We start from the raw sequence: 288,358 nt of genomic DNA on the forward strand, positions 1-288,358 counted from the left end.
TATCTTCTCCCATTCAGTTGGTTGCCTCTTCATTTTGTCAATGGTTTCTTTTGCTGTGCAGAAGCTTTTAAGTTTGATATAGTCCCATTCATTTATTTTAGCTTTTACTTCCCTCGCCTTTGGAGTCAAATTCATAAAATGCTCTTTGAACCCAAGGTCCATAAGTTTAGTACCTATGTTTTCTTCTATGCAGTTTATTGTGTCAGGTCTTATGCTTAAGTCTCTGATCCATTTTGAATTAATTTTGGTACATGGTCACAAATAGCAGTCCAGTTTCATTCTTTTGCACGTGCCTTTCCAATTCTGCCAGCACCATTTATTGAAGACGCTTTTATCCATTGTATATTTTTCCTTCTTTGTCAAAAATTATCTGTCCATATTTATGTGGTTTTATTTCTGAGTTCTCAATTTCTTTCCATTGGTCTATGTGTCGTTTCTTCCATTGGTCTATGTGTCCATTGGTCTATGTGTCGGTTTTTCTGCCAATACCATGCTGTTTTGATTATTGTTGCCCTGTACTACAAGCTAAAGTCAGGGATTGTTATAACTCCAGCATTGTTCTTTTTACTTAGGATTGTTTTCACTATTCAGGGTCTTTTGTGGTTCCATACAAATCTAATGATTTTTTGTTATATTTCTTTAAAAACTGCCATTGCGATTTTGATCAGGATTGCATTAAATCTGTATATTGCTTTGGGTAATACAGCCATTTTAACTATGTTGATTCTTCCAATCCATGAGCATGGAATGTCTTTCCATTTCTTTGTGTCTTCTTCAATTTCTTTTAAATTATCTTATAGTTTTCAACATATAAGTCTTTTACATCCTTGGTTAAGTTTATTCCTAGGTAGTTTATTCTTTCTGTTGCAATTGCAAAAGGAATTGTTTTTTCATTTCTTTTTCTGATATTTCATTGTTAGTATATAGGAATACAATGGACTTTTGTACATTGATTTTGTAGATGACAGCTTTACTGTGTTCGTTTATCGTTTCTAAGAGCTTTTTGGTGGAGTCATTAGGGTTTTCTACATATAGCATAATGTCATCTGCAAAGAGTGACAATTTTAACTTATTCATTCCCAATTTCGATGCCTTTTATTTCTTTGTCATGCCTGATTGCTCTGGCGAGGACTTCCAACACTATGTTGAAAAGTAGAGGTGATAGGGGCAGCCCTGTCATGTTCCTGAACATAGAGCAAAGGGCTTCAATTTTCACCGTTAATTATGATATTAGCTGAGGATTTGACATATATTTATTATGTTAAAGTATTTTCATTCTATACCTATTTTATTATGCGTTTTAATCATAAATGGATGTTGTATCTTGTCAAATGCTTTTTCTGCATCAATTGATATAATCACATGATTTTTGACCTTTATTTTGTTTATGCGATGTATCACATTGATGGATTTGTGTATGCTGAACCATCTTTGTGCCCCTGGGATAAACCCCAGTTGGTCGTGGTGAATAATCTTTTTAATGTATTGTTGAATTCGATTTGTTAGAATTTTGTTTAGGATTTTTGCATCTGTATTCGTCAGAGATATTGGTCTGTAGTTTTCTTTTTTTGTGTTGTCCTTACCAGGTTTTGGTATCAGGGTAATGCTGGCTTCGTAAAATGAGTTAGGGAGTATTGTCTCTTCTTCAAATTTTTGGAAGAGTTTGAGTAGGACAGGTATTAGATCTTCTTTGAATGTTTGGTAGAACTCACTAATGAAGCCATCTGGTTTCAGACTTTTGCTTTTGGGAAGGTTTCGGGTGACTGATTCAATTTCCTTACTTGTGATCAGTCTATTTAGATTTTCCAATTTTCATGATTCAGCCTAGGAAGGCTATATGTTTCTAAGAACTTGTCCATTTCTTCTAGGTTATTGAATTTGGTGGCATATAGTCCTTCATAGTATTCTTGGATGATCCCTTGTATTTCTGTGGTGTCCATGATAACGTCCCCTTTTTCGTTTCTGCTTTTGTTTATTAGCGTCTTTTCTTTTTTTATCTTAGTGAGTCTATCCAAGGGTTTGTCAATTTATTAATCTTTTCAAGGACCAGCTCTTAGTCACATTAATTTTTCTATTGTCTTTTTGTTCTCTATTTCATTTAGTTCTGCTCTGATTTTTATTCTTTTCTTTCTTCTGCTGACCTTGGGTTTCATTTGTTCTTCTTTTTCTAGTTCTTTAAGTTGTAACGTGAGGTTATATTTGGGAATTTTCTTGTTTCTTGAGATAGGCCTGTAATGAGATAAATTTCCCTCTTAAAACTGCTTTTGCTGCATCCCAAAAAATTTTGGTAGGATGTATTTTGATTCTCATTTGTTTCTATGTATCTTTTGATCTCTCCTCTTATTTCTTCTTTGACCCAGTCGTTCTTAAAAGTATGTTGTTTAATCTCCATGCATTTGTGATTTTTCGTCCTTTCTTTTTGCAGTTGATATCCAATTTCAAAGTCTTGTGATCAGAGAGTATGCTTGGTATGATTTCAATCTTCTTAAGTTTGCTGATGTAAGTTTTATGTCCCAATATATGGTCTATCCTTGAGAATGTTCCATGTACACTAGAACAAAATGTATAGTTTGATGTTTTGTGATGAAGTGCTCTATAAATATCAGTTATGTCCATTTCATAATGTGTCATTTAGGGCTGGTATTTCTTTCTTTATTTTCTGTTTGGATGATGTATCCATAGCTGTCAATGACATATTTAGGTCCCGTAGTAATTGTGTTTTGGTCAATTTCTCCCTTTAGTTCTGTTAGTAGTTGCTTGGTATATTTCGGTGCTCCCTGATTAGGGGCATAAATATTGATGACTGTTATGTCTGCTTGTTGTAGAGTCCCCTTTATCATTATGAAATATCCCTTTTTCTCGCTTGTTACCTTTTTTATCATGAAGTCTGTTTCATCTGATATCAGTATGGCTACACCTGATTTTCTCTGGATACCATTTGCTTGGAGTGTCAATTTCCACCCTTTCACTTTGAGTCTATGCTTGTCCTTGTAGCTGAGATGTATCTCTTGGAGGCAGCATATGGTTGGGTTTAGTTTTTTGATCCAATCTGCTATCTGTGCCTTTTTATTGGAGAATTCAGCCCATTTACATTTTGGGTGATTATTGATATGTGAGGATTTCCTATCATTCTATCTTTAGTTTTCTGGTAAGACTGTGTCTCCATTGTTTCTTTGCCTTTTGTTGTTGTCTATTATTTCTGTGTGGTGGTATTCTATGATTTTCCCTCTGTTTTTTCTCTTATTACATTATATATTTCAGTCTCGATTATTTTTAGTGGTTACCTTTAAGTTTATGTGAAAGAAAGTTTGGTATTTAGAGTATTCCATTTTCTTCAGCACGCTTACTTTCTCCATTCCCATATTCCGGTTCAGGCCTTTACTCTCTGCCCTTTTATGTTTTGGTTGCCACAAATTATCACAATTGATGCTGGTCAAATCACCTCCTTCAGTATTTCCTGTAGTGCAGGTCGTGTGTTAGAAAATCCCTCAGCTTCTTTATGTCTGGAAAGGTCTTTATTCCTCCTTCATATCTAAAGGATATCTTTGCTGGATATATTATTCTTGGCTCATGATTTCTCTCTTTCAATAGTTTGAATATTTGGTTTCACTCTCCTGGCTTGTATAGTTTCTGCTGAAAATCTGATGATAATCTAATGGGCTTTCCTTTGTAGGTTACCGTCTTCTTTTCCCTGGCTGCCTTGAGGATTCTTTCTTTGTCATTGATTTTTGACAGCTTCAATACAATGTGCTTTAGAGAAGGCCTGTTGGGGTTGAGGTAATTAGGTGTTCTATTTGCTTGTTGGATTCGAGGATCCGGTGCTTTCCCAAGTTTGGGAAGTTCTTGCTGACTATTTGTTTGAATATACTATCTGTTCCCTTCTCTCTCTTCTCCTTCTGGTATGCCCATTATTCTTACATTGCTCTTTCTGACAGAGTCAGAAAGTTCTTGTAGAGTTGTTTTATTTCTTTTAAGTCTCAAGTCTCTTTCTTCTTCCATCCGTGTCAATTCCAGATTCCTATCTTCGATGTCACTGATTTTTTCCTTCATTTGGTCAACTCTACTACCTAACCTGACTATTTCATTCTTCATTTCTTTTATTCAGTTCTTAATCTCCAGAAATTCTATTTGGTTCTTTTTTTAAAATTTCAATCTCTTTGGTAGAATGTTCATTTTGTTCTTTGATTGTGTTTCTGAGTCATTAAACTGCCTTTCTGTGTTTTCTTGCATCTTGTTGAGTTTTTCAGAACGGCAATCTTGAATTCTTTGTCATTTAACTCACATATTTCCATATCTTTAAGTTCATTTTCTGGAGTCTTTTCATTTTCTTTCTGAGCTCTCTTATTGCCTTGGTTATTCATGACAATTAATGATTTATTTTTTCTCTTCCTAGACATCTACAGGAGTGGGTTCTGCAACTGGTTAATAGAAAGAGGTCTTTCTTTTGTTTTTCAGTAGGTGTTGGTAGAAAGTTTTATTTTCTCTCCAACTGTAGCCTTTTATTCTCTCTCACATTGTAGTGTTATGTTTTCTCTGCACTATTCTGGCCTCTCACACAATGGGGGGATTCCCTGGAAGGCAGTCTGTTCCTCTGTAAACAATTCGCCTCGGTCATATGGCACCGCTTCTGTGTGGGGATGCGGAGAGCTTCTGAAGTTCCAAAGCTCTTCCTGCACCAGATTCAGCACCTGTGTGTTTCAGTAGCTCTGTCTACTCCTGCAGGGACCCGCCCATATAGGTGGGTACAGGGGCGGGGTGAGTTGTGAGAATCGGCCCAGATCAATGGCGGCGTCCACCACCACAGCCAGTCCTGCTTCCACAGCTCCCTCCCCTTTGCCAGAACTAATTGGGCTGTGAGTTGGTGTCTGTGGACCACAGGTCTCAGAACTGCAAATATTTCGTTCTTTTGATCTGACACTGCTACTGTTCCGCTTCTAGCACTGGGCATGTGGGGGCGGGGTGAGCCCTAGGAGGGTAGGGAGGGGGAGGCTAGTCTCAGTGCCTAAGGCTTCCATTCTCTGCTTAGCAGTGATGGTTTAAACCACCATTTTCAGCCTTCTTCCCTCAGTCTTTGCTCCAAGGTCTCTGCCATGAGCATTGGGTTCAGCAGTATTATATGCTATTCCCTCAGCCCTGTGGGCTATAAGCAGAGCCCTCGCAGTCTGAGTTCTTCCCTCTCCTACAGCTGCAGTAATTCCGGAATGCATTGAGCTCAGAGCACCGAGCTAGGTCTGCATCCTTCACCCGCGTGGCCCTGTCCCCACACTTCTCCTTTCCCTCCTCCCCCACTGGCCCAATTTGCCCACCTTTAGGTGATTTCAGTAGTGCACCTCTTAGTCTTGCCTGTCTGCTGTGCATGGAGTCCTTTGTGGAGTTATAGTTGTTCAATTTGTTGTAAATTCCAGTTAAGATTTCAGGAGGCTCACCTCACGCCACCATTTTTATGACATCAGTTTGTTTCTTTAAAGCATTTAAGTTGAGAAATACAGAAGTCATACAGAAAACCATGATGCAAAAATGTGTATATAATACAGTGATACCTTGGTTTTCGAATGTAATCCATTTCGGAAGGCCATTCAAGTTCTGAAATGTTGGAAAACAGCTGACAGCTAGGCTTCAGGATCTTGCACTCAGTGGAAGCCATGTGACATGTTCGACTTCTGAGTCGTGTTTGAAAATGAAAGCATTTACTTCCGGGTTTTTAGCATTTGTAAACCAAAATGTTCATCAAAGGAGACATTCAAAAACTGAGGTACTACTGTACATTGTAAAACAAATACCCAGTAATCTCCACCTAACAGAAAACACCACATTAATCCCTGCCCTGTCCCTTTCCTGCTCAGAGCACCCTTCCTCCTCTCTGGCCCCAAACACAGTGCCAGTGTTTATGGTATTCACTTCCTTGCCTTTCATTATAATTTTAGTACTTAATTTTGCCCCCACAATGTGGTGTATTTGGGCCTGTTTTTGAGCTTTATGTAAATAAAACCTTACATATTCCTTTAGATTTTATCCATTGTATTTTCTGCCTTCTTTTGCTCTGGTTACGTTAAGACTCATCCTTGTGCTGAGTCTCTAAAGTTTTTTCATTTTCATTGTTATACAAGTTTATGTTGAATCAGCATAGCACAGTGTGTTTATCTGGCAGCTGTTTCTGGAGTTAGGGCTTTCTCCATTTAAGTGTGTTGTGCTAGGGCTGCTAGGACCATTTGTGCCCAGGTGCCTGTTGCACATGCATGGGCATTCTGCTAGGTGCGTTCCTGGGAGTAGGGTGGCTGGGTCCTTAGGGCATACATATCTTCAGCATATGTTGCCAGATATTTTTCCAAAGTGATTGTGCCAGTTTACACTCCCTTCTTAAGAGTTTCCTTTGTCCCATATTCTCATTAACATTGGTTGATATTATAAGGTTTTTTAATTTTAGCCCTTCTGCTTGGTGGGTAGAGGTATCTCATTGTCATCTTAATTTGCATTTCTCCAACTTCTAAAGAGGCTGAGCACCCATTATGTGCTTATTGACAGTATGAATATGTTGCATCCAGTGCAACACGGGCAGTGAGGGTGCGAGAAGGGGTGGTTTGGGTTAAGTTTTTAAGAACAAAACAAACAGAGACTTAATGCAGTTAAATCTCTCCGAAGGCCAGGGGTCTCTCAGTCTCAGAGGACTGGAGCCCAGAATAAGGTCGACTGGGGTTTTTTATTGAATAGGTATACAAAAACAAGAGAAAGCAACACTGTTTCTTACACGGTCTCTGAAACTCACACATCATAACAGAAAAATATTTATCTCAATCACCCTTTGTCAGTCAACAGCTGAAGCACAAGTTCCCACAATGTCTTAATTAAGGTATGTACCGTCTCAGGGTCAAGTCTCTCATTTTGTAACAGTTCCGTTGAGCTAAGTGGAGAGAACTGATCTTTATTGTTTTCGTAACTTCTCTCACAAACAGGTGCCAGGGAAAAGGCAGAGCCGGCAACAGCTTTTCCCAGGCAGGGGGGAGGGGAGGCAAGGCCCCTTCCCATAGTTTTCTAAGGCAGCTCATTGGGGGGGTCCCTACTCGGTTCCGCCTGGCTTAGGTTGTATCTCCCGTGAGATATCTTACCCGTCTTTGGCTGCAAACCATCTTTTGGGGACCAGACAGAGAGACATAAGGTGTAAACATAAGGATGGAACAAAGACCCAGAAAGGCACAGTCTCACAGACTCTTCTTTCCTTAAGGAAAGACACGGGGGGACAGTTGGCTAGGCTGTTGTGTGACTACATGAATATCCTCTCTGTGGACATGTCTGACATAATCTCTTGTCTGTTTGTCTATGAGGTTGTCTTTTCTTACTGATTGTGTATATTCTGGATACAGTCACAGTTGGTTAATGTGCCACAAATACCATTTCCCACTCCATGGCTTGTTTTTTCCTTTTTTTTTTTTTTTTAATTTTATTTTATTAAAGTTATTGGGGTGACAATTGTTAGTAAAATTACATAGATTTCAGGTGTACAATTCTGTATTACATTATCTATAAATCCCATTGTGTGTTCATCACCCAGAGTCAGTTCTCCTTCCATCACCATATATTCGATCCCCCTTACCCTCATCTCTCACCCCCCACCCCTCGCCCCCCTTACCCTCTGGCAACCACTAAACAATTGTCTGTGTCTATGAGTTTCTGTTTCTCATTTGTTTGTCTTGTTCTTTTGTTGTTTTTGGTTTATATACCACATATCAGTGAAATCACATGGTTCTCTGCTTTTTCTGTCTGACTTGTTTCGCTCAGCATTACTCTCTCAAGATCCATCCATGTTGTCACAAATGTTCCTATATCATCTTTTCTTACTGCCGAATAGTATTCAATTGTGTATATATACCACAACTTCTTTATCCATTCATCTATCGAAGGACATTTTGGTTGTTTCCATGTCTTGGCCACCGTAAACAAAGCTGCAATGAACATTGCAGCACATGTGTCTTTATCTCTAAATGTTTTCAAATTTTTTGGGTAGATGCCCAGAAGAGGGATTGCTGGGTCATATGGCAATTCTATTCGTAATTTTTTGAGGAACCTCCACACTGCCTTCCATAACGGCTGCACCAGTCTGCATTCCCACCAACAGTGTATGAGGGTTCCTTTTTCTCCACAGCCTCTCCAACACTTGTTACTATTTGTCTTGTTGATGATTGCCATTCTGACTGGGGTGAGGTGATATCTCATCGTGGTTTTTATTTGCATTTCTCTGATGATTAGTGATGTTGAGCATTTTTTCATATGTCTATTTGCCATTTGTATGTCCTCTTTGGAGAAATGTCTCTTCAAGTCCTCTGCCCATTTTTCAATTGGGTTGTTTGTTTTTTTGTTGTTGAGTTGCATGAGTTCCTTGTATATTCTGGATACTAGCCCCTTATCGGAGGCACTGTTTGCAAAATTTTCTCCCATTCAGTTGGTGGCCTCTTTATTTTGTCAATGGTTTCTTTTGCTGTGCAGAAGCTTTTAAGTTTCATATAGTCCCATTCGTTTATTTTAGCTTTTACTTCCATTGCCTTTGGAGTCAAATTCATAAAATGCTCTTTGAACCCAAGGTCCATAAGTTTAGTACCTATGTTTTCTTCTATGCAGTTTATTGTGTTAGGTCTTATGCTTAAGTCTTTGATCCACTTTGAATTAACTTTGGTACATGGTGACAAATAGCAGTCCAGTTTCATTCTTTTGCACGTGGCTATCCAATTCTCCCAGCACCATTTATTGAAGAGGCTGTCTTTGCTCCATTGTATGTTTTCAGCTTCTTTGTCAAAAATTATCTGTCCATATTTATGTGGTTTTATTTCTGGGTTCTCAATTCTATTCCATTGGTCTATGTGTCTGTTTTTCTGCCAATGCCATGCTGTTTTGATTATTGTAGCCCTGTAGTACAAGCCGAAGTCAGGAAGTGTGATACCTCCATTATTGTTCTTTTTTCTTAAGGTTGCTTTGGCTATTCGAGGTCTTTTGTGGTTCCAAACAAATCTGATGATTTTTTGTTCTATTTCTTTAAAAAATGCCATTGGGATTTTGATGGGGATTGCATTGAATCTGTACATTGCTTTGGGTAATATGGCCATTTTAACTATGTTGATTCTTCCAATCCATGAGCACGGAATGTCTTTCCATTTCTTGGTGTCTTCTTCAATTTCTTTCAAAAATGTCTTATAGTTTTCAGCATATAGGTCTTTCATATCCTTGGTTAAGTTTATTCCTAGATATTTTATTCTTTTTGCTGCAATTGCAAAAGGAATTGTTTTTTGTATTTCTTTTTCTGAGATTCCATTGTTAGTATATAGGAAGGCAATGGACTTTTGTGCGTTGATTTTGTAGCCGGCAACTTCACTGTATTCGTTGATTGTTTCTAATAGCTTTTTGGTGGAGTCTTTAGGGTTTTCTATATATAGCATCATGTCATCTGCAAAGAGTGATAATTTAACTTCTTCATTCCCAATTTGGATGCCTTTTATTTCTTTCTCTTGCCTGATTGCTCTGGCAAGGACTTCCAACACTATGTTGAAAAGCAGAGGTGATAGGGGACATCCCTGTCGTGTTCCTTAACGTAGAGCAAAGGGCTTAAGTTTTTCTCCATTAATTATGAGATTAGCAGAGGGCTTGTCATATATGGCCTTTATTATGTTAAGGTATTTTCCTTCTATACCCATTTTATTAAGTGTTTTAATCATAAATGGATGCCGTATCTTGTCAAATGCTTTTTCTGCATCAATTGATATAATCATATGATTTTTGTCCTTTATTTTGTTTATGTGATATATCACATTGATGGATTTGCGTATGTTGAACCATCCTTGTGCCCCGGGGATGAACCCCACTTGGTCGTGATGAATAATCTTTTTAATGCATTGTTGTATTCGATTTGCTAGAATTTTATTTAGGATTTTTGCATCGGTATTCATTAGAGATATTGGTCTGTAGTTTTCTTTTTTTGTGCTGTCCTTACCAGGTTTGGGTATCAGGGTAATGTTGGCCTCATAAAATGAGTTAAGGAGTACTGTCTCTTCTTCAATTTTTTGGAAGAGTTTGTGCAGAATTGGTATTAGATCCTCTTTGAAGGTTTGGTAGAATTCACTAGTGAAGCCATCTGGTCCCGAACTTTTGCTTTTGGGAAGGTTTTGGATGACTGATTCAATTTCGTTACTGGTGATCGGTCTGTTTAGATTTTCCAGTTCTTCATGGTTCAGCCTTGGAAGGCTATATGTTTCTAAGAACTTGTCCATTTCTTCTAGGTTGTTGAATTTGGTGGCATATAGTCCTTCATAGTATTCTTGGATGATCCTTTGTATTTCTGTGGTGTCCGTGATAACTTCCCCTTTTACGTTTCTGATTTTGTTAATCAGTGTCTTCTCTCTTTTTATCTTAGTAAGTCTAGCCAAGGGTTTGTCACTTTTGTTAATCTTTTCAAAAAACCAGTTCTTTGTCATATTAATTTTTCCTATTGTCTTTATGTTCTCTATTTCATTTAGTTCTGCTCTAATTTTTGTTATTTCCTTTCTTCTGCTGACCTTAGGTTTTACTTGTTCTTCTTTTTCTAGTTCTTTAAGGTGTAACATGAGGTTATTTATTTGGGAGTTTTCTTGTTTCTTGAGATAGGCCTGTAATGAGATAAATTTCCCTCTTAAAACTGCTTTCGCTGCATCCCAAAAATTTTGGTAGGATGTATTTTCATTGTCATTTGTTTCTATGTATCTTTTGATCTCTCCTCTAATTTCTTCTTTGACCCAGTCCTTCTTTAAAAGTATGTTGTTTAATCTCCATGTATTTGTGTTTTTTCCCGCTTTCTTTTTATAGTTGATATCCAATTTCAAAGCCTTGTGATCAGAGAATATGCATGGTATGATTTCAATCTTCTTAAATTTGTTGAGACTGATTTTATGTCCCAATATATGGTCTATCCTTGAGAATGTTCCGTGTACACTAGAAAAGAATGTATAATCTGATGGTTTAGGATGAAGTGCTCTATAAATGTCAATTATGTCCATTTCATCTAATGTGTCATTTAGGGCTAATATTTCATTATTTATTTTCTGTTTGGATGATCTATCCATAGCTGTCAATGATGTATTTAAGTCCCCTAGTATAATTGTGTTTTGGTCAATTTCTCCCTTTAGTTCTGTTAGTAGTTGCTTGGTGTATTTCGGTGCTCCCTGATTGGGGGCATAAATATTGATGACTGTTATGTCTTCTTGTTGTACAGTCCCCTTCACCATTATGAAATGTCCATCTTTGTCTCTTGTTATCTTTTTCACCTTGAAGTCTGTTTCATCTGATATCATTATGGCTACACCTGATTTTCTCTGGGTACCATTTGCTTGGAGTGTCAATTTCCACCCTTTCACTTTGAGTCTATGCTTGTCCTTGTAGCTGAGATGTGTCTCTTGGAGACAGCATATGGTTGGGTTTAGTTTTTTGATCCAATCTGCTACTCTGTGCCTTTTTATTGGTGAGTTCAGTCCATTTACATTTAGGGTGGTTATTGATATGTGAGGATTTCCTGTCATTCTATCCTTAGTTTTCTGGTAAGGTTGTGTCTCCATTGTTTCTTTGCCTTTTTGTTGTTGTCTATTACTTCTGTGTGGTGGTATTCTATGATGTTTCCCTCTGTTTCTTCTTTTATTTCAGTATATATTTCAATTTTGGATTTATTTTGAGTGGTTACCCTTAAGTTTATGTAAAAGAAAGTTTGATATTTAGAGTATTCCATTTTCTTCAGCACGCTTACTTTCTCCATTCCCATATTCCGGTTCAGGCCTTTACTCTCCCCCTTTTTGAGTTGTGATTGCCACAAATTGTCCCTGTTGATGGTGGCCGAATAGCCTCCTTTAGTATTTCTTGTAGTGCAGGTCATGTATTAGAAAATTCCCTCAGCTTCGGTATGTCTGGAAAGGTCTTTATTCCTCCTTCATATCTAAAGGATATCTTTGCTGGATATATTATTTTTGGCTCATGTTTCTCTCTTTCAATAGTTTGAATATTTGGTTCCACTCCCTCCTGGCTTGTAGAGTTTCTGCTGAAAAATCTGATGATAATCTAATGGGCTTTCCTTTGTAAGTTACCGTCTTCTTTTCCCTGGCTGCCTTGAGGATTCTTTCTTTGTCGTTGATTTTAGACAGCTTCAATACAATGTGCCTTGGAGAAGGTCTGTTGGGATTGAGGTAACTAGGTGTTCTATTTGCTTCTTGGATTCGAGGGTCCAGTTCTGTCCACAAATTTGGGAAGTTCTCATCGACAATTTGTTTGAATATATTCTCTGTTCCCTTCTCTCTTTCTTCTCCTTCTGGTATGCCCATTATTCTTATATTGCTCTTTCTGATGGAGTCAGAAAGTTCTTGTAGAGTTCTTTCATTTCTTTTAAGTCTCAAGTCTCTTTCTTCTTCTATTTGTGTCATTTCCAGGTTTCTGTCTTCGATGTCACTGATTCTTTGCTCCATCTGGTCAACTCTACTACCTAAGCTGGTTATTTCATTCTTAATTTCTTCTATTGAGTTCTTAATCTCCAGAAATTCTATTTGGTTCTTTTTTAAGATTTCAATCTCTTTCGTAAAATGCTCATGCTGTTCTTTGATTGAGTTTCTGAGTTCCTTTAACTGCCTATCTGTGTTTTCTTGTATCTCGTTGAGTTTTTTCAGAACTGCAATCTTGAATTCTCTGTCATTTAAGTCACATATTTCTGTATCTTTAAGTGCCTTCTCTGGAGATTTTTCACTTTCTTTCTGTGCTATCTTGTTGCCTTGGTTATTCATGGCGATTACTGGTTTACTATTTCTCTTCCTAGACATCTACAGGAGTGACTTCTGCAACAGGTTGATAGAAAGCAGTCTTTCTTTTGTTTGCCAGTACTTATTGGTAGAATGTTTTATTATTTCTCCAACTGCAACTTATTTTTCTTCTCCCACACAGTAGTGCTATGTTTTCTCTGCACTATTCCAACTTCTCACACAATGGGGGGATTCCCTGGGAGACGGGCTTCTCCTCTGTTAATAGTTCGTCTAGGTCACAGGGCGCAGTGTCCCGGTGGGTATGCTGAGAGCTTTTGATGTTCCAAAGCTCTTCCAGCTCCTGATTCAGAGCCCGTATGTTTCAGCAGTTCTGTTTACTCCTGCAGGGATCTGCCCAGATAGGTGGGGTCAGTGGCGGGGTGAGTTGTGAGAGGTGGCCCAGAGCAATGGCGGCGACCACCACCACAGCCGGTCCTGCTTCCACAGCTCTCTCCCCTTTGCTGGAACTAGTTGGGCTGTGAATTTGTGTTTGAGGCCCACAGTTCTCAAAACAGCAAATTTTCTGTTGTTTTGATCTGACACTGCTACTGTTTCGCTTCTAGCACTGGGCAGGTAGGGGCGGGGCGAGCTCTGGGAGGGGAGGGAGGGGGCGGCTAGTCTCAGTGCCTAAGACTCCGTTCTCTGCTCGGCAGTGCGGGCTTAAACCACTGTTTTCAGCCTTCTTCCCTCAGTCTTTTCTCCGAGGTCTCTGCCGTGAGCGTTGGGTTCAGCCGTGTTATATGCTGTCCCCTCAGCCCTGTGGAGCCCTGGCGGAGCCCTAGCAGTCCGATCTCCCGCAGCTGCGGTAGCTCCGGGAAGCAGCGAGCTCGGCGCACTGAGCTAGGTCTGCGTCCTGCGCCCGCGCGGCTCCGTCTCCGCGCCCTTCTCCCTTTCCTCCTCCCTCCACTCGCGCGAATCTCCCACCTGTAGGTGATTTCAGTCAGTAGTGGGCCTCTTCGTGTTGCCTGTCTGCTGTGCAGGGAGTCCTTTGTGGAGTTTTTGTTGTTCGATTCTTTGTAAATTCCAGGGGACCTTTACAGAGGCTCACCTCACTCCGCCATTTTTCCGGAAGTGTTGTTTTTTTCCTTCTTTAATGGTACATTTTGATGAACACAATTTCTTAATTTTTGTGTCAAATATATCTATCTTTTCTCTACTCCAAAGTCATGAACAGAATCCCCTAAACTGCCTTTTCTGAAGCTTTCATGGTCTTGCTTTTCACATTTAGGTCTGTGAGACCTAAAACTACTTTTTGCTCTTTTAATCCATCCTGTGTTGATTCAGTGTCTTCATCACTGTAGCTGTGTAGTAGGTGTTGCTGTCCAGTTGACCACATCCTCTCAGCTTATTCTTCAATTTGATGAATATTTATTGAGGGCCAACTATGGGCCAGGCAGTATTCTAGGTGCTGTGGATACAATATTGGATAATATATAAAGATCTCTGTCCTCAAAGCAGGAACAGAGGTGGCAGGATTAAATAAATAATTGAGCAAATAAGATTATTTCAGATATTAAATATTGAAAATGTAATTAAGAAATTGGAAAGGTTAACGGGATAGAGAGTTAAGGGCTGTGAAACCGGGGCTCCCTTAGCTTGGAAGTTTGGAGTCTAACACTTGAACCAAGCCTTGAATGATGAGGAGCCTCTAAAGGTGGCCCTCTCAGGGCCAAGCCCAACATTTCAGTGACATGTTAGAATTCCCTCACCTACAGACTGCCACATACTTCCCACTCTCCGCAATGTCATCTCACACCTGGGAGACCATAGCATATTTGATGTGTTTGTAGGTTGGAGGCAATCCTCACGTGTGAAAGGTGTTATTTACATATAGAGATTTCTTCCCTTTTCAATTTCAGGTTTAGGGGCAAAAAACTTACAATTCCAGCGGAAGCAGGCTCCAGCATCTGCTGTACACACACACACTTGCACGCTGGCTAAGGGGGCTTAGGAAGGAGACCAAGATCAAGAGAACAAAATGAAAACTAATTGTGTGGGTGAGAGGAATGGGGGAAAACTAGACGTTTAGAATACCTATGTATGTTTTATTCCCCACTGTGCTACTTACTGACCCTGAAACTTGGAATAAGACCATACCCAGAGTATGTTACCTTATCTATAAGGATTGGACTAGGTGGTCTTACTTAGGTCACTGCTAAGTATAAATCAACTTTGTAAATAAATAGTGGATAGTTTTCCTGACCTTCACCCACAGCCTTCTCCGATTTTGATAGCAAGGATCCAAGGTACTGTTTCTACTTAGAGATTTTAAATGGGGGAGGGGACAATGCATTGTGAACATTTTCTAACCTTTAAAAACCTGTGGATATTCTAAAATTTATATGGAGAGGCACAGGCCCTAGAACAGCTAAAATAATTTGGGGAAAAATAATAAAGTGGGAGGAATCCTCTACCTGATATTAAGGCTTGCTGTATAATCAAGACACATTGGTATTGGGGGAGAGATAGACACACAGAGATCACTGCCAATGAGTAGAAAACCCCCAAACAGACCCACACAAACCTACTCAACTGATTTTTAGGTACACAAGCAATTCAGTAGAGGAACAATAGTCTTTTCAACAAACAGTGCTAAAGCATTTGGAAATCCATAGGAAAAAAATTCTTTACAAGAAGCGGAGTACAGCATTAAGAATAGAGAGAGTGGAAATGTAATGGCTGTGTGTGATGTCAGAGGGATAGTGGATGGGGGACGGGGGTTGACACAGTGTGAGGGATATAAATGATAAATGTCTAACTATTACATTGTTTTGTGCACCTGAAACTAATAAAAAATATTATAAAAAATAAAAATAAAAGTGACCAAAAAAAAGTTGTTTGACATCATTAACCATTAGAGAAATGCAAATGAAAAACACAGTCAGAATAACATTTTAAAAATAATGACAACCCCAAATGCTGGCAAGGATGTGAAGAAACTGAATGTCTTGCACATTTCTGGTGGGGATATAAAACAGTACAGCCACTCTGGAAAAAGGTCTGACAGTTTCCAATGAAACTAAACCTTAGTTTACCATATGACCAGCAATTACACTCTTACTCATTTATGTCAGGAAAATAAAACATACACATAAACCTATATACAAATGTTCACAGCAGCTTTATTCATAATAGACCCAAACTGGAAATGACCCAGATGTCCTCCTTTGGGTGAATAGTTAACAAACTGTAGTATATCCATGACAACGGAATAGTATTCCTTGGTATGAAAAAAAAAATGAACTATTGATACAGCAACAACAATGGACCTCAAGGGAATTATACTCAGTGAAAGAAAATCAATACTAAAAGGTTATGTACTGTAGGAATCCATTTATATAACATTCATAAAATGAAAAAAGTATAGAGATAGAAAACAGATTAGTCACTGCCAGAGGTTGGGGGGAAGAGAGATGAGTGAGGTTATAAAAGGGCAACAGAGGGACCCTAGGGTGATGACAGTGTTCTGTATCTTGGCTGTGGGGGTGGATGCATGAACCTACATATGTAATAAACCTGCACAGAATTAAATGCACACAAGTTACTGCATGGAAAACTGGGAACATTTTCCAATGTTCAAATGTGTCTGTGTTCTATCGAATGTGTTCTGTCCTTTCTCCTAGAGATCTTCCTTCCAGAACTCTTTGATCTCCTGTTGCAATTTGAAGTAGTTGTTCTCCAGGAACTCTGCATGACTTTCTTCTCTGCTTTCCTGTTTCTTGGATCCTATGTCTTCCTTTACTCCTTTATTGTGTTCAAGAAATTCCTCAGTAGTCTCCTAAGAAAAGGTATGTAGGAGGTACAGTTTTTGAGTTTTTTGCATGCCTGAAAAAAAAAAAAAAAAAGAACACTTTTTGTTTTTTAAACTTGCATACTTGATGGATAGGTGAACTGTATGTAAAATTCAGAGTTGAAATTACCCTTCAGAAACTTGGAGGCATTGCTCCAATGTGTTCTAGTATAAAATGCTCTTGGTGAGAAGGGTGATGACAATGTTATTCCCAGCCATTTGTGTATGGCTTGGTTTTATTTTTTCTTTAGCTTTTAGGAGCCTATTTTATCCCTGGTGTTTTGAAAACTTTTTTGTGGGTATAGGTTTAATATGATTTCAAATCCATGTGTTTGTGACTTCAGTTGGGATTTTTTAAAACAAATTTCAATTACAATTGATATTCAATATTGTATTCATTTCAAGTGTATAACACAATGGTTAGACATTCATATAACTTACAAAGTGATCCGGCCAATAGGTCTTGCACCCACCTGACACTTTATATAGTTATTACAATATTATTAACTATATTCCCTAACCTGTACTTTACATCCCCCTGACTATTTTGCAACTGCCAATTAGTACTTCTGAAATTTATTATTGATAATCCTGAAGTTTCTTTTTATTCACTGTGCTAAACATTCAGTGTACACTTTCAATCTGGAGACTCTTATTAACCTTCAGTACTGGGGAAAAAGATGTATTTTTTAATTTGATAATTTCCGTCCCTCTTTTTTTCCCTGGAACTCCTGTTAGTCAGACGCTGTAACTCCTGACAACACTCTAACATTGTTACCATTTCTGTGTTCCATCTCTACATCTCTGTTGTATTTTTCTTGGAGTGATTTTCTCAAATTAATTTCTAACCCTCCTATTGCATTTTTCCATTGTTCATTGCTTCCTATTTTGTAATGGAAAAAGTGGCTCTTTTCTGATTATATGAGTAATACACACTCATTATAAAGAATTCCAACAGCACATAGAAATATAGAGAACATGAAAAATTTCTGTAATCCTACCACTTTATGGTAATGCGCCTAACATTTTTGGTGACTGTTATTTTATTCCTTTTATACAGACACACTCAAAGTCACACATACAATTTGATATAAACAGGCTATACGAGGTGTGATTAAACAATACGGTGAATGTTCAAATTAAAAAGAAATTATGACAGTAAAAGACACATTGCCATTAATCCCCCTCAAAATACTCCCCCTCACTTTAAACACACTTATCCCATCATTCTTACCACTTTCTGAAGCAGTTCTGGAAGTCCTCTTTCATGAGTGTCTTTAGTTGCACTGTCATGGCTACCTCGATATCCTGAATCGATTCGAAACGTTTCCCTTTCATGGTCGTTTTGACTTTGGGGAAGAGCCAGAGGTCAGACGGTGCCAGATCTGATGAATAAGGTGGATGAGGACACACTGTAATGTTTTTATTTGACAGAAATTGCCATATCAGAAGCTATGTGTGACACAGAGCTTTTCCATTGTGATCACAAAATATGGTGAATGCTGCTGCCGAGTGCCATCCAACGGAAAGGCAAGGACCTTCAATATTGGAAGCAGCATATCGAACCTTAGTAACAGTGTATGACAAGTTTCAACTTGTTCAATGCAGTCAGTTGGGTGTGAGCTACGGTTGAGAGAAGGTGTGTTTTAAAGTGTGCTATAAATCATACTCCATCATGACAACACTCCATGTCACACATTGCTTCTGATATGGCAATTTCTGTCAAATAAGAACATTATGGTGTGCCCTCAGCCACCTTATTCAATGAATCTGGCACCGTGAGACTTCTGGCTCCTCCCCAACATCAAAATCATTCAGGACATTGAGGCAGCCATGACAGTGCAACTAAAAGACATGAAATAGGACTTCCAGAACTGCTTCAGAAAGTGGCAAGAACAATGGGATAAGTGTGTTTAAAGCGAGGGGGGTGGTATTTTGAGGGGGATTAATGGCAATATGTCTTTTACTGTAATAATTTTTTAAAATTTAAACATTCACTGTATTGTTTGATCACACCTCATATCCATGTTGTTTTTATGATAGATGACATCCCAGTCCCTCTTCCCCACCTCAGCATCACCTAATTGTGGTCCCCCATTAACCCTTGCCTACAGCCTATGGCATTCTATATTTCTCCTTACTCTTACAATCATGTATAGATACACATATATGTATACATGCATACACACGTATACTAACACCCTTTCCTATGTCTTACACTTATCACTTAACAATTTCATGGAAATATCTCCAAGGTACTTGTGATTCCAAGTACTGGCTAGATAATATTCCATGGTGTGAGTGTATCAAAAGTTGCTCCTCCTTTCACCTACTGATACCTACATAGTTTGTTTCCAGTTCCTGGATAGTCTCAGGGGGTGAAATTGCCAACTATTATGAGAATTTTTATGCTTTAATAGATTCCAGATTGCCTTCCTAAAGGGCAGTGATATTTCATTTTTCCAGTAGTATTTCGTATTTCTCCACATCGCCATCAGTAATGAGCATTATAATCTTACAATTATTGTTTTTGGTTTGATATTGTTGCTGCTTTTAAATTTTATTTTAATTTTGTCAGCACACATTTACTTAACATGTTGCCTCTTGCTCTTTTTTAAACTTTTTTTAAATTTATTTTTTTAATTTATTGGGGTGACAATTGTTAGTAAAATTACATAGATTTCAGGTGTACAAGAGGGTAAGGGGGATCAAATATATGGTGATGGAAGGAGAACTGACTCTGGGTGGTGAACACACAATGGGATTTATAGATGATGTAAACTTTTTATTTTAAAATAACAGAATAACAGAAAGGTGAAAAATAACGCAGAGAAATCCAATGTACCCTTCACCCAGTTCCCCAAAGGTACCATTTTGCATGACTGTTAATAGAACAATATCAACTTTAGAAAACTGACATTGGTAGAATGTGTGGTATATTTCTATGCCATTTTATCACATACCTAGATTCATGTGACCACCACCACAAGCAGGATACAGACTATCCCATCACCCTCATGCTACACTCCTCTAATCATACCATCCTTTCTCCTTCCCCAACCACTTTCAACCACTAATCTGATCTTCTTCTCTATGGTTTTGTCATTTAAAAAATGTTACCTTTTTAGATCGGCTCTTTTCACGCAGCATAAATCCACTGGTTTCCATTGAGTTGTGTGTATTCATAGTTCATTCCTTTTTATTGCCAAGTACAATTCCATAATATGGCTTCACCATATTTTTCTTACCCAATTACCTGTTGAAGGACATTTGGGTTCTTCCAGTTTGGAGCTATTGCAAATAAAGTTCCTATAAACATTCACGAAAAGTTTTTTGGTTGACAAAAGATTTCATTCCTGTGGGATAAATGCCCATCAATATGATTGCTGAGTTGTATGGTAAGTATATGTTTAGATTTTTAAAGACCGTGCTGAATTTTTTCCAGAGTGGCTACGAGGACAATTAACTTTGCAAACTCATCCTAGAAAAAGTGCTACATATCTCATTGCTGAGTATCACTATGGTCACCTTTGAAGTACTCTCCTTGGGAAGCTATGCACTGATGCCAGCACCTAGTCCACCCTTCAAGGCAATTTTGGAACTCTTTTTCTGGAATGGCCATTAGAGCTGTCATTTTATTATCCTTGATGTACTGAATGTCATCAAAATGTCTTCCTTTCAATATTTCCTTTATCTTCGGATAAAGGAAGAAGTCATTGGGGGCCAGATCAGGTGAGTAGAGAGGGTGTTCCAACAGTTATTTGTTTACTGGCTAAAAACTTCACAGGCAGTGCCATGGGAGGTGGTGCAACAATTCATGATGCAAGAGCCATGCATTGTTGGCGAAAAGTTCAGGTCGTCTAACTTTTCCATGCAGCCTTTTCAGCACTTCCAAATATTAAACTTGGCTAACTGTTTGTCCAGTTGGTACAAATTCATAATGAATAATCCCTCTGATATCAAAAAAGGCTAGTAATATCATTGCAACAAGTTCGCAAACTTAATTGTCAGAACTTGTATACTATTTTACATTCCCACCATCAATTTTTTGTGACATGCAGTTCTCTGCATCCTCCCCAACATTTGGAATTTTAGATGTTTTACATTTTATGTGTACTAATAAGCATATAGTGATATCTTACTGTGATTATGATTTACATTTCCCTAAGGATTAATAATGTTGAACATTTTTCATGGGCTTATTTGCTGTGTTAGTCTGCTAAGGCTGCTACAACAAAATACCACAGAATGAGTAGCTTAAAAAACAGTAGAAATTTATTTCTCACAGTTCTGGAGGCTGGAAAATTCAAGATTAAGGTGCTGGCACTTTTGGTGTCTGGTGAGAACTCTCTTCCTAGATAGCCATCTGTTCACTGTAACTTCATATGGCAGGAGGGGTGAGAGCGTTCTCTGGGGCCTCTTTTATAAGGTACTTATCCCATTCAATAGGTCTCTGCCCTCATAGCCAGATCATCTCCAAAGGCCCCCATATCCTTCTGCCATCACCTTGGGGGTTAGGATTTCAACATATTAATTTGGGGGGACACAAACCTTCAGCCTACAGCATTTGCCATATATTATTTTTCGGTGAAATGTCTTTTCATGTCTTTTGCTCATTTTCTAATTGTATTGTTGGTTTTTATAGTGGAATTTTGAGAGTTTTTTAAATGAGATATACTTGACATATAACCTTGTGTAAGGTTAAGGTGTATTGTGTGTTGATTTTATACAATTATATATTGCAATATGATTACCACTGTTAGCTAACACCTCTATCACGTCACATAATTTTCATTATTTTTCTGGTGAGAACATTTAAGTTCTACTCTCAGCATCTTTGAAGTTTATAATACAGTATTTTTGACTATAATAACTATGCTGTGCATTAGCTCCCCAGGACTTATGCATCTTCTGGTTGCAAATATATACCCTTTAACAACATCACCCAATTCTCCTACTCCCCAACCCACGGTAATTATTCTATTATCTAGTTCTATGAGTTTGGCTTTTTTAGATTCCATATATGAGAGATATCATGCAGTATTTGTCTTTCTCTAACTTATCTCACTTAGCATAATGCCCTCAAGATTCATCCGTGTTATCACAAATGGCAGTGGTCCTTCTTTCTCATGGCTGAATACTATTCCATTGTATGTATGTACCACATCTTTAGCTATTCATCCATTGATGGACACTTGGGTTGTTTCCATATGTTGGCTGTTGTGAACAATGCTGCAGTAAACATGGGATGCAGTTATCTTCTCCATATCCTGTTTTCATTTCTGTTGGACATATACCCAGAAGTATGATTGCTGGATCATATGGTAGTTCTACTTTTACTTTTTGAGGAACCTCCATACTATTTTCCATATTGGCTGAACCAATTTACATTCCCATCAACAGTGCACAAGGGTTCCCTTTTCTCCACATTCTCACCAACACTTATCTCTTATCTTCTCGATGATAGCCATTTTAACAGGTAAATCTAAGCCACATCTCATTGTGGCTCAGATTTGCATTTCCCTGATGATTAGTGTGATGTTGAGCATCTTTTCATGTAATTATTGGCCATTTTGTTGGCCACTTTCAGAAAATGTCTGTTCAGTTCTTCTGCCCATTTGTTAACCAGGTTGTTTGCTTTTTTTTTTTTTTTATTGAGTTGTATGTATTCTTTATATTTTTTGGATATGAATCTCTTATCCAATATATGGTTTGCAAATATTTTCTTCCATTTTGTAGGATGCCTTTTCATTTAGTGGATTGTTCCTTTTGCTGTGCAGAAGTTTTTTGGTTTAACATAGTCCCACTTACTGAATTTTCTTTTGTTACTTGTACTTTTGGTTTCATATCCAAAAAACGATTGCCAAGACCAATGTCAAGGATCTTTTTCTTATGTTTTCTTCTATGAATTTTACTGTATCGGGTCTTATGTTTATGTGTTTAATGCCTTTTAAGTTATTCTTTGTGAGTGCTGTAAGATGGGGTCCAATTTCATTTTTCTGCATGAGGTAGTCATTTTCCCAACACAGTTTGTTGAAGAGACTATCCTTTCCCCATTGGATGTTCTTAGTTGCCTTGTCAAATGTTTGTTGACTCTGCTTGTGGGGGTTTATTTCTGGGCTTTATATTCTGTTCCATTGGTCTATTTATGTATTTTGATGCCAGTATAATACTATTTATATAACTATGCCTTTGTAGTACAGTTTGAATTTAGAAAATGTGAATTTGTTTATTCTCATGATGGTTTTGGCTATTGGGGTGTCTTGTAGTTCCATCCAAATTTTAGGATTGTGTTTTTCTATTTCTGTGAAGAATGCCATTGGAATTTTTAAAAAGATTTCACTGAACCTATAGATGATTTTGGGTAGTATAGACAGTTTAACAATATTAATTCTTCCAATCCATGAACATGGGATGTCTTTCTATTTGTTTGTGTCTTCTTCAATTTCTTCCATCGGTGTCTTGAATTTTTTGTTGTACAAATCTTTCACTTCCTTGCTTAAATTCATTGCTAGGTATTTTTTTTTTTTTTTGCTATTGTGAATGGGATAGTTTTATTTCTTCTTCAGATGTTTCATTATTGGTGTACAGAAATGCAACTGATTTCTGTATATTGATTTTATATCCTGCAATTTACTGAAATTACTGATTAGTTCCAAGTTTTTTGGTTGAGTCTTTGGGATTTCCTATATACAAAATCATATCATCTTCAAATAGTGACAATTTTATTTCTTTGTCTTGCCTAATTGTTTTAGGTAGGACTTCCAGTACTATATTGAATAAGAGTGGTGAGAGTGGGCATCCTTGACTTGCTTCTGATCTTGAAAAAGCTTTCAATTTTTCACCATTGAGTATTAGATCTGGGCTTTTTGTATATGACCTTTATGGTGTTGAGGTATGTTCCTTTTGTACCCTATATGTTTAGGGTTTTTATCAGGAAAGGATGTTATATTTTGTCAAATGTGTTTTCTGCATCTATTGAAATCATCATATGATTTTTATCTTTCATTCTATTAATGTGTCGTATCACACTTATTAATTTATGTATGTTGAACCATCCTTGTATCTCAGGGATAAATCCCTATTATTATATTATTGTCTATTTCTACCTTCAGATATGTTACTATTTGCTTTATATATTTAGGTAACCCAATGTTGGTTGAATATATATTTATGACTATTACATCTTTTTCATGAATTGAGCCCTTTTTCATTATTTAATAACCTTGTCTCTTGTTACCATTTTTAGCTGAAAGTTTATTTTGTCTGATGTGAATATAGCTACCCGTGCTCTCTTGATTTCCACCTATATGGGATATCTTCTCTTTGTGCCTATATGCATCCTTAAATCTGAAGTGAGTCTCTTATATTTGAGTCTATTTGTGTCTTAGGTTTGAGTCTATTTGTGTCTATTTGTGTCTTAGGTTGTTTTTTTGTTTTTGTTTTTTTAAATCCATATAGCCACTCTCTGCCTTTCGATTGGAGAATTTAACCATTTGCATTTAGAGTAGCTACTGATAGGAAGGGATTACTAAGGCCATCTTTTTAATTGCTTTCTTGCTGTTTTGTATTTCCTTTGTTCATTTCATACTCTCTTGCTGCCTTCCTTGGTGAATGGATGCTTCTCTATAATGGTATGGTTTGATTCCCATCTCTTTTTCTTTTATGAATCTATTGTAGGTTTTTCTTCTTGGGTTACCATAGGCTGACATAAAACATGTTATAGATACAACATTATATTTTATGCAAATAATTTCAATTGTATACAAAAATTCTACCCGTTCATTCACCCCCCCTTTTGTTTTTGTTGTCAGTTGACCTCTTTTTATATTGTGTATTCATTAATAAATTATTGTATTGTCATTTCTAATACTCTTGTCATTTAACCTTTATACGTGAGTTAAGTAGTCCATATACCACTATATTACAGTATTAGAGTATTCTGAATTTGACCATATATCCTTACCTTTATATTTTCATTTGTTTTCATGTTACTAATTAGCGCCATTTGTTTCAGCTTGAGGAATTTCATTCTACGTTTCTTGTAAGGCAGGCCTAGTGGTGACGAATTCCCTCAGCTTTTCTTTGTCTGGGAAAGTATCATTTCTGAAGGCTAACTTCCAAACAGGGTATTCTCAATTGGCAGGTTTTTACTTTGAACACTTTGAATATATCATCCCACACTCTTTTGGCCTATAAAGTTACTGTTGAGGAATCCGCTAGCAACCTTATAACAGATCCCTTTTAGGTTACAAGCTTTTCTCTTGCCACTTTTAAGATTCTCTCTTTGTCTTTGATTTTGACAGTTTTATTATTAAGTGTTTTAGAGGGGATTATTTAAGTTGATTTTGTTTGGTGACTTAGAGCTTCATGAACTTGGCTATCCAAATCTCTCACCAGATTTGAGAAGTTCTCAGCCATTATAACTTTAAATAACCTTTGTGCCCTAGTCTCTATTTTCTTCTGGAACTTTAATAATTTCCAAATTGGTTCTTTAGATGGTGTCCCATAGAGCATTATAGTCTCTCTTCACTCTTTTCCATTCATTTTTGTTTATTTTCATTTAACTGGATAATTTCAAAGTTCCTGTCTTCTATCTCACAGATTCTATCTGTGATCCATTCCATTGTTGATGTTTTCAATTGTTTTTTTTTTTTAAATTAAATTTATTGGGGTGACAATTGTTAGTAAAATTACATAGATTTCAGGTGTACAATTCTGTATTACATCATCTATAAATCCCATTGTGTGTTCATCACCCAGAGTCAGTTCTCCTTCCATCACCATATACTTGATCCCCCTTACCTTCATCTCCCACCCCCCACCCCCCTTACCCTCTGGTAACCACTAAAACTATTGTCTGTGTCTATGAGTTTCTGTTTCTCATTTGTTTGTCTTGTTCTTTTGTTGTTTTTTGTTTATGTACCACATATCAGTGAAATCACATGGTTTTCTGCTTTTTCTGACTAACTTCGCTCAGCATTACACTCTCAAGATCCATCCATGTTGTCACAAATGTTCCTATATCATCTTTTCTTACTGCCGAATAGTATTCCATTGTGTATACATACCACAACTTCTTTATCCATTCATCTATCGAAGGACATTTTGGTTGTTTCCATGTCTTGGCCACCATAAACAAAGCTGCAATGAACATTGCAGCACACGTGTCTTTATATCTAAATGTTTTCGGATTTTTTGGGTAGATACCCAGGAGAGGGATTGCTGGGTCATACGGCAATTCTATTCGTAATTTTTTGAGGAACCTCCACACTGCCTTCCATAACGGCTGCACCAGTCTGCATTCCCACCAACAGTGTATGAGGGTTCCTTTTTCTCCACAGCCTCTCCAACACTTGCTACTACTTGTCTTGCTGATGATCGCCATTCTGACTGGGGTGAGGTGATATCTCATTGTGGTTTTGATTTGCATTTCTCTGATGATTAGTGATATTGAGCATTTTTTCATATGTCTATTTGCCATTTGTATGTCCTCTTTGGAGAAATGTCTCTTCAAGTCCTCTGCCCATTTTTCAATTGGTTGTTTGTTTTTTTGTTGTTGAGTTGCATGAGTTCCTTGTATATTCTGGATATTAGGCCCTTATTGGAGGCACTGTTTGCAAAAATCTTTTCCCATTCAGTTGGTGGCCTCTTTATTTTGTCGATGGTTTCTTTTGCTGTGCAGAAGCTTTTAAGTTTCATATAGTCCCATTCGTTTATTTTAGCTTTTACTTCCCTTGCCTTTGGAGTCAAATTCATAAAATGCTCTTTGAACCCAAGGTCCATAAGTTTAGTACCTATGTTTTCTTCTATGCAGTTTATTGTGTCAGGTCTTAAGCTTAAGTCTTTGATCCATTTTGAATTAACTTTGGTACATGGTAACAAATAGCAGTCCAGTTTCATTATTTTTCACGTGGCTATCCAATTCTCCCAGCACCATTTATTGAAGAGGCTGTCTTTGATCCATTGTATGTTTTCAGCTTCTTTGTCAAAAATTATCTGTCCATATTTATGTGGTTTTATTTCTGGGTTCTCAATTCTATTCCATTGGTCTATGTGTCTGTTTTTCTGCCAATACCATGCTGTTTTGATTATTGTAGCCCTGTAGTACAAGCCAAAGTCAGGAAGTGTGATACCTCTATTATTATTCTTTTTTTTTTTTTTTTTTTTTTAATTTATTGGGGTGACAATTGTTAGTAAAATTACATAGATTTCAGGTGTACAATTCTGTATTACATCATCTATATATCCCATTGTGTGTTCATTTTTCTTAAGATTGCTTTGGCTATTCGGGGTCTTTTGTGGTTCCAAACAAATCTGATGATTTTTTGTTCTATTTCTTTAAAATATGCCATTGGGATTTTGATGGGGATTGCATTGAATCTGTACATTGCTTTGGGTAATATGGCCATTTTAACTATGTTGATTCTTCCAATCCAAGAGCACGGAATGTCTTTCCATTTCTTTGTGTCTTCTTCAATTTCTTTCAAAAATGTCTTATAGTTTGCAGCATATAGGTCTTTCACGTCCTTGGTTAAGTTTATTCCTAGGTATTTTATTCTTTTTGCTGCAATTGCAAAAGGAATTGTTTTTTGTATTTCTTTTTCTGAGATTTCATTGTTAGTATATAGGAAGGCAATGGACTTTTGTACGTTGATTTTGTAGCCGGCAACTTTACTGTATTCGTTGATTGTTTCTAATAGCCTTTTGGTGGAGTCTTTAGGGTTTTCTATATATAGCATCATGTCATCTGCAAAGAGTGATAATTTAACTTCTTCATTCCCAATTTGGATGCCTTTTATTTCTTTCTCTTGCCTGATTGCTCTGGCAAGGACTTCCAACACTATGTTGAAAAGCAGAGGTGATAGGGGACATCCCTGTCGTGTTCCTGAACGTAGAGCAAAGGGCTTAAGTTTTTCTCCATTAATTATGAGATTAGCCGAGGGCTTGTCATATATGGCCTTTATTATGTTAAGGTAATTTCCTTCTATACCCATTTTATTAAGTGTTTTAATCATAAATGGATGTTGTATCTTGTCAAATGCTTTTCCTGCATCAATTGATATAATCATATGATTTTTGTCCTTTATTTTGTTTATGTGATGTATCACATTGATGGATTTGCGTATGTTGAACCATCCTTGTGCCCCGGGGATGAACCCCACTTGGTCGTGATGAATAATCTTTTTAATGCATTGTTGTATTCGATTTGCTAGAATTTTATTTAGGATTTTTGCATCGGTATTCATTAGAGATATTGGTCTGTAGTTTTCTTTTTTTGTGCTGTCCTTACCAGGTTTGGGTATCAGGGTAATGTTGGCCTCATAAAATGAGTTAAGGAGTACTGTCTCTTCTTCAATTTTTTGGAAGAGTTTGTGCAGAATTGGTATTAGATCCTCTTTGAAGGTTTGGTAGAATTCACTAGTGAAGCCATCTGGTCCCGGACTTTTGCTTTTGGGAAGGTTTTGGATGACTGATTCAATTTCGTTACTGGTGATCGGTCTGTTTAGATTTTCCAGTTCTTCATGGTTCAGCCTTGGAAGGCTATATGTTTCTAAGAACTTGTCCAATTCTTCTAGGTTGTTGAATTTGGTGGCATATAGTCCTTCATAGTATTCTTGGATGATCCTTTGTATTTCTGTGGTGTCCGTGATAACTTCCCCTTTTACGTTTCTGATTTTGTTAATCAGTGTCTTCTCTCTCTTTTTTTTTTTTTTTCAAGCAAAATAACAATAGCTATGATTCTTACTAAGATTAAAAGAGAGAAGAGATATTCATGTGAATTTGGAGTTGCTCAATATCTCTTCTCTCTTTTTATCTTAGTAAGTCTAGCCAAGGGTTTGTCAATTTTGTTAATCTTTTCAAAAAACCAGCTCTTTGTCACATTAATTTTTTCTATTGTCTTTTTGTTCTCTATTTCATTTAGTTCTGCTCTAATTTTTCTTATTTCCTTTCTTCTGCTGACCTTGGGTTTTACTTGTTCTTCTTTTTCTAGTTCTTTAAGGTGTAACATCAGGTTATTTATTTGGGAGTTTTCTTGTTTCTTGAGATAGGCCTGTAATGAGATAAATTTCCCTCTTAAAACTGCTTTCGCTGCATCCCAAAAATTTTGGTAGGATGTATTTTCATTGTCATTTGTTTCTATGTATCTTTTGATCTCTCCTCTAATTTCTTCTTTGACCCAGTCCTTCTTTAAAAGTATGTTGTTTAATCTCCATGTATTTGTGTTTTTTCCCGCTTTCTTTTTATAGTTGATATCCAATTTCAAAGCCTTGTGATCAGAGAATATGCATGGTATGATTTCAATCTTCTTAAATTTGTTGAGACTGATTTTATGTCCCAATATATGGTCTATCCTTGAGAATGTTCCGTGTACACTAGAAAAGAATGTATAATCTGATGGTTTAGGATGAAGTGCTCTATAAATGTCAATTATGTCCATTTCATCTAATGTGTCATTTAGGGCTACTATTTCGTTATTTATTTTCTGTTTGGATGATCTATCCATAGCTGTCAATGATGTATTTAAGTCCCCTAGTATAATTGTGTTTTGGTCAATTTCTCCCTTTAGTTCTGTTAGTAGTTGCTTGGTGTATTTCGGTGCTCCCTGATTGGGGGCATAAATATTGATGACTGTTATGTCTTCTTGTTGTACTGTCCCCTTCACCATTATGAAATGTCCATCTTTGTCTCTTGTTATCTTTTTCACCTTGAAGTCTGTTTCATCTGATATCATTATGGCTACACCTGATTTTCTCTGGGTACCATTTGCTTGGAGTGTCAATTTCCACCCTTTCACTTTGAGTCTTTGCTTGTCCTTGTAGCTGAGATGTGTCTCTTGGAGACAGCGTATGGTTGGGTTTAGTTTTTTGATCCAATCTGCTGCTCTGTGCCTTTTTATTGGTGAGTTCAGTCCATTTACATTTAGGGTGATTATTGATATGTGAGGATTTCCTGTCATTCTATCTTTAGTTTTCTGTTAAGTCTGTGTCTCCATTGTTTCATTGCGTTTTTGTTGTTGTCTATTATTTCTGTGTGGAGGTATTCTATGATGTTTCCCTCTATTTCTTCTTTTATTTCAGTATATATTTCAGTTCTGTATTTTTTTGTGTGTGGTTACCCTTAAGTTTATGTAAAAGAAAGTTTGATATTTAGAGTATTCCATTTTCTTCAGCACGCTTACTTTCTCCATTCCCATATTCCGGTTCAGGCCTTTACTCTCCCCCTTTTTGAGTTTTGGTTGCCACAAATTGTCCCTGTTGATGGTGGTCGAATAGCCTCCTTTAGTATTTCTTGTAGTGCAGGTCGTGTTTTAGAAAATTCCCTCAGCTTCGGTATGTCTGGAAAGGTCTTTATTCCTCCTTCATATCTAAAGGATATCTTTGCTGGATATATTATTCTTGGCTCATGATTTCTCTCTTTCAATCGTTTGAATATTTGGTTCCACTCCCTCCTGGCTTATAGAGTTTCTGCTGAAAAATCTGATGATAATCTAATGGGCTTTCCTTTGTAAGTTACCGTCTTCTTTTCCCTGGCTGCCTTGAGGATTCTTTCTTTGTCGTTGATTTTAGACAGCTTCAATACAATGTGCCTTGGAGAAGGTCTGTTGGGATTGAGGTAACTAGGTGTTCTATTTGCTTCTTGGATTCGAGGGTCCAGTTCTGTCCACAAATTTGGGAAGTTCTCATCGACAATTTGTTTGAATATATTCTCTGTTCCCTTCTCTCTTTCTTCTCCTTCTGGTATGCCCATTATTCTTATATTGCTCTTTCTGATGGAGTCAGAAAGTTCTTGTAGAGTTCTTTCATTTCTTTTAAGTCTCAAGTCTCTTTCTTCTTCCATCTGTGTCATTTCCAGGTTTCTATCTTCGATGTCACTGATTCTTCCTCCATCTGGTCAACTCTACTACCTAAGCTGGTTATTTCATTCTTAATTTCTTCTATTGAGTTCTTAATCTCCAGAAATTCTATTTGGTTCTTTTTTAAAATTTCAATCTCTTTCCTAAAATGATCATGCTGTTCTTTGATTGAGTTTCTGAGTTCATTTAACTGCCTATCTGTGTTTTCTTGTATCTCATTGAGTTTTTTCAGAACTGCAATCTTGAATTCTCTGTCATTTAAGTCACATATTTCTGTATCTTTTAAGTGCCTTCTCTGGAGCTTTTTCACTTTCTTTCTGAGCTATCTTGTTGCCTTGGTTATTCATGGCGATTACTGGTTTACTATTTCTCTTCCTAGACATCTACAGGAGTGACTTCTGCAACAGGTTGATAGGAAGCGGTCTTTGTTTTGTTTTCCAGTACTTGTTGGTAGAATGTTTTATTATTTCTCCAACTGCAACTTATTTTTCTTCTCCCACACAGTAGTGCTATGTTTTCTCTGCACTATTCCAGCTTCTCACACAATGGGGGGATTCCCTGGGAGACAGGCTTCTCCTCTGTTAATAGTTCGTCTAGGTCACAGGGCACAGTGTCCCGGTGGGTATGCAGAGAGCTTTCGATGTTCCAAAGCTCTTCCAGCTCCAGAGTCAGAGCCCGTATGTTTTAGCAGTTCTGTTTATTCCTGCAGGGATCCGCCCAGATAGGTGGGGTCAGTGGCGGGGTGAGTTGTGAGAGGTGGCCCAGAGCAATGGCGGCGACTACCACCACAGCCGGTTCTGCTTCCACAGCTTCCTCCCTTTTGCCGAAGCTAGTTGGGCTGTGAATTTGTGTCTGCGGTCCACAGTTCTCAAAACAGCAAATTTTCTGTTGTTTTGATCCGACATTGCTACTGTTTCGCTTCTAGCACCGGGCTGGTGGGGGTGGGGTGAGCTCTTGTAGGGGAGGGAGGGGGCGGCTAGTCTCAGTGCCTAAGGCTCCGTTCTCTACTCGGCAGTGAGGGCTTAAACCACCGTTTTCAGCCGTTTTCCCTCAGTCTTTTCTCCGAGGTCTCTGCCATGAGCGTTGGGTTCAGCCGTGTTATATGCTGTCCCCTCAGCCCTGTGGAGCCCTGGCAGAGCCCTAGCAGTCCGAGTTCTTCCCTCTCCCGCAGCTGCAGTAGTTCCAGGAAGCAGCGAGCTCGGCGCACTGAGCGAGGTCTGCGTCCTGCGCCCGCGCGGCTCCGCCTCTGCGCACTTCTCCCTTCCCTCCTCCCCCCACTCACGCGAATCTCCCACCTGTAGGTGATTTCAGTCGGTAGTGGGCCTCTTCGTGTTGCCTGTCTGCTGTGCAGGGAGTCCTTTGTGGAGTTTTTGTTGTTCTACTCTTTGTAAATTCCAGGGGAGCTTTACAGAGGCTCACTTCACTCCACCATTTTTCCAGACCCCTTTTTTTTTTAATCTTTTTTTACCCTTGTTTTTCATTCACGTTTTCTTTTGATTAATATTTGTGTGGCATATATTTTTCCACCCTTTTAACCTACTTTTACTATTATTTTGAAAGTGGGTTTCTTGTGACAGCATATTGTGAGATTCATTTTTCTCATTAATCCATTTTGAAAATCTGTTAATTATGTGTTCTGAGTATTCAAATGTAATAATTGATGTGTTTAAATTTAGATCTACCATGTTCTCTGTTTTGTCCTCTGGTTTCATTGCTGTTTCCTTTTAATGTCTTCTTTTGGATGATTTGGGTTTGTTTGTTTGTTTGTTTTTAGTTTTGATTTTAACTTTTCTATTGAGTTTAAACTATATTTCTTTGTGTGTGTGTGTGTGTGTGTGTGTGTGTGTGTGTGTGTGTTTGTTTTTGTTAATAGTCCCTCTAGGAATTATTATACATCCTTAACTTTTTACAGTCTACTTAGAATATTTTGAGACTTCAAGTGGAATGTAGAAACTTTCCACTATATAGTTCCCTTTATTGTCCCTCTTTATGTTGTAGTTGTTATATGTCACCTACGTATGTCAAAAACCTCATCAGACAATACAATTTTTGCTTTTAACTGTCAAACATTTTTAAAAACTCAGAGGAGAAAAATAATTTGTTATAGTTACCCACATATTTATACATCTATTGCTCTTCTTTCAGTTTCTGGAGTTTGAAGTTTCCCTCTGGTATCATTTCCCTTTTGTATGAAAAGCTTCCTTTAAAGTTTCTTCAGAGCGGATTTGCTGCTTATGAATTCTCTGTTTTCTTCATGTGCGATTGTATTTATTTCACCTTCTTTCCTAAAGCATTTTTTGCTGAATATAGAATTTGGGTTGACAATTGGTTCAGCATTTAAAAAATATTGTTCCCCTTCTTTCTGGCCTCCATGAAAAAAATCTGTACTCATCTGAATGATTGTTCCCTTATATATAATCTGTTGTTAATTTCTGGCTGCTTTCAAGACTTTTTCATTGTCTCTAGTTTTCAGTAGTTTTATTATGATGTCTTGGCACTGATTTCCATGGGTTTTCCTGTTTGAAGTTTGCTAAGCTTCTTATGTCTATAAGTTAGCTTCTTCTTCTTCTTTTTTTTTTTTTTTTTTTTTTTTTTTTTTTTTTTTTACCATATTAGGATCTTTTCGGAAACTATTTGTTAATATTATTCTGTACCACATTTATTTTTCTCCCTCTAGGACTCTGATAGCAGAATGTTAGAACTTTTGTTGTTCTCCCACAGGTCTCTGAGACTGTTTATTTCTTCCAATCACTTTTCTCTCCATTATTCAGATTGGATAATTTCTATTGAGCTGTTTAGAAGTTTACTGATTCTTTCCTTTATCATCTCATTTTGTAATTGAACTGTGCCAGTGAATTATTTTTTATTTTTATTGAAGTAAAATTGACATACATTATATGAGTTTCAAGTGTATGACATAATGATTTGATATTTGTATACATTATGAAACAATCACAATATGTTTAGTTAATATCTGACACCACACAATTATTATTTTTTTTGTTATGAGAATTTTTTAAGATCTAGTCTCTCAGCTGCCCCGACCGCGGGGCATTCAACAGGGACCGAAGGGAGACACCCTGAAAAGAGAAAATAGGAGGCGCGAAGAAATGGAGGCAAGACAAAGTTCTGATCAAGCCTCAAATTTTTTATTGTAGCTACAAGATTATATGGGTTAGGGTAAACTGGGCGGGGAGTGAATGAGGAAGAAGAGAGCGGAATGAGGAAGGGGCTTTACTTATCAGAGACGTGACCTTTTAAGGGCAAACTGACTGTTCCAGGAATTAGGTCATGTGCTGCTGGATAGCATAGTTTCTCTGAGTCAGGCTCCTACATCTCCTCTCTCTTTATCTTTTTAAGAGAGTGAGTCTTAACCAAGACGGGAACTCAGGGGTCTCAGACGGCCCGAATAACGCGCAAGGCGTAGCCTCTGGTGTCTTTTTTGGACCAGGGGTGAGGCAATTGTTTTGACTTAGGCACCAACCCCTATGTAGTCTGGACATGAGTTCAGGGAGAGCTGAAATTAGGTCAATCGGGACCCTCCCTTGCAGTACCCAGTCGCTGCAGCCGTCTGGTGCTCAAGCCCTTTAGATCGGGCCGACACGTTTTCAGCCACCGTGTCTGCTATATGTTTATATAGCTGGAGCCTGTTTGTAACTGGTTGTAATTACCTTCCGGATGGTCCATCGTGGCCAGGTGTTGATAATGAATATGGATAGGTTTGGCCAGAATGTTATCTATTTGTTGTTTGATGAATCCTGTCAGTTTATTAAATGCCCAAGGTCCGAGGGAGACAAGTAGGAGTAATCCTAGAATGGGACCAAGGATGGGGAGGAGGACAGGCAAGAGACCATTAAAACTGGTTAAAAAGGGGTTGTCAAGAAGTTGTTTTTTGCGTTGAAGAAGATCTTCTTGGAGTCTCTTGACCTTGTCTCGCACTATGCCGGATTTGTTGGCATAGAAGCAGCATCGTTCCTGTAAAGCTAAACAGATCCCCCCTTGTTCCGCTGTTAGAAGATCAAGCCCTCGTCTGTTTTGGAGTACTACTTCTGCTAAGGAATCGACCTGGTCTTGAAGGTCATTAATAGTATCTGATAGTGTGGTAACATCATCAATAAGTTGGAGAGAGAGCCGTTGATAAGTGTCTACGGACACTCCTACCCCGGCAGCACCTGTGGCCATAGCGGCGGTTATACCTAGTCCTGCCATAAGGGGAATAAATGCGAGGGCCCGTTTCTGTCGTCCAGGGAAAAGATCAAGGGCTGGTATAGGAAGTGACTGATCTCCAGGTAGAATATCTATATCTGGTAAGAGAAAAGCCAGCGCACAGAGGCCAGTCCAATTGGTGGGGAGGGCCGTGAAGGCCAGGCCGTTGCCGCAGATGAAAACATGATTAGGAGCGGGGCAGGCAGGAGCAGTGGAATTAACAATAGCGGTGCAGTTTTAAGGGAAAGAAGCCTACATCAAGGGCATTCCCGGACAAAATGACCAGGCTGTTTACAATTGTAACAGGATTTTTGATTGTCCTGTGTGAAGCTTTTTAGTGTGGCTCCAATGGCTAGACCGATGGCGTGAGACGCCCCGACACCAGAACAAAGTTTAATATAGTCTGAGAGGGAGCCATTGCGATGGGGGCGGATGGTGTTTTGGCATGTGGCATTGGCATTTTCAAATGCAAGATGTTTAATAAAGGCGCTATTTGACTCTTCTTTTCCAATTAAACGCTCGGCAGCCTCAGTTAGGCGGCTGATGAAATCGCAATAGGATTCGTCAGGCCCTTGATGGATTTTGGCCAAGGAGGTGCTGGCGGGCCCTTTGGGTGGGAGTTTACGCCAGGCCTTGAGGCCGGCATTTTGGACTTGAGCTAATAAGCCTGGGGGGAAGGCGGCCTGAGTCTCATTGGTGTTATAGGGTGGTCGGCCGAGAAGGCGATCTCTAGTCCAGGAGTGGGAGGACTGGCTCTGAGTATTTCGTTCAGCCATTTTTCGTGCGTTCTCCGCATACTCTGTGTGCCATAAAACAAAATCACCGCCAGACAGGGCGGCGTGAGCTAAAGTGAACCAATCATTTGGCGTTAGCCAACGGTCGGTGAGGCTTTCCAGCAAGGCTACCGTGAAGGGAGCCACAGGGCTATAAGCGTGGACCGCAGCCTTTAAGTCTTTTAAATATTTAATGTTTAAAGGGCGGTAGCGCTGTCTGTCTCTTGGGGGCTCCGTTTCTTCCTCTGAGGGAGGGTTATCTTGTTCCTCAGCCTCATTATCGGACTCCTCCGCGGTATCCTCCTCTTGGGGGTCCTCAGGGGTCTGAGTATCGGGACCTACCTCTGCAGCCTGTCTGCGAGTGACCGGAAAAGCGAGGACAGGTTTTTGTTTGGGAGCTCGTTTTAGGGGTAGACGGGGGGGAAAAGGGCAGCCCAGAGAGTGCAGCGAGTTCAGCCTCAAGGGCACGGAGTTCTTTGAGAAGACTAATGTGTTGGCGTTTTTCCTGGAGGGCCTCTCGAAGAGAGGCAATCTGTTGTGTTAGGGAAGCGGCTGTTTGAGTAGGGGGATTGGAGTGAGGAATAGTAGAAGGGGGACCGTGGACGATGGGAGTGAGGAATGGAGGGTGTTGAGGGATGATATAAGGAGGTGGCCGGAAGGGTGGAGGAGACGATACAGAGGGGTCCTCCTGATGGTAATGAGCGGCCGCATCCTCAAGGGTAGCCTGGTCCTCGGGAGGGAGGGTTGTGTCTGAATCTTGGGGAAGGTTTTTAAGGCAGGGATAAAGTCTTAATGAGAGATGACTAGGGGGTTCAGCCGAATTTTGGGTAGGGCCTTCCTCGAGACAGGGCTTGGGCTTAGGGTCAGTAATAGGGATATCTATAGACACGGAGTCATTTTCTGATGGGGGACGGGACGATTCCTTTAAGAGGCTCTCCCCCTTTTTTATAACTTCTCTAACATCCGGGTCATGGGAGTGAACCCTGAGGACGTCATTTATGAGATTCCAGTAAGTAAAAGTAGAAACGGGGACCTTTTCAGGCCCAAAGGCTTTATAAAAATCTTGGAACGCATTGCCAACGCGCTTTCAAATTCTAATATCAATCGTTCCTTCTTGGGGGAACCAGGGACAAATATCTGTCAGAAACTCGAAAAATTCACGGAGATCCTGTTTTCTAGCCTTAATTCCACGCACCTTGAGGGAACTCTTTAACCCAGAAATGCACAGTTCATGAGAACTTAATGTCTGACCCATGGTCCCCTTCTCGGCCCTTCAATCAACAAGCGAAACAATCAGATGCCCATCTGGCCGTGACCCTCGCGGGACTAAATCTGTCTTAGCTAAGGCGCTTCGGTATAAACCCCCGAACTGGTGGACCGGAGTCCAGTCGCCGTTATGCCGTATGACAGAACCGGAACCACAGATTAGGGCCCAAGCAAGCTCCGTGATGAGAAGTCGTGGAACTATCACTCATTCACACATTCATTCGACCGAGGGGTAATATTAAATCTAAAATCATCCCAAAACATCTATTTTCGTCTGTCTGCTTACCTCTATCAGATCAGGCTCACGGATCGGCTTGTATCCGCGGAGATCAGGAAATGAGTCAGGCTCGCGCGGTAAAATTGCGCGGAGACTCAGCAACGCGTCCGGCCGGACTTAAGGCAGACAGTTTTTCAAGGGGTCTGGGATCTTCGGGCCCCACGTTGGGCGCCAGAAATGCCCCGACCAGAGGGGCATTCAACAGGGACCGAAGGGAGACACCCTGAAAAGAGAAAATAGGAGGCGCGAAGAAATGGAGGCAAGACAAAGTTCTGATCAAGCCTCAAATTTTTTATTGTAGCTACAAGATTATATGGGTTAGGGTAAACTGGGCGGGGAGTGAATGAGGAAGGAGAGAGCGGAATGAGGAAGGGGCTTTACTTATCAGAGACGTGACCTTTTAAGGGCAAACTGACTGTTCCAGGAATTAGGTCATGTGCTGCCGGATAGCATAGTTTCTCTGAGTCAGGCTCCTACACTCAGCAACTTTCAAATATGCAATACAGTATTAAATTATAATTGCCTTGCTGTACATTACATCCCCAGGACTTTTTTTTTTTTATAACTGGAAGTTTATACCTTTTGACTCCCTTTACCTGTTTCACATCCTCCCACCCCCAATTTACAGCAACCACCAATCTGTTCTCTATGAGCTTGGGTTTTTTGTTTTGTTTTTTGTTTGTTTGTTTTGTTGTTGTTGTTGTTGTTTAGCTTTCAACTATAAGTGAGGTCTCACAGTATTTCTCTTTCTCTGTCTGACTTAATTCACTTAGCGTAATGTCCTCAAGGTCCATCCATGTAAATTTTTTATTTTATTTTTCAGTTCAAATATTTCCATTTCATCCTTTTCTGCATATATTTCCCTGTTGTTATTTTCCATTAATTTCAAGAGTGTTCACCCTTACATAATGCATGGTTACATAAGTTGCTTTAAAATCTTTTATAATTCCAACAATTGTGTCATCTTGGTGCTGGGATCTGTTATCTATTCCCTTACAAGTTATTGACAGATTCATAGTTCTTTGTATATCAAGTAATTTTGGACCGTATTTTGGACATTTTGAATATTATATTATGAGACTCTGAGCCTTATTTAGTTCCTGTGGAGAATATGATTATGAGGTTTTTCAGGCAACTGACCTAGTTTAGGCTACAGGTTCCTAGTGGCCATCAGGAGCTATGTCTCATATCATTCAGTTCTCAAGGTGTTTTCAGTGCTACTTGGATAATGTGATCATTCAGTGGCATGTCTGGGACCTATAAAATGTTCTACCCATAGTTAAGTTCTCAAAGACTTTAGTATTCTGTTTGGGTCAGATCCACTATGCACAATTTGGGGATAAATCCAGGAGTTCATAAAACAACTGTATGGGATCATTTTCTTGAGCTCTCTCCTCTCTGCATTGTTCCAGACACTTTTGGCTTCCAGGAGTTCCCCTGTTCCTGGTCTTTTTGCTATAAAGCTGGGCTTTCATTTTCCCACTCTGCCACATACTTCCTGCAACTGTCTATCTCTATAGCCAAATAGCAGAAGACAAAGTAAGGAAAACGAAATGGCAATTTTTGCCTCTAGGGCCACAGCTCCCTGGTCATAGAGGGTTCTCCTCCCTCAGAGTTTTAGGTTCCCGCCTGGCCATCTCTGCCATACTACAGTGGGATTTCCTGGGAGTCTGGGGTGAGTGGAAACAACCTATCTTTGTGGGATCCTTTTCCCTCTTTTCAGACCAGAGAGGGCTTCTTTTGAAGCCTTTCTGTCCACATCCAATTTCAAGCTGCTGTTGAGTTCAGACCAGAGATACCATAGGAACAACAAAACAGGAAACTCACAGGACTAATGTAACTTAAAATTCTAGTTTCCTTCCCCAATCCACCTGCTACCATCTACTTTCAGAGATCTATACATATGCCCAATTTTTAGTTGCATTCCAATGGAAGAGATGAGGTGGAGTGTTACTCCATCTTAATCCTCGCTTGTATATTTACATTTGCAGAAATCACTAAGGGAATTTTCTAAGCACTATTTGCTCAACTGTGTGAGGGATACAAAAGAAAAGGAAGGGGAACATTTACTTGAATACATACTATGATTTTTAAGTTAATACAATAATTTTATAAAGTAGACAAAACTGGGAGGGACCAAGTTTATCTCTGGACAATGTGATGATCAAGAAAAAGATAATATCCCTTGCCTTCCCAAGACCCCATGCAACACTGGTCCTTACTGTCTGAAGGGTAAGGTCTGTCCCATAATTATGAGGTGTCAGGGACTTCATGTTGTTTAATTAAGTACCCATAAAATAATGTGCCTGAAGTAAAACTCACAGGTTTTCTTTTGGAGAAATGTCAGGCTGTGTGACTTATCAGCTGGGGTAGATTTAAGGGTTTAGAGACCTTTGCAACAGTCCCCATTTCACATTGTCGAATGACCACCTGTATGCCATGGTTGCCACATATGGCCATACAGTCTGCAGACTGCTGACTTCAGGAGCAGCTTTTCTTTCTTCCCATGGATTTTAATATGAATGGCACCTCCCAGAGCTGTATGCATTCTGGTTATGTGCTCTGCTCACAACAAAGTCCTGGGCAATTAGAAAAATTAGAATGTAACTGTTGTGTCCAGTGCAACATGGGCAGTGAGGGAGTGAGAAGGGACGACGTTAAGTGTTAAGAAAGAAAGAAACAGAGACTTAATGCAGTTAAATCTCAGAGGGCCAAGGGTCTCACAGTCATTTAAGGACTGGAGCGCAGAATCAGGCCAACTGGTGGCTTTTATTGATAATCATACAAGGAAGTAGCATTGTTTTTCACATGGTCTGAGAGACTCATCCATCATGTCACAAAAGTGAATCAAACCAATTATCCCTGTCCACTAGCAGCCAGAGCAGAAAGTCCCATGATGACTTAGGTGAGGTATGCACCTCCCCGGGGACAAGTCTCTCATGTTGAAACTGTTCCATTGAGCTAAGCGGAGAGAGCTGATCTTCATCGCTCTCATAACTTCTCTTACAATCAGGTGAGAGAGGAAAGCCAGAGTTAGCAGTGGCTTTTCTCAGGCAGGGGGAAGGGGAGGCAAGGCCCCTTCCCAGATCTTTCAAGGCAGCTCATTGGGGGTCCCGACACAGTTCCGCCTGGCTTGAGTTGTTCCCCCCCACCCCGTGGGGAATCTTACTTGTCATTGGCTGCAAACCATCTTTTGGGGACCAGACAGAGAGACATGAGATGTAAACATCATGATAAAACAAAGTCCCAAAAAGGCACAGTCTCACAGACTCTTCTTTCCTCAAGGAAAGACATGGGGGGACAGTCGGCTAGACTGCTGTGTGACAACATGTAACAATGACATATGTCTTTTCTTCATTTACTCTCTGCCTCTTCCTTCCTATCCTAGTGTTGGAGGAAGATGACCGTTACCTCTGCAGTGTCTTTGCACCACCCTGAAAGCCATCCTTTCTCCCAGAGTGTCCCAACTAGACTGAACCACATGGGCTGGCCAGAGTACACACCTGCCACTGGTGAGTTACATATCTCTCTTTTGTTTCACACTCTGGTGTCTTGACAATAGAGTGTTGTTGAATGCTATGTTCACTTGTTTGGCAGAAGTAGCTTGAAGGTGAGAGAGATAAAACACTGTCTCTTATCCCTTCTATTAGGAAGAGGTCCCTACCACTCAGAGAAAGGGAATTCTTAGCTTAGGGAAGATTCCATGATTGTATCCCTAAACCTGGCTCCATTCGTTTACTTAAAGCAGAGCTCTTGACCATCCACTGGATCTTCTTATAGGACATAACTTGCTGAAGAACTAATCACAAAGAGTTGTATCTAATCTAGTAAAGGACTTGGGTGGGTGTTTTCCCGTCTGAGGAACCAGCCTCTCCCTTGGGTTTTACGGCAGCCTCTCAAGAGTCCCTTTCCCCAAACTATGGCAAACAGCATCATCTCACATATTTGTGCACAAAATAATTGGGTTTTGTGTCAGAAGGAACTGGGCCCCAGTGAGAGCCAGGGTAGGGCTTCCTCATGCACAGCCACCACCTTTCCCAGACCCAAGAGGGGCTGGACATGCTGAAAATGCTAAAGGGATCCTGGTGCAAGGATAGATGTTGGGTGTTAGGTCTTGAACAGGTGCAAATTATGTTAGATGGCAACCTTACAGTCTAAAAGTACCTAGCTGGCTTGGAGCAGAGGCCAAATCTGGTGTTTAAGAAGGGCAGAAAGCCCTAGGCAGGAATGAAAAATCAAAATAGCTACAGCTGTCAAACATGTACTAGTCATTTGGCTTTGCTCCCACTTCTTTTGTGCTACTATTGGCAGATATATTCCACATATATTACAGTTCTATGTTTAGGCCAAACAATAACAATACATTATATACATGTTATTTTATACAACTGTTTTTTTAAATCAGTTAATAGAAGCAGAAAAATGGGAATTTATGGTATCTTTTATAATTATATAATTACTTTTTCCAGTACTGTGTTTTTGTTTGTGTGGATCTGAATTACCATCTGGGGTCACATGCTTTCAGTCTGAAGAACTTAGTATTTCTTGTAAGTTGACCGTATTTTTCTTTTTTTTTCCTTTCAGCACTTATAATATGTTATCCCACTACCTCTGGCCTCCACATTTTCTCCTGTTAGTCAGCTGTTAATCTTACTGAGGTTTCTTTGTAAGTTATGTGTCATTTTTCTCTTTCTGCTCTCAAGATTTTCCCCTTCTGTTTTGCTTTCAGTCATTTTACTATGATGTGTCTCTTTGTGGGTGTCTTCCATTTATCCTACTTGGAATTCACTGAGCTGCCCGGATGCGTGGGTTGTTTTTAGATAAATTTTGGAAGTTTTCAGCCATTATTTCTTTGAATATTTTTTTCTTCTCCTTTCTGTGTTCTCTTTCTGGTCCTCCCATTATACATATGTTGGTGCAGTTAAGGGTGTCCTCTATTTCTCCAAGACTCTGCTCATTTTTCTTCATTGTTATTCTCTGTTCTTCAGCTTGTGTAATCTTTAGCAACCTCTCTTCAGTATGCTAGCTATTTTTTTCTGCCAGTTCAAAGTCACTGTTGTGTGGCCAAAAAAAAAAAGGAGGTTTTATGGGAACTAACCTCAAGGGGTGATCTGATCATAAATTCCTCAATGAGCAGGTCATGGTGGGTAGTCACACCCCAGGCCTATACATTTTTAGTAAAATGTTTATCTTTGCCTTCAGCAAGCCCTGTCCATTGTTTCTGTGCATCTAGGTTAACACATCTTTGAAATAATCACCCTTAAGAGCACATAATCTTGTTAACTATCTTGTAATCCAATCCCTAGCTTGCTTTTTCCCTCCTCCATGTAATATTCCTTAAGTTCCCTCCTTAATTTCACATGCATAAAAGAAGCTGCAAAACGGTAATTTTCTGGAGCATTTGAGATCTTGCCACACAGCATCAGTTTGGCTCAAATAAACTCTTATTAAAAAACAAAAATCTCTATAGGTTTGGATGTTTCTTACGTCAACAGTTAAGACCCTCTAGTGAATTTTTTATTTTAGTTATTGTATTTTTTAACTCTAGAATTTCCATTTTTTAAAAATAATTTGTATCTATTTCTTGATGTTCTCTATTTGAGACAACATTATCATATCACCTTCCTTCAGTTCTTTAATGATGACTTCCTCTTGTTCTGTGACAATGCTTATAATGGCTACCCTGAATTCTTTTTCTGGTAAATCTGACATCTGATCACTCTCATAGTTTCTGTTGCCTGCTTCTTCCCCAGTATATTGGTCACACTTTCCTGTTTCATGTTTCATAATTTTTTGTTGGAAACTGAATGGTTTAAGTAACATATTATAGCAATGCAGAGTACTATCCCCACCCTGGTCTTATTTCTTTATTTGCTTATTAGTCTAGTAAATGGGTGAACTGTTTTAGTGAAGTCTATTTCCTCTCCCACAGTGTTAAACCTATGATGTTGCTCCTCAGGAAAGTGTAGCTTTGGGGTAAGCCTTATGGCCACAGTCATCCTTGGATAAGTGGTTTTGGTAGGGCTTTCTTCTTCTTTCCCTGACCACAACCATCTGTTAAACTCCACTGATTGAAGCTCATTACTATGTGGCTTTCAACAATGTCCTGGGGCAGAAATTGCTCTACAAAGTAATCCAATCATATTCTGGTTCTTCAGAGGTGTGTGTTTGGTATTCTGTTTCCAGAGGTGCTTCTCCCAACTCTCTTATTCCTAGTTTTTGACTGCAAATTAGGCTGTATCTTCATTAGATCTATGAATCTCTTCCCAAATGCCTTTCACTACAAACTCCACTGCTCTTGGGAGCACATTTAGGTTTAAATATCTCCATACAAAAGAGGTCAGTTCCTTTGGGAACAGATTAGGAGTTACCTGTTTTACAGCCTGCCCAGTCAAAATTCTCCCTCCAGGCAAAATCTTTGAACAAGGGCTCTGGAGCTGGTGGTGGGGACAATGGCAGGCTTCTGAGTGACACTCAGTGAAGGGAGGGTGCAGTAACCTACAGTCCTCTCCTGCCTTGCCTCTCCTGGCTTGCCTCTCCTGGCTTGCCTCTCCTGGCTTGCCTCTCCTGGCTTGGAATCACAGCCTCACAAGCAGGAAGAAGGACTATTGGAGCCCCGGTATTCTCAGCATGCCAAAGAAGGGAGCCACCCGCCCTCCTACACACACACTCAACCACTCTCACCCAGGACTTAGCTTAAGCAACAGGTAATGGAGGACAGAGTGAGAAACACTGTTCCACCAGGGAAGTAAGCTCTCCAGCTGGGAACTGGGAGAGAGCCCTGTGTCCTTGACGTCAGCCATCTGGAATGGAATCACTGCCTCAATGAGCTGGGAAGATGGTGAGGTGTGGTCTTAGTTCAAATACCACAGACTCTCACCTCTTACCAAATTTCCATTGATTTTCTTGAATAGATGTTTCTTTATTTGCTGGTTTCACTTAAGACCATTTCCAGAGGTTTTAAATGGCTATTTTAAAATAATTTTCACCAGTTTCACTGGGAAGCAGGTCAGTGGAGCTCATCACACTGCCCTTCCTGAAGTCGATCTCAATTTTCCCTATTTTTATAACGCCTTAATCATTTCAGTGAGAGCCTTAGAGGAGATAAGTTGGATGATTGTGCTCATGTCATACTTACTCAACATCAAGATCCATTGCTTAAATTTGCTTATGTCAAGGTAAGAAATGCCCAAGCCTGTAGAAAGTTTTTAAAAGAATTTCTGTCGTGCAGGGAGGCCTGCGGGGTCTCTGCTCCCAGTCCCCACATAACGCAGGATATGGTGAGGCCAAAAAGGAACACCCATGGAGCCATAGATGGGGGAGTCATACCACTATATTCTCTCTGGCGGCTGGGTTGGAGACACAGGAAGCAGGAGCCACACTGTTCGCAACCAGCCATCCTAACTACAGTCCGCACTTGCCAGCCACCATCTTCTTGCTAGCCCCCATTTTTCTCTCTCCTTCTCTCTGCTAGCGTAGCCACAGCAGTTATATTAGTGGCCATTGGCTCACTGGTTACAGCTGACGGCCAACTAGCCACAGCTGATGGCCATGCAATCACAGTTGATGGCCATTTACTACCTGAGCCAGCACCTGTCTATGTGAGGCCGAGAGCCTGGAAACTTCTTTCTGGGGCTCTGCCCCCACAGTTTCTTTAAACCAAACTGATGACATAGCCAGGAAGCAAGATCTCCAATGCTCCCCAGAGTGACAATTTTAGTTTCTTTTATACATTTGGAATTAAGAAGAAAACATAAGGAAGATTACATGAAGATGGGAGAAAGCAAGGTACAGGATAGTTCACAAGATTATGTGCTCCCTTGAGGGTGGATAGTTAGAAGAGCGGGCCCTTCTCGGCACAATGCCCTGGCTTGGTTCCCACACGAGGAGTCAAACCCAGCAGTGTCCAGACTTGGTTCCTACACTGGAGGTCGAACCCGGGCCTCTTGGAGGAAAACCAGGAATCCTAGCCGCACCGGCTTGGTTCCCACACCTGGGGTTGAACCCGGGCTTCCTGGAGGAAAACCAAGAATCCTGGCCACTATGTTGCCAGAGGGTGGGACCTCCTCGATATAGTGTCCAGGTTCTTAACATCTCAAGCAAAGAATTGACCGAGATATAGAGGTAAAGTAGTGAAAGAGCAGTTTATTAGAAGAAAAAGTACACTCCAAAGAGATAGGAGTGGGCCAAGCAGAAGGCAGTGGCTCAAGGGCGCCAACTAATGAGGCCTTGTTAGTTTTCATTTTCTCTTTCTAGGATGGGCTGCTCCTCTCCAGGCATGGGACCACTTGATTGACACCTGTGATTGACAAGGGGCTATTACCTCATCTTTTTAAACTGTGCGTGTTCGTTGCCAGAATTCAGTCTGTTATAACGATATTAATGAACTTCCGGGCATATGCATGATATTATAATGATGACATAATGAGGCCCAGGTGAAATGAAGGTCGTTGTGGCCTTTACTGTACAGGTGTGAGTGACTGGTTTAATCTAGTTGGATATTTTGGACCCATTTGTTTCCTCATAGGGGTAGATAATTATAATGAAAAGAGGACGTTTTGGGCAGCAAGGGGAGGTCTTTTGGGCAGTCACATTCTGTGGGTTGTGTTGGACGTGCTGGAATGCAAAGACCCAATGCCTGTCTCTAACTGCCTGCCTTGTTTTCCCCTTAAGAGATATGCTCCCCATAAAATCTCTATGGGAAGTTAAGGTACAGGTGGTCTTTTCTCCTCTATCTGCTTCCTGCTGGGCAAGGGTGTAGAGCTGTCCCTACCTGTTGGGGATTCACAGAACTCACACCCTATCTGATCTTAGATGAGAGGAAGGGGTCTCAAGATCTGCCTGAAAAACTGTGTTGGTTTCTTTGATTGGGATTAGTAATCTTGTTGGTGTATCATCTGTATCCCCAAGGCCCCTGAATGAGGAAAAATAGGTTTTAACTAATAAATTTAAAAACGTTGGCTTAAAGAGCAGAGCTCAAAGCTATTGATGCGGGGTGGCTATGTGATGGAAAATCCGTTAGCTCTATGGAGCCTGTGGCCATTCAACCGGTCATTCAGGCGGCATTAATTGTCCAGGAGCTGGGCCCAGAATGGGTTGGAAAGAACATTAGGCTTCAATGATTACAATTACTAAGTATAAATCATTACAATTTCAGGATAATTATCTAAAGCAGGGGGTAAAACCATTTCTTATGATTATAAAATAATTAAGCAGGGGTGTAGGAACTAAGAAACTGGGGCAAAGGAAACTTAAGAAAAAGGAAACTTAAAATCCCTATAGGAAAGAAAATTTAAAGTTTTCCCGGGGGTGGTGGTGGGCTATTCGCTTGGCCTGTATTACATATGCCTGCCTCTGAGGGGTCTGAAGAAAAGGCATTTCAAGGGTATGTTAACCTAGATGGACAGAGCTTGCTTAAGGTGATCAACATTTTATAGGCCTGGGGCGTGATGACCCACAGTGACCTCTACAGTTAGGAATTTATGATCGGATCACACTGTAAGGTTACTTTTGGTCACTGAACTGTACATAACCCCTTTTTCATCCATACTCATTATATCCCCAATAGCTAGCATTATGCTTTGCATAAAGTAGGCTCGATGATACTGATGATATTCCAGTCAGAACTGTCTGGAGAATCCTCAAAATAGGGAGGAAGATAATTAACAGTTACTTAGTGGTTCAAAGTGTGGGTGGTATGCAGTGGAACCAATTCCACCACCTCCTAGGTGGAATTCTTCTGAGTTTGTTATTTTCAACTGAAAAAATGTACCTATCAGTTAAAGTTGTTGTGGAAGTTAATACATGCAAAGTACTTAACACCTAATATATGCTTAACAAATAGCAGCTAATGTTTCAGACACTGCTAGGCACTGTTGCATATCATTTCATTTAGTCCTCACAATAATCCTGCAAAAAGTTGTTAGTATTGTTACTTGGTAGGTGAGGAGAGAAAGACTCAAGAAGATTAAGTAATTTGCCTAAGATCACCAGTAATAAGAGACAAAACCAGAATTTGAACCTATATCTCTCTGGGTTTATGCTTTCCATTCAACACTACTGTAGAAACTGAATTATAAGGTTAGTTAGGAGAGTTACAGAAGCCAATTTCCAGACTTACACAAGTTTCAATCCCATTCAGTGTCTATTTCTACATGTAGCAGCTTCTATTCTCATATCATTGAACTAGCCTCAAGAAACTTACCCTTCTGTGTTGACATTTCTAATAAGACAATGTCTCACTGTTAATTCATAGATAGATATAATTATTTATAATTATAAACCTACCACGTGATGGTAAGAGAATCAAAATCTCCTCTTTAATAGTATCAGAAATGGAGCCTGTCCGTTTTATGGGAAAAGAATCTGCCTGTGGTGTGTGTGTGTGTGTAGGGGGAAAAGGGGACTAAGTCTCATGGCACTGACTGTTGTCCTCCAAGATTCCCTGAACCTTGGGTAAGCATTACTTTCAGCTGCCATTGTTATGGGAGTCTCGGTTCTTCTTGCCCAGGCAGTGAAGAATCAAAGGTCAGCAAGTTGATAAACATGCAAGGAGGGTTTATTAGTGTCTCAGGGAAGAGAATGGGCCTAAACTGAGGTAGGAGAGAAGGGGAGAGAGAGAAAAAAATCTAGGCCCCCGTATTAGTGACATGTTCTCAGAGAAAAGAATGGGCTTAGCTGAGGTGAGAGAGAAATCTCCTGAGATGACTGGAGATCTGTTGACTCAGATCCTCATCTTGCTCCAGACCACCTCCGGTCATCTGTTGTTGTAGAAAGTGATATGTGGCTGGAGGCAGTTAATCAAAGCTAGTTAGGAGTTTTTCTGTAGGCACTATGGACCCCCTCCCACCCCTCCTCCTCTTACATTTTCTAACTTCTACCTAACACAATCATCACCACTGTCTTAAGAAATATGGATCCCTTTTTTATACCAGAACTCAAATAAGGACACTACTCTTCCCTGCACTACAGCTGAGACCAGGATACCTGGTTCAGATAAGACTTTACCAAAGATTTGAAAGAGAAATGGCCTCAGAAAAGCATGGCTGACACAGTGGCTTACAAGCTAGATCCACCCAGGCTGCTGCCATTGGGAGGCATCACTTTGGCATTTTCCACTTGGGATCACATATCACCTTCTCAAAGTCTTGAACCCAACGAGCAAGAATGCTCCCTTCCTGCCTAGCTGGTCTCCTGCTCAGTTCCAAGCCTCCACTTGTTCCTCCACAGGTACTCAATGAGCACCTAACCTACGGCAGGCACTCTGCACACCCTAGGGACACAGTGGTAGGTAAAGAGCAGCTGCCTTCACAGTATGCACGATCTACAGGGGACAGACAACAGATAAACAACAAGCCCCTGACAGATGGCAATAAATACTGAGAAGGAATAATGAAGTCTCTCTGAGAAGGTAACATTTACTGAGCTCTGAGGGTTGAGAAGGAGCCAGTAAATTGAAAAGCAAAGAGAACATTCCAGGTAAAAGGAACAGTAAGTGCAAAGGCCCTGAGGCAAGAAGGCGAGACAGCAAGAAGGCCACAGTGGCTGCAGTGCAGAGAGCAAGGGACAGGGAGGATGGCAGGAGGTGGAGAAATAGGTTAAACTAGAACACACAAGGTCTTTCAGGTCTTGCTAATTGTGAAGAGAAGCTTCTGAAGGGTTTGGAGAAGGAGCATGTCATGGTATGACTTATATTTTAGAGCTCCCTCTGGCTGCTCTGTGGAACAGGTTAAGAGGCTAAAGCTGTCTTCCTAACAGTATGGTAGTGGTAGCAGTGAAGTAAAAGAGAGAAATGGACACCTTTGATGCTTATTTTGGAGGTAGAACCCACAGACTTGCTGATGGATTGGGAGGGGTGTCTCTTGACCTGTGTCTCATGCTGGTAATGGCCATCTCCTTCCTGAGCACTTCTTCCCATCCACAAGGGCTTAGCTCACAGGCCTCAACAGGACAACCTTCCGAGACCACAGACAGTGACTCCCCCTTGCAGAAGACCCACTCAGGAACAAAGGGAAGAGCTGTTCTTCCCAAGTACAGGAAATAATGGAGGCATGGCTGGGGAGTGTGCATGCCAGGTATGGAGTGGTTAGGAAAGGTGCACGGATTCCTCAGATAAGTATACTCAAGTAGGGACCTTCAAGGTGCAGATTTGGCTGAGTCACCCCCCAATGTCCATCAACTGAACATTCAACAACACTGATATTACCTTATGCTTGTACAGAGCTTAGTACTTTACATAAACATTTGCCTGCTATTGTCCCAGCCCTGAGTGGTTAGGACAGGTATTAATACTCATCTGACAGAGGAAATAACAGAGGACCCACAAGGAGCAGAGACAATATATATAGTACTTGTGAAGATACAGGTTCCCTTATGTTAAAGAGGTACCGTGTTTACCCGAAAATAAGACCGGGTCTTATATTAATTTTTGCTCCAAAACACGCATTAGGGCTTATGTTCAGGGGATGTCATCCTGAAAAATCATGCTAGGGCTTACTTTCCAGTTAGGTCTTATTTTCGGGGAAACACGGTGGGAGGACATATGGCTTAGGGAAGGAGATGGGCTATAGGAAATGTACCCCAAATGGAAGGAGAGGAGAGAATGACCACTTTTCCAGCATCCACCCCATACCAACTGGCATCATCTTCACCATCCTTAATACTTCTGCCACTTGACACTACAACCAACTCCCTAGGGCTTGGAGGAGTGATGATGGGGGTCAGCAGCCCTGATCAGCCCTTCTCAGTCCATATTAGCATTTCCCCTCACACATCTCACCTCAAAGGTGAGATCAAGTCTTCCCGTTTTTCACCTCCCAGATTTTGTATTTCATATGACTAAGTACTTCTTGGTTTTCGAGCTTGTTTGGAGGAGTAGAGGTACCTCATCCTCTAGGCACACTCCAAGAACCCACAGAACTGCTAACCAGTGTCTGGGAGGGTCAGAGGAAACAGCAACTCCCTTCTCTATTTCCTTACTCGCAAACCCCTGGAATCCCTGCCTCTAAGTCAGGTACCTTATGGCTCCCATTTTCGTTTGTGCCCGTCAGTGGACTTTTCCAGACACTTTCTAAAATCGTTTGGTGTGAATCGTGACTCTCCTTTAACGGCCTCTTATTCACTACAGAGCACCCGGCCGGCGTACCCTGGGCAGGGCACGCTCCTGCCGGCTGGTTGTCCCAGGGCGGCGGATACCCAGTGTTTGCCGCGCGTCCCCGGACCCAGTGTGCCGAGCTGCCTACTTGGGTCACCACCCTGGGCTGAGCGAGGCCTCCCGCCTGCCTTCCCGCCTCAGTGGGCTTGGGCGCGCCGCGGGCGTCTGAGCCGGATTCCTTCCGGAATCAAAGCCAGCGCCCTCCGGCTCTACTCACCACCGTGGCCTCGGGATGTCTGGGCGTCCCCTCTGAAGATGACCCCGCTCTAATCCACGCGTGCGAATGCTAGCCGCCCGGTGCCGCCCCACCCCGACCAAGGGCGCTCCGGACCCCGCGCAGTGACCGCCTCCGCCGCTCCTTGTCGGCGTACGCGCGTGCGTGAGCGCGTGCCGACCGGGCCCGCGCTACCCGCTCTCGGGTGCCCCCGCCGCTCAGCGCGCGTCGCAAGCGCCGGGAGCTGCCGGCCTGCCGATGCGCCGCGCCCTGCTGGGTGGGTACCTGGCCTCACCCCAGAGCCGCGTGCGACCGGAGTCCGAGCCGGCGGTGGCTGGCCGGAAGCCTCCTTAGCGGAGCCCCGTGATGTCAGCTGGCCCGGAGCCGCGGCCGCGCGGCGGCGAGGATGGGACCGAGGACACCGCGCCGCCGCCCGTTCGCTCGTCGCCCTCCGACGGCGGTGCAGGTGCCGGCCCCGGCCCGGGCTCCGGTTCGCTCGCCCCGTCGTCCGGCAGCCCCGCGGCCGCCGTGTCCCCCGCGCCCTGGCCCGCGCCGCTGCCCGCGGCCCAGCCTCCCGCGAGTCTGTGGCTGGAGCTCGGACCCGCCTGCATGAGGACGCAGCAATGCCCCAGCGAGTCGAGTGGGCAGACGAGCGGCGACCTCGGCACTAGCAGCAGCAGCGGCGGCGGCAGCAGCGTGGGGTTGTCCCCGGGCTCCGACTCGGACAGCAGCGGCGTAGTGTGCGCCGGCCACGGCGGCATGCGGGGCGCCCTGTCGCGCTCCTGGAGCCTGGAGAGCCTGCGCTCGGCCACCGCCGGTAAGGGCGCCGCGCCGCCCTCCGCGCCGCCCTCACCCCTTCCACTCCTACGTCTGTCCTTTCGAGCTCATTCTGTCCTTTCCCTGTGAGAGTGTCTTTCCTCCTTTTCTCACTCACTTTTTCTATTTCTCGTTTCCATCTTCTGGTTGCTTTGCCCTTCTGATTCCTTTTCTTTTCCTGTTTTCTTCTGATTTCCCATCACCACCTCCCATCATTCCCCCTCCCGTCCCTTCTTTCGTTGACTTCAGCCAGTGGGCTACTTGTTCCAGCCGGGACCCTGACGCCTCATCCTGCAACCCCCACCCAGAGTAGCAGGTCGCTTGGTCAACTAGGAAAACTAGGTGTTTAAGGTGAGGATAGAATTTGGTCCCTGGATGCACTATTTATTTCCCTTCCCCAAACTGTTCCTGACCAGTGGCACACGTCTGGCTTAATGAGCTGCAGCTCTATAACCTCTATAAAACAGAGGAGACAGGAGAGGGCTCGCTGGCCTAGGGTGGACGGGATGCAATGTGTCTGAGGCTCCTGGTCCAGAGGAGGGTGGTTGTTCTGGCCCTCTGAAACAAGCATCACAGTTTCCCTGAGATGGGATTGCTCTTTGTCCCCTGGGACCATGCACTCTCCTTAGTGCTCCCCTTTCTACTCTGAGAACTGAGTTCTGGGTACAGACTGAGAGAAAGACTTTGATCCTAAATATTAATTATGCAAGAAAGCCCAGAGTGGTTTTATGAATGATGACTCTTGATTAGTTTCTAAACTGAATTCTTGATATGTTACTTCTTGCAAACATTCAAGTTATTTTTGAGGTCTGTGGTGTAAGCTGTAGAGAAAGACAGGCAATGCTGGAAATCAGGGAGATAATGCACCCATTATGCTTATGAGTGGGGTGGAGGGTGCGACCTGTGAAAGCCTCAGAGCCCTACCTAGGCAATGGAGGGGATGCTCTGCAAGTGCCTGAGTCAGAGCAGTGATGCCAGAGGGTTGGAGAGGGCCATTCAGGCAGCAGGTTTGCTGCCTTGACCCCAAGGTGGAGCACAGGCCACATTGGCCTCTGTTGGGAAGAGTAGAGTGAAAGATCTGCTCTGGGTTGTGAGAATGGTAGATACAGGGTTTGAACTCTGTCTAAAGTCAGTAGGTTTGGGAAAGGAAAGTGAAGGGATGACCAGACCTCTGCATTGAGCATTCCATGACTCTCATCTACCCGGTCCCAAAACAAACACATGAAACTCAGAAAAGGTGAATGATTAAACTGTTGTGTCTCCTCCAATTAAAAGTTTTTCAGAATTCTGCAGCTCTGACTCATCCCATCCCAATTCCCTTGAAAACTCTCCCTCCTCTCTGCGGTGCATAAATAGAACCCAATTTGAGAAAACCAAACTAGATAATACTGTAAGTGGCACTTAAGCAAACTGGCAAAGGACCCCTTCTTTCTCTTTACCCAAGTGGCTTTCCTTTGTCTTCCAGAGTTGAAAGGCTTACCTGCTCTACTTAGCAATAGCAAGCCCCTTCCAAAGGGCTTGTACACCTGTGGACCCCCTTGCCATTTCTTCCTTCTGCCCAAGGCAGGGGTAAGGCAGATGGAGATGGTGATACCTGGGTGTTAGACAACTCTGAGATTCAGGGACACCTTAGACCAGGCCAGGGGTCTTGAGGCAGCCTGGATGAATTTCAGAGATAGCTGTATGTGCATGAAGGTCTTGGGTAGGGGAGGGTATGGGGGCAAGGTAGAAGTTAAGGCCTAGGAGTCTGCTCCTTGAGGGGCTCAGCTGCTCCCACAATGGCAGCAATAGTTTAAAGCATCATGATGTTGGAAGAGTTGATGTGAGACCCAGAAGCAAATGCCATGCCCCTCACTGGACAACTGACGATGGGTTCCAGCTATTGCTGGGCATGTGGGCAGCATACTGTCTGTGCTCAGGGCAGGCAGGTCTGTCTCCAACCACAGAGACACTGGGGAAAGAATTTGAAATAACCTCTTTATGCTCTTCCCCCACTCACTCGCATCCCACAACCCTCTACTTCCTGCCTTGTTTTGGAAGGCCCTACATCAGTAGTGTTCAATACTAATATGTGAAAGGGTACTGCCACAAGCAGCTGTTTGAGTCCATGAAGCCATGTCTCAACTGGATTCCTGGAAAGAATTAAGCCCTGATGTACTAAGACACCATTATATGCAATGAATGGACTCTCTTTTCTTCTACAATGGTAGTAGCTATTTGCCATCCTTGGGAAGAATTGAAGAAATAAGCACTCAGATAATTATCTTTGGATTTGTGGTTCAGATGAGGAAATCTGATTGGAAAGGCTGCCATGGAGGAGGACTTCATGGGCGAGGAAAGGGAAATTACATTTGTTGAGCATCTTCTGTATGCCCAGCAGGATGTTCCCTATTGTTATCTCATTAACCATATAAAATTCCAGTGAGGGATGCATTGTCATCCTACAATCCAGATATGGAAGCAGGTTCAGAGAGATGCAGTAACTTACCTAAGTTTGCCATGTCTGACCCAAAGCTTCAGGCCTGGATTGATGTGATTTGATGGGGGTCCTCATGTTACCTGGAAATGGTGTTGTACCTTGGTTCTTGTCTTCTTGAAGGAAAGACTTAAATCAAGAGACAGTTTGTGCAGCATGAACAGGAGGAGTTAATTAGTAAAAGAAAGTACACTTTCAGACATGGAGCAGGCTGACCCAAGGGAGGGAAGCAGCCTGGCCTTACTTTGCATGAAGGCTTTTATTTCTATCGGTAGAATGGCCTCCCTCCTCCCTTTTCTTATCTTTCTCCCCTTGAGGTGCCTAGTTTTCCCTTCTCTGGCATTTAGCAATGCATTTCTTTGATTTAGGGGCATGAGTAAACATATCCCTTTGATTTAGGGGCACATGTAAACATCCCCTTGGTTTGGGGGGACGAGTAAACACACCTTTTAGGGGTATGTGTAAACCTGGAATTCTGTTGGGCTAGTAAGGTGTCCATGATCCTGACAAACAGGATGTGTCCCCCCTCCCTTCTCTGACTTTTAACAGCACATCTCTTTGATTTAGGAGTATGTGTAAGCCTGCAGCCCTGCCGGGCAGCTGCCAGGGGTTTTAACCCAAGTAGGAGCTGCAGCAAGGGGCTTTCTAATGGGGCTAAATTTCTGCTTCTGCTCATTTCTATCTCTCTACCTATGCTTTCACTTTCCTAGGTTTGGAGTGGAGGCTATGCCAGGCCCAGCAAGGAAAGGTAGTGTGCTGGGGGGTTCTCACACTGAGGTAATGTCTTGGCTACTTGCATGCTCGCTGTTGTGTTTAATGAACAGTCACTGCTTTTTTCTGGTTCCCAGCTACCCCATTTGCAAAATGAGGACATTCAAATCAAACATCTGACCTCTTTCTAATCAACTCTAAAATTCCATGATTTTACTCAGAGCTACTGATTAGGGGTGGGTAGCCCTCAGTGAGTTGGCATGTCTTGCATATTGTATTTCTGTTTGAGTGGTCTGTGGCTCTAAGACAAAGCACATATGTGTTTAATTGAACTATTTATCTCTTCAGAAAGAAAGAATTACCAGTAAAAGATCCTTAGCAAAACTTAATTATTGTTGTCATGATTCTTTGATAGAGTATATTGCTAAACTTTTCTAAAGTTGTCAGCAAGAACCAGAAAGGCTGGTACAGGAGGCTGTAATTGCATCTTACCCTCAGGGCAGAGCATTAGCCAGGCAGCCTAGCAGAGGACCGCAGACTCTCCTTGTTTCCAAAAGACTTCATGATTTCAAATGTCAATCTTGGCATTTTCTATTGAAATATTACTTATCCTGGTATGGGGAAGGCTTTTATAAAAGACAGATTCTGAAAATAAAATGTAGTTGACAGGGTGAACTTTCCATGGCCTTTTTTCTGTCCCCCTGTTCTTTTTCCCCGAAATTCCTGTAGCCTCCATAGCCCTCAGCTATGCTATCACACTGCTGTTACTTGGCTAAGGCTTTTTAAATTTCTATTCTGGATGTGTTTTCTGACAACTTTAATTCCCAATTCAGGCTTCTGGGGTTGACAGTTTTTACTTACCTGTGCTTTTGCATGGTTAGCGTCATGATTTCTTCTTGGGAGAAAACGCATGCTACATTCACGTCCCTCTGCAAGCCCCAGAGACACTTTTCTTTTTTTTCTCTCTCTTGTTTTTTTTTTACTCAGCTAGGAATCACTTATGCGAATGCTATGCCACTCTTGCAATCAGAGACTTATTTAATACATCATGTTTCAGGCTCAGCACTAGGCTTTAGAAATGGTAGACAAGTCATACAAGGTTATTGACCTTAAAGAAATCACAGCACAGAGACAGGAAGTGACTATTCTCTAGGACTCACAGAGCTCAGAAAAGCTGTTACACTTGTGGTTCCTGTTTATTACAATGAAAGGATTCAAATTAAAATCAACCAAAACAAAAAGCATGGGGAGAGTCCAGGGAAAACAGGCACGAGCTTCGAGGCATCCACTCCCTTGGAATCCCATGGACCATGCTTAATTCTTCCACCAACAGTGTGACAGTATGTAGGAAGTACTGCTAACCAGCGACATTCACCCAAGCCTTTAGGTCCAGGGCTTTTATTGAAGGTCAGTTACTTAGGCATGAGAGTCCACAAGACTGACCTTAGTTACTTAGTCTCCAGCCCCTCCAGAGGTCACACTAATGCAGTGTAACTCAAGGCCCCACCATAAATCACATTGTGAGCATGAACTACCTGCCCTGGCCCAAGGCCCCAGGTAGACAGAGACACTCTTCTGGGGCAGCAAACTCCCAGGAGCCAGAGGAGGACCAGTCCTTTCTTTAGAATGTGCAAGGCTTGAGCATCCACGGGCCTTTACTGCACGGAAGAGAGGCATTAGACCCAACCTGTTGCGGGGCAGGGACAGGGAGGAAGTGATTCAGAGGAACCCTTCTGGAAGAGGTACCGCCTGAGGCTTACTGCCTGCAAGTTATCTGTGCTGAGGAATAGAAAGAGCTTTCAGAACAGACGGTTAATATAAAGAAATGCAGAAAAATGTATGAAGGAATGGAGCTTGTATTTACTGAGCACCTGGGCCAGGTACTGTGTCACATGCTTTGAATATGAGGAATTGCAAATAGTGTGGAATGAGAAGCTTCACAAGAGACGAGGCTGGGCACAGGAAGATCAGGCTGTGGCTAAGAAACGTGGACTAACAATACTAGGAGCTGTGAAAAGGTTTTAAGCAGGAGTTTGATATAGTCAAATTGCTTGCATACGTTCTTTCCTGCTTTCTTTATATTTATTTTAAAAGTTATGCACAGTAAGAGTTACTCTCTTTGGTGTATAGTTCTGAAAGTTTTGACAGATTTATACAGTCATGTAACCACTACCATAATTGAAATATAGAAGAGTTTCATCACTCCAGAAAATTAATGCTGTCCCTTTGTAGTCAACCCCATCCTGTTCCACCAGTCCCTGACTCATCTATTCTCCATCCCTATGGATTTGCCTATTCCAGAATGTCATATAAATTGAATCATATCATAGTGCCTTTTGTGTCTGGCTTTTCTCACTTACCATAATGCGTTTGGGGTTCATCTGTTTTTGCACGTATCAGTAGTTGTTTTTCCTTTTAATTGCTGAATAGTATTCCATTGAATGGATATACCAGTTTGTTTATTAGTTCACGAACTAAAGGATATTTGGGTATTTCCCAGTTTTTGTCTATTACAAATAAAGTTTCTATGAACATTGTGAGTCCTTGTATGGATATAAGTTTTCATTTCTCTTGGGTAAATACCTAAGAGTGAACTGTTGGGTCATTTGGTATGTGTATGTTTAACTTTCTAAGAAACTACTAAACTCTTTTTCAAAGTAGCTATATCATTTTGCATCCTCACCATCAAAGTATGACAGTTTCCATTGTTCTGTATACTTGTTGGCACTTAGTATTGCCAGTTTGTTTAACTCATTATATTAGTTGTGTAATGTTTCATTTGGTTTTAATTGTACATTTCCCTAATGACTACTGTTGAACATTTTTCATATTCTTATTTGCCATATGTATGTATGTGAAGTACCCGACTTTTGCCCAGTTTTTGTTGGGTTGTTTTCTTATTATTGGGTTTTGAGATTTCTTTATATATTCTGAATATAAGTAGTTTGTCAGATGTATGATTTGCAATTTTTTTTTTAGTCTGTGGCTTGTATTTTAATTCTCTAATAGTGTCTTTTGCAGAGTAAAGAGTTTCTAATTTCAGTGGAATCCAATTTATAATTTTTCTTTTATGGATTACACTTTTAGTATTGTATCCAGGAACTCTTTACTGAACCTGAGGACACAAAGAGTTTCTCCTGTGTTTTCTTCTAGAAAGTCTTACAGTTTTACATTTTATACTTAGATCTTTGATCCATTTTGAGTTAATTTTTATATGATTTCAGATGAGGTCAAGGTTCAGTATTTTTTGCATATGCATATCCAATTGTTGCAGCACTATTTGTTAAAAAGACCATCCTTTCTCCATTGACTTGCCTGTGTACCTTTGTCAAAAATCAACTTCCTATATTTGTGTGGCTCTATTTCTGTACGTTCTGTTCTGTTCCACTGGTCTAAGGGTCTGTCCTTTTGCCCACACCACGATGTCTTGGTTGTAGTAGCTTTATAGTATGTCTTGGAATCAAATATGTGAACCCTCTAATTTTGTTCTTTTTCAATATTGTTTTAGTTGTTCTGTTTGTTTGCCTTTTCACATACATTTTAGAATCATTTGTCAATATCTACAAAATACCCTCCTGCAATTTTGTTATGCATTGTGCTGAATCTGTAGATCAACTTGGGGAGAATTGAAGTCATGACAGTATGGAATCTTTTAATTTATGAACGTTGTACATCAGAGGCTAAGAAGCCAAGCCAAGAACTCCCCACTAGATCTGACCTGCAGTACCTATAGATTTGGGCTAATCCCTGCCTTCTAAAAGCTTCCAAAGTATCTTTAAGTTCCTGGTCATGCCAGAAAGTAACCTTCCTTGCAGACCTATAAGGCTAGGAACTGTATTAAACTGGGATCAGGCCAGTTTTTCCCAGAGGGCTTTGTAAACATTGGTTCCATGAAGTCAACCTTAGCACCTTAAAAGTGTCTGGTCATATTTCATTAACTTAGTATTATTCTCAAATATCACATTGCAGGCAATGCTTTGGTTGCAGAACCAAAGTTCCAAGTATTCCTGTTAACAAGGAAGACAGATTCTTATTGAATTTATGCAAATTATTATATTGCTATGAAAGTAAGAATACTCAGTAGGACTTTCCAAATTCTGTAGGGGTCAGGAAGGGAGAAAAAGGTATTATTTACAAATGTTTTATTTCATTTTACAAAAGCATAGCCTACTCAATGACTATTTACGAATTAATGATAACTTAAAAGAAAACAACGGGTTTTCTTGTGTATCTAGGAAATAGAACATCAAAATACCAACAATGTTCCAAATAAAACCAACAGTATTTCTTTATCAGTTCATTTGGTTTTATGTAATTAATGATCGCTCTGGTCTGTCTTGGGTTTGCAGTCTCCCAAACCCATCTGCTTCTCTAGCAGAGTTCTGAAGATCCTGACTCAGTTCACTGTTTATATAATATCATCAGAACCCTGCACCCAAAAGTACCTGACATGGTCTTTTCTGCGCTCTGAGAAGGTTCTTTGTTGATGACAAAGCACTCAGGCCAGTAGCTAAAGTATCAGAATAAAACAAAAATTTATCTGTAAAAGATTTAAAGTGACTGTGGTTAAATTATTACTGATAATTTAAAAAGTGAAAGTTCTGATGAGAATTTATAGCAAGAGTAGTGCAACAGACAAGGAAATGTAGTTGTTTCTGTAGTGTATAAAACAAGATAAAAGTCAATCAAAAAATTTTAGTCATAATTATAAACATAATGATTGATCTTATTTTTAGAAAAGGCATATTAATATTACATCTAATTTATTAAAATAAATGAATACAATGTTTACAGAGAAAAAATCCAGGTATAACAAATAATAATCTTCACAAAATTATATTATGAATATATCAATCTTACAGTTAGAACATACCAAGAATATCTATAAAGAGATTCGGTAAGTGTAGAGCAGGTCCTAAACATCTGTATATTAATAAAACTCCATAAGTAAGTGATGTGAATCCCCAATTGAAAATCACTGGCGTATAAGATGCGAAACTCAAATTAAAGAAGTAAAGTTAACATTTAAAAAATAAATAGAATTATAACTAATAACACTTCTATTGTATGATATTAGGCACGGTAGTACCAGGACTCTGATAAATATAAACACAACATGGACAGCACAGGCATTGGCAGTTCTCTAGGAACTTTCCGTATAGCCCACAATTTCTGAAATATTTATATTAGCATTTACCCATTCAGATTGAACCTAAGGAAGGCTAAGCATCTCTTCTGACTTGACAGCTCTTCCCATTCAACTCATCAGTAGCAACCTATCAAATAAACCTAAATTTCTAGCACTTGTCTTTTTTATAAGGTGGAAGAACAAATGTTTTATGATCTTCCAGGGTCCTTCTGGGAATTCCCAGACAGTTTTAGGTGCAAAAGTTATCATTTAAGATTTTATTTAGGGGATGGCCGGGTGTCTCAGGCCATCCTCTAAATTAAATCTTAAATGATAACTTTTGCACCTAAAGTTGGAGCAAGCGCCATACCCCTAACACTGAGATCGCCAGTTCAATTCCCACATGGGCCAATGAGCTGCGCCCTCTACAGCTAAAATGGTGAACAACAGTTCGACCTAGAGGTGAGTAGCGGGTGAACTGCGGTGAGCAGCTGACTGACAGCTGGTGACAGACCGCCTCAGCCTGGTGGAGCGCAATGCCCATAATACCAAATGGGCCAGGGAGCTGCGTCCTCCACAACTAGACTACGAACAACGGCTTGAATCAGAATTGGGCAGGGGGTGGGGGATTAAAAAAAGATTTAATTTAGGGAAAGGATCATGGGTTATTAAGAACCAGTACTTGACTAGATATTTAACCAACGTGACAATAAAATATTTCTAAAATAAACATGATTGTAAAGTATCTTAGCTCTTTCCTAACTAAGAAACTTCAGTGTTCCGAAATGATAAGGGGCATGACAAGGTCAATCAGGGGCATGACAAAGTCAACATACAGCATAAGATACGATTTTGATAATACACAGAATCTCTGCTGTCCAGGCAGATTACACAGAAAGCAACAAATAACCCTTTGCAACCTCTTATTAAAAGCAGACCAATAATCCAAGAAAATGTTGTCATTTTAACAGAAGGAAAACCAAATTATTTGTTTAATGTTTGATACTAAAGCTCCTTTTGCAAATCTTATCAACTCCTAGCTTTGATCATGACAAGTAGAATTCCCCTACAACTTTCTATATATTTCTATCTACATCCTTTACAGTACAACTTCAAAAGTGGAAAAAGCAAACACATTCATTAACAGATCCAACTATATAGAGTCTCTCTGTAGCACATAAAAGCAAAAAATAAGAGTACAACTACTGTGTTTCCCTGAAAATAAGACCCTGCCGGACAATCAGCTCTAATGCATCTTTTGGAGCAAAGATTAATATAGGACCCGGTCTTATTTTACTAAAATATAAGACCGGGTCTTATATAATATAATATGATAATATAAATATAATACCCGGTCTTATATTAATTTTTGCTCCAAAAGGCACATTAGAGCTAATTGTTCAGCTAAGTCTTATTTTCAGGGAAGCGGTATGTTTAGTAGTCAATGATTCCTTATTCTATCTTATTGAAATAATCTAAGTATCTATTGAATATCCATTAATTAACTCCAAGGTTAAGTTACCAAAAAATCTTGGAAATTATTTTCAATCTGACATACTTACTGTTGAAGGAAAGTTTGTCAGTATATTCATTTAATTTAGTGAAACAGAAATGTAATTTTTTCATAATCTTAGATATTTAGTAGGAGCAATGCTAGCTTATATAATCAGTGAACCTGTGTAAGTTTAGGAAGAACATACCCAAGTAGAATAAAAATCTACACATGTATTTTTTAACACTGATAATTATTTAACACAGAGAAGACATAACTCTATTTATTAAACCAAATGTTAAACTAGTCTTGTTTGTTAAAGAATTACCTAAATTATGTGAACTTGAAAACATAGTGTTTCTGAGTTAGTTTCTATAAGAATACCTCTGTTTTTTCACATTGAAAGTATTTGGGGTTCAATTTACTTCTTGTGATTTTAGAAATACTCAGTTTTATGAGTGCTTATTGATATTTAAGCCAATCAGAATACAGCTGCTTTAAGAGATGTAATCTAATTTGATAATACTATCTGGAGTTAGGAAGATATTACACACAGAGAGGGAAAGGCCTTTCTTGATTGTAGACATGTAAACATACAGACACACAGAGAGAAAGCTTATAGCTTCAATTATAAAATTTCAGCCATGTGTCAAACATAAACACCAATACAAAACTCACCAGTCCAGATATCCACTTCCTGGAGGGCATGGAATTTTTCATTTTTTTTTTTTTTTTTTTACTTTTTGCTGTACAAAGCAACATAATAGACATGTATACTCTTCTTATTTGATTCAAGCTTAAGATAGACAAATACAGAAACAGAGAAGACCAACAAACCAGATTCTCCATCATCTTCACTCAACAGAAGTGAGATCTTTATAAACCATTAATCTGTTTACAGACATCACCAAATGGTCAGACCATGAAACCGAAAGAACCCCAAACCAGAAATCAAGTGAGTACTCAAAAGGAATCAAAATAGAATCCTTACCGTGCTAGTGACAGACTCAAGTCCAGAGCACCGGGGACCAGGAGTTGTCCCCATCACAAGTCAGGAAGGAGAGGCCCATCACACGGTGGGGTCAGCAGGAATCTGAAGGCGAGGTCTGCCTCCTTTCAAGTCACGGCACCAAAATTGGCCGAAGACAAAATACACTGGGCAATTGTGATGGTTTTACTCAGGCTATTGCAATAGGAGGAATGTTCAGTAATGAGGCGAGTCTTGGAGAAGAGGGAGAAAACTTAGGGTTTTAAAACAAGGAGATGGTTGAAGAAGAGTGGAGGTGGTCTTACATCAGGACGTGGGCAAGCAGGGTAGTCCTTGTCTCTCACAGCACACAGAAGGATCACAAAAGGAGGGGGATTTCTGTTTTCTGGGAGCACAGGGCTCAGCTAAAGTACAACATTGTCAGAAATGTCCCCTTTGTTTCTCTTGTCGGGAACGGATTGTGTAGTTTTGGGATTATTTTTCCTGAAGTGTTTGGAATTCAACAGTAAATCAAATCTGGGCTTGGAGGACTTATTTGTTGTTGTTGTAAGGTATTTTACTATGAATTAAATTTCTTTAACAGATACAGAATTATTCAGGTTATGGACCTTTGATAGTTTGTGTCTTTCAAGGAATTGGTCTGTTTTAACTAAGCTGTTGAATGTATGGGTATAAAGTATTCACAGTATTCCCTTATTATGCTTTTAATGTACGAGATTGGACAATTAAGTTCACAAACTTTGTGGCAATGATGTCGCTAACCTTTTTTGATATCAGAGAGATTATTCGTTTATGAATTTGTACCAACTGGACTTTTAACCAAGTTTACTATTTGGAAGTGCTGAAAAGACTGTGTGAAAAAGTTAGATGACCTGAACTTTTTGCCAACAGTTCATGGCTCTTGCATCACGACAATGCACCAGCTCACACGGCACTGTCTGTGAGGGAGTTTTTAACCAGTAAACAAATAACTGTATTGGAACACTCTCCCTACTCACCTGATCTGGCCCCCAAGGACTTCTTTCTTTACCCGAAGATAAAAGAAATATTGAAAGGAAGAGGACATCAGGTTAATATGACGACAGCTCTGATGGCCATTCCAGAAAAAGTTCCAAAATTGCTGTGAAGGGTGGACTAGGCACTGGCATCAGTGCATAGCTTCCCAAGGGGAGTACTTCAAAGGTGACCATAGTGATATTCAGCAGTGAGGTATGTAGCACTTTTTCTAGGATGAATTTGCGAACTTAATTGTCTGATCTCATATTTAGAGTTTTCTTTTATTATTGTAATTGGTACTTTGTATCTTTTTTATTTTTCATTCAATCTGACTAGACGTTTATCAATTTTATTGGCTTTTCAAAGAACCAACTTTGGTTTCATTGATTTTCTTTATTATTTTTCTGTTTTTAAGTTCATTGATCTTTATTCCCTGTTTTCTGATTATTTTGGATTTATTCTGTTGTTCTTTTTCTAGTTCTGTAAGGTATAAGTGTAGATAATTGATTTGAAACTTTTCTTCTTTTCTAATAAAAACATTTAAGCCTTTAAATCTTCCTATAAGCGCTACTTTAGCTGGATCTCACAAATTTTAATATTTTCAGTTCATAATTTTATTTTCATCCAATTAAAAATATTTTCTAGTTTCCCTTGTGACTTCATTTTTTATCTATAGATTATTTAGAATGTGTGTTTTTTTTTTTAATTAGTTTCAGGTGCACAAGACAAAGCAAAACTTAGACGTTTATCATTTATATCCATCACACTGTGTGAACCCCCCATGAATGTGTTTTTAATTTCCAAATTTTGGGGGATTTTTCCACATGTATTTTATTGATTTCTAGTTTAATTCAGTCAGAGGACATATTTTGTATGATTTAATTCCTTTAAACTTTTTAAAGCTTTATGGCTCAGAATATGGTATGTATTGCTTATAGTTGGGTGCAAATTCCATTTTGAAAGGTCAGTTTTACTTTCCTATAAGGAGGACAATGTGAGTCCCTCCCGAACAGAGCTCAGCTGGGAGGTGTTGCAGTGATCAATTCAGACGAGCCAGAATGGAAGTAGCAGTCAAGCCTTTATCACTCACTGTGATAATATAAGCAAGAGGAGGGAGTGTTGCTCCCCTAAAGCTCTATTTTCCCCCATGTGTCACTGTAGATGGGGAGAATGTCTCATTGCTGAGGGAGCCAAGAACAAAAGAGTCCTTTCTGCCATTGTGGACAGGCCAGGGCTGGAGGAGCAGGGCAAGGATAGGAGTACTGGGTACTGAGTCAGTGGGGAAAAGCATCTTCAGGTTTCCCTCCTAACCCCCTATAAGGAAGCCTTGGCAGAAGCACCTAAGTAAGGCCTTCACATAAGACCCAAGATAAAGAGGTCTCTGAACAGAGCCTCCTGGGCTGGGAATGCAAATACAGTAGGATCATGTCTGGCTGGGGCCTGAGTCCTTGACTCACCTCCCTTCAGAAGCTGCAGTGGATTGAGTGTGCACCAAGCCTGCTGTGAAGAGAACAGCTTTCCCCCATAAAAGTCTTTGTAATTGCCTTTGGTCAGACCCGAAAGATTACACACACGTTTTTGGCCTTAGAGTTTTTCATGGTTATCTAAGCAAGATTGAGCTAACGCACTATGGTTGGGAGACTTGAAAGCAGACTTCAGAGGTGCTGAGCAGGAGGATTGCTGGGACTGGGTCATAGATTGTGTCATCAGCTGCATTTCCTGGGAAACAGACAGAATTTAGAGTACAGGATGTCTATTCAATAGTGCTTCGGTGGCAGGGTGGGGAGGGGGGTGGCCCAGTGGCTCAGGTGGTTGGAGCACTGTGCTCCTAACACCGAGGTTGCCAGTTCGATTCCCAACATGGGTCAGTGAGCTGCTCCCCCTACAGCTAAGATTGTGAACAACGGCTCTCCCTGGAGCTGGGCTGCCATGAACTACTGTGTGCTGCCAGCCGCCAGCCGCCAGCAGCCAGCGTGAGTGGCGGGCAAGGCAGCCGGTGAGAGCGGCCGAGGGATGACTGGCGACCGACTGCCTCAGCCAGGGGAAGCGCAAGGCTCATAATACCAGCATGGGCCAGGGAGCTGTGTCCTACACAACTAGACTGAGAAACAATGGCGTGGGGCGGGGGGAGGCGGAAGTAGGGGGAAAGAAAACTAGTGCTTTGGGAAACAGTCTATGCAAGGATGCAAGGATGCAAAGTCCGACTATGATGCAGATCCAGTAGCAGTTATGGCCAACATCCCACGGCATGCAGGAGCTAGAATGGCTTTTCAAAGTTGTCTTGATTTGAGCTAAGATGGCTAGGCCTTTGTCCTTCCATGTCAATTGATTGCGGACCACCCCACGAAGGGGCAGGGCTTGTGGGTATGGTGGCTCTCTGAAGCTGCAGCAGTTTCTGAAGGAACTGTCACTGAAGTCTATCTGTCATCAGTTTCCAGCATTGGAGGGGGCCCTGAGCAGTGGCAAACAGCAAGAGAGGAGTCTGTAACTCCCAGGCGTTTGACATGGATGCCTGGGCAGATAGAGAAGCTGTCACTGAGATGAGTAGTCCAGACTTGGGAGAGGAAGATGCTGAGTTAAATTCTGGACATGTTGACAACTTGAGAATCAATAAACAGTGAAGTTAAGGTCCCCTTCTTCCAAGAGTATGGGGCACTAATTTCATTCATCATATTTTTACTTTCTGAGTTACCTTTGACAACTTGGGACCTTGCTGACACTGGAGAGAATGCCCCTCTGAGGGCTAGCTGAGTCCTAAAGAGAAAACACTCATCTAAGACCATGCTATTCAAATGCAAAGCAACCAATCGAGAGTCCACACCCCAACCACCTCCTCAGTGGGGCTCTCACACTCTGTCACTGTGCCCAAATCACCCCAGGGTCAGGGACCAGACAACTGGAGACAGCCCCGATACCCCTAAACCTACTGAAATTGTTTAAACTAGCTAATCCTAAGGCTCTTTACCCTGCCTTGCCTCGTCTTTCCTGCTGAAACCACAGTGAAGGCTTTCGCCCATGTTTTTCCCCACTCCTCTGTCTCATGACCAACCTTGGTGCTTCCCCATGTGGCCCTATGCGGCAATCCACGTTTTGTATTTCTAGAAAACCGTGAGTATAAACTTCTTCCTTCATGACAATCATTTCTGTGTCTGCATGTCTTACCATACCTGATTAAAACAAATCCTGGGTGCATTTTACAACACTAAGTTAGGTGATCTGGGCTTCCAGACCTGTCATTTAATCATCTCTTTTCCCATCCTCTGCAATGAGCAGTTGAAAGAACTGTGCTGAAAGGATGCAGATGAGGAAGAGAAAGACGAATGCCATTTTAATTAAGGATGGTTGTATTTAGTCCTCACAACGGTTCTATTTTATAAATAAGAAAAATGAGAGCTCACAGAGTTTAAATCACTGACTTATGGTGATTACATCACAGAGCTGATTGATAGAGTAGTTTAGAGTTGACCTCCAATCTCTCAGATTTCCATGTACCATTCTTGCTGCCTCTTATTGGAGATTCTTATTTGGTTTCTGTTGAACAGGTGAGGAAATTGACCCATGGGGAGATTGTCCAAGACAATTAGTGTGAAAGTGAAAATAGAAACATCTATCTCAGTGTGTGTGACCCACAGCGCTAGTCTTGATCAGTGTTAAGTGGAAAAAGGGAATCCAAAAATCAAATAAATTTGGAAAATGCAGGTTAAACATCTCAGAGCCTATAATTTTCTTATCTGCGTTGTAGCACTTTCAAAATACATTTGACTCCAGAATGTGTGTGTGTGTGTGTGTGTGTGTGTGTGTGTGTGTGTGTGTGTACATCTGAGGAACACACTTGGGAAATGCTGAACTCACGCTTCCGTTTCCTGCTTGTGCCTGCAAGTCTCTTCGGGGCTCTGAGTTCAGCGATGGGGATGGTTATACAGTCGAGAAGTTACAAAGGAATCTTCTGAATTATGCTCACTAAAGTCAGCTAATAATAGTGCCAGCAAATAATTTACTTTGAGGGGAGGAGGAAATATGAAGGCAGATGTGGAAAGTTTCAGAAAATAATATAGACAATTCTAGGTGAATCCAAAGGTCTTCAGTGAAAACCTGATATGTGTAAGATACAGTGAAGAAAGAAAAGATGGGACCCCATAGACTGGAGGCAAGTGATATAAAAAAAGGGATCCTAGTTTAAGCAAAAGAAGAGATATAATGTAAAAAGACTGAAATGCAGCCCACAGAGAGTCTGGGAATTAGGCAGTCAACCAGTAGTGTGGTGTGTGTGTGTGTATGTGTGGTGTGTGTGTGTGTGTGTGTGTGTGTGTGTGTGTGTGTTGGGTGTGCCTACTTTTCTCTGCATCGGCTTCCTTCTTTTATCTGTTTTGGAAAGCAGTGTCTTCCCCAGGTTGCCTGGAGCAGCCCATTGTCCAAGGTCAAATGTTGTAGTCTGACATTTGACTACATGAGATGAGAGCCCAAGTCTCTCTCATTCCCAATTCTAGATCCTAATGGAGGATCCAGGCTCCCTTAACCTGTATAGTCATCTGAAGCCAGCACCATCGTGTTTGCCTGTGTGAGCCAGACAGGCAGTCCAAGAGGCATCAATACTGCAGGGAGTTTCCAGTCTCATTAAGAAGACACTATTTATGCACAAGAAGCTGTGAAGACACTGATTGCTAGGAAGCATAGCTCAGACATGCCTGGTAAAATGGAGGGGAAAAGCTCCAATGAAAGCTGGTGAGGCTGGATCTGAGGGAACTGGATAAGTGGAAGTACAGCTATTCTGTGCTCAGGAGGCACAAAGGGTCTGGCATGGGGCTACAGCACAAAACTCAGGACCTTCCCCTACAGCCACAGGGATACACTGGTTTGGGGCCCAGCAAGAAGAACTGAGTTCCCCATAGGAACACACTTCATTTCATCAGTGCCTCTACTTCATTTTCAGGTGGCAGCTATCTCCCCCAAGAAAACAGGGTTGTAAAAGGGCTAGGTGTGAGAGACAGGTGAAATTTTAGGAAAATAATTGGCAGTAGGTGCTTAACAATTGTTTGCAAGTACCTGCTCACCCAGTGCTTCCCTTTGTCAGGCTTGTGCCCCTTGCTCTGCCTTTCGCAATTCAGCAGGCTTTGATGCAGCCTTCTCTTCTACCCTCCTCCATGCCATCTGGAAGGCTTTGGGTTATCCTGCCCCAGGTGGTCTGTACTGATGGGGGGAGGTGAAGTTGGAAAGAGCACTTTCCTGTCCCTGAAAAAGTAGCATAGACAGTGAGACTCCTTCAGCATATTGTCACTCATGCATACACACAGCACGTGGACACAAGCTTTTCTGTACTTCCTACATTTCTTTCTTTTGGTGTATCTGCCATGGTACTCCAGCAGCCCCATGACCAGTGAGTGAAGAGCATAGCTATTGTGCATGGCCGGACAGCAAAGGGGTGGGCTGCTACGGGGCACTGACTTCACCTCGCACTGTTGGGGCTGGCCCACGCACAGGGGCCGGTGCCACAGCCCAACGAGCCAAGAGCTCATGGGCTATACTGCACCATCCTGGCCCCAGACACATCTCTGCGGGGTCACAAGGAGATGGTTCTGTGGAATCGGTAGGTAGCCCAGCCTTCCTGAGTTCTAGAAGATGCTCCTGAGAGGACCAAGATGATGGATTATGTTCCACTGTGGAATGACCTCTACATCTCGGTGCTTCATCTCACTGGCGTCCTGGGCTAACTGTCTGCAGACCCTCAGCATTGGACGTTAGGAGCTTTGTCAAGGCTACAGTGGCAGTGGGGTTTTAATGGAGAAGCAGCTTGTGAAAGTAATGAACAATATGGATTAATGTTTTAAGCATCAAATCTGATCTTTTAATTTATTTTAAAAGAAATAGCCCATGAGAAGTACTGGAGCACTGAGAAGGACACTGGGCCTGGGAATCATACAGATACTGGGTTTGGGTCCAGCTGTGCCTGTTGCTGTGACAAGCTGACAAGTGACCTAATTCTCTGCCCCCACGTTTCTCATTTGTAAAATCAGAATCATAACATGAAAAAGATCACCAATCTGACATTTTCCAGAGAAAGACTGCATGCTTTCTCTGTTAAAATAGAAATTGAATTTCTTATTAGCTTCTCGGTGAGTTTACAGCCTTCGGAGCTGCAATTCAGCCATGTTGTGTATTGATAAAGACAAAATTACAACTTCCAGTTCTACAAGATGAGCTGAGAAAACTTGAAAAATTCACCTGCTATAAACCCCTCAATACGCTGGATAAAATACAACAAAAATTACCTTGACTGCATGGGTCAACTCAGGAATGGAAGAGAACTCCCAGGTGCCAGCACTAGGAAGCTCCGAAGATGAGTCAATAGTTACATACTCTGACACTCTAACCCAGGGGTGTCTAAACTTTTTTCAGCGTTTTTCACCAAGGGCCATATGCGGTAAAATACACAAACAGCCAGGCCACTCACTTGAGGTGAAGTACGTATTGCCTCACCTGGCTTATTATGTAAACTAAATATATTTTTGGAATTTGCTGTGGGCCAATAAAAAAATGGATCGCGGGCCGCAGTTTGGACACCTCTGCTCTAGCTGATGGGGAAGAGAAGGGCATTTAGCCTGAAAACATAGCAGGTCAAGTTATTATTATCCACTTGGGAAGAGAAGATCAGGCCTTGGCCCTATGCAAGGCTGGGAGATGGAACTAAAACTGTTACTCAGAACTGAGACCCTTTAAGAGCTGTACTATCAGTGGAAGAGTGGATTTTTTTATTTTACTCTACTCTTGTTATCTCTCTTTGGGTTCCAGGTAAGGGAAAAAGAGTCTCCTTGAGAATTTGAACCCCTAAAGGGATATAGGCTTCAAATTTACTTCAACTCTGGCCAACCCGGTGGCTCAGGTGGTTAGAGCTCCGTGCTCCTAACTCCGGAGGCTGCCGGTTCGATTCCCACATGGGCCAGTGGGCTCTCAACCACAAGGTTGCCAGTTCAACTCCTCGAGTCCCGCAACGGATGGTGGGCAGCACCCCCTGCAACTAAGATTGAACACGGCACCTTGAGCTGAGCTGCCGCTGAGCTCCTGGATGGCTCAGTTGGTTGGAATGTGTCTTCTCAACCACAAGGTTGCCGGTTCAACTCCTGCAAGGGATGGTGGGCTGTGCCCCCTGCAACTAGCAAAGGCAACTGGACCTGGAGCTGAGCTGCGCCCTCCACAACTAAGACCGAAAGGACAACAACTTGACTCGGAAAAAAAGGCCTGGAAGTACACACTGTTCCCCAATAAAGTCCTGTTCCCCTTCCCCAATAAAATCTTAAAAAAAAAAAAAAATTACTTCAACTCATTCATTCTGAGAAACTAAATGAGTTGGTTAAAAAGAAGAAAAAAAGATTAAACACCGATTAAATTGAGAAATCACGTAAAATTAATCCCTATTTAGTGATAACCCAGGGCATTTTAGAAACATCCATATATCTAAATGTGTTCAAAAAGAAGAAAGTAGAATAAGAGAATGTATTGAAGGATGCATGGCCACAAATTTTCCAAAATGGATGAAATATATGAATCTTTAATTCAGCAGTCACAACCTGCCCCTCATCACAGGGAAACTGCAGAGCACCAAAGAGAAGTAGGAGATGTTAAAAGCAACCAAAGAGAGAAATGTCAGATTACTCACTATGGAATGATACTAAATTGAAAGCCTACTTATTAGCAGTAATAGTAGAAGCCAGAAGAAGAATAACTTCAAAGTACTTCAAATTGCTAAGAATTCTTTACCCAAATAAAGTATCATTTGAGAGGGAGGTTAAAGTAAAGAATTGGAGGCTCGTCTTCTTTTCTGGTACAAACTTAAGGCAATATACTTTCCTCCAAACAAATTGTGTTCCAGACATTTTTATATCATTTTGAATATTATTCAGTTCAAAATATTTTCTAGTGAATAATTTTCTTTGTCCCATGGGTTACTTAGAAGTGTATTACTCATTTCTAAATATATGTGAATTTTCTAATTAGCATTTTGTCATTAATTTCTGACTTATTTGGATTATGACAAAATATCTGCATGATTTCAACCTTTTTAAATTTGTTGAAACTTGGTTTATTTTCAGTGTTTCATCTATACTTGAAAATGATATGTATTCTGTCCTTGTAGAATGCAGGATATGTTATTTAAATCAAATCTTCTTGCTGTATTTATTTGTCTGCTTGTTCCATCAAGTTGTTGTGTAAAAGTATGCCTAAATCTTCCACTAGAACTTTTTATTTTTATATTTGCTTTATACATTTAGAGGCTATGTTATTAGGTGCATACAAAATTTGGTTTGGTTATATCTTTTTTTTTTAAATTAAAGTTTATTGGGGTGACAATTGTTAGTGAAGTTACACAGAGTTCAGGTGTCCAATTCTGTAATGTATCATCTATATATCACATTGTGTGTTCACCATCCAGAGTCAGTTCTCCTTCCATCACCATATATTTGATCCCCTTTACCCTCATCTCCCACCCACCTCCCCCCTTACCCTCTGGTAACCACTAAACTATTGTCTGTGTCTATGGGTTTTTGTTTCTCATTTGTTTGTCTTGTTCTTTTGTTGTTTTTGGTTTATGTACCACATATCAGTGAAGTCATACGGTTCTCTGCTTTTCCTGAATGACTTATTTCACTTAGCATTATAATCTCAAGATCCGTCCATGTTGTCACATATGGTCCTATTTCATCTCTTCTTACTGCCGAATAGTATTCCATTGTGTACATATACCACAACTTCTTTATCCATTCATCTATCGATTTTGGTTGTTTCCATATCTTGGCCACCGTAAATAAAGCTGCAGTGAACATTGGAGCACACATGTCTTTATGTATAAATGTTTTCAGATTTTTTGGGTAGATACCCAGGAGAGGGATTGCTGGGTCATATGGCAATTCTATTCGTAATTTTTTGAGGAACCTCCACACTGCTTTCCATAAAGGCTACACCAGTCTGCATTCCCACCAACAGTGTATGAGGGTTCCTTTTTCTCCACTGCCTCTCCAATACTTGTTACTATTTGTCTTGTTGATGATAGCCATTCTGACTGGGGTGAGGTGATAGCTCATTGTGGTTTTGATTTGCATTTCTCTGATGATTAGTGATGTTGAGCATTTTTTCATATGTCTATTTGCCATTTGTATGTCCTCTTTGGAGAAATGTCTCTTCAAGTCCTCTGCCCATTTTTCAATTGGGTTGTTTGTTTTTTTGTTGTTGAGTTGCATGAGTTCCTTGTATATTCTGGATATTAGCCCCTTATCGGAAGCACTGTTTACAAAAATCTTTTCCCATTCAGTTGGTGGCCTCTTTATTTTGTCAATGGTTTCTTTTGCTGTGCAGAAGCTTTTAACTTTCATATAGTCCCCCTCATTTATTTTAGCTTTGACTTCCATTGCCTTTGGAGTCAAATTCATAAAATGCTCTTTGAACCCAAGGTCCATAAGTTTAGTACCTATGTTTTCTACTATGCAGTTTATTGTGTCAGGTCTTATGCTTAAGTCTTTGATCCATTTTGAATTAATTTTGGTACATGATGACAGATAGCAGTCCAGTTTCATTCTTTTGCACGTGGCTATCCAATTCTCCCAGCACCATTTATTGAAGAGGCTGTGTTTCTTCCATTGTATGTTTTTAGCTTCTTTGTCAAAAATTATCTGTCCATATTTGTGTGGTTTGATTTCTGAATTCTAAATTCTGTTCCATTGGTATACGTGTCTGTTTTTCTGCCAGTACCATGCTGTTTTGATTACTGTTGCCCTGTAGTACAAGCTAAAGTCAGGGAGTGTGATACCTCCAGCATTGTTCTTTTTTCTTAAGATTGCTTTGGCTATTCGGGGTCTTTTGTGGTTCCAGACAAATCTGATGATTTTTTGTTCTATTTCTTTAAAAAATGCCATTGGGATTTTGATGGGGATTGCATTAAATCTGTATATTGGTTTGGGTAATATGGCCATTTTAACTATGTTGATTCTTCCAATCCATGATCATGGAATGTCTTTCCATTTCTCTGTGTCTTCTTCAATTTCTTTCAAAAATGTCTTATGGTTTTCAGCATATAGGTGTTTCACATCCTTGGTTAAGTTTATTCCTAGGTATTTTATTCTTTTTGCTGCAATTGCAAAAATAATTGTTTTTTTTTCTTTTTCTGAGATTTCATTGTTAGTATATAGGAAAACAATGGACTTTTGTACGTTGATTTTGTAGCTGACAACTTTACTGTATTTGTTGATTGTTTCTAATAGCTTTTTGGTGGAGTCTTTAGGGTTTTCTATATATAGCATCATGTCATCTGCAAAGAGTGACAATATAACTTCTTCATTCCCAATTTGGATGCTTTTTATTTCTTTCTCTTGCCTGATTGCTCTGGCAAGGACTTCCAACACTATCTTGAAAAGCAGAGGTGATAGGGCACAGCCCTGTCGTGTTCTTGAATGTAGAGCAAAGGGCTTCAGTTTTTCACTGTTAATTATGAGATTAGCTAAGGGTTTGTCATATATGGCCTTTATTATGTTAAGTTATTTTCCTTCTATACCTATTTTATTAAGTGTTTTCATCAGAAATTGGATGTTGTATCTTGTCAAATGCTTTTTCTGCATCAATTGATATAATCATATGATTTTTGTCCTTTATTTTGTTTATATGTGATCACATTGATGGATTTGCGTGTGCTGAACCATCCTTGTGTCCCTAGGATGAACTCCACTTGGTTGTGATGAATAATCTTTTTAATGTATTGTTACATTCGATTTGCTGGAATTTTTTTTAGGGTTTTTGCATCGGTATTCATCAGAGATATTGGTCTGTAGTTTTCTTTTTTGTGCTGTCCTTACCAGGTTTTGGTATCAGGGTGATGTTGGTCTCATAAAATTAGTTAGGGAGTATTGTCTCTTCTTCAATTTTTTGGAAGAGTTTGTGCAGAATTGGTATTAGATCCTCTTTAACGGTTTGGTAGAATTCACTAGTGAAGCCATCTGGTCCCGGACTTTTGCTTTTGGGAAGATTTTGGATGACTGACTCAATTTCGTTACTCGTGCTCGGTCTGTTTAGATTTTCCAGTTCTTCATGGTTCAGCCTAGGAAGGCTATATGTTTCTAAGAACTTGTCCATTTCTTCTAGGTTATTGAATTTGGTGGCATAGTATTCTTGGATGATCCTTTGTATTTCTGTGGCATCTGTGATAACTTCCCCTTTTTCATTTCTGATTTTGTTTATTAGTGTCTTTTCTCTTTTTATCTTAGTGAGCCTAGCCAAGGGTTTGTCAATTTTGTTGATCTTTTCAAAGAACCAGCTCTTGTCAGATTAATTTTTTCTATCATCTTTTTGTTCTCTATTTCATTTAGTTCTGCTCTGATTTTTATTATTGCCTTTCTTCTGCCGACCTTAGGTTTATTTGTTCTTCTTTTTCTAGTTCTTTAAGGTGTAACGTGAGGTTATTTATTTGGGATCTTTCTTGTTTCTTGAGATAGACCTGTAATGGTATAAATTTCCCCCTTAAAACTGCTTTTGCTGCATCCCAAACATTTTGGTAGGATGTATTTTCATTTTCATTTGTTTCTATGTGTCTTCTGATCTCTCTTCTAATTTCTTCTTTGATCCAGTCATTCTTTAAAAGTATGTCGTTTATCATAGATACAGATAATAGTTTAGTGGTTACCAGAGGGTAAGGGGGCCGGGGGGTGGGAGATGAGGGTAAGGGGGATCAAATATATAGTGATGGAAGGAGAACTGACTCTGGGTGGTGAACACACAATAGGATTTATAGATGATGTAATACAGAATTGTACACCTGAAATCTATGTAATGTAACTAACAATTGTCACACCAATAAATTTTTTAAAAATTACAATTATGAAAACTTTATAAATAGAAAATTTTTAGGCTATGATAGAAAAATATTATTCCATGATCAGTTTTAAAACTGAAAGTATGTAAAAAGGATTCCTGTGCATGGACCAAAACAATAAAAACACAACAACAACAAATGAAAGAATAACAGTATGTTGTTTAATCTCCATGTATTTGTGGTTTTTCCTGCTTTCTTTTTGCAGTTGAGATCCAATTTCAAAGGCTTGTGATCAGACAATATGCTTGGTATGATTTCAATCTTCTTAAATAAGCTGAGGTTAGTTTTATGTCCCAATATATGGTCTATCCTTGAGAATGTTCCGTGTACACTAGAAAAAAATGTATAGTCTGATGTTTTAGGATGAAGTGCTCTATAAATGTCAATTATGTCCATTTCATCTAATGTGTCAGGTAGGGCTGCTATTTCATTATTTATTTTCTGTTTGGATGATCTATCCATAGCTGTCAATGATGTATTTAGGTCCCCTAGTATAATTCTGTTTTGGTCAATTTCTCCCTTTACTTCTGTTAGTAGTTATTTCGTATATTTTGGTGCTCCCTGATTGGGGGCATAAATATTGATGACTATTATGTCTTCTTATTGTATAGTCCCCTTTACCATTATGAAATCTCCATCTTTGTCTCTCGTTACCTTTTTCACCCTGAAGTCTGTTTCATCTGCTATCAGTGTGGCGACACCTGATTTTCTCTGGATACCATTTGCTTGGAGTGTCAATTTCCACCCTTTCACTTTGAGTTTATGCTTGTCCTTGTAGCTGAGATGTGTCTCTTGGAGACAGCATATGGTTGGGTTTAGTTTTTTGATCCAATCTGCTACTCTGTGCCTTTTTATTGGTGAGTTCAGTCCATTTACATTTAGGGTGATTATTGATATGTGAGTATTTCTTGTCATTCTATCTTTAGTTTTCTGGTAAGGCTGTGTCTCCATTGTTTCTTTGCCTTTTTGTTGTTGTCTATTATTTCTGTGTGGTGGTATTCTATGATGTTTCCCTCTGTTTCTTCTTTTATTACAGTATATATTTCAGTTCTGGATTTTTTTTGAGTAGTTACCCTTAAGTTTATGTAAAAGAAAATTTGATATTTAGAGTATTCCATTTTCTTCAGCACGCTTACTTTCTCCATTCCCATATTCCGGTTCAGGCCTTTACTCTCCCCCTTTTTGAGTTTTGGTTGCCACAAATTGTCCCTGTTGATGGTGGTCGAATAGCCTCCTTTAGTATTTCTTGTAGTGCAGGTCGTGTATTAGAAAACTACCTCAGCTTCTGTATGCCTGGAAAGGTCTTTATTCCTCCTTCATATCTAAAGGATATCTTTGCTGGGTATGTTATTCTTGGCTCATAATTTCTCTCTTTCAATAGTTTGAATATTTGGTTCCACTCCCTCCTGGCTTGTAGAGTTTCTGCTGAAAAATCTGATGATAATCTAATGGGCTTTCCTTTGTAGGTTACCATCTTCTTTTCCCTGGCTGCCTTGAGGATTCTTTCCTTGTCATTGATTTTTGACAGCTCTGAGGTCTCTGCCATGAGTGTTCGGTTCAGCTGTGTTATATGCTGCCCCTCAGCCCTGTGGGCCATAAACAGAGCCCTAGCAGTCTGAGTTCTTCCCTCTCCTGAAGCTGCGGTAGTTCCAGGATGCAGGGAGGTCGGAGCACTGAGCTAGGTCTGCGTCCTGCGCCTGCGCGGCCCCGTCTCCGCACTTCTCCCTTCCCTCCCCTGCTCACGCAATTTGCCCACCTTTAGGTAAATTCAATAGTGAGACTCTTCGTCTTGCCTGTCTGCTGTGTATGGAGTCCTTTGTGGAGTTATAGCTGTTTAATTTGTTGTAAATTCCAGGGCAGATTTCCAGAGGCTCACCTCATGCCACCATTTTGATGATGTCTCTCCCACATGCCTCATTTTATTGTGCTTTGTTTTATTGTACTTCACAGATATGTACTGTGTTTTTTAAAAATTGAAGGTTTGTGGCAACCCTGTATTGAGCAAGTCTATAGGCACCATTTTTCCAACAGCATTTGCTCACTTTGTGTCTGTGCCACATTTTGGTAACTCTAGCAATATCTGAAACTTTTTCATTATTATTATATTTATTATGGTGATCATTGATCTTTGATGTTACTATTGTAATTGTTTGGGGGCTCCACAAACTGCACCCATTTAAGAAGATCAACTTAATAAATACTGACTGCTCCAGCTACCAGCCGTTCCCCCATCTCTCTCCCTTTCCTTGGGCCTCCCTATTCCCCAAGACACAACAATATTGAAATCAGGCCACTTAGTAACCCTACAATAGCCTCTAAATGTTTAAGTGAAAGGAAGAGTCACAGGTCTCTCACTTTAAATCAAAAGCTAGAAATGATTAAGCTTAGTGAGGAAGGCAAGTCAAAAGCCAAGACAGGCTAAACCTAGGCCTCTTGTGTCAAACAGTTAACCAAGTTGTGAATGCAAAAGAAAAGTTCTTGAAGGAAATTAAAAGTGCTATTCCTGTGAACACAACAGCTTTATTGCTGATGTGGAGAACATTTTAGTGGTTTGGAGAGATCAAACTAGCCACAACATTCTCTTAAGCCAAAGCCTCATCCAGAGCAATTCTATTTGGCTGAGAGAGATGAGGAAGCTGCAGAAGAAAAGTGTGAAACCAGCAGAGGCTTGTTCATGAGGTTTAAGGAAAGAAGCTATCTCCCTAACATCAACATGCAAGGTGAAGCAGCAAGTGCTAATGAGAAGCTGTAGCAAAACTAAACAGATGTTCATTGTAGATGAAACAGCCTTATATTGGAAGAAGATGTCATCTAGGACTTTCATGGTTAGAGAAGAGAAATCAGTGCCTGGCTTCAAAGCTTCAAAGGACAGGCTGACTATCTTGTTAGGAGCTAATGCAGCTGGTGACTTTAAGTTGAAGCCAATACTCATTTATCACTCCAAAAATCTTAGGGCCCTTAAGAATTATGCTAAATTTATTCTGCCTGTGCTATATAAATGGAAAAACAAGGCCAGAATGATAGCATATCTGTTTACTATACAGTTTACTGAATATTTTAAGCCCACTCTTGAGACCCACTCCTCAGGGAAAAAAAAAAGATTCCTTTCAAAATATTATTGCTCATTGACAATGTACCTGGTCACCCAAGAGCTCTGATGGAGATGGACAACAAGATCAATGTTGTTTTCATGCCTGCTGACACAACATCCACTCTGCAGCCCATCAATCAAGGAGTAATGTCCACTTTCAAGTTTTATTATTTAACAAATACATTTCATAATGCTATACCTGCCATAGGCAATGATTCCTCTGATGGGTCTGTACAAAGAAAATTGAAAACCTTCTGGAAATGATTCTCCATTGTAGATGCCATTAAGAACATTGCTGATTTATGGGAAGAGGTCAAAATATCAGCATTAACAGTAGTTGGAAGAAGTTGATTCCAACCCTCACAGATGATTTTGAGGGGTTCAAGACTTAAGTGGAGGAAGTAACAGCAGATGTGGTGGAAATAGCAAGAGAACTAGAGTTAGATGTGGAGCCTGAAGATATGACTCAGTTGCTGCAATCTCATGATAAAACTTTAATGGATGAGGAGTTATTTCTTATAGATGATATCTTTAGATGGAATCTACTCCTGGTGAATATGCTGTGAATATTATAGAAATTGCCACAAAGGATTTAGAATATTACATAAACTTAGTTGTCAAAACAGCAGCAGGTTTTGAGAGGATTGATGGCAATTTTGAAAGAAGTTCTACTCTGGGTAAAATGATAACATACTACAGAGAAATCGCTCATGAAAGGAACTGTCAATCAATGTGGCAAACTTCATTGTTGTCATAGTAAGAAACTGCCACAGCCACCCCAACCTTCAGCAACCACCACCCTGATCAGTCAGCAGCCATCAACATTGAGGCAAGACTGCCCACCAGCAAAAAGATTATGACTTGCTGAAGGCTCAGATGATAATTAACCTTTTTTTTTTTTTTTAGTAATACAGTATTTTTTGACTAAGGTATATACATTGTTTTTTTTTAGACACAATACTATTACACATTTAATAGACTACATTACGAGGTCTGACAATCAAGTTTGCAAACTCATCCTAGAAAAATTGCTACATATCTAGGTCACCTTTGAAGTACTCCCCTTGGGAAGCTATGCACCAATGCCAGTGCCTAGTCCACCCTTCAAAGCCATTTTGGAACTCTTTTTCTGGAATTGCCATAAGAGCTGTCGTTGTATTACCCTTGATGTCCTGAATGTCATCAGAATGCCTTCCTTTCAGTATTTCCTTTATCTTTGGGTAAAGTCATGGGGGGCCAGAGCAGGTGAGTAGGGAGGGTGTTCCAATACATTTATTTGTTTACTGGCTAAAAATTCCCTCACAGACAGTGCTGTGGGAGCTGGTATATTGTTGCAATGCAAGAGCCATGAATTGTTGGCAAAAAGTTCAGGTCGTTTCCATCTAACTTTTTTGTGCAGCCTTTTCAGCACTTCCAAATGATAAACTTGGTTGACTGTTTGCCCAATTGGTACAAATTCATAATGAATAATTCCTTTGATATCAAAAAAAAAAGTTTGTCCACATTGTTTTGACTCTTGATTTGGACTGACGGAACTTTTGTTGGTCATGGATAATTGGCTGACTTCCATTGTGCACTTTGATGATTTGTTTCAGAGTCGTATTGTACACCCATGTTTCATCACCAGTGATAACATGGCCCAAAACATTGTCTTTCCTCTCCAAAAGATTTTGGCAAACTTCCACTCTTGTTTGCTTTTGTTCATCAATGAGCCTCTTGGGGACCATTTTTGCACACACCGTTCTTATGCCAAGAAGTTCAGTTAAGATTTTCCTGTTTCTCTATCAATGTTTCCTTGTTCTGCTATGCTTCTCACAGTCAGCCGATGATTTTGACGAGCAATTCAATGAATTTTTGCAATGTTTTTACTGGTTGCCCTGACCTCTCTTTATCAGTGATGTGTTCTCTCCCCTCAGAAAAACATTTAATCCATTTGTACACTGCTGTTTTCTTCATGGCGTTATCCCCATAAACTTGGACTAATATGTCCCTGATTTCACTTCCACTCTTACTAAGTTTAACAAGAAATTTAATGTTTGTTCATTGCTCTAATTCAAGCTCAGACATTCTCATGACAGGACAGAGAAACACACAACAACAATAATGAACGCCACTCAGCAAGACACGGTCACATGTCGACACAAACACAGCTGTGAGACACTGATATACCAAGGTTATGAAACCTTACTGAGCTGTTTATACAGTGCTGCCAAAGTAAGTACATGGTGGCAAGTTCTCAAACTTAATTGGCAGACCTTGTATAGTGTAAACATAAGTTTTATATGCACTGGGAAACCAAAAAACTCATGTGACTGACTTTATTGTGATACTTGCTTTATTCAGGTGGTCTGGAACCAAACACAAAATATCTCCAAGGTGTGCCCATATCTTGTAAATGGTAAAGGATTAATGTAAAGAATGTATAAAGACCTTTTTAAAATGGATAAGAGAAAAACAGACAACTCAATATAAAAATGGGCATATGGCATGAATAAGCAGTTCTTAGAACAAGCACTTGAATAATCAATAAATATATGAGCAAATGCTCAACTTCTTTGATAATCAAGAAAGGCAACATGAGAAACCATTTCACACCCTTCAAATTGGCAGGAATTTTAAGTGTCAATGCCCAGTATTGGTGGGATGTACAGGGTTAGGAATACTTATAAATTATTAGTGTAAGTGTAAGTTTATGCAGGCAATTCGAAGAGAATTCAATATCTGATAAATAACAATATCTAGTAAAGTTGAAGATGATTATCTGTTCATCCTAGATAAACGCTTCAATATATGCATGTGGGGACAGCTGTGTGATGGTGCTTCAAGGTTTGGTTATATTCAGGAAATGTGGAAGAAGCAGGATTCAGAAGGATACATGCAGTATGATAGTATTTATGTAAATTTGCAAAACACAAATAAAATCCATAACAGTTTATCTTTGTATATATCAAATTGAGAGTCCTGATACAGACACCATACATCTATGCTCAGTTAATTTTCAACCAGTTATCTGTTCACTCACTCACTGGATGAAAGAATAGTCTTTCAACAAATGATGCTGAGACAACTGGATATCCACATGCAAAAGAATATACTTGGGCCCCTACCTTACATGATATTAAAAAATTAGCTCAAAATGCATTATAGGCCTAAATCTGCACAGTCTGAATGAAATATATATATATATATATATATATATATATATATATATATATATATATATATATATATATGGGTTTTCATATCTATCTATCTATCTATCTATATCTATCTATGGGTTTTCATATATATATAATGTGAGAGCTGAAAACCCTCACTGCATGGGGCAGTATACAGGAGACATGGCTCTATAGCAGCTGGAGAAAAGCTGCTGATGGGTTTTAGTTGACAACTGAAGGAGTCAGCAATTGGGTGGAAGGACCAAGTAAATTAGGCCACTCTTCCCAGTGTTAGTGAGCTATTTGAAATCTAATCTTGGAGTGATTGATTAGGCCAGAGCTAGGGCATTGCAGGTGTGTGTACTACAATGGCAGAGCAATCTGGAGTGTGCTCAGAAGAGTGATCAGGCTCACTGTGCTGTGTCCATGACTCCTTTGGGATCTCTGTTCTGTGTACATATAAGTAGTACAGTGTCTTTTCCTGTGTAGCGCCCTGTGTGCCGTCCAGAGGCACTTTGCCTGCCATTCCTGGCTTCCAGCTGTCTGAATTGACCTTTCTACATTGGCTCACTTCCTTTAATCCATCATATACATCTATTACTGTGTCGAAAATAAACTCAAAAGTACCAGCATACTTGTTCCCATTTGTGTGTCCCCACTCACGCACTTGGTAACCTCATTTTGAGTTCCTTCCCCATTCTTTTCTCTCTCTCCAAATTGTACCTATCCTTCCCTGCTCAGCGGAAATCCCCCTTCTGCCAAGAGCTCTTCTCTCACCACACCAGCTTATATCTCTATTTTAAAGCTCCTTTCTTCATTCCTTGTTTGCCCCCGTGGTGAACATAGATCATCACCTGTAACACTCCTTCGAAACCTAGACACCTTCTCAGGCAGAGCGCTATGGTCAGTTATTGGTGTGTATCATGGATAGTGGCAAAAATGCCTTACCTGCTGTTTCTCATTTCCAGCTTGATTCATGTTATTTGTATTGTTGCCTCATTGTTTTTCTCATGTATTGGTTGTTTCATTAGGCAGACTGTCCCATCTCCCACAGATCATAACAGGAGTGTTAGGCACACAGTTGTAGTTTAAGAATGTCTGTTACCTTACTGGTTTGACTGTCTCTTTTGTCTGGAGATACGATTATGCGACTCCAAAGCCTGTGTTGAAATCTGCCAAAAACATCAAAAGGGCTAATTTCACAAGGCTTTGGAGCCATTTGTACTTCTAGCTGCCTTCTCTGTCTTCATCTTTCCAAAGTTCTCTGAAGAAACCTTTCTTCTCCAGGGGGCCAGGGTCTTTCACAGTCTTCCTGACAGTCCGTAGCTATTCCCACTCCTGACCCTACCTGAATGCTATTCCTCTTCCTTTGCCTATCCAAAATCCCAATTGTATTTAAGATCCAGCTTCAGTGTCTCTTGTTCTTGAAAACATTCTCTAGCCCACATCTCTCTCTTACTTTCTTGTACATGGGAATGCCTGTAATTCCTTAGCATTTGGTTGTTTATTAAAATTTGCATTTATCTTGGTTTCTCAGTGGAAAGTAGCTTGCTCTGGATGTAGCCAGACTTCACAAGCACACCCTCCCTCTTACTCACTCTAAGACATGACCTCTTCAAACCTCACAGTTCCTTACTTATTAAAAAAAAAAAAAAGAAAGAAAAAGTGATTCCTGTTTCACACTGTCTCTGTATGAGGTGAGACAATATGTATGAAAATTTCTTTCAGTTGATGTTAATTTATTTTCTTCCTCCATGAACATTAGAACCATCTCTTAATATTTCTTCAGTATTCTCTGCAACTTCTCTAAACAGAGCTCTGGTCAAAGCAGAGACACTCAGTAAACCCTGATTGATGGGACTGCATTGAGTACCCCAGAAACACCAGGATGAGTTGCCTGTGGGAAGGTGAGTAAAAAAAATCTAAAAGACAGCCTTTCCATATTTGTTGGGTCAATGAGAAAGATGACAGCCCAGCATCCTACTAGAGTCTGCCCTGTCTTAGAGACCCAAATGACACTGATGTTAAGATTGGATTAATCTTTTCTGAACTCTGATTTAGCCAGAAGTCAGCATTTCTTTGAATAGTGTGTGACAGCAGTTGCTAGAATGCTACTTAAATGCAGAAACATTGAGGAGAAAATATCTGACAACCTAGCCTAGAAATTCAAAGCTAAACACAGTTATATGTCCATCAGCTGATGGCTTTCAGTTCAGTCTTCTGGGAAATAGGCTTTTGTGAAATTGATGGGCTTAATTACAAAGAATTTAATTAGGATAACTGGACAACTTGGAAAAATTTACGCAGAGGTTCTGCACAAGGCGGTTTTGTTGACATAGGACTTTTAAAAACCCCAACACTTTCAAAAGCCAAAGTAAAATCTCTGCTGGGGGGCCACCATTGGAGGGGAGACTCACCCCACAGAGCCTCTCTGTAACTCCCCACCCACAGTGGTCAAGACCTGCCTCTGGGGAAGACTAGAAGGGAGGAGCCTGGCTGAGTGTAGTGCAATCTATAGATACACCTTTGGAATCAAAATATCTGTTAGTTTTTAAAACACATTCTGAAATGTTTCCACTATGAGTGTCTTTTCTCCTCAAAATAAAAATTTTGAGGCTCAGGAAGAGAAGTGGGTTTGACAAACTGACTCAGTGGCCAAGCTAATCCCTCCTCAGAGTTGGTATCAAGTCCTTCGGGTCCATGTCCCAGACCTGGCCTTCCTGCATGTGTGTAGGGGCCACATGCACACACCACCCTCATCCTCCCACCCCACCGGTATGTGCAGTGGTCTCTGTCCCACCCATGTCCTTGCAGAGCCCAGGTGTAGTCCTCTGTGCTAACGCAAGAATGAATGATGGTCTATACCCAGGGACACACACATTTCAGCGGAGACCTTCTGGAGTCAGCATCTCCACTTTTTTATTTAGTCCAGTGTTAGAAAATAGCTTGCATATTGTTTTGTGGTTGCCACCTGGGAGGCAGGATCACACCCGAACCAGATATCACCCCCAAACCTGATGAAGATATTGAGTCCGATGACACCACATGTATACCAAGAGGGCATGACAAAGTTTATTGTTCACATAATAGAGCTCTGGGAGGACAGGACCAGCTCCCAGCCTGCCTGGAATAGCTGGAGCAGAGTGGGTGGTGGCTTGGGATTGTATTGTAGTTGGGGATGGGCTGAGGGGTCTTTCTACCTCCACCGTCTCAGGTGGGGCTGCAGGACGCAAGGAGAACCTTGAACAGAGTCAGGGCACATCAGCAAGCAAAGTAACCCCAATAATTTGGAGAGGCCTTTGACTTTCTAAAGAACGTAATCTAGTCCTGAGCTGTGCTGGATGCAATGTGAGTGGCTTGTACTATATGTATGGTTCAGTTGGCGTTATTTTTGGTTTGAAGCATAGATTTTATATTCAAGTTAAAGTCAAGAATGTACATGCTTTGAGGCATGGATTTGGGGGCAGAATGTCAAGATCTGAATCCCAGCTTCACCATTTTTTGTCTGCGTAACCTTGGGCAGGTTGACTTAAAATGCTTAGTGCCTCAGTTTCTTTAAACTGAGATAATAATGCCTGCTTATGAGTTTGTTTGGAATAAATGAGATTATAATAAAGCGATTAACTGAGTTTCTAATACTAGTGAGGAAGCAAAATGTTTTTATTATTCCTGAAGTACCAACACATGCAGTAAACTAAGAAAATAAATCAAGAAGCCTAAAATTGTGAGGGAGGAGGCAAAAGTATTATAAAATTTGAAGATTATTATTTATTCTTGAAAAACCAAAGAGAATTAACTATTTAGAAACAAACAGATTCAGTAATGTAACTGGTCAAGAAATCAGTACAAAAATTAAATTTCCAATATGTAAAGCAAAACAAGTAATATTTAAAAATTAATAGTTTTTCTATATATAAGCCAGAATAATGCAAGAACATAAGTCACATATATCTCTAACCAAATTTAAAAGATACTTTTGTATCTTGAAATGCGAAGGAGCTATAAGAAGCTTTTAAAATTTTACTGAAACAAAACTTGGAAGTTAGAAAACTTTTGAATAGCATAAAGTAAATGTCATCTCTTTCCTAAATTAATTAAGCTAAACATTCTATTTAGTTCAATTCATTCATTTATTCAATAAATAGTGAGCATTTTCTGTCAGTCACTGTGCTAGAGCTGAGGATAAAATGAGAAACGACATCTGTGGCCTCTCCCTGTTGGACACTGACATCTAAATACTATACCAAGGTACTTGGAGGTAGCCAGAATCTGGTGTTTTTGATAAATGGAATGAAGAAAAAAAATTAGGATGTTTTGAGGCCAATTAACACAAAAGTAGGTGTTGCAAACATGGTAGTCCTATTATTTTGAGTTTATAAATGTAAAGCAATTTAACAATCAAATGCAGAGTGTAAACATTGTGGCCTTTTCCTGATGCCTGACACCACATCACAGTGTTAGGCTCATTCATTCATCACATTGTCACTGAGGCATTGCCATAGGCACTGAGATACACTGGAGACAGAAGCCAGTTATAAAACCTTCTTGGTGAGAAAATTGGGAACTTTAATGTGAGCTATAGACTAAATGATATTATTGAACTAATGTTCATTTTCTTATGTTTGATCCTGGTGTTGAGCTCATGTGGGAGAATGTCTTTCCTAGGAGATGCATGCTGAAGTATTGAGGGGTGAAGTGTCCTGATGGCACCACAACTCACTTTAAAAATGATTCTGCATAAAACAAAGTGTGTGGGGAGAGAATGTGTGTATGGAGAGAGAAAAACAACTAGAGAAATGATGTTGAAGGGTATACACTTGCAACTAGTGGATAAGTAAGTCCTGGAGATCTAATGGACGGTATAGTGATTATAGTCAACAATACTGTATAATGAACTTCAAAATCGCTAAGAGAGTAGATCCTAATTTTTTTCACCACGAAAAATAAATGATAATTATGTGACTTGATATAGGTGTTAGCTAATTATAAGGGGTAGTAATAGTATTGCATTTATATAAAATTCTGAAAAATGCAAATTAACCTGTACTTATAGAAAACATATTTGCTCTTTCCAGAGATAGGGATAGATGGAGGACAGGATTTCAGGGAAGCAGGAAGAAACTTTTGGGGATGATTGAAATCTAAGTAATTTTCAGTGTGGTGATGGTTTCACAGATGTGTATATATGTCAACACTCACCCAATTCTACACTTCATAGAGTTTATGGTATGTCAGTTTTACCTCATAGAGTTATAAAACAAACTAATTAGTGTAACTCACCATATTGACAGAATAAAGGAGTGCTGACCTTTAACAAATAGACAGCCAGCTATTTCTCTAGCAAAATTTATTAGGGGTTATTTGGGAACAACAAAGTATTGCAATTCAGGACATGAAGTGTAATGGCAAACCAATTGTAAAGTCCATAGAAACAAAGGAGAGGAACTCTCTTTTATGGATGTGGGAGGGGCTGTTGTAAACAAAGAGTCCATTGGAGGAAACTGAAAGTGTGCAGTATAGTGACTTTTCACTGGCTGAGTTATGGCAGTCAGAGATGTAAGGTATGTTTCTTCCTATTGGGGTCAGTAGTGTGTGTCGAGTGACACATGCGTGAGAATGTTCTCTTCTGGCCCCTCAACTCCACTATAAATTAGGTTTCTATTTATTAATTTTCATAGGAGAAAAATCATAGGTGTCAAAAAAGGATTTGATAAAATTCAACATTCATTTCTTTAATTTAAATTAAGAATAAAAAGTGGTAGCAATAACAACAACCCTTCAGCAAACATCATACTTAATGGTCAGATACTGGAAGCTTTTTCTTAGAGATCAGGAATACCATGTGGATGCTGGTCCTGCCCACTTCTATTTAACATTGGATTGGATCTCTTAGCCAGAACAAGTAAGGCACGAGAGAAGAGATAACAACTGAAAACGAAGAAAGAAAGCTGTCATTATTTGAGGATAACATGATTTTGTAATTAGAGAAATCTAAGAATCTTTCCAGTAGAAAGCAACCAAGACAGTTATATGTCTAAAAATGAAAGGACAAAATTATAATTAATAAGTGACTTTACAAGGATGCTGGATTCAAGGTCAATATGCAAAAATCAATCGTATTTCTACACAGAAAGCAATTAAAGATGAAAATTTTAAACAAAATAATAAAGAAATGAAATAGAAAATAAAAAGAAAGTTTTAAACAATACATTTACTATTGCATAGAAAATACCAAAGTACCTAAGAAGAAAAGTTGCTCAAGACCTCTACACAGAACACTATAAAATATAATTGAAGGAAATTAGAAGACCTAAATAAATGGAGAGATACACCATGATAAGGGATTAGAAGATTAAGTATTGTAAAGATGTGAGTTCTCCCCGATTTTCCCTTTTATTAGCTTAATTACACTGTTTTATTATTCATTTAGTGGTTAGCCTAGACATTTCAATATCCTTGACTTATCAAAGTCTCGTATAAGACTTATCAAAGTCTCCACTTCCTGGACAATGCAAGGACAATGCATTTTAACTCTATTTATTCTCCTCCCATCTTTTATATCATATTTTTTGTATTTTACTTCTATATGTAGTTTAAACTACATAAGATATTGTTGTATGCAGTCAGTGTTTCTTTTGATTTATTTATTGTTTATTCTTTCCAGGTTTGTTGTTCTGTTAGAGATAATGTCTTATTTGAGGGCAATTCTTTTAATAATTTTCTCTTTGTCTTTGTCAACAGTTTTACTCTGATGAGCTAGGAGTGTTTTTCACTGTAGTTATCCTGATCAGGTTTCACTGTGTTTCTTAAATCTATGGCTTCATATCCTTCATGAGTAAGGAAGAATTCTCAGCTTTATCTATTTCTTTTGCCCCGTTCTCTCTTCTATCCGTCTTCATTCCAACTACACCTACGTTAGTCTTTTTCACTGTATATTTTGTGCCTCTTAACAGTCTTTACTTCTTTTTCTTTGTGCTTCAGTCTCAATATTTTTTCCAAATTGTGTTTCAGTAAGCTAAATCTCTCCTTAGCTACATCTAACTTGATGTTAAATTTTCCTCTGTGTTCTTAATTGAAGTCATTCCCTTTTCCAGTTCTATAATTTCTGTTTTGTTCTTTTTATAATTTCCAGTTCCATGCTATCATTCCCAGTTTTTTCTTTTAGTTATTGAACATATTAAGCATAGTTGTTTTAAAGCCTGTCTTATATCTCCATTTTCTGGATTCTTTGTGGATATATTTCTATTGTTTATTATTTCCCTTGGCCGTAGCCTCATGGTCATGTCTCCTCTTATGCCTGATTACTTTTTATTGGATGCTGGACATGGTACATGAACAATTGCAGAAATAATTTGTGGCTCTGGATTATGTGATCTCCCACCCAAGAGGATTTATGTCTGTTTCTTGTGGGCAGCCAGCTTGCGGCACTACCAATCCTAAATTACCTTATCCAAAAGAGTTTTGAGATAACTCAAATTTGGGATTCAGTCCCTGTGTGAGAGCTGGTCTGTCTCTGGTTTATTGTTATATCTGGGCTCCCAATCCAAGCCTTGAGAATTTACTAGAGTCTGTCTGCCTTAGGATGTCCTATCCTCCAGCCCCACGTGTCTGTTCAAAATCTCTGTTCAGCTTCTCAATCCAAGTGTTTGGAAGTGGCCCAGATGCTACATATACTCCTAAATTTCTCTCTTCTCCTCAATTTTAGCCCTGCAATTTCCCATTTCTTTAATATCTCTCTGGTACCTTCAAACAGATATTTCATGCAGCTTTCTCTTTTAGCTGTTTCTTCTATTTTTTAAAACTAGCGTATTTTATCTGTTTATTAATTCTTCCTAAGTATTTGTTTTAAAATGTAAACAGCTGAATCGTTACTAATTATGAAGATAATATATTCATCTTGGATATTCAAAATAACAGAAAATTATTAAAGTTAAGTTGACTTGAAATCCTGCCATCCCAATATTTTGGTAAATAATCTTTTGTATATGTATGCCTTTTCATTATTTGTCTTTTCATTATTTTTTATAAATAAGATCACACTCTACTTATAGATTTATAACCTACTTTTTAATGCAATAAGATGTTTTAGCAACTTTCTATTTTAATAAATATAGAACTAAATCATCCTTTTGAATTGTCACTTAATAATGTACATTTAGTTTGTCTTTAATTTTTTCTATTATAATCAATGCTGGGATCAATATACTTGTAAATACATATTTATGCACTTTCTAAGTACTTAATTTTGTGACACAAAGTCCTAGAAGTACAATAGTTGGATCAATGTATTTTTCTTTGTAAAACTTTTCTCAAAGCGTAATACACACACACAAAACTGCACCAATAATAACTATATGGTTTGATGAATTTTCACAAAGTGAAAATTCCTGTGCAACCAACACCCCGATCAAGGAATAGGACATTACCAGCACAGCAGTCTCTGTCGTTCAATTACAGATTTTAGTCCATTACATTTAATGTGACCATTATTATACAGTCACACACCACTTAACAACAGGGATACATTCTGACAAATAGGTCTTTAGATGATTTCATCATTGTGTGGATCATCACAGAGTGCACTTACACAAACCTAGATACAAACCTAGATACATGCCTACTGCATGCCTAGGCTATATTGTATGGCCTTTTGCTCCTAGGCTACAAACTTGTATAGCATGTTATTGTACAAAACAGCAGAGATTAACTCAAATGAGAGAAAATGAGAATCAAGCAATCAAGAGACACAGTTAACACAAGATGTATGGGGCTGCTGCCAGCATAACAGAGCATACTGTTTTACAGCAGACTTTTTTTTTTTTGTAAGTAGAAAGAGTACCCTCTAAAATAACAATAAAAAGTATAGTATAGTAAATACATAAAACAGTAACGTAGTCATTTATTATTACTATCAATTATTATGCATGCATATAAAATTATAGCACATAATGATATGTGCTATACTTTTATATGACTGGCAGTCCAGTAGGTGTGTTTGCACAATCATCACCAGAAAAGGTGAGTAATGTGTTGTGCTATGATGTTACAACTATGATGTTACTGGGCGATAGGAAATTTTCAGCTCCATTATAATCTTCTGGGACCACCATCTTATATGTGGACTGTTGTTGACTGAATGTCATTATGACTTACGTTTACCATTTTTCTTTTTTGTTTTGTCTCATTTTCTTTGTATTTCTCTCTCTCTCTCTCTCTCTCTCTCTCTCTCTCTCTCTCTCTCTCTCTCTCTCTCTCTCCTTTCTTGCCTTATTTTGGGTTGATTCCTTTCCTTAAATCCCATTATAATTTATTATTGATTTATCACTAATTCTTTGCATTATTTTGTAATAATTGCCCTAGAGATCATAATATATATTCTTAAATTTTCACAGTCTAAGAGTAATATTATACCACTTTATGTAAAATTAAAGAACCTTGCATTTATATAGCTTCATGTATCTCTTTCCCTTCTTTTGTGATAGGGCCATCATATACATTCAGTTACATACACTATAAATCCCACAATATAATGTTATACATTTTGCTTTAACTGGTTATATGTATTTTTAAGAGGTTAATTTTTTAAATAGCATTTAATTTTTTAAAATAGCGTAATTTTTAAAAATAGTGTTGTGTATACCCACATTTTTACCACTTTTTGTGCATGTCATTTCTTCTTCAAGATGAGGGTTTTCATATGTTATCATTTCACTTCACCCTGAGGGATTTCACTTAGCATTTCTTGTAGTAATGATCTGCTGGACAATAATTCTTTAAGTTTTCATATTTCATTTTTTTAATGTATTTTATTTTGTTATTGCTTGTTTTAGTTTCAGGTGTACAAAACAATGTAATATTATAGTTAGATATTTATAATACACCCCTCACAAAGTGATAACTGCCACCAATCTACTACCCCTCTGACATCAAATATAGCTGTTACAATTCCATTGACTATTAATATATTCCCTATGTTGTACTCCATATCCCATGGGGGGGACAAGAATATATATATATTATATTCAGCTTCAGGTGTATAGCACAGTGGTCAGGCATCTACCCAGTATCTGAAGTGTTCTGCCTAATAAGTCTAGTACCCATCTGGCACCCTACATAATCTTTACAGGAATATAATTATTGATTCTATTCCCCAAACTGTATTTCATGTCTCTGTGGCTATATTGTGACTACTAATTTGTATTTTCTAATCCCTTTACCTTCTCCCCCATCCCCACTCCCTCACATCTAGCAACCATCAGTTTTTTTCCCCTATATCTCTCAGTCTATTTCTGTTTTGTTTGTCCATTTTTTCTGTTCTTTAGATTCCACATATACATAAGTGAAATCATATGATATTTGTCTTTTCCTGTCTGACTTATTTCGCTTAGCATAATATTCCCTAGGTGCATCCATGTCGTTGCAAATGGTAAGATTTCATTCTTCTTTATGGCCGAGTAATACTCCATTGTATAAATATACCACAGTGTCTTTATCCAATCATCTATCGATGGGTATTTTGGTTGTTTCCATATCTAGGGTATTGTGAATAGTGATGCAATAAACATAGGCGTGCATATATTTTTTTCAAATTAGTGTTTTGGATTTCTTTGAATACGTACCCAGGAGTGGAATTGCTGGGTGATAAGGTAGTTTCATTTTCAATTTTTTCCATAGTGGGTGCACCAATCTGCAATTCCCCCAACAGTGCATAAGAGTTCCCTTTTCCCAATGTCCTCACCAACACTTGTTGTTGTTTTTATTTATTGATGATAGCCATTCTGACAAGAATAAAGTGGTATCTCACTGTGGATTTTATTTGCATTTCTCTAATGATTAATGACATTGAGCATTTTTTCATATGTCTGTTGGCCATCTGTATGTCTTCTTTAGAGAAATATCTGTTCATGTCCTCTGCCATTTTTTAATTTTTTAATTAGGTTGTTTGTTTTTTGGTGTTGTATGAATTTTTTATGAATTTTGGATATTAACCCCTTATCAGATATATTATTAGCAAATATCTTTTCCCATTCAGTAGGATACCTTTTTGTTTTATTGATGATTTCCTTTGCTGTGAAAATATTTTTAGTTTGATGTAGTCCCACATGTTTATTTTTTCTTTTGCTTCCCTTTCCTGAGGGGATATATCAATAAAAATATTACTAAGGGTAATGTCTGCAAATTTACTTCCTATATTTTCTTCTAAGAGCTTTATTGTTTTGGGTCTTACATTTAAGTATTAAATACATTTTGAATTTATTCATGCATATGGCATAAGAAGGTGGTCCAAATTCAGTTTTTGCATGTGTCTGTCCAGTTTTCCCAGCACCATTTATTAAATAGACTGTCTTTACCCCAATGTAAATCCTTGCATCTATTGTCATAGATTAAATGACCATATAGATATAGATTTATTGCTGGGCTCTCTGTTCTATTCCATTGATCTCTATGTCTGTTTTTATGCCAATACCATGCTGTTTTGATTACTATTGCTTTGTAGTATGATTTGGTGTCAGGTGGTGTGATACCTCCCACTTTGTTATTATTTCTCAAGATTGCTGTGGCTATTCAGTCCTTTATGATTCCCTATAAATTTTAGGATTATATGTTCTAGTTCTATGAAAAATGTCATTGGTAATTTGATAGAATTGTATTGAATCTATATATTGCCTTAGGTAGCATGGACATTTTAACTATATTAATTCTTCCTATCCATGAGCATGGGATATGTTTCCATTTATTTGTATCTTCTTTAATTTCTCTCTTCAATGTCTTACAATTTTCTGAGTACAGTTCTTTTACTTCCTTGGTTAAATTGATTCCTAAGTATTTTATTGTTTTTGAAGCAATTGTAAATGGGATTGTTTTCTTAATTTGTCCTTCTGATAGTTTATTATTGGTGTGTACAAATGCAACTGATTTCTGAATATTAATTTTGTGTCCTGCTACTTTATTAAGTTCAGTTATGAGTTCATATAGTTTTTTGTGGAATCTTTAGGATTCTATATATATAGTATCATGTCATTTGTGTATAACAACAATTTTACTTCCTCCTTTTCAATTTGGATGCCTTTTATTTCTTTCGCTTGTCTGATTGCTGTGCCTCCAGAACTAAGCTAAATATAAGTGGTGAAAATTTGTTGGCGTATAGTTGCTCATAGTATTTTCTTAACAATTTTTTGTATTTCTGTGGTGTCTGTTGTCACTTCTCTTTCATTTCGGATTTTATTAATTTGGGTCCCCTCTCTTCTTCTTGATGAGTCTGGGTAAAGGTTTGTCAATTTTGTTTATCTTTTCAAAAAAACCAGCTCTTGGTTTCATTGATCTTTGCAGGGTGGGGGGGGTTGTTTGTTTTTTTTGTTGTTGTTTTTATTTTTGTTTTGGTCTCTATTTCATTTATTTCCACTCTGATCTTTACTGTTTCCTTCCTTGTATTCACTTTGGGCTTATTTTGCTGTTTTTTTTCCACTTCCCCTAGGTGTCAAGATAGACTGTTGATTTGAGATTTTTCTTCTTTCTTGAAGTAGGCTTGCATTGCTATGAATTACCCTCTTAGGACTGCTTTCATTGCATCCCATAGATTTTGAGACATTGTATTTTAATTTTCGTTTGTCTTAAGATATCTTTTGATTTCTTCCTTGATCTCCTTGTCGACCCTTTCATCATTTAGTAGCATGTTATTCAGTCTCCATGTGATTGTATGTTTTCCAGTTTTCCTTTTGTAATTGATTTCTAGTTTCATAGCACTGTGGTCAGAGAAGACACTTGATATGATTTCAATCTTCTTAAATGTATTGAGACATGTTTTGTGGCCTCACATGTGGTCTATCTTGGAAAATGTTCCATGTGCACTTGAGAAGAATGTATATTCTGCTGCTTTGGGGTGAAATGCTCTAAAAATATCGATTAAATCCAACTGGTTTAATGTGTCTTTTAAGGCCACTGTTTCTGTATTGATTTTCTGTCTGGAGTATCTGTCCATTGGTGTCAGTGGGGTGGAGTGTTGAAGTCCCCTATAGTGTTACTGCCGATCTCTATCTTTATGTTGGCGAATATCTGGTTTATATATTTAGGTGCTCCTATGTTGGGTGCATAGATATTTACTAGGGTTATGTCTTCTTGTTGGATCGCTCCTTCTATTATTATGTAGTGCCCTTCTTTGTCTTTTATTATAGTCTTCATTTTATTTTTTATTAGTTTCAGGTGTACAAAACAATGTAATAGTTAGACAGTTACACCCCTCACAAAGTGATAATGCCCCTCATCCAATCTACTACCCCTCTGACATCGTAGATAGCTGTTACAATTCCACTGACTCTGTTCCCTATGCTGTGCTCCACATCCTTTGACAATATATATATTAAATTACAGGTGACATACAGTATTATTCATCTTCAGCTTCAGGTGTACACTGCAGTGGTCAGGCATCTACACCGTCCATGAAGGGTCTTCCCTAATAAGACAAGTGTCCATTGGATACCCTACCAAATCTTTACATTTTTGATTATATTCCCCAAACTGTCTTTCGTATCCCTGTGTCAATCTTGTGGTTACCAATTTGTGCTTTCTAATTCCCTCACCTTCTCCCTCATCCCTACACCCCTCCCATCTAGCAACCCTCAGTTTTTTCTCTATATCTCTGAGACTGCTTCTGATTAGTTTGCTCGTTTTTTCTATTCTTTAGGTTTCACATACATGTGAGATCATATGATATGTGTCTTTCTCCATCTGACTTATTTCATTTAGCATAAATGTTGTCTTTATTTTAAAGTCTAATTTGTCCGATATAAGTATTGCTACCCAGATTTTTTCTCATTTCCATTTGCATGAAATGTCTTATTCCATCCCTTTACTTTCCATTTGTGTGTGTCTTTTGATCTGAGGTGCATGAGACCCACATGCATGGGTCTTGTTTTCTTATCCACTCAGCTACCCTGTGTCTTTTGATTGGAGCATTTAATCCATTTACATTTAAAGTGATTATTGATAGGTACATAGTTATTGCCATTTTATTATTCCTATTTCTGGTCTTCATTAGTTACTTTGTTTTCACCTTTCTTCTGCTTAAACATTTTAACATTCTTTTAACATTTCCTGCAATACTGGCTTGGTGGTAATGAATTCTTTACCTCATTCTTTTCTGGGGAACTCTTTATCTCTCCTTCAATTTTAAATGATAGCTTTGCTGTAGAGCAATCTTGGGTGTAGGACTTTGTTTTTCATCACTTTGAATATTTGCTGCCACTCCCTTCTGGCCTGAAAAGTTTCTGTAGAAAAGTCAGCTGTAGTCTCATGGGAGCTCTCTTATAAACAATTAGCTGTCTTTCTCTTGCAGCTTTTAGGATTCTCACTTTGTCTTTAACCTTTGCCATTTTAACTATGATGTGTCCTGGTGTGGGCCTGTTTGGATTCATCTTGTTTGGAACTCTCTGTGCTCCCTGGGCTTGTATGTCATTTTTTCTCACCAAGTTAGGGAAGTTTTCAGTCATTAATTCTTCAAATATGTTCTCAATTCCTTGCTCCTTCTCTTCTCCTTCTGGTATTCTTATGATGTGAATATTGTTGCACTTGATGTTGTCCCACAGGTCTCTTAAACTATTTTCTTATTTGTTTAATCCTTTTGTTGTTGTTGTTGTTGTTCCAACTGGGTGAATTCTACTACTTTGTCTTCGAAATCGCTGATTCAATTCTCTGCTTCATCTAATCTGCTGGTGATTCTTTCTAGTGTATTCTTCACTTCAGTTATTGTATTCTTTATTTCTGATTGGTTATTTTTCATGGTTTCTACAGCCTTCTTTATGCTTGCTATCTCTTTGTTGAAATTCTCACTAAGATCCTTAAGTATTCTTATCAGTATTTTAAATTCTTTATCTAGTAAGTTGACTGCACCATTTCATTTATTTGCATTTCTGGAGGTTTCTTCTGTTCTTTTATTTGGGACATGTTTCTTTGTTTCCTCATTCTGACTGTCCCTCTGTGTTTGCTTCTATGTATTAGGTAGATCACCTATGTCTCTCAGTCTTTGCTGGGAGACCTTATGTAGTGTGTGTCCTTTGTAGTCGAATTGCTTAGTCTCCCTAATCTCCTGTGCATGTGTTCCAGAGGTGTCCCTTGTGTTGTGAGTGTTCTGTTGTAGTTTAGCATTGATTTTATTTTAATTTTTTATTTTTGACTTGTCAGTGGGTGGGACTGACTCTCAGACTGAACAGCAATGGGGCTTGGCAATGCCCACAGTGCATGAGCTGCTGTATGCAGGCTGACCCTTCTGCAGAGGCTTCACCCCTGTGGGCTTTTGTGCCTGTTGAGAATTCCCTTTGGGTGTACCCTTGTAAGTCAAACCAAGTAGTGCTCTGGTTCGGTCTGAAGCTCGCCTCTGGGTGTATTGTCTCTGGTGTTGCTTGGTCAGGGCTCTTATGCTGGTCAGTTTTAGCCCTGCCTGTGACCAGCCCATGGCTACCTGGTAGATGCCTCAAAGCCGTATGAGGTTGGCTGCTGCCCGTACTGGACCTGGATGTATGTGGGGGTGGCTTCTCTATGAACGGAAGCTGGCTGCCACCAATGTTGGGCCTGAGGCAGCTTAGCAAAATGCTCAGGGCCCCCTGTGCCTCTTGCCACCTGTTAGTTGCCCATAAAGCCCAATTCTTGAAAGAGACTCCTTAGGGGTGTGTGCCTGGCTGGTTGACCTTGCTGTTGAGAGTGCCCTCCGTGATGCAGCATTAGCTGGGTGGGGTAGAGTTCACAAAATGAGACTGGTGAGTCATGAAATGAGACTGGTGGTTTTTACAATATTAATGCAGATTCAGATCTTACGCCTGTGACCACCTTGCATTGCGCCCCTAGGACACTGCAGCCAGCCTCCACCTCAGGCTCACAAATTGCCCAGAGCTGCTCCCGAGTGGTTGTGGTAGTTTTTGGGTCACTGTTCACCACCAAAATCTCCCCAGGCTGTTGTGGATTGTTTGCTGCTGTAAAAAAGCTCTTCTGTGGTTTGTGAAGGCGGAACAGGTCACCCGGGTGCCCGGAGTGCCCCTGGCAACGCAGCTGGGGGTAGGGCAGAGTTAGAGGAGACTACAGAATATGGTCAGTGGTTTCCACAAATTCAGTGTAGTCTTGGATCCTGGACCAGTGCTGGGCCCTCGACAATCCCACAAAACAAAACAAACTAATAACAACAAAAAACAAATACACACACACTCAACACTTACACACAACAAACAATCAAAACAAACAAAAATACGAAAAACCAAAAATAACAGAACAAAACAAGAAATCAAAAATAAAGCAAACAAGAAAGCAAAAAAAAAAAAACCCAGAAAAAGTTTAAAAACCAGAAGAAAAAAAGAACAAAAGGAATAGAGAAAAATAAAGAGAAAGAAGATGAGAAAATAAAGAAAGAAAAGAAAAATAGAGGGCGAAATAAAAAAGGGAAAGAAAAAGAAACAAAGAAGAAAGAAAAACAAGTAAGTTAAGTCCGGTCACTGCCAGTCTACATTGCAGAGTTGGTTTTGGCTTAACACCCTCTAACAGTCTCCCCTGACCATTGCAGGTTGTCCTTTGCTATAAAAAACCTCCTCCATGCAGCTTGCAGAGGCGGAGCTGGCCATGAGGTACCCAGAGTGCTCCTGGCAATGCAGCTCTAGGTGAGCAGAGCAGGCTTCCAGGATGCTGTGCATGTGTGGTCAGTTGTTGCTACAGAGTTAGTGCAGTTTCTGCCCCAGCCCATGAAAACATGCTGAGAACACCATGGCCAGAGCTTCTGAAATCCAAAAGCTTCCCCTGCAGCCCAACGCTGAGCCTGTGTGTTTCCACTGCTGTGATTACCTGCAGGGATCCACCCGGAAGGGTAAGGGTGGGTTGTGGAAAGGTGGCTGGTGCTTGTGGCTCCGACCAGCCCAGAGCCGCCTCGTGACCCCCTGCCCCACCCCCAGCTCTTTCCCTGTTGCCAGAATGTACGGGACTGTTGGTGCAGCTCTCAGGGTTGTAGATATTTTATTCCTTAATCCAATACTACTACCTGTTTGTTCTGGAGCCTACTTATAACAATGGGAGGGTGGGGATGGGGTGAGCTCTGGGAGGGAGGGGGGGGAGGAAACTAGGCTCTGTGTCTTTGTTTTCTGATTTCTGCCTGGTGTGTGGGCTTAAACCACCATTCTCACCTGTGGTCTGCCTCAAACGCTGGATTCAGCCATCTTGTATGCTTATCCCTCAGGCAGAACTGTGGGTCACAAGGGGTGTATCTGGAGCCTGAATTTTTCCCTCTCCCGAGGCTGCAGCTACAGTCTGAATCCTGGTGCCCCCCGCCCCACGGCCTGTGTCCTTGCACTCCCCCATATCCTCCTCCCCCACTAGCCCAATTTGCCCACCTTCAGGTGATTCATCGTGGGAGTCTCTCAGGTGTACTTGTGTGATGTGCAGGGAGTCCTTTTTTGAATTATAGCTGTTCAATTTGTTGTAACTTCCAGAGGAGATTTCAAGAAGAACTTCTCATGCGACCTTTTCTGTGACATCATCCCTAGTTTTCATTTTTCTTAAGATGTCTTTATTTCACTTTTATTCTTGAAAGGTATTTTTTGCTGATATAGAATTCTGAGCTTTTCCCTCTCAGAAATTCAAAGATGATGTTACACTGTCACTGTCCTCTATTATTTATGATGAAAGTCAACTATCATTTCACTGAGGTCTGTCTACTTATATTTCTCTGTATTTATCCTGCTTGGGGTTCACTGATATCCTTGAATCTGTAAATTTGTGTCTTTCATTAAATTTGTGAAATTTTTGGCCATTATTTCTTCAGATTTGTTTCTGCCCCATTCTCTCTCTCCTCATGTATACTAGGCCATTTGATATTGTCCCACAAGTCATTAAGGTGCTGTTCATTATTTTCCAACTTTTTTAAATCTCTTTTTCAGATTGGATGCTTTCTTTGGTCTATTTTCAAATTCACTGACTCTTCTGACATTTCCAATGTGCTGTTAAACCCATTTATTAAGTATTTTTATTGAAAATACTATATTTTCCAGTTCTAGAATGTCCACTTGATTATTTGTTGTAATGTTTTCTTTTTTAAATACTTTTTTCTTTTTCAATTACAGTTGATATACAACATTATATTAGTTTCAAGTGTACAGCATAGTAGTTCTACATTTATATAACTTATGAAGTGATCACTCCAATAAGTCTAGTACCCACCCGATGCCTTACATAGTAATTACAATATTATTGGCTATATTCCTTATGCTATACTTTACATCCCCATGACCACTGGGTAATTACCAATTTGTACTCCTTAATCCCTTCCCCTTTTTCACTTATCCCCCAACCCATCTCCCATCTAGCAACCCTCAAAGTTTTTCTGTTTCTATGAATTTGTTTGTTTTGATTGTTTATTTATTTTGTTCTTTATATTTCACTAATAAGTGAAACCATACGACATTTGTCTTTCTCTGTCTGACTTACTCCACTCAGCACAATACCCTCTAGATCCATTCATGTTGTTGCAGATGGTAAGATTTCATTCTTTTTTATGGTTAAGTAGTATTCCATTGCCTACAAGAGACTCGCTTCAGACTGAAAATAAATGATGGAAAAAGATATTTCATGAAAATGGGAACAAAAAAATAAAGCTGGGGTAGCAATACCTATACCAAACAAAATAGACTTTAAAACAAAAGTTATAACAAGAGACAAGGACTCAGTAATTCCACTTCTGGGTATTTATCCAAAGAAACCCAAAACACTACTTCGAAGGCACATGTGCATCCATATATTCATTAAAGCATTATTTACAATAGCCAACATATGGAGGCAACTTGGGTGTCCATTATTGGATGAATGGATTCTTTCTTATCATTTTTACTTCTTTGTCATTTCTTATCTCTTCATTCATTAGAAGGATGCTTTTCTGTTTATTTTTGAGATTGTCACAATAATTTATCTGCTAATTCTGATGGCTAGATCATCTAAGTGTGAGTTTTCATTGGTATATTGACTTGAGTATCAGTCACATTTTTGTTTTCTTCCTACGTCTAATAAATTTGGATTGTATCTTGGTCATTGAATGATAATTATAGAGTCTTTGGATTCTACTAAGTTTCTCGGAAGAATGTTGTATATTTTTTTTTTGCTTTTAGCAAGAAGTTGTTACTAAAGTAGAATTTCACATTCTTTGTTTAGTTTTTAGCCTTTGCTAGATTTCTTGGAGTCTTCCCTATATCTTCACAGTTCAGGAATCAGCCAGAGATTTGGGCAGAGTTTTACCCAGAAATTATCTGTAGCTCTCCACCTGCAGCTCTCTCTTTTCTGTGATTGTTCTCCTCATTCCAGCTTCTATAATCTCCCTGAATTCTGTTTTCTGATTCTTCAACCAATGAGATTCTGACTGCAGGTTTCTGTCTGAATTTTAGCTAGCTCTTAGAGCCTTCCCTAAGGTAGAAAGCTATAAGATCAGGAAAATCACCCAGTAGTGTTATCTTTTTCCAAGTATCAACTCTAGTTTCTGCCTGCTTTGGGTCATTCTCCAGGGCCATCATATAGTTGTTTTGTGTATGTTTTCCAATGGGTATAATTATCTGTGAGATAGTTTGCCTGATAGTAGCTATTCCAGTTAACTAGAAGCCATTGAGATGAAAGAAATATTTTATTTATTGAGTGGTTGAGGGAGATATTTTGACAGTCTCTGACATGAGAAATTAAATTTTACTTGACTGTAAACACCTCTAAGTAGAATAGTCAAGGATTGGTGACTCAGAGTGAGTGTTACTGTGGTAGCTAAGATTAATTTATTTACACAATTGTCATACAATGAATGGAAGTTAACATACTTACAGAGCCCTACATCTTAGCATATTTGAGGGAACATTTCCACATTAGAAATCAAATTCATGTTTGTGTTTTAAAAGCAGGTCCAAAATGGGCAGTGTTTTTAAGTTAATTTTGGTTAGGTCTTCAGGGGGAAAAAGGATATAGGCAAATTGATAGAGCAGAGGTATGTTTGTGGGAAACTACATAGACTTGAAGCCATAGGATTCAAGTTTGTGTCTCAATTCCACTGTCATTTTCTCTGTGATCTGATAAAGCCTCTCCAGGCTACAGCATTTCTCTCATGCAAAAAGAAAAATAACAGTTCACCTGAGAGAGGAGTAATTGAAAATATTTGTTGAGTCTGAATCTGAAAGGTTTAGACTGCATTTTCTTGGTCGTAAAGCAAAATTATCCAGGCATTTTAGCACAATTGATATTTTCAGCCCTTTTTATCCCAAATTTAACCCTCTCCCTACCCTCAGGTTATTCCAAGTTTCACCAGTGTTTAAGCCCATGGCCAGGACTTTTATGGGAAATAAATGAGAGAAAAGTCGCTTGAGCAAATTTGTTTTATTTATCTGAAAGGATATTTTCATTTGAATAGACAGTGAAAAGGTTGATAGGAAAATGAATGGTAGCAGAAGAGAAGCAAAATGCAATTTCTGGCAAGTCTGAATGATTCCAGTAATAATTCAGGACTTGATCCCCCAATGTAAGGACCTTAAGCACATGCCCCTGTTTTTACCACTTTGCCCACAATTGCATGCTTTTGATGTCTACCCTAGTGGTTCCCAGTGGCTTCCATCAAATTAGTTACTCTTCAGATTGGTCAGGAGCCCCGGAGAGCTGGAGTGGAGTTGGGAGGGGACAGGGAGAGGAAACGAGCTTTGGGTGCCATGGTAAGGATTTTAATTCTTACTCTGACTTAAATGAGAATTGTTGCAGATTTTATGCAGAGGAGTGATGTGATCTGATTGTATTTTACCAAAGACCACTCTGGCTATTTTGTAGAGGAAGACCAGAGCTCAAACAGCAGACCAGCTAGGAGGCTATTGTGTCACTCCGTGGAGGCGAGGGCAGTGATGTGATCTACACCAGGGATTAGAATTGGAGGAATGAGACATGGTTGGATTCTGGATAATAAAATAGAAGCAGAGCTGATAGATTTGGATGTGAGCTATGAGAGAAAGAGAAGTGTCAATGATAAATCAAAGATTTTTGTTCTGAGAAACTGAAATAATGCAGTTGTCAGCTGTTAAGATGAGGATGTCTGTGAGATGAGCAGGTTTGGGTAGGTGGGCAGGAGTTCTGCTTGGGCACATTAACTTTGAGATGCCTCTCAGTCCTCCAAGCAGAAGAGCCAAGCAGGTGGTTGGATATGTGAGCCATGAGTTGAAGAGAAAGCTCCAGGCTAGAGAACTAGAGTAAGTCTTTAACACCAGAAAGATTTGAAGCTACCAGGAGCAGTGCTCAGCCACCTGTGGGGATGAGGTGGAGGGAAGGGGCAGGGGCTAGTCATCATCACCTAGCGCTGCGCTGGCAGAGCATGTCGTGGGCTTCAGAGCACACCTTACACCACCAGTGGGAAGCTAGTACAATGACTACAGCACAAACATATCCAAATATTCAAATGTGAAACCAAGTGTAGCTATGATAGACAGAAGATAGTTCACACTGACACTTACAAAGCCACAGGCTTCAGAGCAGAGTGGGAAATGATTTTCATTGTGAAATCACTTATTCATACAATAAGAATCATGATCTAGTGTATATGAATATTCTACAGTTGTTTCTGTGGACAGAACAATGGAAATGAAGTGTACACATATTTCATTTGTGTGTAGAATACGAGAGGCATATACAAACCACATTTCAAGAACCCAGAAAAACTATTCTGATTCAAGAAACCATAATCACTGTGAAAGGCACCTCAGCAGTTGCCTAGAACTAATGACAAAAACAATCTCTTCAAATATTAAATGCTGAAATTGAAGAATCATCAGCCTCAGGAGAAGGAAACATAAGGACACCCATAGCATTTATACAGAAATGATCCTCAAGATTAGTATAAAGCACAAGTTTCCCCAGATCTTTGCAATCTAGCAGTATATTTACTTATTTTAAAGGTGTAACTATATGTTAGAAAGGGTTGTCGTTTTTTTAAATATAATGGGCTGAAGAAAGGCTGCATGCATGTTTGATTTTAACTGAAAAGAGGTACAGACCTTCCAAACCAAGAGGTCAACTAGAATGAGTGTTGAATTTAAAGACCAGCTAACACTGATGGTTCACTCTGCATGTGAAGACATAACAATATTTAAAAAGTTACTTAAACATAAAACTGGTATTGGCTCAACTTCCTAAGGTAAATGCATGCATGGTCTCACCTCATTCAAGGACAACTTCACAATGAAGCAAAACCAACTTAAAATTATTTTTTATTGTGGTGAGAACATTTAACATGAGACATATCCTCTTAACAAAATTGTAAGTATACAGTACATTGCCGTTGACTACAGGTACAGTGCTGTACGGGAAATCCCTAGAGTTTACTCATTGTGCTTAATGCCCATTGATCAGCAGCTATTCATTTCTCCCTCCTCCTGGCCACCGGCAACTACCATACCATTCTTTGATTCTATGTATTAGACTATGTTAGATACCTCACCTAAGCAGAATCATTCAGTATTTGTCTTTCTGTGACTGGTTTATTTCACTTAGCATAATGTCCTCAAGGTTTACTCATGTTGTTGCATTTTGCAAAATTTCATTCTTTTTAAGACTGAATAGTGTTTCATTGTATGTATGTACCATATTTTCTTTATCCATTTTTCTACAAGTGAACATTTAAGTTGTTGCCACATCTTGGATATTGTGAACAGTGAACATAGAAATGCTAATATCTCTTTGAGATCCTGATTTCAGTTCTTTTGGATAAATACTCAGAAGTGGGATTTCTAGATCATATGATAGTTCTATTTTTATTTTTGAGGACCCTCTATGCTGTTTTCCATAACAGCTACAGCATTTTCATTCCCACAAACAGTGCACAAATGTTCCAACTTCTCCACATCCTCCTCGCCAATACTTGTTGTCTTTTGTTTTTTTGAAAACATCTGTGCTGGCAGGTGTGAGGTGATATCTCATTCTGGTTTTGGTTTGCATTTCACTAATGATTAGAGACTTTGAACATTATTTCATATATCAGTTGGCCATTTATATGTCTTTTTTGGAAAAATATCTATTCAAGTTATTAGACTATTTAAATTGGGTTATTAGTTTTTTGTTTTTTAAGATTTTTATTAAAATATGAGGTGTGATCAGAAAATATGGTGAATGTTTAAATTTAAAAAATTATTACAGTACTTTTACTTTTACAGTACTTTTACTTTTACACATTCCCCTCAAAATACTCCCCCTCACTTCAAACACACTTAGCCCATCGTTCTTGCCACTTTCTGAAGCAGTTCTGGAAGTTCTCTTTCATGAGTGTCTTTAGTTGCACTGTCGTGGCTGCCTCCATGTCCTGAATTGATTCAAAACTTTTACCTTTCATGGTCATTTTGACTTTTGGAAGAGCCATAAGTCACACAGTGCCAGCCCAAGTGAACAGGTGGGTGAGGACACACCATAATGTTTTTATTTGATAGAAATTGCCGTATACCAGAAGCGAAGTGTGATACAGAGCCTTGTCATGATGGAGGATGAAACCCTTTGCCCATTTCATGTTAATGCGTTGATCATGATCCATGACTTACGGCGCCCCTTAAAACACACCTTCTCTCAACCATAGCTCAGACCTGACTGACATCCCCGAACAAGTTGAAACTTGTCACACACTGTTACTGAGGTTCGACATGCCACTTCCCATATTGAAGATCCCTGCCTTTCCATTGGATGGCACTTGGCAGCAGCATTCACCATATTTTGTGATCACGCTTTGTATAGCTAACATACAATATTATATTAATTTGAGTGTACACCATAGTTATTCAACATTAATATACCTAAAGAAGTGATCACCATGGTAAGTCCAGCAACAATCTGACACTGTCCCACACTATCACAATATTATTGACTATATTCCCCATGCTGTACATTACATTCCCATGACTTATTTGTTTTATACCTGGAAATTTGAACCTTATTCCCCTTCACCTTTCCTCCATTTTTAAAAACAATTGACATTCAATATTATTTTATATTAATTTCAGGTGTACAGTGTAGTAGTTAGACATTTATATAATTTAAAAAATGATCCCACTGAGTAGTCTAGTACCCATCTGTCACTGTACATAGTTATTACTATATTATTGACTTTATTCTCTACGCTGTACTTTACATCCCCATGAATATTTTGTAATTACCAATTTGTACTTAATCCCTTCACCTTTTTCACCCTGCCCCCCCAACCACCCTCCCATCTATCACCCTGATAAATCTAGGATCCATCTGACACCATACATAATTATTACATAATTATTATCAACTGTATTCTTTATGTGTACCCTACATCCCCATGACTACTGTGTAACAACCAATTTGTACTTCTTAATCCCTTCCTCTTTTTCACCCACCTCCAAACCCCCTCCCATCTGGCAACCATCAAAATGTTCTCTGTATCTATGAGTTCATTTCTGTTTCTGTTTCATTTGTTTCTTTATTTTGTTCTTTAGATTCTACTTATAAGTGAAATCATATGAAATTTGTCTTTCTCTGTCTGACTTACTCTACTCAACACAATATCCCCTAAGACCATCCACGTTGTTGCAGATGGCAAGATTTCATTCCATCCATTCAGAAACACCCAAGTTGCCTTCATATCTTGGCTGTTGCAAACAATGCTGCAGCAAACACATGGATGAGCACATCCCCTCAGAGTAGTGTTTTGAGTTTCTTCAGATAAATACCCAGAAGTAGGATTAGTAGGTTCTTCTTTGTCTCTTGTTATAGCCTTTGTTTTAAAATCTATTTTGTCTGCTATAAATATTGCTATCCTAGATTTTGTTTTGTTTTCATTTCCATTTTCATGAAATATAGTTTTCATCCCTTTACTTTTAGTGTGTGTGTGTGTCTTTTGATGTAAATTGAGTCTCTTGTGGGCAGCATATGGAAAGGTCTTGTTTTCTTATCCATTCAGCCACACTATGTCTTTTGATTGAAGCATTTAATCACTTTACATTGAAAGTATTTGTTGATAGATATTTAGTTATTGCCATTTAATTATTCATAATTTTGATCTTTTTATTTTCATCTTAAAGATGTCTCTCTAACATTCCTTGTAATACTGGTTTGGTGGTGATGAACTCTTTTAGTTTTCTCTTGTCTGGGGAGCTTTTTATCTGTTTTTGAGTTCTAAATGATAGCTTTGCTAGGTAGACTAATCTTGGTCATAGGTCCTTGCTTTTTCATCACTTTAAATGTTTCATGCAAGTCCTTTCTGGCCTGTAGAGTTTCTGTTGAGAAATCAGACGACAGTCTATGGAAGCTCCCTTATACATAACTAACTGCTTTTCTCTTGCTGCTTTTAAGAGTCTCTCTTTGTCTTTAAACTTTGACATTTAAATTATGATGTGTCTTTGTGTGGGCCTCTTTGGGTTTGTCTTGTTTGGGACTCCATGTGTCCTGGGCTTCAGTATCCATTTCCTTCTCCAGATTAGGGAAGTTTTCCATCATTATTTCTTCAAATAGGTTTTCAGTTCCTTGCTCTCTTTCTTCTCCTTCTGGTACCCCAGTGATGTGAATGTTGGAACACTTGATGTTGTCCCAGAGTCCCCTTAAACTGTCCTCATTTTTAAAAATTCTTTTTGCTGTTCTGATTGGGTGTTTTCTGCTACCTTATATTCTAAGTCACTGATTCAATTTTCTGCTTCATCTAATCTACTGTTGATTGCCTTTAGTGTATTCTTCATTTCAATTATTGTATTCTTATTTCTGACTATTTCTTTTTTATGTTTTCTATCTCCATTTTTTTGTTTGTTTGTTTCCTGTCTCTTTGTTGAAGGTCTCCCTGAGATCATTGAACATACTGATAGCCATTGTTTTGAACTCTGGATTAGTAGGTTGCTAGTCTCCATTTTGTTTAGTTCCTTTTCTGGAACTTTGTTCTGTTCTTTTATTTGGGACTTGTTTCTTTGTCTCCCCATTTTGGCTGCCTCCCCATGTTCGCTTCTATACTAGGTAGGGCTGCTATGTCTCCCAGTATGTATGTCTCCATTTTGTAGTGGGGTCCTGTGGGGCCAGTGGCACAGTCTCCCTGGTTACTGGTACTTCAGGTGAGTCCCTTGTGTGGGTTGTGTGTGCCCTCCTGTTGTAGTTGAGCCTTTGTTGCTATTTGCACATCAGTGGGAGAGATTGACCCTTGGGCTCATTGGTTGTAAAAACTCTCTATGACTATAGTGGAGGAGTTATAGTGCAGGGATGACCTTACAGAGCAAGATTAAGTTTAACAGGGCTCTGGGGCCTGCCCAGTCTGCCCTTTGGGTGTGTCACCCTTGGAGGCAGCTGAGTGATGCTCCAGCTGGGTCCAAAGCTGGCACTGGGCCTGACTGCCCTGAGACCTTCTAGGAGGGACCCACCATAGGCCAAGTTCAACTGCAGTCTGTTACCTGCCCAGCGCCCCTGATTGAGCTACAAAGCAATCCACAGATGGCCACCACCCGTGCTGTGCTTGGAGGTGCCTCAAGAGGCCAAGCTGCAAACCAAGGCCAGCTGTGGCTAGTACTGGGCTTAGGGCTGCTCAGCCAGAGATACAGGAAATGCCAAAGCCAGATGATGCTTGTTTGGATTTTGTGAAACTTTGAGAGATTTTAGGAAAATGTGCAACATGAGCCAAGATAGGTTGTTTGTATTGAAAAGCCGCTGGAAGTGGTTTGGGTGTGCCCGAAAGTTGGGTGGGGTGAGGTCTCAGAATCACCAAGGCATGGCGAATGAATGGTGTTAGCCAGGCTGATGGAGACTCAGATATGGTGGCCACCTATGTCTGCATGCCAGGAGAAGGGAGAGCTCAATAAAGAAATAAAGGATTCTGCCAGCTTCTCCATTCAGGAGAAAGCTGCCCCTCCAACACTTACACTGAAGCGAGACAACTCAGTTCCCATTTGTCCCTGGCGCCTTTCGAGCTGCTGCCCCAGCACTGGAGCTCATAGTGAATGAGTCCATCAGCGAGTAAGTCCATGCATGGGCCCTTTAAGGGACCACTGAGGACTGCAGCCACCCTTGTCTCACTCAGCCACAATCTCTGCTGTTTTTTACAGCCAGAAGTTATGGGGACTCTTCTCCCTGGCACTGGAATCCTGAGCTGAGGAGCCTGGTATGGGGCTGGGACTCCTCTCTCCTCTGAGGGGGACCTCCATAGCCAAGATAATCCTCCTGGTTTCTAATGGTCACTCGCGGGTGTGGGAACAGCCTGTTCTGTGTCTCCTCTTCCTACCATTCTCGAAGTGGCTTCTCCTGTATGTCCTCAGTTGTAGGATGTCAGTTCAGCTAGACTTTAGGTGATTTTCAGTGATGGTTGTTCTGTAGTTTAGTTGTAATTTTGATGTGATCATGAGAGAAGAACAAATTGTTTTCCTACTCTACCTTCTTGACTGGAAATTACCAGGTTATTAGTTTTTTTGCTATTGACTTGTAGGAGTTGCTTATTAACTTCTTATCAGATATATGGTTTGCAAATATTTTCTCCTATTCCATAGATTACCTTTTCACCTTCTTGATTGTTTCCTTTGCTAAGCAGAAACTTTTTAGTTTGATTTTATTATTTTTGTTTTTGTTGCTTGTTCTTTTGATGTCATACTCATAAAATCATGCCAAGACAAATGTCATGAAGCTTTTCTACTTTTTTTTCTAGAAGCTTAACAGTTTCAGGTCTTACATTTAAGTCTTTCATCCATTTTGAGTTGATTTTTGTGTAAGATGTAAGATAATGGTCCAGTTTCATTCTTTTGTGACTATCCAGTTTTGCCAACACCATTTGCTGAAGAGACTGTCTTTTCCCCAGTGTGTATTCTTGACATCCTTATTGAAGATCAGTTGATTTTGTATGTGTGGATTTACTTTTGGGTTCTCTATCCTGTTCCATTTGTCTGTATGTCTGCCTTTATGTCAGTACCATATTGGTTTTATAATATATTGTGTATCGTGTATAATGTAGCTTCATAATATATTTTAAATCAGGAAGTGTCATGCTTCCAGCTTTGCTCTTCTTTCTCTGGACTAAATTGGTTATTTGTGTCTTTTGTGCTTCCATATGAATTATAGAATTGTTGTTTTCCATTTATGTAAAAAAAAAATACCTTTTGGATTTTGATAAAGATTACATTGAACCTGTAGATCACTTTGGGTAGTATGGACATTCCAATAATATTAAGTTTTGTAGTTCATAATCACAGGATGTCTTTCCATTTGTTTGTGTCTTCTTTAGTTTATTTCTTTAATGTTTTGTTGTTTTCAGTAGACAAGTCTTTCATCTCCTTAGTTAAGTTTATTCCTAAGTATTTTATTATTTTTGATGCTGTGGTAAATTGGATTGTTCTTCTAACTTCTTTTTCAGATAATCTGCATTAATATATGGAAACACAACTGATTTTTGTACTTTAATTTTGTATCCTGTAATTTTACTGAATTAATTTATTAGTTCTAACAGGTTTTTTGTTTTGTTTTGTTTTGTTTTGGGGGGGTTGGTTTTGGTTTTGTGTTTGTTTTGTTTTTTGGTGTTTGTTTTTGCAAACATAGGTTTGCAAAACCTATGTTCATAGGGTTTTATATAGATAAGATCACATCATTGGCAAACAGCACAATTTTACTTCCTTCCAGATTTGGATGCTTTCCCTCCCCCCCAATTGATCTGGCTAGGATTTCCAGTACTGTGTTGAATAGAGGCAATTTGAATGGACAACCTTGCCTTGTTCCTGACCTTAGAGGAAAAGCTTTCAGTTCACTATTGAGTATGATGTTTGTTGTGGGATTTTCATACATGGCCTTTATTGTGTTGAGATACTTTTTTCTTCTTTTTCTAGTTTGTTGAGATTTGTTTATTATGAAAATTTTAAATTTTGTCAAATACTTTTTCTGCATTTATTGAGATGGTCATGTGATTTTCAGCCTTTATTCTGGTAATGTGGTTATCACATTAGTTGATTATCATATATTGAACCATCTTTGCATCCCAGGGATAATAAGACCTACTTGGTCATGGTGTATGATCTTTTTAATGTGCTGTTAGATTCAGTTTGCTAATATTTTGTTCAGGATTTTGCATCAGTGTGCATCAGGGATACTGGCCTATAATTTTCCTTTCACGTGGTCTTTGACTGTCTTTGGTATCAGGGTAATTATGGACTCATAAAATGAGTTTAGAAGTGTTTCCTCCTTTTCAAAAGAAACTGAAGAAGACCTTAATTCTTTTTTAAATGTTTGGGTAGAGATACCTTTTCGATACATGAGATTATCTTGTTGCATTTAACTTAAGCAGCTTACACACTAAACAAAGGAAATTGTATCACTTGAAAAGCTTAATTTGTTTAAAATAACTGGCTCATTATAATTTTCCCTGAAAAACCATGATGTCTTATTTGGTACTTATCTTTTTGCAGTGAAAGTTATTATTAAAGTAATGCATATGATTTTATTGCATTGCAGAGAATTGAGGTGAAAATGAAAATTTGTATGTGACATGATTTCATTATATTATAGACTATTGTATTAATTTACCAAAACTTGTAATTTGGTAAAAACATTGCCTTTTGGGGATTTGTACTCCAAAAGTCTATGATCTAGACTGTTATACTGTGGGCTGCTTATGTTAAATGAAAAATCAGAGTCATTACCTAAGTTTTATAGCAGTCTAAACTTGAAAGAACAGTGATCCTTAGCACTTCACATTTGCCTGACAAAATTTGCCATGTGTCAAAAATCATGCCTCATTTATTGCTAAAGCATGCCATTGTTGCTGGACAGAACCGGGTCTAATTACTCAGCAGCTGCAGCCAAAAGACAACTCTGGGATGATTTTATGAGACACAACTCTATTGTAAGCCAGTAAGCAAGGGCACACCAGGGACCACTCCCAAAGCCCTGCATCCCTAAACAAGGATCAGATTCCTCTTCATTCAGGGAAATCGTGCACAAACACCAAGGTGAGCTTTGTCATCACGTGTACAGGTGGGGACATTCCTGTGCATGGGCAGTTTAAAAAACATGGCCATACATACATTGCATGTTCAAAAATGGTGGGAAATCTCCACCCCTGGGAGGAGATTTTAGTATTATAATGAGAGTATAATGAGAAAAGTTCATGAGGGGGTCAATAGAGAGCCCTCCAAGGTGCGTCAGCCACCTCAGGTGGTTTCAGCCAGATCAACCCCCTAGTCCTACAAAACATCCTTGGCTTGTCCCTGCAAACCAGCTCTGGCAATCATCAATGTCAGGGGTGGCATAGATATGGAAGACGTTTAACTAATTAAACCTTTCTGTTAAACTCTTAGCAAATTACAGGATATGGTTACACAAACCTTATAAAATCTAGGGTGATCTAAGTGGGTTTACAGGTTAATCTGCAAAGTTATGAATTCTAAATAAAACCTAGTCTCTGCTAGGCTACCTGGTAAGCTGTATTATGGTTAGATTATGATATGTCATATTTTTAATGTAATGTTTTTTAAGTAATTGTGACCACAAAGCATCTTTTATACATGAAGACCTGTACTTCGATTTCCCAGGTACATAATTCTTTGACTAATAGGGAACCATGGCACCAAACAGACAGGTGCAGCAGTGTGGTTCATAGGAGAGAAAGCCAGGAGGAAACAAGGGGCTATGTCCTTATGATGGCAGGACAGCTAGGAGGCCCTCGAGAGGTGTGGGGAGTAAGGTGGGCATTTTGGCAAGTTTCAATCCTGCCTCTGATGCTGGCTATCTGTGAGACCGTAGCAAGTGTCTTAATCTCTCTGAGCCCCGAGTCTCTACCTGTGCAATGTAATATATCTAATACTACCTATTTTATAGGTAGGCTTGAATCTGATGTGTAAAATAGAAAGCACATTGTAAATTCTCAGAAAAAGTTATTTTCCTCCCTGCAGTACGAGAACAGTAAGACTAGGGAGGACAAAGAAATTCAGTCTTTCCCATGAGAAAACCCTGGAAATTGCCTTGAGGTGGAGAGGGGAGTCAGAGTTGGTGCTATACATGTCATAAAGCTGATTGCCAAATGAACAAAGCTCTTAACGCTTCAATAAACAAGCTTTTGTGCAAACTTAATAAAAAATCTTGAGCTGAGGAGACCACGAAATGTGATATGGATACTGGATGGAATCCTAGATTAGAAAAAGGATATTAAGTGAAAACTGAGGAAAGTATGGACTTTAGTTAATAATAATGTATCAGTATTGGCTCATTAATTGTAACTAATGTACCTTATTAATGTAAGATCTTAATAATAAGGGAAAATGGGTATGGGGTATATGGGAATTCCTGTACTGTCTGCCTAGTTGTTCTGTAAACCTATAATTATTCTAAAGAATTGTTTATTAATAAAAAAATTTTTTTAACTAAAAGCTGAACAGGATTGATATAGAGCAGAAAGCAGATGCCAACCCATGAGCAAAGGCACCATGAGGAGAGGCTCATCATGGCAGGAAGACAGACAGGCATCCGAGGTCTGGTGGGGGCTGGCCCCAGCACAGGATGCCTGCTCCCTCTCCATCTTAGGGCCACGCTCCTGACTTCCCAAACCAGCCTTTCAGAGTGTAGGAAAGAAGTCTCGGCTGCGCCTGGTTATAGCTGAGAGGTGGCACAGGGCAGCTGACAGGCTATTAATGGATGAGTGGACCCTGCCTGTGCCACTTGCTGCTCTAGCAGTGAACGCGGACCTTACAGACCCTTGTTTGACTCACCATCAGCAGGAACCCTCCATGTAGAAGCAAATAAATAAAATATAAACAAAGTCAGGGCCCAGGGCCCTGGTCTGTCTCCTAAGTTGGGTTCCTTGCTAGCTGGGTGACTTTTAGAAAGGAACTTTACCTCCCTGGGCCCCAGCTTCCTCATCTATAGAACAGGGTACATTATTTAACCTTCCTTGTTTATGTCACTGAGATGTAGTAAGAAGCCCATGAGGTGACACACCTGACTATTTATTCTTGTTGGTTAGCACGGGGCTGCCTAGGACAGTGCTGCTTGTACAAGCTGTCCTTCCCAGGAGGTGACTGCCAAACCTCACCTCTTCCCTCTTTCCCCTTTCTCTATTGCTGGAACTCTCCCCTGTCCTTGGCCTCTCCCACCCTCTTGCTTCTGGGGCCTGGTGCTGTCACTATTGTCTGGACCACTCTACACCCCTTCACCACCCCTTCAGTTACCAACAGATCATTTCCGCTGCAAGGTGTCCAGGACTTCCCAGTCTTGTCACATTCTCCTGTGCTTGCCATTTCATGGCTCTGCCGCTGGCATTATTTAACTCCCATTTCCTGCCAGACTCTGGTCTCCTCAAGAGCAGGGAGTATGTATATCTTCTTCACACCACATCCTCAGAACCCAGTGTGTGTCTGGTAGCACACACACAATAGGGACTGAATACTTCTGAGTGAATTCAGAAAAAAATAAACACAGAGATGTAACAAGTGGAGGCCCCTGTCCGGTGGGTGCTAGGGAAGCAGCCAAGGCTGCCTAGATGCAGTGCTCTAGATGCCCCAGCATTCTAGCACTCCTGTTTCCACTGTGAGACTGTGTGCCAGGCTCTTTAGAGACTTCTACAAGGCCCCTGAGGCCACCCCAAAGACTGTGTTTCCTGTATCTGCTGGGGCAGAATTGCCCTGAGAGTTAGGAAATCACTTGTTCAGAACTCTTGACTGAGCACTGCATCTCAGACTTTCAGCTCTGCAGCAGGTTCACCTGGAGAGCTGTTCAAACAGTCTTTGGGCCCCACATGAGAGTCTGACTCAGCAGGTCTGGGCACAGGTCCCAAGAAACTGCATTTCTAATCAGTTCCCAAGTCATGCTGCTGGTCTGGGGACCACACTTTTTTATTTTTACAATTAAAGTTTATTGGGATCACAATGGTTAGTAAAGTTACATAGATTTCAGGTGTACAACTCTGTATTACATCATCTATAAATCCCATTGTGTGTTCACCACCCAGAGTCAGTTCTCCTTCCATCACCATATATTTGATCCCCTTTACCCTCATCTCCCACCCTCCTCCCCCCTTACCCTCTGGTAACCACTAAAACTATTGTCTGTGTCTATGAGTTTCTGTTTCTCATTTATTTGTCTTGTTCTTTTGTTGTTTTTGGTTCACATACCACATATCAGTGAAATCACATGGTTCTCTGCTTTTTCTGTCTGACTTATTTCGCTCAGCATTACACTCTCAAGATCCATCCATGTTGTCACAAATGTTCCTATATCATCTTTTCTTACCGCCGAATACTATTCCATTGTGTATATATACCACAACTTCTTTATCCATTCATCTATCGAAGGACATTTTGGTTGTTTCCATGTCTTGGCCACCGTAAACAAAGCTGCAATGAACATTGGAGCACACGTGTCTTTATCTCTAAATGTTTTCAGATTTTTTGGGTAGATACCCAGGAGAGGGATTGCTGGGTCATATGGCAATTCTATTCGTAATTTTTTGAGGAACCTCCACACTGCCTTCCATAGCAGCTGCACCGGTCTGCATTCCCACCAACAGTGTATGAGGGTTCCTTTTTCTCCACAGCCTCTCCAACACTTGTTACTATTTTTCTTGTTGATAGCCATTCTGACTGGGGTGAGGTGAAATCTCATTGTGGTTTTGATTTGCATTTCTCTGATGATTAGTGATGCTGAGCATTTTTTCTTATGTCTATTGGCCATTTGTATGTCCTCTTTAGAGAAATGTCTCTTCAGGTGGGGGACCACACTTTGAGAAGTACTAATTTCCAGGGCTCTAGGTCAGAATAGAAAGATTCCTTGCATTGGCAGAACCACTGCCTTTCCTTACAAGTAGAGACAATCGTTTGAGTGTTGTTCATCAGAGGTGCAGGAGCCTTGCTGACCTTTTGTGCAGAATCTGGAATTCTTAGCTGTATTGCTCTCTAAATGATCTGAGTTGTTAGAATCTCAGAATGGATCAGACAGACTTGTCTTCCTACATAAAAATTAAGTATCCCAAATTAACACTGACTTTGCACTGACTAGTCCATGTTGTGTTTATTCATTCATTCATTCATTGAAAATGCCTGGGGAACACTGTGTGATCACACCCTTGAATGCTTTCACGTAAGTTAACTACATCTGAACCTTCCATTGACCTTGCTTTGTAAGAAAAGCAAGGTATTTAGCCAGAGCTCAGACAGCAGCAAGTGATAAGCAGGCTGTGCCAGCCATTCACACAGACCAGCACAGGGCCTGGCTTTCCTCCCACTAACTTTAGTCCTGGGATTATTCTCCCACGCTTCCCACTTACACCCCCATGTACTGCCTCCTCTTTCCTTCATATATGCAGACACCTCCTCTATCCCAGACCCTGTACCGGAATCCAGATATTAGATGATGAATTAAAATATTGGGAGACTTAAGCTGAAACTTGCTTGACTTTTCTCTCAGGCTGCAGATCTGCTAGATGAGGATCATTTTGTGAGCTGTTGAGACTGGAAATTAGTACTTCTCAAATCTGGGACTGGCAAAAAAAAAAAAAAAAAAAAAAAAAGCCGAGAAAAGTAGTGACTCTTACAAGGAATCTGTTTTATCCCCCCCCCCCCCAAGACACCATGGAGTTTTAAAACCCCAGAGAAGAAGGTTAGAGAGAGAGAGAGAAAGAGAGAGTGAGAGAGAGACTGCATCTTTTAAGACATATAGTATTTACATATTACAATATAGGATGTCTAGCATTTGCTTAAAGTAATGCAGTGCTGAAAGAAACCAAAGAAGATCTGAATTATGAAGATATTCTGTGTTCACAGATTGCAGGACTCAACAGAAAAAAAATATCAGTTGTCTCTGAATTGATACCCAGATTTAATGTAATTTCTATCAAAATCCCAGCAAGACATTTTCATAACTATAGACAAGATTATTCTAAAATTTATATAGAAAGACAAAGGAACAAGAATAGCTAAATTAATTCTGAAAAGGAGGAATAAAGTAGGAGGAACCACTCTACCAAATTTTGAGGATTATTAAAATTTACAGAATAGAAGACGGTGTGGTCTTACTTAACTATTGGAGAGGAGTAGACAAATAGATCAATGCTACAGAATAGAGAATCCAGAAATAGTGCCAAACAAGTATAGACAACCAATTTTTTAAAGTTTTATTAAATATAAACCACATATCATACAACTCACCCACTTAAAATGTAAAATTCAGTGGTTTGGGTATATATATATATATATATTTATTTTTTTTTTACATTAAAATTATGCTTAGTAATTTTCACCCTCCCAATTCCTCTTTGTATTCACAAAAATTGTTTATTTTTTTATTAGTTTCAGGTGCACAAAACAATGTAATAGTTAGACATTTATCATTTATATCCCTTACACAGTGACAACCCCCCTCCCCCCATTCACTACCCCTCTGACATTGCACAGAGCCATTACATTTCCACTGTCTCATTCCTAATGCTGTACTCCGCTTCCTGTAACTATGTGTGTGTGTGTGTGTGTGTGTGTGTGTGTGTGTGTGTACATATATATATAATTGTACTTGACGCCGATTATTGTTCAGCTTCAGGTGTACAGTGCAGTGATTGGGCATCTGTGGTACATATATACAATGGAGTATTATGCAGCCATAAAGAAGAAGGAAATCTTACCATTTGCAACAATATGGAGGGACCTATATTGTTATTTTTAATTGTGATAAAATAGATATTAAAACTTTTTCCATTTTAGAATAAGGAAGTTGTGGTATATATACACAATGGAATACTATTCAGCAGTAAGAAAAGATGATATAGGAACATTTTGTGACAACATGGATGGATCTTGAGAGTATAATGCTAAGCGAAATAAGTCAGACAGAAAAAGCAAAGAACCATATGATTTTACTGATATGTGGTAAATAAACCAAAAACAACAAAAGAACAAGACAAACAAATGAGAAACAAAAACTCATAGACACAGACAATAGTTTAGTGGTTACCAGAGGGTAAGGGATGTGGGGGATGGGAAATGAGGGTAAAGGGGATCAAACATATGTGATGGAAGGAGAACTGACTCTGGATGGTGAACACACAATGGGATTTATAGATGATGTAATACAGAGCTGTACACCTGAAATCTGTGTGATTTTACTAACAATTGTCACCCCAATAAATTGAAAAAAAAAATTGTAACACAATGAATGACGCTAGCATTCATTTGATTAACGCAGTCTTTTGAGCAAATGTCATATTACACGTTGTTACCGTAATTCAATTCAACTTTGAAAACTAATATATAGATAAACATCTCTTAAAATGTATACCTTTTTTGTCCCCCCCACCCCCGGTATATGAGAAATATATTTTGGTCATCTGATATAAATCATAATAGTGCAAGTACTTAAAAAATATAGAAAGAATTCCATTAAACTATTAATACTTTTCTGGCAAAAAAAAAATTTCCATTTTAAGTGTATAATTCAATAGCATTAATTGTTTTCACAATGTGTGCTGTCATCAGTGTTATATATTGCCAAACTTTTCGTGACCCCAACCAGAAACTCTGTAACTATTAAACAATAACTCCCCATTCTCCTTTCCTTATAGCCCCTGGTAACTTCTAATCTATTTTCTGTCACTAAAATGTACCTATTCTAGATACTTATATAAATGGAATCATAAAAGATGTGTCTTTTTGTACAAGGCTCATTTCACATGGCATAGTGTTTTCAGGGTTCATCCATGTTGTACGATATATCAGAATTTCATTTCTTTTTATGGCTGCATAATATTCTATTGTATGTACATACCACATTTTGTTTATTCATTTGTCTGTTGATGAACATTTGGGTTGTTTCCTCCTTTTTTGGCTATTGTGAATAATGCTATTATGAACATTGCTGTACAGATATCTGTTTGAGTTCCTGATTTCAATTCTTTTGGGTACATTTCCAGAAGTGGAATTCTGGATCATATGGTCATTCTGTGTTTTACTTCTTGAAGACTTGTAAAACTGTTTTCCACAGGAGCTGCACCATTTTATATTCCTGCCAGCAATACATTAGGGTTCCAGTTTCTCCACATCTTCCTCAACACTTGCTATCCTTAAAAAAAAAAAAAAAAAAATAGCCATCCTAAAGGGTGTGAGGTGGTATCTCACTGGTTTTAATCAGCATTTCTCTAATCATTAGTGGCATTGGGCACCTTTTAATATATTTATTGGCCATTTGTGTATCTTCTTTAAAGACATGTCTATTCAAAACCTCTGCCCATTTGTAATCAGTTTGTTGTTGTTCTTGAATTGTAGGAGTTCTTTATAAATTCTGGATATTAATCCATTATCAGGTATACAATTTGAAAATATTTTCTTCCATTCTGTGTGCTGTCTTTTCGCTGTCTTGAGACCATCCTTTCATGCACAATACTTTTAAATTTAGATGTAGTCCAGGTTATCTATTTTTTCTTTTGCTGCTATGCTTTCAGTGTCACATACAAGAAATAATTTCCATATCCAATGTTATAAAGCTTTCCCCCTCTTTTCTTCTAATAGTATTGTAGTTTTAACTCTGATGTGTTAGCTCTTTGATCCACTTTGAGTTAATTTTTGTATGTGACATTAGGTAGATCCAGCTTTGTTTCTTTGCATATGGATATACAGTTTCCCAATGCTATTTGTTAAAAAGATTATATTTTCCCCCAACTGACTGTCTTGACACATTTTTCAAACATCATTTGACCACGTATGTGACGGTGTATTTTTGGGTTCTCTATTTTATCCTGTTGGTCTACATGCCTATCCTTATGCCAGTACCACACTGTTTTTGATTACTGTGGCTTAGTAGTGCATTTTGAAATCAGTAAATGTTTGTCTTCCAACTTAGTATTCCCCCACTCCACATAATTTTGCTATTTGGACTCCCTTGAGAGTCCATATGAATTTTAGAATGTGTTTTTCTATTTCTATAAAATGCCATTGGAATTTAGATTGGGATTGAACTGAATCTGTAGATTACTTTGGGTGGTATTATCATTTTAGTAATATGAAGTCTACCAATCCATGAATGTGGGATATCTCCTATTTATTTAAGTTTCCTTTAATATATTTCACCAATATTTTGTAATTTTCATGTACAAATATTTTACCTCCTTGGTTAAACTTATCCCTAAGTATTATATTATTTTCATTGCTACTATAATGGAATTTAAATTTTTTCCTTTACAAATTGTTCATTGCAAGTATATAGAAATAAAATGTGTGTGTGTGTGTGTGTGTGTGTGTGTGTGTGTGTGTTGACTCATATTCTGCAACTCTGCTGAATTAGAAGCTCTAACAATTTATTGTGGATTCTTTATAGTTTTCTGCATATAAGATATATAAGATTATGTCATCTGTGAAACAGAGGTAATTTTACTTTTTCCTTTCCAATTAGGATGCATTTTATTTCTATTTCTTGCCTAATTGCTCTGGCTAGAACCTCCAATATTCTGTTGAATAGAAGTGGTGAAAGCGAGCATCCTTATCTTGTTCTTGATCTTAAAGAAAAAGCTTTCATTTTTCTCACTGCTGAGTATGATGTTAGCTGTGGCTGGGTTTTTTATATATGGCTCACACCATGTTGAGGACATTTTTTTTTAATTAAAGTTATCAGGGTGACAATGGTTAATAAAATTACATAGGTTTCAAATGTACAATTCTATAATATAGAATTCTATATATCATCTATATATCTATATATCACATTGCATCACTCACAGTCAGTTCTCCTTCCATAACCATATATTTGACCCTCTTTAACCTCTTCTACCATCCATCTCCCTGCTTAACCTCTGGTAACCACTAAACTGTTGTCTGTATCTATGAGTTTTTGTTTTTCCCTTTGTTTATTTTGCTCCTTTGATGCTTTCAGTTTTATATCCCACACATGAGTGAAGTCATATGGGTCTCAACTTTTTCTGTCTGACTTGCTTTGTTTAGCATAATAATCTCAACATCCATCCATGTTGTCACAAATAGCAGTATTTCATCTTTTCTTAAGGCAGAGTAGTATTCCATTGTGTATATATGCCACATCTTTTTTATCCAATCAGCTATCAAACTTTCTCTTACATAAACTTAATGGTAACCACTCAAAAAAAATCCAGAACTGAGATGCATAACATAAAAAAAAGAAGAAACAGAGGGGAAAAAATCATAGAATACCACCACACTAAAATAACAGACAACAACAAAAAGGCAAAGGAACAATAGAGACACCAAGACCAGAAAACATGACAAAATCGATATAGGAAATCCTCATATATCAGTAATCACCCTAAATGTAAATGGACAGAACTCACCAATAAAAAGGCATAGAGTAACAGTTTGGATCAAAAAACAAAACCCAACTACATGCTGTTTCCAAGAGATGCATCTCAGCTACAAGGACAAATATAGACTCAAAGTGAAAGGGTAGAAATTGATATTCCATGCAGATGGAATCCAGAGAAAATAGGGTGTAGCCATACATATCAGATGAAAACAGACTTCAGGATAAAAAAGGGAACAAAAGACAAAGATTGACATTTCATAATGATAAAGGAGACAATACAACAAGAAAACATAACAGTTACCAATATATATACTCCTAATCAGGGAGCACCACAATATACAAAGCAACCACTAACAGAACCTAAGGGAGAAATTGAGCAAAGCACAATTATAGTGGAGGACATAAATATGATAGCTCTGGATAGATCATCCAAACAGAAAATAAGTAAGGAATATCAGCCCTAAATGACACATTAGATGAAATGGACATAATTGACATTTATAGAGCACTTCATCCTAGAACACCAGACTATACATTCCTTTCTAGTGTACATGGAACACTCTGAAGGATAGACCATATATTGGGACATAAAATCAGCCTCAGCAAATTTAAGAAGATTGAAGTCATATTCTCTGATCACAAGGCTTTGGAATTAGATATCAACTGAAAAAAAAAAAAGAAAGGCAGGAAAAACCACAAATATGTGGAGATTAAACAACAAGCTCTTAAAGAACGACTGGGTCAAAGAAGAAATTAGAGGAGAGATCAAAAGATACATAGAGGGGCCGGCCCGATGGCTCAGGCGGTTAGAGCTCCGTGCTCCTAACTCCGAAGGCTGCCGGTTCGATTCCCACATGGGCCAGTGGGCTCTCAACCACAAGGTTGCCAGTTCAATTCCTCGAGTCCCGCAAGGGATGGTGGGCTCTGCCCCCTGCAACTAAGATTGAACATGGCACCTTGAGCTGAGCTGCCTCCCAGATGGCTCAGTTGTTGGTTGGAGCGCGGGCTCTCAACCACAAGGTTGCCAGTTCAATTCCTCGACTCCCGCAAGGGATGGTGGGCAACGCCCCCTGCAACTAAAATTGAACACGGCACCTTGAACTGAGCTGCCGCTGAGCTCCCGGATGGCTCAGTTGGTTGGAGCCTGTCCTCTCAACCACAACGGTTGCCGGTTCGACTCCCGCAAGGGATGGTGGGCTGTGCCCCCTGCAACTAGCAACGGCAACTGGACATGGAGCTGAGCTGCGCCCTCCACAACTAAGACTGCAAGAACAACAACTTGAAGCTGAACAGAACCCTCCACAACTAAGACTGAAAGGACAACAATTTGACCATTGTTCCCCAATAAAATCCTGTTCCCCTTCCCCAATAAAATCTTTAAAAAAAAAAAAAAAAAAAAAAAAGATACATAGAAACAAATGAAAATGAAAATACATCCTATCAAAATTATTGGGATCCAGCGAAAGCAGTTTTAAGATGGAAATTTATATCATTACAGGCCTATCTCAAGAAACAAGAAAAATCCCAAATAAATAACCTCACATTACACCTTAAAAAGCTAGAAAAAAAACAAAACAAATGAAACCCAAAGTCAGCAGAAAAAAGGAAATAATAAAAATCAGAGCAGAACTAAATGAAATAGAGAACAAAAAACAATAGGAAAAAATTTATGCAACGAAGAACTGGTTTTTGAAAAGATTAATAAAATTGACAAATCCTTGGCTAGAATCACCAAGATAAAAAGAGAAAAGACACAAACAAAATCAGAAGTGAAAGAGAAGTTACCACAGTTACCACAGAACTACAAAGGATCATACAAGAATACTATGAAGGACTAAATGCTACCAAATTCAGTAACCTAGAAGAAATGGAAAAGTTCTTAGAAACATATAGCCTTCCTAGACTGAATCATGAAGAACTGAAAATCTAAATAGACTGATCAACAGTAAGGAAATTGAGTCAGTTGTCCAAAGCTTTCCCAAAAGCAAAAGTCCAGCACCAGATGACTTCAGAAACAAATTCTACCAAACATTCAAAGAGGATCTAACACCTGCCCTCTTCAAACTCTTCTAAAAAATTGAAGAAGAGGTAATACTTCCCAACTCATTTTATGAGGCCAACATTACCCTGATACTAAAACCTGGTAAGGATAATACACACAAAAAGAAAATTACAGACCAATATCTCTGATGAATACAGATGCAAAAATCCTAAACAAAATTCTAGCAAATCGAGTACAACAATGCATTAAAAAGATTACACATCACAATCAAGTGGGATTCATCCCAGGGGCACAAGGATGGTTCAACATACACAAATCAATCAATGTGATAGACCACATAAACAAAATAATAGATAAAAATCATATGATAATATCAATAGCTGCAGAAAAGGCATTTGACAAGATACAACATCCATTTATGATTAAAACACTTAGTAAATAGATATAGAAGGAAAATACCTTAACATAATAAAGGCCATATATGACAAATTCGCAGCTAATATCATAATTAACAGTGAAAAACTGAAGTATTTTGCTCTACATTCAGGAACAAAATAGGGCTGTCCCTTATTACCACTGTTATTCAACATAGTGTTGGAAGTCCTTGCCAGATCAATCAGGCAAAAGAAAGAAATAAAAGGCAACCAATTTGGGAATGAAGAAGTTAAATTGTCACTCTTTGCAGATGACATGATTGTTTATTTAGAAAACCCTAAAGACTTTACCAAAAAGCTCTTAGAAACAATAAACAAATACAATAAAATTGCAGGCTACGAAATCAATGTACAAAAATCCATTGCATTCCTATATATTAACAATGAAATTTCAGAAAATGAAATGAAAGAAAAAACTCATTTTGCAATTGCAACAAAAATAATAAAATACCTAGGGATAAACTTAACAAAGGATGTGAAAGACCTATATGCTGAAAACTATAAGACATTTTTGAAAGAAATTGAAGAAGACACAAAGAAATGGAAAGACATTCCGTGTTCATGGATTGGAAGAATCAACATAGTTAAAATGGCCATATTACCCAAAGCAATATACAGATTTAATGCAATCCCCATCAAAATCCTAATGGCATTTTTTAAAGAAATAGAACAAAAAAATCATCAGATTTGTATGGAACCGTAAAAGACCCCAAATAGCCAAAGCAATCCTAAGAAAAAAGAACAGTGCTGGAGGTATCACACTCCCGACTTTAGCTTGTACTACATGGCAACAATAATCAAAACAGAGTGGTATTGGCAGAAAAATAGATACACAGACCAATGGAATAGAATTGAGAACCCAGAAATAAAACCACATAAATGGACAGATAATTTTTGGCAACAGAGCCAAAAACATACAATGGAAAAAAGACAGCCTCTTCAATAAGTGGTGCTCAGAGAATTGGAAAGCCACATGCAAAAGAATGCAACTGGAATGCTATCTGTCACCATGTATCAAAATTAACTCAAAACAGATCAAAGACCTAACCATAAGACCTGAAACAATAAACTGCATAGAAGAAAACATAGGTACAAAACTTATGGACCTTGGTTTCAAAGAACATTTTACGAATTTGACTCCAAAACCAAGGGAAGTAAAAGCTAAAATAAATGAATGGGACTATAACAAACTTAAAATCTTCTGCACAGCAAAAGAAACCATTGACAAAATAAAGAGGCCACCAACTGAATGGGAGAAGATATTTGCACACAATGCCTCCGATAAGGGGCTAATATCCAAAATACATAAGGAACTCATACAACTCAACAACAACAAAAAACAATCCAATTACCTGAAATCTATGTAATTTTACTAACAATTGTCACCCCAATAAATTTAATAAAATAAAATTAAAATAAAAATGCGCAGAGGACCTGAATAGACTTTTCTCCAAACAGGACGTACAGATGGCTGATAGACGTATGAAAAGATGCTCAACCTCACTAATCATCAGAAAATGCAAATAAAACCACTATGAGATATCACCTTACACCAGTCAGAATGGCTGTCATCAACAAGACAAATAGTAACAAGTGTTGGAGAGGCTGAGGAGAAAAAGGAACCCTCATACACTGTTGGTGGGAATGCAGACTGGTGCAGTCACTATGGAAGGCAGTGTGGAGGTTCCTCAAAAATTACGAATAGAATTGCCATATGACCCAGAAATCACTATCTTTGGTATATACCCCCAAAATCTGAAAACATTTATCTGTAAAGATATTTGTGCTCTGATGTTCATTGCAGCTTTGTTTACTGTGGCCAAGACATGGAAACAACCAAAGTGTTCTTTGATACATGAGTAGATAAAGAAGATGTGGAATCCTATTCTGCCATAAGAAAAGATGAAATAGTTCCATTTGCAAAAAAAAAAAGGATGGATCTTGAGATTATTATGCTAAGCAAAATAAGTCACACAGGAAAAGTCAAGAACCATATGATTTTACTGATATGTGGTATATAAAACTGAAAGAAACAAAAACTCATAGACACAGACAATAGTTTAGTGGTTACTAAAGGATAAGGTGGGAGAAGGGTGGTAGATGAGGGTAAACAGGGTGAAATAAATGGTGTTGGAAGGGGAACTAACTCTGCGTGGTGAACACACAATGTGATATATAGATGATGTGTTACAGAATTGTACACTTGAAACCTATGTAATTTTACTAACGATTGTCATCCCAATAAATTTTAATTCAATGAAAAAGAAAATGAATCTCGACCTAAATCTTATGTATTATACAAAACTAACTAACAGACAAAAAACAGGAAAATCTCAAAATGGATCATAGGTTTAAATGTAAACAGTAAAACTATAAAGCTTTTAAAGGAAATATTAAGTGGAACTAGTGTTTGGTGAATAATTCTTATACATGACTCCAAAAGCATGATCCATAAAAGGAAATATTGATAAATCAAACCTCATCAAAATTTACAACACTTGCTCTATGAAAACCCTTGTTAAGAGGATGAAATGATAAGCTGCAGACTGAGAGAAAATACTCAAGAACGACATGTCTGACAGAGAACTCATATCTAGATTATATGAATAATTCTCAAATTTCAATGTTAAAACGATAAACTGTAGAGTTAGAAAATAGGCCCTCCAAAATGAAGCAATAAGTCACCAATGAAGATATATGGGCAAACAAGCACGTGAAAGAAAGCTCAACACCACCTGCCTTCTGGGAAATGCAAATTAAGACCATGATGGCGATATCACTATACACCTATCAGAATGTGTAAAATATAAAATAGTAGCAATACCAAATGCTTGTAAGGATTCTGAGAAACTGTATCTTTCATACATTTCTGGTGGGAATGTAAAATGGTACAACTTCGCTGGAAAATAGTTTGGCAGTTTCTTTAAAAACTAAACATTCAACTGCCATGTGGCCCTGCAACCGAACACTTGGGCAATTGCATTTATCCCAGAGAAATGAAAACTTATGTCCACCCCCAAACCTGTACTCAAATGTTCATAGCAGCTTTATTTGTAGCAGCCTAAATCTGGAACTACCTGGATGTCCTTCAATGGGTGGATAGTTAAACAAACTTGTATATGCACTGCATAGAATATTAGCAAACAATAAAAAGAAATGAAGTATAAATATAAGGAACAACTTGGATGGATCTCAGGGGTATTTGTCTGAGTGACAAAAGCCAACCTCAAAAGCTTACATACTGGTTGCTGTGATGGTTACACAAATTTACACAATTGATAAAATGACATGGAACCTTACATACACACTGTAACAAGGTCAGTTTCCTGGTTGATATTGTACTGGAGTTACATAATTATTTGGGGAAACTGGGTGAAGTGTACATAGAACCTCTCTGCACTAAAGTCACAACACTCTATACTCTGGTGTGCTCAGGTTATTTCAAAATGAAAAGTATTTTTAATGCCCTAGAGGAAAATATGTGGCACTTAGACAAACTTTGGTTGACTACAGTTTATTTCAGATGTGTTATTGCAGTTATGATTTTTTTAAAAGAGAGAGTCCTCATAGAAATATGTACTACAGTATTTACAAATGAAATTATGTCATGTCTTGGAACTAGTGGGGAGGGGATGTAATAAATGATGAAACAAAATTGCCCACATGTTGAGAATTGTTGAAGCTGGATGATCGGTGTACAAGGTTTATTATACTAGTATCTCTCCCTTTGTACACATTTGAAACTTCCCATAATAAAACAGCTTTAAAAACATAAATGAAATTAAAATTATAAGGGCTTCTTGGAATTTTTGACTCTGTGATTCAGGAGCAGGTTCTTACTCCCTGCATAGGGCAAGGTATGGGGAAAGGGCACAAAGCTTCCATGCCCTCTCCAGGCTCCACTTTTCTCACACCTCCATGTGTTCACCAACCCAGAAGTTCTCTGAACCCTATCCTTTGGAGTTTTACAGAGGCTTCATCACATAGGCGTGATTGATTAAATCATTGGCCACTGGCAATTGTTTCAACCTCTAGCTTCTTGCCCCTCCCTGGAGGTCAGGGTACTGAAAGTTCCAACCCTTTAATCACATGATTGAGACCCCTGCCAACCAGCCCACATTCCTAGATTACCTAAGGGCTTTCCAAAAGTCACCTCAATAACATAACTAAAGAAACTTATCACTCTTATCACACGAAATTTCAAGGGTTGGTTTTAGGAGCTCTGATCAGGAAAGGGTCAGAGACCAAATACATATTTCTCATTATAAATCACAATATCACAGATTCCAATCTCACACAGTACATAAAAATTATTCTCAAGTGCATTAACAATTTAAATGTTAAAAGAAAAACTATAAAACAGTAAAGGATAACATAGGAGAATATCTGTATAATTTTGAGGCAGGGAAGCATTTTCTAAACATAAAAATATAAACCATACAGGACAAGATTGATAAATTTGTTTATATTAAAATTAAGAACTTCTGTTCATCAAAAGCACCTTACAGAGACAGCAAAACCACAAAATGGGACGTTATACTTGTGACACATATGAGTGACAAAGATTTATTATCCAGAATGGAGGGGAGAAAAGTGGATGTATCTATATATACATACATAGATAACATCATTTTTATATCAATTATTACATTAAAGGTAAACAACTCAATAGATAAACATTTCACATTTAAAAAATACAAATGACTCATAAACATAGATAAGATGATCAACTCATTAGTAACATGAGAAATGTAAGTTAAAACTACAGTAAAATATCATTTCATACCCATAAGCCTGTGAAAATTAAAATATCTGATAATGCCAATGTCATGATTTGACATTGAGTGATGGTGTTCACCTGTAGCAAATAAACAGCCAGATATGTCTCCAGCAAAATGGGTTTATTCAGGAACAACAAAGAATTGCAATTCGGGACATAAAGTTTAATGGTCAACCACACACAAGTCCAGAGAAACAAAGGAGAGGACCAGTCTTTTATGGACTTGAGAGGGACGCTTGTAAATGAGGAGTCTTTGGGGAAAACTGAAAGTTGAAGTATAGTGACTTTCCATTGGCTGAGTTATGGCAGTCTCCCATTGGTTGAGCTGTTACTGGGGAAGAAGGAATATTCCTCCTGCTGAAGTAGTAAAGTAGTGTCACTTCCTGTCAGAGATGCAAGGTACACTCTTCCTGTTGGGGTCAGTAGTGTGTATTGAGTGACATGTGCATGAGAGTTTTCTCTTCTACCCTTCTGACTCCATTTAAAATGAGATTTCTATTTATTAATTTTCACATTTCCTCCTTTTGATCAAGATCTTTCTCTGAAAGCATCGCTGATCAATAATCAGGTTTTCCAGGTTAAGTGGCCTTTTGTCCCTCAATGCCAGGAAGGACCTTTCTTTCTTAGGTGTCATTCCATGTAGGGAAAGTGCAGAGATTGGAAACCTGTTGTGGTCACATTTAAGTAACATGGATGGGTAGGAGGGAGATCAGATCTCTCAGGCATTTCCCATCTAAAGTCTGTGTCTTAGAATAACGAATACGGCAAAGGTACACTCAGAACTCTTTTTATTTAGTGTCTTTGTCTGGTTTGGGAATCAAGGTAATGGTGGCCTCAAAAAATTGTATTGTTATTTTACCCTCTATTTCATGTATTTGCATTCTGATCTTTAATATTTCCTTCCTTCTACTCACTTTGGGCTTTGTTTGTTATTCTTTTTCTATTTCCTTTAGGTTAGATTGTTTATTTGAGATTGTTTTCCTTGTTTTTTAAGGTAGACCTGTATTGCTATGAATTTCCATCTTAGGGCTGACTTTTACTGTGTCCCATAAATTTGGGGTCATCGTGTTTTCATTTTCATTTGTATCAAGGTATCTTTTGATTTCTTCTTGATATCATTGTTAACCCACTCATTTTTAGTAGCATGCTATCTAGCCTCCATGTGTTTGTGTGTTTTACAGGGGTGTTTTTCCTTGTAATTGATTTCTACTTTCATACCATTGTGGTCAGAGAAGATGTTTTGTATGATTTCAATCTTCTTAAATATATTGAGAACTGTTTTGTGGCCTAACATGTGGTCTGTCTTGGAAAATCTGCCATGTGCACTTGGAAAGAATATATATTCTGCTACTTTGGGGTGAAATGCTCTAAAATATTAATTAAATCCATCTGGTCTCGGGTGTCATTTAAGGCCATTGTTTTCTTATTGATTTTCTTTCTGGAAGATCTATCCATTGATGTCAACGGGCTATTAAAATCCCCTACTATGACTGTATTACAGTCAATCTCTCTGTTTATGTCCATCAATATTTGCTTTATATATTTAGGTGCTTCTACATTGGTTGTGTAAATGTTTATAAGAGTATGTCCTCTTGTTGTATTTATCCCTTTTTCATTATGTAATGTCCTTCTTTGTCTCTTGCAACAGTCTTTATTTTAAAGTCTATTTTGTCTGATATAAATATTGCTACTCCAGATTTTTTTCCATTTCTACTTGCATGAAGTCTTTTTTTCCATTCCGTTACTTTCAGTCTGTGTGTGTCTTTCAATCTGAAGTGGATCTCTTATAGGCAGCATATGCATGGGTCTTGTTTTCTTAACCATTCAGCCACCCTGCTATCTTATGCTTGGAGCATTTAATCCATTTACATTTGTGATTATTGATAGGTACATAGTTGTTGCCATTGTATTATTCATATTTTTTATCTTCTGCTCCTTCTTAAAGATTTAACATTTCTTGTAATACTGGTTTGGTGGTGATGAACTCCTCTAGGTTTTTCTTGTCTGGAAAGCTCCTTATCTGTCCCTCAATTCTAAATGATAGCCTTGCTGGGTACAGCAATCTTGTTGTAGGTTCTTGCTTTTCACCACTTTGAGTATTTCATGCCAATCCCTTCTGGCCTGCAAAATTTCTGTTGAGAAATCAGTTGATAATCTTATGGGAGCTACCTTGTGGGCAAATAACTGCTTTTTTCTTGCTGCTTTTAAGATTCTTTCTTTGTATTTAACCTTTGGCATTTTAATTATGATGAGTTTTGGTGTGGTCCTCTTTGGGTTCATCTTGTTTATGACTGTGTGCTTCCTGGACTTGTATGCTTATTTTCTTTGCCAGGTTAGGGGAGTTTCCAGTCATTTTTTCTTCAAGTAGGTTTTCAATTCCTTGCTTTCTCTCACATTCTACGATGTGAATATTGTTACGCTTGATGTTGTCCCAGAGATTTTTTAAACTATCATTTTTTTTTAATTATTGTTTTTTTCTTTATGCTGTTCCATTGGGTGTTTTCCACTAGCTTGTCTTCCAAATCACTGATTTGATCCTCTGCTTCGTCTAATCTGCTGTTAATTCCATCTAGTGTATTCTTCATTTCAGTTATTGTATTCTTCATTTCTAACTGGTTCTTTTTTATTTCTTCCTCTTTGTGTAAGTTTTTACTGAGTTGATCTATTTTACTCCTAAGTTAATTGAACATACTTGTAACCAGTGTGTTAAACTCTTTATCTGGTAGATTGCTTGCCTCCATTTTGTTTAGTTCTTTTTCTGGAGTTTTGTCCTGTTCTTTCATTTGGGACAATCTTCTTTGTTTCCTCATTTTGGCTGCCTCCCTGTGTTTGTTTCCATGTATCAGGTTGATCTGCTATGCTTCCCATTCTTGACAAGGTGGCATTATGTAGTAGCTGTCCTGTGGGACCCAGGACTCAGTCTTCCTGGTCACTTGAGACAGGTGCTCCAGGGGTGTCCTTTGTGTGGATTGTGTGTGCCATGTTGTAGTTGAGCCTTGATTGCTGTTGGCATGTCCATGGGTGCAATCCTCAGGCTGACCGGTTGGGAGGATTCACTGTGACCCCCCACAGACAAGCTGTTGTGTGGGGCCTGACCGGACAGATTGGAATTTACTATAGCAAGGTTCTAGTGCCTGCTGAGTCTACCCTTTGTGTGTGTCATTTGTGTAGATAATTGGGTGGTGTTCTGGTGTGATGATCTGAAGCCAGTGACCATGTGTTTTGTTCTGGGGCCTCTTGGGAGGGGCTCTAGTGCAGATACATATCAGCTGCTGCCTGCCTAGCCTGGAACCACCTAGTAGAAGCTACAAAGTGATCTTTGGTAGGTAGCTGCCTGTGTTGGGCCTGAAGTTTCCTGGGAGCGGCTAATCTGTGAACTGAAGCTGGCTGCCTCTAGTGCCAGGCCACGTATCAAGAGGTGCACAGGCACACTGAAGACAGCTGCTGCTTGTTCAGGGTTTGTGGCCCTCTCAGAGATTTTACAGAAGTCCACAGCATAGGTCAAGGCTTAAACCTTAGGATCTCAATAATAGTTAAAACAGCAGGTAAAATACAGCATCCAATAGTTTCTGAAAATACTATTTTTAATTTTATTTCTGCTGGTAGTAAAGAAGCCACATTACTTCCACAACATTCCAGAATCATGAGCTACTCTGAAAGCATATTTACTATCAGTATAAATGTTGGCAGTTTTGCCCTTGGCTAGGGTGTAGGCATGTATAAATTCATATAATTTGGCTTGTTGGGTCATAGTAGCCAAAGGCAAAGGTGCTACTTCAGTTACTACATCAAAATGTGTTGATATTGCATATCTAGCACAATATTTGCCATTATCACCTTTTAAACAAGAGCCGTCAGTGAGCCACAAGAAGTCAGGGTCATTCACAGGAGTTTCCTGCAGATCATCACCAGGGGTCAGGAGGTTATCTATCAGTGGTAAGCATTTGCGAGGGGATTTTTTGGTAACAAAGGTTAGTAGAGTATTAGGGTTAAACTTACTACAACATGAAAGAGTTTTGTGAGGATCAGTTAACAAAAGGATTTCATAGGAGGTAAGGTAGCTGGCTGAAAAATGTTGTGTATGATGAGAAATCAGGAAGGCTTCTACTGCATGGGGTACAAAGTGGTGAAAGGGGATCCCACAATGATTTCCTCAGTGGCCTTAAATAAAAAGGGAGTGGCAGGAATGGCTCAAGGGCAAGGAGGATATCCTTATGCCACAGTGTCTAGTTGCTGACATAATACCCTGTGGGTCGATGGTGGACCCCATGTTTTGGGGGTGAGGACCCCAACGGCATTCCCTTCATTTTCATATACAAAAAGGAAAAGGGAATCTGATGGTTGGGATGCCCAAGGACAGTTGGGTTCATTGACTCCTCCTTTAAGGCTTTAAACGGTATGTTGTCTTGTTCTCCCCATAAAATTGGGTCAGTGTTGTTGTTCTTTAGTGAAACACACAGAAATTTGTCCATAAGAGAGAGATTTGGGTCAAATTTTGGCAATAACCAACTAGCCCAAGAAAACCTCACAGTTGATACTTAGTTTTGGGTTTTCGAAAATATAGGACACCATGAAGCCTACGTATCTGGATCTAGGTGCAGCTCTTGTTCTGATATCAGATATCCTAAATATCTAACCTGGATTTGGGCAAACTGCAATTTTTCCTTGGCGACCTTATGTCCCTTAAAGCCTAAAAGCTTTAGCAAGTGGATGCTCTCTTCCTGTGAGGAGACTTGGGAGGAAAACCAAAGAAGGTTTTGGTTTCATATATGGGCATTCATTTGCTGGAGTTGAAAATTAAGAATATTAGTGTTTTTTCTTTCAGATGACTCATCTAGGGTGTGAGCAAGCTGATTTGCCAAATTGACCAAGTCTAGAGTGGATATGGCCTCCCATTCCACCCTTGTCCTTTTAACTAAAAGAGAAAGGTCTCAGTTCAGACCGTAAATAAACATAGAGTTCAAAACTGGCCAAGTGGAATCAACATCTGAAGGAAAACCAGAATTTTCTTTGAAAACAATCTGAAGTCAATTATAATTGACATGAACAGGTTCATCAAACTTTTGTGAGTAAGGCTGAATTTTGTTCCAATCACCAGACTTTGGGAAAGCCCTAATTGCCTGATGAAGTTACTTAGCAATTGCCCAAGGCTAATCATATATCAAGTCAGTCTCCTGCTTGTAATCCTAGAGACCTTTCAGGATTTTCCCAATAAGCAGTTTTTATCCAATGCTGAACCTGGCCTTTACTGACGAACAGATGAACTAGCTGATGTGAGTCAGAGAAACCAGGTTAAGTTGGAATGACTATACTAAAATCCTCAGCAAATCTGTGGGGATCCTCAGTTACTTTGGGAAGTTTTTTAACTATGGATCACAGTTCAGCTGTTGTCCAGGGGATATAAGAAATTGGTGATTTACCCTTTAAATCTGCAGAAGGTTTAATTTTAAAGGGACAGGTTCTGATAGGTTCAAAGGAGGAGGAAAATGCCCCAGAGGCAGAGTCTGAGACAAAGGAGATGGGGAGAAGCTTTTGGAGCCATTTGTCTTTCTTTACCCTTTGGTTTGCCTCAGTTAATCTTAAATTTTTATTTTGCAAAAAGGCAATTTTAGACTCTTGGTAATGTTTGGAAGCCTCAAAATAACAATCAAAATAGGTGTTCCATTCAGTTTTGAAAATTTCAGAAACAAGTTGTCCAATTCAATTTTAAGAAAAATAAGTTTGGGGAAGGCAAAAATTCCTCATAATGGCAATTGGTATTCTAAATTACTTTTGGTCAACTCGGTCTATTTAATTAGAATTGTGCATGAGGAAGAACGATGGTTTCTTAACATAAATCTCTAGAGGAAAAGACTAAACAGCCTGCAGGCCAAATATCAGTACAGTTTTACTAGGAAGGTGTTGGTTCCAAAAGGAATTGGACCAAAGGCTGAACAGCACAGTTCCAGTGGAACAGCCAGATATCAGAAGATTCAAGCCAAAGAACCAACTGAATACTCATGGACAAACAGGCCTTAACCAGCAAAGGATGAAGCCTTAAGTTAGATTGCCAAAGGGAGCCTGGAGAGCATCAAAGAGAGTGGAAGCTTGGATCCAGGAGATAGACTTATCCTCAAACTCCAGGGTCAGTGAGGAAGCAGTGAGCTCAGTGGGCTCTGTGGGTACCACACCTTTTTACTCAACAGCTCTCAGGGGTCTTTTTGGATCCCCAAATGAGCCACCAAATAATGTTGACCTTAAACAAATAGGCAGACAGATATTTGCCAGCAAAATGGATTTATTCAGGAACAATAAAGAACTGTATTTGGGACATGTGATATAATGGCAAACCACATGTAAGTCCAGAGAAACAAAGGAGAGGAATGCTCTTTTATGGGCTTGAGAGGGACTGTTGTAAACAAAGAGTCCATTGGAGGAAACTGAAAGTTTCAAGTATAGTGACTTTTCATTGGCAGTCTCCCATTGGCTGAGCTATTACTAGGGAAAGAGGACTCTTTTCTTCCTCCTGCTGAGGTAGTAAAGTAGTATCACTTCCTGTCAGATGCAAGGTGGGGTCAGTAATGTGTCTGTTGGGGTCAGTAATGTGTTGAGTGAGATGTGTGTAAGAGTTCTCTCTTTTAGCCTCCCAAATCCACTTTAAATAAGGTTTCTGTTTATTAATTTTCACAGTGGGAATATTCATACAGAAGTCTAAATTGGTAGAATAGCTTTGGGAAACAGTTTGGTGTCCCTGGGACCCCGGGATGCCACACCTAGGTGTCTATACCCTACAGTGTGACTTCACACCAGGGATTTTGATTTCATGAAAGAGGACAAAAATCTTAAATATTACAATGATTTATGGCCCTCCAGGAGCTACGAAACATAAAAAATACACAGCATATTTGTGGTATTAAAATTGCATCAGGAGGATTAGGAAAACAATGTATAAGAGGCTCTTTAGGGGGCAATAATGAAAAAGATGTTGCAAAACACTGTCTGAGAGAAGCTCTGAGGTCTGTGCCCAGGAGGTGTGTAGTTAGGTCTGGAGCATCACCATTCATACCAGCCATAAGACAAGAAACAGCCCACTGTTCTCCAGCAGTACCATGGATATGGAAAATTTGAAATATTTATAAAATGAGAGACTGTACATCAGAGAGAATGAATCAATCACAGCACATGAGAAGCTGAATTAAAAAAACCAGTCAGAGAAGAAAAGCTACTGGATGGTTCCATTTATATAGGTCAAACCATGAAAAACTCAACAGAAGTAAATGCTGAAACAAAGACAAACACAGGTATGATTTATAAAAAGTTACAAATTTTGGATGTTTCTCTAAAGGAGATAGAAAGGAATAGGATTAGAGTGGAGTAAGCAGAAGGTTGAATTCTAAGGTTCTGGTATTTTTTTAAGCAGGATGATAAGTACCAGGGGTGTTTATTTTATTAATTTTCAAACTATATTTGCATGTACGAGGTCAGACAATTAAGTTCGCATACTCATCCTAGAAAAAGTGCTACATAGCTCATTGCTGAATATCACTCAAAGTACTCCCCTTGGGAAGCTATGCACCGATGCCAGTGCCTAGTCCACCCTTCAAAGCCATTTTGGAACTCTTTTTCTGGAATGGCCATCAGAACAGTCCTCGTATTACCCTTGATGTCCTGAATGTCATCAAAATGTCTTTCTTTCAATATTTCCTTTATCTTCAGGTAAAGAAAGAAGTCATTGGAGGCCAGATCAGGTGAGTAGAGAGGGTGTTCCAATATAGTTATTTGTTTACTGGCTCCCTCACAGACAGTGCCGTGTGAGGTGGTGTGCCTTGTTGTAATGCAAGAGCCATGAATTGTTGGCAAAAAGTTCAGGTCGTCTAACTTTTTCACGCAGCCTTTTCAGCACTTCCAAGTAGTAAACTTGGTTAACTGTCCAATTGGTACAAATTCGTAATGAGTAATCCCTCTGATATCAAAAAAGGTTAGCAACATCATTGCAACAAGTTTGTGAACTTAATTGTCTGACCTCGTATATACTGTATATTTCTTTGGATATACTGTATATATTTCATAATAAATTGTTAACATTTTTCTTAAGGGCCTTAAACTATACCTGGCACATTGATAAATGGTTTTGAGTTGAATTCACCTGGTGGGGACTCTGAGAGTCCTGCTATGGCAGATATTTGTGTTTCCTGATTTACAAAGTTGGTGGGGACTGAACACTAGGTGATTAAAATGATTGGTGTGAAAGTTAACCAGTGTACTCTTTCAACCAGACCACGTTTTTACAGGAAGAATGTTTCAGGTCTTCTCCGTCATCTAGTTTCAGGTCTTCTCCGTCATCTCAAAGAAGGAGTGTTAATCCTGGAAAGGTTTCTGTCCTTTTCTGTGTGTCCCCCTTAACTCCTCTTTACCAGCTCATCTCTCTTCTTCCAGCCATCCCTGATGGAGCTCTGGACATGACCATCTGTGCTGAGGAGACAGGGAGTGAGGAGGACCTGTATGAGGACGTGCACAGCTCCAGCCACCACTACAGCCACTCTGGAGGGGGTGGAGAGCAGCTGGCCATCAATGAGGTAGGGTCAGGGCTGTGTTGGTGAAGGGAGGGCCTGGCCATCAAGGCAACTCCAGTATACTCATGCAGGCCGAGGTGTCCACAGTCTCTGTGTTCTTAGCAGGTGACAATGGCACTGGTGTGCACACAGCAGTTTAGCTGTGGCACTCACTTTAGGATACAGCGTTTACCAGAAGAGCTTGTCCAAATACAGAACTCCCGTGTGCCCTCATAGGGCGTTCAGGGGACCCAGAGTAATGGACACAACATCCAGGACCTATGATATAAGAGTACTGGTCTGTTCTACCAAGTAGCTTCTGTAAAGCCATCCTGGATGTAGAAAGCTCTGCTTGGTAGAGGGAGGCCACTGACCCTCCAACAAGTTGTCTGAGCAGGACTGGGGGCAAAGCAAGTGAAAACTGATTCTTTCCTATTGAGTCCAACAGATCAAAAGTACTTCTGTTGCTTTGACAACTGTGTGCAAGTTACTTTTTTTTTCTTTTTTTTTTTCTGTTCTTACCTACACAGAAGAAATTAGAAATTAGTAAGAAACATCATCTAGGCAGAACTGGTCCCCATACCAAGTTCTCCTTCTGCATTCTCCATGGAGAGAAAAATTTTGAGACCTTGATTCTCCTCCATTTTCTCAGTTGTGCTCCTGTTTCTCCCCTCACCTTTTGTACTTAATTTGGAAGGAGCTGTTGGGCATAACATGGTAGTTCATTGACACAAGCACACATCCATAACACCACGTTCCCCTCCTGGTCAGGGTATGCTGTGAATTTCTCCTTCATTAAAACCATAATCTGACCATCTAGGACCTTGCAGCACCCAGAAGACTTCTTTTTTTTTCCTCAGAAGGGAATCACCTTACAGTTAGCCTTTAATATTCCTGTGAATGAATGGGCTGGTAGGTTTCTCAGAAACCCTTAAGGAATGTGGTGTCCTCATTATCTACTGTACAGATGAGCACAGACTGTCAATGGCCCATGAACTCTTCTTACAGGCCCAGTTCTGAATAACGATTTTTAAAAGTCGTTAAGTAATACTTTCTTCAAAATCCATGATGTGTAAGGAATAAACATCCAACTAATTTGATTTTTCCAATAAAGCCTTTTTTATGTGCTTCTCATAAGCTATTTTAAATGTATTTTAACCGTATTCTAAAATTTTGTCATCTTAAATACCATTCACAGATAAGGGTTTTGCTTTTCCTTAAAGGCTCTGGCTGCCCTCCCCAGTCTTGGGCCCCAGCCCTGGTGTGAGGCTGGGAGGCAGCAGGTGCAGGGGGGGACCCTGGCTTTGGAACCCCCAGACCTGAAGGGGAGCTCCTCCCTGCCAGAGACCAGTGGGGAGCTGTGAGCAAGTCACCCTCTGAACACTGGTTCACTTACTATAAAATAGGATAACCCCAGGGTTTCATGAGGACTGACTGAAATAATGAATGTAAGCACATGATGGACTCTCAATAAATCTCCAATGATGGAGTAATGACAAAGAATGGACACTAACATAAAGCTTTTGGGGACTCTGAAGAGGTGTGGGCTCATTTGATTGACCATCAGTTCTGCATTGTTAGAGTTCTTGTGTCTGCTTTGTATACTTGTGTCTCCTACCTGGTGGTGAAATTCTTCTGGTCTATCACCTCTTGCTGTTGGTTGCCTATGGGGCTCTGGACAAGTTGTTCATTCTAAGATGCTTTGCACAAGGAAAGCCAAGAGCAGGACTGCTCTAAAAGCACAAATGGACTCTGGAAGAGGGCACCTTTATGAGGGAAATGTAGGTAATTTAGATTATGAATTATATGGCACTATTTTGGCTTGCTTAGAGAATTTATTTCCTGTTTGGTTCAAAAGTCTTTCTGGCATTTGCCATCACTGAGTAGACAGAGTGGTGACACTGTGTTGTATGTTCAGAGTGCTCAGTGCTTTCCAGGGTACCTGTGTTCCCTGGATGCTCGGGTGCCTCTGGGGCAAGGACACATAACATCGCAGAGAAGGACTGCCCAGTGAGGCTAAGGAGCCCCTCCAGGGAGACAGCAAGCTAATACATGCAGACGCTGGGCTCCTGACTTGGCCGCACCTTCCAGGCTGCTCTCTCACATGAGACCCACCAGCACTTCTAGATACTCAAGAAAGCCCAAGAAATTCTGCCCTAAAGGGGGCCGCCCAGCATGAAAGATAGGGCCTGGGTTTGGAGGCTGACCTCCCTGGGTCTGACCTGCATTCTTCCACTGGCTAATGTAGAACATGTGGCAAGTCATTCCCTTCCCAGGGCCTCCGTTTTCTCACTGTGGGTGGATGTGGCACTTGAGCCCCACTGGCAGATGTAGGAAGGTCACTGTGTGTGGCTGTTTGGGGTACTTTGGGTACTGTTACAATTCATAGTCAGCATTAAATAGAAACTCCAAAGAAACATAAAGGGTGATTCTCCATTGACAGGCCTTCCAAGAGCAGTGATGTCCCACTGTGTACTCCCTGACCCCTCTGCCACTCACTGCTGTCTCACACGAATGGCAAGATTTGCTAGGAGTCAATCTGAGTTTTATACTTGGAGATTATGGAAACAACAGATGTCAGACAACAGTCCATACTATATAATATTTGGCTTGCTCTACGATCATATATTCACTTGTAATTGTTTAAGAACATAGGAGTGTTGTGTTCTAAATTGTGACATATTCTTGTTTGTATTGACCTCAGAAGGGGAGACCTCTACTCAATTTGTAAGCAGGAGGGAACCCAAAACATGTGGCCTGAAGAGCAGCAGACACGGGAGAAGAGCAAGGCAATTTTGTGGGTACCTGGGAGTTAGTGTATGTGCCCACACACGTGTGCACATGAAGGTTATGGGGTGTTGTGTGTACGTGTATGTTGTTGAACGCTTAGTATGTGATGGGTAGTATCCCAAGCCCTTGCACACAGCTGTGCGGAAGATCAGGGCTGTTGGGGATGTGGGGCGGGCAATGTGTGTCCATGTGGGCCCCTGTCCTTGGCTGTATATGCCCTGATGAAGGGGAGAAGGGGGCACAATACCTTGTTCATTCTTTACTCCCTGCGCCTAACGTAGGCCTTGCATCTCATGACTGTCCAATCCCTGCAGCATGAGTTAACTGCAGTGCCCAGAAGTGTCCCTTTCTTCTTTCAGCATTGTCTGAAAGCATTGCCTTTTCCAGATGCCCATGACCTGGGCCTATCTGCCCAGTTCCTCGTCCTCCTCCCACCTTTGCCCTGCCTCCAAGGCACCTGGTCTGGGCTGGGCCACCATCCCTATGTCAGGCCTGAGGGCATCCTTAGCCCAAGGACGTGTCTTTGGAAGACATTGTTCCCTTTTCATTTCCACTCAGCCCCCCATCCTAAGTTGTGAGATGGGACCAGAGGAAAGAAGGGTATGTTTCCTGGCCAGCAGGCCTGGGGTCTCCTAATACCCACCTCATTGCCCTGCGGACGGCAGCGTCTTCCCCACGGATAAGCACAGCTGTGTTAAAGGAGGGCACGTGTATGGAGCTGTCTACTCCTTGCATGGCTCTGAAGGTCTTGCTGTGTCCAAGTCCCCTCCAAGTACCTGTGCATAGAGCTTTTTCGATGTCCCTGATCCAGGAGGGTAATGGGGGATTGGGAGCAGCTCCTGAATCATTCTGCCAAGAAGAGATGAAGCTAGAACTACAGGGCAGATAGACATGAAATTTGTCCTCTAACCTGGAGCTTAAAGCATAGAAGGAGCTCTACCAATATCAGGCCAGCATAGCAGGTGGAGGGCAGGGCTGCCCAGCCCACCAGGCCACAGGGCCACCTGCTGTCCTCAGGCTCCCAGCTGCTCCATGGAACACCTGGAGGACACAGGCCAGACACAGGCCTGCTCATGACCGCCACTCTGTGCAGTCATCTGACCTTTGCTTTCAAGCTTTTTTGGCTTTGTTTTTGGTCATGAAATACACACTAAAAGGCTATTGCCACTGTCTTCCCTGTGATACCCCCCGTAGATCACCAGAATTTGAAGGCCAGGGACAGGGTGGAGGCCACCTCTCAGTCCTTAGGCCTGGCCCCAGTTCAGAAGTTCTTCTGCCACGTTAAACCCTCCCCAGGCTGTTCAGCTGCACAGGGGACAGAGGACTATCCCAGAACTGGGCCATGGCCGAAGCCCTAAAATATACCCCTGGAGCCAGCACAGCAGCAGGCAGGATGCAGCAGACCCACGTGCTCAGCACTGCGCTAACCGGCAGGTCCCAGAACTGCCCTGCCCAGGGACCTGAGCATGCATAGGCCTCTGTGCCTTCCTTCCTGGCTGTCTGAGCTCTCTGGAACCACAGGGACGCCAAGAAACATTAGATCCAAGTCCACACCCCACTAAAGGACTTGTCACACAGTCTTACAGAGAAGTGCTGGGATTTGGGGTGACTGGGAACTGCCTTCTGTTCCTTCCGAAAGCTTAATGGGCCTACTTTTCAGAAGAACTAGACAGTAACAGAAGGAAGAATATTTCCCCCGAACCAGACGGAACTTTCAGGTCTGAGTGGGGAGACAGCCTTTCTGGACACATTCCCAGCCCTCCTCTGCCACACACACAGGTATCCACACACACATACATCACACATCCACTTGGGGTCTTCAGCAGGATGGTGATACCCACAGGTGCACTCATCTGTACTCACTCACTGCATGCAGTGCTGGCACACACACGGAAATGTGAACATACAGAGATAATGTCACCTAGTGTGAAGACCCACCCTCTGTATACAATCCATGGCACCTCCTGCCCCAGGAGACGCAGTGCTGAGCATGGAGCCTTGAAATCCTTTCCCATTTCTGATCTACCAGAGGATCATGGTGACTGTGACAGAGCTCTCCATTGTGGATGGAATGAGAGACACCTACACATGACCTTTGAACCCTACAGGGTTAAGGTTGCGGGCTCTGTCAGTGAGGCAGTAGAAACCCTGTTTTAAAGCTGTTGAATCATGAACAGAAGAATGAAATGCTGTCCTTATCATATAGGAAAATCAACTCAAAATGAATTAAAAATTTAGGCATAAGACCTGAAACCAAAAACTTACTAGAAGAAAATGGGGAAAGCTTCTTGACATTGGTCTAGGCAGTGATTTTTTTTGGATATGATACAACAAGCACAGGCAACAAAAGCAAAAATAGACAAGTGGGATTGCATCAAACTAAAACACCTCTGCACAGCAAAGGAAACAAAAGAATGAAAAGGCAACCTGTGGAATCGAAGAATGTATTTGCAAACCACATATCTAAAAAATGGTTATATCCAAAATATGTAAGTAACTCATACAACTCAATAGCAAAAAATCCAATCTAAAAATGGGCAAAAAGACCTAAATAGACATTTCTCAAAAGAAGACATACAAATGGCTAAAAAGTACATGAAAAGATGCTCACCATCATGAATCATCAGGGAAATGTAAATCAAAACCATAATGAGGTCACCTCACACCTGTTAGAATGGCTATCATCAAAAAGATAAAAGAGAAGGATGTGCACTGTTGGAATGTAAATTGGTGTAGCTGCTGTGGAAAACAGTATGGAGATTCCTCAAAAAATTAAAACCAGAACTACCATGTGATCCCACAATCCCACTGCTGGGTATTTATTTGCCCAAAGGAAGTGAAATCAGGATGTTAAAGAGCTGTCTGCACCCCCGTGTTCATTACAGCATTACTAACAACAGCCAAGATACAGAAACAACATAGATGGATAAAGAAAAAGTGGTACATGTGTACAATGGGATATTATTCAGCCTTAAACAGAAAAGGAAAGATGGAACTCCTGCCCATTTACTACAACACGGATGGAGCTGGAGGACATTATGCTAAGCAAAATAAGCCAGATTTATAAAGACCAATACTGTATGTCCTCACTTATATGTGGAATCTAATAGTCAAACTCAGAAGCGGAGAGTAGAATGCTGGTTGCCAGGGACTGGAGGAGGGGGAAATGGGAAGATGATGGTCAGAGTGTACAAAGTTACGTGCGATGAGTAAGTTCTGGAGATTTAATGTACAGACAGCATGGTGACTATAGTTAACAGTACTGTATTGTACACTTGAAATTTTCTAAGAGGATAGATGTTAAGTATTGTCATCACACACCTAAAACGATAACTATGTGAGGTGATGGATATGATAATTAGCTTGATTATGAGTATTTCACAATGTGTACATATATCAAAATATCAAGCTGTACACTTTAAATATATACAATTTTTATTTGTCAATTATACCTCAATAAAATTGGGGGTAGAGAGTAGTTAACAGCTAAAGAAGCCAGCTGCTTTCCTACAGGAACAAAATCTGCTCTAATATGCAAGGTCAGTAAGGAGAGACCCAGAATCAGGTTCTTCCTTGAGTGCCTCAGCGTGGATCAGCCTCGGTCTGTCCAGAGTTCAAATCCTGGCTCCACCATCCCTGTAGTCCTGTGTGATTTTATGACGGCACAGATTCCCTGGTCTTTCAGAGCTGCATTTACTCGTCTGTGAAGTGGGGGCCAAGAGCAGTTCTTGGTGTTAGGAATCAGAACCCCTGGCCCATTCCCACGGCTCGGTATGCAAGGTTCCACGACACACCGAGAGCACCGGTGGTCATCTGTGCACTAGGCCGTCCAGGGGCAAGCACCGCCGAGTCGGCGGCGCGGAGGTTCCCTGAGCCGTTCCACCAAGGCGCCAAGGGCAGAGCGCCTAGCTCGCTTGAACCCCGGTGACCCGCCCGGCTCGCCCCGCCTCGGTGCTGGGCTGCGGACTGGGAGCCTTGGCGCGCACGTGCGGGATGCGCGGGAGAAGCCGGCCGGGAGAGCCGCGGCTCCGCCCCTCCGGGCGCTGCCGGCCCTGCTCGCGCCCCTGAGCCGCGCGATCTCCGGGCGCGAAGCTGAGGTGGCGCGCTATGGCCAGGGTCCCGCCGGCCCGGCGCCGCCCCGCGGCCCCCGGGAGCGCCCTGCGCGCCGTGTTGCGCTGCAACCTGCCCCCCGGCGCCCAGCGCGTGGTGGTCTTCGTTGTGCTGGCGCTCCTCGTCCTCATCAACGTCGTGCTAGTCTTCCTGCTGGCCTTCCGCTGACCGCCCAGCCTGGTGCTGCGAGCTCCTCTCGGTGAGTGGCGCAATCCTCCGCGCCGGGGGTCTTTCCTTCCAGCCCCGCCCAGCGGTGTCCGCCCGCTCCCAGTGCAGTGACCCGAGGTGAAGCGGTGGCCCGCGCGCCCCATACCGACGCCGACCTGGGGAGGTATCCCCTTCCCGCCTGGGGGTGCTGTCGTGCGGCGACTCGGGGCACGGTGACACATGTGCCAGCAGATCCCTCCGTGTGTGTGTGTGTGTGTGTGTGTGTGTGTGTGTGTGTGAGAGAGAGAGAGAGAGAGAGAGAGAGAGAGAGAGAGAGAGAGAGAGAGAGAGAGAGAGAGAGACTAAAATGGCGCATCTCTGTGGGTGACTGGAGATGCGGATGCAGCTGTGGCCTTGCCTCTGCGGTTGTCTGGAAACTGCTCATGTGATCGCGCTGTGAGCAGAACTGGACTTGCATTTCTGTGTGGGTTTCAGAGATGTGTGTGGAAGATGAGCAGGCTCCTCAGCAAATCAGCTGCCTTTCCCATTTTGTGTCTTGGGTGTCTCAGTTACAGACAGAGCCCGCCTTGCAGGTGGCACTTTGAGCAGCCCCCAACCCTGGCTGCACAAGGGCCTGGGGAGCCCAGTTCGCAGACTGTCCGTTGGAATTCTCCACCAGCTCTCCTGTGTGAGAGATGAGGTGGAGCAGGGTGGGAAGGGTGGTGGTGGTCATCAGGGGGCACTTGGAGGCAGAGCTGGTTTTCCCAGGCCTGTCAAGTTTTCAGGGGCACAGAAGGGGTTGCTGCACCTTGCCCCTGGTTTGTCTTGAACTTGCTCTTCCACTAGGACAGTCTCCCACCTGCCCCCACATAAACACCCGAGACCTCAGAGCCAGTTTCTGCTCCCCACTGCCTGGCCGAGTGAACCATAACCCTCGCCCCTTGGCCTGTGGGGAGTGAGTCTTGGCTTCTGTGTCGCTGCACCTTGGACAGAGCGGCCTTGAACGACCCCTGCCCAGAACCCCCCCCCCCCCAAGTGTGCACCCTGCCAGCATCTGGGCTGTTCTGAAGGTAGAATGTGTCTGTGGCCTGTGGAGCTGCATTGTCCTGGTGATATCACAATAAAAAGTTAAAGTCATTGCTGTAACTCATCAGTGCCTCCCATGTGGATCTGTCCGAGAGCTTTGTGACCTAGCTGGAGCATTGTTACTGTGGGCATCGATGAGGACCGAGGCACAGGGACATCAGGGGAGTCGTTCACGGCTGTGTGCCTATCAAGTGCGTCTTGGCACTGGCATGGTGCTGGGACAAGGAAGTGACAAAGGCAACCAACCCTGCCCCCCCGCCCCCCCCCCCCACGGCTTCCTGGTGACTGGGCAGGACAGCTATGGGAGGTCTGTCCATAAAGGTGTAGGGAACCTTAGTCCCTTTGGGAATCCCTGCCTCTGTCCCACATCTGTGCCCTTCCCTGCAGCTATGTAGGAAACCACCTGCAAGGGCTGGCAGAATAAAGCAGGGGGAGGAGGCACTGGTCCATACAAGAGGGGCTTTAGCTCAGGGCTCATTTGAGGGAAGTTGGGACAGGGGGAGATAGATGCCTGTCCTGGTTAATACCAGGTGGGAACAACCTGGGAAGGGAAACAGTGCACAGCCGGGCAGTGTGGGGTGTATCAGCATTCTTCCTCCTGCCTGGGCTCCAGCAATGAGGGCAGCCTCCATGCCATCCTAGAGACCTGTGTGTGCAGCTGGTGTGAACTGAAGGTGGACAGAATCCACAACCTGTTCTCAGGAGATCAAAGTGTAGCATCCAGTAGAGGGCTGGAGGTTGCATGTCAGGGGCTTTTCCAGGATCAAAACCACAAAGCTTAAACATGAAGTTTTGTTCCCTTCTGGAGCCAAACCTCAGCTTACCCGAGAAGCTCCAAGAGTGAACCTTTCCATTGTCTCAGTAACTCATCACTAAAAACATACAAGTCATCCTGATGCATACACATACTCACCTGAGGTCACATGCGCCCTCTGTCCTGAGCCTCATGCTAACCCCGTGATCACATGTACCTCACGCTCACTTGTGGCCACATGTGCCCTGTATCCTGATGCTGAAGTCACTTGTGCTTATACACCCTCTGTGCTGAGGCTCACATGCACCCATGGTCACTGCCCCTGAAGGCATTCTCATTGGCTCACCCAGGCCACCTTTGAGTCCTCTGCTTTTTTCTTGTCCTCAAATCAGAGCCCCCACGGTGTGGTGTGGTGGCCTGCTTGTGTGCAGTGTGCACTACTGAGCTGCCCCACTGGTGTCTGCTACCTACATGCAGCAGCCCGGCTCCTCTCCTGTCACCTCGCTGAATCCTTTTGTCTTACCCTGTCCGTATTGCAGCAAGGAGCTCATGATCCTGGGGTCAGGCCTATCTGCAGAAGAGAACATGCCGATAGTAGGTCTTTTTAGCTGGGTGAGCAGTGGCCCCTCGAGGAGACTTGCAGCCCTAGGAATAGCCCAGTGCTCTGTACCCGGGGTCTCTGGGTAGACATCAGGACTCGGCAGCTCCTGAGCTATGCTGCATATGAGAATAGGTGTACATACCAGGCTGTGGATTGTCCTGAAAAGTGTTTTGATCAGGGTTTGGAGCAGATTTTACCCCCAGAATACATGAAGAACTGGTAGTTTCTGAACGGGCCTGCTGAGGCCCTGTCTGGAGGAAAGGCTCAGTCTGATAGGCTCCTGTGTCCAGGTGGCCCACCCACCCCTCACCCTCCGCATTCAAGGCACAGTGGACACCTGTTAGACAGTGACTGGAACTTACTCAGGTGGAGACCCAACCAGTCCCGCTCAGCCCTGCTTGTACCCAGTTTTGATGTGAGGGTGAGCATGCACACTGCCTGGGAGACCCAGGGAGGCCCCACTGGGCCTGAAGCCAAGTAGGGAGCAGGCCAAGCAACTCAGTGCAGAGACCCTGTCAGGTGATGCCTGAGGCCCCGAGTGCTTAAAGAGCCAGCCCGTGGCTGTGACAATCAGAGCCACACTTGGTCCCAGCAGAGAGGGGCATGGACCTCACCTCCCATGCAGTCCTTAGCCCACCCCTCGCCCCCATCTTGCCCTAAGTCCTCCCCAGAGTCATTCGTCATTCGAAGAGCAGAAACTGAGCCCACATTCCAGGAAAGCAGGTGTCAGTCCAGTGGTAAATGGAGCTGGAAGCGTGAGGACTGCCTGCGAGGGTTCAGTCTCTCTGCCTCTCAGAGAGGTAATGTGAGGTGCCTGTATGCCTTCTGGACCTCCTGATGTGAGGTCCACAGCCATGCAGGGCGATGGATCCATGCCAGTTAATTTCAGCAGCGAGAAATTAAAGGCTGTCAGCCGGGTATAAAGTGGTTGACTTGGTAGCCAAGTGCACAAGAGCAGCCCTGAGGTATCTATTACCAAAGTAGCAGCTGCGAGATGTACCTACCTCTCCTAGAACTAGGGAATCAAGGAAGGGGGATTGGAATAATTAGAACTTAGAATGCTGTGGGGTTGGGACCTAGAACTCTGAGGAGGGTTACTACCCAGCGGCTGATTCGGGGGAGGTGGGATGCTGTGGGACTGGTTCTGCAAGTGTTCAAAAAAATACTGCAAACTGGATCCAGCTACTGCAGTGGCTGGGCACCTCTGCACCTGGGTGAAGCAGCATTGTTCCTTGTCAGGGGACCACAAAGGTACTACAAGTCCACAAAAAGCCAGCAGGAAGGAAGGAGCAAGCTCCTTCTCTCCCAGCTTTGTGGTCCCCTCTAATGCCACATTAGGAGAATCTAAGAGGGAGTCCCTGGCACAGCACAAAGGCAGCTTGCAGTGCCTTAGTCCCAGTGTCGCAGAGCAGAGCAGAGACGATGGGTGGAGCTGAGAGGCAATAGATAGTTTAATCACTGGCCCGATGGGGATGGGAGTGAGCAAGATGCTTGACCCTCAAATTCCGTGGCTCACCAAGATCCTAATGGTTAAGTTCACTTCAGGCTTCATAAGCCCTGCCAGTCTAGACATGACCAGGGCATAGCCCTGTCTCCAAAAAGCAGTTGCCTCAGAGGAAGACTCCGTCTGCTCCTCTGTAACATGTTAGGATCCCCTCTTCCCAGGGCTGCTGAGGGGTGGGGGGCAGAGGCCGAGAGCCTGCCCCCCGAGGAGGGCCATGGCAGCCTTACTGCATTGACCTGCCTGTCCATGGCTCTTTCCACAGCTCATCAGCGATGGCAGTGTGGTGTGTGCTGAAGCACTCTGGGACCATGTCACCATGGATGACCAGGAATTGGGCTTCAAAGCTGGGGATGTCATCGAAGTAATGGATGCCACCAACAGAGAATGGTGGTGGGGCCGTGTCGCTGATGGCGAGGGCTGGTTTCCAGCCAGCTTCGTGCGGGTATGACACCGGCCTGAGGTTCTCCCAGGCCCCTGAAGAGCCAACTGGCTCTGCTCAGAAACAGGAGCCTGAGACTGCTCTGGGGCCCGAGGTGCCAGGCGTGGACCTCCCCCTTGCAGGCTGTTAGTTGGGTGGGTGGATGTCAGGAAGGCCCGCCCAGGGAGCTGTGGCAGCTTTCCTCCTCCTGCAGAGCCACCAACTCCCACCCCTGCTCCCACCGCTCCCTCCAGGGGGCCCTCAGTAGTCAGAGAGGAATGGGTCAGAAATGAAGGTGTGTGGATCTCCAGGGAACCTGCATGTCCAAACACCACTAACAACTTGCTTTACCAGGCGTTTATTAAGTGCCTTGCAGGGCGTTCACCTGCATCCTCTCAGTTACAACTTTCACAGCAGCCCTGGGAGCTGGGGACCTCACTTACACCTGAGGAAACTGAGCCTAGGACAAGTTAAGTCTTTATCCCAAGAGATCACAGGGAGGGGACCCAGCTCCTACCTAAGGAGGCCTTTGGTCTCCAAGGAAGAGTTCAGGTTCATACCACAAGGCCAGGCAGAGGGCAAGGCAGAGGGGAATGGGGGAGGGGGGGCTCGGGAGGGGGGCAGGCCCTGGAGTTTAGTTTGTTGCTTCTCCTGAGCAGACCCCCTAGATAATCTGCCTGCTCTGCACCCCAAGCCTTTCCTAGTTATGGGTCAGAAAGCTGGCAAAGCCACCACCCACTTTCCTCAGGGCCCCTAGAGAGCCCAGTGGAGTGGGCGCGGGTTAAGAAACTAGAGTAAGTATCCGCTCTGTTCCCAGCACTGCACCCAGCACTAGCAGAGTGTAAGCAGAGGAGGAGGTGCCCGGAGTCCTCAGAGGACAGGGTTGTGGGCGCAAATGAAACTGACAGCGGCAGGGGTCATCGAACCTGTTGTCCCCCTGTCCAGATGAGCATTGTTCGGGGGGAGGGCAGCTTCAGGGCCTGCCCAGGACCCTGTACGCCTTTTGGGCTCTCTGAGCCCCAGTTCCACGGCGCTGCCACAAGGATGCGGGGTGCTGACCCGCCACATCGCCTGCAGCTGCGGGTGAACCAGGACGAGCCCTCCAACAACGAGGCCGGGGATGGCGGGGCGGAGGACGGCGGGGCCGAGGCACAGAGCAGCAGGGACCGGATGCGCACCAATGTCATCAACGAGATCCTCAGCACCGAAAGGGACTACATCAAGCACCTGCGCGACGTCTGCGAGGTGAGGCCGGCCGCGCGGTGGGGGTTGGGGCGGGGTCCAGAGGGGATCTGACTGCCCCGCCCCTGTCCCCAGGGCTACATCAGGCAGTGTCACAGGCGCGCCGACATGTTCAGCGAGGAGCAGCTGCGCACCATCTTCGGGAACATCGAGGACATCTACCGGTGCCAGAAGGCCTTCGTGACGGCGCTGGAGCAGAAGTTCAACAGGGAGCGACCCCACCTGAGCGAGCTGGGCGCCTGCTTCCTGGAGCACGTGAGCCTGCCCACCGGGAACCTGCTCCTGGCCCTGCCCGCCCACCTCCGCCCGCTGGGTGTTCCTTTGCCCCCACAACCCACCACTGCCCCCAGGCCCCAGCCCACAAGATGGCTCGGAAGTCGCTCTGGCTAGGCACCCTGCTTCTCTTTTGCTAGACACTTCTAGGTCCTACCTCTCACCATTCAACACTGTTTTGGAAGGGTGTCTGCTTCTGTGGCGGACAAAGCAAGTCATAGAAGGCTCCTTGGAACAGGGTGCCTGGGCTCAGCCCCAGAAGGATCTCCTTGGGCCAGAATAGAGGGCGGAGGTAGGCTGGGCTGCCGGTCGAACTCCCTAGGGGCTGTTTGTTCATAGCTGATTCTGGGGTTCTTCACACAGTGAACAAGCTGAAATTTATGTGTAATTGACAGTGTACTTCCACCCCAGATGCAGGCTGACATTTAGCCAAGGTTCACGGGCCTGGTTTGGGTTAGAGGGACTCTGCCTGGCCTGGCCGGACAGGGAAGGCATCCTTTCCCTGTGACAGTTGTGGGGTTAAGCAGGATGCCAAGCCTGCCCATCAGAGACAATGTGTGCTCCTTCCCGGCTGCTGCCAGTGAGGGCTGGGAGCGCTCTGCTACCTCTCTTCAGTGGCAGGAGAACTGGGAAGGGAGGCCTTGGTCTGTCCACACACAGGAGTGGATGGTGGGTCTCAGCACTGAGTGAATGTGGGGTTGGAGTCGTTATTCAGCAGGCAGAGCTGTGACTGAGTGAACAACGGGAACAGGCACTTTATGGACATCGCCTAGTGCGACCATCACAGCAAGCCACCACCAGCCAGCAGCTGCTACCCTCCTTGCTCACCTAAGGTCACTAAATAGCAGACCTGGTAGACAAAGCTAAAAAAAAAAGGCCAGAACTTTGTGCAGAAGCAGGACACTGGGCAGAGGATGAAAATCCGGAAGCACAGCCATGGCCCCTGGCATCATTCTCTCTCTCTTCTCTCTTCTCTTCCCTCACTCTCCCATTTTTGGCCTTGATAGCCCTTCTTTATTAGAATTACTGATTTCATCCAAAAAATATGTTTTGACTGATACACAGTTAAAAATACTCGCCGAGGGCCCTGCTGAAGAAGCTGGTGGTGACGGGTTCGCATATTGCCAGTTTTCAGAGGTCTTTTACGTCCCTGGGTGTGATTCCCATAGCTTGTGCCAGAGCAGTAGGTGGACGGCTGAGCCCAGCTGCGGAAGGAAATGCAGAGGCTTCCACTCCCTCCCTCTGCACACAGGTAGGGTTGCCTGGGGGAGGAGACAGCCATCCTAACATCCAACTGTGCCCCCCAGCAAGCCAACTTCCAGATCTACTCGGAGTATTGCAACAACTACCCCAATGCCTGCATGGAGCTCTCCAGGCTCAGCAAGCTCAGCAAGTACCTGTACTTCTTCGAAGCATGCCGGCTGCTCCAGAAGATGATTGACATCTCCCTAGACGGCTTCCTGCTGACTCCCGTGCAGAAGATCTGCAAGTACCCTCTGCAGCTGGCTGAGCTGCTCAAGTACACGCACCCCCAACATAGGTAGGAGGCATGGCAGGGCCGGGGTGCCGCGGCCTGAGCCTCCTCATGCCTGGAGTCTGCCTGTTTGTTCAGTGCTCCTAGTGTAGTGCAGGCAGTGCGGCAACAGAGTAAAACCATCCCTGCTCTCGAGAGCTACCAGTGGGCTGAGGGCTATACGTTCTGCTCTGTGCCACCTTTATGGAGAAGATGGTGGTGTGCATTGAAAGGCCCAGGGCACAGCCCCAGAGCAAAGCAGCTGGGGGCAGGGTTGGGGGCAGGGGCTCCAGGAGGCTCCCAGCCCTTGTGCATCTCTGTTCTGCCCCAGGGATTTCAAGGATGTGGAAGCTGCCTTACATGCCATGAAGAATGTGGCCCGGCTCATCAACGAACGGAAACGGAGACTTGAGAACATTGACAAAATCGCTCAGTGGCAGAGCTCCATCGAGGACTGGGAGGTGAGAGAGCCCAACACCCCAGCTTGACGACTTGCTTTAAAATTATACTTGCCCCTGAAAATCCTAGGAGGGAGCTGGGGAAACGTGAGTTGGTGTTAGAAAAGCGGGTTCCCTGCATGGGTGACCCACCTGAGCATGGAGCCCAGTCCCTTGGTGCTGCCTCCCAGAGCAGGCCTGGTGGCCTCTTTCCGAGTGAAGAGTGTGTGTGTGTGTGGGGGGGGGGGGGGGGGGCGCTGACCCTGTTACACAGCCACAGAGGGAAGTCCCATGCTGTTCCCAGTGCAGCCAGCCAGCCCAGCAGGAGCTGTTCCTCTGCTCATAAGAGACAGGCCACATCCCCAAAAAGATCACTACTGATCAGTCTCTTGGTTCCGTTTTCCTTGCTTGCACAGTCCCCTTGTACCCAGCAGTCTTGCATTATCAGGCAGCGTGGAGGCCTGAACTAATGGTGATATTCGTGTGCTCCAGGGACATCCCTGTAGAAAATGTTATAAAAATACATATTCCTGAAAATATGGAATTAGACTCCCTGTGGGTTTTGGGTTTTGTCTTCCTGGAGATTGGTTCTGAGGCCCAGCCCTGGCTAAGGACCCCTGCACCCTAATTTGTCTCAAACTGAAAGGCTGCCAACAACTCCTGGCTGTGGTTTGCATTTTCCAGGAGGAACACCAAGGGGGCAGGTCTTAGCCTGAAAGTGTGAAGTCTGAGGATGGGACTTCAGGTACTAAACACATTTCGCTGGGAACAAGGTGGTCTTTTAAAGGAACCCCCTATAAGACCAGCCTCAGAGGTGACCGCCAGCCAGGTCTAATTATTGTCTTGGACAGCACCATCCAATTGAATTATCATGTGAGCCAAATGGGGAATTTTATGTTAAAAAAGAAAAAATGAAACATATATTTAACATATCCAAAATATCATTTCAACACGTAATTAACATAAATATCATTAGTGAACTACTTCGCATTCTTTATTTCATAGTAAGGTTTTAGAATCGGTGTGTATTTTACTTACATGACATCTCAATAGGGATTAGCCACATTTCGCTTGCTCACGCCACTGGCTGCCATGGAGCCCCATTTTGCAGAACCAGCCAACTCACAGGTCAAACCACCTTTCTACTCCCCACCTCACTGCCCCCTCCACTTCCTTGGCCTTCATGAGAAGCCCCTCCCTCTGTGGCCTGCTGCTTGCCGCAAACCCTGGCCCAGTGGGACCGTAACCAGTCGCAAGCACCCACGCCCAACAATGCAGGCAAGGCGCAGAGCCCGAGGGGCTTCGTCTCAGCCCCAGGTGGGGCACTCAGCTCATGGCTATCCTTGGGGTCCCCCAGGGGGAAGATCTCCTGGTCAGGAGCTCAGAACTCATCTACTCGGGGGAGCTGACTCGTGTTACACAGCCACAAGCCAAGAGCCAGCAGAGGATGTTTTTTCTCTTTGACCACCAGCTCATCTACTGTAAGAAGGTACCAGAGTCACTCTTCCCTGCTGGATGAACTGTTTAGAGCAGGAATGGAGAGAGTGAAGCTGAGAGCTGGGAGCAGCTGCCCAGAGCAAACGTGCCACACACAGGCGGTTCCTCTCCTAGGAGCCCCGAGTATAGCAGGCCCTTCCTGGTCAGGCCCTGAGGGCCAGGATGAAGGTGGCTTTCTGCAGTGAGCCTAGGTAGGCCAGGGACCAGGGGGCCAGACCAGGTTGTGCTGCTGAGCACACCCTCCTTCCTGACCTAGCCTACCTGCTTCTCCAGCCACCTCTCCTCTTCCTCCAAACCTCATTTTCCGCTCCCCACGCCTGGGGTCCTCTGCTCCAGCAGCCTCCTTGCTTCCTCTGTGCTGCGAGCGTCTCCTCCTCTTCCCAAAATGGCCCAGTGGCCCTGTCCAGAAGCCCTCCTGACCACTAGCTCTGGGCCTGGCCCTGGTGTACTTGGTGCTCTTCTCTGCTGTGCGCTTAGCCCAGGCCCACCAACTGTTTCATGCAGGTGCCTTAAAGACCCCCAGGCCAGCCCATGATTTAGCTGGAGGAGCAAGGCTCCTCATCCTAGGTCTGGCAGTTGGGGTCCACACCAGGCTCGCTCAGCCCTCGTGAGCTCATCATCTGCTGGGGAGGGGGGTGCAGCAGAGGGTGAGGCAGGGCCTTGGGTGCGTCAGGAGGGCGGAGCAGAGGCCAGGGAGGGCCCTGCCAAGCAGGCTAGCCGGCAGCTCCCGGTGTCTGTGGCAGGACCTTCTCCGCCGGGATGTGCTGTACTACAAGGGCCGAGTGGACATGGACGGCCTGGAGGTACTGGACCTAGAGGACAAGAAGGACAGAGACCTCCATGTGAGCATCAGGAATGCCTTCCTGCTGCAGTGTGGCACCACGGGGGAGAGCCACCTGCTGTGTGCCCGGAAGCCAGTGCAGAAGCAGCGCTGGCTCAAGGCCTTCGCCAGGGAGAAGGAGCACGTGCGGCTGGACCAGGAGACAGGTGCGCGACCCACCCCCAGCTCCGCTCCGCTGTGAGGGCCCACAAGGCCTGCTCGTCCCTGAATACAAGGGGGTCAGGAAAACCGGACTGGGACTGCCCAGTGCCTCAGGTTTGGCAAGGCTCCAGACCACCACTTGGGTTCAGGCTCTGGGCATGGGTCTGCTGGCCTGTTGGGGATTGCTTCCACCTCACACGCATACGTGCATGCACATTCCAGAGCGGTGGGCCCTCTGTTCAGCTGCAGAGACTTAGGAGAGCCCCTTTCCAGCACAAGCCCTGGGTGAACACTGGAGCAGGAGGTGGGACTGGCCTCCAGAAGCCTGTCCTGTCCCCACATGAGCAGGGCACCTCTCCACTGCATCCCCTACTGTCCATTTATCCCTGGGCCTCATACTGAGCAGTGACCAGGCTGGCTCCTGGCCTGGGAAAAAGCCTCCACCACAGTGGGGAGAGGGGACACTAGCCACTGGACATGTTGGGGATCAGATGAGAGATATAGGGAAGGGCAAGGGAGCATGTGGGGAGGGCCTCCGAGATGGGCCAGAGCACCGCCTCTGATTAGGGGCTGAGCTGGACAGTCCCTACAGCAGGATGGGCCCCAAGCTCCGTGGGAGGTTCAGGGGACAGGGGCCAGTGCCAGCGCTAGGAAGCACAGGACGAGAAGCCCATGGGCCAGGGACGAGGAAGAAAGGCATCCAAGTCATCCCAGGGAAGCCAGGGTCCCGTTTGTGCCCTTCCCTCCAGGCTTCTTCATTACTGAGCTGCAGAGGAAGCAGGCCATGATGAATGCCAGCAGGCAGCAGGCAGCTTGGAAGCCCAAAGGTAAGGGGTGGTGGTCCCACGTCCATCCATGGCAGCCCGGCCCGAGCCACCATCGAACCCTTCTCTGACCCACAAAGCCAAGTAGGCTAACACCTGGGTCCTTAGTTACCCACTGCCTTTTGCAGGAGGAGTTTGTTCCCAAAGGTTGGTGATAAGGAGTCACCAGTGATGAAACTTGTGTCAGTCCACAGTTGAGATTCTCTTTCGATCCCCTCAGACCCCTCAGAGCAGCACCATTAGTGTATCTTACTTCCCCCGGCAGGCCTGCTTTCTGGCGGGCATCTCAGAATCACCTAGCAAAGAGCTCAAACCCCATTCCTAGAGACATGGCCAAGCCTTGCCTTGGAGAAATGTCAGGGCCCACATCTTCCCAGGCCCCTGGGTGTGGGCAGCCCCACAGGAAGCAAGCTCCCTACCGTGGGGTCTGAGACAGGGCCATGGGAAAGGCCCCATGCCACACCCCACAGCAAAGGACGCCACTGTGCCCTGTGCCACCAGCTCCCTAGGCACCTCCATAACTCCTGCTCTTTTCTCTTAACCAGCCCTTGGCCGGCCCTACTACCTGACACGCCAGAAGCACCCAGCACTACCTGCCAGCCTGCCCCAGCAACAGGTCTTGGTGCTGGCAGAGCCCAAGCAGAAGCCATCCACCTTCTGGCACAGCATTAGCCGGCTGGCACCCTTCCGTAAATGAACCCACACCCCCCAACAGCACATCTGGACCTGCCCTGCCAGTGCGCCTCCAGCTGCCCTCCGCAAGACGCACCCACAGCAACTGGCCCTTCTCTGCCTATCCTGCAAACTGGAAGTGAGCAGGGCTGAGCAAGGGAGGGGCTCGCTGGCAGCAGTATGTGCCAGGTTCTGCAGCCCTGCGCGTAGCTCTTCCCCACTACTGGTACACTGAAGACACCAAATGAACAGGTGGGAGCCCCACAGCACAGGGACCTTCCACAACCCTCTCTGGACCTTTGTGGGGCCTCCTGGGAGCCACAGCTCAGAAACTCCAGCCAGGTGCACGTGTGTGAGCAGACCGGCCACTTGAGACCGTCTTCTGTGGACATCATCCCTCCACCTCCTCCTCCTCTGGGCAGGAGGCCAACTGCTTTGCACCATTTGGAAAGTTGGGCTATGTGCCCCTCTACGCTCCAATTCTCCTTGCAGGCCAACTGATAGTAGCAGCTGGCATACCTAGAGGGTGGGAACCAGGAATTCTGTGTACAGTATCTGGCCCCTGAGGCCCCCGTTTTACCTTCTAGTCCCTCTCTAGACACTCCTGGCTGCTGGACACCTTCACTAGTGATGTGTTTATAGTGGAAAGAAAGAACATAATCAGCTGCATACTTCCATCAGGGTTGTAACCAGGCTATATGTAGCTGTGTTGACTCCAGAACCTGGTACCGGTTTTTTGTTCTGATTTTGTTTTCCTAACAATGGAGAAAAATAATTGTTAGTGATACAAGAAGATTGCCTTACCCTAAATGGACGTGAGAAGCCATAAGGACTAAGTTCTGGCCCAGCACCCAGGACTGACCCAGAAGGCCAGTGGGCATGTGGGCTGGAGGGAAGCCCACACCTTCCAGGAGGGGGCACCTGTGAGTGGGGCCTGGGCCTGGCTTCCGGGTGTGGAGCAGAGCAGGAATTCAGCAGCACGTAGTCACTTGTGCACTATTACCTTCTCTATGCCAGAAACTACATTTAATTTCATAAAGAAATATGAAAACCTGGTTGCCAGCCCATTTTCTGTTGGTGTCTGCATTTTCTTCTCTGTATGCCTACCCTTCCATGTCTGCACCAGGCCTTCACTTACCCAAGAGGACAGAGCCCAGTAGTGCCCAGAGGTGTGGTGAGGGCTCACCTACTTGAGACCATGCCTCAGGGCTTTGATGGACAGGCTGAGGTGGCCAGGCTAAATGCCTCTAAGAGAAAGCATGGGGCCTGGGATCTGTCCAGGTGTGGGCTACAGCTGGCTCAGGCCCTCCCTCCTCCTAGGGCCCGGAAGCCCACACCTTCCCTGACTGCTCCGTCTGCTGAACTAAAGTTAGCAAATGAGTTTGGGGGACAGGCAATATGTAATCTTTCTGGGTCTCAGCATCTTCCTTAGTGAAAGGGGGAAGAATGTGTCCTTCTGGGAGTACCTGGGCCACAGGACCAGGAGAAATGGAATGAGGGTGGCTCCCATCCCCTTCCCACATGGAAAACAGTCCCCACAACCTGCTGCTTCCTTACACACTGCCAAGGTCAAGAGTGCCTGGCTTGAGGTGAGAAGCAGCTGAGCACCACAAGGACGTCTGCCTGAAATCCCTGGAGTTCCCAACTTGAGGGAAATTAAACCACTTCCCAGCCAGGCAATCCACCTTGGGACCAAACAAAACCTACGGGGAAAAATGACAACCACAATATGCAACACAAGTCAATCTTTATTGAAAACTGCAGTATTAATACATAACTCTTGTTACAATAAACGTGCTTTTAAGAATTTTAAATCTGAGCTCATCTACTCATCAGATTGCATAAAAAAGTAAAATAGTATGAATTTATATATAATGGGCCTGGCTCAGGATGGATGTTCCATTCCTTTGTATTGATTGACATCTAAGTTCAATGCAGAGGAGAGGGATGCATTTAACACTGGAAGACAATACCGACTTAAGTTTAAAACTGTACCAAGAGAACGGTCTAAAAAAACAGTATTCAAAAATCATAAAAATTTTTTTTTCAATGGAACCACTCCCTACTAAGTCACAACCCATGTGGCTCCTTGGGGCCTCTCCTTCAAGTGATTGGCAGAGCAACCCTGCAGGGCGCACAGGACTGCTGGCCTCAGATCCAGCCCGATCATTCCCTTGTCTGCACAGGGACCCTGGGAGACTCCAACAGGGCACAGGAGAGTGAGATGAGCCACCGGTTCTCTCCAACCTGGAACACAATCCTGGAGCACACCATCTCCTGCAGCTCATCCCGGTTCGCTAGACAGAGATGCCCGCCTCTCCTCTGTCCCTGTCCCAAGTGAGTTGACTTTAATTGTGGGTACTCATATAAGGTGACCCCACAGGTTTTCTGTTCTTTAAATGAATAGGGTGGAGAAAGAGACAAATCCTCTGAAACATGTAAGATCAATTTTGCACCTTTCTATCCCAAAAGATTAGACCCTCCTTTGCAGCATGTTATCTGCAGTCTACTCAAGCCTGCTGCACCTTCAGAAAGCTAAGGATGAGTAATAAACAGCTCAGGGAAACACACACACACACGGGAAACACATACACGAGACATGCCAAAGAGAGCGAAGCAGTCTGACCTTCTCCTAAGCCAACCACAATCCTCTTTACAGACACCCACACACACACTTAGAAAGCACCAGAGAACCAGAAGTTGCCTCCCACCTCAAGCCATGCACCCTCACAACCTGCCCTTGCTTCTGCTGGAGGGTGTCAGACAAGTGTCCTGTCCTGTCTGGGCAATGCCCAGGGTTGGCAATGACTGGGATGTCCAGCCGTCAGCTGCCAGATGGAGAAAAGGTGGCCTAGCTGGTCAGTGTAATACCATTCCCACATGTTTCTGAAGGACACGAGAAGTCTGCACTTCCGTCTTAAAGCAGGCCCCAATAATGATGTGGCTGGTACTGGTACATGCCATCCTCGCATTGCCACTGGCAGGCACCGTCACAGAAACCCATGTGGGGACAACACTGCCACATACGACCCTCTCCAAAGTACCTCAAGAACGTATTTCCCCTCATTATGGAGGGGATGATGCCACCAGATAGAGCCAGGCACTTCTGCCCAGTTTGGGAAGGGCAGGTGCTGCATGAGCAGGCGCCCAGCCCAGGGCCATCCTTAATCTCCTGTAAATACTGTATCTGCATTGCACTCAAGAAACAGACTCACAGAATAGCAACTGGTAGGCCCAATCACCACACCAAGAAGAACGTTCTGAAAAGATTCACACAAGAGACATAGAAGAGGTTCTGGAAGTGCCTCCATGCTGTTACCACAAGTGACCCCGGCCCTGGTGGTGGCCTCCCTTCTCAGAGGCAGCAAGCTGAGGGGACCATTGCTCGCACAAGATTTCCAGAAGCAGAAAAACGGACCTCCTAATAAACCTGAGGGGAGAGGCCGAAAAACAAAAGAAATTAAACATCCATGATGATGTCCATGTTTAAAGGAATTAGGTCCTTTGCTTGCCTGTCTCAACTTCTAAAAGAACTGTAATTCAGCTGAGTCTCAAATTAGGAAAGCTATATACAAAAAAAGCAAAATTTCTTTAAATGTTCCAGTTGTGCTTGGGGTATCAAATTACGCAACTTTGTAACAGAACTTCTATTCCTTAATTTTACTAGAAGGAATTTAAAATATGCTAAAATGACAACCTACAACAGTTTTACTATTCCTTTGTCCAAATTCTTACATGCCAGACAAAATCTACCTTTCACTGTCATTATCTGATAGCTGATGCGCCGACAGTTTCAAAATTGAAAAGATGTATTCCATAACAAGAAAGTATCTGATAAAGTCTCCCAACTCAACCAGAAGGAAGAGACTTTCTAAAAATTATGGGGGTGGGGGGGAAGGGGTGTTCATGAAGCTGATATAAATGGGGGAAATGCAACGCACTCTTCTTTTTCTTTTGAAACCACCAGTTAATTCAGTGCTCGTGAAAACACTCACGCTGTGTGTGCCAAGTCTTAAGCAAGCCTTAAGAAACAGCCTATATACCTTCTTACAGCTTCTTCCTCCTGATTTCAAATGACTCAAATGACTACCCCTTACAGGTAGTCGTGTGTGCGTATGTGTGTTTTCCCATTTTGTTGTTTGAAGCTTTTATAAAGCATACACTAAAATCCTATTATCTCCTATCTACTACACTAAACTGGGGAAACTGACTTCTCTGTTTCTTGCTCAGTTCAGGTCCTGGAGCCCTTAGAATCTTGATATTACAAACCATCCACTATCTAGATGGAATCACCAACACAGAGTTTAAGAAGTGGACAAAACTGTGTGCCTGGGGTAGATGGCTGCTGCGTATGTGTGTGTGTGTGCGCGCGCACACACACACACACACACACAGAGCTTAAGTGCTCATGAGGCAATTTAAAGTACTTATCAGTAAACACACTATGTTAACAGATATTAGGGATAAAGAGTATTTTCTTTACAATGATCCATGCAAAAATATTCCTAAACTTCTTATAAAATAAAATGTGAAAAAAATTATAGAGTACTTACTATAAAAAATAGGGTTACCAAAGGCTCAGGGGTCAGGTGTCCCACTCACCAACCACGGTTGGATGCCAAACCAAAGCTTGAGCCCTGATCTAGCTTTCAGGGATGTAAGAAGAGCAGGGTCCACTCCCCAGTCAAAGCACACAGCACTTGAAATGATGGGGTGGGACAGGCACACATACCCCACCCTGACTGACACGCTGCTGAGAGGGGACACAGCCCCTCCTCCTACCCGACTCTCTGAGAACACTCACTCCGATCAATACAAGTTGGGCACATTTAGGGGGAAAAAAATCCTGTACAATATTCATATTTTAAACACAAAATCCTTTAGAAAACAAATCCTCCTGGCAGGTGAATGCACTCGGATGCTGCCCGGCGCTTTGCTGTCCGTACCTGCTTTGTGCTGAGTGCCCTCAGCTGCATGAAGGGATGGCACAAGAGGTCAGAGGCAACAGGCACCAGCCCTGCTGCGCACCTCCCATACCTGTCCCCAGATGGTCTTAGAGGGTGAGTCCTCTGGTGGACAGGCCCCACACAGCCGTGGCCCTACCTCTCTACAACAGTCAACGTCAAATACAGTTGTGTTCCCTTTTAATAGTTCATAAATATACAACTTTCTTCAGAACAGAGCTGAAATGTTTGCCCTTCTTTGTGGGGGCGAGGGGAGAACAGCAATGCCTACGTATGTTTTCAGCTGACTCACTCATTTCTCGGGAAACCTCCTCCAAGTGTGGCTGTTTCTCTTTCATGTATTATCCATCCCAAGGAAATTTACCTCTACAAAGGGCTTTCCCAATAAAGACAAAGAAAATAGCATCTCAATCAGTAAGAGATTTGTAATGAAAACTTAAGACAGCAATCCAGAGGAAACTGCTTTGCTAACAGACAAACCGCCTCTTGCTGCTAAATGTGCTGGCCACACAACTCTAATCTTCCATGATCATCTTTACGAATGTCCACATCGCAATGACCCAAAGCCTACATGGAAAGGTGGGGTGCCCACTGACCTGGCAGCGCCCACAGCATCTGTGGCCCTCCATACACTCTCCCGGCCCCTGTAACTCTCCCAGTACAATCAGTGCGAAAGGAACCGATGGCTAAGAACTCAGATTCTGTGTCTGCAACTGGCAACGCACATCAACCACAAAAGGCTGAAGAATCACCTAAGAGATTCGGACGCTCTATGAAGAAATTCACTTTAACACGTACAATTTTAAGACTGCACACATCACAACACTGTGTTAGTGGACAAGCTGTAAATACTTCCTTTGGGCTTTGCATATGGTGGTTTTGTATCAGTCACCGCAGGTAGTAGTTTGAGCAAGCTTTGTTTTTGTGTTTTTTTTTTAACATGCATTCAACTAGATATAATTTCAGAATACATTAATACTCCCTCCTTATCATTACAGTTAGCTAAAAAATTACCAGGCAGCCCCAAAACAGAATTTGCTTTAAGACCAACCCACAGAGTTAGTTGGAGACTGATGGTGCAGGGACCTGCTGGGCTGGGCCCCAGTCGTGTTTAGCTAAGTGTCGAGGGCATTAAGAAGAAAGTCCTGGTTGGAGGCACGAGGCCCGCAGCACCAGCAGTGGAATATCCAGGATGTGACTGCACAGCTCCATCCTCAGCCTGGTGGGAAAAGACAGACACAGTTCACACAGAGCTCCTCTGGCACTGCTGCTCCGAAAGGGAGGCATTCCACTCGAGGAGGAGGAAATCCACAAGAACCAGAAAGGGCAAGAGAAGGAAAGGCCACTGTTCCTGATTCCCGCAGACCATCAGGGAGATGCCCAGTTTTGACTGCAGTGCTATTTCCTGCAGGAGGTGGGTGCAAGGAATAAACAAAGTGTACAGTGCACACAGTAAGTACTCAGTGGTTTCCTTCTTTCTTCTACTTTGTACAGTCCCAATATGAACAAAAATTTAAACACCAAATTGCCCTTGGATCAACGGTCAGGCAGCACTTTTCTCATTCGTGCTTAAACTGTGGTAGACTTGCCATTCTCCACTGAAAAAAATGCACTTTAGTCAAGAGCCGACCCAGGCTTCGCCAATCACTTACATTTGCATGTGATCACCACTGAGGGGGCACGTAGCTGTAGGTGGGCGTTCCTGGAGCCCGGTAAGCGGGCACAGTGACTGCGTGGGGGGCGACAGGCGTTGGGGAGTGGGCAGTCAGCAAGGTACCTAGAAGAAAGAGCAGCATGTTTCAGTGGCTGCACAGCTCCATGCTGCCTGACGAGGAGGGAGGTACACAGAGAGAAGGGTGGGTCTCACCAGAGTGCTGTCAGAACGCTGAGAACAGAACAACTCAAAGCGGTATAGACACAGGAAGCTCATATTGAAAATATATTTGTACAAACCTTGTGCCTCCCCTTCATATAAGCATACTCAATTGTTTTTGCAGAAGAGATGATAAATTAGATAAACAGATTATGCGATAAAAAATAATTTTTAAAAATTATTATTCATCCTTTAAAAGGAAGGAAATTTGTCATATGCTATACAACATGTACGAACATTGATGGCATTATGATAGGTGAAAAAACGCCAGTTACAAAAAGACAAATACTGTAGGATTCCACTTATATGAGTTCCCTAGAGGAGTCCAAATGATAGAAACAGAAAGTAGGTGGTGGTTGCCAGGGGCTGGGGGGTAGGGGGCAAAGGGAAGTTGCTGTGTAATAGGCACAGTGCTTCAGTTTTGCAAGATGAAAAAGTTCTGAAGATCTGTTTTACAGCAGTGTGAATAAACTTAACACTATTGAACTGCACATTTAAAAGTGGTTCATACGATAATAAATAAATGGAGGGAGAGTCCAAACTACCTAAGCTTCGGAGTACATTAAGATAAACATATTTTCCCCTATAATTAAAGAAGTCAGGGACTATTTGAGTCCATTTATAGACAAGCACGACCTCAAATAGAACACACACATCTTGTATCCCTTCATGCTCCTGTCTCCCTGCCCACACACACCCCAGGGCTTGTCGTCCCCTCCTTCCACATGCCCCAACCATGTAGTTTCTGTCTGTGCCACAATCTCCTTTGCCTTCAAAGGTAAGTATGGGAAAACCAAATAGAGACTGAGCAGAAAGAAACACACAGGGCATGCGGAAAAACCTTTCTCTCTAGAACGACTTCCTTACATTACAGTAAAGTCTAGAAAAACAAAGAAAAAACAATATTTTTCTTAAAAAGTCCCAGCCATGGGCAACCAAGTACATTGTGTGTAACTGGTCGCCTGCCACAGACAACTTGCATGCCCCTAGGAGGGAACCTAATCCCTGACATGACACTGAGTCCCGAGAGACGCCAGGACTCTGTGGAGATGTGTCCATCCTAGCCAGGGCTCTCTTCTCAGTGGGTTCCTTTTCTGACCTAAGGGAAGCCTTGGGAAATAAAGTCGATAATGCCAAAAGGATTTCTACAAGCAGCTGTGATTGCTATTCACAGAGACCAGCTTTCCTAGATTCCTGCAAACATCCCCATTCAGAAAACTTGTTCCGCAAAGAAGCCCATACACCACAGGGAAGGACCAAGGGGAGACCACGGTTCCCCACTCTGCTCAAGCTTTACATGCTCACTGGGGGGATATGGTCACACCTTGTGTCTACTGCCAAACAGCTCAGCTCACCAACAAAGTGGCCCCACCAAATTCAGAAATTGTTATCCAGTCATGCTCCACAGGGAGGGTACTTGGTTTACAGTTTGTTACTCTAAACCCCACCCTCTCGCCTCCTCTCAACTAAAAGAAGGGGAGGGAAAGAAGGGGAAGAAAAAGATAATATGCTATTCCTTCCTAAAAGAATCACATGTCCTTCCCCGTAACTCTAGACATGAAAAATCAAGGCCAACGGTCAGAGTATTAAGTCAGCTCTCCCTCCCCAGCTCTCAGGCCATCACAGAACAGGTACCCCAGCATCAACTCACCTGCTGACATGGCCATAGTGGTCCCAGCCACCATGCCCATGGTGACCCCATTGCCTCTTGGTGGAGGGATGGGAGCAGGATACACCGTTGCTGGCATGCCATTGGGCTGCACCACCGTGGTGTGGTGGATGACGTGAGGGGGTGCTGCGTACAGGGGCTGTGTATAGTACGTGCCTTGCTGTGGGGAAGAAGAGAGACAACTGCAACAGGGTCCCATAGCCAGGTCAGATCCCAGCTGGAGCCAACCCTTCCCACATACACCCAAGAGCACCAGTAAGAGCCCCCAGTGTGTCCCAGGCCTACCTGTGCGTAAGGGCTCTGCTGGGGGTAGGCACTTCGCACGGGGTACACAGCAGTCTGGTAGGGGTTGGGAGAGGAGGAGTACGGAGGCACTGCCCCACTGGTAGGGGAACAGGACACTTTGTATGGTGTGCCAGGAGTGTAACCTGAAACCAAGAAGCCCAATGGTCTTAGTACAAACCTGCACTTAGCCAGACACAGGGGAGGAACCAAATGTGCAATGAAGAGCGAAGCACTTTTCCAGCCCTGAATGCAGTCCAGATCTGACACCACTGTGGCCCCACCCAGCCTTCACTAAGATCTGACTTCATTTCTTAGACTTGATAGGCAAGGATGTGTGTGTAGGGTGGGGGTCATTTGTGAACGAGGGGGGGAAAAAAGCATAGGAAAAGTTCTACTCAGAGTACACTCACACAGTAACAGGAAAAAAATACCCATGCTGTTGGAATTTAAATTGGAATGGCCTTCCTGGAACACACTTTGGCATTGAAAGTATGTATGTCTCTTAACCCCACAATTCCACTTCTAGAAATTTGGTTTAAAGAAATAAGCCTGGCAGTGACATCTGCATCATGACAGGATGAGACTCCCTTTCTCTCTCCTTCAACCTACAAGTAAAACATCCGTGACTTAATAAAGGTTCCTTGTCCAACACACCAGGACACTGGAGAGAACCACAGATCAGTACAGGTGAAGATGGGTGAACTGGAACACAGAGGTGGAACTGGGCGAACAACAGAGGTGGGGCCCGTGACCCCGGTCCCTCCAGCCCCAGCAGCACCCACGACTCTGGCCACCCCTTGGAGGCAACGTACCTGACTTCAGCCACCCAGTCGCGATGTGCCCACAACCCCAGCCCCCTCCACTGTCCACCACCCCCGTCCCACCACAGCAGCAGTACCCAAGACCTAGGTGACCCTGGGTGTGCTGGAGGTACCCACCATCCTGGTGATCCTGGAGGGTGACCCCAGAGACACCAGCAGCAGCAAGACACCAGTGATTCCGAAGTCACAAACAACAATGACAAAGGTACCAGTGACACCTCTGGTGAAGGGGGAAAAGTGCCAGTTCTCAAACATAGCTGGAGGCAGCCCAGGTAAGAGAAACAAAAAACATGTGCTATAGCACAACCTACTAGAAAACAAAGAAAGGCCTCTACTTACCAACATGTTGAACTCTTAGAATCAAAGTAAACAGCAAAGCTGTATCAAAATAAGAAAGGTATTTGCTATTTCAAATGCACAGGAAGAGTAACAGCTCATCAAACCCTATAAAAAAACGTGAAAAAACGTGGTAACACAAAACCTCCATCAATCCCTATGGAAAAAACATGGTAGCACAAAAAGAAAATGGCAGTTCTCCAAAAACCACGCTTAAAGTCACAGGAGATTATGATCTAATTGACAGACAACTCAAAACAGCCATCATGAAGAAACTCAACGAGCTAAAAGAAAACTGAGAAAGGAAGTTCAATGAGCTCAGGAAGGAGTAGGAGTACTTTAACCAAGAACCAAACAGAAATTCTGGAACTGAAGAACTCAATAAATGAGATGATGATGCACTGGAAATAGGGAAGCAGATATATGAGAGAATTGGTGAGCTCAAAGACAGAAATCTCGAAATGATTCAGGCAGATGAGCAGAGAGAACTAAGATTTTTTTTTAAAAATGAGGAAACTCAACAAGAACTATCCAACTCTATTAGAAAAATCAACATAAGGATAATGGGTATTCTAAAAGGAGAAGAGAGGAAAAAGGGAGCAGAGAGCTTATTTAGAGAAATAATAGATGAGAACTTTCCAAACCTGGGTAGGAACTGGATATACTAGTTCATGAAACTAAAAGAAAACCTAATTATCTCAACACAAAAAGATCTTCTTCAAGACATCTTAAAACTGTCAAAAGTCAATGATAAAAAAAAAATAAAAAAATTTAAAGGCAGCCAGGGGATAAAAGCTGGTAACCTATTAAGGTTCCCCATCACACTATCAGCTGATTTCTCCCCACAAACCCTATAGGCCAGGAGAATCAAATGACATGTTCAAAATACAGAAAGATAAAAACTGTTAGCCAGGAATATTCTATCCAGCAAAGTTACACTTCAAATATGAAGGAGAAATAAAGGCTTTCCCAGACAAACAAAAAAATGAGGGAATTCAACACCATTAGATCTGTCTTGCAAGAAATGCTGAAAGGGAAGAAATTATTACAGTAAAAGACACATTGCCATTATTAATCCCCCTCAAAATGCATCCCTCGCTTCAAACACGCTTATCCCATCATTCTTGCCACTTTCTGAAGCAAGTTCTGGAAGTCTTCTTTCATGAGTGTCTTTAGTTGCGCTGTTGTGGCTGCCTCGATGTCCTGAATCAATTTAAAACATTTACCTTTCACAGTCATTATGAAGGAAAGAGTCACTTTTGGGGAAGAGCCAAAAGTTGCAAGGTGCCAGATCTGGTGAATAAGGTGGGTGAAGACACACCGTAATGTTTTTATTTGACAGAAATTGCCGCACCAGAAGTGATGTGTGACACGGAGCCTTCCAATTGTGATCAACAAATACAGTGAATGCTGCTGCCGAGTACCATGCAATGGAAAGGTAGGGATCTTCAATGGAAAGGCAGGGATCTTCAATACGGGAAGAAAAGCGTAAAACCTTAGTAACAGTGTGCGACAAGTTTCAACTCATTCAGTGCAGTTAGTTGGGTGTGAGCTACAGTTGAGAGGAGGTGTATTTTAAAATGTGTCGTAAATCATCCTACATAATGACAATGCTCTGTGTCACACATCGCTTCCAGTGTGTCCTCACCCACCTTATTCACCGGATCTGGCACTGTGCGACTTCTTGCCCTTCCCCAAAGTCAAAATGATTCAGGACAGCCACAACAGCACAACTAAAGACAATTTCGAAAGAGGACTTTCCAGAACTGCTTCAGAAAGTGGCAAGAATGATGGGGTAAGTGTGTTTAAAGCGAGGGAGGAGTATTTTGAGGGGGATTAATAGCAATGTGTCTTTTACTATAACTTTATTTATTTAAAATTCATCACATTTGTTGATCATACCTCATAGTTATCAATGTTACAAAAGAAATCAGGTGTAACAATACTTATATCAGACAAAATAGAACTGAAGTCCAAAAAGATAGGAAGAGACAAAGATGGACAATATATAACGATAAAAGAGACAATCCAACAAGATGCAACAGTTATGTGTACACACACACACACACACACACACACACACTCTCTCTCACTCATTCACTCAACATAGGAGCACCAAAATATACAAAGTAACAGAATTGAAGGGAGAATAGACAGCAACACAATAACTTTAGCATCCCATTCACATCAAAGGACAGACATCTAGACAAAGAGTCATCAATCTTAAATGACACATTAAGCCAGACTGACTTGATAGATATATATATAGAACATTCCACCAGAAACAACAGAATACACATTCTTCTAAAGTGCACGTGGAACATTTTCAAAAACAGACCATAGGACAAAAACAAAAAAACAAATAAAAAAACCAAGTCTCAACAAATTTAGGAAGACTGAAATCGTATCAACCATCTTTTCTGACAACTGTATGAAACTAGAAATCAACGACAAGTAGAAAGCTGAAAAAAATCACAAATACATGCATACTAAACAACATGCTACTGAAAAACTATTGAGCCAATGAAGAAATCAAAGGAGATATCAAAATATGGAGACAATTGAAAACAAAACTACAACACAATAAAGTCTGTAAGATACAGCAAAACCAGTATTAAGAGGGAAATTTACAGCAATATAGGCCTATCTCAAGAAATGAGAAAAACTCCAAATAAACAACCTAATCTTACACATAAAGGAACTACAAAAAGAACAAGTAAAGCTCAAATTCAGTAAAAGATAGGAAATAATAAAAATCAAGTAGAAGTAAATGAAATAAAGACTGAAAAGATCAATGAAACTAAGATAAACAAAACTGACAAAGCCTTAGCTAGACAAGGAGAAAAGAAGGCTCAAATAAGTAAAATCAGAAACAAATAAGTTACAATGGATACCATAAAAATAATCTTAAGAGACTACTATAAACAGCTATACACCAACAAATTGGATAACCTAGAAGAAATGGATAAATTCTTAGACTCAAACCACCTTCCAAAACTGGATCATGAAGAAATGAAGAATCTGAATAGACTAATCACCAGTAATTAGAGACAGTAATCAAAAATCAAGAGCCCAGAACCAGATGGCCTCACTGGTGAATTCTACCAAACATTCAAAGAACATTAATACCTATTCTTCTCAAACCATTCCAAAAAATTCAAGAGGAGGGAAGGCTCTCAAGCTCATTTTATCAGGCCAATGATTACCAATACCAAAAACAAAATCACCAAAAAAGAAAATTACTCTGATAAACACAGATGCAAAAACCCACAACAAAATATTAGCAAACTGAATAAAACAATACAATAAAAGAATCACATACCCTGGTCAAGTGAGATTTATTCCAGGGATGCAAGGATGGTTTGTTTTCACAAATCAATGTGATATATACCACATTAACAAAATGAAGGCTAGAAATCATCATTTCAATAGATGCAGAAAAAGCATTTCAAAAGATTCAGCGTTCATTTATGGTTTTTAAAAATTCCCAAATATGGGTATAGAAGGAAGGTACTTCAACATAATAAAGGCTATATGTGACAAATCCACACCTAGCATCATTCTCAACAATGAAAAACTGAAAGCTTTTCCTCTAAGATCAGGAACAAGACAATGATTTGTAACTTTTACTGGAAATCCTAGCCAGAGCAATTAGGCAAGAACAAGAAATAAAAAGCACCTAAATTGGAAAGGAAGAAGTAAAACTGTCACTATTTGCAGATGACATGATTTTATACATAGAAAAACCTAAAGAGTCTACCCCCAAAAAAACAAAAAACAAAAAACAAAAAACTATTAGAAATAATAAACAGATACAGTAAAGTTGCAGGGTACAACAAAATCAATATCCAAAAATTGTGGTGTTTCTATACACTAACTACAAACTATCAGAAATAGAAATTAAGAAAACAATCCCATTTACAGCTGCCAATAAAAGAATAAACTACCTAAGAATAAATTTCACCTAAAAGGTAAAAGACCTGCACAAGGAAAACTAAACAAATAGGACTACATCAAACTAAAAACATTGTGCACAGCAAAGGACACTGTCAACACAACAAGAAGGCAATCTACCAAATGGAAAAAGATACTTGCCAATCATACATCCGACATGGAGTTAATATCCAATATATATAAAGAACTCATACAACTCACCAAGAAAAAAAAGCAATTAAAAAATGGGCTGAGTATCTGAATACATTTTCCCCCCAAACAAGACATACAGATGGCCAACAGGTATGTGTAACATCAACATTACCAATTATAAGCGAAATGCAAATCAAAACCACAATGAGACTCACCCCACACCTGTTAGAATGGCTGTCATCAACAAGACAAGAAATAACAAATGTTGGCGAGAATGTGGCAAAAAGGAAACCCTTGTACACTGCTGGTGAGATTATAAATTGGTACAGCCACTATTGAAAACAGTATGGATGTTCTTCAAAAACTTAAGAATAAAATTACCATATAATCCAGCTATTACACTTCTGGTATTTATCCAAAGACTACAAAAACACCAATTCTAAAAGATATATGCACCCCTATGTTCTTAGCAGCATTATTTACAATGACCAAGGAAACTATGTAAGTGTCCATCAATGGTTAAACGGATAAAGAAGATGTGGCACACACACACACACACATATAGAACACACACACACACACACACACACACACACACACACACACACACACACACACATATATACATACAATGGACTATTCCTCAGCCATAGAAAAAGATGAAACATTACCATTTGAGACAACATGGATGGACCTTGAGGGTATTATGCTTATTGAAATAAATCAAACCGAGAAAGACAAATACCATATGCTTTTACTCACATGTGGAATAAAAACAAACAAATAAAACTAAAGAAAAACAAACTCATAAATGCAGACAACAGACTGGTGGTTACCAGAGGGGAAGGGTGAAATGGATAAAGGGGGTCAACTGTATGGTGATGGATCGAAACTAGATGTTGAGGTGTATACAAGATATCAAATTACAATGTTGTCCACCTAAAACTCATGTTATAAACCAGTGTTACCTCAATTTTAAAAGAAAAAAACCATGGAGCTGATCAAAGACTGAACAACTGTAAGCATGCTTATCAGTGTTATTACAGTAAAAACAGAAGGAGAAACCCGCTGAACACCAGAGCTAAGGTAAAAAGACTTCTGGGTTAAGATAGCAGGTTGAACACATACATGTGTTTGTCTTCATCCATAAAAAATTAAAAACTATAAGCCCCACAAGATCAACAATGGAAGAGAAGACATTTCGTAACCTAAAGATTTTGTAACCTAAAAGGCAGATATGGAAAAATGCTTTTGCAGACTCAAAAAAGTTGCACTCTCAGCCAGCAGTGAAGAGGGTCAAAAAGGGGCTTTCCCCAAGACCTAGAAACTATTAGCACTGATTTCCAGGAGTTGATGGAGGGCTATGACCTCGAAGAGTGGCTGAAGAGTCCTATCTGTTAAGCTGTAAGATGCCTTCCTGACCCCCCTCACCCACCCTGCAGCTCAACAGAGAACAGGGGTTTACTCTCCTGGGGGGGTAACAGAGGGTCTCTGAACTACCATCATGTTCTTAGCAGCTTTATTCATAATGACCAAATGTCCACCACAAACTGTGGTACATCCACATAAAGAAATACTACTCAGCCACCAAAACGATAGAACTGCTAACACACATGGATAATTCTCAATAAAATTATAATATGCAAAAGACACCAGACATAATAATACATACTGTCTGAGTCCACTGATCTGAAACTCTGGGAAAGACCAATCTAATCTACAGTGATAGAAAACCAATTAGTGGTTCCCAGGGGCAAGAAGGCATGAGGGAACTTTTCAGGGGGAATGAAGTCACTTGACTGTAATGGTGGTACACATCTATATACATCTGTCTTAAACACATCAAAGTGTACAATTAAAGGATGACATTTAATATGTGTAAATTATGTCTCAATAAAACTCTTCCTATGCCATCTCTCATTCACTAGAACTGCTGATATGGTGGAACGCTCACACGCAGTCCACGGGAAGGTCAGACAGTACAACTTCTCATAAAGCTACAACTATACTTCATATAGGACTGTGGGGACAGAGCCCTAGAAAGTAGTTTACAGGCTCTCGGCCTCACGTGGAAAGGTGCTGGCTCGGGTGGTGGACGGCCGTCAGCTGTGGCTGGTTGGCCGTTGGCTGTGGCCGGTTAGCCGATTGGCTGCTAGTGTAACTGCTGCGGCTACGGAGGAGAGCCGAGGATTGTCGAGGAGAGTGGAGGAGAGCCGAGGAGAGTGGAAGAGAGCAGTGGAACAGAGCGGAAGAGAGTGGAGGAACAGAGTCGAGGAGAGTGGAGGAGAGTCGTCGGTCGGTTGGCAGAAAGGCGGACGGCAGGTCACGCGTCCGGTGGGCCCAGCCTCCAGTGAGACTATAGTGGCATGACTCCCCTACCTATGGCTCCGTGGGTGTTCCTTTTTGGCCTCACCATATCCTGTGTTCTTGTGTGGGGAGCGGGAGCAGAGACCCCGCAGGTCGCCCCGCCTGAAAAATGGCGCAGCGAGCAGGGTCTCCCGCACGACAAGGACCCAGCAATTCACTGCCCTAGAAAAATGAAAATATATGTCCACAGCAGAATTTGTAAAAATGTTCACCAGTCTTATTCATAATAGCCAAAAAATGGGAAATAATTCAAATGTTCATCAACAGGAGAATGGATAAATTATGATACATCCATATAAACACTACTCAGTATCAAAAGGAAAAATCAGAAGGTGGAGAATGATCTGGAGAGGGCAGAAGGAAAGCTTCTGGGATGATGCAAATACTTGGTATTTTGTTTCAGGTGGTGATTACAGGAATCTGTACAACTCTCAAAAATTCATCCAACTGTACACTTTGCGGATGTTTATGCATAAACTGTATCCCACGTTTAAAACATGAGCTGAGTATAAAAAAATTAGTTAAAAATGTTAAATTACATTATTGAACTGTGTTTAGCAGTGTACATATGTTATTTTTCATTTAAAAGACAGAGAATAAATGACTCCCAGGATATATACGTTTTAAATGATCCTTTGAAAGAAATCCCCCTTCCCTCTAAGGGGCCAAGCCATTCCTGGAGGTCCTTCTCAGAACTGTCACATACTTTGTGCACCTACATTTATTAAGACCTTAATGCCACAGAAACTCATTGACGCTCCAGAACGCCTTTTAGGGCGTAACGATGAAGGCACTGATAAGAGTCTAACACCCAAAAGGCTCACCGTCCCTGGTAGCAGAGCAGGGACTCAAACTCAGACCTGGCTGTGTAGTCTTAACTCCTTTGCCCGAACTACTTAATTCCCAAGTTCTCCTAGTTTCTGTTTGCAAAGAGAAAAAAAAAGACCTCCCAAGTTGCCCTTATTATTTTGAAATTTATTAAGTGCTGTGCTAACTGTAAGTAGAACACTATGCCAAAATTTGAATACACCAAATTTTAATACCAGTGCTTGGCTAAAACAGAGCTCTGCTTTCAGTCAGGATTTGCAAAAGTAACTTTAAAGACAAGAGCAGTTAAAATGTTCCTCCCTCTCACTGCTCATCAGCTAGTCTTTAAGGAATTAACAAGGAAAGTGATGGTTTTGTGGGTATATGTTAAAACGCATGAAACTGAAGCTTTAAATATGTACACTTTTTTATATGCCAATTATACCACAATACATTGTAAAACATTTTTTAATTATAAAGAAAAAGGTAATGTGAAAGCCATCAATTTCTAACCACACACTGACATTCCCAGGAGAAGCTCAGTGACAGCTCCTATTTTTATTTCCTCAAATAGCTTCCCCTGATCTTCTCATTCTTCTTGTGAATCAGTTTCTCAGACAGAGCCATGTAAATAACTGGCTAGCTCCGAGGAAATAAGATGCTGGTGCACGGTGGGCACACTTGTGACCGACCAGTCATGGTGATGGAAGCATGGCCACCAGAGCAGAGTGGCTATTCACCACCAGCATGTGTCACGCTTAGGGCCAGGCTTGACACAGCTGATTAGGGAAGGCCCAGCCTTCCTGCCAAGGTGCTGACTTCAGTGAAAAATCACAAGAGAATAGACCACCAATAGAACAGCACTGACAGTCTTGGCCGGCAAAAGCAGGATTCAGGTTGTCTCAAGAAAAGGAAACTTGTGCATGAAGAATGCTGTCTGGATAGCTCCCTCTCCCCCAAGTACCCCTCTCTTTCACTTCTTACAACCTTGCAGCAGTGACCCCATTCGGTCAACTCACAGGACACCACCAAATGTGGTTCCCACTCCTTGACTTAACCCATTTCTTTCCCATTATTCCCACTGGCCTGAATTAAGAGATTCTCCCAGTAGTCATTAAACTCACACCTAATCCAAAGGTTACCAATTTTTTATAAAACGGTCATATAATCAAAATGTTCATAGAACTGCCCACTGTTATATAATATTTTGAGAACAAATGCTAGACTTAAAACTTGAGAATCACATTTAGAATATCTGGTACTACCAAATATCATATGGTTAAAAAGAACAAACAAGGACCTCTTTCTTCATCATTTAAAAAAAGTTTGTTTAATTTAAAAATTTATGACAGATGAAATTAGAAATATGAATAGTGATATAATATTGATAGTATTAAAGAATTTGTTTTTTTTTAGGCGTGACAATGACATATTTTAAATTTTATCTTTTAAACGTAATACTGAAAAACTAGTGACTACGATGACTGAGACTGACGTCAAAATAACATGGGGAAATGTGGCTGGAGAACAGATGAAAAAGATTAGCTTGTAACTGCTAGAGCTAGATGACTAATGGGCAAGTGGACACCATACTGCTGTATACTTGTGTATGTATTTGTTATTTTTCATAATAAAAAGTCTTTCAAAGTCCAAGTATTTTTTTAAAAGGTTAGGTAAACTTATGGATTAAAACAGATGAGACATAAGAAATTCAACTGTATAATCAAATGCAACATGTAAATGTTGAACAGATACTGGTTCTGAAATTTGTTCTAAATTTTTGGGACAACTGGGCAAATTTAAACATGAACTGTTAAATAAAATTAGGAAATTCGTGTTTTCTAAGTGTGATAATGGTATCAAGGTCATGCAGACGAGTGTCCTCATTATTAGGGTGAGGAAGGCCACATTGAATAAGTCTACAAAGACAATTCGGAATTGATTTAGCAGAAAAACAAACACAAACAATAAAAAACACACACTAATCTTTATATAGTAGATAAAGCAAATATGGCAAAAATGGTTACTGACGAATCAAGGTGGTGGGTACCATGGGCATTCATTATACTGTTTTTCTCAGTTTTTCTGTATATTTTTTAAAAATTATATTAAATAAGGTGAAAAAAATTATAATGCCTCTAGATGGTGACATACAACTGAGAGATATGATCTAAGCCGGCCAGAAAAATCTCCCATGAAAACAAGTCATGCGTGAGCTGAAGTGACAAGACACAAAAGAGGCCTGACAAGTCCACCGACTAACACTGGAAGATGAACATAAAATCTTGCTGAACCTTAAAAAAAGCCACCAGCAGAAAGGCATGGCTCTTCAGCAATATGGTCTGAAAGAGAAGCTGGCAGCTAGGTGTTGGCTGGAAGAACAAATAAAGGTAAAATACGCCGATGTTCAATATACACACAGCCAATGCACTACAGAAAGTCACGGTTCTGCCTGAGAAAGTGATTCCCAAGCAAAAGAACAGAAGCTATTTGAGGAAGTGAAAACACACAAGCAATAAATTCATAACCTGGAGGAACAACTGGAGAAAATAAAGCCTCTAAAAACCCATCAATATTCCTAATAGGAAAATCCATGACTATTTTGTCACTGTTCAAACTGCAGGAAGGGCTTGGAGCTTGCACTGAAGACAAGACAGAAACTGCCAACCTAAACAAGCTCCCAAGGAGATAGTGTAAAACCCAAGCGAGGCTCTGATTCAAAAGCATTCTTTTGGCCCACCACATCCACTGAAAAAACGGTGAAGTCCTTTACCCACAACCAACGACAGGCCAACCTGTGATGTCTTTGTCTTCTTCTAATGGAGGTCTGAGGCCCGCTGCTGAGGAAATCCCTCTACTGGCCCTAGGTCTTGCCATCATTTAAGGTGTTTTATGTAACACCTGCCTCATACATATGCTTTTTTGAAGATAAAGGGATGACTCCAATAAGCTATGCTGTGTATGCATCTATCAGAATGTAATCAATGGCACACTTAAAATTTGTTCCTCTCATATATGTAAATTTCAGCTAAAAACAAAACCAAGAACTGTAAACAAATACTAACAATACATACACTGAAGTAAATAAGGTGACATGTACTGACATGCACAACTTACTTTGAAACACATCAAAAAATAAGATGAGCTGAAGGATGGATGGAGGGATATATACATGATACAAGTAAAATGTTAACTTTAAAAGTTGATTTTTAAAAGTTTAATTCTAGAATTTTGGCAGTCCGTATGTAGTTGTTCACTAATTTTTTTCAGCTTCTCCATATATTTGGAAGTTTTCAAAGTACAATGTTGGAAAAATAGTCACTCACTATTTCTACTTATTATAGCAATTTTTAATATACAGAGGGTGCCAAAAAATGTATACACATTTTAAGAGATGTTATCTTAAAATGTGTATATTTTTTTGGCAACCCCAGTGTATTATCTTATTGTTTATTCTTAGAACTGTGACCTATGTCCTAATACTCACCAGAAAATTTATTTTGTTTTTTTTGTATAGGCATGGATATTATATCGCTCTCTATCCACTCAAAGAAAGCAAACACGTCTTCCAGTCAATTAAAAATCAAGTCAATTAAAAATCAAACGTATCACACGAGAGAGCCTCAACAGGAACCTTCCCAATTTAACACACACACACACACACACACACACACACACACACACACAGAGTATCCAAAATAGATACTGTCTCTCTGAAATAATTTTTGGACTCACCAACCATTCACAATACAAAACCAAATATATTCACTGCTAGGTCTTTCAAAACAGTAATAGCTTTCCAGGTTCTCCTTCCCAAGAAAGACCACCAGTGCCACACAGACAACAAAATGATTAGAACCTTTCTTGTTTTACTCTCACCAAACATGACAGTCACTGCTGGATGGCTTCCTCTCATGGAAGAACTGCTAATTGTGAGATGCCAGAGCTTCATATTTGGAATGGATCATGTTTTCCAAAGGTGCTGCATACCATACAGATTTTATACAATAGTTTCTGAGTACAAAAGAAATTTATTTAGAAAATTTGGATAATTTCTAAGTATAAACTGTGTGTGAGGGGAAGGAGCTGCACCAAAACACATCATCATGAAATTTCAGAACACTGGAGACAAAAATATTACAGAGCACCAAGGAGAAACCCAGTTTACAGTCAATCAAGCCTCAGCAAGTACCACAGTTGTCAGCCACAGTGGAAGCTGGAAAACAATTAAGCAATGTTTTCAAAATGCCGGGGGCCTCTTATTCTATATCCACAAAAACTGGCAATGAGATATGAGTACAGAATAAACTGTTTCAGACATAAAAAAAAAAAAAAAATCTCAGAATTGTGGCCCTCTCATACTCTCTTGGGATATCCTCCACTAAAACGAAAGAGTAAACTGAGAAAGGAAAAGCAAAAGAATTCCCTGGGATGATGGAGAAGAATGACCTGGCGGTAAGGCCCAAAGGACAAGCAGTCCAGATTGGAGCAGGAGGCAGGAGCCTCAAAAAGAGGTCACCGAGAAAATAAAAGATGGGAAATCTCACGTGGCATAAAATACTGAGACGAGATCCCCACACCTGAGGGAAAGTTAGAAGCTTAAATTTATGATATGGTTACAAAAATCTAATCAAGGATCCTAGTTTCAGGAAAGAAAAAGTAGTTGAGGAACAGCCACACATTCATAGAGTGCAAGTTGCTCATGTGGTTACAGGAACAGAGGTGGGAAGGAGAGGGAGGGAGTCTTTGAACTATGTGCATGTAAACTTTTAATTTAAGAGAGAGAGACAGAGAGAGAGAGAGAGAGAGAGAGAGAGAGAGAGAGAGAGAGAGAGAGAGAGAGATCCCATGACCTTGCCACCTGTTATCATTCTAACGCTTTTCTCTGTGTCTGCCATAAGTGAAGTTTAATTTTTAAATAAACCTGGGGCCTCACTTCATGGACACAATGCTGAGTTTAAAAAGGAAAAAATAAAAAAGTTGTACCACAAAGCATTTCACTTATTAAAGATCCTTCATAAACAAGTAGTAAGACCACTTAAAACACTGTGAAATAAACCAACAGTTTAATTAACCATTATTTTGTTGTTAGATATATCTGCACTTGTACATAAATGTTTGCATATCTGATTACTCTTTTAGAAGACATTCCTAGAAGTGGGTCAAAAGGACTCATTTTTAAGCTTCTAATACGTTGCCAAATTGTCCTCCAAAACTTCCCCCAATTTATCCATCCAGCCATACATGGCAGCAACCAAGGAAGCCACATATTTCACTGCTCTTAGCTACATCCTCACCCTTCTACAGTATGTGCCAACGTAATGTCTAAATCACCTCTTAAATAGAGCTTCTGACAAAGAACTGAATGTTTTCTTGATGATGTCAGATGATCACTGCAAATATTACAGATATTTGTGACTATAAATGGCAGAACAGAAGTCTGAATGTGCAGTCTCAGTGCCATGGGAGACTGGTGGTGGGCTTGCTGCTGGAACCCTCAAATATCACAGCTGAAGGGATGCACTGATTCAGTACACAAGTACCAAAAATGAAACGAGGTAACTTTCCTAGGAGTGACACAGCCAGGATTTGAGCCATGTCTAGGCAACTCCAAGACCAAATCCTTTCCAATATACTGATCTGATTCCAAAACAGGACAGCCCATCCCGGCTACACGTGTACTCAGTCTATACATTTGTTCATGAGAGCAAAATGAAAAACAACTCCATTTCCAGATTCTGAGTACTGGAATCTTTCAGCAAAAGACATGACATCTCATCACAAGGTTCTCTAAACCCTCTCTATGCCACGCTTAGAAGAGCTAAAGAATAAGCAGTAGGAGAATTGCAGAAGTGCTTTAAAAGTCAAACTACTATACACACCACCTATATACTACCTCAGCTTTGCCCACAGGTCTGGTGGTAAAAGAACCAGAAGGCAAACTGAGAAAACAGCAGATAAGGAGAAAAACTTCTCTCTTTTAATTTTTTTTTTTATAAGGACAACTTTGACTTGCTCATCAGATAAGAAAACAGGCACACTGAAAGGGGAAATTTAAAAATTTAACACAAAAAAACACTGAAAGGATCACAGAAAAAGACGGGAGCACAGCTGTAGCCCAGACTCAGGTCAGGTGGCTGAAGGCACTTGTGGGACATTGGCAGGACTTTCAAAGTGCCTTTTAGTTTTTTATTCACAAATTTCACATGTATCCTTATTCACAGATTTTTATTTCCAGCTTATTTTTCATTCACAAATTTCACGTACATCTTACTCCCAGCTTCTCCTAAAAATCAGAGGATCTGGCAATGCTGAACCAGCAGTCTGGCAGCCGACAACTGTGGAATCCATCAGTGGATGCCCCTTTAAACAAGGAAGAACTTCTCTGCAGCCACCATTCCCACCAATCCCATTACTCCCATCTGCCTGCTTCAACTTCTGGGTTAGAGGAACAACTTAAGAGCAGTCTTAGAAAAGTGGCAAGAAAGTACCCATCTCCCTAAGAGAAAGGAGACACATGCGAAAAGATGAATGACACCTGTTCTACAGGTTGGCCCAGAAGCACCCCAAAGGAGGAAGCGGTTAGACAGCCGCACCAAACCTCTAAACACCAAGCTTCCTCTTTAGAGGAGCACGGCACATTTTGGACAAGGAGAACAGTTTTGCCAGCCTCAAACAAACCTGACATTCTTTCCGAAAAAAAATAAAAGAGTTCCAAGTTTTTAATACATCTTTACATTAACTTGTACTCCATGAAGAAAATGAGTACAAGTGAGCTACCCTGGAAAATTCTAGAACAGTGACGTTTTATGGTGGTCTACAGAATGACCACATAGAGTAACAAACTAATATTTATGCAAAAAATGAACTTCAATCCATTCCTACCACCATATACAAAACTTAACCCAAAATGAGTCATAAAGAGAAATGTTAAACCTAAAACTGTAAAACTTCTAGAACAAAATAGGAGAAAAATCTTTGTGATGTTGAGTTAGGCAGATTTCTTAGAAATGATATCAACGCATGATCCATAAAAGAACAAAATTTAAAAAAACTCTTACTCTTTTAAAGACACTATTAAAAGAATGTAAAGAGCCACAGACTGGGAGAAAAATATTTGCAAATCATGTATCTGATAAAGAATTCTCAAAACTCAATAAAAACTCAAAAACTTACTAAAATAGTAAAAGATGTACACAAACACTTAACCAAAGAAAATGGCAAATAAGCACATGCAAAGATGTTCAATGCTATTAGTCATTAGATAAGCTCAAATTAAAACTATGAGCTATTACTACAAACCCACTGCCTCAATGGTTACACCAGTAACTCAGTGACTGTCTCCAGGACCTGCAGCTGGAGAAAAACAAGAACCAGTTTCTTCCAGCAAGGCTGATCCCTAAGACGATGACCTGACCTAATTATAATTAGCTAATTATAATCTCATTTGCATTGCAGTTACTACAATGGGACATTGCCAAAACCTGTCAGGAGGTATAAATGCCTCAGGACTTCCTAGAGAGCAACTCCTCTCTGAGTTCACCTGCACTTTCCTCTCAAGTATGTACTTTCATTTTCAATAAATCACATTTGCTTTCCTGCATCTGTCTCGCTCTTGAATTCTTTCTTGTGAGGAGACAAGAACCCTGTCACCATAGCTCCAGGTGGAGTCCTCTCTTGGACTTCCTGTGAGCCTCCTGCGACAGAACTCACATACTGATGGTGGGAACATAAAAATGGTACAACCACTTTGGAAGACAGTCTGGCCCTTTCTTAGAAAGTTAAAGATACAACTGCCTTTAGAAGCAGCCACTCCACTCCTTGTTATTTACTCAAGAAAGTGAAAGACTTGTACATAAATATTAATATAGTTTCAGCCAAAAGCTGCAAACAATCCAAATGTTCATCAACTAGTGAATGATAAGCAACCTGGTATTTCCATACAAGGACCACCACCCAACAATAAAGAGAAATAACATACTGATACACACTACAACATGGATGTCAAAATAATTATGCTGAATGAAAGAAGCTACCCCCCCAAAAGTGCATTCCATATGATTCATTAATATAAAATTTCAGAAAAATTCAAATGATCTATAATGAGAGAAAACAGATCAGTCATTTCCCGGAGCCTGGGGGGGGGGGATTACCATGGGGCAGCAAAAATTTCTGCAGGTGAGAGATATGTTCACTCTCAATTATGAAGGTGGTATGCATTACATCAAAAGTTATAAAACTTTTGATATAATGCAAAAGTTGTAACACTTAAAATATGTGCAGTTTACCGTACGTCATTTATACCTCAATACAGCTGTTTTTCAAAGGTGAAACAAGGTAAGATGGTTTACAAAAGGAGATGGGCGGTGCCATTTAGCTGTTAAAAAATCCAGTGAGTAGTAACAATACTGTTGACCCCAGGGAAGGGATGTTCCATAACAGACCCCAAAAGACAGATGCAAAGTAGCAGATACTCCAGTCCAGGTAGGAGAGAAAGAGTGTGAATAAAACTAGGCACAAACAAAAACCAAAAACTACTTGGGAAAGAAGAGGCCATCCCTGGGTGTGAGGTATAGGCTGAACAAAGATGGTTGGAGTGGGAATGGATAAAAGGAAGAATTTCATGATTAATAAACGTTCAGGAGAAGGACACGAATGCTGTCTGTTTTGTCCAAGTTAACTAAAGTTGGGGTTCCGGAGGACAAGAAAGCACGCCACCGACCAGTGAGGCCCCGCCTGAGGTCAGAGGTAGCCCCACCGCAGCAGGGTCACAAAGTCCAGTCTGAGTGAAAAAGCTCGAAATGAGCCAACACCAGAGCGCAGGCTCAAAAAAAAGTCCCACTAAATATTTAAAATCTTTATAAGGTTCAGAGCCAAACCAATTCCACTTTCAATTGTTTCACTAATTTCGAAAATCTGACAATATTCTCATGCACCTTACATAGAAAATACTTTCCTTTAAAACTACAATCAAAGTGCTGAAGTAATCTTAAAAGAAATCTCTACAAATGTTAGCAACATGAAAATTCCACCTATTAACATGGCAAGATATTTACTTTTTAGTAACCAATACTTCATACCTATATTTCATAAACACATGCTCTGGCACAACTATTTATCTGTAACAAGCTATGATCAGAATGAAGATCTACGTTGTGGAAGGACATCAAAAATGCAATATCTAAAGCTTTACATGTAGTAAGAATTAAGCTTTCATTGCCCTTATCAACAAGATTAATCTTATGAACCAAGAAATCATATCAACCCCAAATTCTAGTTCCATATCTACTCTTCTCAAAATCCACCCACCTTACACTCTCCCAGCTGCATGCACAAAGCTCCTTTGTCATTCAGCACATTTGGTCTGCATACCTGTTTGGAAGGTAGGATTCGCTCCAGGGTACATGTTGGGGGAATAGGCAGGAGCTGCTGCTGCGTAGCCCATGGGGAAACCAGCTGGAGAAAAACACACAGAACAATCTGATGTCATCATCTGAAGGAGTAACATGATTTTATAACCAGGGCTCCCCAAGACCCAGTCGTTCTTACCTTCTTCATCAGAACTCTAGACTGACTTAATAGGAGCCCAATAGCACTACGCTGGCTGAGCAGTTTCTACTAGTTATCTCCTTTCCTCAGAATTGTGACGGGTCACAATCATAATCATGTCTTTTAAACCTACGAGTAAATGCTTACAACTTTTCACAACTGAAAAATTCAGCACAGACTGAGTTGGAATGCAAAAAAAAAACCACATAGACATAGATAACAGTTTAGTGGTTGCCAGAGGGTAAGGGGGGTGGGAGATGAGGGGTGGGAGATGAGGGGTGGGAGATGAGGGTAAGGGGGATCGAATATATGGTGATGGAAGGAGAACTGACTCTGGGTGATGAACACACAATGGGATTTATAGATGATGTAATACAGAATTGTACACCTGAAATCTATGCAATTTTACTAACAATTGTCACCCCAATAAATTTAATAAAATAAAATTAAAAAACAAACAAACAAAAAAACAACAACAACCCAAGCTCAAGTCAGGAAACTCCCAATACTTCTATACTTCTGAAAGTTTTATTCAGGATTCTAACCCCATAATTTATTACTTAGCAATAGTAACAAGAGTGCTGAAGGGGCTCTAACTGGGACCACAGACACCCGAAACTGGGAAAAGCCAATCTCACAACCCACTTCCAACTTCATCTTTATTAATACAAATGAGGAATCCTTCATAAAAACTAAACCACAACGTTAATAATTCATGTGAATACAAAAGCGACATCAAATAAAACATTACGTGTTATAGTCAAAATCCTGGCCGCCAGCAGATGGAGAGTTATGCAGCAGCATTACGTCACATATAAAAAAAGAACAAGGCGAACCTCTGTGAGATGGTCTGGGATGCTGCCTACTAGAATACATCACATTGGTAAAGCAACGTGAACACCGCCTGCATCTCTACGTCAGAAAAGAACCCGCGATTCAGCCGTGAGGAGTGCATGGGCTCACCGTCTTCAGGAGCAGCACCGTCCGGGGCCACTTCTGCCTAACGAGGGTCTCCTATTACTGCCAATCCGTGCCCCACAGCTCCCCGCCGAGTTGAGATTTCAGGAAACGTGCATCACAGTCCCGAGGCCCTCCCTGCCCAGTCTACTTCCTCTCCACCGGGCCTTCACAAGTGTCATCCTCCCTGCAAACGTCTGCACTTCTGATTCCATCTGTGTTCGCCACCTCTTGTGTTATGAAGAAGAAATTAGAATGTATGGATTCAGCTGGCCTGGGGCATGCTATGGACTAAATGCTTATGTCCCCTCCAACCTTATATATTAAAACTGTAACTTCCAATGTGATGGCATTCGGAGATACTCAGCTGTAATCATTTCACAACATATACATATATTAAAGCATCACATTCACCTTAAAAAAGCCATGTTGTACCTAAATATATACAATTTTTGTCAACCATTCCCCAACAGAGCTGGGGGTAAAAAAAAGATCAATCAACATGCTGTCTACCTAGCAAAGGAAGACATCTAATGGACCACCTATGATGTTTAATACACTGTATTACATTGTATTAAAACAATAAAAATACACTGTATTAAAACAGATGTAAAAACAGTAGGCATGCCAAGAGATAGGACCATATGCCTGAAAAAACAAAGATAAAGACAAATTCACAACAGAAATGCACCACAAGTGATCCAGAGACTGTAGTCAGCCAATAAGGTCTTTAAAATAACCGTGAGTAGTAATCTTGGAAAAAACAGAAGATGGAGTAGATGAAAAGACTCAATTCAACACATGGGTTTTACAGCAAACTAGAGCAGAATTAGCAAAATGGAAGCAGGTAAGTATAAAATATCGACATTAAAGCTCAGAGAAATGGAAATACAAAAAAAGGTGCAAGAGACATGACACAGAATGAAATAATCTAAAATACTTATATGAGGTGTGACAATTAAGTTCGCGAACTCATCCCAGAAAAAGTGCTACATACCTCATTGCTGAGTATCACTATGGTCACCTTTGAAGTACTCCCCTTGGGAAGCTATGCACTGATGCCAGTGCCTAGTCTACCCTTCAAAGCAATTTTGGAACTCTTTTTCTGAAATGGTCACCACAGCTGTCATCGTATTACCCTTGATGTCCTGAATGTCATCAAAATGTCTTCCTTTCAATATTTCCTTTATCTTCAGGTAAAGAAAGAAATCATAGGGTGGCCCCCTATGACTAGATCAGGTGATTAAGGAGGGTGTTCCAATGCAGTTATTTGTTTAGTGGCTGAAAACTCCCTCACAGACAGTGCCATGTGAGCTGGTGCATTGTCGTGATGCAAAAGTAATGAATTGCTGGCGAAAAGTTCAGGTCGTTTTCATGTAACTTTTTCACACAGCCTTTCAGCACTTCCAAATAGTAAACTGTCTGTCCAGTTGGTACAAATTCATAATGAATAGCAACATCATTTTGACTCTTGATTTGGACTGACAGAACTTTTTTGTCGTGGAGAATTGTCTGACTTCCATTGTGCACTTTGAAGCTCAGTTTCAGGATCTTATTGGTACACCTATGTTCCATCACCAGTAGTAACACGGCCCAAAACATCGTCTTGCCTCTCCAAATGGTCTGGGCAAAACACATTCTCTTTGCTTTTGCTCATCAGAGCTTCAGGACCATATTTGCACATTTCTCATGCCAGGATTTTCAGTTAAGGTTTTCCCATCTCCTAATCAATGTTTACTTGGTCTGCTATGCTTCTCACAGTCAGTTGACAATTCCGACACACAACTTGACGAATTTTTGCAATGTTTTCATCAGTTCTGCTCGTTACTGGCTGCCCTGACCTCTCTTCATCACTGACGCGTTCTCTCCCCTCAGAAAAACATTAATCCATTTGTACACTGCCGTTTTCTTCACGGCATTATCCCCCATAAACTTGGACTGACATGTCCCTGATTTCACTTCCACTCTTGCCAAGTTTCACAAGAAATTTAATGTTTGTTCGTTGCTCTAATTCAAGCTCAGACATTCTCATGACAGCACACAAAAAACACAACAATAATGAATACCACTCAGCAAGACACTGCCACACATCAACACGAACACAGTTGAGACACTGATATACCAAGGTTATGAAACCTTACTGAGCTGTTTATACAGTGCTGCCAATGTAAGCGCACGGTGGTAAGTTCGTGAACTTAATTGTCACACCTCATAAATGGAGTTCCAGGAAAGAGAGAAAGGGGCAGAAAAAATATTTGAAGCGCTACTGCTACTGCTGGAAAAAATTAACCTCCAAGAGTCAAGACGCTCTGTGAGCACTAAGCAAAAACAACTACCAAAAAAAAAAAAAAAAAAAAAAGAAAATCACATCTAGTCACAGTATAGTAAAAACAAAGGTATTTTAAAAGCAGTGGGGAAGTTGGGGTGAGGGGATAGAGGAAGGACATATTAACTTCAAAGAAACAAAAATAATTCTGACAGAAATCAGAAGGCAATACAATTATATCTTTAAAGTGCTGAGAGAAAGTAACTGCCAAATTAATTTGCATGGTAGGCAGTGTGGTAGGCAAAAAAAACACACACCAAAAAGCCCCCCTCCCCTCACAAAGGTTACCTACCACACATCAAATTCCTGGAACCTGTAACTATTACCTTATTCAGAAAAGGGTCTTCATGGATAAATGCTAAGGATCTTAAGATCATCCTGGATTACCCAGGGGGGATCCTAAATCCAATGACAAGTGTCCTTATAAGAAACACACAGAGGGGCAGGTGGTTAGCTCAGGTGGTTAGAGTGCGGTGCTCTTAACACCAAGGTTGCCAGTTCGATCCCCACATGGACCACTGTGAGCTGCGCCCTCCACAACTAGATTGAAAAAACTACTTGACTTGGAGCTGATGGGTCCTGGAAAAACACACTTTAAATAAATTTTAAAAAAAGAAACAAACACACAGAGGAAATGTGACCACAGAAGCAGAAATTGGACAGATGTGGCCATAAGTCCACATGTCAATAAATGCTGAAAGTCGCCAGAAACTACAGGAGACAAGAAAGAATTCTCCCCTCAAGCCTCCAGAGGGAGTGATGCCCTGCTGACACCTTCATTTTGCATTTCTGACCTCCACTACTGTGAGAGAATAAATTTCTGTGGTTTTCAAGCCACCAACTTTGTGGTAATTTGTTATAGCAGCCACAGGTAACTAATACAATCAGCAAAAATATGCTCCAAAGATTAAAGTAAAATAAAAACATCTTCATAAACAAAAACAAAATTCAATGTTAGCAGACCTGCAACCAAAAAAACAAAAACAAAAACGAACAAATAAACAAAAGTCTAAAGGGAGCTGTCCCAGTTAAAGGAAAATGATCCAGACAGAAACATGTATTGACAGAAAGCAAGGAACAGCACTGCAAATAATAAATGTGTGCGTTAATATAAATGTTGACTGCACAAAGTAAAAATAGTGATGTCTTAATGCGTGGCAACAATAAACAAAAGGAGGAAGGGGGTAAAAATGTAATCTTTAGTCATCACTAGAATAGTAAAAGAATTTTTTTAAAACTTGACAGAAAAATTGCATAAAAAAGTATTAAATCAAGAGAAGAAAAAGAAAGTGAAAAAAGGTGCTATGAATTAGAAAATAATATTAATAGTACATGTAAACCGATTATATCAGTAATTACATTACTACAATTAAAAGAGGAAGTTGGGAAATGTTCCTTCTTTTTCATCAAATATAAATTTTCAATAGTTATAGACAAGCCTCTCCATTTGCTGGTGAGGATGTAAAATAGTATGAAAGCACTATTGTGTAACGTCTTGTCAGTTTTTGGTAATGAAGTTATGCTAGCCTCAAAATTCTGTAGGTGCATTAATTCCCTATATTGACACCACCTACCTTACCCCTGTATAAAATACCCAGAACGGTTACTAGTTCCTGCATTGAACCCTTGTTGACACAGACTTTCATGAGGGTCAAGGAGACTAAAAATACCAAAACCAAAAAAAAAAAATTGGCAAGATAGGTGTAAAGAAATTTCTTTTCAATGTAATTTCAAGATCAAAAAAAACAAAAAAACCCTTAAAAAGTATTTTACTCCAATGCTCTTGTTCTTGACCAGAGGTCAGCAAATACAGGCCACAGGACAAATGCAGCCCACTGTCTCCTTTCAGTTGCACTGAAACAGACACACTCAGTATTGTCGACTGCTGCTTTTATGCTGGAAAGACAGAGCTGAATAATTACCAGAGACAGTGTAACCCACAGATGCTAAAATATCTACTACCTAGACCTTTACACAAAGTTTGTCAGTCCCTGCTTTTGACCAACCAAAAAGCAGCAACAAAGTTTATGTACATATCTCAGTATCCTCACAGACTTGCCCAGATCCTTTTCCCTTTCAGAACCGGTTTATGACAGGCAATCAATGTTTTATTATACGGACTATCAGGTAATCCCTATTTCCCTGGCTGTGGATCCACTCAGGATTTTCTTCAATAATTTAGCTTCCTGCTTAAACTAGTGTTAATATTTTAAAGTAGTAGGTTTTATCACTAAATTACCTTTATCAATTATGGGAAACACTGTCACCCCTTTTCTGTAGTCTCTCTACTCAATCCTTCTGGCACTCTTAATTCTCCTCAAGTCTTCTCATTCTAACATCTCTATTTCTTAACCGGTCTATTTCCCCCCTTTCCTATTTCCCTGTTTAGCAATGTTTTGCCTGCAATTTAACCTGAATTTTGTTCAAATGCCTTTTTCTTTTCATTTAAGTTCTAGTTAGTTTTTTTTGTTCACCCAGTGTCTTTGTTCCTGTCGTGCGGGGCGGCCTGCGGGGTCTCTGCTCCCGCTCCCCACATAAGAACGCAGGATACGGTGAGGCCAACAAGAAACACCCACGGAGCCATAGGTAGGGGAGCCATACCACCACGGTCTCACTGGAGGCTGGGCCCACCGGACGCCGACCTGCCATCAGCTTTTCCAACCGACCGACCGACGACTCTTCTCCACTCTCTCAACTCTGTTCCTCTCTCTCGGCTCTCCTCTTCCGCTCAGCTCGGCTCTGCTCGGCTCCTCGGCAATCCTTCGTAGCCGCAGCAGTTATACCAGCAGCCAATTGGCTAACCGGCCACAGCCGACGGCCAATCAGCCACAGCCGACGGCCAATCAGCCACAGCCGACGGCCATTCACCACCCGAGCCAGCACCTTTCCACGTGAGGCCGAGAGCCTGTAAACTACTTTCTGGGGCTCTGTCCCCACAGTTCCCCTCTCATGTTTTCATTCTTTCTTTCACATCTTCAGCTATTCTAAACATGTTTGTGTGATGTGGTTTCTACTCGATGTTTTATTCCTGTAGTCTATCATGCCTGGTGACTCTTACTTCATGAATAATGTTATGTGTTTGATGAATAATTCTGCACTGTTCAAAGCAGTTTGTTGGCAACCCCAGAACCTAGACTGAGAAAACGTGCTCCCCAACAGTTCCGCACTTGCCCTGTCAGGTGCTCAGGGAACACTGCAGGCTGAAGATTGTTTCTTGTTAGTTTCTCATTATGGGCCACTGAGAAGTACAAATAATATAAAGTAGAGCCTCAAACACCCCTAAATGGTTACATATTCTTAGGAAAGATATCCCCCCTTCCCAGAGCCCAAGGAGAAACCAATTTCGTTCTGAGCCAGTGAATGGATTGTTTCCACCTACCTCTTCACTGCGATTATCACCCTCTGGAGGAACTAGACTAATGAGGGTTCCCACGTCAACTCCCAGCCTCACATGGGCCTATGGCCTCACTTCCTGTCCCCATGTGGGTTGTTTAAAACTACAAACAGCAAAATGCCCCCCAGGACAGGCATAACATCCGTTCAATGACCAAATGTGCTGGTTTATACATCTCTTTCATATTTAACTGCAGATATTTCTTTCTTGTAAGTTCAATTATATATATTTTTAAGGTTTATTCAATTTTCTAGGTTTTTTCCCCAATCAACAGGATTTTATGGTTATCTATTGCACCATTTTATCAAAACCCCAAATGAAACTGTAACATTACAAATTACTACTTGTTCAAAGTCACCAATTAGGACAAGCATTTGCTATTTTTGACCAGCCAGCTCCTATTCCCCAACATGTTGCTTCACCCCATCCCTCAAAGTACGTTTGACTAACTGGCGCTGATAAAGGTCAAGAATGTGCTCAGACCTAAATTCATCAGTGGACTCACCTCCCTGGACCAGGGATGGAAGCTGAGCCCAATCAGAACAAAGCACAGGACTGGTTTGAAAAGAGAAAAAGAAGGCTCTTGGGGCTTTCCTGTAGAGCAGAGATAAAGAAGCTAGTAGCAAAGGGACTGATACGAGGGGCTGAATATAGAGACCACAGGGGACAAGTGTGACCTGTGACCAACAGTGAGCCAATACTGAGGAAGTAATGCTAAGTCCAGGAAGGACAAAAACTAGATCCTAGTCCCAAACCACTGAAGCTACCAGAGCCCTTGATTTTCCAGTTCCATGAGCAACACATTTTCTTCCTTGTCTAAGCCACTTTGAGCTGGGTTTGTCAACTGAAGGCATTCTTAGTAACCTGGAAATTTGCCAAGTGTTCAAAGTTCAATAATGGAAACAAAATTGTACTTGCTTACCTGGATAACCAATTCCTTTGGCATTTGCATAGGGAACTCCAGAAGAACCAGGGCTATAAACAGGATTCATGACTTCAAGAACTAAAAAGGGGGGAAAAAGTGATTTAGTCAAACGTCTTTGTTCTCAGGTTTCTCTCCAGAACCAGTGTCTCAAAAGAGCAGGTAGCAAGTCCTTCCTCTCCTTTACATAAACAAGGCATCTCATGCTGCTGCCAACCAAGACAACAGAAAAGCAGCAGCCCAGTCCTGACACCAACCAGGATGCTGTAATCTTTCCTTGACCACAGCTTCAGTCCATCAGAAGGTAAGTGAAAAGTATTCTCTATGTCCCTGCTTAAAACAGTGAAATCTGTAAATAACCTGAATGTCCTTGTAAGAGAATAGTTAAGTAAACCAGCTCTATCCAGAACATGAAATATGTCATGCAGTTGCTTTTTGAGTGTTTAAAAATAAAATATTTACACAATATTAAGTTAAAAATGAAGGGTACAATACTGCATTATGCAATACGATCCCAAATTTGCACGTACATGTGCACCACCAGCACAAATAGGAAAAAAACTGGGAGGAAATAAAAATATGAAGACTGATTGTCTCTAGATAGGGTGGGTCTGGTGTTCTCTTTGCACTTTTCTCTATTTCTTAAATAACTTCTGTTAAATATACATATATTTTCTTATAAAGACAAATTAGCTACAGTCCACCATTCAATATTCTATCCTGCATAATCTTTTTTTTTCCTGAAGGGTTCAAGAACTTGCACAGCTACAATGATTTTACCTCTCTCTCAATAGAAATAAGATTGTCTTTATTATCTCCAGCAAGCTCCTCTGAATTTTATCACCCAGTGTATTCTTAAAATGTGAGCTTAATTAAGACTATTCAGTATTCCTCATCTAGTAAATCACTCACTAATCTATGTGGTAGTAAAGATTAGGGCAATCTTCAAGTTAACAATAAAAACAGCATGGGGGGGGAGGCAACAGGTAGTACATGGGAACTCTACTTTCTGCTCAAACTTGCTGTGAACCTAAAACTGCTCTAAAACACAAGCTCTATTTAAAAAATAAAAACAAGAACACATAAAATGCACCTGCATTTACTTGTTTAGCCTTCCCTACCACATCCCCAACTAACATATCCCTATGCAAGCAGGGAACAGTGACTGGGTCCTGTTTATTGCAGTACCACCAGCACCAAAACCAATGGCACAAAACAGGTGCAACTAGTTGCTGACTTTCAAAAAATACATACACACCGCAAAACACCCTAAGTTTCAAATTCCATTACAAAGACAAAACACAAAAACAAACCACTTCAAATTTTCAGCTCACCTGACTCATTTAGAATATTCACAACTAAGCAGTTCAGTTCACCAAAAAAATATGCTTAGTCTTTGTAACATGTTCTAGTCTACATCAGGAACAAACTGGGGACATCAATGACTGGGACATTACTACCTGGATAGCTGTCTAATTTTTTTACACTTCTAAACCAAAACCCCATGCCAGTGTGCAGTGACAGCTACAACTAGCGCTGAAAGAAAGTCTAGGTCCATGCTATCCAACAGGACTTCCTGCAACCAGGCAGACGTTCTCTGTGACACTGAATGAGAAAACACAAAGTGCACTTCAGGAATACTGAGCAGGAATATGTGTCTGGAGCTTTAGGATACTTGCAGGGAATCAGCAAAGATGATTTTGGAGACAAAGGTTAGGTTAGAACCATCATGTGGAAACCCTTAAACGTGGGGTTGAGCAGGAGATGTCACCTAGTAGGTAACGAAGCTCACGAATAGCACAGCAGTTGGAAATAAGACTTAGCATCTGAGCTGGCAATTCCATTCCTAGGTGGAAGCTGCCCAAGAGAAGTGAAAATACACACTGACACAAAAACTTGTACGTGACTGTTTATAAAAGCATTATTCATAATAGCCAAAAACTGTAAATAACTCAAAGCACTGAACACCACAATGACCTGACTTACAATCTAAACCAATAAAATTCTACTCTTTATTTGCCATGAAAAAATCTATAGAATTGCATTTGAATTCTAAATACCATTAATTCCAAACTACTCAAGAGGTTACCTTTCCTGAAAACACTTTTACTTCCGCAGAGGCTAATAATAGAGATTTCCTAAAGTGATTAAAAAAATTTAATGAATTAAAAATTATAGGTAAGAAAACATGGTAACAGGATTGATCAAAGAAAATGTTGCAGTTCCCTCTCCAGTTCAACAAAAGGACTTGCACTAGGTAATACAAAGACAAGGTCTGTGAACTAGTGTCAAACAGCTCCTTAAGTTACTTGTTCAAGTGACAAGAGATTCCCCAAGACTGTGTGCCTCAAGGGCAGGGAAAATACCTTTCAGCCCTGTCTACCTGCCTCTCACTGGTGCATGGCACAGAGGTGGCTCATACGTATCCTCTGAATGTTCTTGAAGAACTATCCAACAGAAAACATAGGACTTTTCAAATATGTTGAGACATTTACTTATATTCTAACTGAGAATTATTGAAATACATCTGTTTATTGGTTAGTGAATATGAAAGCTGAACCCACTGATCAATCTTAACATCACTAAGAGTCAAATTATTTAACATTATGTGCATCTTCATGTGATGGAATTACTCTGCATTATCTAAGGTGTACAGCTCCAAAAACACTACAATCTGAATCTAATGGAGCCTACACATCTAACTTCTAGTTTACAGGAAAAGACAGGAGTTGGAGGAATACGCTGAAAACTACCATGAAGCAATCATGAACCCAAAAGGTGGGGCTTTCTAGGACAAATGACCCAGTTTCTTCAGTAAGTCAATGGTCTGAAAAAAGTTGTGGGGGCAGGGAACCAGCTGTTGAAGCTGATCTCACACTGCCTCTTCTCTATGTGAGTAAAGCGTTGGTCCATAACAAAACAAAACAAAACAAAACAAAAAAAAGTTGTGGGGGTAGGGAGGACAGTTTTAGATTAAAACAAATTTTGACATAAAGGCCATAAGTGGATTTTGTTTGGATCCTGGTTTACATTGAAAAAAACTGTAAAAAGGTATTTTAGAGATTTTTGGATAAACCGAATACGGAGTAGGTAGGTATCAAATGGCATTAAACAACTGTTGTTAATTTTGTTAGGTGTGATAATAGTATTTTGGTTATGTAAAGGTGTATTATTTTTTAGAAATACATACGAAAGCCTATAAGGATAAAAATGACATGTCTATAATTTAAAATATTTCTACCAAAAAAAGGGAAACTACAGCAAAATGCTAATCACTGTTACATGGAGATGTTGGGTACATGGCTGTACATTGTATTGTTAGACTTTTTTAATTTTCATAATGAAAAAGTAAAGGGAAAAAACCACCATCACTACTGTGCCTGGGATTCTAATTCCACTGGCCACTCAGAAACTCCCAATTTCTCAGTCTGATTTGGTATAGACCATGGATCCCAATTCCAAGGCTGGATCCAGAGGGTAAACTTTTTTGTTTCCCATTCGGAATGACTCAACTGTCAGAATTCCTATCAGTAGTTTGACACCTGCATCATAAATCTCAGATTTACCTTTAAAAAGATGACAGCAAAAATTCTTCCATTTGAAAATCCAATAATAAGAGGGAAAGTATATTTAAGACCCATGACTGTACTATTTTCTCTAGTTTCAAAACATGCCATGACCTAAACAAAGTTCCCATACAAAATAGTAATTACAAAATTTTAAAGGCCTTATACATTAACAGCTCATATCAACAAAATTAATCTCAAGGGACTTAAATTCTATCTCTGAGACACCAATATACAATACCCTTTAGTACAATCAATATTGGCAATTCTCAGTAATGTCTGCTATCATCAAGAAGAGTATAGAAGAAAGCTCTCAACTCCCTCAAACTTGACCTCACTACCAAGGTTTGCAATCTATTGGGAGAAACTCATGTATTTCTGCTCAGAACTGGAATGACTTCAAAGGTATACAGTAGAACACAGACATGAGAAAACTATTACTCTATCATACTGGTGTACTGTTTTAAAATTTTTCTCAACAGATCCAGGTAAAGAAGTTATTTATGTAAGAAAAGTTTGGTTGATAAAAATTTCCCTTTAAACTACCTGCAAAAAGTTAAAGTAATATTTTTAAAATATACTTAAGATTTTTTTTTCCAATTCTAATCCTCTGCTTCTTGCCATTAACACTATTCATTGTCCCCATATTTGAAAATTCAGATAGTTCTGGCTTTATCATTCTGTCTAACCTTAAAATGGAAATGAGTTGAAAAGCAGTTGTAGAGCAGAATAACCAAAAATCGTAACAAACATAACAGGGCCCCAAGTGAGGGCAGGAGCAGCAACAACCGATGGTGCTTCCTCCTTCCTCTTGGGTTGCAGGCACCTGCCCAACATAGCCCAATCCTTCCATTATTCCGAAAGGCAGGAGGCAGAAAGGGGGTGCGCTACCTCCTTGGCATTTCCAGTCACCACCAACACCCAGCAGAACGGAAGGATGAAGCTGTCTCCAATTTTCTTAAAGCCTTCAGGGACCTCTACCAGACCTGAGTTTCACAACACGACTAAACGTTTTTAAGTAACATACGCGAACTGTATCTACAAGCCCGCTTAGGTTAAGAACACAAATCTCCAGTGAACAGCCTTGAATTGTGCAAGTCTAGGATGTCAATGAAGAAAAATCCACTACTTCATTTGCCAAAGTTTAAAAATGTGTCCCTATTATCAAAAACAAAAACTTTTAATCTAGCTTTTCACAGACTGTTTGGGAAAATAATGTCAAACCATAAAAGGATGACTTAAAATTTTAAGGAGTCGGAACTAAACAAACTTTTTCATTTTTAAAATTTTCTTGCATGCCAAAACACTCCAAAATATTTTATGTATGACTTTAATGAAACATTAACTCATACGTTAAATGTACACATATACACTATAAAGAGAAAGACCCTATTTGTGGACGCGTCCTAAATGTCTCTTTTTCAAACTTAACCCAAACAGGCCCAGGAAACGTCCTTTTTGAAGAAAACATTAAAAGCCTTTCAAGTCGGATGGCGAACACTAAGCTTCTGCCAGGCAAATAATTTTACTTTGTAGGTAGTTTACACACTTGAATTAAAATCTTAACGTAAACCTAAGTTACAGAAATAACTCGTTGCTCCCCCATTTTTCATCCATTTTCCTGATCTGGTCTAACTCGGACCTTAAAAAGGCACAGAAAGCATTCTTGTGCAATGACTCCACCTGGGCAGCGGCCCCCGCCGCCCACACCGCACCTGCCCACGCCCAGCTCCGCCACCCAGTCTCCGCGTCCCAGGCCCCCCAACCCGGCCCGGCCCTGCGGGACAAAGCGCAGTGGGTCCCTTCCGGGGCGCGGAGCGACCGGAGCGGCGGGCTCGACCTTGGCGCCGCCCCAGGCCCGCCGCACAAAGCACCGCACTTCCGGCAGGCCAGCGAGGCTAGCCCCGGCCCGAGCTCGCTGCCCGCTCCGCTTGGCGGCTCCCTCCGCAACTCACCGCGCCGCGACGGCGGCGGCGGCCTGCGCCACGGGGACCAGCGCACGCCGGCCCGGGGCGGGCTTGGCGTTGGGTCTGTGCGAGGGGAGAGCGCCGCGGAGGCCTGCTCTGATGCAAGGACTGAGCCGCGATGTCCCCGTCTCTGCCGCTGCTTGGCCTGGCCCGCCTCTCCGCAACCCGCGCTCCCCGCCGAAGCTGCGCAGCCACCGGCCGCCGACCTCACTTCCGCCTGGAGCGCGCCGTGGCGGGAGCGCACCGGCACGTGACTCAACGGCGCCTTCCGGGTTCGTATGGCGACGTGCGCGCTCCCGTCGGCGTCTGAGACGCGCTCGCATCTAGAGACCCCGAGGATCCACGTGATGTGAGGAGCGTAGAGAGCGTGTAGTCAGAGGCTGTTGCGCTGCTGCGGAAGGGTGTCTCTCTTGACCCTTCCCAATAAACGCTCGTATGAAATGTTCTTCAAGCTATTTTTGCGCACCTAATGATGCAGTGTGGAAGGAAGAACATGTTGGAACATAATTGTAGCGTTATATTAACGTCTTATGATAAAAGTATATTTGATTTCGTATATTTAAAACAGCCGCTGCCCTGCAGAAACATTCCTTTAAACGCAGCCTCAAGGGCGTGATGCTGGCTGTGACCCACTCCTAGCTGTGATGCTCAATGATGACAGCAGAACTCCAGGCTCCACTCCTGCAGCTATGGCTGATCTAGTGGGGGTGGGGTAAGTAGTACCCCACCAAGAGCACGCCTCACCAACAAATGCACAGGTACTGCACAGTGGTCACCAGCATGGGCACAGCACTCGCTTTGCCCGTCACTGTTTTCAATGTTCTGCATTCATTAAGTCGTTTAATACTCATAATAAATCATTTTACAAATGAAGAAATTAAGGCACAAAGAGATTCACAAACTTCTTCAAAAACACACACTAACTTCTGGCTTCAGAGCTTGTGTTCTTAAAGGAGGATTTCTGGCTTTTAGCTTTCTCATGTTGACCCCAAGAAGGAATATATCTGCCAAAAAGGACTCCTCCTGGTTAACTGGGCACAAATTCAGTCAGAGTCTAGCAGTGTGGCGATAGAGCCAGGAGTGCAGTTTCCAGGATCTCGGCCTCACATGGAAAGGTGCCGGCTCAGGTAGTAAATGGCCATCAACTGTAGCTAGTTGGCCATCAGCTGTAACCAGTGAGCCATTGGCCACTAGTATAACTGCTGTGGCTACGCTAGCAAAAAAATGGGGGCTAGCAAGAAGATAGTGGCTGAGCTAGCAAGAGCGGATTCCAGTTAATTGGGCGGATTGCAACTAGCAAGTGGGTTTGGTTGGTTGACAGAGAAGCGGACAGCAGGTTGCAGGTCATGTGGATCCAGCCTCCAGTGAGACTATACTGCCTCCAGTGAGACTATAGTGGTATGACTCCCCTATCTGTGGCTCCGTGGATGTTCCTTTTTGGCCTCACCATATCCTATGTTCTTATGTGGAGAGCCAGAGCTGAGACCCTGCAGGCCGCCCCGCATGACTAGCAGCCATTGTTTACAGAGGCCTCTGATACACGCTGCATATAAGGGAAAAGCCACAAACTGAGCTGCCAAGCCTCCTGCATTGAGGTCCTGCCTTCTGAGCCCAATCTTATAAAGGAGTTCCTGGGATCATATCTTGACCGTTGGGCTGGGACCCCTGGGCAATCAGAGGTGTGCAGCTATATCCTCGTTTGCATCTTCACAAACCAATCAGAGCAGCTGCATAGCAAACAATCAGGACTAGTGATTCTAACTAGTCAGGACAATGCAATTAGGACCAATCAAACTGTGCAAATTTGGATTCCTCGTTTACATAAAAATGGACCAGTCAAAAGGGCAGGCACTTTCTCTTTGTTTAGTGAGCTTTCTCTTTGGAGGAGGGGAGGACCTGTGCTTTCAGCTTCCCCTGGAGGCTGTATTTCTCCATTCACCTAAATGAAGTCTCTTCTTTTATTGTACCACAGATTAGGGACTCCTATTGGCATTGGATTGGTGGCAGTGACCTTTTGTTGACACTCAGAACTCCTCTCACTGTCTCTGCATCATTAATAGGACCCACAAGTTCCCTGCTGGAACTCAGAGTCTGCCTTGGAGGGAGGTGGAGGAGTCCTGTGATACAGGCTGGATTGGGTCATCTGGCTATGGCCCAGAGAGAGTAGGACAACCCTGTGGGTCTGCACGCAACAGAAAGTATCCAGGCAGTCTACCTTGCCCTTACCAAATAGAGAACAACCTGATCTCGAGAACACACCTTACAGTTCTTAAAGACTCTACTTGGCATACTTGCCATCTATAAGATTTCATTGCAAGTTAAAATAGTTGCAAAGGATGTGAGTTCTGGCACACTGTAAATGTAGGCAGTTTTAAATAAAACTGTCACTCGTTAAAACATCTCTGTTACAATATAGAAACCATGGTGATTTGATTTCTCTATTTTCCATTCTAAAAATATGTGAATGAGTTCTATAAAATATGAAATTGCATTGTTTCTTTTTATTATTGAACTCCTGCTTCCATTCCACTGCCCATACAGAATTTTCCCTAATATATTTGTGTGTTAAGCATCTTTTAAAACAATCATTTGTATCTGTCAGGATAGCTAGGAAATGCTGCAGTAACAACCAGCCCAAAATCTCAGTGTCTTCACCCAACAGAAGTTTATTTCTCTTAAGCATCAGGCCCAGAGCAAGTGGAATCATCTAAATAAGTACACATGAAAAATAAATAAGAGAATTCAGCAAGAAGCAATAATCAAATTTAAAAAATAGCTGTCATGTATTTAAATAACAACTAGTTAAAAGATGTAATGGAAGAAAGTTACATTTTGTACAAGGTTACTTATAGGGAAAATAAACAAATATATAAAAGTAATATAATATCTAGCAATAAAATTTTTAAAGAATTGTGCAAGATCTATATGAATAAAAGTTTAAAGAACTACCAAAGGGCACAAAAGAACATGGAGAAAAACATCATATTGTAGCATAAGTAGATTTAATATCAGAATAATGTCAATGCTCCCTAAATTAATTTATGAATTTAATACAATTCCTATAGAAGACCAATAATTATTTTTAACTAGATAAAGTGATTCTAATTTATATATAGGAAAAAAATCAACAAGAAAAATCAAAAGCAAGAATATCTGCCAGGAAAACTTTGAAAATAAAGAGTAATAGGAAGGTGCTCCTAGACCTCCCAGATAAGAAGACAGATTTAAAAGCCTCAATCAATAAAACAATGTGTCACTGAAACATAAACAGACAGACAGATTAAATTTAACAGAAAATCTAGAAATACATCCAAATAGTTTTGGAAAGTTGGTATCTGATCAAGTAGCATCTCAAATCACTGGGGATAAAGATAGAATGTTTAATAAATGGTATTTGGACAAAAATATGGCCATCTGAAAAAAATATAAAATTAGATCTATACCTTACACCATACCAAAATAAAATCCAAATAAAAAAAGATATAAATGTACAATGGAATCATAAAAGTACAAGAAGTAAACATATGAAAATTGCTCTTTAATTTTGGCGTAAAGGAGACCTTTCTGACAACCTCTCAAAATCCAGAAGCCATGACTACGAAAAACTTCACTTTGGCAAAATGCACCATGAGCATAGTCAAAAGACAAATTATCTAAAAAGAAGAAATAGTTCCAACACATATCATAGAAAAGGGCTAATAATAATCAAAGAGCTTCCAGAAGTCAATAGAAAAGAAAAAGACATACTACAACTCAACAGAAAAATGAGGAGGTTTCACAGAAAAGACAGTAAATAGCTCTTAATCATTTGGGGGGGGTGGGAAATCAACCTCACTTGTAAAAAAAAAAAAAAAGAAAAATGCAAGTTAAAATTCATTGAGATAGCATTTTTCAGCTATTTGATTGGCAAGCATCAAAAAATTGACAGTGCACTCTATGGAGAAGGAGGCACATTTCTGAATTGGAGAGGGGGGCCATTTGATGAGGTGTATCAAGACGTATAGACACAAAATTTTGACCCAACAGTTCCACTTTCGGGAGTTTGTCTACAGAGATTCTTGCTGATATGTAAAATGAAACATTTTCAAGCTTATTCATTGTAGCATTGTTCATAGTGGCAAAATACTGGAAATAACCTTAGTGTGCATCACAAGGGGACTGACTGAATATACTCTGGTTCCTCCATACAATGAATTACTCTGTAATTTAAAGAGAAATGAGCAGCCTTTCTGTATACTGAAATGGAAATATCTTCAATGTAGACTATTAAATGAACAAAGCAAAAGGTAGAACTGTTGTTACGGACTGAATTGTGTTCTCCCACCCCCAAATTCATGTGTTGAAGCCCTAACCCCAGTATCTCAGAATGTGATTGTATTTGCAGATAGGGCCTTTAGAAAAGGTGATTACAGTTAAAAGAGGTCAGTAGAGTGGGCCTTAATCCAATGTGACTGGTGTTTTTATAAAAAGAGGGGATTAGGATACAGACAACACAGGATTTATGGACAACCACGTGAAGACACAATGAGAAAGTGACCATCCACAAGCAGAGAGGCCTCAGGAGAAACCAAACCTGCTGGCACCTTGATCTTGGACTTCCAGCCTCCAGGACTCCAAGTAAACTTCTATTGTTTAAACTGTCTTGTCTGTGGTATTTGTTATGGCAGCCATAGCCAACTAACACAACTGTGTTAAAGAACATTGTGTAAAAAGAAGGAAAAGAAAAAAGCATATTTGTATTTACTCATATACAAATACAGAAATAGTTTTAAAAATTTAAGAAATAACAGCAGTGATTACCTGTGGTGAGGCTAGGTAAAGAGTGGGCCCTGAGCAAATGACAGACAGGGGTGAGAGGATAATTTTCTTTTTTGTAAACTTTTAAAATTTTTAAAAGAAAAGTTTTTACAGTTTAATTTTCAACAAAGGTTGACATACATTATTATATTAGTTGCAGGTGTACAACATAGTGAGTAAACATTTATATAATTTACGAAGTGATCACCCCAATAAGTCTAGTACCCATCTCACATCATACATAATTATAATATTGTTGATTATATTTTCTATGCTGCACTTTACAACCCTGTGACTATTTTTATAACTGGCAATTTATACTTCTTAATCCCTTTCACCTTTTTCAACTGTCCCCCCCAACCACACTCCCAAAATATCAATTTGTTCTCTGTATCAATGAATTCGTTTCTGTTTTGTTTGTTCATTTGTTTTTTAGACTCTACATATAAGTGAAATCATATGGGATTCATCTTTCTCTGTCTGAGTTATTTCAGTTAGCATAATAACTTAGCATAATACCCTCCAGGTCCATCCATGTTGTTGCAAATGGCAAGACATATATGTGTGTGTGTGTGTGTGTGTGTTTGTGTGTATGTGTATAAATATATATATATATATATATATATATATATATATATATGTATATATATATATATATATATATATATATATATATATATATCACTCCTTTACCCATTCATCTATCAATGGGCATTTTGGTTGTTTCCATATCTTGGCTATTGTAAATAATGCTGCAATGAACACAAGGATGCATATATCTTTTTGGATTTCTTCAGGTAAATGTTTAATATTTTTCAGATAAATACCCAGAAGTGGAATTGCTGGGTCATAAGGTAGTTCTGGTTTTAATTTTTTGAGGGACACCATACTATTTTCCATAGTGGCTGCACAAATTTGCAGTCCTACCAATGCTGTACAAGGGCTCAATTTCTCCGCATCCTTGTCAACACTTGTTGTTTGCTGATTAATTGATGATAGACATTCTGACAGGTGTGAGGTGGTATCTCACTGGGGTTTTAATTTGCATTTCTCTGGTGATTAGTGACATTGAGCATCTTTTCACATGTCTATTTGCCATTTATATGTCCTCTTTGGAGAAATGTCTATTCAGGTCCTCTGCCCATTGTTTTGATCAGATTGTTTGGATTTTTGAAGGAGGGTGCTAAGTTGTATGAGTTCTTTATATATTTTAGATATTAATCCATTATTGGTTATATCATTAGTGAATATGTTCTCCCATTCAATAGGTTGTAATTTCATTTTGTTGATGGTTTCCTTCACTGTACAAAAACTTTTTACTTTGATGTAGTCCCAGTTGTTTATTTTTTCTTTTGTTGCCCTGCCCAAAGAGACATATCCAAACATATATCTATATATGTATATATAGATATACATATAGGTATAGATGACAGATAGGCATGTAGATAGATAGATGTATAGATAGATGCAGGCAATGTCAAAGAGTTTACTGCCTATGTTTTCTTCTAGGAAATGGTTTCAGGTCTTACACTTAAGCCTTTAACACAGTTTGAGTTTATTTTTGTATATGTAAAAAAAAGTGGTCTGCTTTTATTTTTTTGCATGTATCTGTCCAGTTTTCCCAACACCATTTGTTGAATAGACTGTCTTTACCCCATTGCATATTCTTGCTCTTTTGTCATAGATTAATTGAACATATAGGCGTAGGTTTATTTCTGGGCTTTCTATTCTGTCCCATTGATTTCTGTGTCTGTTTTTATGCCAGCACCATGATGTTTTGATTACTATAGCCTGTAGTATAATTTAATATCAGGTAGCGTGATACCTCCACCTTTGTTCTTCTTTCTCAAGATTGCTTTAGTTGTTTTGAGTCTTTTGTGGTTCCATATAAATTTTAGGATTATTTGTTATAGTTGTGTGAAAATTGAAATTAGTGTTTTGATAGGAAATGAATTGAATCTCTAGATTAGTTTGGGTAGTATGGATATTTTAATATTGTTAATTCATTTAATCCATAAGCAAAGTATATGAGAAGGATAATTTTCAAAGTTTGTTTATCTTTTTAACTATATAAAACATACTAAAAATTTAATTAAAAATAAATGAAAGTCTAACATTGTGGTGGGAGTGTAAAAGGGAGTGCATAGTCATTTTGGGGAAAGGTCCTGTCATTTTTTAAAAAAAACTAAATATACACCCATCCTATCACCAATTTATGTATCTGCCAAAGATAGATTCATGCAACAAACGGTACAGTGATGTCCATAACAATTTTTTTGACAATAGGCAAAAACTGGAATGAGTCCACCCATCTGTCATCAGGAGAACAGCCAAACAAGTTCAATGATGTGCCAGCACTGCTTACAGCATCTTTTTCTGGCTCCTGAAAGCCAAAGGACGCTTTATCAGGAATTTGGCAAGCCATTTCTCAGGCACAGCCATTATTAAATTATAGAAACTTCATGTTAAAAACAAAAGGAACAAATCCTAAAAACTCATCCAGTCCTAATTATTTTATTTTTGCCTCTGCCTTTAGTCTCTTTGCTGTGTTTGAGCTGCCTGTGGAAATGCCTCAAGACACGGGGCTGCAGGGCTGGTCTTCCACCCTCCTTCAGTGACATCACATTAGTAACCTGAAACCACCGAGGTAGGAATATTACATCATGCATCTCATTAACTAATACTAATCAGGGCTTGATTTACTGTTTTGTTAATTTTACTGATGTCAAAAAAATGTCGCTGCTACCAATCCATTGCCAAAAGTTCCCTAATCCAGGGTTTGGTAAAAGAAGAAACTTCATTCAGGCAACAGTTTGCTCACCAGGGAAATGCAACCTCCAGAAGCAACTGTAAATGTGCTCACCCAAGACAACGGGGAGGTCTGCTAACATGAAGTGCTCACCCTATTCCCTGATTGGTCCATTTTTATGCAAATGAGAAATCCAAATTTGCACAGTTTGATTAGTTAAAATAACACGGTCCTGATTGGTCAGAATCACACTGATTGGTTGTTATGAAGATAGATACTCTGATTGGTCAATACAGATGCATATAAGGATATAACTGGAACCTCTGGTTGGATGGGGAAGGTCTCAGCCCTTTGGTCAACATATGATTCCAGGAATTCCTTTATAAGATTGAGCTCAGGAGGCAGGAACACAAACAGAAGGCGTGGCAGTTCAGTCTGTGGCTTTCCCTGATATGCAGCATGTGTGAGATACCTCTGTAACAATGGCTGCTAGATCCTGATTTTGAATTTGGGCCCAGTTAACCACAAGCGGTCCTTCTTGGCACATATATTCCTTCTAAGTGTCCACATTACCCCTTTGGATCAAAACCTTTTCTCAGACAATGGTGATGATTGATCAGGTCAGTTTGTCCAGTGTCAGTGCCAGAGTGGTTTCGCTACCTGCTCTGGATCGACTTAATTCCTTGGTGGGACTCTTGTGGTTGGGCAGTAGCCAAAAGAGCTACTGGACCATTTACTTACAAGATGTTTCTCAGGCACCTGACAGATTTGAAGGAATTTACAGTCTCTTGTAAAAGCAGCCAGAAAAATTTGGGAAAGGTTGTAAAATCAGGAGAAACCAGGGATGATTGGCAAACGATATTTAGTATCAGGAGTAAATATTTTGACCATCTTGGATTACAAACACGAAAGAGATGCAGTGGCTTGATAGATAATTTCTATCCTTCATGCAACAGCTGCTCGAGTTTTTATAAGGGACTTTGACACCTGGTTGTACAGCACATCAGTAGTTTAACAGTGAAGTACATTAAACAAATTAGAACAATGAGTAGAACAATTTGCAACCCAGATGTTAAAATAGCCCTGAGTCCAGTTGGGCACCAGCTGAAAATATCAGAAAATTTAAATCCTAACCAGCCAGTGGTACCAGAGGCATAACTGGAATGCTTCTTAAGAGATTTGGCAAGTCTAAGACGTTTCTTATTTCTAATTCTACTTGAGATGAAGTATTCATCCAGGTACAGCAGGAGGTATTAGCAATGACACAAACTCCCCCTTGGGCTGCGATCAAATAATTAAGGGCAACTCTATCATTGAGGACCACATGAGCTACTGTCCAATGATGTTTTGAGCTCAAATATCTCTAGTGGCTGAGCTAGGGATTTGGTTGACAATTCTGGTTAGGTTTTGCATCATTACATCTAACTGAGGGGTGAGACGGTCAGCCCATGAACTCATAATCCCAAGAAAGATGTTGAGCCCATCTGAATGCCAAACTTCTACCTGCCATCACCTTGGAATGGTCAAGATTCAGCTACATCTGAGAAAAGTTCAAAGGAATAGGGCTGGTGGAAATCAGGAGCTATAACTAAAACCATAGTCTTATACACTTTCTATTGATGACATTTGAAATTATACAATGGAAGATGACGACACAGAAATGGTGGTGTGAGGAGTGCTTCCTAAAATCTCCCCTGGAAGTTACAACAGATTGAATAGCTGTAATTCAACAAAGGATTCTCTGCTCATCACACAGGAATGCCTGAGAAACCTGCACATCAAATCACCTGAAGGTGATGAAATTTGGCGGCAGGGGAGGAGGGAAAGGGAAAGTGCAGAGATGCAGGCCCTAGGGCCCCCATGTTGCAAACTGAAGCACCCTGCAGCCTCAGGAGAGGGAAGAATCCAAGCTGCAGACACACTCCCTGTGGCCCACAGTCCTGCCTGAGGGATCAGCATATAAGATGGCTGAACCTAGCATTCAGGGCAGAGACCTCAAGTGAGAACTGTGGCTTAAGCCCTCTCTGCCAGGCAGAAAACAGAAAACAAAGACACAGAGCCTGGCCACCTCCCCCGACCACCACCAGTAACCCTACAAGAGCTTGCCCCACACTTATCCTCTCAGTGTTAGAAGCAGGCCCCACAAGAAATGTAGCAGTATCAGATTATCAAGGCTGAATATCTACAGCCTTGAGAACTAGAGCAATGGTGCCTCAGATGCAGATGCACACTCTGGTGATAGGGAAAGAGCTGTGGGGGCGGGAAAGCTCTGGGCTGGTCAGAGCCACAAATGCATGAGCTGCCTCTAACAACCCACCCTGCCCCCACCTTTCTGGGCAGATCTCTTCAGGGCACCTAGAGCAACGGAGACACACACAGGCTCAGCATCAGGCAGCAGGGGCAGCACTGAGATTTCAGAAGCTTAGAATTTATCACTCTCCACATCTCCCCATGGAAGTGGTGCCCTGAGAGCCAGGTGACCTGCTCACAAAGGAGAATCCCACCTTCCAGAACAAAAAATGAAAATAGTTTACGAGACCTGTGGGGCAACAACATTCACATCATAGGAATACCAGGAGGAGAAGAGAGGGATCAAGGGATCAAGGACATATTTGAGAAATAATGACCAAAAACTTCCTAACCTGGTGCAGGAAATTGACACACAAGCCCAGGAAGCGCAAAGAGTTCCAAATAAGATGAACACAAACAGGCCCACACCAACACACATCATAGTTAAAATGGCAAAGGTTAAAATGACAAAGAGATAATCCTAAAAGCAGCAAGAGTAAGAGAGCTAGTTAATTACAAGGAGCTCCCATAAGACTACTGTGGGGACAGAGCCCCAGAAAGCAGTTTCCAGGTTCTCGGCCTCACATAGAAAGGTGCTGGCTCGGGTGGTAGATGGCTGTCAGCTCTGGCTAGCTGGAAGTCAGCTGTAACCATTGAGCCCTTAGCCACTAATATAACTGCTGTGGCTATGGAGGGAAGGAGAGCACAGTAGAGCAGAGTTGAGGAGAGTGGAGGAGAGTCGTAGGTCAGTTGGCAGAAAAGCGGACAGCAGGTCGCACGTCATGTGAACCTAGCCTCCAGTGAGACCACAGTGGTATGACTTACCTACCTATGGCTCCGTGGGTGTTCCTTTTGGACCTAGCCACATCCTGCGTTCTTATGCAGGGAGCAGGAGTAGACGCAGGCCACCCCACACGACACCTGTGTTCTTGTGCAGGGAGTGGGAGCAGAGACCCCGCATGACACCCTGCATGACAAATGGTGCAGCAAGCAGTCCCCCGCATGACAACTACAGCTGACTTTTCTACAGAAACATTGTAGGCCAGAAGGCATGGCAGCAAATATTCAAAGTGATGAAAACCAAAGTCCTACAACCAAGATTTTTCTACCCAGCAAAGCTATCATTTAAAATTGAAGGAGAGATAAAGAGCTTCCCAGAAAAAAATGAGCTAAAGAAATTCATTTCCCTCAAGTCAGTATTGCAGGAAATGTTAAAAGGGCTTCTTTAAGCAGAAGAAAGGTGAAAACAAACTAACTAACGAAGACCAGAAATATGAATAATAAAATGTCAATAACTATGTACCTATCATTAATCACTTTAAGTCTAAATGGATTAAATGCTCCAATCAAAAGACTTAAGGTAACGAGTGGATAAGAAAACAAGACCCGTTAATATGCTGTTTACAAGAGAGCCATCTCAGGTCAAAGACACACACAGACTGAAAGTAAAGGGATGGAATAAGATATTTCACGCAAACAAAAATGAGTAAAAAGCTGGGATGGAATTACTTATATTGGACTAAATAGACTTTGAAACAAAGACTAGGAGTGATGTCATCAAAATGGCAGCGTGAGGTGAGGCTCTGGAAATCTCCCCTGGAATTTACAACAAATTGAACAATTGTACTCCACAAAGAACTCCCTGCACAGCAGACAGGCAAGACGAAGAGGCTCACTACTGAATTCACCTAAAGGTGGGAGCAGGGGAGAGAAGGGAGAACTTTGGAGACAGAGCCACATGGGCGCAGGACGCAGACCTACCTTGGTGCTCCGAGCTCGCTGCATCCCAGAACTACCACAGCTATGGGAGAGGAAAGAACTTGGACTGCTAGGGCTCCGCTTATGGCCCACAGGGCTGAGAGGACAGCATATAACACGGCTGAACCCAACGCTAATGACAGAGACCGCAGAGCAAGACTGAGGGAAGAAGGCTGAAAACAGTGGTTTAAGCCCTCACTGCCGAGCAGAGAATGGAAGCCTTAGGCACTGAGACTAGCCGCCCCCTCCCTACCCTCCCAGAGCTCGCCCTGCCCCCACCTGCCCAGTGCTAGAAGCGGAACAGTAGCAGTGACATATCAAAAAAACAGAATATTTGCAGTTCTGAGAACTGGTCTGCAGACACAGATTCGCAGCCCAACTAGTTCTGGCAAAGGGGAGGGAGCTGTGGAAGCAGGACTGGCTGTGGTGGTGGTCGCTTCCATTGCTCTTGGCCACCTCTCACAACTCCCCCCACCCTTGTCCCCACCTGTCTGGGTGGATCCCTGAAGGAGTAAACAGAACTGCTGAAACACACTGGCTCTGAATCTGGTGCAGGAAGAGCTTTGGAACTTCAAAAGCTCTCCACATCCCCACAGGGACACGGCACCCTATGACCAGATGGACTGTTAACAGAAGATAAGCTGCCTTCCAGGGAATCCCCCATTGTGTGAGAAGCTGGAATAGTGCAGAGAAAACATAACACTACAGTCAGAGGGAGAAAAAAAGGCTGAAGTCGGAGAGAAAAATAAAACATTCTACCAACAAGTACTGGAAAACAAAATAAAGACCTCTTCCTATCAACTTGTTGCAGAACCCACTCCTGTAGATGTCTAGGAAGACAAATAATAAATCATTAATTGCCATGAATAACCAAGGCAACAAGATAGCTCAGAAAGAAAGTGAAAAGTCTCCACAAAATAAAGTTAAAGATATGGAAATATGTGACTTAAATGACAGAGAATTCAAGATTGCAGTTCTGAAAAAATTCAACGAGATGCAAGAAAACACAAAAAGGCAGTTTAACAAACTCAGAAAAACAATAAAAGAACAACATGAACATTTTCCCAAAGAGATTGAAATTAAAAAACCAAAACAAATAGAATTTCTGGACATTAAGAACTCAATAGAAGAAATTAAGAATTAAATAGCCAGTTTAGGTAGTAGAGTTGACCAGATGGAGGAAAGAATCAATGACATTGAAGATAGAAACCTAGAAATGACACGGATGGAAGACAAAAGAGATTTGAGACTTAAAAGAAATGAAAAAACTCTACAAGAACTTTCTGACTCCATCAGAAAGAGCAATAAAAGAATAATGGGCATACCAGTGGGAGAAGAGAGAGAGAAGGGAACAGAGAATATATTCAAAGAAATAGTTGATGAGAACTTCCCAAACTTGTAGAAAGAACTGGATCCTCAAATCCGAGGAGCAAATAGAACACCTAATTACCTCAACCCCAATAGGCCTTCTCCAAGGCACATTGTATTGAAGCTGTCAAAAATCAACGACACAGAAAGAATCCTCAAGACAGCCAGGAAAAAGAAGACGGTAACCTACAAAGGAAAGCCCATTAGATTATCATCAGATTTTTTAGCAGAAAGTCTACAGGCAGGGAGAGAGTGGAACCAAATATTCAAACTATTGAAAGAGAGAAATTATGAGCCAAGAATAGTATACAAAGCAAATATATCCTTTAGATATGAAGGAGGAATAAAGACCTTTCCAGACATACAGAAGCTGAGGGAATTTTCCAATAAACAACTTTTATTGCAAGAAATACTAAAGGAGGCTATTCGACCACCATCAACAGGGACAATCTATGGCAACCAAAACATAAAAAGCAGGAGAGTAAAGGTGTGAACTGGAATATGGAAATGGAGAAAGCAAGCGTGCTGAAGAAAATGGAATACTCTAAATATCAAACTTTTAAAAAAATAAACTTAGTGGTAACCACTCAAAAAAAATCCAGAACTGAAATATATACTCTAATAAAAAAGAAACAGAGGGAAACATCATAGAATACCACCACACAGAAATAATAGACAACAACAAAAAGGCAAAGAAACAATGGAGACACAGCCTTACCAGAAAACTAAAGATAGAATGACAGGAAATCCTCACATATCAATAATCACCCGAAATGTAAATGGACTGAACTCACAATAAAATGGCACAGAATAGCAGATTGGATAAAAAAACGAAACCCAACCATATGCTGTCTCCAAGAGACACATCTCAGCTACAAGGACAAGCATAGACTCAAAGTGAAAGGGTGGAAATTGACACTCCAAGCAAATGGTATCCAGAGAAAATCAAGTGTAGCCATACTGATATCAGATGAAACAGACTTCAGGATGAAATAGGTAACAAGAGACAAAGATGGACATTTTATAATGGTAAAGGGGACTATACAATAAGAAGACATAATAGTCATCAATATTTATGCCCCCAATCAGAGAGCACCGAAATATACCAAACAACTACTAACAGAACTAAAGGGAGAAATTGACCAAAACACAATTAGACGAGGGGACTTAAATACGTCATTGACAGCTATGGATAGATCATCCAAACAGAAAATAAATAACGAAATAGCAGCCCTAAATGACACATTAGATGAAATGGACATAATTGACATATATAGAGCACTTCATCCTAAAACATCAGACAATACATTTTTGTTTAGTGTACATGGAACATTCTCAAGGATAGACCATATACTGGGACATAAAACTAACCTCAGCAAATTTAAGAAGATTGAAATCATACCAAACATATTCTCTGATCACAAGGCTTTGAAATTGGATATCAACTGCAAAAAGAAAGCAGGAAAAAAACCACAAATACATGGAGATTAAACAAAATACTTTTCAAGAACAACTGAGTCAAAGAAGAAATTAGAGGAGAGATCAAAAGATAAATAGAAAGAAATGAGAATGAAAATACATCCTACCAAAATTTTTGGGATGCAGCAAAAGCAGTTTTAAGAGGGAAATTTATATCATTACAGGCGTATCTCAAGAAACAAGAAAAATCCCAAGGAAATAATGTCACGTTACACCTTAAAGAACTAGAAAAAGAAGAACAAATGAAACCAAAAGTCAGTGGAAGTAAGGAAATATAAAAACAGAGCAGACTAAATGAAACAGAGAACAAAAAGACAATAGAAAAAATTAATGGAAAAAATTATAGAAGGCCGTGTGGAGGTTCCTCAAAAAATTACGAATAGAATTACTGTATGACCTAGCAATCCCTCTCCTGGGTATCTACCCACAAAATCTGACATTTATGCATAAAAACACGTGTGCTCCAATATTCATTGCAGCTTTGTTTATGGTGGCCAAGACATGGAAAGAACCAAAATGTCCTTTGATAGATGAATGGATAAAGAAGTTGTGGTATATATACACAATGGAATACTATGCGGCAATAAGAAAAGATGATATAGGAACATTTGTGACAACATGGATGGATCTTGAGAGTATGATGCTAAGCGAAGTAAGTCAGAAAAAGCAGAGAACCATATGATTTCACTGATATGTGGTATATAAACCAAAAACAACAAAAGAACAAGACAAATGAGAAACAGAAACTCATAGACACAGACAATAGTTTAGTGGTTACCAGAGCGTAATGGGGGTGGGGGGTGGGAGATGAGGGTAAGGGGGTTCAAATATATAGTGATGGAAGGAGAACTGACTCTGGGTGGTGAACACACAATGGAATTTATAGATGATGTAATACAGAATTGTACACCTGAAATCTATGTAATTTTACTAACAACTGTCACCCCAATAAATTAAAAAAAAAAGTAAATAAGTAAATAAATAAATAAATGCTTCTAGCCTCTCACTTTGAAAGGCCTTTTATTTTCAGGTTAACAATATCAAAAGTACACTAATACAGAGTTAGCATTTGGTTTTATCTCTCTGTTAAAAGGACAAAGTTTTCCAGTACTATTGGTATGTTCTTAACAAGAAATTATAAATGGAAAAACAAAGATTTTATGTTTCATTAAAATTATTTCCTGCTTTGTATCATCAGGCCTCTGATTCCTTGGTAAAACAAATATTCTTAATACTGAAAGAGCCAAAATTTGCTTCTAAACATTTAACGTTCTGTAATTGCCTCTGATGGTTAAATGGATATTTAAACATTGTTTACAGGGTCCTATGATCCTATTTACCTTGTTAAGTATATTTTTAAGAAACTTACCAAATTTCAAATTTTAAATAGAAGCTTGGTCTTTAACCTAAAGATAACTTTGGAATTTTTCATAGGATTCTTGAAGCATTTCAAAGGAAATCTCTGTTTTTACAAAGGGGGGAATTAAACTAATTAGGCCTATTTGATATGCTATAATTTTGAGGTTGGGGAAGTGGATTTTAACCCAAACTCTCCTTTTCAAAGATAAAAATATACCAGTGATGATTAGTATGTATTCTCATTGGGTGAAAGCATTTCTGTGCCAGAATAACAGCCACAGCAGTTACTAAAATGCTTCTAGAAAGTATTTTTCCTGGTTGGAAAATCCCCACAGAGCTCCACAGTGACCAGGGAACCCACTTTACAAGAAAAATTCTACACCAGGTATGCAAAATCTGTTTGATATGCACCATTTACATCACGCTTATTATTCGCAGTCCTCTGGTTTTATAGAATAAACCAATGAGGTAGTGAAAATTCAACTGGCAAAACTTATTGAATCTTTTTAACTTGCTATGGTCTGAAATCCTTCCCTTGGTATTGCTTAACCTAAGATTTACTCCCTTTGGTAAATATCAATTGTCTTCTTTTAAAAGCATTACCGGGAGCTCTATGAGACTAGATCAGAATGTACAAACCTGCCTTAATAAGGAGAACTTTTGACTTATCATAAAAGCCCTTGAAATTATTTCAAAGTTTATAGAGCAAGCTTTCCACAGCGCACTCCCGAGAGAAGAAGACATCAATCATGTCCTACAACCTGGAGATATGGTCTTTTGGGAAAGACATCTCTAGTCTTCCTGAAAGGTCGTTCCAGGTGTTGTTAACTATCCCTGTGCTGCAAAATTAAAAGGTATTGACTCACAGATCTGTGTTTATCACTTAGAAAGGCTCCCACACTTGCACCTCATTTGCCTGACTGCACGTCCTAGTCTATAGGAGACTTCAAGTTAGAGTTAATACACAGCAGATGTAACTTGAAGCAGATGGCCTTTCCCAAGATCTGGGACCTGTCCAGTCAAGTCGACTGCTGCTATACATAATCCTTATGTTTATTTCATAGTTGTCATAATAATGATATTCCTGGATATATTGGTGATCTTAATTCTCTTGTGACAAGCTGGCCACCTTCCCTGTGTTCTAAATTGTATATTTTGATCACCCCATATTATTAGCCTCTGACTATTCTTGATTCTTGCTGTTTCAACCCTTATAAATGGGGAACATTGGCATAAAAATATTATGATACAATACTCTCAAATCTTAGCTGCCTAGGGAAACTGTCTGAATGCTGGATTGTCATCCAATACCTACCTCTACCTTTAGTAGAATTGATGATCCCATAGTTTTTCCTGTTAGTAATTACTTGACCGTTCCTAACTTTACTGTTGATTTAACAATATCTCCCCTCTAAAGCCACTATTTCAGGACACTAGTCAGCATGTCCTGTCTCTGTGCCATGGAAATTGACATTCCAGAGAAATAGTTATTAAAGAAAAATTGTAGCCTCACATTGAAATATAAGATATTTCTTTCAGATAAGGGTAATAACTTGACAGTAGTCCCCCTCAGTTTCACATGGGCTTAATAACATCTTAAAAGTCTACCAGTTTAAGGCTGTAAGTGCTGTAATTGTATTGAACAGAATTCAGTATTTTGAAGATTGTTTCCTTTTGTGAGCTCTTTATCTTCTACCTCATGCCAGTGTTGAAAAACAAAATGCATTTTAAATGATAGCAGAGAGAATAAGCCTAACATTTTAAATATTTATTAGTATGGATAATACTTACTGTAATTTAAAAAGTTAATGGTTCTATAAATTGTATAACTTGACTTAAAGTGTGCCAAATGATGAATTGATGCTTCCTCTGGGGCAGAAAAGCTTTTTTCCAGATATCATCCACCAAGCAGTACTCTTGCCCATTTATAATCTCTTAGTGACTAAGAGAAAGAAATAGAGAACCCCAAATGGTGTGTTCTCTTTTAGACAATGGTAGGAGACAAATGTCTGTTTTTCAGTGACAGAATCAGAGATTTACTCTGGTTACTGCCTTTTGAGTGACAGAGGAAATAAGGCTTCACCATGACCACATTCCCCCTTGACTCAGTTCTAATTCCCATCACTTATTAGTTCCTTGAACATATATCTTTGCTCAACACTTTGCTGGATGCTACACAGGATACATTAAAAAAAAATGAGACCTGGTCCTATTCACTAATGAACTGTAATTTAATAGAGAAGCTCAAACTTTTATTTGAGAATTACAGAACAGTCTAACTTCATAGGCAGCCAGTCTTAACTTCTCAGTCATTGGTCCAGGAATATATTTCAACCAGAGACATGGCAGGCAGGCTTATTGCACAACATCATCAATATTCTGGATTCTGGACATTCAATTTATTGGATTCTTCAGAGGATCATGATTTATGAGAATGGGTAAAATTGGAATAGAAATTGAATTGTTCTCTTTTCATCTCTGAGAGTATGGTGGTGTATTGGAAAGGGAGGAGCATTTAAAACATCTCTTCTAATGGGGATAACCTTTAGATGAAACCATGTTAACGCTAAGATGAACGCTTAGAAATTCAGGGATATTGGGTATTCACCCTTATAAACTTGAGCCGCTTACTTAATTGGTATAATTTATTACACATCAGTATTATGTTTATTAGGATTTTGTTCTATTATCCATTATAAATTTCACAAACAGCTAGTTATATGGTAAACAGATTATTGTTCCTCTTTGTAATTCTGAGTATGATTCTAGTGCTACAGATGTAAATGGAACTTTCCCTAAATTCCAACGCTCATTTATGTATACAGTAAAGAAATCCAGTTGTACTAGTTTTGAATGCCATCACTAGAAAACATGTAAAAGCATGTAAGACTATGGTTCTAGCTTAGCTCCTTTTAACACTTCCTCGGTGTAGCTGAATCTTGGGTATCCTGAGAAGATGGCAAGGTAGAAATTTTGAGATTAATAAATTTTGACCTTTAGAATTATAGACTCATGGACTGGCCTCAACACTGCTCAACTAAATATAATGATGTGACATCTCTCCCGTTTAGTCATTAGAGTCATCAGAGCTCAACAAAGATCTTTAGATTCCTTAGCTTGAGTAGTCCTTAACAACAGGAGTGCTTTAGGTTATTTGCTTGCTGCCCAAGGATGAGTTTTTGTCATAGCAGATTCCTTTTGCTGTACCTCAATAAGTACTTCCTTCCAGGTGGAATTAGAAACAACTAAGCTTCTTAAACTTGCAAAATTTCATTGCAAGTGCCACTAACTGGTTAGGATTTAAATTTTCTGATATTTTCAGCTCGCTCACAACTGGACTCGACATTCTTTTAAGGTCTGGATTACATATTGTTCTATTCATTGTTGTTCTAATTTATTTAATTGTCACGCTGTTTGATATTCTGTATAACCAGGTGCTTAAAGCCCCCTGTAAAGACTTGAGCAATGGTTGCACAAAGGATAGAAATGATATATCAAGCCAGTGCATCCCCTCGGTGTTTGTAATCCATGATGAATTACCTTTACCCCCAATCCAAATATCTTTCTTCAATTGCCCTTAATTTTCTTGAAGTTACAAATTGAGTACCTTTATTTGTTCTTTAACGTCTCCAGAATTGTTCTAGCTGTTCTATTAATTCTATTAAGACTATGCTAACTTAGCATAAGCCAGACTTCAGAGAATTTATTTGAGTTTAACAGATACGTGGGAGACCTCTTGTAAACAAATGGCCCTAGTTATTCTATTGGCTACTGCCCAACCACAGGAGTCCCACCAAGGGACTGGATGGATCTAGAGCAGGTTGCCAAACCACTCTGGCACACACATGGGATAAGTTGTACTGATCAATCATCAATGCTGTCTACTGACAGGTTTTGATCAAAAGGGGGAAATGTGAACGCTTAATAGAAATATATCTGCCCAGAAGGACTTCTCATGGTTAACTGGGCCCAAATTCATAACCAGACTCTGCTGACAGAGGACTCTCACATACTCTGCATTTCAGGAAAAACCAAAAACTGAGCTTTAAACTGCCATTATTCAGCTCCTGCCATCTAAGTCAACCATTATAAGGGAGTTCCTGGTTTTGTCTTTTGGTCAATGGACTAAGACCTGCCCTGTCCAACCAGAACAGCACAATTATATCCTCATTTGCATCTAAATCAACCAATCAGAACTACTCTATAATGCCCAATCAGAACTGTACAAATTTGGAAACCTTATTTACATAAAATTGGACAATTTGGGATCCTGGGTGGGGACTTTCTCTATAAAATGTGGCCTTCCATTTGTCTTGGTGGAACACGCCTTTGTTTTGGTTTCCACCTGAAGCTACATTTCCCTGGTTTGCAATCTGTTCACCTGCATAAAATTTCTCCTTTTTCCACACCTCTTTGGGAATTTTTTGAATAAAAAAAAATGACATGTATATACATATATATGTGTATATATATATATATATATATATATATATATATATATATATAATTTTGAAGAGAGAGAGAGAAAGGGGGTGATAGAGAGAGATAATATATATACAGAAAAAAGAACACATCTTAAGTGTTCAGCTTGAAATGTTTATATGTGTACCCACCATTCAGGAGTAGGTTTGACAGGAGTTTCCCTCAGACCATTTCCCAGGCAATATCCTTACCCCACCCCAGGAGTCCTTCCCACTGCCGCCCCACCCCCTCAGTTCCACACGGGCTTAATAACATCTTAAAAGTTTAGCCGTAATGATAATGAAATTTCCCCTTTTCCCTCTGTTAGAAAAAACAACTTTTAATTTTGGAATATTCTTAGATTTGAAGATAAGTTACAAAGATAGTATACCCTTCACTCAGTTTCCCCTAATGTTAACACATAACCATGGTACAATTGTCAAAACTAAAAGTTACTAATCATTACTATTAACTAAAATAAAGACTCTTTGGAATTTAACAATTACTTCACTAACATCCTTGTTTTTTGGTTCCAGGATTCCACCCGGGACACTATATTACATGTGACAGTTTCTCAGTCTTTCCTTGTTTTTCATTACCTTGATTGTTTTGAGCAGTACTGGGGAGGTATTTTGTGGAATATCCCTTAAGTGGTATTTGTCTGATATTTTTCTCATAGTTAGACTGGGGCTATCAACATGACTTATCACTGTCGATGTTAACCTTGATCTCATGGTTGAGTACAGTTTGTCAAGTTTCTCCTCTGTAAGGTTATTTTTTTCCCTTCCCATTATGTACTCTCTTGGAGGAAGTCACTATTCACAGCCCACACTCAGGGTTGGGTGGTTGGAGAATAATACCCTCTCGGGATGGAGTAAGATTAATTAAAATTCTTCTATAAGGAAGATGTATCTTTTCTTCCCATTAATGTATTTTAATCATTTATTACAGCAGAATGAACTCTAATATACTTTATACTCTGTTATAGTCTGACACTACGGAATTTATTTAGTTGCTCCAATTGTTCTAAGTTTGGCCATTGGGAGCTTTTTCAGGTTGACTCCTGTGTCCTTTCACATGCCTCCATGCTTTTATTTTTTGAGCATTCCTTACTTCTTGTGCGACAGGATGCCCCACTCAGCTTATACTTTTCCTTGCTCCAGTTACAGTCACTCATTTCTCTAAGGAGCCCTGGCTTCTTTTATTGGAGGATGGTGTAGAGAAGTAAGAACGGGGTGCAGACAATTCCTTTTTAGTTGAAAATTAACCCGGTACTTAGGCAGGCATGAGGATGCCCAAACCCAAACGTGCCGGGCCACCTCGGCTCGCCTGGGCAGGACTGCAACTCCAGGCCTGCGTGCGCAAGCTGGACGTGCACATGCGCACCGGGCAGGAACGCGGTCCGGCTGAGCCGAGGACTCAGCGGCGACCTTGCGCTCCCTTTATGCATCGGTGCGCGGAGGCTGCCGCCGCCCGGGTATTCGCAGGTGAAGGTCCTGTCTGGTCCCGGTGACCCCAGACTCCCTTGGGCTGCCTGTCCCCCCTCCCCCCGCCTCCCATGCCCCTTCCGCTTCCTTCACTGGGAATCGGCTCCTTTGGAGCTTCCCCTAGAGCTTCCCACCCCCCGCGCCCCTCGGAGGGGTTCCATCCTCCTTTCCCCGGCCCCTTCGGCCTCTCCTGGAGCCGGTACCCCGCCGCCAACACCCCGCTCCTGTCCGTCCTACTCCCCCCACCCCCAGCTTCGCAGGTGCTCTCCGCGGGCCGCCGCTTTCCCAGATCCGGGCCTCGGGCCGCAGGAGTCCGGCTCCTCTTCCGCTCTTCTCCCGCGGGCCTTGCGCCCTCCTTCGGGGTTCTGCAGTGGCTGAGCGGCGGCGCTCACTGCCGGGCTCGCCCCGCGTCGTTCCGCAAAACTCGTCGTTTTGCGGTGCCCTTAGCTTTGTGTGCGTGGTTGGACGTTATTTATAGTGAGTCTTTTTTTCACGTTTGATTCTCTCACCGGACTAGATTGGGAACTCCGGTGGAGGTCAGGGATTTTTATTTCGCGTTGGCCCAAGGTTTTTTGTTTGTTTTTAAATCTGAAATGTAGCGTAATTGACATAGAAGAGGCTTCGTAAATGAACGAATAATAAAGTTCCAGTTTTTCGGGGTCGGTGGAGGAAATGAATGAGGTGGAAAGGTCACATTGTCAAAAAAATCTAGGGGGGATGTGGTGAATTCCCAACGCCTCGGACTCCTGGCCTCGGAGAACCTTTAGTTCCCAGACTGGGAGCCACACCGCCAGAGGGCGGAGCGCAGCCATCCAAAGGGAGGAAGGTTCCTGGGTCGCAAGGTCTTGAGGAAACTAGTGCCAGTGCCGGAAGTGACTTGTGTAAAGTCACACGGGGAACTTATGGCCTTTAATATTTATTGAACAACGTAATGACCAAAATATCTGTCTGTGTGTTGTGCAGTGGGAGTGCCTAAGGGCCAGACTGAGTGGGAATGCTCCTGTTACTGGTTCTCGGTGCGCAAGAGTGTTTGATGGGAGGTAGGAGACCCTCTGGCTGGGCAGGTGCTTGTCTGGGCTCCTCTTGGACCTGGGGTTCCGTAGTGCTTTCTTTACTTGATTCCCCACTCCCCCACCCCCAATCTCAGGGCAGGAATGGTAGCTTACGTTGCAGCATCATCCTTGGCACCTAACAGTGTCGGGTGTGTTGTAGGTGGTTGGTAAATGCTTACTGATGCTACCAAACCGGAAGAGGGCCTGGCCACTTAACTGCAGCAGGGCCAAACACTGAACACTAAGTTTTGCAGTAGAGAAGTTAGTTAGAACTGTTTATTGACAGGGCGACAAGCTAAGAGAACAGCAATCTATTGCTGACAACCCGAACTCCCCATGGTTTTTAATCATGGGTCTTTAAAAGCAGAAATTGAGCGGTGGAGGTCAGGAGAGAAACTGATGGGTTAGTTCTTCAGCAAGCTTTTAGCAGTTTTCCTGAGTCTCATTAATTCAGTTCCTGACATCATCTTGTCTGGAGTCTTTCTCACTCTGGTCAGGTGATCTAACTGGGTTGAGGAACCAAGATTCTGGAAAATATCTCCTGATTGTGTCGGTGATGTTTATCTTTAAAACAAAAGGCAGAAACTAAACATCTTGTGACCATTGTTACTGTTAAAGCTATCATTGCTCTATGCTTACCTGGCTACATTTTTCTATTATCTCAAGCTAAGTGTACTTGTGAACATTTTTCCTGGAACTTTACAGGCAGGCCTCCAGGACGTGACTGACATACTTTCTTAATCTTTGACTATAAGCTGCATAGCAACCAAAGCAATTGCAACATTTAGGTAAAGCCTGCAGAAGAACATCCCTATAGCCTATGAGCTAATACCTAAACATGTTTACTGTTAACTGTTGGTTTCACTGAAGGAAGCTGCAGAAAAACAACTCAGAACCTGACAACAGTTCTTTACTAGCATTATATTTTTAATGGTGTGAACACATTCTGTAAATTTCCTGATAATCTCAAGGATCGAATTTATCAAATGTGTACACCAGTGATATAGGAAGAACAGATACCACCCCCTATAGTCATATTTATTATTCCTTGGCAAAATAGAGGTTTTTCTTCAGTCTCTCTAGCTGCTTTGCTACGCTTCCCAGCTTGCCATCCTACATTAATACTTGGTTTCTTTCTCTTTTTTTACTGGATATCTAAATAAATTAAAGAATTACTTTATTAGTGTCAGTAAGTACCAAAAACTGCAGAATAACATAAACAATTAAAAATGTTACAAAAAGTGGGTTAGTTGAACCAGTTATGTCTTATTTATGGTTGTGTATTTTCTTCTGAATTTAATCATGGGGACAGAAATGTGAACTTTTTTGCCTCTTGGTCTTGTCTGTCTGCCCTTTGATGAGTGTTTGTATTGGGCTTGTTATTAAGAAGTGGCTGCTACTTGGAAATGGCCAGCGCCACACATGAACTAACTTCTAAATGATGACTGTTTACCCAGTCCTCTTGGTCCCCTGTGTTAGTTTGGAGTACACTTGGGACTTCTCGTTGCCTTTACATTACCGTCCTCGAAGAAGCTTTTCTCTCTTTGATAGGGAAGTAACTTTTACAGCTAAAGTACAGAAAGCAGTATCTAGAGGAACCAGGATATTGGGAATGAGTCAGTTGTTGACAGGTAACCCTCAATTGCAGTTCTAGAACAAAATAGTAATGTAATGATAACAGTTCTCACATTTGAAGCATCTTCTGTAGGACTCTTTGGACATATTATCTCATTTAATTCTCACAATAATCCCATGCGGTAACTAGTTGTAGTAAAAAGTGAAGTGAGCTTCAAGCTCAGAACCACCAGATTCTAAAGGCAGTATTCTGTTACATTGGTTCCTTTTGGATTCAATGCTTTTAAAATGATTTGAGTTCATGTTTAAGAGAATGTGAATTATTGAATATGGTTTATATTTTAAAAGTTTTTATAGGTTTTGTTGTCATGTGAGTAATGAGACTATTTTGCAACTAGCTTGCTAGCATTTTATTCTGTACAGACCAACAGCAGGACTTAGACTTTATCTCATGAGTTTTAGTTTGTGCGTTAGCTCCTGTTCGAGAATATAAATAGCGAAATGTTGAGATATGAAGAGGTGTGGAATTCAGCAAGGTAAGGCAAAGAGCCATTCCTGTGCTTTCAAGACTAATTTGGTTATGTATTCTGGGAGGGTTTTTTGGTTTGATGTTATTATTGCTGTTATTCTTTTCTAGGGTATATATGTTCAAATTTTGAGTCTTTCCTTTTGGACTGTGTCTTTTTCCCAGAGCTAGAGTCTGGGAGATAAGTAAAGGAAAAGGACAGGAAGTTTAAAAGTTAAGTAACTTGCCCAAGGTAATTTATAAGTGATTGAGCCAGGATTTGAATGCAGGCCATTTGACTCCAAAGCCTATACTCTGAAGCATAAAGATCTATGAATTTTTAAAAACATATTATCAAAATTATACTTTATGATTTTGGTTGCTGAAGATATATACTAAATTCTCCTCCCAATTTAAAACAAATGCAAAGAACTTGCTGGAAAGTTCAAGTAGCTGGATTTCATCTAGGGTTTTTGAAATATTTTTGAGGATAATTTAAATTATTGCTTACATGTTTATATTTATCAAAATAATGTATGCACATAGATTGAAAAGCCAAACAGTACTTTAATCTCAGAGTAAAAAAATGTCAGTCTCTTGCCCACTCCCTTTCCATTTACTAGAGACATCCATTTTCACCTTTTTTTTTTTTTATTAGTTTCAGGTGCACAAGACAAAGTAATACTTAGTCGTTTATCATTTATATCCCTCACACTGTGTGAACCCCCCTCCCTGCATCTACTACCCCTCTGACATCGCACAGAGCCATTACATTTCCACTGTCTCTATTCCTAATGCTGTACTCCACTTCCCGTAATCATATACATACATATATATATAAAATTATAGTTGTCATTCATTATTGTTCACCTTCAGGTGTACAGTGCAGAGAACAGGCATCTACATCATCCCTGAGGTGGTCTCCCAAATGGGACATATGTCCATCGGATACCCTACAAAACCTTTACAACATTATTGATTACATTCCCCAAATTAATTTTCAAAACCCCATGGCCATCTTGTGGTTACCGACTGTTTTCTAAACCTCTCACCTTCGCCTTATTCCCAGCCCCCCTCCCATCTAGCAACCCTCAGTTTTTTCTCTGTGTCTCCAAAACTGCTTCTGATTAGTTCATTCACTTATTCTTTTCTTTAGATTCCACGTATAAGTGAGATCATATGGTATTTGTCTTTCTCTGTCTGACTTATTTCACTTAACATAATGTTCTCTAGGTCCATCCATGTTGTTGCAAATGGTAAGATTTCTTTCTTCTTTATGGCTGTGTAATACTCCATTGTATAAATGAACCACAGTTTCTTAATCCAGTCATCTACCGATGGGCATTTCAGTTGTTTCCATGTCTTGGCTATTGTGTATAGTGCTGCAATAAACATAGGAGTGCATAAAGTTTTTTGAATTAGAGTTTTGGATTTCTCCGGATAGACACCTAGGAGTGGAATTGCTGGATTATAAGGTAGTTCCATTTTCAGATTTTTGAGATACCTCCAAACTGTTTTCCACAGTGGCTGCACCAATCTGCAATCCCACCAACAGTGCACAAGGGTTCCCTTTTCTCCACATCTGCGCCAGCACTTGTTGTTTGTTGATTTATTGATGATAGCCATTTTGACTGGGCATTTTCACCTTTTTTTTAAGCCGCCTGTTTATAGTATTTTTATATTTCAAGATATATTGCTGTTGATTTGGGTGTAATCTTTGACTTCCCACCATATGTGCTTTTTGCCACCTTGTAAACACTCTTAAATCCGATCTACCAGAACTCATAGATGCCCCAGGAGCCTCTGTCCAGCGTCAGTGTGGACTGGTTTCTTTTCCAGGCCTGTTGCACAACAGTCTTCCTGGGGCCTTCCTTCACCTGTGTCCTGGGTATTTTCTTGCTCCCTTATTGGATCCACTTGTTCCTCTTGGTTTATTCTCTCATTTTGGTGCAACACGTTCTTCACTAGGGTCTGGAAACGATACATGGAACAGCAGTATGTAAATGTTTTTATTTTATTTACACAATAAGTAATTTGGGTATGGAATTCTGGCTTGGAAATAAATGTCTCTCAGCATTCTGAATATAGTGATCCATTAGCTTCCAGCCCTGTTGGTAAAGATGCCGAGTGCTTTGCTGATCCTTTATATGTGACCTCTGTTTTCCTCTGGAAAGTTTTTAGGTTCTATTCTTTGTCCCTAGAGTTCTGAAATTTCAGTCATAACTGAGGATCTTTTTAAATTATTCCTGCTGGACACTCATCAGAGCTTTTGTGTCTAGAAATGTGCTGTCCTATTCTGGGAAGTGTTTGTGTAATGTTTCTTCTCCACTGTTTTCTCTGGTTTATTTATGCAATGCCTATAAGCAAAATATTTTATATTTTGATATAAATATCAAAATAGGTTCATCCCCTAATTTTTTTCATCTCTTAGACTTTTTTTTTTCTTTCAGAGAGATTTCCTCCATCTTGATCTTTTGAACTCTTCTATTAAATTTTAAACTTTGGTTATCATTTTTAACTGAGATCTCTGAATGTTCCCAGTTTAGAACATTGTTTTTATTTTTTTGGATACAATATTGTGTATCATTTCTCTGATAATAGTATTTCTTTTTTTTTAAGTTTTCTTTTGCTCTCTGCCTTTGTCTTTGATTCCTGTGTTTTTGTTTTTAGTTTTTGTTTTTTTAATTATTTTCTTTAGTCTCTTTTATCTATAGGTTTTCCTCAAATGTCTGATGATACATGCATACTATCTGTTCCCATTTAAGAGAGTTCCTAAAAAACTGAAAGTCTGTGTGTTTGTTTAAAGTTTGTCACTTGGGCAGTTTCCCTGTAGGGGGTCAGGCAAGACAGGATTTTTATTGAAGAAGCTCCCAGTTGTCAGTATCAATGAGCCTTTCCTCTTAAGCTGTGCCCTTTGCCCAGAGCTAGTCTGGGAGGTAAGCAAAGGAAGAGGAAGGGAGTTTAAGATTCTCATTCATTCTGTTACTGCTCTGAGTGTGGCGTGTCAGTTCCACTCTGAGCTGTGCCTGAGCCTCTGTGTTTCAGCTTCTCCAGAAAGGAAACTCTCAGGATTGGGGAGGGTAGTTGCCTGGATGTGTAGCGGGCCTAATGACTTCTTAAAGACTTTCAAAAAATTCTGTTATTTTTCCCTGCTTTCAGAACTATCTCGTACCTCCAGTTTCTGAATCTTTACAGTGTTATGTGGCTGGAGTTGGCTGGCTGTGTTCGGCTTCTTGTTAGCACCTGAAAAACAGAGAAAGCCGAGTTTTATGTTAGTCACTACTTATCCATTTACTTTAGAACTTTTACAATGGTGTTAGTATCTCATTTGCTTTCGTTTCTCATGTCATTCTTTTTATCTCTGTGGATTTATGTTTTGTTTTCCTCTTAACTCTCATTTTAGTTGCATTTCTATAGGGAGGAAAATTAACTGTTTGTGCTTATTAAAATCCACCATTAATGTTGGAAATAGCAAAGCAGTCACCAGTATGGTTGGTCTTGACATTATCGGTGTGTTTTTGTCTTGGATCCTCTTATAATGTCATTGTTGTATTTTTTCTCTTTGAAAGTAACTCTCCTGTGAGTTGCATTGTTCAGTGACAAGAAGCATGGATTTTTCCAGAAATGTGTAATAGTTCTATGTAATATAGAGAGGGAAATGGAGAGATGGATGTTTAAAATCTGCGCTTTTTGTTTTGTTTTTCCCCTCTGCACACAGGTCCTAGATCACTTCAAGGCAGAGCAGGCTAGCAGGAGCCAGGAGCAGGGACTGGTCTAGGCTGACCAGTAGGGTACGCATGTTAGGAAGTAACAGGTGATTGCTCTGCAAGTGGGCTGAGTGACACCGTCAGAGTCCCCTGCTCCTCTGCTCTGTGCTCAGACATCTGGGACAGACTAGATGGAGGCAAGGCTGCACTTGCTGCCAAGGCTGATGCTGATGAGGCTGTATGCTCCGCGTGATGGCAGCACCAGTGTGCTGCCCGACAGATAAAGCACACATCTCTTTCGTGGAGATGAAGAACTTCCTTTCCTGTACTCCGATTACTGCCCACCTTGCAGGCTCTCCTAGAGGGCAAAATGCCCTGGAATATTTGTTGAATGAAAATATGATGATACTACTTCTCTGCCTCAATTCCTTTTGAAAGTCAATGATTGTTTTAGGATGGTTTACACTGTAAGTTGACAAAACCAGTTCAACCCAGTTTAAATAATAAAGAAAACACATCATTTTGCTTAACAGAAAGCCTTGGAGTGGAGTGGATTTCCCTGTCGTTTGAGTCACTGGCTAAGCAGAGTTAGCTCTGCCATCTCTACAGTTTGCTGCCCTCTGGCTGGTTCCCTCCTTATCAGAAAGCAGTGAACAGCTTGCACATCTACTGGAAGAAAGGGGAAAGACCGACTTTCCCCTAGTTCATCTGGGACTGTGTGTTTGCGCTCCTAAATGTATGGGAGAAAGAGGCAGAAGGATGAAAAACTTGTGTCCTGCCTTGGTGAGGATAGCTTGAATTGGCAAAAATTGCAAGGAGTTTAAGAATCTTCAGAGTATGAGATTTGGAGATGCTGGAATTTAGGATGACTAAAGCTTGTGGAGCACTTTTTCTAAAGGTGTGGGGAGAGGTGAGAATTCAGCCAGACAGACATGGGATAAATTAATTGAGAGAGACTCATTTGTTCTTTTGAGGTGCCTGCTTGGGCTGTTGCTTCAGTCTGCTAACCTTCCAAACCTTAGTGCTTTAAGGATAATACTTAAAAATGCTAAAGTAGAAAACAAAAGTGGCCCATGATCTCAACCTCCAATTAATAGCTGTTGATTTCAAAAAAAAGTAAAAGGCTGTAATATATGCAGATTGTTAAAAATATTTCAGTAGTACAGAAAGGTGTAATGGGACTGAAGTCATCCTGTCTTCTGACACTTTATAGCATTGCTTCATTTCTCTCCTCAGAGATGCACATGGTTAACAGTCTCTCTGATTCCTTTAGAAAACAGTTGTGCTTGTGTCAGCAGTATGTGTGTATCAGCACACACTGTTCTACTTCATTCCTTCTGCGTTTGCATAATAACCTGTCATGTGTACATGTGCTCGTTAAACAGTCCTCGGTTGTGGGGCACATTGTTGTTTTGCAGTATAAGCCACATGAATGTATATATATATATATGTTGGTGAATCTCTGCACATACATCAATGAGGTATATTCCTAGTAATGGTGACATGTCAGGGTCAAAGTATAGGACATTGAAATTTTTGATGGACATTGTTAAATTCCCCTTGCAAAAGGTTGCAGCAGTTTTTGTTCTTGCCATCGTGTCTTCTCCTTTCTGGATATCATAGTTTTTTTCATTTGTGACCTTCTGATAGGTAATATTGTTAAGTTGTGTTTTGTATCTTGTCTGATGAGCCGAGCGAGAAATGGAGTATCTTATGAGGTTTTTTTGCCCATTCATGTTTCTTTTTCTGTGAACTGACAAATGATTTATTTCTGTTATATGTGAGCTTTGTAAATTAGCTCATTGCTGCCATATGGTTGTAAATGTATTTTCTTAATCTTCTATTGGTCTTCTTGATTTTGTGTGTGTGTGCCACTCACAGTTTTATTTTTATGGAGTTAAATTTCTCAGACTTTTTCTTCATGATTTCTGCTACTCTGCTCTGACCTGGCCACTCCACTTGCTGACACCAGTGTACACCAGACGGCACTGTGTAAAGTCACCTGGGCACACCAGAGATAAAACTGAGCCCCGGGATACTGGCCATGTTAGGAGTAGCCAGACATCCTTGACGGGGCTCAATCTTAGTGTACCTGCAGCTGCTTTATGTCTGGTGAGTGGAGTTAGACTTAGTAGGGTAGGCAGGATGTTGAGGCTAAAGCCTGCAGTATAGGGGTGGGATTGTATTGGCCCCACTGAAGAGATGCTATTTGGTAAATGCCAGGTGGCCAGTGAGGTAAAATGGCTTTGGTCCCTTCCTCAGGTGACACTGAAAGGGAAGCGGATGGAGAGTTAGACCAGAGGGCTGTGATTTTGTGATATAATAAGAAATATGTTAACTTCAAAAACTTGGAATTTCCTGAGACACAGAGGTGCTAGAAATGTCTTGCTATTCATAATAAACCCCTTTCAGCCATGTCTGAGTTTATGCTAATGAGATGACTATTGGTGGGCCCCTCGATAACTTCAGGATGGGGCTGGTTACCAGAGGAACCAACCTTGTAATTAGAAGGTTAGAACTTTCAGCCCCATCCCTAGACCTCCAGGGAGGGGAGAGAGGCTGGAGACTGAGTTCATTTACCAGTGGCCAGTGATGTAGTGAGTCATGCCCACCTAATGGAACTTGTTAACAACACTTGAATGGCAGGGCTTCAGGGCTTCTGGGCTCCAGGATCATGCAGAGTGCTGGGCAGGTGGTGCCCTGGAGAGAGCATGGCAACTCCGCGTTCTTCCCCCACACCTTTCCCTGTGCATCTCTTCCATTTGGCTGTTCCTGAGTGGTATCCTTTATAATAAACAGCTAGCAGTAAGTAAAGTGCTTTCCTGAGTTCTGTGATCCATTCTAGCAAATTACTGAATCTGAGGAGAGGGGGTCGTGGGAACCCCCAATTTATAGGTCAGAATGACAGGCGGCCCTGACTTATGTTTAAAGTGGGACCACACTTGTGAGTCTGAGCCCTTAACCTATGGAGTCTGATGCTAACTCCAAGGAATTAGTGTCAGAATCGAATTGAATCAATAGAAATCTAATTGGTGTCCTGAGAGTTGGGGATTTGGTTGTTGGTCTGGAAAAAGCCCACTCATTTGGTGTCAGAAGTGTTGTGAGTTAGAAGTAACTCAAAAGGGCCATTCTCCTTTGCGGGTACAATTTTGAACCTGCCTATTTCTTCTGCTATAGGTGAAAAGATGGCAGTTGTGAAGAGTGGATGGTTGCTGCGACAGAGTAAGTACTGGATGCGAGCCCCTTGGTCTGGGTTTACTGTTGCCTTAGGGCACATCTTTATTCTGTTGCTGAAACAGATCTATTTAAAAACAAACAGCAAAGTCTTATTAATGTTGTTGCCCTGGATTTCCTCTTGGCAGTGTTGAGGCTCTGTGAGCTGTTTTTTTGCACACAGGGGGCTCCTTGTCAGTGGCTGCATTGACAGGAGCCAGGGAACAGTGGTTTCCCTGCTCGTTTCTCTTTTCTCACTAGCATGCTTTATTATTAATACTGACCTGAGGCTCTACTTGACTCTGTCCAAGCGGGGCTGATAAATTAGCCTGGAGGTACTGCTTTCTTTGTGAGAAGCACCTGGCTTACCTGGGGATTGAATAGTGACTGAGAGCCTGAAATACTGGAGTATTTGATTATAAGGGTAAAGATTTAACCAGAGGGTATATGTTTATCTAAAACTATACCTTTTGTACTGTAGTGGGGGACACGTTCCAAGACCCCCAGTTGATGCCTGAAACCCCCGATAGTATCGAACCTTACATATACTATGTTTTTTCCCTGTACATACATACACTTTACAGTTTCTCTTGGGCATATCGAAAGTGCCAGCTATTCTTGTGCTTTGGGGCCATTATTAAGTAAAATAAGAGCCATTTGAACACAAGCACTGCGATACCATGACAGTTGATCTGATAACCAACACCTCTGCTGAGTCACTAGTGAGTGGGTGGGAGTGTCTGCAGCTGGGATGTGCTGGACAATGGGAGGATTCATGTTTCCGGCGGTCGGGGCTGGATGGTGCAAGATTTTATTATTCTCAGAACAGCATGTACTTTAAAACTTACGAATTGTTTTTCTTTTCTGGAATTTTTCATTTAATATTTTTAGGCCACAGTTAACTGAAATCATGGGAAGCAAAACCACAGATAAGGAGGAACTTCTGTACTGTTTATTGTTCAGCTGTGAATTCATATGTAGACTATCAGTGAAAAATGGATTGCATACCTTAGGTAGTTTGTAAAAACTATTGCTTGTGAAGCTTGTTGGTATTCCTGTTAAACAGATTTTACATATATTTAAATATCATAACAGCTCTGTGAAGTAGATAGCATTATCCCCATTTCCAGCTGAAGAAATTGAGGTTCAGTGATATTAGGTAACTTGTCTAAGTGTTAACTATGGGTGACAAACCTACGCTCAAACTGAGGACTGTTGCATTTCAGCGCTGACCCCATTTCTCCCAGGAGACAAACCTTCAGCCTAGCCTGTCTGTTCTGTTACTAGTTTCACATTCCCAGACCTAGAGCTCAGCCAAGTGTCCTTTCAAGGTCTATGACAGTCTTATGTTCTAAGAATAGATGGAGTTGTGGCTTTTACAACATTACAGAAGGAAGTCCTGGTATATTGGAGTCTAGCCCCATGTTTGTGTAAGTTTCCTTGTCCTGGATTTTGTGATCCCAACCTGCCCCAAATGGTCAGGACATGGAGCACCTTGCTTAGTCCTTCAGAGTGTTCCTTCCTGTCCTGGCCCTTGGCATGTCCTCTGGGTTCTCCCTTAGGCTTTGCTGTACCTCTCTTTTATTCACCATAACTCAATTTAGTGCTGTCAACATGCAGTAAACAGTGACCCTTTTGACAACTTTGTGCTCCCCATCAGTGCCTATTATGACAATATATACAAAATAGATGTCCTTTAAATGAATTATACATACTTTTCTAATGTCCTGGTCTATGGCTATCTCAAAAATGTGTATTCAGAAGACTTATTCCACTTCCCCATCTCCCGATTTCTGGGTTGATTTTCCTTCTTTGCTAAAAGCATAAGTTTCAATTACAATAGAATAAAGTAAGGCAAAGTGTATTGTATTCACTGACTTGCAGAGCAGCAGGGATACACATGGGGTTACATGTATCCAAAACTGTCTCCAGGGCTCCTTTTCCTGCCATTGCCACACAGACCCTTAGGACCCAATATCTGGACTCTGGAAAAGAGCCTGATTTGGGAATTTGCAGTCGGGGCTTTGACAGCACCTGACGTACTTGGTTAGAACTCCCCATATCTGTGATCCACCTATCTGTTTTCGGGTGGCTCTATTTGGTAGTTTTTGCACAGCTTGGGTGCTGCCAACCAAATGGATACTGGGTATCACTTATTTATCAGTTGGGGCAAATGCTGTGCAAAGAGGGTGCCTGACAGTGGTAAAAGAAATTTGGAAGGCTGATATGTTTCATGTTTGGTTAACGCCACTAGGGGATGTGGGAGCGTAAGGCGAGGTGCGTGGGATGGGCTTTGTGTATGTCGGTCACGAACATGGTGGGAGCAATAGGAACAAAGGATGCAGTAGGTCGTGTGTGGGTGTGAGAAGGTGCAGGGATGACGTGAAGCTCAAACTGGCCTTTTAGTTTTCCATTTTGGCTGGCAACCAAATTACAGTTTATAAAGTTAAGTCCCTCATCCAAGATTACAAATGAAAGGATGAATTCTCTCAGACTGATGAGACATGTGAGGTAGTAGGACGGATGCTGGGCTGGGGTCAGTTTCCTGGGCATGGTGTGTCCACTGTCTGACCTGCCTCCTTGTCTGCAGCAGACAGGGAGACCGTCCCATGCTGTTGGCTGTAAGTGAGGTGGATGTTAGAGAGGAGTACATGTGAAAGCCCTTCAAAAAACAGAAAAAAGTATTTTTCTAAGAGAGGAAGGTATTATTGTTATTTGTGTATAAAGACTTTACAGTCCAACATTTTCTGATCAATCTAGCAAAGTTCGATACTGCTGGGAAAGTTTAGGTACCTACTCAATGGAGAGAAATGTTAGACATGTTTCATTAACTCATAACCAAGGTTTTATTGAACTTTTTTTTTTTTTTAGTTTTGGGACTGGAAAGTTGGCAGTGGTCTCAGTATCTGCAGTGCATGCTGTGTGCAGCTCTGGTACAATGTGGGTGTTGTTGCCATTGGGTCTGTTTTCACTTCCGTTTTGATGGCATGCTCTGGGCAGTTGTATCCAGGTATACTTATGGGGCCAGAGGAAACTTTCCTTTGTCTCTGTTATGTTTGAATTAGAGGACAAAGTCCTCGCTCCTTCAGCTCAAAGCCAACCTTTCCCATTTTTTTTTTTAGGTACTATTTTGAAGCGCTGGAAGAAGAATTGGTTTGACCTGTGGTCAGATGGTCACTTGATCTATTATGATGACCAAAGTCGGCAGAGTGTCGAGGATAAGGTCCACATGCCAGTGGACTGCATCAACATCCGTACAGGGCACGAATGTCGGGGTAAGTGGGTCTGCTTCAGTCAGCTTCTGTCACTGCCCTTCCCCATTCTTGATGGCAGTTGAATCCTCTACCTCACCCATTCTGCTTTGATTAAGAGACCACAGAAGAGTTTCATCTGGGAAGAGGTAACCAAGTGGGGAAGTGGGGACCCAGACACTTAAAGCATGAACCATATGGTTAGAGTAAATTATTAGGTTGGTGCAAAAGTAATTGTAGTTTAAAAGGTTAAAAATTACAAAAACTGCAATTACTTTTGCACCAACCTGATAACTTTCTCATCTGAATACGTTCTTCCTGTCTCCTGGAGAAGGTGAGGGAGAACTGAGGAACCAGAGTGCTGGAAACCCCAAAAAAGATGGAGCCGCTCTGGGCAGTACTGGCATCTTACTCGTGACAACTCCAGTCAGTTTCTAAAAATCTGTGATGTCTTATTTCCTGGAGTTATCCCTAATACTCATTTTGAAGGAATAGATTTTTAACAAGCATAAACTTTTCTATTTCTAATTAATGACATATGTAGACTTCTCTGTTTTATTAGCTCTGTTGCTATTTGGAATAAAAAGTCTGGTTTAGTAAACATTGATATTTGTAACATCCTGCCCCTACATACTAGTTTGTGAAATACAAGTCTCCCTGGGCCTACCTAAACTAGGCTCAAATATCATAGACCTTATTTTTTGGTACACAAAGATACTTTAAAAATAGTTTGGTGCTTCCTATGAATAAAAGCAGTAAGTATTCTGTCATCTTCTGCTTTGTAACACTTTTTCATTGGGTGGGGCTTATTTTCCTAATGTCAAGGGCTACTCTGTACATCTCTGTATATACATTGCCCTCTAGAAGAGGCCTACTTGTTCTTCCTGCAAGACGTTCAATTAGAATGGACTTGTGATTCATGTGTTTGGTTCTTCAGAGCAGAACAAAAATGTTTTTCTGGTACTGGCCCTTTGCTTAGCTGAGCTGTTAAGTAAGAAGAAATCCTCAAAAAACTCTATGAATATTCCTTTATTCTATTTCATTTTAATAGATATTCAGGCTCCAGATGGGAAGCCTAAAGACTGTGTGCTGCAGATTGTTTGCCGAGATGGGAAAATTCTCAGTCTTTGTGCAGAAAGCATGGATGATTGTTTGTAAGTTTTGTTTTTTTAAGTGTTAAAATTGAAAAGTATTTATTTCTTTAATTTCCGGTTATCAGGAGGGGAAGAGAATGGGAATGGAGTTTTCCTCAGGCAGCAGAATAGGTGACTCAGAGGATTTGTGAAAGAAGTGTAATGGGGTCTTATTCATTTCTCCTAACCCTGATCAGAGTTTCTACCTCTCCAGAGCTAACCAAGCAGGATCCCATTATAAAAAAGAATGGCACAAAGTGTTAGCATACAGTCACTTTGCACTCTCTTTTTTCATTACTGGGTGCACATTGGGTAATGGGCATAATTGACTGGGTTCTTAAATCTTGTTCTTTTTATGTAACTGTCTTTTATAAAGCACTGACTTCTGGATTATGCAACCATTTCCTTCCTTTGATGGTTTTTACTCCCATCTGCCATCTCTGAAGAAGGGATGCAAAACTGCAAGGAGCAAAACCCAACCTTATCAATTTTTAGCCTGCTAACATTGGTATTGATGTTGAATTAGAATCTTGTAAACACTAATTAAATGTCATTTGGGGAGAAGAATATTTTTTCTGTCCACTCTGTACCACTCCCATGGGTTAATTCTGGACATTATGAAAATTCACTAACAGAGTATTGTAATATTCATATACAAATATTCACATATATGTGGCATATTCATAAAACCCAGCAGAGCAGTTTGTTAGAGTGCCTGCCTGTGCATTTCACATACATATTCATCCTCAATATAAACATTTATTCTGTACTAAACTCTAGGGTTTTAAATATCAGATGTAGCTTCTTTCTTACATCTTCTGATTTATAGCACTGAATCTTAAGTGATACTTTCTGGAAGAGATGTGGCTTTTCTAAAGACTGATAGAGAAATGACCATATGTCAAACCAATTCACTACTTCTGTATAAACTGGAGCTATATTATTTCTATTTAATAATTTACTTTGTCAACAAGAAGGAAAACTGAATTTCTGAAAATATTAGATTTTTTTATTTAGGGCCTTGCTGAGGTCTATGTAACCCAAAAGCACAGCTTGAAGAAGCCTTGAAACAGTGCTCTAACTTTCAAAAAGTGAGGGGTGCTTCTGTAGGCAGAGGAGTAAGCAAAAAGTACAGAAGGTAGAAGAAATAAAAGTATGCTGAAGGACTTGCTTTGTTTGGCCTGGAGGAGTGGGTGGGTCAGAAGATGTTGACTTTATCTTGACCTGTATGGGAAAATGGAGGTTTATATATGTGTCTAATTTTAAGTACAAGTTGGGGAGGATAGCTCAAAAGATAATACTTTTTAAACTAGAAGAATAAAAGGGAACAGAAAACATTCCTCATTAAAAAAAAAAAAAAAAGATAACATCAGAAAACTTAATGCAAGACAGGAAATGAACTAACAGTAATTAGACCAATGATATCTATGCTTGCAATAAATGTGAGTTGGTTAAATTCTCCTTAAAAGGAAAAAGATCTGTCCAGACTGCTAGTCTCCCCTTGCTGTGGTGGCATGAGAGCAGAGTGTGAACTGTGGCAGACAGAGTCATGGCAAGACATGCATTTATAAAGTTTATTTGCTTCTTTGACCTGGTATTTAGGTGAAAGTAGTGCTGCCACAACTATCATCAAAGGAGGCATACTTCCAGAAAAATCTCAAGGAAGAGTATTGCAAGCAACAGTAGTAGCTGTTTGGATCAGGCTTTAAAGGAAAGTGTGGAGAGATTCAACCAGTTAGTGTGAATCTCTCCAAAATATGGAGGTAAAATCATTTTAGACAAGGATTGTTTCTTATTTGGAGATGGTGACATTTTTGGAAAGTATGTAGACGGAAATAAATCACTACTGAAATCTCATCACATAAAAGGTGGATATAATTTCCATGTTTCTCTTTTTTTTTTGTGTGTGTATAATTTCAATGGTGTTTTCCACAGAAATAGAAAAAAAGATCCTAAAATTCGTGTGGAATCACAAAAGACCCCGAGTAGCCAAAGCAATCTTGAGAAGGAAGAACAAAGCTAGAGACATCACACTTCCTGATTTCAAACTTTATTATAAAACCATCATAATCAAAGCAGCGTGACACTGGCATAAAAACCAGGCCATAGACCAATGAAACACATAGACCAATGAAACAGAATAAAGAGCCCTGAAATACACCCATACATATGTGGTCAACTAATATCTGACAAGTGAGCCAAGAATACTCAATGGGGAAAGGATAGTCTCTTCAATAAATGGTTTTGAGAAAACGGGGTAACCACATGCAAAAGAGTGAAATTGGACCTGTATCTTAGACCACTTGCAAAAATTAACTCGAAATGGATTAAAGACTTAAATGTAAGACCCCAAACTGTAAAACTACTAGAAGAAAACAGGGGATAAGTTTTTGTCGTTGGTCTTGGCAACTTTTTTGGATATAACACCAAAAATGCAAGCAACAAAAGCAAAAGTAAATGAACTAAAACATCAAGCTAAGAAGCTTCTGCACAGCAAAAGAAACCATCAGAGAAATGAAAAAATATCTGGAATGGGAGAAAATATTGGTAAACTATGTGATAAAAGAAAGGGTTAATATTCAAAATATATAAGGAACTTGTACAACTCCATAGCAAAAAAATAATCCAATTGAAAAATGGGCAAAGGACTTGAATAGGCATTTTTCAAAAGAGGACAAGAGGTACATGAAAAGGTGCTCAACATCATTAATCATCAGGGAAATGCAAATAGAACCACAATGAGATGTCACCTCATACCTCTTAGAAGGGCTCTTATGAAAAAGACAAAAGTAAGTGTTGGTAAGAATGTAGAGAAAAGGGAACCCTGGTGTACTGTTGGTGGGAATGTAACTTGGTATAGTTACTATGGATACATAGTATCCATAGACTAAAAATAGAGCTACCATATGATCCAGCAGTCCCACTTTTGGTGTATATCCAAAAGAAATGGAATCATTATCTCAAAGAGATGTATGTACTCCCATTGCAGTATTATTCACAGTAGCCAAGATGTAGAAACAGCCTAAGTGTCTGTTGATGGATGAAGAGTTAAAGAAAATATGGTGTGTATGTACACACACACACACACACACACACACACACAGACACAGTGGGACATTACTTCATTCCAACAATAAAAATGTATGTGTATCAGGTGATTGCGTTGTACAGCTTAAACTTACATATGTTGTATGTCAGTTTCTCAAGCTGGCAAAAAAAATACCAGCATTAGTTTTAAATGCAAAAAATTACTTACAATCTAAATCTCATATCATGGAAACATTATGTAGCCATTAAAAAAATGAAGTAGATCTGTGTGTATCGCATGAACTGATAAAGCAAGTTGCCATAAAATTAAGTATGGTACACTTAACATTTATTAAAAAGTAAAGCAAACAGCGTAGTATAGATTATGCTTTAAATATTTTATATAATATGTAATATATATAGTAGGTATTATAATATTTACACATTACGTATTACTAGTGCATGTCTCAGATGAGTTGATTGAATGGGTCTTGGGACAAGGGCTGAGCAGCTGTTCTTAAAACAAGCTTTTTCAGAAATTCTGATGCCAACACAGGTTTAAGAATTAATAAGATATGTGTTGATTGGCTCAAATAAAGTATCCCTTTCTTTCTCTTTTCTCCAGGGCCTGGAAATTTACACTCCAAGATTCCAGGACAAACACAGTGAGTTGATAATAGCAATTACCAGTAATGTTTTCATGTAGTGTTGCTATAACATGTAGGAAATAGGAGTTTAGGAAAGGGAAATGGGAAAGGTGGGTTTCTTGGCCATCCAGCCATGGATGAGCAAACAGGGGTCGGCAGGGTGCCTTTCACTGACAGTGAGCAAACTGGATTTTGCCAAACATTGTGGCAGGAGAAGCCCTCCTAACAGAGGCATGCTGGTTCCAGTATTGTTTTCTAGAAATGTCTGTATCTCACAGAGATTTGCAACATTTTTATTACTGCTGTGGTTTATAGAGAAGGCTCAAAAAGGACCACAGAGCCCTTTTTATATACCCCATCTCAGCCTTGTGAAACATATTTAGGACCTGTACTCGTCTCTAGTTCTTCTTCTGACCTTAGGAGGTCACAGAAACAGTAAACCCCATTTGTAAAAGCTAGTTATGCCATCTTTGTGCAACTTCCTCTGCCATCAACATTTTCATTTTTCAGATCAGATTTTAGTTTTTCCTTTTTCTCTCCAGGAAGAAAAGAAAAAGGTAGATGGAACTTATTAAAGAATTTGTACAGGTGGGAAAAGAAAGTAAAAAGACTTACTGTACAAATATTGTTTCTGACACTTGGTAGCCCAGGACAGTTCTTCTCCCCTTAAGCTTACTCTAGAGCTCCTGTTACCTTTTCTTTCGTGAAGATCCTCTTCTTGGATGAAATTCATACTAATGGTCCATATAGTTAAGGGCAAGATCCCAAGGTGATTCTGTATATGGATTTAAAAAAAAAAATAATGCATATATTTTTCTTTTCCATTGTGGAGTAAAAGATTTTTTTAATGCATAAAACATACACTGTATGTACAACGTATCTTTGACTGCTACATTTCAGATTGTAGGATTTCTTTTTTTGTGAAAAGAAGAGTTGTTGAGAGTGGTGGAACATCTTTTAAAAGGCCTGGGTAACAGTGCAGGCTCTATGGCTTTCTTGGGCACAGAGATCTACTCCTGCCTCTTGCTGGTGGCTGAGGAGGGCCACCTCCTCCTGAATTAAAGGACACCAGAGTGCAGGTTGGTGAGGAGGGGAGGGAGCTTCCTCCTGCCATTCACTGCTCTCAGAGAGCTGTCATATTTGCTGTTCAAAGATTAAACTTTTCAGTTTTAAAAAAAAAGGTTAAAAAGGATATGCATATAACTTCCTAAAAGCCTATAGTCGCTTTGGGGCAACTTTCTTTCATACTTTCTCTTCTCTTATAGGCTTATGTTGGCTCAGAAGTCATGTATGATGACACAGCTGTGGTTTCTTCCCCACCTCCTTATACTGCCTACGCTGCACCAAACCCTGAGGTAGGGAGCAAATCTTTATGTTACAGAATATAAGTGAGGGAAGTTGGGGTCTCTGTGCTACTGTCCTTTTTAAAACAAACAAACAAACAAACAAACAAACAAACAAACAAACAAACAAAAACATCTTGAGCCAGTATCAGAGAAATTAGAAATGTATTCCAAACAGTTTTTTTCTTTAAACAGATTATTATCGCCGTTTGCTTTCATAAAATAGAGCAACTGCTTTATAATCTTCATGTTCACAATTTGTTTTTAAGATAGACCTAAAAATGAATCATGTCCATGATAGTTGCTTTGGTTATGTGATTTTGATGATTCATAGTTTATACTTAATAAATTACTTGAATTCTCTTTATAATCAGAAAAAAAAGTTTTTTTTTTTAAAACAAAAACAAAACCTTAAAAAAAATCACATGCATGCCATATATCAAATACCTTGGTGCCAAGTGTTCAGTGCTACATATAGAAGTCTCTGTTGTGGAAGGCACTCCTGCTTTGCTTTTTTTTTTTTTAAACTTAATTTTGATATAATTGTAGATTCACAAGAAGTTGCAAAGATAATATGGAGAGATCTCATGTATTCTTCACCCAGTTCCCCAGTTGTTATAAGTTAGATAAAATCAAAAGCAGGAATTTGAATTTGTCAGTGTTTATGTCTGGATCTATGTTATTTTATCATATGTGTAGATTTGTATAACTACCACCTCAATCAAAATAAAAACTGTTCATTAAAATCTTCCTCCTGCTGCATCCTTTTGTAGTCATAACCTCCCTCCCCTTTCCTAACTTCTGTCAACCACTGATTTATTCTCTATCTATGTAATTTTGTCATTTCCACAATGTTACATAAATGGAATTATACAGCATGTGATCTTTTGAGTTTGGTTTTTCACTTAGCACAATACCCTTGAAAGCCATCCAAATTGTTGCATGTGTCAGTAGTCTGTTTCTTTTTATTGTTGAGTGGTATTTCATGGTCTGGATGTACTACGTGATGTGTTGAATGACATTTACCTATTGGAGGACATGTTGGTTCTGTGAAGATGCTGGCTGTTAGCATGAGCCTACAGTGGTCACTCAAGTGCAGGTCATTGCGCAGACACCAAGTCTCATTTCTCTGGTACAAATACCCCCAAATGTGATTGCTAGGTCCACTGGTAAGTATGATAAACATGAGGTCTGACAATTAAGTCCGTGAACTTGTTGCAGCGATGTTGCTACCCTTTTTTGATATAAGAGGGATTACTCATTATGAATTTGTACCAACTGGACAAACAGTTAACCAAGTTTTCTATTTGGAAGTGCTGAAAAGGCTGCGTGAAAAAGTTAGACAAACTGAACGTTTCACCAACAATTCATGGCTCTTGCATCACGACAATGCACCAGCTCACACGGCACTGTCTGTGAGGGAGTTTTTAGCCAGTAGGTAAATGACTATGTTGAAACACCCTCCCTACTCACCTGATCTGGCCCCCAGTGACTTCTTTCTTTACCCGAAGATAAAGGAAATATTGAAAGGAAGGCATTTTGACAACATTCAGGACATCAAGGGTAATACGATGACAGCTCTGATGGCCATTCCAGAAAAAGAGTTCCAAAATTGCTTTGAAGGGTGGATTAGGTGCTGGCGTCAGCGCATAGCTTCCCAAGGGGTATACTTTGAAAGTGACTAGTGATATTCAGCAATGAGGTGTGTAGCACTTTTTCTAGGATGAGTTTGCAAACTTAATTGTCAGATCTCATATATGGTTGGTTTTTTAAAAAAACTGACATTGCTTTCCAAACTGACCATTTCACTTTCCCACCAGTTTCTCTGCATCCTCACCAATATTTGGTGTTGTCAGAATTTATTATTTTAGCTGTCCTAATATTTCATTCTAATATTTCATGTAGTAATTTTTCATTTGCTCTTCAGTTGCGTTTTCCTGATAGCTACTATAGTGATGTGAACATATTTAGAGGCTATGGTTCTGTGTATTATTAAAGAACATAAGAAATTATCTCCCCAACATTTACCTCACACCCACATGTGCAACCTCTTCTTTATAACATTGAAACTTACATTGTTCATGGTGTTATCATCTGTCTCTTTTTGTACCAAAGCCAAGGGCACAGACTCTATTTATCTTGTTCATTGCCAAATCCCCAGCACCTAAAACACCTGGCACTTAATAAATCTTAAATATTTGTTAATGAATGAGAATAATGAGAATCCAGAGGTAATGATGTGGAAAGATTACTGAGAGATGACTTGTCAAATCATCTCATACAATATAAATGGTACCACCTGGATTTTTGCACAAGCTGTACAGCCATATACGGCAGCCCTATAACTCAAGTTAAATTTCCAAAGAAGAGGAGGACACACTGTAACCACAGAAAAAGGAAGAGGCACTTATGACGACTACCAATTGAGGTTAGCTGATTTGGGAGCAAGATGCATCAATTAAGATTATGCTCCATTTCACCAAAGATGAGTAAGGAACAACTTCCACTCCTACACCAGGCCATCTTCAAGTATGCAGATATATCTAGCCATTTCTGTGCTTCTGCTACCCTTTCTATACCACTCTCACCATTTAGGGATGTCACTTTCCCCTCTACTTTATCATTTTCATTTTCTGTATGTGTTGAATAGTTTTCTATGTGCCTGTTTGCCATTCATATATCCTGCTCAGTAAAATGTCTCTTCATGTGTTTTGCTCCTTTTCTAATTGTATTATTTTTTTTGGTCTATAAAGCAGTTGCTCTTTTTTTGGTCTTGTTCTTTTGTTGTTTTTGGTTTATATACCACATATCAGTGAAATCACATGGTTCTCTGCTTTTTCTGTCTGACTTATTTCACTCAGCATTACACTCTCAAGATCCATCCATGTTGTCACAAATGTTCCTATATCATCTTTTCTTACCGCCGAATAGTATTCCATTGTGTATATATACCACAACTTCTTCATCCATTCATCTATCGAAGGACATTTTGGTTGTTTCCATGTCTTGGCCACCGTAAACAAAACTGCAATGAACATTGGAGCACACGTGTCTTTATGTATAAATGTTTTCACATTTTTTTGGGTAGATACCCAGGAGAGGGATTGCTGGGGCATATGGTAATTCTATTCATAATTTTTTGAGGAACCTCCACACTGCCTTCCATAACGGCTGCACCAGTCTGCATTCCCACCAACATTGTATGAGGGTTCCTTTTTCTCCACAGCCTCTCCAACACTTGTCACTATTTGTCTTGATGATAGCCATTCTGACTGGGGTGAGGTGATATCTCATTGTGGTTTTGATTTGCATTTCTCTGATGATTAGTGATGTTGAGCATTTTTTCATATGTCTATTTGCCATTTGTGTGTCCTCTTTGGAGAAATGTCTCTTCAAGTCCTCTGCCCATTTTTCAATTGGGTTGTTTGTTTTTCTGTTGTTGAGTTGCATGAGTTCCTTGTATATTTTGGATATTAGCCCCTTATCGGAGGCACTGTTTGCAAAAATCTTCTCCCATTCAGTTGGTTGCCTCTTTATTTTGTCGATGGTTTCTTTTGCTGTGCAGAAGCTTTTAAGTTTCATATAGTCCCATTCGTTTATTTTAGCTTTTACTTCCATTGCCTTTGGAGTCAAGTTCATAAAATGCTCTTTGAACCCAAGGTCCATAAGTTTAGTACCTATGTTTTCTTCTATGCAGTTTATTGTGTCAGGTCTTATGCATAAGTCTTTGATCCATTTTGAATTAATTTTGGTACATGGTCACAAATAGCTGTCCAGTTTCATTCTTTTGACGTGGTTATTCAATTCTCCCAGCACCATTTATTGAAGAGGCTTTCTTTCCTCCATTGTATGTTTTTAGCTTATTTGTCGAAAATTATCTGTCCATATTTATGTGGTTTTATTTCTGGGTTCTCAATTCTATTCTATTGGTCTATGTGTCTGTTTTTCTGCCAATACCATGCTGTTTTGATTATTGTAACCCTGGTACAAGCCAAAGTCAGGAAGTGTGATACCTCCGTTATTGTTCTTTTTTCTTAAGATTGCTTTGGCTATTCGGGGTCTTTTGTGGTTCCAAACAAATCTGATGATTTTTTGTTCTATTTGTTTAAAAAATTCCATTGGGATTTTGATGGGGATTGCATTAAATCTGTATATTGCTTTGGGTAATATGGCCATTTTAACTATGTTGATTCTTCCAATCCATGAGCACGGAATGTCTTTCCATTTCTTTGTGTCTTCTTCAATTTCTTTCAAAAATGCCTTATAGTTTTCAGCACATAGGTCTTTCACATCCTTGGTTAAGTTTATTCCTGGGTATTTTATTCTTTTTGCTGCAATTGCAAAAGGAATTGCTTTTTGGATTTCTTTTTCTGAGATTTCATTGTTAGTATATAGGAAGGCAATGGACTTTTGTGCGTTGATTTTGTAGCCAGCAACTTTACTGTATTCGTTGATTGTTTCTAATAGCTTTTTGGTGGAGTCTTTAGGGTTTTCTATATATAGCATCATGTCATCTGCAAAGAGTGACAATTTAACTTCTTCATTCCCAATTTGGATGCCTTTTATTTCTTTCTCTTGCCTGATTGCTCTGGCAAGGACTTTCAACACTATGTTGAAAAGCAGAGGTGATAGGGGACATCCCTGTCGTGTTCCTGAACGTAGAGCAAAGGGCTTCAGTTTTTCTCCATTAATTATGAGATTAGCAGAGGGCTTGTCATATATGGCCTTTATTATGTTAAGGTATTTTCCTTCTATACCCATTTTATTAAGTGTTTTAATCATAAATGGATGTTCTATTTTGTCAAATGCTTTTTCTGCATCAATTGATATAATCATATGATTTTTGTCCTTTATTTTGTTTATGTGATGTATCACATTGATGGATTTTCATATGTTGAACCATCCTTGTGCCGCGGGGATGAACCCCACTTGGTCATGATGAATAATCTTTTTAATGCATTGTTGTATTCGATTTGCTAGAATTTTATTTAGGATTTTTGCATCGGTATTCATTAGAGATATTGGTCTGTAGTTTTCTTTTTTTGTGCTGTCCTTACCAGGTTTTGGTATCAGGGTAATGTTGGCCTCATAAAATGAGTTAGGGAGTACTGTTTCTTCTTCAATTTTTTGGAAGAGTTTGTGCAGGATTGGTATTAGATCCTCTTTGAAGGTTTGGTAGAATTCACTAGTGAAGCCATCTGGTCCCGGACTTTTGCTTTTGGGAAGGTTTTGGATGACTGATTCAATTTCGTTGCTGGTGATCGGTCTGTTTAGATTTTCCAGTTCTTCGTGGTTTAGCCTTGGAAGGCTATATGTTTCTAAGAACTTATCCATTTCTTCTAGGTTGTTGAATTTGGTGGCATGTAGTCCTTCATAGTATTCTTGGATGATCCTTTGTATTTCTGTATATAGGAAGGCAATGGACTTTTGTGCGTTGATTTTATAGCCAGCAACTTTACTGTATTCGTTGATTGTTTCTAATAGCTTTTGGGTGGAGTCTTTAGGGTTTTCTATATATAGCATCAAGTCATCTGCAAAGAGTGACAATTTAACTTCTTCATTCCCAATTTGGATGCCTTTTATTTCTTTCTCTTGCCTGATTGCTCTGGCAAGGACTTCCAACACTATGTTGAAAAGCAGAGGTGTCAAATGCTTTTTCTGCATCCGTGATAACTTCCCCTTTTATGTTTCTGATTTTGTTAATCAGTGTCTTCTCTCTTTTTATCTTAGTAAGTCTAGCCAAGGGTTTGTCAATTTTGTTAATCGCTTCAAAGAACCAGCTCTTTGTCACATTAATTTTTTCCATTGTCTTTTTGTTCTCTATTTCATTTGGTTCTGCTCTAATTTTTGTTATTTCCTTTCTTCTGCTGACCTTGGGTTTCACTTGTTCTTCTTTTTTTAGTTCTTTAAGGTGTAACATGAGGTTATTTATTTGGGAGTTTTCTTGTTTCTTGAGATAGGCCTGTAATGAGATAAATTTCCCTCTTAAAACTGCTTTCGCTGCATCCCAAAAATTTTGGTAGGATGTATTTTCATTGTCATTTGTTTCTATGTATCTTTTGATCTCTCCTCTAACTTCTTCTTTGACCCAGTCCTTCTTTAAAAGTATGTTGTTTAATCTCCATGTATTTGTGTTTTTCCCCGCTTTCTTTTTACAGTTGATATCCAATTTCAAAGCCTTGTGATCAGAGAATATGCATGGTATGATTTCAATCTTCTTAAATTTGTTGAGACTGATTTTATGTCCCAATATATGGTCTATCCTTGAGAATGTTCCATGTACACTAGAAAAGAATGTATAGTCTGATGTTTTAGGATGAAGTGCTCTATAAATGTCAATTATGTCCATTTCATCTAATGTGTCATTTAGGGCTACTATTTCGTTATTTATTTTCTGTTTGGATGATCTATCCATAGCTGTCAATGATGTATTTAAGTCCCCTAGTATAATTGTGTTTTGGTCAATTTCTCCCTTTAGTTCTGTTAGTAGTTGCTTGGTGTATTTCGGTGCTCCCTGATTGGGGGCATAAATATTGATGACTGTTATGTCTTCTTGTTGTACAGTCCCCTTCACCATTATGAAATGTCCATCTTTGTCTCTTGTTATCTTTTTCACCTTGAAGTCTGTTTCATCTGATATCATTATGGCTACACCTGATTTTCTCTGGGTACCATTTGCTTGGAGTGTCAATTTCCACCCTTTCACTTTGAGTCTATGCTTGTCCTTGTAGCTGAGATGTGTCTCTTGGAGACAGCATATGGTTGGGTTTAGTTTTTTGACCCAATCTGCTACTCTGTGCCTTTTTATTGGTGAGTTAAATCCATTTACATTTCGGGTGATTATTGATATGTGAGGATTTCCTGTCATTCTATCTTTAGTTTTCTGGTAAGGCAGTGTCTCCATTGTTTCTTTGCCTTTTTGTTGTTGTCTATTATTTCTGTGTGGTGGTATTCTATGATGTTTCCCTCTGTTTCTTCTTTATTTCAGCATATATTTCAGTTCTGGATTTATTTTGAGTGGTTACCCTTAAGTTTATGTAAAAGAAAGTTTGATATTTAGAGTATTCCATTTTCTTCAGCACGCTTACTTTCTCCATTCCCAAATTCCGGTTCAGGCCTTTACTCTCCCCCTTTTTGAGTTTTGGTTGCCACAAATTGTCCCTGTTGATGGTGGTCGAATAGCCTCCTTTAGTATTTCTTGTAGTGTAGGTCGGGTCGTGCATTAGAAAATTCCCTCAGCTTCTGTATGTCAGGAAAGGTCTTTATTCCTCCTTCATATCTAAAGGATATCTTTGCTGGATATATTATTCTTGGCTCATGATTTCTCTCTTTCAATAGTTTGAATATTTGGTTCCACTCCCTCCTGGCTTGTAGAGTTTCTGCTGAAAAATCTGATGATAATCTAATGGGCTTTCCTTTGTAAGTTACCGTTTTCTTTTCCTTGGCTGTCTTGAGGATTCTTTCTTTGTCATTGATTTTAGACCGCTTCAATATAATGTGCCTAGGAGAAGGCCTGTTGGGATTGAGGTAATTAGGTGTTCTATTTGCTTCTTGGATTCGAGGGTCCAGTTCTGTCCAGAAGTTTGGGAAGTTCTCAGTGACAATTTGTTTGAATATATTCTCTTCCCTTCTCTCTTTCTTCTCCTTCTGGTATGCCCATTATTGTTATATTGCTCTTTCTGATGCAGTCAGAAAGTTCTGGTAGAGTTCTTTCATTTCTTTTAAATCTCAAGTCTCTTTCTCCTTCCATCTGTGTAATTTCCAGGTTTCTATCTTCGATGTCACTGATTCTTTCCTCCAGCTGGTCAACTCTACTATGTAAGCTGGTTATTTCGTTCTTAATTTCTTCTATTGAGTTCTTAATCTCCAGAAACTCTATTTGGTTGTTTTTTAAAATTTCAATCTGTTTCGTAAAGTGATCATGCTGTTCTTTGATTGTGTTTTTGAGTTCATTTAACTGCCTGTCTGTGTTTTATTGCATCTCGTTGAGTTTTTTCAGAACTGCAATCTTGAATTCTCTGTCATTTAAGTCACATATTTCTGTATCTTTAAGTGCCTTTTCTGGAGACTTTTCACTTTCTTTCTGAGCTATCTTGTTGCCTTGGTTATTCAGGGCAACTACTGATTTACTTTTCTCTTCGTAGACATCTACAGGAGTGGCTTCTGCAAGAGGTTGATAGGAACAGGTCTTTCTTTTGTTTTCCAGTACTTGTTGGTAGAATGCTTTATTTTTTCTCCGACTGCTGCCTATTTTTCCTGTCCCACATGGTAGTGCTATGTTTTCTCTGCACTATTCCAGCTTCTCACACAATGGATGGATTCCCTGGGAGACGGGCTTCTCCTCTGTTAATAGTTCGTCTAGGTCACAGGGCGTAGTGTTCCGGTGGGTATGCCGAGAGCTTTCGAAGTTCCAAAGGTCATCCAACTCCAGATACAGAGCCCATATGTTTCAGCAGTTCTGTTTACTCCTGCAGGGATCCGCCCAGATAGGTGGGGTCAGGGGCGCGGTGAGTTGTGAGAGGTGGTCCAGAGCAATGGCGGGTGACCACCACCACAGTCGGTCCTGCTTCCACAGCTGCCTCCCCTTTGCCGGAACTAGTTGGGCTGCGAATCTGTGTCTGCGGTCTACAGTTCTCAGAACAGCAAATATTCTGTTCTTTTGATCTGACACTGTTACTCTTCCGCTTCTAGCACTGAGCAGGTGCGGGTGGGGTGAGCTCTGGGAGGGTCGGGAGGGGGCGGCTAGTCTCAGTGACTAAGTCTTCCATTCTCTACTCAGCAGTGAGGGCTTAAACCACCGTTTTCAACTTCTTCCCTCAGTCTTGTCTCCGAGGTCTCTGCCGTGAGCGTTGGGTTCAGCCGTGTTATATGCTGCTCCCTCAGCCCTGTGGGCCATAAGCAGAGCCCTAGCAGTCCGAGTTGTTCCCTGTCCCACAGCTGTGGTAGTTCTGGGATGCAGCGAGCTCGGATCACTGAGCTAGGTGTGCGTCCTGCGCCCACGCAGCTCTGTCTCCGCACTTCTCCCTTCCCTCCTCCCCCGCTGGCGCGATTCACCCACCTTTAGGTGCATTCAGTAGTGGGCCTCTTCATCTTGCCTGTCTGTTATGCAGGGTGTCCTTTGTGGAGTTATTGTTGTTCGATTAGTTGTAAATTCCACGGGAGCTTTACAGGGGCTCACCTCACGCTGCCATTTTGATGACGTCACAATCTTGAGTGAAAATCTTGGCATGAGAAAGGTGTGTGCAAAAATGGTCTGGAAGGAGCTCACTGAGGAACAAAAGCAAAGGAGAGTGGAAGTCTGCCAAGATCTTTTGGAAAGTCAAGACGTTGTTTTAGGCAGGGTCATCACTGATGATGAACTATGGGTGTACCAATACAACTCTGAAACAAAGTGTCAAAGTGCACAGCGGAAGTCAGCTCATTCTCCACGACCAAAAAAGTTCCGTCAGTCCAAATCAAGAGTCAAAAAGATGTTGCTAACCTTTTTTGATATAACAAGGATTACTCATTATGAGTTTGTACCCTCTGGACAAACAATTAACCAAATTTACTGTTTGGAAGTGCTCAAAAGGCTGTGTGAAAAAGTTAGAAGACCTGAACTTTTTGCCAAAATTCAGGGCTTTTGGATCACAACAATGCACCAGCTCACACTGCACTGTTTGTGAGGGAGTTTTTAGCCAGTAAACAAATAACTGTATTGGAACACCCTCCCTGCTCACCTGATCTGGTCCCCAATGACTTCTGTCTTTACCTGAAGATAAAGGAATTATTGAAAGGAAGACATTTTGATGACATTCAGGACATCAAGGGTTATATGAGGACAGCTGTGATGGCCATTCCAGAAAAAAAGAGTTCCAAAATTGCTTTGAAGGGTGGACTAGGTGCTGGCATCAGTGCATAGCTTCCCAAGGGGAGTACACTTCAAAGGTGACCATAGTGATTTTCAGCAATGAGGTATGTAGCACTTTTTCTAGGATGAGTTCACGAAGTTAGTTGTCAGACCTCCTCTTAATTCATTCATCCATCATTGGACACCCAGGCTGTCTCCACATCTCAGCCAATGTAAACAATGCTATCACAAACATATGGATGCACACGTCCCTTCAAAGCAGCATTTTGGTTTCTTCAGATAAGTACCCAGAAGTGGGATTACTGGGTCCTTTTTGTCTCGTTATCAACTTTGTTTTAAAGTCTTTTTTGTCTGGTATAAATGTTGCTACACCAGTTTTTTTTTTTTTTTTTTTTTTTTTCATTTCCATTTTTATAAAATTCCTTTTCCATCCCTTTACGTTCAGTCTGTGTCTTTCAATCTGAAGCGAATCTCTTGTAGGCAGCATATGTGAGGCTTTTATTTTCTTATCCATTCTTATCTAATCCTCCTATGTCTTTTGATTGGAGCATTTAATCCACTTACATTGAAAGTAATTTTTGGTAGATATGTGGCTATTACCACTTTATTAGTCATAATATTTGTCTTCTTTTTTTTCCATCTTATAGAAGTCTGTCTAAGACTCCTTGTAATACTGGTTTGATGGTGATGAACTCCTTTAGGTTTTTCTTGTCTGGGATGCTCTGTATCTGTCCTTCAATTTTAAAGGATAGCCTTGCTGGGTAGAGTAGTCTTGTGGGTGTTTGCTTTTCACGATTTTGAATATTTCATGTCAATCCCTTCTGGCCTGCAAAGTTTCTGTTGAGAAATCAGCTGACAGTCTTATGGGAGCTCCCTTATAAATTACTAGTTGCCTTTTTCTTGCTGGTTTTAGAATTCTCTCTTTGTCTTTAATCTTTGGAATTTTAATTGTAATGCGTCTGGGTGTGGGCCTGTTTGGGTTTTTCTTGTTTGGGACTCTCTGTACTTCCTGCACTTGTATGTCTCGTTCCTTCTCTAGATAAGGGAAGTTTTCAGTCATTATTTCTTCAAATAGGTTCTCAGCTCCTTACTCTCTCTCTTCTTCTTCAGGTACTACTATGATGTGAACGTTGTTATGCTTGATGTTGTCCCAGAGGCCCCTTATACTGTCCTCATTTTTTTTTTTTTTTTTGATTCTTTTTTCTTTTTGCTGTTCTGATTGGTTGTTTTCTGCTACCTTGTCTTCCAAATGATTGATTCTATTCTCTGCTTCATCTAGTCTCCTGGTGATTCCTTCTAGTGCATTCTTCATTTCAGTTATTGTAGTCTTAACTTATGACTGGTTCTGTTTTATGGTTTCTATATACCTTTTTTATGCTTGCTATCTCTTTTCTGAAGTTCTCACTAAGTCCCTTGGGCCTCCATATAACCATTGTGTGGAATTCTGTATCTGGTAGGTTGCTTGCATCCATTTCATATAGTTCTTTTTTTGGAATTTTCTCCTATTCTTTCAGTTGTGACGTATTTCTTTGTTTCCTCATTCTGGCTGCCTCTCTGTCTTGTCTTTCTGTATATTAGGTAGATCTGCTATGTTTCCCAGTCTTGGCCAGGTGGCCTTATGTAGTAGGTGCTCTGTGGGGCCCTGGCACAGTCCCCCTGGTCACCTGCTCTGGGTGCTCCAGGAGTGTTCCTTGTGTGGGTTGTATATGCTCTCCTGTTTTAATTGAGCCTTGATTGCTGTTGGCATGTCAGTGAGTGGGATTGACCCCCAGGCTGACTGGTTGTGGGGTTTGGCCCTGTTTACAGCTTACGGGCTGCTCTGTAAGAGGCTTACCCCACGGAGTGTTACTCGCCCCAGCAGTGCCTGTTGAGACCGTTCTTTGTGTGCCACTTGTGGGGCTAATTGGGTGGTGCTCTGCTGTGGTCTGAAGCCAACCTCCAAGTATGTTGGTTTGGAGGCATATTGGGAGGGGTTCCAGTGTAGGCCCTGGTCACCAACTGCCTATGACTGGCTGGGGACTATGTGGTAGGAGCTTCAAAGTGATCCACAGTTGTTCACTCCCTGTGCTAAACCTGGAGCCGTGTGAGAGAGGCCACGCCATGAACCAAGGATGTCTACCACCAGTATCAGGCCTGGGGTAGCTCTGCAGAAAGCCAGCCCAAGGCCTGCTGCCACCTGCTGGCTCCCATAAGTTTCAGCCACTGATAAAGTCTCATGCAGTATGTGAGTTGGGTGAGGCAGGGTCTCAGGAAATCACTTGAGTGGGAAGAGTTGTGATCACCAGTTTAATGCAGATTCTAGTTTGGTCCCAGTGCTAAACCTGGAGCTACTCTGCAAAAGTCTCAGAGCACCGAGGCCAGTAACCACCTACCTGGGGACTGATTGCTTTCCAAGAAATAGTAGCAGTGCAGGCAGGGCTGGTTGTTCACTGAGAAAGCGCCTCCAGTGTTGTGAGAGTTGGGTGGGGTCTCAGCAGACCTCACCAGGCCAATTCAGATTCATATTTGGCCATGGACATGGGGAAGTGCTTAACACAGGAAATATGGCGCCCACCTGCCAGCTGCATGGATGGAGGACCCCATGCAGGAAAAATGCCAATTGTCCTCCAGCCCTTACCCTGAAGCCACAAACTTCAGTCTCTTCGACACCCCCCCCCCAACACCTCCCAAACCACCGTTCCCAGGGTGAGTGCCTGTGAGTGAGTGAGTCTGTGCATGGGCCCTTTAAGAGGTCCTCTGGGTTTCCCGCAGCTTTTTTTGTCCCACCAGATGGTCAGAATCGCCACTGTTTTTCACAGCTAGATATTGTGGGGGCTCTTATTCCTGGCACCAGTATTGTGGGCTGGGGAGACTGGTTTGGGGCTGGGGTCCCTCGCTCCTCTGGGGGCAAACTTCTGCAGCTGCGATATCCCTCCTGATTCTCAACCACCATATGGAGGTTTGGGTCCTGTTTCGCGTCTCTGCCCCTCCTACCAATCTCAATGTGGCTTCTTTATATCCTTAGTTATAAAACTAATGTTCACATGTTTCTGCAGGTTGATTTTTCTATAATTGAGTTGTAATTTTAATGTGTTCACGGAAGGAAGCAGGCATAATGTTTATCTCCTCCACCATCTTGGATCTTTTGGCCCAACTGATCATTTTAGAGACTAGCAAAACCAGGCCCAGAGTAGATAGCTGACTTACTGTAGGTTAAGTTAATGGCAGAGCTCAACTGAAATCCAAATCTCTTGTAAGTTCAGTTCTCTTTCTTTATTGTATTTTTCTGCCTTTTTTATTTTACAGCCTGCAGATAGATTCCAGTTTGGGTTTGTTTTTATTAAATCTTAAAGCAAGTTTTTAAAAAAGGCATAATGACACTGTGTCTCCTTTTTTTTTTTTTTTTTACTGACTGTTAAATTATATTGACTTAACTTGGAGAGTCAATTTTAATATCTTACCTGGGGTTTCAAAATTGTATTTTTTAAAATTGAGGTATAATTGACATACCACATTATGTTAATTTCAAGTGTAGCACATAGTGATTTCATATTTGTATATATTACAAAACAATCACCACAGTAAATCTAGTTAACATCCGTCACCATACATAGTTACAGAATTTTTTTGTTGTGATAAGAACTTTTAAGATTTACTTTCTTAGTAACTTTCAAATATGCAACACAGTATTATTAACTGTAGTCACCATGCTGTACATTAAATCCTGTGAGTTACTTTATAACTGGAAATGTCTACTTCTTGACTCCCTTCACTCAAGTCTTCCACCACCCAACCCTTACCTCTGGCAGCCACCAATCTGTTCTTTCCATCTGTGAGGTTGGGTTTTTTGTTTATTTGTTTGTTTGTTTGTTTGTTTTAGATTCCACATATAAGTGAGATCATACAGTTTTTGTCTTTCTTTGTCTGACTTATTTCACTTAGTATAATGCCCACAAGGTCCATCCATGGTGTTGGCAGATGGCAAGATTTTGTTCATTTTTATGACTGAATAATATTTCTTTGTACATATGTACTACATTTTTTTTATCCATTCATCTGTTGATGGACATATAAGTTATTTCTATATCTTGGCTGTTGTAAATAATGCAGTAAACGTGGGGGTGCATATATCTCTTTGAGTTAGTATTTTCATTCAAAAAAAATGCCCAGAAGTGGAATTGCTGGATCGTATTTTTATTCTGTTTTTAATTTAAAATTTTTGAGGAACCTCCATATTGTTTCCCATAGTGGCTGCACCAATTTACATTCTCATCAATAGTGGACAAGCGTTCTTTTTTCTCCAAATCCACGCCAACACTTCTTATCTTTTTTATAATGGCTATTTTTACAGGTGTGAGGTGATCTCATTGTGATTTTGACTTGTGTTTCCCCAATGATTAGTAATGCTGAGCATCATTTCATATACCTGTTGGCCAGTTCTATGTCTTCTTTGGAAAGATGTCTATTCAATCCTCTGCCCATTTTTTTTTTTTATTAAATTTATTGAGGTGACAATTGTTAGTAAAATTACATAGATTTCAGGTGTACAATTCTGTATTACATCATCTATAAATCCCATTGTGTGTTCATCACCCAGAGTCAGTTCTCCTTCCATCACCATATATGCGATCCCCCTTACCCTCATCTCCCACCCCCCACCCCCTACCCCCCCTTACCCTCTGGCAACCACCAAACCATTGTCTGTGTCTATGAGTTTCTATTTCTCATTTGTTTGTCTTGTTCTTTTGTTGTTTTTGGTTTATATACCACATATCAGTGAAATCACATGGTTCTCTGCTTTTTCTGTCTGACTTATTTCGCTCAGCATTACACTCTCAAGATCCATCCATGTTGTCACAAATGTTCCTATATCATCTTTTCTTACCGCCAAATAGTATTCCATTGTGTATATATACCACAACTTCTTCATCCATTCATCAATTGAAGGACATTTTGGTTGTTTCCATGTCTTGGCCACCGTCAACAAAGCTGCAATGAACATTGGAGCACACGTGTCTTTATCTCTAAATGTTTTCAGGTTTTCTGGGTAGATACCCAGGAGAGGGATTGCTGGGTCATATGGCAATTCTCCCTCATACACTGTTGGTGGGAATGCAGACTGGTGTAGCCGTTATGGAAGGCGGTGTGGAGGTTCCTCCTCTGCCCATTTTTAAATCAAATTGTTTTTTTCTGTTATTGAGTTGTATGAGATACATATTCAGAGGGTGCCAAAAAAGTGTACACACATTTTAAGAAAGGAAAAAACTGTATTACAATTGTAATACTCAATATATACCAATCGCAAAAGATGAATACAAGTTATGTGTATACATTTTTTGAGACCCCCAGTATTTTGGATATAAAATCCTTATTGGATGTATGATTTGCAAATATCTTCTCCCATTCGGTTGGTTGCCTTTTTATTTTATGAATGGTTTCCTTTGCTGTGCAGAAGCTTCCTACTTGGATGTCGTCGCTCTTGTTTATTTTTGCTTTTGTTGCCTTTGCTTTTGGTGTCAAATAAAAAAAAATCATTGATAAGACCCATGTGAAGGAGCTTATTGCCTGTGTTTTCTTCTAGGAGTCTAATGGTTTTAGGTCTTACATTCATGTATTTAATCCATTTTGAGTTGATTTTTTGTGTATGTTGTAAGAATGTGGTCCAGTTTTATTCTTTTGCATGTAGCTGTCCGGTTTTCCCAACACTGTTTATTGAAGAGACTGTCCTTTCCTCATTGTGTATTTTTCACTCCTTGGTGGTAAATTAATTGACCATATAGGTGAGGGTTTATTTCTGGGCTCTCTATTCTGTCCCTTTGATCTGTATGTCTGTTTATGGTATGCCAATACCATACTGTTTTGATAGCTATAGTATTGTAATATAGGTTAAAATCAGGAAGTGTGATGCCTCCAGCTTTGTTCTTTTTTCTCAAGATTGCTTTGGCTATTTTGGGTCTTTTGTGATTCCACATAAATTTTAGGATTATTTGTTCTAGTTCTGTGTAAATGCTATTGATATTTTGATAGGGATTGCACTAAAACTGTTTATTGCTTTGATAGTATGAACTTTTTAATATTCTTCCAATCATGAGCATGGAATGTCTTTCTATTTATTTGTGTCTCTTTCATCAGTGTCCTATAGTTTTCAGTGTACAAGTCTTTCACTTCCTTGGGTGAGTCTTTAGGGTTTTATATGATGTGTGACAATTAAGTTCGCAAACTTGTGATAATGTTGCTAACCTTTTTTGGTATCGGAGGGGTTGTTCATTATGAATTTGTACCAACTGGACAAACAGTTAACCAAGTTTACTATTTGGAAGTGCTGAAAAGGCTGCGTGAAAAAGTTAAGACAACCTGATCTTTTTGCCAACAATTCATGGCTCTTGCATTACAAGGCACCAGCTCACATGGCACTGTCTGTGAGGGAGTTTTTAGTCAGTAAGCAAATAACTGTATTTGAACACCCTCCCTAGTCACCTGATCTGGCCCCCAGTGACTTCTTTCTTTATGCGAGGATAAAGGAAATATTGAAAGGAAGACATTTTGATGACATTCAGGACATCAGGGGTAATATGAGGACGCTTTGATGGCCATTCCAGAAAAAGAATTCCAAAATTGCTTTAAAGGGTGGATTAGGCACTGGCATTGGTGCATAGCTTCCCAAGGGGAATACTTCAAAGGTGACCATAGTGATATTCAGCAATGAGGTATGTACCACTTTTTCTAGGCTGAGTTTGTGAACTTAATTGTCAGACCTGTGTGTGTGTGTGTGTGTGTGTGTGTGTGTGTGTGTGTGTGTGTATATATATGTATGTATATAAAATCTAGTCCTCTGCAAACAGTGAGTTTTACTTCTTTCCAATTTAGATGACTTTTATTTCTTCTTACATAAGTGCTCTAGCTAGGACTTTTGATACTATGTGGAATAAAAGTGACAAGAGTGGATAACTTTGTCTTGTTTCTGTTCTTAGAGGAAAAGTTTTTAGCTTTTCACCACTGAGTATGATGTTAGCCATAGCTTCTCAAATGTGACCTTTATTATGTTGAGGTACATTCTCTCTATAACCACTTGCTGAGATTTTTCTTTTTTAATATAAGTAGATGTTGAATTTCAAAATTGTATTTCTAATGGGTCTCTTTTTTTTCAGCAGACATATGGCTATGGTCCATACAATGGTGCATACCCACCAGGAACTCAAGTTGTCTATACTGCGAATGGGCAGGCTTATGCTGTACCCTACCGGTACCCATATGCAGGTAAGCCATGCCATTCTTCCATTCCTTGTTTCTCTTTGTTTACAGCACAGATCCATACAGCCTGGAGGATTTTTATTTCTCAGTTTAAGGATAAGTGAGCTATGCTTTCTGGTTATAGACTGCAGATTACTCTGCTACTATGCTTTTTTCTAAAACATTATGTATTTTCACACTGCTTTACAAATCTAGAGTAGTAGGCTTGATTTTTAAAACTTCACTATTGTATCCAGATTTGTTTCCAAGAAGAGAGTTTGAACTTATTGGGAATTACTTACATTATGAAACAGTCAAACTAACAGGCCCATTTTAAGGGATAAGAGGTATTTTTTCTCCTATTTTTTTCCTTCTGGTAACATCCTTCAAAAATTATCATTATTGAGGTGACGTTTCAATTTACAAGTAAAGTGGAGGCCTGGAGGGGCTTATATATTCCAGACTTTTGCTGTGCTTCTTTCGATTTTTCACCTCACTTGAAACAACTTGTAGATTTGAGTGAATGGCCTGTGTTGGGAACATCAAGCTTTGGATGTCCTCTGGGCAGGGTGGAGATATAGGTAAATGTTCATCCTGGACTGGAGCCTTCAACTAGCATTGACTATGAAGGATTCTGCCTTGCTTGACTTTTTTTCATGTCAAATTGAAAACCAATAAAATAATGGTGTGAAAACATGAATTATTTATCCATTCGCTGAGCCTAGCACAGGCATCTTTGTTTGAATTGCTTTCCCTATATAAAATAAATTTTTCATCTTTATAATCTTATATTTTTGGCATTTTTTTCTAATTTTATATATTTTATCCAGAGTGCTACATAATCTTCATAAGTATTTTTAATGATTTAATATTATATTGGGTGATATATTATTATATTATTAGTTAAGTCTTCAAGTATTGGCTGCTTATTCTTTTCCTTTTTGGCTATTGTAGGTATTGCTTTGACGTCTCTAGTCATTTTCTTTTTCATTCCTGTTAAATATGTCATAGAATAAATTTCTTATTTCTGTATATTAAATTAACATGTCATTGGGGCATAGATATTTTTGTTTCTTTTTATACCATTACAAAATTGTAAAAGTTTCCAAACATACAAAAGTAGGGACAATAGTATAATGATTATCATTTGCCCATTACCAGCGTCAACGATTACCAACCACATCATGGCTAATCTTCTTTCACCTGCTCTCTCCACCTCTGGATTATTTTGAGGGAAATCCAGACTTTATATCATTTCATAGGACAATGTTACAGCAAGTCTTGATACCATTCACCAAGTTGATTCCCAGAACAGTTTGCCAATTTATAATGGCACTAGGAGTTAATAGTACACTGTTTTTTCTGTAGTCCCATAAAGATTGCCTGTTGTTATTATGCTTTAAAAGTTTTAATAACCTGATTAGGTCTAAAATGTAATCATCAAGTTGCTTTGGTTTATGTTTCTATGATGACTGGCAAAGATAAACATTGTATAATTGTTTATAAATTAGATTTTCCCTTTATGAATTATTTTTCTTTGCACATTTATTTTGGGGTTGGTGGTGGGTGTTTAAACTCTAACCTAACCATGCCATGAGAGCCAGCCTCTTCTTCAGCTCCCAGGCCACAGACTAGGGTAACCCAGCTGTTACTTATCCTATAGAACAGCAGAAGTTCTGCAGTAAGTAGTTCTTGTAAAGGGAATTTCTATAAATTGGATTCCATCCTGCCCTTGACTTTCCTCATAAAAAAAGAAATAGCATTCTCACAGGGAACCTCAGAATACTTGCTGTAGGGGAGTCAAGTCGGTAGGTATTTGTTATTCGCGCTGTGACCAACCAGCAGGTATACTTATTGTGGAAGGGCTGAGTTGGCTTGTGCTCTTCCCAGAGCAGCACTGTGCTTATAACCAGGGAGGAGGAGCTCTTTAGGCTGCCTTTCTTAGACACCCCAGTGCTTTGCCAGTCATGACAGATTGCCTTCCGGTATCTGTAGATCCTCATCATGCGCAGAGCTGGCTGAAGGCCTTCTCTGTAGTATGAGTGGGGCTGGTGGCCAGTCAGCCAATTTGAAAACTACAAATTGTATATGCACAGTGAGTATTGTTTTACTCACCCTCTTTAGTGGACATTTGTTCAGCTGTCTTTTGATGTGGGCTTGAGGGCTTTTGCTTTGAGTCAACTCCCTTGGAGTCCTCATTTTTGTCTTGTAGAGATCGAACTCATGACACATTATTGCGCTGCAGTTTCCAGGGGCAAGTCCAAGAGCAGGCCTCTAGATTTTGTGGTTCTAAGCTCCTTTCCCCCATCTTTTATAATTTACTCAATTCCTTGGTCTGATAGTAATTTGTAAAAGTTACCTGCCTTTATTTAGTCTTTCCTAAAGTACCTCATTTAGTTGTCATACAAACAATGTCTTTTTCACTTTCACATTTTGACCATTTATGTAAGCTTAGTTAAATTAGGTAATTACAATAAGTATTATTAGAAACATCCCCACTAACTTAGCTACCTGGTGGGGCAGAGGTAAGCAGTAGCTGCAGAAGAGTGATCTCCTGGTCATATGAGGAGATCCCTGGGTGTGACCTACAGAGGGAATGCAGATTTAGATTTTTGAGGGAATCTTTTAATTAGGTCAGTTCACCAGTTCCTACAGTATCATATTTAACTGGTTGGAGTTGCCAATTTGAAATTTTTAAATTTCAAAGCTGTGAAAGTGAATGCTACAATTCATCAGTTTTGAAATTTAAAAGTTGCATAAAAAATCATTTGCTTCTAACACTGTTATCTGTACTTGATCAGTCCTTAGAGGTTTATAATGGTCTCATTATTCCTACTCTGTGGCTTTGATTTTTCTCGCCATCGTATTTGAGGCTTTAGTGGTTGTGAGTGTACAGTCGCCTGAGAGCCTGGGTTTGCTCTTTCTGCCCTTAACTCCCCATGCTGCCCTTTTTGCTCATCTGTAAGATGGAAAATGGGGGTAACAATAAACTCACCTCATAGGTTTGTTGTGAGGATTAAGTGAGTCACTGAATGTAAATGCTTTTGCCACTGTAAATGCTTAGACTGGGAAACAAGGTTAATGTTAGCCTTTATTATCATTGTTGGTTTCACTTCATTCTTCATCTACCTGTACACGTTACCATTGGGCTAGTTTCTAGCTCTCTAGAGTTGAACTGTTGTTAAAGGAATAGCAGGTCAAGGAGGAAAGTTAACACTATTTATATTTGAGCAATTTAAAAGCTAGTTAGCTATTAGACAACACAGTCGTGACATACAGAAGAGAACAAACAATACATTTCCAGTTGTAAACTTTAACCATGCAAATTAAATGTTAACTTTGTTTAAAAGTTTGCTTTTTAGAAGTTTGTCCTCTAACAAATACTTTCCCCCATAAAAACTTATGATTAAAAATTGAGAATTGTACACCTGAAATCTACATAACTTTACTAACAATTGTCACCCCAATAAACTTTAATTTAAAAAAATTAAAAGCAAACTTCCGGAAAAATGGCGGCGTGAGGTGAGCCTCTGTAAAGCTCCCCTGGAATTTACAACGAATCGAACAACAAAACTCCACAAAGGACTCCCTTCACAGCAGACAGGCAAGACGAAGAGGCCCACTACCGACCGAAATCACCTACAGGAGTCAACAGAACTGCTGAAACATACGGGCTCTGAATCAGGAGCTGGAAGAGCTTTGGAACATCAAAAGCTCTCCGCATACCCAACGGGACACTGCGCCCTGTGACCTAGACGAACTATTAACAGAGGAGAAGCCCGTCTCCCAGGGAATCCCCCCATTGTGTGAGAAGCAGGAATAGTGCAGAGAAAACAGCACTACCGTGTGGGAGAAGAAAAATAAATTGCAGTTGGAGAAATAAGACGTTCTACCAACAAGTGCTGGAAAACAAAAGAAAGACCTCTTCCTATCAACCTGTTGCAGAAGTCACTCCTGTACATGTCTAGGAAGAGAAATAGTAAACCAGTAATCGCCATGAATAACCAAGGCAACAAGATAGCTCAGAAAGAAAGTGAAAAGTCTCCAGAGAAGGCACTTAAAGATACAGAAATGTGTGACGTAAGTGACAGAGAATTCAAGATTGCAGTTCTGAAAAAACTCAACGAGATACAAGAAAACACAGATAGGCAGTTAAAGGAACTCAGAAACTCAATCAAAGAACAGCATGAGCATTTTACGAAAGAGATTGAAATTTTAAAAAAGAACCAAAGAGAATTTCTGGAGATTAAGAACTCAATAGAAGACATTAAGAATGAAATAACCAGCTTAGCTAGTAGAGTTGACCAGATGGAGGAAAGAATCAGTGACATTGAAGATAGAAACCTGGAAATGACACAGATAGAAGAAGAAAGAGACTTGAGACTTAAAAGAAATGAAAGAACTCTACAAGAACTTTCTGACTCCATCAGAAAGAGCAATATAAGAATAATGGGCATACCAGAAGGAGAAGAAAGAGAGAAGGGAACAGAGAATATATTCAAACAAATTGTCAATGAGAACTTCCCAAACTTGTGGACAGAACTGGATCCTCGAATCAAAGAAGCAAATAGAACACCTAATTACCTGAATCCCAACAGACCTTCTCCAAGGCACATTGTATTGAAGCTGTCTAAAATCAATGACAAAGAATCCTCAAGGCAGCCAGGGAAAAGAAGACGGTAACTTACAAAGGAAAGCCCATTAGATTATCATCAGATTTTTCAGCAGAAACTCTACAAGCCAGGAGGGAGTGGAACCAAATATTCAAACTATTGAAAGAGAGAAATCATGAGCCAAGAATAATATATCCAGCAAAGATATCCTTCAGATATGAAGGAGGAATAAAGACCTTTCCAGACATACAGAAGCTGAGGGAATTTTCTAATACACGACCTGCACTACAAGAAATACTAAAGGAGGCTATTCGACCACCATCAACAGGGACAATTTGTGGCAACCAAAACTCAAAAAGGGGGAGAGTAAAGGCCTGAACCGGAATATGGGAATGGAGAAAGTAAGCGTGCTGAAGAAAATGGAATACTCTAAATATCAAACTTTCTTTTACATAAACTTAAGGGTAACCACTCAAAAATAATCCAGAATTGAAATATATACTGAAATAAAAGAAGAAACAGAGGGAAACATCATAGAATACCACCACACAGAAATAATAGACAACAACAAAAAGGCAAAGAAACAATGGAGACACCGCCTTACCAGAAAACTAAAGATAGAATGACAGGAAATCCTCACATATCAATAATCACCCTAAATGTAAATGGACTGAACTCACCAATAAAAAGGCACAGAGTAGCAGATTGGATCAAAAAACTAAACCCAACCATATGCTGTCTCCAAGAGACACATCTCAGCTACAAGGACAAGCATAGACTCAAAGTGAAAGGGTGGAAATTGACACTCCAAGCAAACGGTACCCAGAGAAAATCAGGTGTAGCCATAATGATATCAGATGAAACAGACTTCAAGGTGAAAAAGATAACAAGAGACAAAGATGGACATTTCATAATGGTGAAGGGGACAGTACAACAAGAAGACATAACAGTCATCAATATTTATGCCCCCAATCAGGGAGCACCGAAATACACCAAGCAACTACTAACAGAACTAAAGGGAGAAATTGACCAAAACACAGTTATACTAGGGGACCTAAATACATCATTGACAGCTATGGATAGATCATCCAAACAGAAAATAAATAACGAAATAGTAGCCCTAAATGACACATTAGATGAAATGGACATAATTGACATTTATAGAGCACTTCATCCTAAAACATCAGACTATACATTCTTTCTAGTGTACATGGAACATTCTCAAGGATAGACCATATATTGGGACATAAAATCAGTCTCAACAAATTTAAGAAGATTGAAATCATACCATGCATATTCTCTGATCACAAGGCTTTGAAATTGGATATCAACTGTAAAAAGAAAGCGGGAAAAAACACAAATACATGGAGATAAAACAACATACTTTTAAAGAAGGACTGGGTCAAAGAAGAAATTAGAGGAGAGATCAAAAGATACATAGAAACAAATGACAATGAAAATACATCCTAGCAAAATTTTTGGGATGCAGCGAAAGCAGTTTTAAGAGGGAAATTTATCTCATTACAGGCCTATCTCAAGAAACAAGAAAATGCCCAAATAACCTCATGTTACATCTTAAAGAACTAGAAAAAGAAGAACAAGTAAAACCCAAGGTCAGCAGAAGAAAGGAAATAACAAAATTAGAGCAGAACTAAATGAAATAGAGAACAAAAAGACAATAGAAAAAATTAATGTGACAAAGAGCTGGTTCTTTGAAGCGATTAACAAAATTGACAAACCCTTGGCTAGACTTACTATATAAAAAGAGAGAAGACACTGATTAACAAAATCAGAAACGTAAAAGGGGAAGTTATCACGGACACCACAGAAATACAAAGGATCATCCAAGAATACTATGAAGGACTATATGCCACCAAATTCAACAACCTAGAAGAAATGGACAAGTTCTTAGAAACATATAGCCTTCCAAGGCTGAACCATGAAGAACTGGAAAATCTAAACAGACCGATCACCAGTAACGAAATTGAATCAGTCATCCAAAACCTTCCCAAAAGCAAAAGTCCGGGACCAGATGGCTTCACTAGTGAATTCTACCAAACCTTCAAAGAGGATCTAATACCAATCCTGCACAAACTCTTCCAAAAAATTGAAGAAGAAACAGTACTCCCTAACTCATTCTATGAGGCCAACATTACCCTGATACCAAAACCTGGTAAGGACAGCACAAAAAAAGAAAACTACAGACCAATATCTCTGATGAATACCGATGCAAAAATCCTAAATAAAATTCTAGCAAATCGAATACAACAATGCATTAAAAAGATTATCCATCACGACCAAGTGGGGTTCATCCCCGAGGCACAAGGATGGTTCAACATACGCAAATCCATCAATGTGATACATCACATAAACAAAATAAAGGACAAAAATCATATGATTATATCAATTGGTGCAGAAAAAGCATTTGACAAGATACAACATCCATTTATGATTAAAACACTTAATAAAATGGGTATAGAAGGAAAATACCTTAACATAATAAAGACCATATATGACAAGCCCTTGGCTAATCTCATAATTAATGGAGAAAAACTGAAGCCCTTTGCTCTACGTTCAGGAACACGACAGGGATGTCCCCTATCACCTCTGCTTTTCAACATAGTGTTGGAAGTCCTTGCCAGAGCAATCAGACAAGAGAAAGAAATAAAAGGCATCCAAATTGGGAATGAAGAAGTTAAATTATCACTCTTTGCAGATGACATGATGCTATATATAGAAAACCCTAAAGACTCCACCAAAAAGCTATTAGAAACAATCAACGAATACAGTAAAATTGCTGGCTACAAAATCAACGCACAAAAGTCCATTGCCTTCCTATATACTAACAATGAAATCTCAGAAAAAGAAATCCAAAAAGCAATTCCTTTTGCAATTGCAGCAAAAAGAATAAAATACCTAGGAATACACTTAACCAAGGATGTGAAAGACCTATATGCTGAAAACTATAAGACATTTTAGAAAGAAATTGAAGAAGACACAAAGAAATGGAAAGACATTCCGTGCTCATGGATTGGAAGAATCAACATAATTAAAATGGCCATATTACCCAAAGCAATATACAGATTCAATGCAATCCCCATCAAAATCCCAATGGCATATTTTAAAGAAATAGAACAAAAAATCATCAGATTTGTTTGGAACCACAAAAGACCCCGAATAGCCAAAGCAATCTTAAGAAAAAAGAATTGTAATGGAGGTATCACACTTCCTGACTTTGGCCTGTACTACAGGGCCACAATAATCAAAACAGCATGGTATTGGCAGAAAAACAGACACAAAGACCAATGGAATAGAATTGAGAACCCAGAAATAAAACCACATAAATATGGACAGATAATTTTTGACAAAGAAGCTAAAAACACACAATGGAGCAAAGACAGCCTCTTCAATAAATGGTGCTGGGAGAATTGGATAGCCACGTGCAAGAGAATGAAACTGGACTGCTGTTTGTCACCATGTACCAAAGTTAATTCAAAATGGATCAAAGACTTAAGCATAAGACCTGACACAATAAACTGCATAGAAGAAAACATAGGTACTAAACTTATGGACCTTGGGTTCAAAGAGCATTTTATGAACTTGACTCCAAAGGCAATGGAAGTAAAAGCTAAAATAAACGAATGGGACTATATGAAACTTAAAAGCTTCTGCACAGCAAAAGAAACCATTGACAAAATAAAGAGGCCACCAAATGAATGGGAGAAGATTTTTGCAAACAGTGCCTCCGATAAGGGGCTAGTATCCAGAATATACAAGGAACTCATGCAACTCAACAACAAAAAACAAACAACCCAATTGAAAAATGGGCAGAGGACTTGAAGAGACATTTCTCCAAAGAGGACACACAAATGGCAAATAGACATATGAAAAAATGCTCAACATCACTAATCATCAGAGAAATGCAAATCAAAACCACAATGAGATATCACCTCACCCCAGTCAGAATGGCGATCATCAACCAGAGAAATAGTAACAAATGTTGGAGAGGCTGTGGAGAAAAAGGAACTCTCATACACTGTTGGTGGGAATGCAGACTGGTGCAGCCGTTATGGAAGGCAGTGTGGAGGTTCCTCAAAGAATTACGAATAGAATTGCCATATGACCCAGCAATCCCTCTCCTGGGTATCTACCCAAAAAATCTGAAAACATTTAGAGATAAAGGCACGTGTGCTCCAATGTTCATTGCAGCTTTGTTTACGGTGGCCAAGACATGGAAACAACCAAAATGTCCTTCGATACATGAATGGATAAAGAAATTGTGGTATATATACAGAATGGAATACTATTCGGCGGTAAGAAAAGATGATATAGGAACATTTGTGACAACATGGATGGATCTTGAGAGTGTAATGCTGAGTGAAATAAGTCAGACAGAAAAAGCAGAGAACCATGTGATTTCACTGATATGTGGTATATAAACCAAAAACAACAAAAGAACAAGACAAACAAATGAGAAACAGAAACTCATAGACACAGATAATAGTTTAGTGGTTGCCAGAGGGTAAGGGGGGTAGGGGGTGGGGGGTGGGAGATGAGGGTAAGGGGGATCGAATATATGGTGATGGAAGGAGAACTGACTCGGTGATGAACACACAATGGGATTTATAGATGATGTAATACAGAATTGTACACCTGAAATCTATATAATTTTACTGACAATTGTCACCCCAATAAATTTAATAAAATAAAATTTAAAAAAAGAAAAAAAAATTAAAAGCAAGTTATATTAGCACATTTAAAGTTTAATTTTAAAAATGGTTTGCATAAATACTGAGAAGCCAATTAGCTTTTAAATGGATTTCTCAATTTTCAGCTTTTGTTGAGGATTCTCAACTTGATTCTTCCATTGTCTGCATGCTCTGTATCTTTCCTACTCTCTCCTATATTCCTGTCATTCTGATTAGCATGATGTAGAGAAAGAACTCAAGTGGAAATTGGAGACTGGAGTTTGCAGCTTCATTAGGATTCTGCTCTCTCAGTGTTTGCGACTTTGGATCTTCAAAAGCTGACATCTTGATTTTCTCTTAGTGCCATCTTAGGAATAGAGGTGTTTTCACTAGGCCAAGTCTGGTCACCTTAGCCTGTGGTGGAGGAGAACTGTGGGACTCTCACTGTAGCTACCCCCCGCTTCTCCAGAGGAAGACAAGGCCATAGGAGGAGGGAGGCAAATACCAAAAAGCAATGACCTTGACTACTCTCAGAAAGGGTCCTAGTCGAGTCAGCCATCTTTTTGAGTTGGACTTCACAAACTGTTCCTTAAAGGCACATTTTTTTCTTTTTTTCAGGACTTTATGGACAGCAGCCTGCCAACCAAGTCATCATTCGTGAGCGATATCAAGATAACGACAGTGATCTGGCCCTGGGCATGCTGGCAGGAGCAGCCACAGGCATGGCCTTGGGGTCTCTGTTCTGGGTCTTCTAGGGTCCTTGAAATCTGGATGCACATAGCTTCTGATACCCTTGTGCAGTAATATTATTTGCTGGGCATTTTAATTTGTGATAAATGTTTTCCATAGTTCTTTTGAAAGTAGTAACATGGTAGTTATAACTAGTCCATATAAGTACCACAGAGAAGGCTTTAGACTGCTTTTTTAGCCAAAACATGGACTCTGGGGCACGATCTCATTTCAATAGTTTCCTTTTGGAACTCTTGAAATACTGTATTTGAACACACCTGTTTTGAAAGGCATTTTCTTTTTAGACTTCAGTGTAGTGCTTAAGGGATAATTTGTTTAGTGTTAGGCTAGTAATATGGTGATGTATGAGTGAGTGCATGATTGTGGCAAGAAAAACAGCAGCTTCTTTTGGTTTAACATCAGACTTTCAAACCTCAGACCAGAACTAGCTGCATGTTACTTCAGTTTTGGGCTGATAAGCCAGCAGGGAACTTCCCTGAGGCCATGGGAACTTCCCATGATAGTCCCAGGACCTCTGGGGCTTTGCAGGACTCCAGCAAGTCTGACAGCTCAGGATGATGGGTGGGGGTGGGCCAATCTTCCTTTTAAAATGATGCTTCTTCTGTTTGGTCTTACTTGTTTGGTTTTAGTAGCAATCCTTGGAAAAAACACCAAATTTGGAATGGACTTGAGCCTCAAAGTTTTAGGGCTTTATCTTTTAAAACTTGAAGAAAGCAAAACACAAACAAGTATGTGGAGGTAGATTTGTTTTATTCAGAGTCATTGTGCTTTTAGTGTCAGCTTGGAATATTTTTATTGCCACCTCAGCCTACTTACAGCTTATTTTTCTGCTTCTCAAGAAAGTCATATTGAAGGAATGGTAAGGAAAATAGAATGGGAGTCATAGTTCGTGTTACTGCTCAGGCCTGGCAGGGACTGCATGCACAGAGAACTCTCTTTCCATCCCCCTGAAGGCTGTTAAAGAGTAGGTGCCCTGTCCTGCACAGCACTGGGACACTGTGGCTACCTTTCAAATACTGGGGGGTGTGAAGCCTCGGTGATGGCATGGTGGGGGCTTGTTGGACCATGGCTGTCGGGGAGATTCTGGGGGTGGATGGGGAATGAGGCCTAAGACATGCATCACCTGCTCAAGATACCACCCAGCTTGACCAGGGCACCAGCCTGCTTTTCATTCCTAATTCAAATGCCCTAGAGAAGCTTAAACCATTTAATTTTGAGCCCTAGTTATGTGTGAGCTCTGGAAAACCCACAGTCCTGCATTTTTGTTATTTCTTATTTCTTTAACCATGTGCATTTTTAAAGCTCCTAATTACTCCAGTTTTCTGTCCCGCATACTTTAAAAAGGTACTTTCACAAATGCAGTGTAGCAAGATGAAGGTCCCTACTCCTACACTCCAGGTAGCCCTATTTTCCATAAAATACACTCCTAGTAGCCCACATTCTGTTTTTATTTTGTATGGCTGGCTATATACATACTCTCTTGTTTTACTAGTCAACTGACTCCATCTCTGAGGCTTACTTAAACACATCTTCATATGAAAGCAGATGTCAAACAGACTTTGTGGTGACAATTTATCTGTTTTCCTAGCCAATTCTAGTGGATTTTTTGATACTGGAGAGAATCTGTTTCCAGTTGAAAGGAAATGTACTTGACTTCTTGTTTTGGGTGTTTGAAATGGCAGAAAATTGCCAAATGTGATGCATGACAACACTAGTTTTGATGGTTAAAAATGTTGCTTTTGTGACTTTACATCCTGTGTAATAAGAAGGGCTTTTTCAGATGGTAATCATTTATTAAAGTTGTATGCTTTACTTATAGAAATTAAGCACAGTTTTTAATGTTGCATTGGGGTATTTATTTTGAGCTTGAAATTACTGGAATCACAGAGTATTGAGTTACGGCAGTGAAATGCCCTTGATGCAAACAGTCTTTCTCTGTTCCTTTGACTGCCCTCTGACTGAAGGGGGAGAGCGGTTGACTAAAGCTTGGGCACATGTGTATGCCCCCATCCCCCTGTCTGCAGTGGGGCCAAACCCCATGGGCAGCCATAGTTGAGCCTCAAAAATCACTGTCACTGCGGACTTTATCCTAATATGAAATGCATCCTGGGTATAAAGATGGGCTGAGACATTTCATTTCCCTGGTCCCATCTCCCATAGATGCCAACTTTTCGATCACTTCGTTTAGATCATCCTAAATCAAGAAGTTAGATGAGTTGGAAGCAACTTGTTCAGGTTTGAGTATTTTGCTTCCATTTGTACTTTAAAATAATGTACCTGGAAGAAGCTGGTCAATGGCACTGTGCACATTCCAATCTGATTGTTTTTTAGCTCTTCTTTTACTTCATTGAGTTAACTTCAGGGACTACATAGTAAGAGAAGGGAGACACCAGTCGCTGTGTTTCAGATCATCATTCATGAAACAGGCCAGACCAGTACTCAAGATCTGGATCACATGGAGAAGTTCCTGCAATTGAGACAGAATGACCTAAGATTATTTTCTACATCAATTGTGATTGTGTGTAATCTTTCGTTCTCCTTCCCAAGTTTATGTAGACACAGGCATGGAATGCGGTTCAATTTTTTACCCCTAGAGTTGATTTTTGTTTCTGATTGCTTAGTATTCTATTGTGCCCACAGAACCTATTTTTCCCTGTATATGCAAATTGTATGTTTATAAGTGAAAATGATAATACATTAAATGATGCTAACCTTAAAGCATGTTTCATTGTGATTTTTTTTTTCATTAATTTAAACTAAAAAAACAAAAAATTTTCACCCATTTCTCCTAGCTGCTCCCCCCCCCCCCCACACACACACCTCTGGCAACTACTAACTTGTTTTTGTTTTTGTTTTTTTTAACTACTTTGTAGTAACACACTGTCGTCTTTTTCTGCTGTGTTGGGGGCAACAAGAATCCCATTTTTAGAGCATTCCTTAAGTGCTAGAGAATGTATTGTCACATTAGAAAACAACAACATTAAATTCTTGTAGTAACTCTGTAAGGCAGGTAAGCCAAGTTATATTGGATGAAACTGAAACTCAGAAGTTAAATAGTTTTCTCAGGAGCACATAGGTAATAAGTGAAATTAATTTATACCCGATTAAAACATTCTTTTTCCCTGTGCCATGTGCACATAGGAATATAATTTCCACAAGAACATGTAGGTGGCATATGTAGTCATACTTTTAAGATGACTGTTAGAAAACTGACAGTATCAACTAAATAAATGAGCAAACAAAACAGAAATAGTCTCAAAGATATAGAGGAAAAACTGATGGTTGTTATAATAGTTGGGAGGGGATTGGGGGTGAGGGAGAAGGTGAAGGGATTAAAAATCAAATTGGTATTCATAGTATTGCCACGGGGATATGAAAGACAGTTTGGGGAATATAAATAATGTAAAAATTTTGTAGGGGATCAGATGGGCACTTGTCTTATTAGGGAGACCGCTTCACGGACTGTAGATGCCTGACCACTGCCTGTACACCTGAGGCTGAACCTGAATAATATTGAATGTCAACTATAATTTAATATATCCATAGTCATGGGATGTGGAGTACAGCATAAGGAATAGAGTCAGTAGAACTGTAACAGCTATATACGATATTAGAGGGGTAGCAGATTGAGGGAGGGGGGTTGTCACTTTGTGAGGGGTGAAATGTCTATTACATTGTTTTGTACACCTGAAATTAAAAAAAACAACAACAATATCTTCTTCAATCAGATCCACTTTGCAGAGTGGGTCCAATAACTACTGCAATATCTTTGGGTATCTAACTTCATGTTATTTGTTTTTTTTTTCTAATTATTTTAAATTAGTTCCTGAATTTAGTTTCCCCTGGGCTAGCTTTTCTGTTTATCTTACCTGTTGTAGACTTTGAATGATGATGCATGATTGTCTGTTATAGTTTAAGATGAAGAGTCTCATACTATAAACTCTGGGTCTCTTTATTTCTTTAGAAAAGAATCCTCTAATATTTTGCCTGGAGACTGTTATTTCTGGATGTGGGGGAGGGCAGACACTCCACACATACTTTGTAGCCCCTCCCGTTTCAGCTCGACTTCATTCCTATCTTTTGACATGCTGACCCCTACTACCGCTAGCTCTTTTTTTTTAACTTAATAGGTTATACATAGCTCCAAAATAATAATACAAAAGATAGATTCAGCGAAGGGTCTTCCATCTGCCCATTTCCTGCCATCTTTGCTTAACCACTAGTACTAGTTTATTTATCCTTTCTGAGTTTCTTCATACATATATAAACTAGTACAAAGATATATTCTTATTTTTCTCCCTTTTTTACACAAAAGGGTAGTATATACACCAGCGGTACTCAAATATTTTGGTCTCGGGATCCTTTTATGTTATTCCATTTTCTTTTAATTTGTCAATTACAGTTGACACTTAATATTTTATATTAATTTCAGGTGTACAGCATAGTGGTTAGACATTTGTGTAATTTACGAAGTGATTCCCCCGTAAGTCTAGTACCCACCCAACACCATACATTGTTATTACAATATTATTGACTGTATTCCCTATGCTGTACTTTACATCCCTGCGACTATTTTGTAACTACCAATTTGTACTCCTTAATCCCTTCACCTTTTCACACCTCCCAAGCCCCCTCCTATCTGGCAGCCATTAGTTTGTTTTCTGTATCTATGAATCTGTTTCTGTTTTGTTTGTTCATTTATTTTGTTCTTTAGATTCCACATACAAGTGAGATCATACAGTATTTGTCTTTCTATGTTTACTTATTTCACTTAGCATAACACCCTCTAGGTCCAAATGGTAAGATTTCATTTTTTTATGGCTGATTAATATTCCATTGTATGTATGTACCACATCTTTATCCAGTTGTCCATTGATGGGCACTTAGGTTGCTTCCATGTCGGCTATTGTAAATAATGTTGCAGTGAACATAAAGATGCATATATCTTTTCAAATTAGTGTTTTGGATTTCCTCGGATAAATACCAAGAACTGGAATTGCTGGGTCATGACGGTAGTTCTATTTTTAATTTTTTGAGGCACCTCCAACGCGTTTTCCACTTTGGGCTTTATTTGCTGGTGTTTTTTTTTTTTTTTTTTTTTTTTTTGTTTGTTTTTGTAGTTCCTTTAGGCATAAGGTTAGATTGTTTATTTGATTTGTTTGTTTGTTGAGATAGGCCTGTATTGCTATGACTTTCACTCTTAGGGCTGCTTTTGCTACATCCCATAGATTTTGGGTCATTTTGTTTGCATTTTCAGTTGTCTCAATATATCTTTTGATTTCTCCCTTGATCTTATTGTTAACCCATTCATTGTTTACTAGCATGTTATTTAGCCTCCATGTGTTTGTGTTTTTTAGTTTTTTTTTTTTTTTTTATTTTATTAAATTTATTGAGGTGACAGTTGTTAGTAAAATTACATAGATTTCAGGTGTACAATTCTGTATTACATCATCTATAAATCCCGTTGTGTGTTCATCACCCAGAGTCAGTTCTCCTTCCATCACCATATATTCGATCCCCCTTACCCACATCTCCCACCCCCCACCCCCCACCCCCACCCCCCTTACCCTCTGGCAACCACCAAACCATTGTCTGTGTCTATGAGTTTCTGTTTCTCATTTGTTTGTCTTGTTCTTTTGTTGTTTTGGTTTATATACCACATATCAGTGAAATCACATTTTTCTTGTAATTCATTTCTAGTTTTATACCATTGTGATCAGAGAAGATGCTTGATATGATTTCAGTCTTCTTAAATATATTGAGACTTGTTTTGGCCTTGCATGTGGTCTATGTTGGAAAATGTGCCACGTACACTTGGAAGGAATGTATATTCTGCTGCTTTGGGCGAAATGCTCTTAAAATATCAATTATAATCTATCTAGTCTAATGTGCCATTTAAGGCTGCTGTTTCCTTGTTGATTTTCTATCTGGAAGATCTGTCCATTGAAGTCAATGGAGTGTTAAAGTCTTCTACTGTGACTGTATTACAGTCAATCCCTTCCTTTGTGTGAGTTAATGTTTACTTTTTGTATTTAGCTGCTCCTATATTGGGTGCATAAATGTTTTCAGGGTTTATATTCTCTTGTTGGATTGATCCCTTTATCACTATGAAATATCCTTCTTTGTTTCTCATTATAGCCTTTATGTTAAAATGTATTTTTTTCTGGTACAAGTATTGCTACCCAAGCTTTTTTGTTTGTTCATTTACATTTGCATGTAGTATCTTCTTCCATCCCTTTACTTTCAGACTGTGTGTCTGTTTCGATCTGAAGTGGATTTCTGGTAGACAGCACATGTATGGGTCTTGTTTTCTAATACATGGAGATACCCTATGTCTTTCGATTGGAGCATTTAATCCGTTTACATTTGAAGTGATTATTGCCATTATATTATTCATAGTTATATTTTTTTCGGCCTTCTTCTCCTTAAAGAAATACCTTTAACATTTCTTGTAATACTCGGTGGTGGTGATGAATTTCTTTAGCTTTTTCTTTTCTTAAAAGCTATTTATCGCTCTTTCAATTTCAAATGATAGCCTCACTGGGTAGAATAGTCTTATTTGTAGGTCCTTGCTTTTCATCACTTGGAATAGTTCATGTCAATTCCTTCTGGCCTTCAAAGTTTCTGTTGAGAATTCAGGTGACAGTCCTATGGGAGCTCCCTTGTAGGTAACAAATTGCCTTTCTCTTGATGCTTTTAGGGTTCTCTCTTTGTCTTTAACCTCTGGCATTTTAGTGTGATTTGTGTTGGTGTGGGCCTCTTTGGATTCATCTTGTTTGGGACTCTGGGTTTTCTGGACTTGTATGTCTGTTTCCTTCGACATGTTTGGGAAGTATTCCATTATTATTATTTCTTTAAATAGATTCTCAACCCCTTGTTCTCTCTCCTCTCCTTCTGGTACTACTATGATGTGAATATTGTTTTGCTTGATGTTGCTTTATGTTGTCCCAGAGGCCCCTTAAACTATCCTCATTTAATTTTTTTTTCTTTTTGCTGTTCTGATTGGCTGTTCTCTGCTACCTTGTCTTCCAAATTACTGATTCAATTCTTTGCTTCATCTAATCTGCTTCTCATTCCTTCTAGTGTAGTCTTCATTTCAGTTATTGTATTCTTCATTTCTGAGTGGTTCTTTTTATTGGTTTCTATGTCCTTTTTTATGCTTACTATCTCTCTTTGAAGTTCTGGCTAAGTTCTGTACGTATCGTTGTAACTCTGTATCTGGTAGATTGCTTGCCTCTGTTTGGTTTAGTTCTTTTTCTGGAGTTTTCTCCTGATCTTTTATTTGGGACATGTTTGTGTTTCCTCATTTTGGCTGCATCTCTGTGTTTGTTTCTATGCGTTAGGCAGGGCTGCTATGTCTCCTGGTCTTGGCAGGGTAGCTTTAGGTAGTAGTTGTCTTGTGGAACCCAGTTGCACAGTCTCCCTGGTCTCCTGGTCCAAATGCTCCAGGAGTGTGCCTTGTGTGAGTTGTGTGTGCCCTCCTGTTACAGTTGAACCTTAATTGCTTTTGGCATGACACTCAATCTAAATGGCTGTGAGAATTGGTCATGACCACAGTATACAAATTGCTGTGTGGGGGCTACCCCCATGGAGTGAGATTTTCCCCAGCAGGCTCTGTTGCCTGCCGAGAATACCCTTTTGGTGTGCTGCTTGTGGGTCTAATTGGGTGACGTTCTGTTGTCTGTAGGTGGCCACCAGATGTATTGGTTCTGGGCTTCTTTGACGGGGCTCCCATGCAGGTCAAGATCAGCTCCTGCCTGTGACTGGCCCTGGGATACCTGGTAGGAGCTACAGAGTGATCGTGGTTGGTCACTGCCTGTGCTGGCACATGGGAAAAGCCATGCTGGGAATGGAGGCTGGCCACCACCAGTGCCAGGCCTGTGGCAGCTCAACACAAAACCCAGGGTACCCGGAGGTCTTTTATTTTCTTTCTGAGCTATCTTGTTACCTTGGTTATTCATGGTATTTGATGGATTATTTCTCTGCTTAGGCATTTATAAGGATGAAAACTGCTTTTTACAAAAGTATTTGACACTTCACTATTTTAGGAGATTGGTAAGTAGAGGTCTTTCTTTTGTTTCTCAGCAGGTGGTTCTGAAGCTCAGGTTTTTATTTTCTCTTACCTGCACTACTGGGGCTTCTAGGGTCTCTGTGGGGTGGTGTTTCCTAGGCCTGGGAAAATTCTCTGTATTCCCTGGGGAGGTGGGCATCCCCTGTGTGACCAGGTCACCTTGGTCTCAGGGCTCTAACCTCATGGTTAATGGTTAATGTGGTGTGTGATGGGGCTCTAGGTCCATGAGATCCCAGCACTGCCTTCTACAACCAGATGCTGCCAGCATTGCTGCACTATCTGAGGTGTCCCAGTTGTACTCCACTGCAATGACTGGGGAAAGGCCGGTCCATGCATTGTGGCCTTGTTTTCCTCCCAGTAATGATGGCTTTTCACATTTCAGCCACCATAGATCTGCCAAGATTGTGTGCCATAACCTGACACTTTTGCTGCTACAATGTCTCCTGGGTTCGCTTCTCTGGAAGGGTGAAGGGAGGCAGCTACGCATTTGGGGCTTTGTTTTTTGCCTTGCAATGGTGGCTGCTAGGTCACAGCTGCCACACCTTTGTGTTCTGTCTCTGTCCCTGTCACTAGGTTCAGCCACTATGTGCTGGTGAATCAGGCCGGAATGTTGATTTTAGCCCTCTGGTCCTTAGGGCTACAGAGTGTGTGCACTGTTTCTTGACTCCTTCCCTGCTCCTGAGTCCTCTGGACCTGCCATGATCTCCAGACTGTATCCTTCCCCCTTCCTTCCCCTGTTTACTCAGATACACCCACCTTCAGATGTGTCAATACAAGGATCTCCCAGGCGTGTTTGTGTGTTGAGCAGGGAGTCCTTTGTTGAACTACAGTTGTCCAGCTTACTGTAACTTCAAGGAGAGAGACTGCAGGGCCTCTCATGCTGCCATGCTGCTGACATCACCCAAACCATGTAATAATCCAAGTGAATAATCTTAAAAATATGTACTCATTTTTGCCATTAATGCTACTAAATATATAATAAAATTGTCCGTGCTAATGGCAAAGTCGTTTTTTTTTTTGTTGTTGTTGTTGTTTTTAAAGATTTTATTGGGGAAAGGGAACAGGACTTTATTGGGGAACAGTGTGTACTTCCAGGACTTTTTTCCCAAGTCAAGTTGTTGCCCTTTCAATCTTAGTTGTGGAAGGTGCCGTTCAGCTTCAAGTTGTTGTCCTTTCAGTCTTAGTTGTGGAGGGCGCAGCTCAGCTTCAGGTCCAGTCACTGTTGCTAGTTGCAGGGGGCATAGCCCACCATCCCTTGCGGGAGTCGAAACCAGCAACCTTGTGGTTGAGAGCCCGTGCTCCAACCAACTGAGCCATCCGGGAGGCAGCTCAGCTCAAGGTGCTGTGTTCAATCTTAGTTGCAGGAGGCGGAGCCCACCATCCCTTGTGGGACTCGAGGAATTGAACTGGCAACCTTGTGGTTGAGAGCCCACTGGGCCATGTGAGAATCGAACCAGCAGCCTTCGGAGTTAGGGGCATGGAGCTCTAACCACTTGAGCCACCGGGCCGGCCCACAAAGTCGTTTTTAATTTGATATGTGTTAACTGCCAAGAAGTTTTTATATTAGATGTATAAATTCAGATTCACCTGATAGAAGTCTTTAGGGTTTATTTTCCAACAACCCTGGCTCAAAGTGCTTGGGAGCCTGCCTCTTTGCCAGTGCCCCTAGTCTGCTGTGTCCAGCCAGAAGACTTTGTGGGATTGAGGGGAGAAGTGATTATATTGAGAGGGGAGTTAGACCCACCTCTTTATAGAAGTTATTTCTAGCTTCTAATTGCTTTTTTTACTTTCTTACTCTGGTTACTACTTTGACCTTGCACACAAACAACCAAGAGATACTTTAACATGTGAGTGTTTAAAAATGTTGGTACCTCCCTACCATGTAATACTTCTTAACAATATAAAGTAGTTATTGACATCTGCAACAATGTGGATGGGTCTCAAGAGAATTATACTGAGTGAAAAATGTCAAACCCAAAATGATACATACTTCATGATGCAAGTTATATACCACTTTTTTTATAGTTTTTTTTTTTTCCTTTTTATTTTTTTTAAGTGTGTTTTTCCAGGACCCATCAGCTCCAAGTCAAGTAGTTGTTTCAATCTAGTTGTGGAGGGCACAGCCCACAGTGGCCCATGTCGGGATCGAACCGGCAACCTTGTTAAGAGCACCGGCTCTAACCGGCCACTCCTATATACCACTTTTGAAATGATAAATTTATAGAAATGTGGTGTGCGATGGGGCGCTAGGTCAGGTAATAAATTAAAGTGTGGGTGGTTGTTAATAATTAAAGTGTGGGTGGGAGCTTGAGAGAAGTGATTGTGGCTCTGAAAGGAAAGCTTGAAGGGTGCTTGTGATGATGGGTATGTGTATCTCCAACCAAAGTCCGTATTCTGGTCTGACTCTACCACAGTTTGTTTCAGAGGAACCTCTGCAAGGGGCGCATGGGGTAACTGTGCATTATTTCTGACAAGAGAAAAATTCTGAGATGTTCTAAATTAAATGACAATGACTGGAAAGTGAGAGAAAGAGGAATAATTAACCAGTTAATAGCTCTGGGCCAACTACAAAAGACTACTCACATTCCTAAATGTATGTTGGAGCTTTAAATCAACTCCCAAGCATCTAATAGCTGACCATCAGATGCCACCACATGCCACTTAAGCAAGAACTTTCAGGACTATTGCCCAGCACCCATCCAAAGCAGTAAATATTTCTGCCTTGAAGACTGTGCACCTATCCTAGAACTGTCCCCCACCTTCACCTTTTCCCGCCCCCTTATCTGTAGCCAATGTAAATTCTTTCAAGACAACTTACACCTTTATTCCCCAAAACACAATGTATAAAAGAGCCTGTAAACTCCAGGACTGGCGGACAGGTTGCCTTCTCCACCTCGCCCTGCTGGTGGTTTAGCCTGCATGGCCCAGGACCTGTCCTTTTCTGGCTAACAAGTAACTCAATAAGCCCTTTCTTTCAGAAAAGTTTTTGGTTGTGGAAGTTAAGCTTTTTGTTTAACATTTCTTATAGCAACATTAAAATCTAAAATTAATTTGAAATACAAAGTTTCATTAAATATGAAATGGGTGAAAAAAAATATATATATATATATATATATATATATATATATATATATATATATATATATATATATATACATATTCAGTACTATAAAAAAGATAATACATCAATATCAAATAGAAATTATGCCAAAAGTGGAAGGCTGATTAAATATATTAAAATAAATGTAATTCGCCGTTAACAACAAACTTAAAAAAAAATTTGACTATTTCAAAAGATTCAGGAAAAGTATACAACAAAATTCAACATTTTTTTTTTTTAATTAAATTCATTGGGGTGACAATTGTTAGTAAAATTACATAGATTTCAGGTGTACAATTCTGTATTACATCATCTATAAATCCCATTGTGTGTTCATCACCCAGAGTCAGTTCTCCTTCCATCACCATATATTCGATCCCCCTTACCCTCATCTCCCACCCCCCACCCCCCACCCCCCTTACCCTCTGGCAACCACTAAACTATTGTCTGTGTCTATGAGTTTCTGTTTCTCATTTGTTTGTCTTGTTCTTTTGTTGTTTTTGGTTTATATACCACGTATCAGTGAAATCACATGGTTCTCTGCTTTTTCTGTCTGACTTGTTTCGCTCAGCATTACTCTCTCAAGATCCATCCATGTTGTCACAAATGTTCCTATATCATCTTTTCTTACCGCCGAATAGTATTCCATTGTGTATATATACCACAACTTCTTTATCCATTCATGTATCGAAGGACATTTTGGTTGTTTCCATGTCTTGGCCACCGTAAACAAAGCTGCAATGAACATTGGAGCACACGTGCCTTTATCTCTAAATGTTTTCAGATTTTTTGGGTAGATACCCAGGAGAGGGATTGCTGGGTCATATGGCAATTCTATTCGTAATTCTTTGAGGAACCTCCACACTGCCTTCCATAACGGCTGCACCAGTCTGCATTCCCACCAACAGTGTATGAGGGTTCCTTTTTCTCCACAGCCTCTCCAACATTTGTTATTATTTGTCTTGTTGATGATAGCCATTCTGACTGGGGTGAGGTGATATCTCATTGTGGTTTTGATTTGCATTTCTCTGATGATTAGTGATGTTGAGCATTTTTTCATATGTCTATTTGCCATTTGTGTGTCCTCTTTGGAGAAATGTCTCTTCAAGTCCTCTGCCCATTTTTCAATTGGGTTGTTTGTTTTTTTGTTGTTGAGTTGCATGAGTTCCTTGTATATTCTGGATACTAGCCCCTTATCGGAGGCACTGTTTGCAAAAATCTTCTCCCATTCAGTTGGTGGCCTCTTTATTTTGTCAATGGTTTCTTTTGCTGTGCAGAAGCTTTTAAGTTTCATATAGTCCCATTCGTTTATTTTAGCTTTTACTTCCATTGCCTTTGGAGTCAAGTTATAAAATGCTCTTTGAACCCAAGGTCCATAAGTTTAGTACCTATGTTTTCTTCTATGCAGTTTATTGTGTCAGGTCTTATGCTTAAGTCTTTGATCCATTTTGAATTAACTTTGGTACATGGTGACAAACAGCAGTCCAGTTTCATTCTTTTGCACGTGGCTATCCAATTCTCCCAGCACCATTTATTGAAGAGGCTGTCTTTGCTCCATTGTATGTTTTTAGCTTCTTTGTCAAAAATTATCTGTCCATATTTATGTGGTTTTATTTCTCGATTCTCAATTCTATTCCATTGGTCTATGTGTCTGTTTTTCTGCCAATACCATGCTGTTTTGATTATTGTAGCCCTGTAGTACAGGCCAAAGTCAGGAGGTGTGATACCTCCATTATTGTTCTTTTTCCTTAAGATTGCTTTGGCTATTCGGGGTCTTTTGTGGTTCCAAACAAATCTGATGATTTTTTGTTCTATTTCTTTAAAATATGCCATTGGGATTTTGATGGGGATTGCATTGAATCTGTATATTGCTTTGGGTAATATGGCCATTGTAACTATGTTGATTCTTCCAATCCATGAGCACGGAATGTCTTTCCATTTCTTTGTGTCTTCTTCAATTTCTTTCAAAAATGTCTTATAGTTTTCAGCATATAGGTCTTTCACATCCTTGGTTAAGTGTATTCCTAGGTATTTTATTCTTTTTGCTGCAATTGCAAAAGGAATTGCTTTTTGGATTTCTTTTTCTGAGATTTCATTGTTAGTATATAGGAAGGCAATGGACTTTGTGCGTTGATTTTGTAGCCGGCAACTTTACTGTATTCGTTGATTGTTTCTAATAGCTTTTTGGTGGAGTCTTTAGGGTTTTCTATATATAGCATCATGTCATCTGCAAAGAGTGATAATTTAACTTCTTCATTCCCAATTTGGATGCCTTTTATTTCTTTCTCTTGCCTGATTGCTCTGGCAAGGACTTCCAACACTATGTTGAAAAGCAGAGGTGATAGGGGACATCCCTGTCGTGTTCCTGAACATAGAGCAAAGGGCTTCAGTTTTTCTCCATTAATTATGAGATTAGCCGAGGGCTTGTCATATATGGCCTTTATTATGTTAAGGTATTTTCCTTCTATACCCATTTTATTAAGTGTTTTAATCATAAATGGATGTTGTATCTTGTCAAATGCTTTTTCTGCATCAATTGATATAATCATATGATTTTTGTCCTTTATTTTGTTTATGTGATGTATCACATTGATGGATTTTCATATGTTGAACCATCCTTGTGCCCCGGGGATGAACCCCACTTGGTCGTGATGAATAATCTTTTTAATGCATTGTTGTATTCGATTTGCTAGAATTTTATTTAGGATTTTTGCATCGGTATTCATCAGAGATATTGGTCTGTAGTTTTCTTTTTTTGTGCTGTCCTTACCAGGTTTTGGTATCAGGGTAATGTTGGCCTCATAGAATGAGTTAGGGAGTACTGTCTCTTCTTCATTTTTTTGGAAGAGTTTGTGCAGGATTGGTATTAGATCCTCTTTGAAGGTTTGGTAGAATTCACTAGTGAAGCCATCTGGTCCCGGACTTTTGCTTTTGGGAAGGTTTTGGATGACTGATTCAATTTCGTTACTGGTGATCGGTCTGTTTAGATTTTCCAGTTCTTCATGGTTCAGCCTTGGAAGGCTATATGTTTCTAAGAACTTGTCCATTTCTTCTAGGTTGTTGAATTTGGTGGCATATAGTCCTTCATAGTATTCTTGGATGATCCTTTGTATTTCTGTGGTGTCCGTGATAACTTCCCCTTTTACATTTCTGATTTTGTTAATCAGTGTCTTCTCTCTTTTTATCTTAGTAAGTCTAGCCAAGGGTTTGTCAATTTTGTTAATCTTCTCAAAGAACTAGCTCTTTGTCACATTAATTTTTTCTATTGTCTTTTTGTTCTCTATTTCATTTAGTTCTGCTCTAATTTTTATTATTTCCTTTCTTCTGCTGACCTTGGGTTTTACTTGTTCTTCTTTTTCTAGTTCTTTAAGGTGTAACATGAGGTTATTTATTTGGGAGTTTTCTTGTTTCTTGAGATAGGCCTGTAATGAGATAAATTTCCATCTTAAAACTGCTTTCGCTGCATCCCAAAAATTTTGGTAGGATGTATTTTCATTGTCATTTGTTTCTATGTATCTTTTGATCTCTCCTCTAATTTCTTCTTTGACCCAGTCCTTCTTTAAAAGTATGTTGTTTAATCTCCATGTATTTGTGTTTTTTCCCGCTTTCTTTTTACAGTTGATATCCAATTTCAAAGCCTTGTGATCAGAGAATATGCATGGTATGATTTCAATCTTCTTAAATTTGTTGAGACTGATTTTATGTCCCAATATATGGTCTATCGTTGAGAATGTTTCATGTACACTAGAAAAGAATGTGTAGTCTGATGTTTTAGGATGAAGTGCTCTATAAATGTCAATTATGTCCATTTCATCTAATGTGTCATTTAGGGCTACTATTTCGTTATTTATTTTCTGTTTGGATGATCTATCCATAGCTGTCAATGATGTATTTAAGTCCCCTAGTATAATCGTGTTTTGGTCAATTTCTCCCTTTAGTTCTGTTAGTAGTTGCTTGGTATATTTCGGTGCTCCCTGATTGGGGGCATAAATATTGATGACTGTTATGTCTTCTTGTTGTACAGTCCCCTTCACCATTATGAAATGTCCATCTTTATCTCTTGTTATCTTTTTCACCTTGAAGTATGTTTCATCTGATATCATTATGGCTACACCTGATTTTCTCTGGGTACCATTTGCTTGGAGTGTCAATTTCCACCCTTTCACTTTGAGTCTATGCTTGTCCTTGTAGCTGAGATGTGTCTCTTGGAGACAGCATATGGTTGGGTTTAGTTTTTTGACCCAATCTGCTACTCTGTGCATTTTTATTGGTGAGTTCAATCCATTTACATTTAGGGTGATTATTGATATGTGAGGATTTCCTGTCATTCTATCTTTAGTTTTCTGGTAAGGCTGTGTCTCCATTGTTTCTTTGCCTTTTTTTTTTGTTGTCTATTATTTCTGTGTGGTGGTATTCTATGATGTTTCCCTCTGTTTCTTCTTTTATTTCAGTATATATTTCAATTCTGGATTTATTTTGAGTGGTAACTTAACTTATTTTAAGGGTAACTTAAGTTTATGTAAAAGAAAGTTTGATATTTAGAGTATTCCATTTTCTTCAGCACGCTTACTTTCTCCATTCCCATATTCCGGTTCAGGCCTTTACTCTCCCACTTTTTGAGTTTTGGTTGCCACAAATTGTCCCTGTTGATGGTGGTCGAATAGCCTCCTTTAGTATTTCTTGTAGTGCAGGTCGTGTATTAGAAAATTCCCTTAGCTTCTGTACGTCTGGAAAGGTCTTTATTCCTCCTTCATATTTAAAGGATAACTTTGCTGGATATATTATTCTTGGCTCATGTTTCTCTCTTTCAATAGTTTGAATATTTGGTTCCACTCCCTCCTGGCTTGTAGAGTTTCTGCTGAAAAATCTGATGATAATCTAATGGGCTTTCCTTTGTAAGTTACCGTCTTCTTTTCCCTGGCTGCCTTGAGGATTCTTTCTTTGTCGTTGATTTTAGACAGCTTCAATACAATGTGCCTTGGAGAAGGCCTGTTGGGATTGAGGTAACTAGGTGTTCTATTTGCTTCTTGGATTCGACGGTCCAGTTCTGTCCACAAATTTGGGAAGATCTCATCAACAATTTGTTTGAATATATTCTCTGTTCCCTTCTCTCTTTCTTCTCCTTCTGGTATGCCCATTATTCTTATATTGCTCTTTCTGATGGAGTCAGAAAGTTCTTGTAGAGTTCTTTCATTTCTTTTAAGTCTCAAGTCTCTTTCTCTTCTATCTGTGTCATTTCCAGGTTTCTATCTTCGATGTCACTGATTCTTTCCTCCATCTGGTCAACTCTACTACCTAAGCTGGTTATTTCATTCTTAATTTCCTCTATTGAGTTCTTAATCTCCAGAAATTCTCTTTGATTCTTTTTTAAAATTTCCATCTCTTTCGTAAAATGCTCATGCTGTTCTTTGATTGAGTTTCTGAGTTCATTTAACTGCCTATCTGTGTTTTCTTGTATCTCGTTGAGTTTTTTCAGAACTGCAATCTTGAACTCTGTCACTTACGTCACACATTTCTGTATCTTTAAGTGCCTTCTCTGGAGACTTTTCACTTTCTTTCTGAGCTATCTTGTTGCCTTGGTTATTCATGGCGATTACTGGTTTACTATTTCTCTTCCTAGACATCTACAGGAGTGACTTCTGCAACAGGTTGATAGGAAGAGGTCTTTCTTTTGTTTTCCAGTACTTGTTGGTAGAATGTTTTATTATTTCTCCAACTGCAATTTATTTTTCTTCTTCCACACGGTAGTGCTGTTTTCTCTGCACTATTCCTGCTTCTCACACAATGGGGGGATTCCCTGGGAGACGGGCTTCTTCTCTGTTAATAGTTCGTCTAGGTCACAGGGCGCAGTGTCCCGGTGGGTATGCGGAGAGCTTTTGATGTTCCAAAGCTCTTCCAGCTCCTGATTCAGAGCCCGTATGTTTCAACAGTTCTGTTTATTCCTGCAGGGATCCGCCCAGATAGGTGGGGCCAGGGGCGGGGTAAGTTGTGAGAGGTGGCCCAGAGCAATGGCGGCTACCACCACCGCAGCCGGTCCTGTTTCCACGGCTCCCTCCCCTTTGCTGGAATTAGTTGGGCTGTGAATTTGTGTCTGCAGCCCACAGTTCTCAAAACAGCAGATTTTCTGTTGTTTTGATCTGACACTGCTACTGTTTCGCTTCTAGCACCGGGCAGGTGGGGGCGGGGCGAGCTCTGGGAGGGGTGGGAGGGGGCGGCTAGTCTCAGTGCCTAAGGCTCCGTTCTCTGCTCGGCAGTGAGGGCTTAAACCACCGTTTTCAGCCTTTTTCCCTCAGTCTTTTCTCCGAGGTCTCTGCCGTGAGCGTTGGGTTCAGCCGTGGTATATGCTGCCCCCTCAGCCCTGTGGGCCATAAGCGGAGCCCTAGCAGTCCGAGTTCTTCCCTCTCCCGCAGCTGCAGTAGTTCCGGGAAGCAGCGAGCTCGGAGCACTGAGCTAGGTCTGCGTCCTGCGCCCGCGGGGTTCTGTCTCCGCGCACTTCCTTCTCCCTTTCCTCCTCCCCCCACTCGCGCGAATCTCCCACCTGTAGGTGATTTCAGTCGGTAGTGGGCCTCTTCATCTTGCCTGTCTGCTGTGCAGGGAGTCCTTTGTGGAGTTTTTGTTGTTTGATTCGTTGTAAATTCCAGGGGAGTTTTACAGAGGCTCACCTCATGCCGCCATTTTTCCGGAAACTCAACATCTTATCATCATGTGTCCTTTCATTATAGCAGGAACTGAAGGGAACTTCCATAATCTGATCAAGTGAATTTCAATAAAGCTCAAATCCAACCTTAGCTCCCCTGAGATCTGGCACTTGACAGCAGTGCTCTCACCACACCCAAGCAGGGGATGCTTTGATTGTGGCCCAAGAGAGGGGAGAAGGGGATCAATAAAAAGCACTCTTGGAGTGACTGTGATCTCAGGAGTGGTCAAGGAGGCCATCGTTCATTGGAAATGCAGACATCCAGGCATATCCTGTGCACATGCATGACCTCCGAGTAGACTTGGCCAATCAACAGCCTTATGGTGCTGTGCCTGTGGGGAACTGAGGACAGAGGCTGTGGGTGGCAGGTCTGGTGCTGCCCTGCTCTCCTGGAACCTGGATCCTCCCCTCAGCCAGGGCTACTGTCACCTCCCTGGTGGTTTTGCCTCCTGGGATCCTCCCTCCTGAGTTTCTGCAGAGATCCAGTCACCTAGAGCTTGCAGTTACCTGCTTCAGGTGAGTTACTGTGTAATGGTGGTTTCTTGGCCTCTGTACCTTTCTTTCTCTTCATATTCTCTGCTCATGTTTTCTTGTGTCATTTGTCATTTGTAATTGTTTTGTATTATTTTGAAAAATTTTAAAAATATAATTTATAAATTAATCCTTTATTATCCACTTTTTCTTGTAGATACTTATTTTCTAGTCCAGTCTTACTCATGATTTTATTTTCTATTTTGTTCTTCCTGGTTCACAGTAATCATTTGATTTTATATATTGAAATTAATTTACTAATTGTAATCATTTGGACTATGGTGGATAGTCCATGTATATGAAAGTGTCATCAGCATATAATGATTTTATTATTTAAAAATTGATCTTTATGACTTTTTCTTTCTTTCTTTCCCCCTTTATTGCCCCGACTATACCTTCAGTATAGTATTGAATAGAAATACAGTTAGTAACACCTGGCAATGTTGTGTTTTAGCTTCCAGGGAAACAGCTTTCAATAATTTTGGATGAATTATGTTTGTTATATGTTCATTTTAGGTAAATGACCAAATAAGGAAATAGCCTGCTTATGATTTTGCCTAGAGTTGTTTTTATACCTAGGTGTTACATTTTATTACATGCTTTGGATGCTTTTAAATTTTTTTTAACACATTACATGATTTTCTCCTTTTTTTTTTTTTTGCTAATCAAATGTTTTACATAATTTATTATTGAATTTTAACCATGGTTGGATATTCTAGTATATTTCACTTGATATTGATCTATTCTGTTTTCCTTTATGGCTTAATTCATATAGTAATATTTTGCATAGAATATCTATATCTTTGTTTATGAAAGATGTGACCTATACTCTGCTTGTTTTCTAATTTCATGGTATGATTATGGTGTCAAGGTAATGGTGGCCTCATTAAGGAAATGGAAAAATATGCCGTGTTTTTCAACTACATTGGGCAAATTTGGGAAATTTAGGTGTTTTTCTTATTATTTAATTGTTTGAAATGTTTCATAATTTCTAGCCTAGAGTTTTGCTTGTGGAAAGGTTTTGTTGGTTAGTTGGTTTGACTTTTTAACAATTGATTCAATTTATTTAGTAGATATGTAAGATTTTTTTCTTTTATGTTATTTGTGTGTGCCAGTTTTGGTATGTTGGTTTTTATAACATGGTGAATTTTGACCTTTGTTGTCTAAAAATTATCAGTCCTAAGTATTTCACAAAACCCTCTGAGAATCTTGTTAAGGTCTAAGGCCTGTGTAATACTTCTTATTTGATTTCAGATACGAGTCATTTGTATTTCTTCTCTTGTTCTTTGCTTTAATCAGTTTTGTTAGCAAGTTACTAACTTTATTAGTATTATAAAATCTTTTAGTCTGATTTGTTTCTGTTGTATTTTTTCCTATTTTATTGCTCTTATATTGATTATTGCTTTCATTCTATATTTTTTAGCTTATTATCCTATTTAAATTTTTTAGATGGAAACTGATATTATTGATTTTCTGTCTTCCTTTCCTTTAATACATTCATTTAAAGCTATACACAGTTTCCTCATAATCACAGATTTAGCTGCCATCTCTTGTCTTCCCTGGTGCATTTTCAAACTCTGTGCCTGCAAGCCAAGTCTGCCACATAATGTGTCCAGCCCATGTGCATGCATCATGTCAGCTCTTATGTCTGTCAGCCCATATTTCTGTCTAGTAACACCATCTCATAACTGCATTCCATGTCTGCCCTTTTGTTTTGTCAATTTTTTCTATCCGCTCCATGCTGGTCCTCAAAAGTCTCCATTCCATGTTCCTGCAGCCCATGCCAACCCACATGAGTCTCCTACTCCTATTGCTAAAACCCATGTCAAGCAACTAGTGTCATTCTCCTCTGTGTCTCCTTCACATATCTTTCCTTGAGTCTCTCTGTCTCCTATGTCTGTATTTGATACCAGACCTCAGATGTCTCACTCTGGGTGTCTGCATCCTATTTCATCCTTCAAATATCCTGTGTTTCAGCATATACTAGCGCATGTTTTTCTACATTCTTTGTGCCTTCAGTCTTTGTAGACAACCAGTGTTTTCATTTACTGTTCCTCTAGCCCCTGCCTTAACTTACGTGTGTCCTTATCCTGTGCCTGTTGCCCATGTGTACCTCAAGTGTCTCCACCCACTGTAGCACCCACTGTACCACATTTGGTTGTCATTCACTTATTAAAGTTATCTTATTTTCTTCCAGGTATTGGCCACTGTGATTATGTCCGCTTTATATATGTTCTTAGTCGTTTTTACATGGATGTATGTTTTCACACCAGTTGGGCAAATACACTGGGGCACAATTGGTACATCACATAGTGACACTATGCTCAGCTTCATAAGAATCTGGCAAGATAGTCTTCTCAAGAGATTGTACCATTTGTATTTCCATCACCCATGAATGAGATTTCCTGTTCTCCCATATCCTCACCAGCAATTGGTATTGTCTGTTTTTGGTTTTCAGCCCTGCCAATTATTGGGTAAGGTATCTCATTGTTTTAATTTCCTTTTCACTAATACACAATTAATTTCATTTTCCACTAATTCCCCAATGTTGAGCGCTTCATATGTGCTTATTTCACATGTATTTATATTCTTTGGTAAGGTGTTTATTCATATATTGGTCTATGTATTTTAATTTGGGTAGTTTGTTTTCTTATTGTGAAGTTTTACAGTTCTTTGAATATTTTGAATGCTAGTCTTTTTCAGATACATGTTTTGCAAATATATTCTCATGCTCAGAGGCTTGTTTTTTCATTCTTTGAACAATTGTCTTTCACAGAATGGACATTTTACATTTAATAAAGCTCACGTTATATGAGGTATGACAATTAAGTTCGGGAACTTGTTGCAACGATGTTGCTAACCTTTCTTTGATATCAGAGGGATCATTCATTATGAATTTGTACCAACTGGGTAAACAGTTAACCAAGTTTACTATTTGGAAGTGCTGAAAAGGCTGCATGAAAAAGTTAGACGACCTGAACTTTTCACCAACAATTCATGGCTCTTACATCCCAACAATGCACCAGCTCACATGGCACTGTGAGAGAATTTTTAGCCAGTAAAAAAATACCTGTATTGAAACACCCTCCCTATTCACCTGATCTGGCCCCTAATGACTTCTTTCTTTACCTGAAGATAAAGGAGATCTTGAAAGGTAGACATTTTGATGACATTCAGGACAACAAAGGTAATATGACGAAAGCTCTGATGGCCATGCCAGAAAAAGTTCCAAAATCTCTTTGAAAGGCGGACTAGGTGCTGGCATTGGTGCATAGCTTCCCAAGGGGTGTACTTCGAAGGTGACTGTAGTGATAGTCAACAGTGAGGTATGTAGCACTTTTTCTGGGATGAGTTCGCGAACTTAGTTGTTCGACCTTCGTGAATTTGTTTCTTTTACAGATTGTCCTTTTTGTGCTGTATGTGAAACTATAATCAAACTATAACTCATGTTGATTTTATGCCAAGTTTCGCACTATTTATAGTTTTGGATTTTATATTTAAGTCAATGAATGATTTTGAGTCAATTTATGTCTAAGGCAACGATCCCTTTGGTCTCTGTTTCTGTGAGTCTGTTTTTGTTTTCTGTTCTTTGTTCTTTTTTTAAATTTTACATGTAAATGAAACCATGTGGTATTTGTTTTTATCTATCTGATTTATTTCCCTTAGCATAATATCCTCTAGGTCCATCCATATTGTCACAAATAGCAAGATTTTATTCTTTTTTATTGTTGTGTAATACTCCATTTTTTTTTAACATTTTAATTTATTTTAAGTGTGTTTTTCCAGGACCCCTTAACTCCAAGTCAAGTAGTTGTTTCAATCTACTAGTTGTGGAGGGTGCAACACACACTACCCCATGCAGGAATGGAACCAGTAACCCTGGTTTTAGGAGCTCATGCTCTAACCAACTGAGCTAACCGGCCGCCCCATATTGCATCTTCTTTATCCATTCATCTATCAATAGATACTTACATTGCTTCATATCTTGGCTGTTGTAAATAATGCTGCAGTGAACACAGGGATGCATATATCTTTTTGCATTAGTATTTTTGTTTTCTTGGGTAAATACCCAGAAATGGAATTCCAGGCTCCTAGGGTTTCCGGGAATTCCCAGCTATTCTCAGGAATTTTTTTCCCTTTCCCGTTTCTGAATCCTGAGAAAAGTTAGTCAGGAAATTGGGAAACTTGGCTCCTTGAACCCAGTAATACCCACAGTGGAAAATAAACGTACTACTCACAATGTATCTCTTAGACATTTTTCCTATTTATTGCTGGGGTTTCTGGGCAGGAATTCCCGCCCATTCTTGGGAATTTTTTTCGCTTTTTTGTTCCCGAATCCCGAGGAAAGTTGGTAGGGAAATCGTGAAAATCAGATCCTTGAACCCAGGTGGTTGGTAGTAGCGGCCATCACTTTGTGGAAATGATTCATCGTGGAGAACAGAAAGTAGTTTATATCTCTGGATTTTGGAATGGGAAAGTGAAAAGAATTCCTGAGAATGGGTGGGAATTCCACCTGGAAACCCTACTGGGTCCTATGGTAGATCTATTTTTAGTTTTACAAGAAATCTCCATACTGATCTTATTTCAGCATAATGTATTTTCTCATTCAATGTAGCTTCTCTTGAGACATTTTTGTTATCTAGTAGGTATAGACCATAAAATTTATGGATGAAGATGTCATCAAAATGGTGGTGTGAGGTGAGCCTCTGTAAAGCTCCCCTGGAATTTGCCACTAATCAAACAACAAAAACTCCACAAAGGACTCCCTGCACAGCAGACAGGCAAGACAAAGAGACCCACTACTGAATTCACCAAAAGGTGGGTGGATCGCGCAAGGGGGGGAGGAGGGAAGGGAGAAGTGCGGAGATGGAGCCAGGCGGATGCAGGACAGAGACCCAACTCACTGCTCTGAGCTCGCTGCATCCTGGAACTAACGCAGCTGCGGGAGAGGGAAGAACTCAGACTGCTAGGGCTCCGCTTATGGCCCACAGGGCTGAGGGGGCAGCATATAACATGGCTGAACCCAACGCTCACGGCAGAGACCTCAGAGAAAAGACTGAGGGAAGAAGGCTGAAAACGGTGGTTTAAGCCCTCACTGCTGAGCAGAGAACGGAAGCCTTAGGCACTGAGACTAGCCGCCCCCTCCCTACCCTCCCAGAGCTCGCCCCGCCCCTACCTGCCCGGTGCTAGAAGCAGAACAGTGACAGTGTCAGATCAAAAGAACAGAACATTTGCTGTTCTGAGAACTGTGGACTGCAGACACAGATTCGCAGCCCAACTAGTTCCGGCAAAGGGGAGGGAGCTGTGGAAGCAGGACCAGGTGTGGTGGTGGTCGCAGCCATTGCTCTGGGCCAATTCTCACAACTCACCCCACCCCTGGCCCCACCTATCTGAGTGGATCCCTGCAGGAGTAAACAGAACTGCTGAAACATACAGGATCTGAGTCTGGTGCAGGAAGAGCTTTGGAACTTCAAAAGCTCTCGGCATACCCACACGGACACTGCGCCCTGTGACCACGGCAAACTATTAATAGAGGAGAAGCCCATCTCCCAGGGAATCCCCCCATTGTGTGAGAAGCTGGAATAGTGCAGAGAAAACATATCACTACCATGTGTGAGAGAAAAAAAAAGGATGCAGTCGAAGAGAAAATGAAACATTCTACTAACAACTACTGGAAAACAAAAGAAAGACCTCCTCCTATCAACCTGTTGCAGAAGCCACTCCTGTAGATATCTAGGAAGATAAATAATAAATCAGTCACTGCCATGAATAACCAAGGCAACAAGACAGCTCAGAAAGAAAGTGAAAAGTCTCCAGAAAAGTCACTTAAAGATACAGAAATATGTGACTTAAATGATAGAGAATTCAAGATGGCAGTTCTGAAAAAACTCAACAAATGCAAGAAAACACAGAAAGGCAGTTTAATGAACTCAGAAACACAATCAAAGAACAACATGAGCATTTTATGAAAGAGATTGAAATCTTAAAAGAGAACCATCTATAAATCCCATTGTGTGTTCATCACCCAGAGTCAGTTCTCCTTCCATCACCATATATTCGATCCCCCTTACCCTCATCTCCCACCCCCCACCCCCCGCCCCCCTTAACCTCTGGCAACCACTAAACTATTGTCTGTGTCTATGAGTTTCTGTTTCTCATTTGTTTGTCTTGTTCTTTTGTTGTTTTTGGTTTATATACCACATATCAGTGAAATCACATGGTTCTCTGCTTTTTCTGTCTGACTTGTTTCGCTCAGCATTACTCTCAATTCCTCTCCTGGGTATCTACCCAAAAAATCTGAAAACATTTAGAGATAAAGACACGTGTGCTCCAATGTTCATTGCAGCTTTGTTTACTGTGGCCAAGACATGGAAACAACCAAAATGTCCTTCGATAGATGAATGGATAAAGAAGTTGTGGTATATATACACAATGGAATACTATTCGGCGGTAAGAAAAGATGATATAGGATCATTTGTGACAACATGGATGGATCTTGAGAGAGTAATGCTGACCTTCTCTCTTTCTTCTCCTTCTGGTATGCCCATTATTCTTATATTGCTCTTTCTGATGGAGTCAGAAAGTTCTGGTAGAGTTCTTTCATTTCTTTTAAGTCTCAAGTCTCTTTCTTCTTCTATCTGTGTCATTTCCAGGTTTCTATCTTCGATGTCACTGATTCTTTCCTCCATCTGGTCAATTCTACTACCTAAGCTGGTTATTTCATTCTTAATTTCTTCTATTGAGTTCTTAATCTCCAGAAATTCTATTTGGTTCTTTTTTAAAATTTCAATCTCTTTCGTAAAATGCTCATGCTGTTCTTTGATTGAGTTTCTGAGTTCATTTAACTGCCTATCTGTGTTTTCTTGTATCTCGTTGAGTTTTTTCAGAACTGCAATCTTGAATTCT

At 40.5% G+C, this 288,358-nt stretch overlaps 3 protein-coding genes across 13 annotated transcripts; 2 read left to right on the forward strand and 1 right to left on the reverse strand.

The window, feature by feature from the left end:
• Positions 1-50,547: 50,547 nt before the first annotated feature.
• On the forward strand, positions 50,548-155,909 carry LOC109438858 (rho guanine nucleotide exchange factor 4). Of its 2 annotated transcripts, XM_019719011.3 has the most exons (11): positions 50,548-51,142; positions 135,889-136,028; positions 147,259-147,438; positions 148,492-148,659; positions 148,732-148,911; positions 150,237-150,469; positions 150,774-150,903; positions 152,237-152,368; positions 153,120-153,363; positions 154,108-154,185; positions 154,728-155,909. In XM_019719011.3, the coding sequence occupies exons 1-11, from the start codon at positions 50,692-50,694 to the stop codon at positions 154,877-154,879; spliced, it is 2,088 nt and encodes a 695-aa protein (XP_019574570.3). In that variant the 5' UTR covers positions 50,548-50,691; the 3' UTR covers positions 154,880-155,909. The 2 variants fall into 2 exon arrangements, with proteins under 2 accessions (XP_019574570.3, XP_074181181.2); XM_074325080.2 differs by lacking the exons at positions 50,548-51,142; positions 135,889-136,028 and adding an exon at positions 142,964-143,103.
• Positions 153,050-194,865, reverse strand: FAM168B (family with sequence similarity 168 member B). 6 transcript variants are annotated; one of them, XM_074325082.2, is made up of 8 exons: positions 194,732-194,865; positions 189,211-189,291; positions 181,435-181,518; positions 164,806-164,844; positions 163,646-163,788; positions 163,343-163,520; positions 161,471-161,595; positions 153,073-153,188 (listed from the first exon to the last, which is right to left on the reverse strand). In XM_074325082.2, exons 2-7 carry the CDS (start codon positions 189,278-189,280, stop codon positions 161,483-161,485), a joined length of 627 nt encoding a protein of 208 aa, XP_074181183.1. In that variant the 5' UTR covers positions 189,281-189,291; positions 194,732-194,865; the 3' UTR covers positions 153,073-153,188; positions 161,471-161,482. The 6 variants fall into 6 exon arrangements, with proteins under 6 accessions (XP_019574575.1, XP_074181183.1, XP_074181184.1 ...); XM_074325083.2 differs by lacking the exon at positions 153,073-153,188 and adding an exon at positions 156,585-161,037; XM_074325081.1 differs by lacking the exon at positions 153,073-153,188 and adding an exon at positions 161,085-161,223.
• A 21,473-nt stretch (positions 194,866-216,338) lies between these two features.
• On the forward strand, positions 216,339-265,771 carry PLEKHB2 (pleckstrin homology domain containing B2). 5 transcript variants are annotated; one of them, XM_019719019.3, is made up of 8 exons: positions 216,345-216,490; positions 226,507-226,551; positions 229,665-229,817; positions 230,845-230,947; positions 234,579-234,618; positions 235,866-235,955; positions 252,921-253,029; positions 262,922-265,771. In XM_019719019.3, the coding sequence occupies exons 1-8, from the start codon at positions 216,382-216,384 to the stop codon at positions 263,056-263,058; spliced, it is 786 nt and encodes a 261-aa protein (XP_019574578.1). In that variant the 5' UTR covers positions 216,345-216,381; the 3' UTR covers positions 263,059-265,771. The 5 variants fall into 5 exon arrangements, with proteins under 5 accessions (XP_019574580.1, XP_019574578.1, XP_019574579.1 ...); XM_019719017.3 differs by having other exon boundaries at positions 216,360-216,496; XM_019719021.3 differs by lacking the exon at positions 226,507-226,551 and having other exon boundaries at positions 216,339-216,490.
• Positions 265,772-288,358: the final 22,587 nt, after the last annotated feature.

Source organism: Rhinolophus sinicus, chromosome 1 (assembly GCF_057876585.1).
Source record: "Rhinolophus sinicus isolate RSI-liver-muscle chromosome 1, RSI-T2T, whole genome shotgun sequence".
Taxonomy (NCBI): Eukaryota; Metazoa; Chordata; class Mammalia; order Chiroptera; family Rhinolophidae; genus Rhinolophus; species Rhinolophus sinicus.

What these genes read in the sequence shown, in the direction of transcription:
- LOC109438858 (XM_019719011.3), top strand. Translation starts at nt 50,692, where the DNA reads ATGTCAGCTGGCCCGGAGCCGCGGCCGCGCGGCGGCGAGGATGGGACC. An exon ending in CCTGCGCTCGGCCACCGCCG is followed by an intron (nt 51,143 to 135,888) that starts GTAAGGGCGCCG and finishes CTCTTCTTCCAG; the next exon opens with CCATCCCTGATGGAGCTCTG. An exon ending in GCGCCTGCTTCCTGGAGCAC is followed by an intron (nt 148,912 to 150,236) that starts GTGAGCCTGCCC and finishes TGTGCCCCCCAG; the next exon opens with CAAGCCAACTTCCAGATCTA.
- FAM168B (XM_074325082.2), bottom strand. Translation starts at nt 189,280, where the DNA reads ATGAATCCTGTTTATAGCCCTGGTTCTTCTGGAGTTCCCTATGCAAAT. An exon ending in GAATCCTACCTTCCAAACAG is followed by an intron (nt 164,845 to 181,434) that starts GTATGCAGACCA and finishes ATTTTGATACAG; the next exon opens with CTTTGCTGTTTACTTTGATT. An exon ending in TCTAAGAGTTCAACATGTTG is followed by an intron (nt 163,789 to 164,805) that starts GTAAGTAGAGGC and finishes TCTTGGTTTCAG; the next exon opens with GTTACACTCCTGGCACACCA.
- PLEKHB2 (XM_019719017.3), top strand. Translation starts at nt 216,382, where the DNA reads ATGCGCACCGGGCAGGAACGCGGTCCGGCTGAGCCGAGGACTCAGCGG. An exon ending in TGGATGGTTGCTGCGACAGA is followed by an intron (nt 226,552 to 229,664) that starts GTAAGTACTGGA and finishes TTTTTTTTTTAG; the next exon opens with GTACTATTTTGAAGCGCTGG. An exon ending in GAAAGCATGGATGATTGTTT is followed by an intron (nt 230,948 to 234,578) that starts GTAAGTTTTGTT and finishes TCTTTTCTCCAG; the next exon opens with GGCCTGGAAATTTACACTCC.